The 237,434-nt window shown below is 34.7% G+C and overlaps 1 protein-coding gene and 3 non-coding genes across 4 annotated transcripts; 1 reads left to right on the top strand and 3 right to left on the bottom strand.

Annotated features, from left to right (window-relative positions):
• Positions 1–14,435: 14,435 nt before the first annotated feature.
• LOC101893069 (otoferlin-like) lies at positions 14,436–174,287 on the bottom strand. The gene is made up of 24 exons (XM_059122189.1): positions 173,835–174,287; positions 142,446–142,504; positions 134,237–134,432; positions 115,809–115,879; positions 90,174–90,366; positions 58,715–59,144; positions 44,167–44,406; positions 43,903–44,086; positions 43,745–43,807; positions 38,062–38,146; positions 33,237–33,393; positions 32,886–33,168; positions 32,058–32,741; positions 27,782–27,979; positions 27,533–27,649; positions 27,121–27,474; positions 25,755–26,821; positions 25,317–25,689; positions 24,703–25,247; positions 24,330–24,576; positions 19,811–20,061; positions 19,516–19,754; positions 19,175–19,451; positions 14,436–19,018 (listed from the first exon to the last, which is right to left on the bottom strand). Exons 1-24 carry the CDS (start codon positions 173,911–173,913, stop codon positions 18,838–18,840), a joined length of 6,573 nt encoding a protein of 2,190 aa, XP_058978172.1. The 5' UTR covers positions 173,914–174,287; the 3' UTR covers positions 14,436–18,837.
• Positions 107,655–107,727, bottom strand: TRNAR-CCU (transfer RNA arginine (anticodon CCU)). Its single transcript has one exon. It is a non-coding gene; the product is annotated as a tRNA-Arg (tRNA).
• Positions 108,005–108,077, bottom strand: TRNAR-CCU (transfer RNA arginine (anticodon CCU)). The gene has a single exon. It is a non-coding gene; the product is annotated as a tRNA-Arg (tRNA).
• On the top strand, positions 115,614–115,686 carry TRNAR-CCU (transfer RNA arginine (anticodon CCU)). Its single transcript has one exon. It is a non-coding gene; the product is annotated as a tRNA-Arg (tRNA).
• Positions 174,288–237,434: the final 63,147 nt, after the last annotated feature.

Raw genomic sequence — 237,434 nt, 5'->3', positions numbered from 1 at the left:
TTTAATAAAAAGGGTTGTATCCCTTGAAGCAAAAGAAATTTATGGTAAAATCAGTTGAAAATATGGCTATAACCCCTAAAATATATTAATTCGGGCGTTATTTATGAGTTATGACCATTTTAAAATATTGATTAATTAGTGATCACAAATAATAGCTAAAAATGCTGAAAACTCAACATTTAAGGAGTTATGGCCATTTTTTTATTGCTTAATTCACACTTAAAAAAGAGATTACAAACAATAGCTAAAAACGCTCTAAAGTCAACATTTAACGCGTTATGGCCATTTTAGGTAATATTGCAAATAAAAATAGGAAAATATTTCTGTCGAAAATTTTATTCAAAAAAATTTTTTTTTTATCATTTTTTCCTCGAGTTTTTTCCGAATTGACGCACGAAGGTAACATAAAATTTCATTTTAGCAGGAAGCTATCAAAAGATGAAATATTCTACACAAAATTTCACTATACAGAGTGAGATGAAAAAAAAACTGTAACCAATTTCAGACTGTTTCCACTCGTCCGACAGCTGTTAAAATTATTCCAGTAACAGCTCATCATATTGTTTACAAGCGTACAAAAGCATTTTGGTAAGAATTTTCCAGAAAAAAGTTATTCGTAATGGAATTCAAGCGTGATAGTGTGATTTATTTATATTTGGCTGGAAAGCCAAAAGTGGCTATCGTTAGAGCACTCCAGCATTTAAATGTGAATAAATGTTTTGTGTCTCGTACCATCGCTGGTTACCGTGATACTGGTAGCCTCGCCCGACGTCAAGAAAGTGGACGGAAGAAAACAGCAACATCAGCAGAAATGGTTCAAAAGTTGCGACTTGGTCGAAACCCGCGTCGAAGTGACCAAAAAATGGCTCGTGAGCTGAAAATATCGCATATCCACACATATCCATTCGTCAAATATTGAAAAATGAGCTCGGGGTAAAGCCATTGAAATTCCAAGAAGTGCAAGAACTTACACCGCAACAGAAAGATAATAGACTCAAAAGAGGTAAAGAGTAGCTTCGCTTGGCCAAAAGTGGTGAATTGCCGAATTTGGTTTTCCCCGATAAGTAAACATTCGTTGTCCAGCAGTTTGTAAGCAAACAAAATGATCGTGTTTACTTGCCAAAGATGTCAGCTAAAAATGTGCACCTTCGGTTGGCCACCAGAACTCAAGCGCCGGCCATGGTGATGGTGTGGGCCGCCATAACAGCCGATGGTCGCTCCCCGCTCGTATTAATCGACCGTGGCATCAGAATAAATGCCGAATATTAACGTGAAAATATACTGGCAATGCAAACATTTTGGCCGCAGACTTTGGAAATTCCAACAAGAACCATCGCACTCAGCACGCGCCACCCAAGAATGGTTACAAAATGAGATTCCTCGCTTCCTTTCCAACGCACAATGGCCACCAAAATATCCGGATACCAATCCGTTGCACTATTGTGTCTGGAGTATTTTGAAAAGCAGGGTTGGCACTAAGAAATACCAAAGTTTCGATCACCTCAAGCAAGCGCTTCGCCGGGAATGGGGCAAGATACCGCAGAGCAACATTCCGGCGGCGTGTGATCGTTTCATTGACCGTTTGTAGACAATAATTCGTGCCAAAAGTTACCAATTCGAACAAATCTAAACTTATTCTAAAATTTGGTAATATTTCCGATATTTGTTGCTTTCAAACAATAAAATTGAAAAAATGTAAAAAATATGGCGTTGGACTTTGTTGCAGTTTTTTTCCTCACCCTGTATAATTCAGCCAAATCGAAATATGGACCTACAATGTTTTTTTTTTTTTGAGAGGAGTTGAACAACCCACTTAAAACTTAAAAATATAAAATTCTAGCTGATTTGCTATGAAATTGGGGTCAAAAACTTTCAAATACCGAAAACCAGCAGGTACTTCTACATGATAACTATACCAATAATGAACCTTTATTGAATATTTTCTGCGAGGAATTGCACAACCCTCAGAGAACCTGAAATGTAAAATAAGGACTGAGTTTAGCAAAAACCTCTTAAATACAAGAAATCAGGATTTGCGGTGATAAATGTGGAGCTGTCAGTGTGAGCTCTATCATGATTTTAACAGAAAATTTGGATAATGTATATGTAATTCTATTTTATGGGGAGTCCGACAAAAATTTGTAGATGCTGCAAACGGATTGACGTATATTTAATACACGTTTTATTATAAAATTATGTACATTTTTTGTCATAGGCTGTAAGATCATAAGATCTTCAAATACGAAATTCGAAACAACTCCGGTGAATAATGTCGCTAATATCAATAAAATACAGATGAGGGCTATACGAAAACGTGGGGCTGCATATGTCATTTTTTGTCATAGGCTGTAGTAACCATTAATATCTCCACATACGAAATTTAAAACACTTGAGCTAATTACAAAACTGCAGTATATTGAGATGGCTTAAATCTTCAATTTTAACATAAAACAGGAATTAGCTTTATAAGTGGGAAATATCAAATTATTGATCGATAATGAAACCTGATTGCCGATGAAAATATAACTATAAGTGCCGAAGTCCAATAAGCAACGAGATGATGTTTTTTTTGTTATTAGGAATTTGCGACATCGAATTTGGATTTTTTTTTTTGAAAAAAATGTTTAATATCAAAAGAATATCAGGAGGTGTCTTATATAAGGGATATTCGAAAACTTGGACCTATATAGACAATTCGGTATTGAGTAGCGAATACAAATGCTAAATATGGCTATAAAAATCAAAATACCAAATATCAGATGGGACGAGGAAGCTATTGCGAATATCAAATACCAAATTCCCCTGCAAAATGTTGCTTAAATCATAAAAATACCAAATATCGGAATGTACTTTTATTTGGGTCAATGCCACAATTTGGGCCTCAATATGGCCAAAATTCCAAAAATAATTAAAACCGGTGGAACCGTTATATCCTGCATACCAAAACGTGGATCTATATTTCTAGTCAATTTTGAACACCAACAAGTAAAAAGGCTCCCTCCAAAATACATATATTATTTAAAATATTCCGAATATCAGGTATTAAAGTTATATGAGGCTATACTCAAACGTGGACATTTACAGCCAGAGAAATTGGTGTCCATTATGAACTCCAAATACCAAGTTTGAAATAATTCTGAAAGAAATATGTGGGAGGTACCACTATATGGGAACTACACGAACACGTAAATTTGTTTTGGGCTATTCTCTATCACAGGAAGCAGCACCCATTGCTAACTCCAAGTTTGAAATAATTCTGGTGAAAAGTGTGTTTAAAATCGTCAAAATACGGTCAAAATTACTCATACAGGTCCACATCTTCGTATACACATTGCTTCTATAGCCAATCAATAGATATGTGCATAAAAAATCTTAATTTTTGAGAGGTACCTACGATTCTGAGGCTATATCTCCAGTTCCATGTGGAATTTCAAAAATGTATATAGCCTGTGTTACTTTCAGGCGATGTTGTCGTATACTTGGAAATTTGCAGGAAAATGGGTGCAGCGGTGTTCGAGTCTATAAATTACAAACAAACATGTTCCTCTTTTATAGATATAGAGATTTATTTATTCTTTTTTAAATTGAATAAGTTTAGAACAATTCCGACTTGACAAGTTCTAACGTAAGATATGCAATTTAAATAATTTTGTAAATTTTTAATGAACATTTAAATATGTACAAAGATCGTCTATAACATACAGAGATTTACATACGCTTAAACAAAAATTTCGTATATCATACAAACAGTACACGGGAGTAGCGCCATCTATTGTAAAATGCTAACAAAACACTTTCAAAATGTGCACAATTTTGGCATTAGGCTTTGGTATTGGCTATTTATAATCCACCACAAGTTAATAACATTTATATTCACCAAACCCTATACATAAACCCTTAATTCTCTACATCAGATTTGTGGAAATAATAAAGTTGAAAAGCTATCTTACCTATAAACTGGAGGGAATTTTGTAGACATTTCCTCTTCATACATTCCACACAAATTTTTATATTTTTTATGAAAGCTTTTTTCGACACACACGCACACGTATTTCTTTCCACAATCGATTGATGTTGCAAACCGGACACGCTCATTTCGTTACGAAGATCTTAGACTTCACGCACACACACACTCATAACCATACAAAATGTAGACACATTTTAGCTTCAATTATGATTTTTTTTTCGATTATTTTCTTATTTTTCCGCAAAATATATTGACATTTGAATTATTATTATGCTTTTAATATATATTTTGAACACAATTTCACTCTTGATAACACCCGTTCGTTATAAAAGCTGCCGGAAGACTAAAGGAAGATGAATGATTACATCTTCATGGAAGTTCGAAAGAAAGAGACAACTGATGTACTATGGACTCCTACAAGATTTTTGATGATATTTGGGATTTTTACTCGGAGTTGCCAGATTAATTTTATTTAAATAAATGGGATTATAATACAGATGTTTAGTTAAAAAAATCCACTCGTATCGATTTTGGCATGTTTTGAAATGGCCATATTTAATTAAAATTAAATGCTTATGTTTATTGGTTTGCTGTATTCCACAATTTATTCATATCCAAAATGTAGACTTTTTATATCCTGCAGCAAATATTATTTTGTTTTTATATCTTCCACCATACATAGTATGGAGGGTATATTAAGTTCGTCATTCCATTTGTAATTCATCGAAATAATAAATTTACAGGGTGAGATGAACAAATTTAACCAACTTCAGATTGCTGTCATTTCTAAGACACTCGTCCGACAGCTGTTAAAATTATTTCGGTGACAGCTCATTATATTGTTTACAACCGTACAAAAGCATTTTGGTGAGAATTTGCCAGAAAAAATGTTATTCGTGATGGAATTCAAGCGTAATTGTGTGATTTCTTTATATTTGGCTGGAAAACCACAAGTGGCTATCGTTAGAGCACTCCAGCATTTCGATGTGAATAAATCTTTCGTGTCTCTTTTCTGTAAAGAAGAGACTTGATCGAAACCCGCGTCTCAGTGGCCGAAAAATGGCTCGTGAGCTGAAAATATTGCAATATTCCATTCGGCAAATATTAAAGAGCAAACTCTTTGCCGGGAATGGACCAAAATTCTGCGGGCAGCGTGTGACGGCCGTTTGAAGGCCATAATTCGTGCCAAAGGTGACCAATTCCAACAAATCTAAACGTATTCTAAAATTTGATGCTATTTCCGATATATTTTGCTTTCATTAAAAAAAAAAAAAAAAATTATGGCGTTTGACTTTTTTGCAGTTTTTTATCTCACCCTGTATATATATTCTTGAGCAGTGTAAAATTCTAAGACGATTTAGCCCCACCCATCCGTTTGTTGTAAACACGCTAGAGTCAAAACGAATAAAGCTAGGAACCTAAAATTTTGCACCGATCTGTCCTTTGTCTGCAGGCAGGTCAAGTTTGAAGATGGGCTATATTATTCCACGAAATCGTATAGCCCCCATATAACGGTACCCCCGATATTCGGTATTTTGATGATTTTGACCACATTTTTTAATGGAATTATCTGAAATTGTACACAAGGAGTTCTCTGTGCGAGAGAATTGTCTGTATAGGTCCGTATATCCCCCATATAACTGTAACTGCCAATATTCGGTATTTTGGTGATTTAAGCCACATTTTTCAATAGAACTATCTAAAATTCCACACAAGAAGTTCTCTGTGAGTACTTTACCCCCTGATAGAGAATTGTCTATGTAGGTCCATGATGTCGTATAGCCCCATACATTGGTGCCCCGATTTTCGGTATTTTGATGATTTTAGACACATTTTCCAATGGAATTGGCTTAAAATCCACACAAGGAGTTCCTTCTAAGCATTTTACCCACTGAAATAGAATTGTCTATATAGGTATACGTTTTAGTATAGCACCCATATAACGCTTCCCCGAGATGTTCAGTATTTCCCGTATTTTTCGTGACATTATTCATCGGAATCATCCTATGACGAAAAATTGCATATGCAGGTCCAGGTCTTCAACCATAGTTGACAGATTATTAGATATAGAGGTCTACATTTTTAGCACCCATATAACTGCCCCTCCAGATATTCGGTATTTTGATGATTTATGTCACTCTTTTCACCGTTTCAAATTTGGAGTTCGTAATGGATGCTACCCCCTATGACAGAAAATTACTCATACAGGTTCAGATCTTCGTATAGCCCCCATACACCTCCCAAGATTAGGTATTTTAAGGATTTTAGCTACACTTTAGGTACCACTTTCTCTGGAAGATAATAGACTCTAGATGTCCACGTTTTGATATAGCGGAATACAACTGTAACACCTGATATTCGTTTTTTTTAGAAATCGTAGCAGAATTTTTAAGAAATTTTTTTATTTTTGAAGTTCCTTCCATATGGTGGAGGGTAATAAAAGTTCGTGCCGACCGAACCAATCTGCTTATTTAATTGTCTTCATTTTTCTTCGCCATCATTATTGACTAAGTCATATACATAATTCACAAAATATACTAATTATAAAATTAAGAAATATTGGCAGCTATATAAATAACCTCAAAAGTCTAAAATGTAAAAGTTCGAATAAAATGTGAAATTGTAAAAAAAGGCTTGACTTCAAAGAAACTAAAAAAAGTACAACTCTGCACTGGAGGCTTGTTACTTCAAGTAGTGTTTGGTTTTGCATATATTACGATTTTGTTTACAAAATTCTTATATTGGGGGAGATCTACAAAACATAAATGGAACGTAGGGTTATTCCATAAAATTAAATCCAAGGTAGAAGGACAATATTGTTTTATCCCGAAAATTATAAATTTGTTTGTCAATATCAACGAAAATGTGAATTTTTGTTGCAACTGAATCAGGCAAAAAAAAAAAAAAAAACAAAAATACAGTAATTTCGGCCGGGCGCAATTTGAATACCCTCCACCGATTGGACGGAATTTTCAATATTAAAAAACTCCATTGAAAAATACTGCTAAAATCATAAAAATACCGAATATAGGGAATTGCCTTTATTGGGGCTCATACAAAGAAGTGGACCTACCAAAAGTCTTGCAAAACATTGAGTAAAATTTTATCCAAGAAGTTAATTTCGTTGGGAAGCTAGAGTGATTTCAGATGGACGGACATCGGTAAATCGACAGAGAATTTTGTACTGATGTACGTGTAACAAACGGAATTACAAACATAATATATACTCCATACTAAGGTGGAGGGTATAAATATGTATTTCAGTGACAGTTGTATTCTACCTTGTTTTATTGCACCATGTTGTTAATCGGTTTTACTGTTCGCATTTCTAATACGTCATTTTGTCATACAATCTATTTTGCCACTTTCACAAACTTTTCCACCAAACATATTGGTATGTTTATTGCAAAACATGGCAATCATGCCATTTCCAGGGGAAATGTATGTTTCTGCAAACAATTCTTTCGATCAATCAGACAGACTATGGTGATCTCTTTTACTCTCTTCCCACAATGGAATTAGTGTTGTCAACTAACAAAATACAGCAACAAATATTTAAGTGCTGCCAATATCTTGTCATTTATTCTTAATCTGAACATTTTGTGCGTAAATAACAAAATTAAATTTATTAAGAATGGGTTCTCCGTTTAATATTTTGCGGTGTTTATGGGGAAATACCAATAATATGTCGAAAGGCATAGGAATTTAGTACATATTTTAAAAAAATATTGCAGGTGTGAAATTTTTTTTCCAATTATCAACATATCTGTCAGAAAAAAATAGTTGGGTAATTACAGGCCTACAAAGTAACCAATGTACGCCTTCGACCTTTTTCACCACAAAATTTAAATACAGCAATTCATATGAATGTTACAGAGATATGTTGGAAGGACAAATTTTCAAAGTTGACAAATTCAAGATTGGTAGAATTTATTTGTGTTTATGTCCTATCCCATACAGTGCTCAGGGTATTATGTCTAAGGAAGCGGGTTAGACCAATAGTTCCTTTTGATGATCTGCATAAAATCATATTCTGAGTCGATTTATATATGTCCTTCCGTTCGTCAATCCACGTATTTTTAAAATAAAGTACCGGTCGCATTTATTTTCCGATCAAGATTAAACTTTCCACAAAACGTTTGTTTTGTCCAAGGATATATATATAGCTCCCATATATATATTCGCCCGATTTGCCTCTTATTGCCATGTTGATGGTAACAGGCGATGGTCGCTCTCCGCTCGTATTAATCGACCGTGGCATCAGAATAAATGCCAAATATTATCGCAAAAATATTCTGGAGGGTGTATTAAAGCCTTGGCCACGCAAACATTTTGGCCTCAGACCTTGGACATTTCAGCAGGACTCAACAGCATCGCACTCAGCACGCGCCACCCAAGAATGGTTACAAAATGAGTTCCCTGGCTTCATTTCCAGCGCACAATGGACACAAAAATCTCCGGATACCAATCCGGAAATGGGCCAAAATACCGCAGAGCAATATTCGGACAGCGTGTGACGGTTTCATTGGCCGTTTGAAGGTCACAATTCGTGCCAAAGGAGACCAATTCGGCCAAATTACCGCAGAGCAATATTCGGGCAGCGTGTGACGGTTTCATTGGCCGTTTGTAGGTCACAATTCGTGCCAAAGGAGACCAATTCGGACAAATCTAAACTTATTCAAAAATTCGATGCATTATCCGACATTTTTTGCTTTCATTCAATAAAATTAAAAGAAAAATGTAAAAATTATGGCGTTTGACTTTGTTGCAGTTTTTTTTATCTCACCCTGTATATGTTTCCCTATTTGTATGTTGCAAATAGAATTGAATAATAGAAAAACGTTTAAAAGACAATGCCATGTTGAAAAGACTATGCCAAAATTGTAATAATTTAGGAAATAATCAAAAACATTGAATTATATGGACCATATTATTAATTCAAATAAAGAGTTTATTTATTTTTCGAAATTTTATGAGCGGTTAAAAATCGAAGACTGTATTCGTTCGAATATACCAAAATGTATTTTATTTGACCAGATATGCAAAATGTGAAATCCGGCAAGGGTTTGTGTGTATGGGATGATTGCTAACTATTTTAATAGTTTGTCTGAATTGGGAAATAAATGCTACCTGTAATTTCCTCAAAAAATGCATGAACATACGAACATAGATAAATTGACTCAGAATGTGTTTCTATGCTGATTACTAAAAAGTACTATAGACCTATCGCATCTCCTTTCACATGTTATATCACAAAGTGACGTGGAGTATAAAAACACCGTTAATGATTGATTATATTCAAACTTGGTTTTACCCAAGGTCTACTTTATAATTTCACACAGGAGACGAACTCAAACACTAAGTTTGATCTGTCTTTGCTGCCAAAAGCATTTTTAAAAGGAATCGATCAAAATAATAAAATGCCCTAACAAATGTATCTCAAACTTCAAATTTTCACGTTGTAAACGTATATTTTTATCCAAACTGATATATTAATGATTAACTTTTAATAAAAACACTGTATTTTGACAGCAAAAATATATTGAAAATATATTCAAAATGTCATTCAGATTCCTTCATTGATAGAAAATCGCTAAATTGACATCACTCCTAGAACAACAAAGTTGTTGTTCTCATTTCCCCCACAAGGAGAACATTAACATATGTTTTTTTCATTTACTCCCATGACTTCCTCTTTTTTTTTGCTGAGCTACACCAAAATGTCTGAAACAACACTCACACTCAGTTAATCGGCGAACTTTAAAATGGACGGACGTGTTTCCTCGGGTAGTGTAAATTCTAATTGGAAAAGTGTTTATAAAACTTGGATCATTGGCAAAACGGCATAAAATAAGCAGGCGTATGTGTAACGAATTAATAAACAAAACATGCAAATAAAAATAAACAAAAAAAATCTAAAAAAACAAAGAAAAAATTGTCAAAAGCTCTTAAATTTTATATTTCACAATATATTTGTGTGTGCCTGTGTTTGTGTTAAAATGAATATCGTCCCAACATACCAAATTGACTTGAGAATAATATTTTAATAAGCTTACAAACGTAAGCCTAAAGCTTGAGAAAATCTTGAGAATGTATTGAGAAATGTTTGTTTAACAATTATAGAATAATCGAAAAGGAACCCTTATTCATAAGCTTATTCTTGTAATTGCAGAATAAGCTTACGAAAGTAATATTTTATAAAGCTTATTTTTTCAATGGTAAAAAATATTTATTTATTCATTTTTTAATTATTTTACACATTTCATTCATTGATTGCCATCCCAGCTGTCACTGCATCCTGTTGCCTTGATACCTAGATGCTTTCTTTCCCCTTATTTGAGCTTCTGTATCTCCTCCACTTATTCTTCACTTCTGTTGAAATCCTGCAACTTTTTGACGCCTCCATTCTGAAATGAGATTGAAATAATTTATACTACAGATTCCCAGATTTATTATTCATCTTTACCTTAGAGTTTCGTCCGGAAATGGGTCCTAAATTCGCGTGATTTTAATTTTAACCAAAGAAAATAATTTTTTGTTGACAATTTTCACAAAAAAAAATCAAAACAAATTTGTCAACAAAGGACAGATTTGAGAAAAGTTTGTGCAAAAAAGTGTTTCTCAAGCATTGTTGAAAAATTCTTATGATAAACTATTTTTATAATATTATTCTCAAGCTGTATTGTATTTTTGGTATGTTGGGGTCGTTTATAGCAATACTCTCACATGAGAAAATCACTGTGAGAGAGAAGATTTATACGGTTGTCTCCCTCCAACTCATCTTTAAGAAGTTTAAGGAGTAGAGCAGACATAAAGACGCTGCAACAATTCAGTTTTTCGGCGCGCTTAGCTTTGAACGGTTGTGTTTTCGGGAAATGGATAAAATGTAAAGGAAATAGTAAAGAGTTAACAATTAAAAAAAAAAAAACGTGGAATAAGAAAACAGAAGAATGTAACGAATTACTATGAATCTAAATTTATATGTTTCCAAAAAACGGTATTCAAGTTGGATTTTGTTTGTTTAATATCAACGAATTCGTGATTTGTCTCATTGGCCTTTCAAGCAAGTTGCTTAAACGCGTTGGTGTCTTAGAAAAAAAAAAAAAAAACGAAAGCTTCTGCTAAAACCTGTCAACAATAGATGAGTGCATTTTTGTTGATGCGTCGGTATGTGTGTGCGCGTGTGTGTGTTTCATTCGGGTACATAATGTTAAAGAACGTTTCGGTCTTTTAGTGTTGTTACGATTTCGCGAGTTTTTTTTTTGATTCAATTGAGCTTTTCCAATTGGATTTCGTTATGGCATTCGGGCTTAAAAACATATTGCTTGTAAGGTTTGTGAATAAGATGAGCTTATCGTTGCCATTATAAAATAAACTGGATAAAATGAGAAAAATGCGTCGTAATTTATTCATTACTGTGCGGTTCGATCGGGTATATATGTTTATGAACATCTTGGTGTTTTTATGATGTTGAGACTTCGTTGAAAAAAATTGTTGAAGTCTTTATTTCGTATTTGCCTTGTAACTAAAGTGAGCTTTTCAATGAAATTTCGTTACAGTATTCGTTAATATGGTTTGTGAATCAGATGACCTGTGAAATGTGATAAAATGTGAAAAACAGAACGCAAGAATTGGCTCTAAATTAAAGTCGCCAAATTGCAAGCTTTTTCGTTGGGTTTATGAATTAGGTGAGTTTCTTTTGCGTTATTAAAGACAAAATACTAAATTCATTGCTACATGAAAAACCAATTCCAATAAAAGAAGTGAATCGTCGAAAAGCCATAGTTTCTCGGTTCGGGTTTAAAATATAGTGAAGTTGGTCGATATTGGAAAATATACGTGACGATTAATTCGTAAGAAAAAAATTAAAACTTTACTAAGTCGGTTCGTGAATAAACTACAGCTTTATCAACATTGTACCAATTGAACTCTTTGACTTGAACACTGGTGTAAAACATTTGAAATCAGTAGCAGGGACAAGCATCTATCGCCGGAGCAAGGATTAGCTGTTGTAAAATAACTCAAGGTAAGCCAAATCTCAATATCATTAAAAGATAAACATTTGTAGTTATCTAAGTACCAAACCAGTTAGAAAGTTTCATTGGATTTACCATCCCGGTTCCAATAGATGGCGCTTTAGTTTATATCACATACCCAAATAAAATAACCAACATAGAACATATTTCGCTGTCGCTGTTTTTAGTCCACTTTAAATATGAAGATATACCTAATAGGGGATAGACAAAATCATCCTATTTGTTAATTAAAAATATATTTTAATTATAAACATGTTTTCGATCCACTTGACGACCGTAAGGAAATCCTTTTGTAATAACCTCCTCCATAGTAGGGAGGGTATATTAAGTTTGTCATTCCGTCTGTAACACCTCGAAATATACATTTTAGACCACACAAAGTATATACATTCTTGATCAGCATAAAATTCTATGATTTCGATGACCGTCCGTATGTCTGTTTGGTTGTTGAGATCCCTCTAGCTTCCGAACGAATTGAAGCATGTAGAAACTAGAAACTTTGTAATGATAGTTTGTAATGGGTACTACATTCTGTGACGGAAAATTGGCTTTGCAGCTCCACGTCTTTCTACAACCCCCATATAATGGTACCTCCCAAAATATCCGGCATTTCGATGATTTAAAAAACATTTTTCACCGGAATTGTTTCAAATTTCGCTTTTGAAGTTCCTTATAGGTACTTCAGCCTGTGACAGAAAATTGTCTATGCAGGTCCAGGACTTCGCATAGCCCCCATATAACAATACCTCGCTTTATTCTCTATTTTACTGGTTTCAGCGACATTTTTCAACGGAATTGTTTCAAATTTCGTTTTTGCACTTCGTAACGGGCACTACAGCCTGTGACAGGTCCAGATGCTTATACAGGTCCAGATCTTCCTATAGCCCCCATATAACAATATCTTCCTATATTCGTTATTATGATGATTTTAGGGACATTATTCACAGGAATTTTTTTTCGGCTTCGCCGAACTTTTTTAACTTGTTTATACCTACTATAGAGGATATAATATCTTTGTAAGTCTGTTTGTAACTCCTCAATGTCCTCATGATAGTCCTAACAAAGTAGATATATATTCTTGATCAGCTTAAAATCGATTTAGCAATGTCCGTCAGTCTGTTATAATCACGCTGTCTTTCGAACATATTTATCAATAGGCATGCTAAGTTCGTAAATGGGAAATGTCAGTCCACGTTTTCGCACAGCCCCTTCCGATATTCAGGCACAGTTTCAAGCAGAATTGTTCAAAATTCGGACTTAGAGTTTATAACTTCGGTACTTAGAGTTTGTAATGATACTCTATATTTAGCAGAGCTACACGTAATCGTGTATATCGGAATTTATGTGAAGTGAAATCGAAAGAAACAACTATACTCCGATTCGATTCCCACTAAATTTCACCAAGACATTTGTGCCTCCTACCTCATATATTTTGGAAGCTGCAGATTCAATGTACAGATTTCTACCATATTCAATTCATTCATCTTCCAGGCTAAATGTAAATTATACATATGGCTCACAATAAATGTCAAATGGGATGAAGATATATATGGGAGCTATACCCACATCTGAACCTATCTCCATGAAATTTGGCAGAGGTATTTCAAAATTTTATTTTATATCTCATACGAAATATAATTTTTGTGGAGTGCATAATACAGCTACGAGAGACTTAAATATTAAATCGGATGACACATGTCTATGAGAAGGTTGAATTATTTCGTATGACGGACAATAAAATTAAAATTGGTCGAAGATATATATGTGAGCTGAATCTAAATTTGGACCGATTATCACAAATTTAATTAGGAAAAACACAAATCAAGCGATTTTTTTCTAGTAAACAAGGTAGTAAACAAGAGAACAATTTATTGTATTTTAAAATAAATTTATCACAAAAACAGAACACAAATTATGCATTTTCATAGGAATCGAATCGGAAAAAATATTTCAAAGTTAAACTCCTCAATTAAAGCCCAGAATATAAGATTTAAAAATGAAACGGGGTTGAACACAAATGACTTTATAGGCAAGAATAATTCCAGACTTAGCCCTTATTTAAAATGAGCATGCCATAGGAAGTAAATACTCGGTATATTTTTGTACTCAGGTTGCGAATTTCCCAAACCTTCATGTTGCCTTCAAGTACAAATTTTCATAAAAATTCCAATGCATAGTTATGAAGAATAATAAAACACCAAATTAATAACCATTTTTTTCATTTTCTTATTGAAAAAATTATATTAACAACAATTATTAATATATATATAATTTTTTTTTTACTTTAATACTGAAGAAAACTATTTAAGATAAATCTATTAAATTTATAGTTGAGATTAGTACTGATTGTGAAATATTTCAAGATTATTTTGAGCAAAAAACCAATTTTCAATATAACTATTATTAATTTTTTGTTTTAATTAATGAGATGTATTTAATAGATTTACGATTATTAAACTCTTGAATAACAATAAATATTAGTTATAAAATGCAAAAATATATAGTTTGCCTCTTTACTTGCTTTCAAAACATTCCTCAAAAAATTAATTTATAATACATTCTTATATAATACATGGTAATATTTGTGGCACAAATTTAATTTTTTTCCTTAAAAATAAAATATTTGTGAGATTGTTGATTTTGATTTTTGTCTATGTGAAAATTAATATCCTAGAACTATATAATAAAATTAAGGATTTTGATTGTGTTTTCAAATACATTGTATAGGTTTTCGTCAATCTGTTTGTGATGGACTGATTGTATTTGGTTTTGAGTGGGATATTTTAAGATAATTTTTCATATTTTGGGTATTATATAATAAAACTGTTTAAAAATTAAACTTTTATTTGAAGGTGGGAAATTATTGTAAAATAGTTTGCCAGAGATATATACCCAGGGATTAAAACGAAAACTAAATAAGGAATTCTAAAACAATGAGTTGTCCCTAGACATATTTCTTATCCGGTGATTTTGGGCAATAAATAATTACGGCTTTTGAAATGTTTGTTCAAATAAAGTTTTTTGCACAGTGTTACTTTATTTCGTTGAGTATTCGTCGGATTTTTAATTTTTATTTCCATATACTTCTCACAATTTATATCATTTTACACTACTACATTGAAAAGTCTGGTTAATAGTTTGTAATATCACGAAAAAATATTTTTTAGAATTACCTGGCCAAATGGCATATATTTTATATTTTTAAGGACTTTCTAGCCCAGAACATAGACTTTGAAAAATATTAAATAAAAATATTTTTCATGGAATTCATAAATATGAATTCTGTATTTTTTAAATATTTTTCAAGAGCTTCTCTGGCAAGAATAGTGGACCTTTTCAAAATATCTTTTTAGGACTTCCTATGTAAAAAATAGGGACATCCTAGGCAAGAATAGTGAACTTGAAACAAAATTCAATGAGGTCTTGACTAATAATTATGGATATTTATAACATTTTAAGGATACCCTAATTAAAAATTGAGGATTTAAAGCAAAATATTTTTCAAGAACATTCTGACTGATAATAGTGAATTTTAAAAATAATTTTTTGAGGATATATAGTTATAACAGGAGGATTAAAAATAGTTTGACATAGATATATACCCAGGGTTATAATTTAAGACTAAGTTAGACATTCTGAGATTGTGGTGATTTTGGGCAAAATATAATTCCGCTTTTGAAATATTTGTTCATATAAAGGTTTTTACATAGTTTTACTTTATTTCGTTAAGTATTAGGGGGATTTTAATCTTCCAATAATAGTGTCGGGCCAATTATTTTAATATTTCTAAGCAGTTCTAAAAAGATCTTTTTCCAAAGAGCTTCTTAGGCTAATAGTTTGTAATATCCCGAAATAACCGAAGCTCATGACTTTTTAATGTATGTAGGGACAAATTTAAAACATCCAGCAAAGACACAAACCACCAGCATTTTTATCGGATTCAAAAAGAGTTAAAAAAGAGAGGGGAATTAAAGCATTTAAGAATAAATGTATCACAAAAATTTCAAACTATCATGAAATTCTATCATGAAAGACATAATAATAAAGGAACAAAATATCGAGAGATCTTTGGAGCCCTAGTATAAAAATTAAGAAAGGTGCATTATTCTCGAGGAGAATTGTGTTTCCGATTCACTTTTATATTAAGATTTGTAATAAAAATATTTTTTAATGATTTCCTGGCTAAAATGCATCAAGTTTTTAAAACATTTTTTAAGAAAAAATTGAATTTTACAAATATTGATCGTGGAATTCCTAGGTAAAATGTCGTCATTTTTAAAAATAGGCAAGAATTGGGGGCTTTTTCAATATTTTGTAAAGACGTCGACCGTGCCAAACTTTTAATATCATGTGCCATTCGGTAGAAATTTACAAAATGTTAAAGATCTGGTCGAAAATAATATATATAATTTTAAAAATTCCGAATTTTAGGGGTCTACGGGAAAGTGGACGTGGACGTGATGCCGTTTACTAACTCTAAACACCAAGATAATCCTATTGAAAATTGTAGCCAATCTCATAAAAATACTGAGTATTGGGAGGTACTGTTACAGGGGGACTACTTGAAAACGTGAATTTGTGTGGACAAATTTCTGTCGTAGGAATCAGTACCCACTGCGAATTCTACATTTCGAGTTTGAATTAATTCTTGTAAAGTGTGGTACCTATACGAAACCGGAGACTTCTTCATCAATTTATCTTTTAGAGAAAGTGGTGTTGTTGACGAACTCCAAATACTAAGATTAATATACTTCTGTAGAAAAATTAGGTTCAGATCATCAATATACTGAATATTGGGAGGTACCGTTATATGGGGGCTATACGAAGGCGTGGGTCTGTACAGAAAATGTTCTGTTATAATATGTAGTATCCATTGCGAACAGCGAACATGAGACATAATGACAAACTCCATTCTGTGGAGGAGGGTATAAAAATAGGGATTTTCTAGGCAAGAATAGTGGGCTTTTAAAATATTTTCCAATACAGAAATCTTAAATTTTGAAACTTATTTTCAAGATATATTATCCAAGTCCAAACTGACTAAGAATCGTAGATTGAAAAAAAAAAAATCAAGAACTTCCCAGATGGATATTTTTTTTCAAATATTTTCTTTCTAGGAAAGAATCGTTAATTTTTTTCATATATTTTCAAGACTTTCTAGGTACGAAACGCAAATTTCTACAATGTTTCTAATGACTTCCTGAGGAGCAAGAGTCGCAAATTTAATTTGTAAGGACTTCATATCTATGAAACGTTGATTTAAAAATCAATGACTTCATGTTCAAGAAATTTCCAAAATATGTTTTCTCTGCCCAGAATAGTGGATTTTTTAATAATATTTTTTTTCAAGGACTTTATTAAAACCAGTGGAACCATGGAACTAGGGACCGTGGATTTACAAATATGTTTATAAATGCTGACCTTTAAAAGAACTTTCTGACAAATAATCACATTTATATTTACGAGGCGTTTATGAGTTGAGTTGATTTTTAAGGTATTTTTTAAGGTCCTCCAGCCCAAAAATTTGATTTTTTAAGTATTTGAATTTTTTTGAGAACTTTCTGGTAAAAATCACTTTGGAAAGGAGGGTGTATTAAATTTGTCATTCCATTTGTAAAACATATAAATATTCGTCGTAGACCCCATAAATTATATATATTCATGAACAACACAACATTCCAAGTCGATTTAACAATGTCCGTCTGTCTGTCTGTTATCATTACGATACAATTCACATTTATTGACGTTTGGCACAATAGTTCGTATTGTGTCCAGGATGGTTAGTATAGAGATATGTCGTGTAATGGGTGTTATGTTGTGTAATGGGTTTTACCTCCTGTGCCATATCATTGTCTATATAGGTCCACATTTCCTATCGGATTTGTATCAAATTCGGTATTTGTATTTCATACATTTTCCACGGTGTTTTAATTTTGTATTAAAGTCTCGCAATATATAGTAGAGAATTGTTCACATTTTGGTATGGTCCCCATATATCGGATCCACACACTTTATTGTATTTTAAACCTTAATCAACATTCTTCTTCATTTATTAAGGGTCCAGACCAAAAAAAGTATATTTTAGGAATATTTTAAAAATTCTCTAGAAACAAAACTAGATTTTTTTTTTTTAAATACTTCCTGGTATTATGCATTTTTTGAAAACTTTCTTAAGGATTTCTTTGCAAAACTCAAAGTTGATTTCTAAAGGAACCATGCCTTATGGTTAATTTGTTAAATTTTTAATTAAATAAAAAAAATCAATGTAATAAATTTACGAAATACACATAATTCATTCTAATTCTCGTAACACTGTGCAATCTATAAATCTTAAAATGTATTTCTATTTATTCAGTAAATGTTACTATAAAGTTAAATAGTTGATCGAAAAATATTTATTATTTGAGCGCATAGAAATACTAGAAAGTGAATTAAGTTGCTTTCAAAATACATTCATACATACATTCATAATGACATTAATTTGCACTTTTTGTTTCGTTCTATCAAAAGGTCACTATTTGCTTTGTACAGATACCCTGAAACCCCATTGTTACAGCTTTGTAGTATTTTGTATGTCAAAACTTATCGTTATCATTAGTAATAGCTTACACACTATAAAGTATTCAATTGCATTTTCTTTTTCATCTTCTTAATTTACAAACACACACACATACAAACATACAATTTTAACAAAATCAGGTACAACCCTCAAGTGATTTTCTTTGCATTCATTCTCTTTCTTAAAAATCGAATCCTTAATTTCTTTTTATCAAAACTTTTAATACTTACAATTAGATATATGGATGATTGTAAAATAACATAATGAAAGGATGTTTAAGCACCCAGAATTTTCTTAACCGAATAACCAGGTACTGAGTACACAAAAAGAACGAAGAATAGTACCAAACCACAGAACAGCAGACCCTTAAGTATGGCCCACTTGTAGTTGTGCCACACAATGTAGCGAATCGATTTGAGCGGATTCACGAACCACATAAACGAGGCATCGGGACGACTGAAAAAGAAAGGGTCATTTATAAGAAATTTTTTCTACAGAAAAAATCAACGGAATCACTGAGAATTTTTTCTAAACATTTTCGTTTGGAAAAATATCAACACACTCGTTGAAAATGTTCTTCTTATGTGTAAAAAAATCGAAAAAATAGCATACTTTGGTTTCTCTAAAGCATCCGGTTCATTGCGGCCAAAACCTGCCGGATTCTGTTCCGCCTCCTCTTTGGTCAAAAGATGGAATTCAGCTTCAACTTTGCCCGTCAATTCCATTTCTTCATTTTGTTTTTTGATATAGAATGGCCACCAGCCTCGGACACGTTTCTGCTTGAAAATATTCACCGTCGGTATGTTGTCGGTTTTGAGCATATCCAGTGTGCATAACTTCGAAGATTTGGCTCCTCGCGGAAAACGATTCAAATCAAATGATATGGCTCCTGCAATTAATAAATTCTCAGAGTTTACCAAACAAAATTTTAGAAAATATTCAAAATTGGTTACCCAAGAAATCATCCGCCGAAAAATGATCTGCATCCCAGACTTGCAACTCCAAACGGGCTGGTATTTTGACCTCAGTTTCATCCCAACTAAATAGAGACTCTCTTCTGGATAAAACAATGCGCTCTTCGGCTGCCAGATATTCAAAGGGGAAAATAAAACGCCAATTGAAATTACCCTCACCGGTAAGGGAGCGATAATGAATGTCCGTGGATTGGCAATCCTGGGGACCCTTGAGCCAACTATAAATTAAAGAATTATAAATAATGCAAAATTATTTTCGAGAGTTTCATCTTACCCCTTCACATAAATATCGGACATTTTCTCGCCCGTAAAGAAGGCATCATCCTCCAGCACCACATCATCGGTATTCCAAATGACCACACGCAATTCATATGCCTTGGGCTTTCTTGGTGATATATCAACAGCGGGTCCCGGCAACGGCATGTCCATGGGGAACATATCCACCCACATTTCAAGTTTACCCTGTTCAATGCCCGGCTTATCGGGATTATAAATTGGACGACTTTCAATGTGTTCGGGTACAAGCTTTAAATGATTTCCACAAAATACATGTTAATATTGTTTTTTCTTAATTTAATAAAGAACAAAATATTCAAATATTTACAAAAATTTTAATGGAGTCCAAGATTAATTAAAATTACATCAAATTTAGAAAAAAATATTATTCGAAAAAATGTTCACCATTGATTCAGTAGAAGTATCATTGTAAACATAGCTCAAAAGGAGAAAATGAAGGTAATGTTTGGAGATATTTGTCGTTGGGAAATAATTCGGAATATTTCTAAGCGGTCTTAGAAAGTTTTTAATAAAATATATTTTGAATGAACAGTGTTGTTATAGTACAACCAAGGCAAAATTTTAGGTGATATCTGTGAATCGAAATCCAGGAATAGTCCAATGCGAATGAATTCCGAAACACTTTGTATCCACCTAAATATATAAACATATTTAAAACATTCATGATTATTACGTCTTAATAAATAATTAAAAAACATGATTATCCTTAAAATCTATCTATCTACGTCAATTATGTGCGCGAGAATTCGAGGTTTTGCTGTCAAAAAATAGATAATTTTAGAGAAAACCAAAATTCTAATTTTCTTTATATTTTACGATTTTTTTCAATTGTTTTTATACCCTCCACCTTGGAACGGAGGGTATATTAACTTTGTCATTCCGTTTGTAACATACCTAAATACTCGTCACAGTCACCCTAAAGCATAATCATAAAGCGTCAAAATTTAGCAGAACAATTTGTATTGTGCCTAGGATGGTTGTTATTGACCACGTTTTGGTACCTCCCATATAACGGTACCTCCCGATATTCGGTATTTTGATGATTTTTGCCACATTTTTTCAAGAATTTGTCTAAAAATTGGTATTTGTGGGTCCTAATGGGTTGCAGCTCCGTTGGCGAAACATTGCCTGTAGAGGTCCACGTTTTTGTATAGCCTCATATAGCGGTACCTCCCTATATTTAGTATTTTAATGATTTTTGCTACATTTTCCCATGAATTTGGCTAAAAATTGGTATTTGTGGCTCATGATTTGTTCTAATATTTTCTTTACCCTAAGATGGAGGGTATTAAAAGATCGGGCCGGCCGAACTTATTTTTTTACTTGTTGTACATAAATGTTGTCCAAAATTATTAAAGCGTATTGACATACTAGCTTCTAGAATCAATTCGGTCGTAAGTGCCAAATTCCATCCCATTTGGGAAAATATTGGACGTTTGGTGCACAATAAAATGTAAATCGGACGAAGATATATATGGGAGCTATATCCAAATCTGAACCGATCTTGATAAAATTTAGCAAAAGTATTTCTGAGCTGCATTTGATATATTTCCCCAAATATTTTTGTTACAGATTACATATTACAGCAGCGGAGGACAAAAATATCAAATCGGATGAACAATATATATATAGCTGAACCGATTTCGATCAAATTTAGCATACTTATTTTCAGACCTAATTTGGCTGTATGTGCAAAATTCCATAATATTCGGGCTGATATTACACGTTTGGTGCACAATAAAAGGCAAATCGGACGAAGATATATATAAGAGCCATATTTTAATTTTTGCCGATTATCTTCAATTTTAATAGGGTTCGTCCTTGGGCCAAACAAATCATTTGTGCAAAAGTTCATCTGGATCGGGTAATAAATGCGAACTGTACTTTGTTTACAAAAATACATGGACAGACGGACGGGCATGTATAAATCGGCTCAGAATGTGATTCTAGGCAGATCATCAAAACAAATGCACAATCAGATCATCATCATGCAGATCATCAAAACAAATGCACAAAGACATAATACCCTGACCATCTTGTGGTGTAGGGTATAATTAAATACTTTGTATTGGACAAACGAAATGAGCTATAATTCTGAAGAGGCACTGATGGAGTGCAAAGGGTTTTTAGAAATTCGAACTTTAAGGTTACAAAGAGTTGTAAAATAGTACTAAACTTCTGAAGTGGTACCATTTGGTATTATGCGTACAGATTGTAGCTAAAAACCTGAAATTTGTACTAAGTCGAAGAGCTGTATTAAATATAGTACAATTTCCTTTAGGTTAAACGGATTGATCTGGAAACTTTCACATGTTGGTATTGGAGTTTATGCTTGTGGGTAGGGCTAAGATAATCCTCAAAATTGATATTGATGCCATTGTTGGTATCTGGAATTCAGATTTGGAGGTAGTTTGTAAAATGTGTACGGAAGTACAAAAGCAGTATTAAATTCGGTATTGGGTGAAATTCTGAAATTTAATAATGAGGTCTCTTTTGGTAACTGGAATTTAGATATGAAGGTGGTCTTGGAAATCTGTAATATATTTATTCGAAAATTACTAAGTGGTACTAATTTGGGTTTTGGGTGAAGGGATAGGACAGGAATCCTCAAATTTGATATTGATTTCTCTGTTGTCATCTAGAATTGCGATGTGGCGATGGATTTGGAAATGTGTACTATAATTGTACGAAAAGTACTAAATAGTGCTCAATTTGGTATTGGGTGAAGGAATAGAGCTGAAATCCTGAAATTTGATATAGATGTCACTGTTGGTGTCTGTAATTAAGATATGGAGGCGGAAATACGTCCTACATTTGTTCGAAAAATACTAAATGGTGCTTAATTTTGTATTGGTTGAAGATATGGGGTTGCAATCCTTAAATCTAATATTGAGGTCTCGATTTGTATGTGAAACTGAGATATGGTGGTGGTTTTGGAAATGTGTACTATAATTGATGAAAAGTACTTAATAGTACTAAATTGTACTTAATTTGGAATTAGGGGGTTGGATAGAGCTGGAATCCCGAAATTTAATACTGATATATCTCTTGGCATCTAGTGAGAGGTGGTTTTACAAATGCGTGATATAATTTTTGGAAAAGTACTAAACGGTACTAAATTTGTATCATATCTGGTGTCTAAGATAAAGAGATGTATGTTGTGTTTTATATTCGAACTAAATTTTACAAAATTTGGTATTGAGTCAAGGGATAGACATGAGGTTACTATTGGCTTCTAGGGTTTATATATGGAGATATTTAAATAGTTTAGGTCAGAGAAATTGATTGCGGGTCCATGGTGAAATGGTCTTACTAAAAGATTTTGAAGACTTTTAAATTGTAATACAAAGTTGACATTATCCATGAAATATAATCCTAAAAATTCCGGATTATCCCTCAAAAAAATTAATTGTACCTTAAATAAAATTTTTATAATTTCCGATTATCAATGAAGTAATAATAGAGTCCTTGAATTATATATATAAAATAAAGGCTAGATTAAATTATCCTCAAAAAATATTTTCGACGATTGTCTTTTAAATATAGTGTGAGCAATTATGATTATCCTTGCATAAAAGGCTCTATTATCCTCTGTTATCCTTTAAAATTATGTTCGATAGTCCAGGATTACTCTTGGAATATTCCACAATTATCTTTGAAGTACAGTATTGAAGTAATCCACTATTACCACTGGAATATAGACTTTATAATCTAAGATTATACTTGAAATATAGACTGTCTTATCCACGATTAGTCTTGAAACATATGATCGATATACGATTATTTAGAAACATAAGTTATTAAATCCACGATTATCCTTGAAATACATGCTCTATAATCTAGCATTATCCTTCAAATGTAGTGTTAAAAAATTACGATTATCTTTGAAATATATGCTCTATAAACTAAGATTATCCTAGAGATTAGGTCTAAAAAATCCACAATTATAGCGGTAAAGTCCTTAAAAGTAGTCATAAAATCCACAACAATGATTCATATATTTTATAGTCATAAAACTTCAAATAATGGCACTGATAGTCCTACAAAATCATTCTTTATGTTCAGACTTATGTAAATTTTATTTGAAATAATATTATACACACATACTTACACAAATTCATGCCAGGTTGTACCTCGAATGATTTCTCGGACAATATCTCATCGTTTTCAACTTTTGAGCAATGCTTACAATTCGCAGACGTCAAGGAAGAATTTTAGAGCAAATACATAAAGATCTCAAAAAATTGTTGGTCTTTGCCAGAATGAATACCAATACAAGTAGATGACATTGAAAAAGAGCATTACCATTTGGAAAAAAAAATACATGGAAATTTCAAAAAAATGTTATTTTTACAATTTTTTTCAAGTGACTTAATAGGTGAAGAAAAAACATTGAAGTGAAAAAATCTTAGTAGTAGTTGTAGAGGAAAGGTTAGAAGAGCACACGGAAAGACATTCATCCATTCACTCACGGTAGCGAAAAACATACAACCCACCTTACAACCGACACTTGGTATTTCACTCCAGCGATGCAGGACGGCTAGGGCCAAATGTTCATCGCGGTTACGGCAAGTACTGGGACCATTCCAGGCTATAACCTCCTCATCGGAGAAAGTCATACAGTACTTGCCTATAGCCACGCGATCTTGAAAATAATGTGGGGTATCCAATTTATTTTCTTTGCAGAGGCGCGATAGGATTTGTGTGGGTTTCATGGGGTCACGCCATTGATTGTAACCACAACTATGGTTGGGAGGAGAAAGGGGAAAGGGGGGAGAGTAGGATTTTGTGGTAAAGGGAAATAAAGTATTAATTATTATTTGTTTGTCAATTGAATTTGGTGTGGATTTTGGGGAACGCAATACTTACTCTTCGTAGCGCAGAGCCAAACCACAGGTGGCCCTGTGTTTGCTGTAGAAACGATTTTCCAAATCGATACGTGTCTCACCAATCAAATCATCCGATCCCACCAAATCCCAATCGAATATTTGCACCGTCAACATTGAGTCCTGGGGGAAGGTGGCCTCCACCTCAAAACACTTGCCAAACACGGGATTCAATTGTTTGCTCACATAGTTGTCTTTGTCCGATATGCGTTTACTGCCCAAATGGAGAACAATGTAGGGGTCTGCCTTGCCATTCAAATCCATGGGATGTAAATCGGTGGCCTTGACAATATAGACTCGTACCAAGACATGGATGGGCTCATTGGCAGGTAAATTTGGTACGGGATAATCAATGCCCTTCGGTGGTGGCAGACGATATACCTTAATGGCTCCCTTAAAGAAGCCCACGGTACGATTATCATCCTCTGTGGAATCACCCGTCTTCTTGCCGCGATACAGCGGAAAGGAGTGTAGCCAATCACGAAAGTTATTGAATTCTATTTGGGCCTCCAGGTCACCGGCATAGATCTGAAAGTGAGGAGCACGACGTGCCACACTACGAATTCGTTTAGACGAATTCGCTTGTCCACTACTTACCTGACACAAGGCGGTGGAGTTGCTGAGCGTTTTTGCCTTGGCCGAACAGGGTGAGATGCTTTGTTGGTCCTGTTTGTTGTTGCGGCCCAGTGCATTGGTCATACCCTTGGGACTGAGTTTTTGGACAAATTTGGAACCGAATTTGGTTCCACTTTGCGTTTGTTGTGCTGTGGGCGGTGTTAGGTACTTATCCGTGGTAGTGAGGGCTTTTTCTGCCTTGGCGCTGTCGATCAGACGTTCATAGGACCAAAAATATTTTGTCCACCAATCACGGCTGCACTCATCGTCGATATCCTGCTGGTCACCCATCAAGGAGTTTTCCTTGTTCATGCTGCGTGGAGAGGATTTTTTCTTCGATGTTTGTTTCTTGACCCTGGAGAGAGAAAGGCAGAAAATACTTTAAAAAATCTTTCTGAAAGGTCTCAAATCTGCACCCACATCTTGGTAACACATGCCGCCCCGTATAGGGTGAACTGATCACATGACGACCTACGATTCCCATAGAAATCCTTCATATTGGCCTGCTGCAATGAATCCATCATCGGCTGCATGCCAAAGCCATCGACCAAGTTATTATAGGTCTCCTCGGTGAATGGAGCCGATAATATAATTTGGCCCCCAATGGTTTTGTATTTGGTTATATCCTCCTTGGGTGGTGGCTTGTAGAGATAACGATGTATGGATGTAATCTGATGTGTACCCACCAAGGTATAACGTCCAAAAGATCTACAATCCACACAACGTATGGTTATGGGCGGAGCATAGGTTTCCTCTAGTGGCAGTTCCAATTCAATTGATTTCAACATATTCGGAAAATTCGGATTCTTTTTGGCATTTTGTATGATATTCGAACTCAAAATCTTCCCCGAGCATTCAACATCAATGCGTGGCTTATCCACCGACATAAAGTGAACCCTTTTCAAATCTCTCAGGCCCCAGAAAAGAACTTCCAAACGGAAACGGGCCAAATGGAGTCGCACCTCTTTTGGTACGGGGAATATGGTATCTTGGGGTGGTACATTATTCCGTTCATTTGGTTTGCCCTCAATGGCTGTCACCGGGTTTTTTGGTTCTGTGAGTCGTGGCATATCTGGCGAGCCAAGCTCCAACATTTCAAAGGCAGCCAATAACTCGCCAGCATTGTCGGGGCCTCGTACAATATCAAACCATTCTAATGTGGGTGTTACATAGGGATTCTCCCGTAATTTTACCCTAGGCTTTGCTATGGCTCGACCAATAAATTCGGATTTACCCACTTTATCCTGATCGTATATCTCAATTATGATGGTGGGAGGATTTTTCTTGATCTCATCTTTGGTACCATAGACTAGAATCTCATCGAAGACCAACAGCTCATCCCAGGTGGGACTGAGCGTCTCCTCAATGACTTGGGTGGTTTTGGCGTATTCGGTGATATAAACGGTGGCATATGGATCACTAAGGCCCGAGGCATCGGAACCAATCAAAGAACGGGCTTGATAAATGTGGGCTCGCAGTTGGAAGGTCTGGAAAATGAAGGAAATTTTGTTAATTTTTTATTGAATTCAGGGCCAAGGCCTACATAAGGTTGGCCAAGAAGACTGCTCAAGGCCTACATAAGGTCGGCCTAGAAGACTATTGTCACTATTGTCATTTGACTCTCTTTGAATTTCAAATCACAATATGTATTTTGACGGCAAACTTGGTTGTCAGATGGTCAAATTGTTGTCAAAAGTAGTCTTCTTGGCCGACCTTGTGTAGACCTTGGCTGGCCCTATATAGGCCATGAACTGATTGATACTCTAATCTCCAAATCTCAACTCACAGACTTCTCCAGATAGTGTATGTTATTGGGCGCCATGGCTCCCGGTCTCTCGGCGTTTCTCAGCTCATGTGACAGGTCATAGCCAATGGGTAAACCCTCAAAGAAATGACCCTTATGGCTGACCACACCCAACCACAAGTAAATCGAAAGTTTAGCCTGTATAAACCAGCTGGCGGTGCCAGTGGACTGTTTACCCGGTAAACGTAAAAATAGCGTCTGAATTTTTCCACAATGTATGCCGGCCTCCTCTTCTGTGGCAGAATAAATTAAATCTCTTGCCGACATACGATGATAGCAATAACGTTTGCCATTCGCTATGAGCCACAAGAAGATGTCGGGTAGGGAATGTTGGGGCTGCAAAGAAGCTTCATAAAATAATTCAATCTCAAAAAAGAAACCCAGAAATTCTTACATCATCTATGAGGAATTTCAACTTGGGCATATAGGTCTGGGCCTGTTTGAAACGTTCCTTCAGGGAACTTTTGGTCACCAGGGCTCTTAGGTTTCGTGCGAGATTTCCTAAACTTTCCTGAAATATAAAATGTTACATCAAATTACAAAGCAGGTTGGTTTAGTGAGAGATATACTAGCATTTTAGAAAGCTTGATAATTTTGAGTTCTTTTATATCCTTAATATTTTGATTAGCTTGGCTTGACTTACAATTTCCCGCGTACACAGTTTCATACGTTCCTTGTCCAATTTGGTTTTACCACTACCTGGCCCCGTACAATTACTCTTGGTTATGGTCTGGTAACGAACACACGCCGAGGCCAAATCTTCCAGTGTTGAACGTAGCCGCACCTCAGCCTTGGGATCTTCATTTTCTATCATGTGCTTGGTCTCCGCCAAACCATCTTCCTATATTTTTGGAATAGAAAAAATAAGTACAAAACTCAATTTTGCAATGTAAAGTAAAAATTGCCGACTTAATTGTTAAGTGATAATTTTACACCTAGAGAATCATTTCTACTATAATATATTAACTTACACATGTACGGAAATCCCAATTACTAATAATTAAAGATATTTGAAGTCTGCAAGACATTATTTTGCCTAGTTTTTTATTTTTTTATTTATTTATTTTTTTTTTGTGCTAAAATATTCAATTTATCAAAATCTCATTATCAAACAATAAAATATACGAGTTATTTTTTCAGGTGGTGAGGTGGGGTTTCTTCCAATAACCCCTTTTGGAAATAACGCGTTACTTTCAACCTAGTGGTAATACAAAAGTTCCGTTTAGAATTTGATTAAGTGCACTATCTGCCACGGTTGCTCATTACTTGGTAAAAAAAGTTTTAAATTTGTCTAAAAAACTATTATAAATCAAACTGATGATATTTTAATATTGTCTTTGTTCAGAGACTCATAATAAAATGGATCTACAATATATATTCCTTAAAATTTTCCTGAAACACTTTTAACTCCAATTTGAAACGTATAAAATTAAAAGACATTAAGTTCGGCCCACCCGAAAAATTAAATTTAACAAATACCCTCTAATACCCTCCAACAATGGAAAAAGAGAACATTTTAATGCAAAACATCTGGATCCGAATGTGTTCCACTTTAAACTACAAATTCCAGTAAGATCAGTGGGAGAATGTTTGGAGCCGTTATACTAATACTAATATGGGAGCCTATATAGAAAATTTTATACTACAACGATTGGAATCTATAGCGAGCCTTTAATACCAAAATTTACATAATTTCGTGGGTTAATGTGACTAGGACCAATATGGACTATGTTTTGACACCGGTTGTAGCACGCATTATAAAGTACAAATACCAAATATCACACAAATTTATTAGAAAATGTGGCGTAATTCGCCAAAATTCCTAATATCCTATGGAATCGGAACTAGAACCCATTACGAGCTACAAACACTTACTTATAGACAAATCCATAAAAAATGTAGCTAAAACCATGAAAATACCGAATATCGGGAGATATCCTTATATAGGGGGCCATATGAAAACGCGGACCTATAAGAAACAATGTTCCTCCACAAGAGCAAGAACCCATAATGAACTATAAACTTTTTCAACTGCTCATGTTAAACCCATCAGCGCAAAATTTTAAGCCGATTTGGTGAAGGCTTCCTTTGCCAGATGGTAGACGGTATTTTTTTCTTTTTTGTTAAAATTTATAAAAAAAAAACAAGTAAAAAGCTATAAGTTCGACCGGGCAGATCTTAGAATACCCTCCACCATTTTAAACGAATTTGGCAATTTTGAAAAAAGTGAAGTGAAAAATGATGTTAATATCTTAAAAATACCGAATATAGCCGTTATATTAGAATCTATACGACGACATAGACCTGTATAGGCAACTTTTGTCAGCAATTAGAATATTCAAATGCGAAACTTGAAAAACATTCGGTTAATAAGGAATGAAAATACTGAATATAGGGAGGTACCCTCACCTGTGGACCTGCACAGATAATTTTCTTTCTTAGGCTGTAGTATTCATTACGAACTTCAAACATTAAATTTGGAAAAAAAATAATATACCGAAAAAGGGGGGTGCCATTATATGGGCTATACAAAAAAGTGGACCTACATGACCCATTTTCAATACCAAAAGTCCTGCAGACATAATACACATTTGAGTAAAATTTTATTAACCCACTGCATTTCGTTCGGAAGCTAGAGTGATTTCCACTGACGGACAGACGAACGGACATCGCTAAATCGACATAAAATTTTATGCTGCTCAAGAATATATATACGTTGTGGTGCTAAAATGTATATTTCGAGGTGTTACAAAGGGAATGACAAACTTGATATACCCTCCATACTATGGTGGAATCTTGGTCTTTGGTTCAAATTTGTAAAACCAATGCCAGGTATACAAAATTCGGTACGGTTCGGTTTGGGCTTTTTGTGAATTATTTGTACGATTTTTTAACCACTTTAGTAGACGTTTCACCAGTTACGCTGAAATTTTCAGTTCAATCAGTTCGAAGGTCAGGTTTCAGGATTTATACCAGGGCAAGGCAGAGAGCCTCAAAAATTTTTTGTGATTGTATGTGTTTTGAAATATCAAAATATTGCAAGTATTTTTTTGCCTCTCTTTACAGAGTGAGAAATAATTGGTTATCTTTAAATTTTCAATTTAAAATTTTCTGTTTTAAAAATTCAGAGATATATTTCGGAGATATATTTGCAAAGTTATTTCAATTATGTTTCATTTCAAAATAAAAAAATATATATAAGTTGACATTTTCAAAAATTTTATATAATTTTTATTAAAAAAAAAAAAAAAAAAAATATTAAACACAAATTATAATTTCGGACTTAATATCCTAACCATCTAAGTTGATCCTTTAAAAATTAATACCGATTACAACAGGCTGACATACGCAAATAGTTGTAGAATTTTATGCTGATCAGAAACGCATATCCTGCGTTGGGTCCTAAAATATTATGTCTATGAATTACAAACAGAATGACAGTTATTTTCCCTAATATTGACTAAGAACGTACATATAATTTCAGAGAAATCAAGGGAAATGAAAATGTCCATTAATTTCGAAGGACAATAAATTTGTCTAACAATATGAAATAAATTTCTATTCCTAACATGTGAATTCGTATGCAAGTTTTGTCAAATAGATTTCCATCAAAAAAGATAAATCTTAAAATTTATAATTTTTACAAATTCGGAAATATTTGTTCCGAATATGTAGTAAGATATATTTGTGCTCCAACATTTCTTACGGTGTATTCATAAAAATATCCGACAGCACCTTTCTCAACGACTGCTCGAACAAAACTAAATATTCTCCCAAAACCATTTTGACAGAAAATTCAAAACAATTTATTTTTTACAATTGTGTTGGTGAACACACAGATATCCCAAGGGATACTCTTTGCCTAGCCTTGATTTATACGTTCATCAAAAGTCAATGGTAGTAAGTCTGGTGCCTCTAGATTAAAGTACTTACGTAGGAATTTTCAAAAAATCCCTCCTTATCTCAACCTTCATCAAATCGCAAGGGCAAATATCAATCCTTTTCACATACTATGAAGAATCAAAATTTGCTCGTTTATCCAACACCAATGACTAAATATTTAGTAATGCTCCAATTGCTCGCTCGAATTCGAGTAAAGAGTGTATCTAGCTCAAACTCGAGCGGGAGCACTTCTTGGCTCTTGTACACGATATCTCTCTCTGTCTGTTTGCTATGAACATACTTAAGAACACACAAATCAGCAAACCACATTTTTTTTCCGCTCGAGTAAACTCATACTCTTTTTCGAACAACTCTTATTTCCAAACAAGAGTAATTCGCAGTAGAGTGAAAACATCGCATCCAACTCCTAATCTTCGATCGCTCCCTAGCGCGTTTATTTTTCTTCCGCGAGAAAATCTGAGTTCTAGTTAAAATATCCACCACACGTTTTGAGATCATTTGTTTTTTTTATAGCAAAAATCCAGTACTCTAATTCTTCACGGTATTTTAAATTTTTAATATATTTTAACATTTTTTTTTTAATATTTCAGAAAGATTTTTTTTGAAAATACTTTACTACACCATATTAGCATTCTCAAGACCATAGGCCACTCTCAAGCTTACCTCAAGATAGTAACACATAAATTTTCGGATTTGGGTCTAAATGATCGCTTAAACTAATGGTGTAATATTTAGTGCTTTTAATAATCTTTTCAAACTCCTTTTGTACAATTTCCTGATAATACTATATATTACACCTTAATAGTAATAGTACTTCTGATAATACTATATTTAGTACACCTTAGTGCCCTTCTATTTTAAATACCCCAAAAAGCAAGTCAAGCTTACTTCTTTCGTTAAATACCTTTTTCGCATAAAATAGTACTTCTGGTACTATTTGTACCATTTTAGATCCAATTTCTATAAATGTGGGCGTATCCCGCCGTCAGCCACTCAGTTATTACTGATATACTCACATATTTCTCCGCCATCTTCGCCAACATATTACTGTTATACATCCGTCGACGCAAATCCGGCAATGTACAGCGCACATCCATGCAGGGCTTATAGTCCCAATAGGGCAGATAATAATGACTCTTGTCATGCGATATGGGCTTACAGGAATTTGTGGTACTACTAAACGAAGTAGTATCCACCGATTCCAATAAACAACCATCTTCTCCATCATCTGCCAGGGTGGAGAAGCTTTCATTGTGACCATCAATGGAATTGCCTGCATTGCCCATACTCAATTCGAAGAAAACGGTTTTATCACTGATTTTCTTGTCGATCATTGATGCCTCAATGATTGAACCGAACAGGAAAAATTCCTCATTGCGTGAATAGCTCGATTCCGATATCAGCTGGGTGGGTTCTAGTTCAACATTTTTTTCGGTGGTCAATTCGATGTTTTCGGTAATTTCAGTGCGTATGGCAATCAGTAGACGTGCACGATAGCTGACACCCTCGCCCAGACCGGTATTTAAATTTGAATGTTGATCCAGGATGGTGTAGTCACGTGTCGAGCCATACAAATGTATGAACGAAGGACCAAATGTGGGCAGGAATCCCTTTTCGCCATCATTGGAAATCTGCTTCAAGTCGATGTAGTGGGTACCAATAATGGAGGGTTTCATGGGATCGGCGTCTCTAAGTTGGATCTGAAAAAACGTTTTTTTTTTTTAATATTTTCAATTATAACACTATTATTCGATATTGAAAAAAACAATATCGATCCTATCTATCTATCATCTATGATAATTTGCCTGCTCGAAGGACCATCTTAATTACTGCGAAATACTTACCTTAATTCGTTGACACAATGGTGGAAACATTTCGGTAAATACTAACTGCTCATTCCAAACCGGAGCATAGGCATTTTTCTTCACCGTAGTTTTACCAGACAAGCCAGCAAACGACACCTGGACATAGGGACTAACCAAGTCCTTGGCTTCTCCCGTTAAGGCCTTTTTCACATTGGCCATGATAGAGGAATTCATGCGAGGCAAGCCATCTGCTCGATAAATTTTAACTATAAATTTAGCTCGTTGTCTTTCGATGGGTACACCATCCGGCAATAGGAGGTTACTATGAAGATGAGGATCGTTTTATTTTTATTGAGTAACAACATTGGTGAGAAGTTTTTCCCAACTTACGCTTCAATATCATCTGGATCCTTTTCAGATTTTTGTGGCACTTTAACCGTATCACCTTTACCTATTATGCCTATATCACATTTAAGATATCCCTTGGGCCCACTGTAGAAATCATCAGGATCGGTTAGGAGAGCCCATTTATGATAGAATTGATGATCTGAAATATGGTTTAAAATTGAGATTAATTCAGTGTTCTAAAAATTAAGAGATTACATCTATTAGAGAAAAATGTGCAAGCCAAAAATTAAGTGACACCAAAAATATAAAAAAATGCAGGCGAAGAGAACAGTTGGAATTTCATGCGAACAAATAATGTTTAGAATGTGGAAGTTGGATTCTTTACTTATATTTAGCCATAAGAACCTTGTTGTAAATAAAACATAAAGAACATTTCTCAATGAATGCCAAAAATGCATGTCTTTAGATGGTATCTGCCAACCATTGGGTTTGTTTAACCAATACTGCAGACTATTTTAATATGCAGATCGTTTTCATTTTCAAACATTTCAAGATTTTTGTTCAATGTTGTGAACCTTTTTGAGATTTGGGATATATAACTGAACTTTAGATTAATCGATTTTCCCTACAAATCCAATTTTAAAAAATAACAAGTAAAGAAAACATTAAGTTCGGCCGGGCGGAACTTTTAATGCTCTCCACCATTGGTTAAAGACAACGTTTTTAAACTACAAATATAAGTAAGGCCGTCTGAATAATGCTGTTAAATTTTTCAACAAAACCATTAAGTGGGTTAGGTCGTTATATAGGGGGCCATGTCAACAAGGAAACCTCTATAGACCGGTTTCAACTTCAAAATGCGGCAAAAATCATCAAAATACTGAATATCGGTGGGTACCGTTATATGGGGACTATACAAAAACGTGGACGTATACAAACAATGTTTTGCCAACGGAGCTAGAACCCATTATGACCCACGAATACCAATTTTGAGAGAAATCCGTGGAAAAAATCATAAAAATACCGAAAATCGGAAGGTACCGTTATATGTGTCGCCACCAGAGCTAGAACTCATTATGGCCTAAAAATACCAATTTTCAGACAAATCCGTGAAAAAATGTGGCGAAAATCATCAAAATATCGAATATCGGCGGGTACTGCTATATGGGGGCCATAGCTCCGTGGTCGCCACCGGAGCTAGAACCCATTATAATCTACAAGTATCAATTTTGAGACAAATCTAATGTATCTCATTGTCAATACCAATCATTCTAGACACAATACAAATTGTTCTGCCAAATTTTGAAGTCCTACGTCCAATAATGTGGGCGGTATAGTGATTTCAAATCGAAGTAGAATTTTATTCTGATCATGAATATATATTTAATGGGGTCTACGAAGAATATTTAGGGTTTGTTACAAACGGAATGACAAAGTTAATATACTCCCGTTTTCAAGGTGGAGGGTAAAAATAATCTTTTGTGGGGTAGTTACGAGAAGAATCAAATTCACTTTATATCTCTGGTTGAGAGGGATATTTACAGGGTTGCCCATATTCGACGGACCTTTGGGCCCATTCCAATCGACGAGGCTTGTCCGCAGGCAGAATTCTTTGCGTCAATTGAATTTTGTACGGGAACAAATGCAAATCAATGCGAATAATCCGTTGTAAAGTGGACCGAGCCATGCCCAACTGCTGAGAACGGCGTTTTTGGGATGTTCGTGGGGACCTCTCAACACTGGCTCGTACGGCAGTGATATTCTCGCCCGATCGCCTTGGTCGACTTTTATATGGCCACTTCGGATTAGAAAGAGCCTTACCAGTCGAAAATTGTTCGTATAAACGCTTAATGGTGTTCTTAGAAGGCGCACTTTTCACATTTTTTAATGCCTTAAAAGCTCGTTGAGTTTTCACAATTGACTTCTTCTGTTGAATGTAAATTTCAGAGCGCTCGCGTGGCGTGTATTGGTTCATGGTAAAAATCTGCTTGGACTGACGCTTCAAACGCAGTATGTCATTAAGCGATGTGACATCTCTGTCAAAAGATATGGCGTTGCCAAATGGGTCCGTCGAATATGGGCAACCCCATGGTAGAAGAATATAGGTAGACGCGTCGACACAGCTGCTGGGACAATGAACTGTCAAACCAATTTTGGAATTGAAAATGTTGAATGAAAAAGTTTTTCAATTTGCAAAAATTGTTGAAAAACGCGAATTATAATAGCCTCCGAATGACGTAGTATAAGAAAACATGTAAAAATCTACTTATATTTAAAAAAATATTTAAATTTTTTGACACATCAATGCTCCCAAGCGTTGATGCATCTACCTGTATTCTTCTGCCATGGGCAACCCTGTAGATATATCAAGTTTCGCACGCAAAATTTTGTGTTGATGAAAAATATTGGAATGTGTGAACTTTAAAGATAATCTGAAGTTGACCCCTTTGTGGGGGAGATACCAGAAGAAGTGGGTCAACATCCGTCATCTTCATACCAGATCTTATGTAAACATAAATGTTGGGATATGTGAAATTGGAAGAACATCTTATACTTATTTCGTATTTTATGAAAGATATAATTATTCAAAATTTTGACCCGTTGAGGGGGAGATACTGGAAGGAATGCTGATGGAAATATTGGTGTATGCCGCGTGTTAAAATAATCGAATGCTCATTTCGCGTTTTATAAGCTTAGTGTTTATTCTAAAAATTGACCCTTTGAGGGGGAGGTAGCAGAAGGAGTGGATCGATAACTACCTTTTTCACGCCAGATCTGGTGTTAGTAAAAGGATTGGGATGTGTGAGAATAATCGGATGGTTATTTTTTTTTGCATTTTATAAAAGTTCAAATTATTCAAACTTTTGACCCTGGGGAGTGGATCCATATTGTCAATTTTCGCACCTGATATAGCACTGATGAAAAATTTTGAAATTTCCTAAGTTTCCACAAAATTAGATGATCCATTTTTGTTCCATTCGGAAAATTATTTTCTGTGAAAATGTTGTGGGGTAGGTACCACATACAGGGTTGCCCATATTCGACGGACCCATGTTTTTTTTTTTTTTTTAAATCAAAGAAAAAAATAAAAGTTGGCAATGTTAATCATTCAATTTGTTCCAAGTAGATTTTTTTACATAAATTTTTGAATATGATATCTCTCTGTGCCCTTTTTGCTGCACTGTATTGTGTCATCGTTTTTGCCAACATTTCGGCCGGAATAGCGGCTATTTCTTCACGAATGTTGTCCTTGAGCTCTTCTACGGTCCTTGGCTTGTTAACGTAAACCTTTGACTTCAAATATCCCCACAAGAAGAAGTCAGGCGGCGTCAAATCGGGCGAACGCGGTGGTCAGTCCAAATCATCACATTTAGACATCAAACGGTCCGGAAACAAATTCATTGTTATCTTTTTGACATAATTCCGTTCAAAAATGCGGCAAAACCCATCAAAATAACGAATATGATTTGAATCTAGGCTGAGTCTAGATGGCTCAGTGGCAGTTTGGTTAGTAATTATACCCTCCATAGTGTGGATGCTATATTAAGTTCGTCATTCCGTTTGTAACTCATCGAAATAATAATTTTAGGCATAACGAAGTATATATATATTCTTGATCAGCGTAAAATTCTAAGACGATTTAGGCGATCGTCCGTCTGTCCACCTGTCTATTGTAATCACGCTTGAGTCAAAGCGAAGCTGAACTTTTGCACAGATCAGCCTTTTGTTTGCAGGCAAGTCAAGTTCAAAGATGGACTATATCGGTTCACGATATCGTATGGCGCCCATATAACGGTACCCCCGATATTCGTTATTTGATGATTGTAGCCAAATTTATTAATGAAATTGTCTGAAAATCCACAAAAGAAGTTGCTCTTGAATAGTTGTAATTTCGTATTTAATGTACCACAGCAGGTCCAGATATAACGGTACCTCCCTATATATGGAATTTCGATGATTTTAGATACATTATTCATCAGATTTTTCTTAACTTTCCTACTTGAATATATCAAATATATATGGTCCATATATAATATGCAGGTCCACGCCTTCGAGGTCGGCTTTATTCGATATTTTTAAGGTTTTAATAGAATTTGTAACGGATTTTTTTTTTTAATTTCCAAATTTCGTCACGGCCGAACTTACTGCCTTTTTACTTTTTATATTATACAATGCAATGCAATATTTGTGGTTAGTAGGATGTTTTGTATATAGTTACTAGTGTCAAGATGTAGTGAAAAATCCCATTATTTGGTAATGACACTTTACTGGAAGGATTTCTCTATCACGTTATATTTGTTCGCACGTTATATTTGTTCGCATAACCTCCGAATTTATAGTGCACCGATTACATATTATAACTTCCATTACCAAATAATGGGTTTCCTAGTAAATTTTTGGCAGAAATAACTACTTACAAATCGACCTACTGACCCATGAAATTTGGTATTCTTCTCCGTTTGCCGACGGCGACTTTCAAACACTAAAAAAACAGTGGCAGCATCGAAATATTTCAATAACAATTTAATGTACAACTTGACAAATTACATAATTTAAGCAACATAAATCCATTTTATTTTCTTGTGAAATTTTCAATTATTCTTCTGCTACTCTGTTCGCTCGACAATGTGCCGAAATGCAAGATGAATAGACCAATATCCTTTTCCATTAAAACTATTAACAACTTTTAGGTTCTTATGGCTTTTCGGCTATGCGGAAAAGTGGCTGAAAGCAAAGAGCGACAAAAAACGGAATTGTGTGTGTGTGAGTGTTTTGTGTGCGTATTTTAGGTGTCCTATGTGAAAATGTGTTCAACGATTTCCGGATTGTCATCGCTGCTTGTATTTGTTGTTTGTTTGCTTTTTACCTTTTTGGGTCCAAACCGTTGCCACGTCCAATTTAAAATTTCCAATTAATTTGTTTGGCCTTAAAACACTGCGGCTTTGCAAGACCTTTTTAGGCGAAATGGTGGGGTTGGTTCGGCGAAAATTTAATTTTGGATTTTTGCCGCACAAAATACGTTATTGTCATTTTTTTTGGTTTTGTTTTTTGAAGGGTGTTATTATTGTTTTGGTTTTTAGTGTGGCGTGTAAAGTTGTGAAAAATTGTAGGGGGTTTGTTTACATTCATTGGTTTTTGTTTTTTTTTTTATTGCAAGAAGTTTGTAGACAGTTCGTGGTTTGTTTTTTGAATAAAAAAATAGGTTTCAAAAGGGAACAGAGAAAGAAGAAAAAAACGAGAGAAAAAGGGGAAAATGTAAATAAGGGTTGGGAAAAAAGAACATTCAAATTTTTATATCAAATTAGGTTTACTTTTTACACACTTTCTTTGAGTTTTTTGTTTGAAATGCAATTGAACCCAGTTGTAACAAAATTTGCTTGGTATGATCTGAGATGTGGGGTTCTCATTTAGAGAAAAACGTTGACCCTCTTCTCTTCGTTATAACTGTGTTCAACTGTTTTCCGCTACCAACAACGCTAACAATTACCAAATTAGCATAACATTCATTTTTAATGAGGGGGTCCTTAGAATGAAAATAAATCTGTCTAAAAGGAAATATAACATTTTTCTTAATTTATATAAAAGTGAAGTTATCATACAAAATTAATAAACAGTTGACTTTCATATTTGCATAAAATTAAAATTTTCAAAAAGAAAAACTTAACAATTTCTGATGAGGGATAGAACATTACATTGTCTAGGGTAACATAGAGAAAATTTAAGAACAGAAAAAAAATAAATATTTTGTTACAAGTACCAGGAGCATCATAAACAGTTGACAGGTCAATTTTGAAAGAACCCACTAATGTACCAGTTCTCAAAAATTTCCTAGACTGCAAGACCTTTTAGTTATATAAAATAATTGGTAAATAAGTATATTATTTGAGAATTGTTTTTTTGTTTTTTTTTTTTTAAATTTATAAAAGATATATTCTTAAGATAGTTAAGTTGACATTGTTGGAAAATAAAAATCATTTAAAATTATTTTTATATTTTTAACACAGAGATGAAGTAGTTAAGTAGGCCCCAGACTCCACTAGAAGACTTCATTTAAGACTTCAATACACATTATATTAAAGTCATATAATCGTCCGACAGCTGTTAAACTTATTCCAATGACAGCTCATTATATTGTTTACAAGCGTACAAAAGCATTTTGGTGAGAATTTTCCAGAAAAAATAATATTCGTGATGGAATTCATGATGCGACTTGATCGAAAGCCGCGTCGCAGTGGCCGAAAAATGGCTCGTGAGCTGAACATATCGCATTCGCATATTCTATTCGGTAAATATTGAAAAATGAACTAGGGGTAAAGCCATTGAAATTCCAAAAAGTGCAAGAACTTACACCTCAACAGAAAGAAAATAGATTTAAAAGAGCTAAAGAATTGCTTCGCTTGCCCGAAAGTGGTGAACTGCCGAATTTGATTTTCTCCGCTCCGAAACATTCGTTGTCCAGCAGTTTGTAAACAAACAAACGAAGTCAGCTGAAAATGTGCACCTTCGATTGGTCACCAGAAATCAAGCGCCGGCCATGGGGATGGTGTGGGCCCCCATAACAGCCGGTGGTCGCTCTCCGTTCGTATTAATCGACCGTGGCATCAGAATAAATGCCGAATATTATCGCGAAAATTGGCATTAACAAATACCAAAGTGTCGATCACTTCAAGCAAGCGCTTCGCAGGGAATGGGCCTAAATACCGCAGAACAACATTCGGGCAGCGTGTGACGGTTTCATTGGCCATTTGAAGGCCATAATTCGTGCCAAAGGTGACCAATTCGAACAAATCTAAAGTCATTCTAAAATTTGATGCTATATCCGACATTTTTTGATTTCATTCAATAAAATTTAGAAAAGAAATGTAAAAATTATGGCGTTTGAATTTATTGCAGTTTTTTTATCTCACCCTGTATGTATATAATTTACACCATTATGAATTCACTTGTATTTTATTTGTTCTATACTTTTAGTATATTAATCTGTACTAAATGCTGCATTTTATATTTAAGATTCTGGGGAGCATCTAAAAATATGCTATACAAATTCTACAAATAAATGTGGAAAAAACCGCTTTACATATGACATTAATATAATGTGTAATCTAAGAGGCTTTTGTATGTCAAACAAATTTTTTTTTTTCACTAAATACCTTTTTTCGTTGTAATGGCAATGGCTGTGTAAACTATTTCTTTTGCCATAAATTAATTAATAAAGCCAACGCATACATAAATAATATCAATGTCATTTTTAATAAACCAAACGAAAGCATAACAGTCGCCATTATCAAGGATACTTTACTCTCGTATTTGCTGTTAGTTAATTAATTAATTTATTTAACACACAGTACGTGAAGAGGGAAATCTGCTTAATTTAATAATTATCATTGTGCAGGGAAAGCAAGGGGATACAAGATTTCATTAAAATTATTACATATCTGGTAGAATATATTTTTGTTGCTGAATATTTGAAGAATAAATTCCGACAATGTAAACCCTAATAACTTTTTCCTACCTACAATGGTTATTTTTAGAATATATTCTATCTTCATAAGACTAGCAGAAAAGCTATTTTATCTAAGAAAATACAGTAGGGAGTGGTTCATCTTCTAAAGAAAGGATAATTAAAGTCCTCCATAAAGAAAATCTTGGCAAAAATGTGTATATTTGACCCGGAAATAGTTTTTCTAACTCTAGAAGATCTCTAAAAGTCTTTCAATAGAAGACCTGTAAAGAGTCTTCTATTTAGAGATATCCGGTAAAAGATGTTCCCACAACAGAAAATTGCCACAACGTCTAGAAGAGGTGAAACATGTCTTCTAACTGAAGGAAACTTATAGAGAGGACATACAAATGTCATTCTGTCTATAGAAGATCTAAAACCCTTTTTCTTGTAAAATGTCTTCCCATTATAGAATACCCTTCACAATTCTTTCTTATAGTCAATGCCATTAAAAGTATTAGCATAATTTTCTTTAAAGTAATTATTATTTAAATATGAAAGTCCTTCAGAAGGTCTACTACCTACTGAGGAGCCGGAATGCCATTTCTATACGAAACTGCAAAAGGTTGTATATCCATAGAAATCGTGAAAAAGGCCTTTCATATCAACAAAGCCATTTAAAGGTCTTCTTTTTAAAGAGGACCTAAAAAAGTTATTCTTATGAAAAGGAGTTCAATCTATAGAAGATGACAGAAAACCTTTAAATTGTCTACTCTCTACAGAAAATCCGTCTATAAAAGACCAGTGGGTCTCCAACAAGAGGTATTATTATCAATTACCCAGTATTTCGGTAACTGTCGATTTTGAAGTAACAGCTTTCGGCATTTAAAAATTTGAAACTAGTTTTGCAGTCAAATATCGCAAGACTAATTTTTTTTGGCTCGTCTTGCAGAACCTATTTAGTCCGCAGTACAGAATTGGAGGGATAACTTCGAACTCTTTTGAAAAATTAGTGATCCGAAGAAAAACCCTTGCATATCGCCAAGAACAACAGTTGTCCAAAGTGTTTTAGAAACATTCCACAAAAGTCATTTTGTAGATTTGGGTCTTAAGGCCTATCAAGTTCAGTCAACACAATAACTCAAGTCAGCTGGCTATAATAAACAGAATTGAATCTTTGCTAAGTGGGTATTTCAATGATCCACTAAAATTATCCTGAATTTCCAACTTGATGGCTACGTCAACAAGAAAAATTACTTCATCTGGGACCTATGAGTCGGGTAACCTATGAGTTAATTTCGAGAAGTCCCTAATTTCATAACGTCCGGCAGGGTCATTGGACATTACTATTTTCGAAACTGAGTTTAAATCAACGGCGAATGGATTGCTTTATCGAGTGGTGATTTTATATTTTTTCTGATCGGAGTTGGATTATACTGATCAGGGCAACGTTACTCCTAACAAGACTGACCTACCTGCCACCAGTGTCATTTTTTATACAGTGTTAGTGATAATAGTTGAAAATGTGATCAAAATTGAGCACCGTGTTTTAACAGTTGCCATTCTGAATGTAAGATCTGCACTAAAAGCCCAGCGTTAATTCAGGACCTTTATTCTTGTCTGATAAAATTTCAGACCATTTGAAACAACTCGAAGTCCGAATTTTAATTTTGTCTGTAAGTTCCACATATCCTGAAAGTGGGTCCTAAGACCTTTTTTTTCGAACCAGACCAGATGCCGATAGCAACATCGATTTGTTTTTGTTTTGGCATTTCGTTTGGGTCGGGTCCATAAATACGTTTGTCATTTTTCAGTGGGTCATTTAATCTGTAATAATCCCAAAGGTGAGAAGACATATAACAAGTAATCGGCTGACTTCTTCGCTCCAAGGTTAACCTATAAAGTTCCATAAAATTAAAAAAATAGCCGTTAAAAAATTCATCACTTTCCGATCTATTCTTTTTATTTCCGTTTCATTTCGAAAATTCGAAAATCCCAAGTACGAAATCCGTTTTTTTATAAATTTTCTGTATTTAAAGAGTACTTCCTGAGAATTTTCATTTGGGTCCGTTTGCAAGCCCGCTTAATTTCTAGTTTCTGTGCGGTGTAATGTGTCCTTTTTTGCAATTTTTCCAAGGTCAACCCATAAGTTTTCCAAAAATTCGAAAATGCTTGCCTATAATATCTAAAATTACTACCTATAAACTTTCATTTGCACCCTATGACCTCTCATTAGCGCCATACAAAAAAAAAAACAAGGGAACTGATGAGGATTGGTGGCTCTTTCCGAAACCTAGGTATTCCCTGCCTTACCCCCTGGTAAACATTACCATCCATTATAAAAGCAACAATAAAGGGATTAAGCCATTTTGCAAAAATAAAATTATTTTTTGTCTATAAGTTCGCTATATTCTATTCCTTGGGGCCTTTCATTTGTGGCATTTTTCAACCATATCTTAAATTTATTTTTTTGGGCTTTTTTATTTAAAATTTCCCTAAGGTTACCATATAAATGTTTTGAAAATTTGATAAATCCCTAAGTCCGGATTACCTAACATATTTTGAGAGACTGAGACTTTCCTTAAAGCCAAGACCCAAACACTCTTTCATTATCAGCTTTATAAAGCGTATCCTGTCAAAAATTCCCTGAGATCGCCCTCTAAATGTCTATAAAATTAAAAATAACCGAAGTTCCAAAATTTTTTAGCTTAAAATTTTGAAAGTACTTCTTGAAATCATTCTTTTTATTTCTGTAATTTCCGAAAGTCGACAGATAAATTTTAAATACCTAACTTTCCCTTCCTCACTATAAATTTATTTTAAATTTTATTTTTACGGACATAAAAAGACCTCTTACACATAAAAGACCCCTGAACAACATTTTATCTTGAGAATTGCTAAAAAAAGTATTTATATATAAGTATTTATTATTTACAGTCCTAATAAGACCCCATTTAAACTTGTCGGAACATTTATTATATAGACTTTTAACTACTAATACAAGCTAATAACAGTCCTTGGGTATTCCAAATCACAGTGTCATCACAGATTGGTTAGCGTTGCCGCCCATAGTTACTTTTTCTTTAAAATGTTAATATACGATACTTACCGATAAAGTAATAATTTTATCAAATAACATAACTGGAGGCATGTGAAAATCGAAAACAAAATACTGAAATTGAAAAGAAAAGAGAAAAGAAACATTCACATAGTTGGAATTATTAATATTATCGCCATGACTCAGAACCCAGCTATTGTTGCTCTTACTTCGTTGTAATAAGGACAATTGGTGCTTTCCTTTACACTGGTGTATTTCTTTTGATCGCCCACTTGAATGCACACAACCGGATCCATGTTCAGACCGGGCAGTTGCCGTGCCTCAATTATCGTTATGCAAACCTGGAAGTCCTGTGACTTTAAATGGTCTTCGGTGCGTGTCATTTGCTTCATCCTGGGGAAGATGGGAATTCATAAGTGGGTGTAGAGTATTTTGTATTCTAAATATAATGAGATATTAAATTTAATATTTACATCTTCCCCTGATCAATTTGTTGTAATTCTTCCACATCACTGGACTGATTTGAAATTGCACTTTCAGCACCCGGTGTTGTCAGGGTGTTACCTGTTGTCGTTGTTTGGGTTACAATAACTTTTCCCCGGCGCACACTCTCCCCACCACCATCGGCGGCCATTGATGAGGCTGTGTTTGTAATGCCTGTGTTTGTAATGCCAGCACTTGAACCCGTTTCATTTTCAAAAATCAATGGTGATCTGTAAGGGGAAAAGAACAACAATGAAATTGTATGAATTACATTCATATGTATTCAGAAACGTTGTAACTTTCTGGAAAATAATTTTCAGCGGATTGAGAAATGTAAGTAACTTTTATGTAGCGGAAATTGGCGTTACTATGACAGAATTTAATTGGGAATGAATTTAAATATCATGTGTTCAATTTGTAATTCAATATTTTAAGGATTGGATAGAAACCTTATATTTAGAAATACCTCATTTAATATCAAATTTAATTATGGTGGTAATTTATATTGTTAATATCACAGCGAGATAATTAGGAGCTGTTTTGTCGGACCATATACTATAAAATATGACAGTACAATTTATTTATGATCTCAATTTTTATATCCTACACCACATAATGGTAAGGGTATTATGTATTTGGGCATTTGTTTGTGACATGGAGAAGAAAGCGAGATAGATCCATAGTTACTTTTGACGATCTTCATAGAATTACTTTCTGAGGCGATTTATGCATGTCAGTCCGTCCGTCCATGTATTTTTGTGAACAAAATTATTTGGCCCAAGGATGAACCCTATTGAAATGGGTGATAATCGGATCAGATTTAGATATAGCTCTCATATATCTTCAACCGATTTCGGGTTAATTGTGCATCAAATATCCAATATCAGTCCAAATAACCTGAATTTTAGTACATGCGACCGAACTCAGCCTAGAAGCAAGTGAATCAAATTTGGAGAAAATCGGTTCAGATATAGCTATAGCTCCCATATATATGTTTCATCCGATTTGGGGTTTTAAGTCCCTCACATGCGTAATATGCGCTCCAAAGAAGTAATATTTGGTATCGGACATCAGACACGGCCCAGAAATACCTCTGCCAAATTTTATCAAGATCGGTTCAGATTTGGAGATGTCTCTCCTCCTATATATATCTTCAACCGATTTCGTGTTAATTGTGCACCAAATGGTCAAAATAAGTCCTAATGACCTGAATTTTGGTATATCCCACCGAATTCAGTTTAGAAGCAAGTACAACAAATTTCGAGAAAATCGGTTTGGATATAGCTATAGCTTCCATATATATGTTTCATCCGATTTGGGGTTCTAAGCCCCTCTCGTGCCTATTATGCATTCAACAAGAATTATATTCTCTACCAGATAAGAGATTTTGGTGGCCATTGTGCGCGGAAATGGCCTTCAAATGACCAATGAAAACGTCACACGCCGCCCGGATGTTGATCTGCGGAATTTTGGCCCATTCCCGGCGAAGCGCTTGCTTGAGGTGATGGACACTTTGGAATTTTTTTGTACCAACCTTGCTTTCCAAAAAACTCCGGATACAATAGTCCAACGGATTGGTATCCAGAGATTTTGGTGGCCATTGTGCGCTGGAAATCAAGCGAAGAACCTCATTTTGTAACCATTCCTGGGTGGCGCGTGCTGAGTTCTGTTGTAATGTCCAAGGTCTGCCGTCAAAATGTTTGCGTGCCCAAGGCTTTAATGCACCCTCCAGGATATTTGCGAGATAACATTCGGCATTTATTCTGATGCCACGGTCGATTAATACGAGCGGAGATGGACCATCGGCTGTAATGACGGCCAACACAATCACCATAGCCGGCGCTTGAGTTCTGGTGGCCAACCGAAGGTGCACATTTTCAGCTGACCTCTTTGGCAAGTAAACACGATTTGTTTGTTTAAGAACTGCTGGACAACGAATGTTTTCTCATCGGAGAAAACCAAATTCGGCAGTTCACCACCTCCGGCCAAGCGAAGCAACTTTTTAGCTCTTTGGATTCTATTTTCTTCTTGTTGCGGTGTAAGTTCTTGCACTTTTTGGAATTTCAATGGCTTTACCCCGAGCTCAGTTTTCAATATTTGCCGAATGAAATATTGCGATATATTCAGCACACGGGCCATTTATCGGCCACTGCGACGCGGGTTTCAATGAAGTCGCTTCTTTACTTTTCGTACCATTTCTGTTAATGTTGCTGTTTTCTTCCGTCCACTTCATTGACGTCGGGCTACGCTACCAGTATCACGGTAACGAGCGATGGTACGAGACACAAAAGATTTATTCAAATTTACGGTAGTCACTTGAGGCTTTCCAGCCAAATATAAGGAAATCACACTATCACGCTTGAATTCCAACACGAATAACTTTTTTTCTGAAAAATTCTCACCCAAATACTTTTGTACGCTTGTAAATAATATAATGAACAGTCACTGGAATAATTTTAACAGCTATCGGAAGAGTAGCTTAGAAATGACAGCAGTCTGAAATTGATTATAGTTTTTTCATCTCACCCTGTATATTAGTTCCCTCTGAAACTGAACTATAACTGCTCTAAAGCCATAGGTTGATAGGTGGTATGATCTACTTAAATAATTTTTTTTTTTGTAGCGGGAGCTCTACTACATATCCATGGTGGTATAGGTTATCATATAATCGGCCCCGCCCGAGTTTTGACGTTTCCTTACTGGTTTTTACAAAGACGTTCTGAATAAAATTGTTGAAGTTTAAAGTATTTTTTATTATTTTCAAGTTATATTTTTTCAACGATTTCCTTTCAAACAATCTTAATATTTTCTAGTATTAAAGTGAAAATTTATTTATAATTTTATTTAATTTATTTATAATATAAATAGGTGTTTGTTAATGTTTTTAGTATTACAACAATTCACGAAGCATTACATTTCTTGTAAAGAGTTAAGTTATTATGTATTCATAATAATATTACGAAAGCACGTGATTACATTCTATTCTATACCCTCAAGGAATTTACAACTCTTTGGAAATTTGAAACTTATTGTGGGTTTTTCCTAATCCCAACGACAAAATGTCTTATTAACAAAAGTTTACGGCTCACAAACTTTGAATGACTTCATTAGAATATTCTTGAATTACAAAATTTATATTACAAAATACCACTTTTAATGTGAAATTTAATTATTATAGCCGTAGTTGGTGGCATTTTATGGTGTTGAAATCACAGCAAGATATTTACAATCAACATCCATAATTGGTGTTAATTCTTTAGGTTCAATGGTGAAATATTGCCTTTTGTAATGAATTAAATAGCTTAATAGAGATTTTGAAAAGTTGTATAATAATTTTTCTTTCAATGCTCACAGGATATTAACTGTTATTATGAAATTTTATTGAAGTAAATTTTTAATACGAAATAACTTTAACTTTATAATAATTTGTAAGCATTGATGGTATAGTAAAAACGAAAGTGAACTTTCAAATTTAACTCTCTTACTGGTCCAAAATTTTAATTTTGTAAATTTTCAATATAATGCTTTCCACTCGCTAAAGTTTCAAATTTTTAATTACAGCCTTCTGTGAAAGAATAGGATGAGGACATTAAAACAACTTAAAATCGATCATTGTCCTGTAATAATAATCACTGTCCTGTAATTAATATATATTTTTTATCATCCCTCTTCAAAGAGTCAAATTGTGGAATCTTGTATAATGCAGGCGAAGTTTGCGATTTCGTGCAATTTTTGTGTTTCTAAAATAGATATCATAGTTTTTCTTTTTAAGAATATGTTCATAAGGACTTCTTGTTCACAAATCGTTCGATTTTTAAGGACTTTCATGAGATATCTTGTAACGACATTGGAAAAGGATAAATCGTCGATATAAAAAAAAAATATCAAGAACCCTTGGTAAGAATAGTGGATTTAAAAAGAGTGGCAATTCTGGGCTTTGAAAAAAATATTTTGAAGAACTTTCCGCTTTATATAAATTGCGGATTTAGAAAATGCTTGATTTCAAGGAAGTCCTGACTGCTTCTGGTCTAGATTTTTACGAAAAATGTTCCCTGACTTAAAATCATAGATTTTTAAGAAAATAATTTTCTAGCCAAAAGAGTTTTCAGAAAGGGACATTCTGATTGAAAAGAGGGGACTTTTAAAAAAATCGTGGATTTTTAAGACTCCTGACCTAAAACACTGGGTTTTCAAGAAAAAGCATCGTGACAAAAAAATCATGAATTAACAAGTAAAACAGCTATAAATTCGGCCGGGTCGAACTTTGGATACCCTCCACCATATGGAACAAATTTGACAATTTTCAAAAAAATAAAAAATAAATAAAATAATAATAATAAATAAATAAAATCCGTTTAAAATTCTGTTAAAATCTAAAAAATACCGAATGTAGCTATTATATTAGGATCTATACGAAGCCGTGGACCTGTATAGGCTACTTTTGTCATAAGCGATTACAATAGTCCAAGGCGAACTTGACATAAATCGGTGAATAATGTAGCTAAAATCATCAAAATATCGTATATAGGGAGGTTCCATTATAAGGGGGCTATACCAAAACCAAATTCCAAATCCCAAATTCCGGTGAATAATGTTGCAAAAATCATCAAAATACCGAATATGGGGAGGTACCGTTATATGGGGCCTATACCAAAACATGGACCTACATGGCCCATTTTCAATACCAAAAAACCTACTTCGTGACAGACTTAATATACCCACCATACTATGGTGGAGGTTATAAAAAGGAACCAGACAAAAAGAAAATCACCGATTTTGCAAAAAACAATCTTGGCCGAAAATAGTAGAGTTTTCACACAAGTAAATCATTTATTTTAAAAAAGGACCTCCGGACTGAAAATTTTCTTTTTATAAAAATATCTTTCGATTGAAATTCTTACAGAAAAGGACCTTCTGACCAAATACCTTGGTTTTTTATGAAAAGAACCTCCTTTCTGACAATTGTGGTTTTTGAGAAAATGATATTCCGAAGAGGTCACCTGAAATTCGTGGATTTTTTTTGGAGAAATTCATCTTGACCGAAAAATGAGCGTACTGGCCGAATATCGTGGAATTCTTAAAGAATGGACAACATTTTCCGAATATCGTAGATATTTAATCAAGGGTCGTCCGGACCGCAAAGCATGGATTTTTAAGATAAAGACTAAGTTAGTCAAACTTAAAATATTTTAAATCAAATAAATCCTGATCGAATTTTTTTTTAACAAAAGAACTAGTCGACAAAAATTGCTCAATTCTTAGAAAAGAACGTCTTGACTGGAAATCGCGGACCGAAAACCGAAAATTAATAATGTTTAATAAAAGGACCTTCTGACAGAAAATTCTTTTGGAAAAGGCCAACAAACGTGAATTTTTGGAAAAGTCTCAAAAGCGTGAAATCGTTGTTTTTCTGAATAGTACAATCGTGGATTTTGAAGAATATTTTTTGAAAAAAATTTCTGTCTAAAAAGGACGTCCTGGTTTTTACCAGGACTTTTTACAAATATTTTTCGGAAGATATATAAACATTTTCAAAGGCTTCATGCCAAGAAATCGTATCTGACGTAATTTAAAAACTCTCTTAAACTTGGTTAAAGGTAAATAATCAACAAACATTAAATTAAATGGACCTGGATGGACTATCAATTAAAATAAATATTTTCTGTTTTTCTGAATTTTATGTATTTTTAACTTTTTTCTAGCTCTTAACAAAAATCACCATTTATTTCCAATTTAAATTTTTCAGCATAAACTGTGACCAGATTAGATTTTCATTTTATCTTCAATAATTGCTTCAAATTGTCAGAAAACAACCTGGCAGCCAAAATTGTATTCAAAGCCTAATTACCTATTATTAGCATTTACTCTTTGTTTGCATTGTGAGGGCAAAGTTATTGTCGCGTGTGATCCTTTTAAGCCAAAAGGAAATTATGTATGCAAAATTAATATGCATACATATCGATTGCATCTATCCTGGGTATTCGACGATACCCATGCACATTCATGGTAACATGAAGAGGAGAATATGAGCAAATTTGTCGTGGCAATAAACATGCAACCATTGTTAACGTTTTACTAACATTCGCCCACATATATATGTATACACATACGTATGGAAATGTAAATTCGATAGGGATAAATTGACATTATTCCAAATTTAGTATCGGTGAATGTAATCCCTTTTAATAATAAATCCTGTTTATAACAATAGTAAAATCACTATTTTCAAACGTTAGAAACTTATGGTTCAAAACAATCTTAGCCAGCCCCACAGAATTATTGAGCGTGGGTGAGTCTCACCCATTGAATGACATTTCTGTTCTCCATTCAATAGGCCCACGCAAAAAAAAAAAAAAAAAGAAGTATTTCCTACGCTCATAATTCTCTTCCTGATTGTAGACGCGCACTCATGTACCTTAGGCCGACATTGGTTCTTGTGCCAGAGCACCCCCACCCCATTCTATTTATGGATTTGTACCCTCGAATCTGTAGCACTTGCCATCACAACATGACGTACAATTAAATACACGCGATTGGAATTTGTATCGATAGATACTCATCGGTTTGATTTTCCGCATGAGTATCGACGCACACATATGTTTGCCAATAGGAAGCTTAAAATGGCAGCCATTGATACAGATGAAATATTAACGTCAGTTGTTCATTTGTATCAAAAGGAATATTGAGTTGAATGTAGCAGATTGAATGAACGTAGCAAAGAAGTGAACGTTATTCTTTGGAATTTTACTATGACAGATTTTATACAAACAAGTCAAAAAGTATCAATCGGTTTTGCCGACGGATGTATAACCTCAGCCAATGCTCCATTATTTAAATATATTTTGACTTTTGTTATGATTATTAAAATTGTTGACCCTCTATGGAATGGGTCCCGAATGAATGGAACAGTATTGAAATGTACAATATCGGACATAAATAAGTATTGCGACGTGCCAGGGTGGGACTAGATCAACTGCTTCCTTCACTTTGATATGAGATATGTGATAATTTTTAGAAAATGTTCAAATGTACGTGACTTACCAGACATAGTTGACAGAAATATACAATTTTTGTACTTCATCTAATACAGATAAAAAATATTGGTATGGGCAAATTTACAAGAAAATCGAACATTTATGTCCAATTTTATGCGAAATCATAAATACCATATACATCTCAGCTTTCTGGTTGAGAGAAATATTTAGATATAGCAAGTTGTAAAGAATCGCTGACTTGTTTCGTAAGTTTTGATAGATGAAAATATTGAAAATTGTGATACTTTCTGGGTGATGTACCATAAGGTGTTTCAAGGGCTATCTATGGGTGCGGATTTTTAAAAATTGATTTTCAAGGACCATCTATGGGCGTGGATTTAAAATTTAACATTTTCAAGTACCACCAATGGGTGTGGATTTTTAAAAATGGTTTTTTAAGGACCATCGCCGTAGATTTTTAAAAATAATTTTTCAAAGATCATCAATAGGCGTGGCTTTTAAAAAAAATATTTTTCAAGGACCATCTGTGGGTGTGGATTTTTAATTTTTTTTTAAGGACCATCCATGAACTTGGTTTAAAAAAAAATTCAAGGATAATCACTGGGCGTGGATTTTGAAAAATTGTTTTTTAAGGACCATCCATGAACGTGGATTTAAAAAAAATCAAGGATAATCACTTGGCGTGGATTTTTATTTTTTTTTTTCAAGGATAATCACTGGGCGTTGATTTTGAAAAATTGTTTTTTAAGGACCATCCATGAACGTGGATTTAAAAAAAATCAAGGATAATCACTTGGCGAAAAAACTGTCCTCAGGGACCTGAGGAAATTTTTTCTATACGAAAAAACTGTCCTCAGGGACCTGAGGAAATTTTTTCTATACGAAAAAACTGTCCTCAGGGACCTGAGGAAATTTTTTCTATACGAAAAAACTGTCCTCAGGGACCTGAGGAAATTTTTTCTATACGAAAAAACTGTCCTCAGGGACCTGAGGAAATTTTTTCTATACGAAAAAACTGTCCTCAGGGACCTGAGGAAATTTTTTCTATACGAAAAAACTGTCCTCAGGGACCTGAGGAAATTTTTTCTATACGAAAAAACTGTCCTCAGGGACCTGAGGAAATTTTTTCTATACGAAAAAACTGTCCTCAGGGACCTGAGGAAATTTTTTCTATACGAAAAAACTGTCCTCAGGGACCTGAGGAAATTTTTTCTATACGAAAAAGTGTCCTCAGGGACCTGAGGAACTTTTTTCTATACGAAAAAACTGTCCTCAGGGACCTGAGGAAATTTTTTCTATACGAAAAAACTGTCCTCAGGGACCTGAGGAAATTTTTTCTATACGAAAAAACTGTCCTCAGGGACCTGAGGAAATTTTTTCTATACGAAAAAACTGTCCTCAGGGACCTGAGGAAATTTTTTCTATACGAAAAAACTGTCCTCAGGGACCTGAGGAAATTTTTTCTATACGAAAAAACTGTCCTCAGGGACCTGAGGAAATTTTTCTATACGAAAAAACTGTCCTCAGGGACCTGAGGAAATTTTTTCTATACGAAAAAACTGTCCTCAGGGACCTGAGGAAATTTTTTCTATACGAAAAAACTGTCCTCAGGGACCTGAGGAAATTTTTTCTATACGAAAAAACTGTCCTCAGGGACCTGAGGAAATTTTTTCTATACGAAAAAACTGTCCTCAGGGACCTGAGGAAATTTTTTCTATACGAAAAAACTGTCCTCAGGGACCTGAGGAAATTTTTCTATACGAAAAAACTGTCCTCAGGGACCTGAGGAAATTTTTTCTATACGAAAAAACTGTCCTCAGGGACCTGAGGAAATTTTTTCTATACGAAAAAACTGTCCTCAGGGACCTGAGGAAATTTTTTCTATACGAAAAAACTGTCCTCAGGGACCTGAGGAAATTTTTCTATACGAAAAAACTGTCCTCAGGGACCTGAGGAAATTTTTTCTATACGAAAAAACTGTCCTCAGGGACCTGAGGAAATTTTTTCTATACGAAAAAACTGTCCTCAGGGACCTGAGGAAATTTTTTCTATACGAAAAAACTGTCCTCAGGGACCTGAGGAAATTTTTTCTATACGAAAAAACTGTCCTGAGGAAATTTTTTCTATACGAAAAAACTGTCCTCAGGGACCTGAGGAAATTTTTTCTATACGAAAAAACTGTCCTCAGGGACCTGAGGAAATTTTTTCTATACGAAAAAACTGTCCTCAGGGACCTGAGGAAATTTTTTCTATACGAAAAAACTGTCCTCAGGGACCTGAGGAACTTTTTTCTATACGAAAAAAGTGTCCTCAGGGACCTGAGGAACTTTTTTCTATACGAAAAAAGTGTCCTCAGGGACCTGAGGAACTTTTTTCTATACGAAAAAAGTGTCCTCAGGGACCTGAGGAACTTTTTTCTATACGAAAAAAGTGTCCTCAGGGACCTGAGGAACTTTTTTCTATACGAAATAAGTGTCCTCAGGGACCTGAGGAACTTTTTTCTATACGAAAAAAGTGTCCTCAGGGACCTGAGGAACTTTTTTCTATACGAAAAAACTGTCCACAGGGCCTTAGGAAATTTTTTCTATACGAAAAAACTGTCCTCAGGGACCTGAGGAAATTTTTTCTATACGAAAAACTGTCCTCAGGGACCTGAGGAAATTTTTTCTATACGAAAAAACTGTCCTCAGGGTCCTGAGGAAATTTTTTCTATACGAAAAAACTGTCCTCAGGGACCTGAGGAAATTTTTTCTATACGAATAAACTGTCCTCAGGGACCTGAGGAAATTTTTTCTATACGAAAAAACTGTCCTCAGGGACCTGAGGAAATTTTTTCTATACGAAAAAACTGTCCTCAGGGACCTGAGGAAATTTTTTCTATACGAAAAAACTGTCCTCAGGGACCTGAGGAAATTTTTTCTATAGGAAAAAACTGTCCTCAGGGACCTGAGGACATTTTTTCTATACGAAAAAAGTGTCCTCAGGGACCTGAGTTAATTTTTTCTATACGAAAAAAGTGTCCTAAGGGACCTGAGGAAATTTTTTCTATACGAAAAAAGTGTCCTCAGGGACCTGAGGAAATTTTTTCTATACGAAAAAAGTGTCCTCAGGAACCTGAGGAAATTTTTTCTATACGGAAAAACTGTCCTCAGAGACCTGAGGAAATTTTTTCTATACGAAAAAACTGTCCTCAGGGACCTGAGGAAATTTTTTCTATACGAAAAAACTGTCCTCAGGGACCTGAGGAAATTTTTTCTATACGAAAAAACTGTCCTCAGGGACCTGAGGAAATTTTTTCTATACGAAAAAACTGTCCTCAGGGACCTGATGAAATTTTTTCTATACGAAAAAACTGTCCTCAGGGACCTGAGGAAATTTTTTCTATACGAAAAAACTGTCCTCAGGGACCTGAGGAAATTTTTTCTATACGAAAAAACTGTCCTCAGGGACCTGAGGAAATTTTTTCTATACGAAAAAACTGTCCTCAGGGACCTGAGGAAATTTTTTCTATACGAAAAAACTGTCCTCAGGGACCTGAGGAAATTTTTTCTATACGAAAAAACTGTCCTCAGGGACCTGAGGAAATTTTTTCTATACGAAAAACCTTTCCTCAGGGACCTGAGGAAATTTTTTCTATACGAAAAAACTGTCCTCAGGGACCTGAGGAAATTTTTTCTATACGAAAAAACTGTCCTCAGGGACCTGAGGAAATTTTTTCTATACGAAAAAACTGTCCTCAGGGACCTGAGGAAATTTTTTCTATACGAAAAAACTGTCCTCAGGGTCCTGAGGAAATTTTTTCTATACGAAAAAACTGTCCTCAGGGACCTGAGGAAATTTTTTCTATACGAAAAAACTGTCCTCAGGGACCTGAGGAAATTTTTTCTATACGAAAAAACTGTCCTCAGGGACCTGAGGAAATTTTTTCTATACGAAAAAACTGTCCTCAGGGACCTGAGGAAATTTTTTCTATACGAAAAAACTGTCCTCAGGGACCTGAGGAAATTTTTTCTATACGAAAAAACTGTCCTCAGGGACCTGAGGAAATTTTTTCTATACGAAAAAACTGTCCTCAGGGACATGAGGAAATTTTTTCTATACGAAAAAACTGTCCTCAGGGACCTGAGGAAATTTTTTCTATACGAAAAAACTGTCCTCAGGGACCTGAGGAAATTTTTTCTATACGAAAAAACTGTCCTCAGGGACCTGAGGAAATTTTTTCTATACGAAAAAACTGTCCTCAGGGACCTGAGGAACTTTTTTCTATACGAAAAAACTGTCCTCAGGGACCTGAGGAACTTTTTTCTATACGAAAAAACTGTCCTCAGGGACCTGAGGAAATTTTTTCTATACGAAAAAACTGTCCTCAGGGACCTGAGGAAATTTTTTCTATACGAAAAAACTGTCCTCAGGGACCTGAGGAAATTTTTTCTATACGAAAAAACTGTCCTCAGGGACCTGAGGAAATTTTTTCTATACGAAAAAACTGTCCTCAGGGACCTGAGGAAATTTTTTCTATACGAAAAAACTGTCCTCAGGGACATGAGGAAATTTTTTCTATACGAAAAAACTGTCCTCAGGGACCTGAGGAAATTTTTTCTATACGAAAAAACTGTCCTCAGGGACCTGAGGAAATTTTTTCTATACGAAAAAACTGTCCTCAGGGACCTGAGGAAATTTTTTCTATACGAAAAAACTGTCCTCAGGGACCTGAGGAAATTTTTTCTATACGAAAAAACTGTCCTCAGGGACCTGAGGAAATTTTTTCTATACGAAAAAACTGTCCTCAGGGACCTGAGGAAATTTTTTCTATACGAAAAAACTGTCCTCAGGGTCCTGAGGAAATTTTTTCTATACGAAAAAACTGTCCTCAGGGTCCTGAGGAAATTTTTTCTATACGAAAAAACTGTCCTCAGGGTCCTGAGGAAATTTTTTCTATACGAAAAAACTGTCATCAGGGTCCTGAGGAAATTTTTTCTATACGAAAAAACTGTCCTCAGGGTCCTGAGGAAATTTTTTCTATACGAAAAAACTGTCCTCAGGGTCCTGAGGAAATTTTTTCTATACGAAAAAACTGTCCTCAGGGACCTGAGGAAATTTTTTCTATACGAAAAAACTGTCCTCAGGGACCTGAGGAAATTTTTTCTATACGAAAAAACTGTCCTCAGGGACCTGAGGAAATTTTTTCTATACGAAAAAAGTGTCCTCAGGGACCTGAGGAACTTTTTTCTATTCGAAAAAACTGTCCTCAGGGACCTGAGGAACTTTTTTCTATACGAAAAAACTGTCCTCAGGGACCTGAGGAAATTTTTTCTATACGAAAAAACTGTCCTCAGGGACCTGAGGAAATTTTTTCTATACGAAAAAACTGTCCTCAGGGACCTGAGGAAATTTTTTCTATACGAAAAAACTGTCCTCAGGGACCTGAGGAAATTTTTTCTATACGAAAAAACTGTCCTCAGGGACCTGAGGACATTTTTTCTATACGAAAAAACTGTCCTCAGGGACCTGAGGAAATTTGTTCTATACGAAAAAACTGTCCTCAGGGACCTGAGGAAATTTTTTCTATACGAAAAAACTGTCCTCAGGGACCTGAGGAAATTTTTTCTATACGAAAAAACTGTCCTCAGGGACCTGAGGAAATTTTTTCTATACGAAAAAACTGTCCTCAGAGACCTGAGGAAATTTTTTCTATACGAAAAAAGTGTCCTCAGGGACCTGAGGAAATTTTTTCTATACGAAAAAACTGTCCTCAGGGACCTGAGGAAATTTTTTCTATACGAAAAAAGTGTCCTCAGGGACAAAGAACAAAGAGTAAAGCAATATATTCTATCCTCACACTGGATATTGTGTTAATAAAAATATTGTGATGTGTGTAATTTTAAGACTATTTGACTCTTACATAATAGGGTTATAATTATTAAAAATTTTGACCCTTTGTGGGGTAGGCACTTGATGCAGTGGACTTATATTGTCCATTTTCGCACTTGGTCTAGCACGGAACGGACGAACACCCCTAGATTGAATCTAAATGTTCTGAAACGGATTTTGTCCAAAAAGACCTAGGTTCTAAAATCGTTATTTCGATGCGACACGCTTTAGTCGTATCAAATGATATATATCCCCTTTGTAGCCATATGACTAAAGTTATAGAGATAATGTTTTGAAGTACTTTTAAGATTTTAGTGGTTTTTATATGTACCTAAAAAGTACTAAAATCCCAAAAGTACTTTACCCTCAGCTATAAGGTTACAAATGGTATATATCATTTGATGCGACAAAAACGTGTCTCATTGAAATATATGGGAGCTATATCCAACTTTCAACCGATCTCGATAAAATTTAGTGAAAGTATTTCTGAGCTGTATTTGATATAGCTATATCTGCACCGATTTCGGTCAAATTTGGCATTCGGTCAAATTCGTAAGTGCCAAATTCCATCCCATTAGGGCTAATATTACACGTTCGAATATATGTATATTTGAACTATATCCAAATCTGAACAAATCTCGATAAAATTTACCGAAAGTATTTCTGAGCTGTATATTGCCCCAATTGTCGTTGTTACAGAGTGCATATTACAGCTGCGGAGGACAAAAATAACAAATCGGATGAACAATATATATGGGAGCTATAGCTATATCTGAACCGATTTCGATCAAATTTGGAATACTTATTTTCAGGCTTAATCTGGTTGTATGATATTACACGTTTGGTGCACACTAAAAATCAAATCTGACGAAATATATATGGGAGCTATATCTAAATTTTGACCGATTATTTCCAATTTCAATAGGGTGCGTCCATGATTCAATCAAATGATATGTGCAAAATTTCATCTGGATCGGGTAATAAATGCGACCTGTATTTTGCTTACAAAAATACATGGACAGACGGTCGGACGGACATGCATAAATCGACTCAGAATGCAGATCATCAAAAGGGACTATGGATCTATCTCGTTATCTTTTGCCTGTTACAAACAAATGCACAAGGACTTAATACCCTGACCTGGTGTAGTGTATAAAAATCAGTGAAAATTCAAAACTGATTCAATACGTGGTCTTCCTCCGATTCCAGTCGTTAAATACATATAGAAGTTTATGGAAGCTAAGACTTTTCCGACTGAAAAATGTTTCGTCGTAATTACCTTGAAGTCCTTCCACAAACCCTGTGAAATATAATCGCATAAGTCCCAAGGCAACTATTTATGATTCACTTCGTAAACATTTTCACATTCACATGAAATAAACGAATGCATTTCCATGAATATTTATTTTCCAATCTATCAACAAAAGAAGCATAAATGCAATTCTTTGCATTTCCTGGAATACATTTAAGAAGATATGCGAATGTATGTGTGTGAATGAGTGTTCACACACACACACACACACACACAAGAAAAAAAGAACAACAATAATATTTACACAAAGTTTTGTTAGAGTGAATTGCTGGCTGGCTGCTATCTTTTTGCGCCATTTTAACACTCATTGTGTTCGTCACATATCATTTTATATCGTTTTTGTTTGGTAGCTTCTCTTACCTGCCTTCATCCTCGGTACTACTATCACGTGTCTGTGAACTCTGTCGACTGCGTCCCAAACGCATTAAACTGCGTACAGCTCGCATTGCGATACGTTTCTCCTTGACAACTGGCACCGGGCTTCCACCGGGTGTGCCAGCTTCACTGGATGCAGCCGTTCCAGCACCACCTCCCCCACCACCCATTGATGTGCCACCAACAGAATTGCTGCGACTTTGTGACTTGCCATGGCTACTGTCGGCACGTTGTCGACTCGGTACAATTGGTATCGGCTGTGTTGTGGAAGATGATCCTGGTGTTGTTGCCGATATTGTTGGTATTTGAACATTTGACGTGGCACTGGATACGACACGTTTCAGGAGTCGCTTTCTCGACGATTCACTGCCACTCGAAGCTCCACCGCCACTCGATGCAAGAGTACCACTGGAATCTGTGGGGGGAGAAGATGAGGGAAATATTAGTATTGTTTTTTTGGAATATTGTTAAGAAAATATCTCAACATAAGGATTTGATCAGGTCATCAGATTCATGGTGGTTTTTCGATTTTTTATTATTGAAGTATTTATTAATTTTGAGAGAAAACAATTCATTCTATACATTTACTCAGATACGTTCACAAGTCTCCATTATTTGAAAATTTTGTAATTATATGTAAATGTGCCGGGATTCGATATTCGAGCTACATACAGGGTGAGACAAAAAAAAAACTGCAACAAAGCCCAACGCCATAATTTTTACACTTTTTTTTAAATTTTATTGAATGAAAGCAAAACATGTCGGAAATAACGTCAAATTTCAGAATAAGTTTAGATTTGTTCGAATTTGTCACCTTTGGCACGAATTATGGCCTTCAAACGGCCAATGAAACCGTCACACGCTGCCTTAATGTTTCGGCCCATTCCCGGCGAAGCGCTTTCTTGAGGTGATCGACACTTTGGTATTTTTTCGTGCCTACTTTGCTTTCCAAAATACTCCAGATACAATAGTCCAACGGATTGGTATCCGGAGATTTTGGTGGCCATTGTGTGCTGAAAATGAAGCGAGGAACATCATTTTGTAACAATATTTGGGTGGCGCGTTCTAAGTGCGATGGTGCTGAGTCCTATTGGAATGTCCAAAGTCTGCATTCAAAATGTTTGCGTGCCCAAGGCTTTAATTCACCCTCCAGAATATTTTCGTGATAATATTCAGCTATTCGGAGAGCGATCATCTGCTGTTATGACGGCCCACACCATCACCATAGCCGGCGCTTCAGTTCTGGTGGCCAACCGAAGGTGCACATTTCATCTGACCTCTTTGGCAAGTAAACAAGATCATTTTGTTTGTTTACAAACAGCTAGACAACGAATGTTTCTCCTTGGGGGAAACCAAATTCGGCACTACACCACTTTCGGCCAAGCGACGTAACTCTTTAGCTCTTTTGAGTCTATAGGGTTAGAAATTAAAAATAAAGGGTTAGAAAATAAAAATAGGTTAGAATAAAAAAATAAAATTTTGCACACGTGTTTATTTTTCCAGTAGGCAGGTTACGTTCGTAAATGGGCCATGTAGGTCCACGTTTTCATATAGCCCCCATATAACGGTACCTCCAGATATTCGGTATTTTGATGATTTTAGCGACATTATTCACCGGAATTGTTTCAAATTACTTATTTAGAGTTCGTAATGGGAACTACAGTCTTTGACAGAAAAATGTCTATGCAGGTCCAGGTCTTCGTATAGGCCCCATATATCAGTACCTTCCTATATTCGGTATTTTGACGAGTTTAGGTACAATACCCACCGAAATTGTTTGAGATATCGTATTTGACGTTAGTAATGGATGCTATAGCCTGTGACAGAAAATTGTCTACGCTGGTCCAGGTCTTCGCACAACTCCGATGTAATGGTACCTCCCTATATACGATATTTTGATGATTTTTGCTGCATTATTCACCGGTTATTTCAAGTTTCGAACTTGAATATGGTAATGGCTAATGGCAAACAATGCCTATGTAGACCCGAATATAACGACAATATTCGGTATTTTTAAAATTTAACATAATTTTTTAAGGATTTTATTTTTTTAAATTTCCAAATTCGTTTCAAATGGTGGAGGGTATTCAATGTTTGGCCCGGCCGAACTTACTGCTTTTTAACTTTTTCAATATTTGCCGAATGGAATATTGCGATATGTTCTGCTCACGAGCCATTTTTCGAACCATTTCTGCTTATGTTGCTGTTTTCTTCCGTCCACATCCTTGACGTCGGGGTACGCTACCAATATCACGGTAACGAGCGATGGTACGAGACAAAAAGATTTATTCACATTTAAATTCTGGAGTGCTCTAACAATAGCCACTTGTGGTTCTCCTGTCAAATATAAAGAAATCACACTATCACCCTTGAATTCCATCACGAATAACTTTTTGTCTGAAACATCATCGCCTAAATGCTTTTGTACGCTTGTAAGCAATACAATGAGCTGTCACTGGAATAACTTTGAAAGCTGCCGGACGAGTGTTTTAGAAATGACAGCAGTCTGAAATTAGTTGCAGTTTTTTCATCTCACCCTGCATATTACCTTATATTGTGCATTTGTTTCTAACAGGCAGAAGGAAACGAGATTGACCCATAGTTCCTTTTGATGATCTGCATAGAATCACATTCTGAGTCGATTTATGCATGTCCGTCCGTCCATCTGTCCGTCTGTCCATGTATTTTTGTAAACAAAGTACAGGTCGCATTTATTGCCCTATCCAGGTGAAATTTTGCACAAATCATTTGTTTGGCCCAAAGACGAACCCTATTGAAATTGGAGATAATCGGTCAAAATTTTGATATAGCTTCCATATATATCTTCGTCCGATTTGCCTTTTATTGTGCACCAAACGTGTAATATCAGCCCGAATTGTATGGAATTTTGCACATATAACCAAATTAGACCTGAAAATAAGTATGCCAAATTTGATCGAAATCGGTTCAGATATAGTTATAGCTCCCATATATATTGTTCATCTGATTTGTTATTTTTGTCCTCCGCAGCCGAAATATGCACTCCGTAACAACGATATTCAGGGAAATATATAAAATACAGCTCAGAAATATCTTTGCTAAATTTTATCGAGATCGGTTCAGATTTGGATATAGCTCCCACATATAACTTCGTCCGATTTACCTTTTATTGTCTAATATTTGTCCAAATGGGATGGAATTTGACACATACCACCGAATTGAGTCTAGAAGGTAGTATGCCAAATTTGGTGAAGATCGGTTCAGATATAGCTATAGCTCCCATATATATTGTTCATCCGATTTGTTATATTTGTTATCCCCAGCCGTAATATGCACTCCGTATCAACGATATTCAGGGAAATATATCAAATACAGCTCAGAAATATCTTTGCTAAATTTTATCGAGATCGGTTCAGATTTCGATATAGCTCCCATATATATCTTTATCTGATTTCAAATTAATTTTGCTCCAAATGGGCAATACAAGTCTGAATTTAAAAGATACAAATGCTTCGGCATATTTAGTCCTTTGAATTTTAAATTATAATTATAATTATAGGGTGTATGATTGAATTCTCCCATAAAAACTTTTAAATATTAAGTGGAGCTCAACTAAATTAGCAAAGTAGTGTAGGGTATCATAAAATCGGCCCCGCCCGACTTTAGGACTTTCTTTACTGGTTTTTGTTAAATTCAAAATTTAAATTTCTGAACATCGATGAGTCCGAGTCCACAACTAATATCTGGAGGCATTGCAAGCGGAACATCCATAATTGTTAATGATTGCTTTGACTTGGATCTTAGTCACCACAATCGATCAATAATTAATTTCACCTTTTTTAAATAAAAATTAATAATCTATCAAAGAAACCCTATAGTGCTTGAAATGAACAACTTTGCCCACAATAACCCATTTCCTTTCGTTACCCCAAAAATGATATCTACAGGTCTCACTTTCTGCTTCATTACTTATCTCAGCCCCGGTATCACAATTGGTTTCCTTTCACTTGTTTATTCAGGATTGCCGAGAATATTTGAAGTACTTCGCAAAACTTTTTTTAGCAGGGGAATGTTTAAATGACACGCTTCGTTTATCAATAAGAAAAACGGAAAAGTTACGGAAATGGGGCATATGTAAACAAAAAAATTGTTTGTTGTTTTTTTCTTCTACAGATGTTCTCCATTTTAAATATTCACATTCGAAATGTATCCAAAACAAAGTAAGCCAACCAAAAAACGTCTCATCATTCTCTGCTTTTAACAGCATTATAAACGAGGATTTAAAAAAAATGTTTTTTGATCTGAAAAATCAACTTTTTTTGGTATTTAATAACAACATTATTACGCGAAAAGTCAGGTTAGTCTTGCAGATATTTATATTTACATACTCGTGTGTATTTAGGCTTTCAGATACAGACCGACAGAGAGTAAGGCAGACATGGTAAACATGGCAAATGACACGGATAAACAAACCATGCAAATCTCTTACCACAATATTTACCGTCATAGTAACTGACTGATAACCGTAAAATGATGGAGTAGATTTTTTCCTTTGCAATTTGATGAGGCATCAAGGATATACTGTAGTCGCCCTTAAACAAAATATTACAATTGCAGACATTTCAAAAAAGTACCAAATAAGGATGTTTGCATATTTAGCCAAGTAAGTTGGATGGATTGGAATATCAAACATATTTGCCGCCAAATGACTGTGTCTGACAAGGTAATTTTAAGAGGGGCATTATAGCTGTTTGCTTTTGATCGGAAGTTTATTTGAGTTATTTGCTTTTCAATGACATACTCGTGTCGCCATCTTAAATAATAAAAACTGCAACTAACTTCGTACTGCTGTCATGTTTAAGCTACCCGTCCGACAACTGTTAGAATTATTCCCAGAAAAAAAGTTATTCGTGATGGAATTCAAGCGTGTTAGTGTGATTTCTTTATATTTGGCTGGAAACTCACAAGTGGCGATCGTTAGAGCACTCCAGCACTTAAATGTGAATAAATGTTTTATGTCTCGTGGGATCGTTCGTTACCGTGATACTGGTAGCGTAGCCCGACGTCATGGAAGTGGACAGAAGATAACAGCAACGTCAGCAGAAATGCAGCAGTTTGAAAAGTAAAGAAGCGACTTGATCGAAACCCGCGTCGCAGTGGCCGTAAAATGGCTCGTGAGCTGAACATATCGCAATATTCCATTCGGCAAATATTGAAAAATGAGCTCAGGGTAAAGCCATTGAAATTCCAAAAAGTGCAAGAACTTACACCGCAATAGAAAGAAAATAGACTCAAAAGAGCTAAAGAGTTGCTTCGCTTGGCGGAAAGTGATGAACTGCCGAATTTGGTTTTCTCCGATGAGAAAACATTCGTTGTCCAGCAGTGAAACCAACAAAATGATCGTGTTTACTTGCCAAAGAGGTCAGCTGAAAATGCGCACATTCGGTTGGCCACCAGAACTCATGGGCCACCTTAACAGCCGATGGTCGCTCTACGCTCGTATTAATCGACGAATGTTATCGTTAAAATATTCTGGAGGGTGTATTAATGCCTTGGACACGCAAACATTTTGGCCGCAGACCTTGGACGTTACAATAGGACTCAGCACCATCGCACTCAGCACGCGCCACCCATGAATGTTTCAAAATGATATTCCTCGCTTCATTTCCAGCGCACAATGGCTACCAAAATCTCCGGGTACCAATCCGTTGTATTATTGTGTCTGAAGTATTTTGGAAAGCAAGGTTGGCACTAAAAAATACCCAAGTGTCGATCACCTCAAGCAAGCGATTCGCGGGAATGGACGGGCCAAAACACAGCAGAGCAACATTCGGGCATTGTGTGACGGTTTCATTTGCCGTTTGAAAGCCATAATTCGTGCCAAAGGTGACCATTTCGAACAAATCTAAACTTATTCTAAAATTTGATGCTATTTCCGACATTTTTTGCCTTCATTCAATAAAATTTAAGCAAAAAAAAAAAAAAAATTAAAAATTATTGCGATTAACTTTGCTGCAGCTTTTTATCTCACCATGTATGTTGTACGTACTAAAATGTACTAAATTTGGATTTAGGTGAACAGATAGGGCTGGAATCTTTAAATTTGGATTAGAGTGTAGGATTGGGTTATATAGAAAGTTATGGAATTTCGCACTTATTTGTACTATATGGTACTAAATTTCTAACGATTTAAATTATGATGACCGATGGATTTAGAATTTGGAATGAATCACTGTTGGTGTGATAGATAGATAATCCAAAGGGTTATTGGAAATTCGAACTATAAATTTGGGAAATGTTCTAAAATATTACTTAATTTCTAAAATGGTACCATTCGGTGCTATGTGAACGGATAGAGCTAAAATCTTGAAATTTGGTATGAGAATCAAAGTAAGGCAGTAAGTTTGATATATGAATGTGGTTTTGGTAATATGTACTTAATGTCCGAACTGTATTAAATTTGAAAGAGTTTGATTTAGGGTGAACTGATGAAGCTGGAGTCTTAAAGTTTTGTATTGGAGTCTTTGTTAGTAGTAGTTTTGTGATTAAGTGGTGTTTTTGGAAATGCATACTACAAGTGCACGAAAAGTACTAAATAGTACTATATTTGGTACAATTTGGTATTGGGAGAACTGAGACTGTTTGAAATCTGAAATTTTGTATAATGGTCGATGTTTATGTGTAGCCCTGGCATATGGAGGTCGTTTCGGAAATGTGTACAATAATTGTACGAAATTATACTGAATGGTACTGGATGAAGGGATAGATATGAAATTCTGAAATACGATATTTAGATTACTGGTGGTATCTAAGTTTGAGATTTGGCGGTGGGTTTGGAAATGCGTCTCATAGTAGTACCGGGTAAAGATATAGGGCTGGAATCTTAAAATTTGATATAGATCGATATATATAGAGTTGAGATATGGAGGATGTTTTGGAAATGTGTACTATAATTGTACGAGAAGTACTAAATAGCACTAAATTGTGTATCAGAGGAAGGAATAGAGCCGAAATCCTGAAATTGGATCTTGTGATCACTGTTGGTTTCTGTGGTCAATATATGGAGCTGGTTTTGGAAATGTGTACTAAAATTGTGCGAAAAGTACTAAATAGTACCAAAGTTGGTACAGGGTGAAGGGATAGGACTGGAATCCTTAAATTTGATAATGTTGCTATCTTAAATTAAGATATGAAAGTGGTTTTGGAAATGTGTGCTATAATTGTACGAAAAGTACTAAATTCGGTATTTGGTGGCTGTTGTTCAGAAAAGGAGCTAAATGGTACTAACTTTGGTAATGGGGCAACATTATAGAGCATAAGTCGTGATAGTTGGTGTTAAGGTCACTGTCGGTATTTGAGGTTGAGATATGAAGATTGGTTTGAGAATGCGTGCTATAATTGTTCGAAAAGTACTAAATACTACTAATGTTGCTATTGGGTAAAGCCATAGAGCTGGAATCCCGAAATTTGATATGGATGTCACTGTAGGTATCTTTGGTTGAGACAAGGAGGTGGTTTCGGAAATGCGTTCTTAGATTTTTCGAAAAGTAGTAAATAGGTTATTGGGGTAAGGGTTATAGCTAGAATCCCTAAATTTGATATTGAAGTCTCTGTTGGTATCTGGGACTGAGAGGTGGTTTTGGAAATGTGTACTATAATTGAACAAAAAGTACTAAAGACCTGAAATCCCGAAATTTTATAATGACTACACTTTTAGTGTCTATGGTCGAAAGAAATATGTGGTTTTGGAAATCCGTACGAAAAGTGCAAAATGTCAGAAACCGTTCCGTTGGCTGTTGGGATAGAGATGGAATTTCGAAATTTAGTATCGAGGGCACTGTTGATGCATAAGCCACAGTAGCTTATTTTTGACACGAGTAGTAAAACATAATGAAAAGTACTGTAATATATTAGAAATTGGGTCTTAGGATAGGTCTGGAATTCTGATATGGAGGCCACTGCTCGTATATGGTTTTGAGAGAATGAGATGGATTTGACAATGTGTACTATGATTGTTCGAAAAGTACTAAAGGGTACGAAATTTGCCCTTGGGTAAATATATAGAGCTTGGATCATGAAATTTGATTTTTAGGTCACTGTTGGTTTCTAGGATTTAAATATGGTGGTGGTTAATTTTATTATGAAAAAATAGGGTGAAATATTTTTAGTCTGAAACATTGGATATGGTGTTACGTGAGCTTTAGACTTTGGATGTCTTCTGCAAGCTGTAGCAAAATTTAATTAATTAATTTATTTTTTTTTATTGTATTTTTTTTTAAAGGACTAAAAAACCATTTGGTGATTTTTTGGAACAAAATTTGTCAACCATGTCCCATATAGAATAAATTTTGACATATCCCATACTACAGTATTAAAATATGTTTTACCTGAATATCTAATATCGGTAATTTTACATTTTTTTATAACATATGCGGACTTCATAAAAATTTACGGAATTTCAATTATTACAAAAGCATGGAATTTCATTTAAATTTACATAAAAATAAAATGCCACATACCTTTTCGTACATATGTTTCCATGGACATTTAAGGAAAATGCGGCACGCGTAGCATAATTTTATAGCAAAAATTCCAGAATATATTTCAAACATTTAGTACCACCTCCCAAAAAAAAACCGAGAAAATAAAATAAAATTTGTAACCCAAAATGCTGTACATTTGCACATTTTGTCCTATTTAATTATTGATAAATATCTACTTGGTTTTATGTTTATGTATGTGCGAGTGTGTGTATTTAGGACACTGCTCCCTGATAAAATAATAAATTATTCTTTCAAAAAAATGCTATTAAAACACAAAGGCAATAACAGCAGCAAAAAATGGAGCCCATAATGGCATTGACTGCATGGATGACTGTTTGTTTTGCCAACAAATATGTTTTACTAATTAGAATCTTCAGCAGTATTGTGGCTTATGTCTGAAATTTGATGGATTAATTGCCGGGCCGAGATAATTAAAGTAATGAAGGCAAACAATTTTCAAAAATGTATCGCGACCAACAAAAAACATCCTCAGGCATTGAAAAATGTTTGAAAACCTAATTTAAAATTAAGAATAAATGAAAAGCCATAAATGTTTAAGACATATTGATGAAACGCTAATTAAATTGACTGGCAGGGGTTGAAATAAAAACATTAAAAAACAGTTTTGTTACAAGTTTAAAATGGATTGTTTTGCCTTAGGCCTAAAAAATAATGAGGAAATGGAACAGGCATTTAATATACAAAAATGCCTCTGTGTGGGGAGGTACCAGAAGAAATGGTCCGTTCTCTAGCATCTTTATAACAGATTTTGTGTTGATAGGAATATTGAGATGTGCCAAGTCCGAGTGGTATCTGATGTGAATTTAGCGTTTTATGAGTTTCATGGATATTCACAGTTTTGACTTTTGTGGGAGTGGGGATACCAGAAGGAATGATCCGATCTCAACCATCTTTATAACATATCTTGTGTTGATAGAAATATTGAGATGTGTTAAGTCCGAATGGGATCGGATTTTAATTTCGGGTTTTATGAGCTTCATGGGTATTCAAGATTTTGACCCTTTGTGAGGGAGGTAACTATGAGGATAACTGGATGCTTATTTCGGATTTTATGATTGTTTTGGTTATTCAAAATGTTGACACTTTGTGTGGAGGTGCCAGAAGGAGTGGACTGATGTATTCCATCACCAGACCTTGGGTTAATAAAAATATTGTGATGTGTGTAATTTGAAGACAATCGGACTCTTACATCACATTTTATAAGAGTTAAAATTATTCAAAATCTCGACTATTTGTGAGGGAGGTACTTGATGTCGGCCCACTCCGACATTGTCCATTTTCGCACCTGACCTGCCAGTGATGCAAATATTAGGATTTGCAAATTGGAAGCAAAATCGTATTATCGTTTCTCTTTCTGTGCAGTAAATTTTTTTTTTTTTTTTTTGAAAATTTCGACATTTTGTGGACGAGGTGCCAGAAGGAGTGGAATATTACGATGTACCAATTTTGGACCAAATCAGATACTCTCTTCAAGAGTTATCGTGTGCACCAGCCACACAGACGGACGGACATCGCTAGATCGACTCCAAATGTCCTGAAACGAATTTGGTCCAAAGAAACCTAGGCTCTAAAATTGTTATTTCGATGAGGCACGTTTTGGCCGTATCAAATGATATATGCTCTCTTCAGTCATATGACTCAGGATATAAAAAAAAAAAACTCCAATAAAAATATGACTACAATTATCAAAATATCGTATATCCCAAGGAACTGCATGAGCCATTTTCTGTCACAGGATTCAAATACAATTCGGATGAAAAAATGCAACACAAATAATCAAAATTCCGAATATCGAGTGGTACAAATATTACTATACATATACTTTGATCTATTGTCCATTTCTTTACAATGACGTTTTTACATATAGGGAGCAGAATTGTAAATTTACACCACAACCTGCCGGTACAGTATCATAGAGCTATACCAAAAAGTAGACATTTAATACCAACAATTCTATGGGTCTAAAATATATCTGAGCAAAATTTTATCCACTTCATCAATGTATAGCTATAGGGTCTGAAAATTATCATTTCGATGAGTAAGTAAGTTGGGAGAATGGAAAATATAGGTAGACCCCTTCTGATGCCGGTTCTACACCATTACATTTCTATCGAAATTTTATGAGGCGCTAAAATGCGACATATAGCTTTACCCATTTATACATTATGATTTCAACTCTGACTGATAACACCTTTGAATTAAAAGAAACATATGCGAGTATGATCAAATGGAGGACATACATGTACATATGTACTTATGTTTGCTTGTCACTAAACAGTTTACTTAGCTCTTTATGGTAAGAAGATTAACTTCTGATGGAGTGTCGCCTTCCATGAAATGAGATATGTTATTGACGAAAGCGTGACAGGTTGTTCTGTGTTTCCCTTGCCCACACATTCTACTTAATGTTTGTATATGTGTGATTGTAAGGTTATCAATATATGTGATTATAGGCGCTCTGAGTTATAGGATGAGCATTCCGTTTGTGGCATTCCAAAATTGGTAGCCATTGTGCTCTGAAAATGAAGCGAGGAACCTGATTTTGTAACCATTCTTGTGTGGCGCGTTCTGAGTGCGATGGTGCTGAGTCCTGCTGGAATGTCCAAGGTCTAAAGACCAAGGCTTTAATACACCCTCCAGAATATTTCCTTGATAATATTCGGAATTTATTCTGTTGCCACGATCGATTAATACGAGCGGAGAGCGCCCATCGGCTGTTATGGCGGCCCACACCATCACCTTGGCCGGCGCTTGAGTCCTGGTGGCCTGGTGGTGGCCAACCAAAGGTGCACATTTTTAGCTGACCTCTCAAGTAAAAATGATCATTTTGTTTGTTTACAAACTGCTGGACAACGAATATTTTCTCATCGGAGGAAACCAAATTCGGCAGCTCACCACTTTCGGCCAAGCGAAGCAACTTTTTTGCTCTTTTTAGTCTCTTTTCTTTCTGTTGCGGTGTAAGTTATGCACTTTTTGGAATTTCAATGTCTTTACCCCAAGCTCATTTTTCAATATTTGCCGAATGGAATATTGCGATATGTTCAGTTCACGAGCCAATTTTGGGCCACTGCGACGCGGATTTCGATCAAGTCGCTTCTTTACTTTCCGAACCATTTCTGCTGATGTTGCTGTTTTCTTCCGTCCACTTTCTTGACGTCGGGTTACGCTACCAGCATCACGGTAACGAGCGATGGTACGAGATACAAAAGATTTATTCACATTTAAATGCTGGAGTGCTCTAACTATAGCTACTTGTGGTTTTCCAGCCAAATATAAAGAAATCACGCTGTCACGCTTGAATTCTATCACAAATAACGTTTTTTCGGGAAAATGCTCACCAAAATATTTTTGTACGCTTGTAAGCAGTATAATTAGCTGACACTGGAATAATTTTAACAGCTGACGGGCGAGTGGCTAAGTAATGACAGCAGTCTGAAGTTGGTTGCCGATTTTTCACTCACCCTGTATATGTAATATTAGCCCGAATTGAATAGATTTTTTTATATTTAACCGAATTTTATCATTTGATTAAACTCGGTCCGGTATATTATTTTAAAAAATATTTAAAAAATATATTTATATTTTCCAAACCACATATCTAGGTTCAAATTAAATATTTTAATGGCACTAGCCATATTTCCTAACCGCACGAACTTCTTAGGGAACTAGCATATCTCATTTTCCTCATGTCGGGAGTTATAAAAAGTTCTAACCGCCCGAACTCGAATCCGTTTGAAAAAGTACCTTAATTTAAATATATGTAATATATTTTACTTGATTTTTACAATGTACTCTAAAATATTTTTGGTATGCCTGCATATTTTTTAACGTTACCTGTAAAATAAACATGTGTATGTCTATTCACATTTCAATTCCGTTGAAAGGTTTATTTTACATGCTTTGTCATCGGCAGACAATTTTGTGACATAGACACAATGTGACAGACGTCGTCGAGAATCCATTGATATACATCAACAAGGATTTTGAAGAAAACATACATGCGAGTACAGACGTTTACTTATAATCCTTGGCAATACGACAAAATGCCAAGGTGAGACTGAATTTAAAATTTTCACCAAAAACTTAACCTTCCACCGAAGACTTCGATGAAGTGACACCTTTTTTTCGTAGAAGGTTGTCCATTTGCTTTAAATAACAATATTTATGATATCCCTTTAAGCTACAACTGAAATCAAATTTAATACGAAAACATGTCCACAAATATAATGCTGGAGTAAGTAACTTATTTCAAATATGTTGTCAGCATCCAGTGTGCGTGTGTGTAAAGTTTACAAAATTCAATCATAACTTTGAGGCATATTTTCTTATTCCAATTTTTTCTCTGTTTCTTCTTCTTTCGTTTTAGATATTCATACAACAAATTGTTTACATCAGCAGTAGCATACGTTTTATGATAAGTTATTTTAATTTTGCTATATTGTGTAGTTTTAAAATTTCATAGTCTGACGTCGGTCATTGATAAATCAAAATTTCAATAATTATAATTTGATATTCAATATTTTATTAATTAAAGCTATTTTCAATTCCATATGCAATTTCATTAATAAGAAAATGAAGATAAATTTAACTACCGGATGGTTATAAGTTATAGGGATTCCACTAACAAAACAACAATGAAATAACCGACTTACTGTGATATAAGGTACGGTCTTAAAAACACATAAAATATCAATAAACGAATTGATATTTAAAATATAGCTTTAAAACAGCTTTATAAACATTGTAAAGAATATCTAAAAATCAGACTTCGTCCACAACAGAAATACTAGTGTTTTAAATTGAGCAAATCTCAGTCTAAACAATTTTTTCTTCTCTAAAAAATTTTTTTGTTTTCCTAAAAAAATTTTCCCAATTACCAGAATCCTAAAATAAAAGAGCCGTGTTAGATTAAAATCGTTCAAAACAATAAATATCCCTCAAACTGCGAGGCGCCGTTTTATGGGGACTATTATATATCATACAGTATCGATATCTCATATTCAGGCTGAATTAATTTCAAAGACAAAAGACAATATCTATCTTGAATTTGAAAAAAAAAATGCAGAAGGAAAGAAAGTCTTAAAGTCGGGCGGGGCCGACTTTATGATACCCTACACCACTTTGCTATTTTAGTACATGACAATTAAAAGTTTTTATGGGAGAATTCAATCATACCCGCGATGATTATAATTATAATTTAAGGTTCAAAGGACTAAATATGCCGAAGCATTTGTATCCAAAGCACGATGTGTTAGTTTGAAAAGTGGCGACAATATTCCCCCGGCAGTATAGCTAGAGGTTTCCTCGTATCCAAATCGGAAACGATCTCGATAAAATTTGGCAAAGATATTTCTGAGCTGTATTTGATATATTTCCCTGAATATCGTTGTTACGGAGTGCATATTACGGTTGTGGGAAACAAATATAACATATCGGATGAACAGTATATATGGGAGCTATAGCTAAATCTGAACCGATCTTCACCAAATTTGACATGCTAGCTTCTAGACTCAATTCGGTCGTAAGTACCAAATTCCATCCCAGTTGGGCAAATATTAGACGTTTGGTGCACAATAAAATGTAAATCGGACGAAGTTATATATGGGAGCTATATTCAAATCTGAACCGATCTCGATAAAATTTACCAAAGGTATTCCTGAGCTGTATTTGATATATTTCCCCAAATATTGTTGTTACGGAGTGCATATTACGGCTGCGGAGGACAAAAATAACAAATCGGATGAACAATATATTTGGGAGCTATAGCTATATCTGAACCGATTTCGATCAAATTTGGCATACTTATTTCCAGGCATAATTAGGTGGTATGTGCAAAATTCCATACTATTCGGGCCGATATTACACGTTTGGTGCACAATAAAAAGCAAATCGGACGAAGATATATATGTGAGCTATATCTAAATGTTGACCGATTATAATATCAATAGGTTTCGTCCTTGGGTCAAACAAATGATTTGTGCAAAATCTCATCAGGATAGTGCAATTAATGGGATCTGTATTTTGTTTACAAAAACACATGGACAGACGGACGGACGGACATGCATAAATCGGCTCTGAATATGATTCTATACAGATCATCTAAAGGTACACTGAGTCTATCTGGTTCCCTTTGTCTGTTACAAAAAAATGCACAAAGACATAATACCCTGACCACCTTGTGGTGTAGGGTATAAAAACACCTAAGTTAGCGCGGGCCTATCTTTCAATACACTCCACAATTTGGAAGGAACTTGAAAAATGTTTAAAGAATCGGTTAAAAATTCCGCTACATTTAACAATTCCGAATATGAGGTGTTACGGGTTTATACGAAAATGTGGACCTCTATAGCCAATTATTCTCCTTCCTGTGATGTATATTTGAGCAAGTAATTTAAATATCTTTATTTTGGAAAGCTTGGTTCATCTTTTTTTTTTTTTTTTTTTTTTGTTTTTACAAATCAACTGATTGCTTGCGAGTTTCTTTAGGGATTTCGTCTCATTTTGTAAATGGGAATAAAACTACTTTACTCTCTGCAAGAAAGACAACTAGACAAATTTCTATTGGCAAGTTTTCTGTCATAGGTGGTGGTACCCATTACAAACTCCAAATACCAAATTTGAGACAATCCCGGTGAAAAGTGTATCACAAGTCGTCAAAATACCGAATATCTGGAGATAGAGGAATGTGGGGCCTATATGAAAACATGGACCTCCATAGCCAAATATCTGCTGGAGAAGGGGCCCCCTATTACGAACTCCAAATACCAAGTTTGATATAATTCTGTTGAAAAATTTAGCTAAAATACTGAAAATACTGAACATCTGGAGGTACAGTCATATGGGGACTATACCAAAACGTGGACTTTTATAGACAATTCAATGCAAGGAAGTTTCTTATATTCTGGGAACACATTCTGTCCATATACAGCGAATCCGGGTTGTAAATGTTACAAAATCAACCAAAAATCCTAAAATTTGAGTTCACCGTAAAATGTGTGCTATGTGAAAACCCTTTGGTGTACTGAATATTCATGAGACATAGTTATCTTCCAGTCGCGAACTCTAATAAGTTGGGTCTATACAGAAGCCTAAGAAATCCTAATTTTTCATTTTTATATATTTTACATGGAAAGTTAATTTTTTGCTATGTGGGCCATCTCAAAAAGGTTTTCGAAATTCATTTCTGTGTGCGTCTCTCTGTCTAAGCCATTGAAAACGTCAACAACCATATCTCAATTGTACAAACCAACAGAGAGCTCAATATTAATTTTCGGGATTTCAGCCCCATCTCTACACCTTATACCCAATTTAGTATTACTTGGTACTTTTCGTACAATTATAGTACACTTTTCCATAAGCATCTCCATATCTCAATTCTGACACCAACAAAGACCTCAATATAAATTTTCGGGATTCCAGCTCCATCCCTTTACCCAGTACCACATTTAGTGCCACTTAGTACTTTCCGAACAATTATAGTACTTATTTCCAAACCACTTCCATATCTTAACCATACCCACCAGGCCAATATAAAATATCAGATTTCGGATTAATTGTGCACCAAATGGCCAATATCAGTCCAAATTACCAGAATATTTGTACATCCAAACGAATTCAGTCTAGAAGCAAGCGCATTGAATTTGGTGAAAATCGATTCAGATATAGCTATAGCTCCCATGTATATGTTTCATCTGATTTGTGGTTCAAGTTTCTCACATTCGTAATAAGCATTCCGCAACTATGATATTTGGTACCAGATATATTGTAGAGGTCGGAAATACATTTGCCAAATTTTATCAAGATCGGCTAAGATTTTTTTATTTCAATTCTATCCCTACAGTCAATACCAAATTTAGTACCATCTAGTACTTTTCGTACAAATACAAGACTCATTTTTAAATTCCAAACACAACAACTCTCAGTACAATACAAACAATACCAATTAGAACTCCGTGTGTCCAAGCTGAACAGCGAACAGTGTCCAGGCTAATACCAAATATCAGCACTATCTGTTCACTCAATACCTGATTGTAGCCTGTATATTACCATTTTGTAATTTTCGTGTCATGTCTTACACATTCCTTAAAAAACTACTTCATAATACTTGAAGCACTTCATTTTCAAATTTGAGCTTCATCCGTTCACCTCAAACCAAACTGTTCCGAATTTAGTACAGTTTGCACACTTAGTACACGTTGCCAAAAACCACCTTCTTGTATCAAATTTATTTTCCAACCTTGATTCTCATACCAAATTGCATGTTTTTAGGTCTTTATGATACGAAATAGTAACATTTGAGGAGCTTAGTACCATTTTAGAACTTTGCGTAACGAATTCGAATTTCCAAAAAGCCTTTGGTACATCTGTGACTCTCATTCCAAATTTCAGAATTCTAGCTCATTTCGTTTGTTCAACACAAAGTATTCAATTTTTAGTACATTATAGCACTTTTCGTACACTTTTAGTACGATTTTCCGAAAACTCCCACAAAAGTTAAATGTTTTAAAAAAATACTTTTCTGTGCAGAAAAAGAAAGGATAATCCGATTTTATTCCAACGTGGCAAATCCTAATATTTGCATCAGTGGTAGTTCAGGTGCGAAAATGGACAATATCGGTCCCATCCAATTTGAAATAGGACATTTTAAATAATTTCATCAAAATCCAAATATTAGGTGATACCTTTATATGGGGGCTATATTAGAACGTCGACCTTTACATACAATTTTCTTGGCCAACAAAAAACGACAGTAGTTCACTACTCTTTGGATTTTCTTCCTCAAACAACTACACATTTTATAATAATAACCTGGCTTTTACTCCAACCTACTTTTACTGTTTCGTTGTCGTTGATGATTTGTCAATTAGTTGATTACCCATCACCAATCTGTTTTATTAGTCATGGACTTCGAATTTCCAAGAATTCGATGTCATGTCCTCTTGGTGGAGAATCATCTCTTGTTAGTCTTTAATTTTGGGAGGCACAATGTTTGACAAACATTTTTTTCTAATTAAATAAAACACGAGGGAAAATAATTGATTGGTATTTTTTCATTTTAATAAATTAATGATTTTTGTTATATTTAAAAAAATGTCTGTTGAACATAAAATTCCAGAATTTAAGCTCAAATCAATATAATTTGCTGTTTAGAGAATACTTTACTGAAGGATATGAATGTGTTGCTATAAGGCATCCCTCCTTGTGGGGAATGGTCGGTGTACCTAACTCCATTTAATCTAAGCCATATTACATCTCAGTACATATTTTCCTGAGCCTACATCGTACATCTTTTCTCCTTTGAATTCATATCGGCATATCTCATATTACACAAAATATAACAACTTTCCCGAACAAAAAACTGAAAACTCCTTTAAAGTAGACTTTAAAACCTACTTACAATTTAATAATCTCTGAATTATGCAGTACTTTGAAGGTAATTGTTATTCTATTCCGAAAGATTTTTTACTCGGCATTTCTTTTGTCGTTGCTGCTGCTGTTGTTGTTGTGAAGCATGTAGAATTCTTGGAAAATTTTTGTCATGCCTCTGGTGTTATTGTTATTGTCAACAAATGTTGTGTTATGCGTATTGTTACAAACCTGTAATGTGAACACATACTAAACAAGCTTGTTAAGAGAGCAAAAAAAAACATCCTCCTACCACACAAAATACCACGACAACAAATTCCCAGAGTTGGATGTTATGATGATGATGAGAACGATGACGATGATGATGATGGGTAATTACTGGAGTTGTAGCTCGATACATGAAATTGCATGAAAAAATATATGTTATGTTCATCACAGCCAGGGGGTAAACAGGTGTTTCCCTTTCAGTTTTTCTAAGAAGGTGGAGCGGCGGGGCCCACACATGTTTCGAGGTAATAGACTTTATTTAATGAACAGGTTTTATTCGCCTTTGACAAACAAACGTTTAAAAAATGTCATTGAATTGATTACTTTTTCTATGAAAAATGTTTTTTTAAATCCAATGCAGTTAAGTAAATTAGATTGCTTTTTTTTTGTTTTTGTATTCAGATTAGCGAATTTGAGTGGACAAAAGGCCATTCTTGTTTTATACAAAAAATGAACAAATTTCACATGGATTAAATTTTACTAATGAAATGAATTCTAAATAACGGAGTTGCTATTCAAAAGTTGCTATTATAGGTTCTACCATGAATCAAAGGGTATACAAATGTCTTGCTAAAGTTCAACCTTATGTCGTAGTTTTTGGAAAATTTTAAGTTTTTATTCTAATATACCTGAGGATTTGAAGGACTTTTACGAGTAATAGTGTTATATAGGGATTATCGGCTTACTAAAAGTAAACTAAAATATGCTCGGCAAGAGTAGAATCGAATGCTCGATTTTTAACGAATTTTGCTCCCACTTTTAATCGATCCAAATATGCTCACTCATATTCCAGCGACATTGAGAATTTGAGTGTGCTCGATTTTTTCTTCTCCCAGGAGCGCACTTGCTCGAGCTTCACTCTTTGTACAAATTCGAAAGAGTCGGTCTATTTGAAACCAAATATTGCCAATATGCATTTTTTGAACAAGGCCGAATAACGCAACATCCGTTCTTTCCTCTTTTTCGAAAAAAAAAACAAGTTAAAAAGTATCAGTCGGTATTGCCGACAGATATATACCCTCAGCCTATGTTCGATTGAATAATCGAAATATATTTGACTAGTGTTACAATTATTCAAACATTGGCCATCTCTAGAGCAGGTTCCGAAGGAATGGACCAATATTGTCCATTTCGTATCGGACCCAAAAATATGATATAAATATTCCGACGTATGGGGGAGGTACCAGAAAAAATGGTTCGATCTATACCACCTTTATAACAGATCTTGTGTTGATGGAAATATTGAGATGAGCCAAGTCTAAATTGAATCGGATGTCAATTTGGCGTTTTATGAGCTTCATGGATATTCAAAATTTCGACACTTTGTGGGGGAGGTATCAGAAGGAGTGGACCGATACATTCCATGTCAACACCAGATCTTGGGTTTATAAAAATATTGGAATGTGTGAAATTTGAAGATGTTCGGATCCTTACATCACATTTTATAAGAGTTATAATTATTCAAAATGTTGACCCTTTGTGGGGGAGGTACTTGATGGAGTGGACCGATACTGTCCATTTTAGCACCTGACCTGGGACTGACACAAATATTAGGATTTGCAAAGTTAGAGCAATATCGGATAATCGTTTCTCTTTCTGTGCAAAAAATATATTTTATATATTTTTTTTGAAAATTTCGACCTTTTGTGGGGGAGTTACCAAAAGGAATGGACCGATGTATTCACTCTTAACACCAGACCTTAGGTTAATAAAAATATTGGGATGTGTGAAATTTAAAGACTATCGGACTCTTACATCACATTTTATAAGAGTTGTAATTATTCAAAATTTTGACCATTTGTGGGAGAGGTACTTGATGAAGTGGACCGATATTGTCCATGTTCACACCTGACCTAGCACTGATGAAAATATTAGAATTCGGAAAGTTCGAGCAAAATCGGATTATCTTTTCTCTTTCTGTGCAATAAATTCGTTTCTTTGAAAATTTTGACATTTTGTGTATGAGGTACCAGAAGGAGTGGACCGATATCGCCCATCTCCGAGCTCGATCTAAGTTTGACAAAAATATTACGATGTACCAAGTTTGGATCAAATCGGATACTTCCTTCAAGAGTTATCGTGCGCACCAGCCAGCCAGCCAGACAGACGGACGGACATCGGTAGATCGACTCCAAATGTTCTGAAACGGATTTGGTCCAAAGAGACCTAGGGTCTAAAACCGTTATTTCGATACGTTTTGACCGTATCAAATGATATATACCCTCTGTAGCCATATGGCTGAGGTATAATTACCCTTTTATGTCTCTGGGCCAAAATCCGCTCTAAAATGTGACTCGTTTAAGGTGCTTATCATGTGTGAAAAAAATAAGATTGCAGACCTCTCCACATATTTCCCGAAAAGAAATAGGGGAGTACTCGATAGGATCCAGACTTACCACATGGAAATAGCAATATCAGCCTAAAGTAAATGGGCAATATTGGACCTATAATGAACTTTTGATCCTCTCCCAAAATATGTCAAAATTTTGAGTGCCAATCTTTATGTAAAATTAACAAAATATTTTGGAAAATAGCCACCTCGAAAGGGGTGCTGCATTATTTCTATAAAAGTAAGAACTAGTATACATATGAAATATATAGGTACTGGCGGAATAGTAGCTAAAATATTATCCTTGTAATTTAAAGTAGAAGTTGACCTTGAATTGTAACAAATTTATAGGGAAATTATCTAAATAAGATAATCCCGGTCGGATTTACAGCCCTTATTGAAAATTTAATAAATCCCACACCATAGTGTATTATGGATTTGTGAATTTGTTCGTAACATGCACGAGGAACGAGAGAGACCCATAGTTTCTTTTGATGGCCTTTGTGCAATCATAACTTTCAAGAGGAACGAGAGAGATCCATAGTTTCTTTTGATGGCCTTTTTAAAAATCACATCATCTGATGCGATGAATTTGTGAATTTGTGTGGCTCAAGAACGCATCCTATTGAATTTGGTGGTAATCATATCCGATTTATAAATAGATCCCATTTATATCATAGAAATAAGTATGGCAAATCTGGTGAAAATAATTTCAAATAAAGCTATGACTGTGACCCATCACCATACCCCCTTTTTTACCCACCACAAACGGAATCACAAAGTTAATATACCCTTCAACTTTGTCATTCCGTTTGTAACTCCTCGAAATATACATTTTAGACCCCACATATATATTCTTGATCAGCATATGCCGATTTAGCACTGTCCGTCTGTGAAAATTACTCTAGCTTCCGAACGAAATGAGGAAGACTGATAAAGGTTTACACAGGAGTGTGTTTGTTCTGCATTACTTTTGGTATTAAAATGGACGTTTTGCTATAGCCTCCATATAACTGTACCGACTGATTTAAGGATTTTTGGCTGCTTCAGTCACAATTTTAAACCAAATTTGATGTAAATTGGCATCTTATGTTCCCATTGTGTAAGAAACATCCTTGCATAGAATTGTCAATGTAGGTCTAGGTTTGGATATAGTCCCCACATAACTGTACCTCCATATACTCGGTATTTTGATGATTTGTGGCACACTTTTCACCGGAAATATTTCAAATTTGCAATTTGAAGTTCCTAATGGGTACTATATCCTATTACAGAAAATTGTACATACAGGTCTACGTCTTCATATAGGCCCCATATAACAGTATCTCCCAATATACGGTATTTTGATAATTTTGCCGGTGGCGAAACATTGTATGTATAGGCCCAGGTTTTTGTATAGCCCCATATAACGTTATCTCCCAATATTCGGCATTTTGACGATTTTTGCAATTTTTTTCCACGGATTTGTCTAAAAATTTGTATTTGTAGTTCAAAATGGGTTCTAGACCAGTTACAGAACATTGAATATTTAGTTCCACGTTTTCCTATAGCGCACATACAACGATATCCACCGAAAATCGGTATTTTGCAAATCCTAGTCACATTTAGCCACGAAATTGTTTCAAATTTGGTTTTTTTAGAAAATTTGATAGATGACAATCCTTGAAGTATAAAATTGTCCATTAGAGGTTAGAGGTTCCCGTGTTGGTATGGCCCCATATAACGGCCTCACTCACTTTATGATTTTATTAATAAGTTTAACTGCATAATCCAAATGGTCTTACAGGTATATGAAGTTTAAAGTGGAACACGCTTGAATTCAGATACTTTTATATAAAAATGTTTCCTTTACCCAAAGGTGGAGGCTATCAAAAGTTCGACCTGGCCGAACTTAATGTTTGTTTTACTTGTTCATTTTGTTTTCATTGGTTTTTAGTATTTATTCTAATACCGATTTTTTAATTTATTTCTTAAGGAAATAAAATATTTACGTAAATTGTTGCATAATATACGTAGATATTAAATTCAAATTACCCATAGAATTTAATTGTTTAAAGACTTTTTAGGTAAACCAACCATCAACGGCAGTCGTTATTTTAATTAATTACAATATTGCCTTTTTTAATTAATTCTCTTTGATATCCTTCTTCCTGTTTGAAGTCGTTCGCAAACATCCATATCTCTTTTTTGTTGTGTGTCTTCAATAATGAAACGATTAGGAGCAATTCATTTCATTAATTATGCATGGAGGAAATGTTGATGAAATATGATGGAGTTTAAGTCATTGCAGCGTGTGTAATACATTAGCCTTTTATTTGGGAATATATCAAAAGATATCAGTTTTGGTTTCATTTACTGCATTTCCATTTAGGGGAGGTATTCAAGGTGGGGTCTCGGGCCCCTTGGGATGTATCTACTTTCACCATTTTTTATATTTTCAATTTATTCTGAATAATATTTTTGAAGATGTTTCCAAGTCAAAAATATATTAAAATGTCAAAAAATATAAAAATCATTAAAATTGGCTGATGTCTCTACATGAAGCTTTTGTTGAAATGTTGGCCGCTCTTAAAATCAAGTTAAAAAGTATTAGTCAGCTTTGCCGACAGATGTATAACCTCAGCCAAGGTTCGATTATTTAAATATATTTTGACTTCTGTTATGATTATATAAATTGTAGACCCTATATGGAGTAGGTTTCGAAGAAATATTATCCATTTCATATCGGACCTAAATAAATGTGATATAAATATTGGAATGTACCAGGTTTGGATTATATCGGCTACTACCTTCACTTTATATGAGATATGTGATAATTTTTAGAAAATGTTTGTGAGGTACCAGATAAAACCAACCGAAGTATTCCACTTTCATACTTCATATAATACAGACAAAAATTTTGGAACGGACAAATTTACAAGAAAATCGAACATTTAACTCCAATTTTATGCGAAATCACAAATTAAATATAGAATTTCTGGTTGAGAGAAATATTCGAATAAAGCAAGTTGTAAAGAATAGCTGATTTGTTCGCAAGTTATGACAAATAAAAGAATTGAAAATTGTTACCGAGATGCTTATTTCGGATTTTATGAGCGTTTTTGGTTATTCAAAACTCTTACCCTTTGTGGGGGAGGTAACAGAAGAAATGATCCGATTTCTACGATCTTTATAACAGATCTTCTGTTGATGAAAATATTGAGACACACCAAGTCTGAAAGCAATCGGATGTTAATTTCTCGTTTTATGAGCTTCACGGATATTCAAAAATTTGAACCTTTGTGGGTGAGGCACCAGAAAAAGTGAACCGATATATCCCATCTTCACAGCATTTCTTGTGTTAGTTGACTTAATGGGATGTCTGTTATGTGAAGAGAACCGGATGCTTGTTTCGAATTTTATGATCGTTTTGGTTATTCAAAACTTTTACCATTAGTGGGAGAGGTTCCAGAAGAAATGGTACAATCTTTACCATCTATGTAACAGATCCTGTATTGATGGAAATATTGAGCTGTACCATGTCTGAATGCAAACGGATGTTAATTTCGCTTTTTATGGATATTCATAATTTTGACGCTTTGACGGGGAGGTACCAGAAGAAGTGGACTGATATATCCCATCTTCACAGCATATCTCGTAATAGTGTATGGATGTATGAAATATAAAGAGAACCGTATGCTTATTTCGGATTTTATAATCATTTTTGTAAATCGAAACTTTGACCCGTTGTTGATGCAAATTTTAGGATGCAAAAATTAGGATCTGCAAAGTTGGATCAAAAACCGATTATCCTTCCACTTTCTGTGCAAAAAAAATTATTTTTTTGAAAATTTTGAACTTTTGTGGGGGAGGTATTTTATGGAGTGGAAAGATATTGTTCATTTTCGCACCTGACCTAGCACTGATGCAAAAATTAGGATCTGCAAAGTTGGAGAAAAATCGGATAATCCTTTCTCTATTTTTGCAGTAACATACAGGGTGAGATAAATAAAATCTGAAACAAACTCAAACGCCATAACTTTAACATTTATTTTAAATTTTATTGAATGAAAGCAGAAAATGTCGGAAATAGCATCAAATTTTAGAATAAGTTTAGATTTGTTGGAAGTGGTCACCTTTGGCACGAATTATGGCTTTCAAACGAGCAATGAAACCGTCACTCGCTGCCGGAATGTTGTTGTGCGGTATGTGCGGTAGTGCCAACCTTGCTTTCCAAAATACTTCACACTCTAGTGTCCAACGGATTGGTATCCGGAGATTTTTGTGGCCATTGTGCGCTGGAAATGAAGCGAGGAACCTCATTTTGTTACCTTTCTTGCTTGGGGCGTGCTGAGTGCGATGGTGATGAGTCCTGTTGGAATATCCAAGGTCTGCGACCAAAATGTTTGCGTGCCCAAGGCTTTAATACACCCTTCAGAATATTTTCGCGACTATCGGCTGTTATGGCGGCCCACACCATCACCATGGCCGGCGCTTGAGTTTTGGTGGCCAACCGAAGGTGCACATTTTCAGCTGACCTCTTTGGTAACGAATGGACAATGGACCAAATTCGGCAGTTCACTACTTTCGGCTTTACCCCGAGCTCATTTGATATGTTCAGTTCATAAGGCATTTTTCGGCCACTGTGACACGGGTTTCGGTCAAGTCGCTTCTTTACTTTTCGAACCATTTCTGCTGATGTTGCTCTATTCTTCCATCCACTTCCTTGTCGTCGGGCTACGCTACCAGTCACAGTATCACGGTAATGAGCGATGGCACGAGACACAAGAGATTTATACACATTTTAATGGTGTGCTCTAACGATAGCCACTTGTGGTTATCCAGCCACGCTTGAATTCCATCACAAATAACTTTTTTTTCTGGAAAATTCTCACAAAAATGCTTTGGTACGCTTGTAAACAATATAACGAGCTGTCACTGAAATAATTTCAACACCTGTCGGACGAGTGGCTTAGAAATGACAGCAGTCTGAATTTGGTTGCATTTTTTTCATCTCACCCTGTATTTTTTTTAAATTTCTACCTTTTTGGGGGAGGTACTTGAAGGTGGACCGATATTGCCCATCTTCGAACTCGATCTAAGTTTTATGATAATATTACGATGTAGCAAGTTTGCATCGAATCGGATACTCCCTTCAAGAGTTACAGTGGACCTAGGCTCCAAAACCGTTATTTCGATGAGCCAAGTTTTGGCTGTATCAAATGATATAGACCCTCGTTAGCCATATTACTGAGGGTATAATGATATGTTGAAATTTCGAAGCTATTGTCCGCAGAAAGTAAAAATATAATTTTAAAATTTAAGTAATTTAATTTTTTTAATTAAGAAGATCACTTGTCACTTTGTCACTTGTTATATTCACTTGTAAGTAAATATCAACAACTCTAGGCAGACATGAAAAAACACTTTTACGATTCATTAAATGTACACAACTTGCCATTTAAACCACAAACCAAAGAAGAAAAAGAACTTTATTTAATTTGTGTCCACAAAAATTCATAATGTAATCCAATAACACTTTGCATTTCAAATAATACCTCCTCAGAGAGAGAAGGATTTCTCGGAAATGTTTGTTTTTAAAATTTATTGTTTCACTCCATTGTTCGTCTTCGAATAACGCCAATGGGGGCGAAGTGATTTATGCTTTGTTGAGTTGAGTTCTTTTGAATGTGTGAACATTTTCTTTTTCGAATGGAAAATTAAATTGTTTGTGGAAAAACACACTGAAATTAAGTGAAAATTGTGATTATTGAGTAGAAGGATTCTTGAAAATGGTACATTATTAAATGCTTGCAAAATAATGGAAACGGAATTTAAAATGTGGATGTTAATTTTCGTCATCAAAATAATTTTAAATTTATTTATTTGTTTTGTTTAATTAAAAAAAAAATTATTTTGATTTAAAAATTTTAAATCAAAAATTGTTGATCTATCCAATTTAGTTACAACATAGCAATGGTCATCATCATTGGGTTTAAATGAATATTTTGCAATTGATATATAAAACATCAAAATATTTTTATTTGCATTTTATATACAGTTAATTAAAGATTATGTGTGATTGTAATCAATATCAGTTATAATCAGCGAAAACTATTTATTCATCGCAAATGTTCAAAATTAGTTTACTAATTTAAAATATTCTGAGAATTTTTGTTTTCAAATTAAAATTGGCTATATATTTCGATTTGTTTCAATTAACATGACTATGGCAACTGTATTAAAAAAAATGTTTATTTAAATTTTGATTGACAATGAATTAGTTAGTTGAAGCCAACATGATTTTTTGCCTTCTTTTTACAATAGTACATAAAAAATAAAATTTTTTTTGTAACTCAATCCCATGGAATATCGATATTTCAAATGTTTTAATAGTTGTTTATGCCCTTCAACATACATAGGATGGAAGGTATATTGAGTTTGTCATTCCAATTATAAATCCTCAGAATAAGAATTCTAGACCTTACTATGTATATTGTATGTTGGTATTAAAAATGGGCGATATACGTCTACGTTTCGTTATGGGCAGCATGTAACCGGCCCTTGTGTTTTGCGTATTTGAATCACAATTTTAAGCCTGGTATATAGAAAAAATTGGTATATAGAAAATATCCTTGCATACAACTGTACCTCCAGATATTCGGTATTTTGATTATTTGTTTCAAATTTGCTATTTGGAGTTCGTAATAAGGGCTGATAATTGGCTACAAGGCACCACGTTTTCATATAGGCCTCATGAAACGGTATCTCCATATGTTCGGTACTCTGAAGACTTTAGCAAGATTTTTCAACAGATTATTTCAAACTTGGTAACAATAGTAGTAGACACAACCATCTCTGGCATATAGTTCGCATATAAATGTAACACCAGACATTCGGAATTCTTAAAATCATATAAAATTATATAAATTCTACTTCTATACGGATACTATACAGATTTTTTTTAAATTTTACTTATTCCTTCCAAATGGTATTAAAAGTTCGGCCCAAACGAATCTACCCGCTTTTTACCTAATTTTTTTTAATTTAATTTGGTCCTAACTATAATGGGTAAGGTTTATCCAAATTTGTAACAAAATAAACGAATAAGCCTGGAAGTGCAGAAAAAACTTAAAAACACGGTTCTCGAATAAGATGTCCTTGAAAAATACTAATGCCACTCTGTTCTCTGACCAAGATTGACAGTTTTCTGTATATATTAATGAAGGGGATTTTATTTGAAAAGGTTGAAACCTAGACAAATCACATATAAAGTGCTCATAAAGAGTGAAAATACACCACATAGTGGTAAGGGTATTATGTCTTTGTTAATTTGTTTGTAACATGGAAAAGGAAGCGAGATAGACCCATAGTTACTTTTGAGGATCTTCATAAAAACACTTTCTGAGTCGATTTATGCATATCAGTCTGTCCATCCGTCTGTCTGTCCATGTATTTTTATAAACAAAATGCAGGTCTCATTTATTATCCGATTGAGATGAAAATTTTCAAGGACGTACCCTATTAAAATTGGTGTGAGTCGGTTCAAATTTAGATATAACTCCAATACATATCTTCAACCGATTCCGGGTTAATTGTGCACCAAATGGCCATTATAATTGCAAATGACTTGAATTTTGATACATTCAAAGGAATTCAGCACAGAAGCAAGCACTTTAAATTTAGTGAAAATCGGTTCAGATATAAAAAAAAATTCCTACATATATGTTTCAGCCGATTTGGTGTTAAAGTTCCTCACATGCGTATTATGCAGTCCACAACAAGGATATTTGATACCGGGCATTATATACAGCTCGGAAATACCTCTGCCAAATTTTATCAAGATCGGTTCAGACTTTTATGTACCTTCGATATACATCTTCATTCGATTTTACGGTTATTGTCCAACATACTTGTAATATCTGCCCAAATTGGATAGATTTTTTCATATTCAAACGATTTTTTTCTATTTTTGATGAATCTTGGTCCGGTATTGCCCTAATAACTAGTTTTAAATGTAATCCTTATCCAAGTCATATCATGCACTATACAACAATGTTATTTGGTACTAGATTTGGTCTCTGTCAAATTTGGTGAAAATCGATTTAGAGTTGGATATAGTTCCCAAATTGTAAGTACTCTAAAGCCATGATACGTATTCAAATAAGGTTCATAGGTGGTTTAATCTACTTTACATAAATTCTACTCTAATACATAAACACTAAATACACATAGTGGTTTAGGCTATCATATAGTCGAGCCCGCCCGACTTTTGACCTTTCCTTACAGGGTTTTTGGTATATTTTCAGGCCATTTTGAATTGGTGAGAATTGTAAAACTCGGTCCAGCCATTCTAGAGTTATACTTATTGTAACTTACATCGATTTAGTTTATGCATATAAATTGTTTACATTCCGATAACTTGGCTATCATCAACAATGTAATTGTCAAAAGTGAACTTAACGTGTATTTCCGAACTCACCGGAATAAAAAATATTCGGGGTAATTTTTTGATTTTTTGTTAAAGTTATGGTCCATTTCAGCCTCTAAATATTTTTTCGATGACCATAGAAATGGATAGACTTCTGCTCAGCCTTAAAAAAAAACCCATGCAAAATCAATTTTTTCAGTTTTTCATCCATTTTAACCCCTAACAATGCGATCATCTCCATAAATAATATACATCTATTCTGACCCTACCCCTACCTCCATGCGAGGACCGGGACATAAATATGACCTGAAGCGTGATTACAAATTAACATGGATAGACGGACGGACACATATGGCTAGATCGACTCAGCTCGTTACAAACTTTTTGGTCCGTTCTAACTTATATAATAATACCCCCAACATATAATGTAGGTTATAAACGTTCACAGTCCATAAAGACATATTCGTAAAGATAATTGTTTGTTTTTATAAGAAATGCATGCCAACCTACTTTTTTATGGAAGAAGTGCCGAAATGTATAGGTAGATATTATAAATACTTTCCCTCAACTAATGCGTGATAAAAATATGACGTCGTGGTCAAAGTAGTTCATTATTGGTTGTAGACACAAACATTATTATTCTCTCTCCCAAAAAATTGGTCTTTCAAAATTTTAAACATTTTGTCAAAGAATATTATTTTTTGTTCTCACAAATTTCAAATATTAACCACCTACGATGGAGGGTGTACTAAGTATGTTATGTCATTTGCAACTTCTCGATTTTTTATACCACACGATTTATTTTATTCAATTTTAATTAATGTCCTATGAATTTTTAGTATTACAAATGAGCCGTACAGGTCTAGGGTTTGGGATATCCCCCAATAATGGTAGTGCCTGAGTGAAGGTATTTTTGAAGGTTTACAATCCAATTAACTGTTAATTGACAGTTAGTGTTTCCCAAGGGTAGACAACTTCTATGGACAGAACTCATATAGCATATAGGTCTAAATTGTTGTTTACGCCCAGCGTAACGGAACCTCTGAATATTCCATATTTTGATGTTTTTAGGCACATGTCATTTCTTTTGTAACAGTTGAAATCACGATACAGATATTAAAGCTTTGACGTAGAGCTGTGAGGTATATCGGTCCACGTTTTCGTATTGGCTCCATATAACGCTACCTCCCGATATTCGGAATTTAGATGATTTTAGCCATATTCTTCCACGTAATCCAATTTTTTTTTACTAAAATATTTTTACCGTTTTACCTTTGGTGGCAGAAAACTGTCTGTATAGGTTCAATTTTAACTATAGCTCTCACATAGCCGTACTCTCGGATATATTGTTTATTTACGCCAAATTTTATATTGGATTAGTCTTACATTTTGTATGTGTCGTTCGTAATGGGTTCTAGCTCCGGTGGCAAAATATTGTATATATAGGTTGACGTTTCCTATATCGTCCATGCCTTACCTGCCAATATTCGATAATTTTAGCCCGATTTATTTCTACGATTTTTTTTTGGAATTTGGTATTAATAGCTTGTAATCTCCTCTGTCAACATGCCTACTTTCAGATATTTGGTATTTTTACGATTTAGACCACATTCTTATTTATCGATTTTTTTTTTTCAATTCGATATTCGTAGTTCGTAATGGTGTCAAAACATTGTCCATATTGGTCCAAGATTTCCATATAACGGTACCCACCGATATTCTGTATATTCAGAATCCTAGCCACAATTTTCTAATTAATTCTAATTTTTTATTTGCATTTTATATTTTCTCCTAATTCCTTACTTTAGGGAATGTAACTAACTTTAGCAATACAAAATAGTATACTTCAATCAAATATTTTTAATATTTAATATTTTACAACGTTATGGGATTTTTTTAGTTCTCAGAGAAAAAAAATATTTAATTTTACATTTATCACCACTTACATCTCACGGTTTTCTTTTGAGCTCTTTTGGGATATTCCATTGTAAAAATTTAAAAATTTTCTTAAATAATTTTATTTCACTTTTTGTAATTTATTCCTATCTAATTTAATTATAACCTCTTAATTATTTTAATTTAAATTAATTTTCCTTTTTTAAAGAGGCCTTCTCATTTAAAACCAACTAGCTACAATATTATGTTTCACTTTAAAGACTCGCTTGCATTTAACTCCATTTTCGGACAACAGAAAATTTTTCACTTCATTTTTTCGTTTTTTTTATGCGACCGCACTTTTCTTCGTTATTTGCTTCAATGGCAAAACACTAAACTGGCTGATGGCCATGCTTTCAACACTTTTTTTCCACGAAATACCAAAAGTATGCCACACTTGTTGTTTATTTATTTATTTTTTCTTGTTCGCGTTGAAAACTATGCTTCAATATTTGTTTTTACGCGCGTACTCTATGTTGCAAAAACAACAAAAAAATTGAAAAGGACTATTTTTTTCTTGGTTACGTTCAAAAAGGAACTCTATTAGGATTTTTGTTTTTTTTTTCTGTTTCAAAAAATTAAAATTCGTTTCACCTTTGTTCAGAGTGCGCTCCAGGTTCGCTATGTTCTGTTCGATGTCAAGTAGCATCTGTTGATCATCGTCCAAACTTTGTGTGCTGCAACTTATGTTGTGCTGCTGCTGTATGGAGCGTATCAGGTTGGTTGGCTCAAAGTTGCCTGAAGCATCATCGGGAGATACATATTTCGCTTCGAAAACAACAAGGACCTGAAATGAATGAGAAAAGGAAAAAAGAAGAGCATGAGTACCAATAGAAACAAATACAACAGGCATAGAAAGGCAGCACAAAAGCCCATACAAAAATAAGAGCGGGAAATTGTGTTCAACAGAACCCCGCCAGTCTCCTTTGAAGTTAAAAGGATTTTCATGGCAATAGAGTAATGGTTCCCATAGTAATACCCTGCAAATTGAGCAGGGGCTGGGGTGTGCTGAGTGTGGAGAGTGAATCAACAGTTTGTTTACATTGCGCACAACAAGGGTTTTCCATTTCATTTTCTCTTTTTTAGCCGTTATGAATACTCTCTTCGTGTTCTCTTTAATGTAATTTTCTCTCATTTCCCAAAGGACATGGGTGCCTCTATGTGCATGTGTGTGTGTGTTTGCGTTTTGTTATGGTTATATTTATTCATTTCACCAGCTTCTATTACTCCCAGCATTTATGGGTATTTTGAATTTTTGCCGGGATAAGGTCATTGTTGAAAGCTATGCTTTCTTCTTCTCCTTGACTTTTTCATTAACATGGATAGAGCTTGTTTACTCTACTGGCGGGCGGTGAGGTGGAAGGGGGGACGTTAACTACCCAACATTGTAAAATCATGTACTTCAGGTGTCTACTAGATTCCCGGAGTTACACGGAGTATGACGACGTTTATTAATGTTTCCAACCTTGTGCTCTTCTCAAGGGAATTCCCTCCCTCCCACCAAAGAGTAGTTGAGATATTGTATAGTTAGATGTGTGTGAGTGTGTTGGGGTCACCAGCAAGCAACAGGTTAGAAGTTAATGACAATTTGCCATAGTTGGTTTTTGTTCGTGTTCTCGTTGTTGTTGTTGTTGCTACTGCTAATTTTACTTCCTCATATTGTGTGACTTTATACCAAGCATGTGATTTATGACCGGCCACAAACAAAAAGAGAACACATTTTTATGGTATCTTCTTTGTTCGTTCGCCATGTTATGTTGGGTTCTGAGGCAAAAGGTAAATCCAGAAACAATGTTGGTTTTTTATTGGACAATTCACAAGGATAATTTGAGCTAATTTGTTATGAGCATAGATTAAGAGTAATGACGGTAAATTCGAATGACATCAAAGTTAAGGTTGTTTAAATTTCTTGCCACAAAGCACGGAGGATTGAATTTGACATTTGAAGGAACCTACTTTTTATTTACTCATAATATAATAATTTTATGGCCATGTTTTTGACTAGGGGTTTTCGGTGAGCTCTTTCAGAAAATTTTGTCAGCTTTCTGGTATCTGCTACCATTTTCGAGATATATACCCTACACCACATAGTGGTAAGGGTACTATGACATTGTGCATTTGTAGGAAGCGAGATAGACCCAGATTTATTTTTTTAAGTCTATTTATGCATGTCAGTCCGTCCTTCTGTCCGCCCATCAGTCCATGTATTTTTGCGAACAAAATGCAGGTCGCATTTATTATTCGATTGAGACGCAATTTTTCAAACAACCGATTTCGGGTTAATTGTGCACTAAATGACCAATATCAGTCCAAATGACCAGAATTTTAGCACATCCTACCAAATTCAACCAGAAGCAAGTACAGAAGAAAATCGGTTCAGATATAGCTATAGTTCCCAAATATATGTTTTATCCGCTTTGGGGTTTTAAGTCCACCACGTTCGTAATATGCACTCCACAAAAATTATATCTGGTAACAAATATCAGGTACATCCCAGAAATACCTCTGCCAAATTGTATCAAGATCGTTTCAGATTTGGATACAGCCCCCATATATATCTTCAAACGACTTCGGGTTAATTGTGCATCAAATGGCTGTTATTGTCCAAATGACCTGAATTTTGGTACATCCTTCGAAATTTGGAGAAAACCGGTTCAGATATAGCTATGGCTCCCTCATATGTGTTTCATCCGATTTGGTGTTTCAGTCCCCCACATTCCCAATATGCATTCGAAAACAATGATATTTGGTGCCAAATATCAGCTGCAGCCCAGAAATACCTCAGGCGAATTTTATCAAGATCGTTTCAGATTTGGTTACAGCTCCCATATATACAGGGTGGGATGAAAAAAAAAAACTGCAACCAAATTCAGACTGCTGTCATTTCTAAGCCACTCGTCCAACAGCGGTTAAAATTATTCCAGTGACAGCTCACTATATTGTTTACAAGCGTACAATAGCATTTGGGTGAGAATTTTTCAGAAAAAAAGTTATTCGTGTTGGAATTCAAGCGTGATAGTGTGATTTCTTTATATTTGGCTGGAAAACAACAAGTGGCTATCGTTAGAGCACTCCAATATTAAAATGTGAACAAATCTTTTGTGTCTCGTACCATCGCTCGTTACCGTGACATTGGTAGCATAGCCCGACGTCAAGGAAGTGGAAGGAAGAAAACAGCAACATCAGCAGAAATGGTTCGAAAAGTAATGAAGCGAATTGATCGAAATCCGCGACGCAGTGGCCGAAAAATGGCTCGTGAGCTGAACATATCGCAATATCCCAATCGGCAAATATTGAAAAATGAGCTCGGGGTAAAGCCAATGAGATTCCAAAAAGTGCAAGAACTTACACCGCAACAGAAAAAAATATACTCAAAAGAGTTAAAGATTTGCTTCGCTTGGCCGAAAGTGGTGAACTGCCGAATTTGGGTTTCTCCGATGAGTAAACATTCGTTGTCCAGCAGTTTTTAAACAAACAAAATGACTTACCAAAGAGGTCAGCTGAAAATGTGCCATGGTGATGGTGTGGGCCGCCATAATAGCCAATGGTCGCTCTCCGCTCGTATTAGTCGACCGTAACATCAGAATAAATGCCGAATATTATCGCGAAAATATTCTGGAGGGTGTATCAAAGCCTTGAGAACGCAAACATTTTGGCAGCAGACCTTAGACATTCCAACAGTACTCAGCACCATCGCACTCAGCACGCGCCACCCAAGAATGGTTACAAAATGAGGTTCCTCGCTTCATTTCCAGCGCACAATGGCCACCAAAATCTCAAGATACCAATCCGTTGGACTATTGTGTCTGGAGTATTTTGGAAAGCAAGGTTGGCACTAAAAGTATCAAAGTGTCAATCACCTCAAGCAAGCGCTTCGCCGGGAATGGGCCAAAATACCGCAAAGCAACATTTGGGCAGCGTGTGACGGTTTCATTGGCCGTTTGAAGGCCATATATCGTGTCAAAGCTGAACAAATCTAAACTTATTCTGAAATTTGATGCTATTTCCGACATTTTTTTGCTTTCATTCAATAAAATTAAAAAAATGTAAAAATTATTTCCTTTGACTTTGTTGTAGTTTTATATCTCACCCTGTAAATGCACACCACCAACAAATATCTGTGTTTGAGATCAGTGATCTGAATATCAGATTTTAGATTTTTATCTCTATCCCCTCATCCAATACCAAATATAGTACCATTTAGTTCTTTTCGAATAATTATTATACACATTTCCGAAACCACGAAGAAGCACTATATTTTCACCCAATACCAAGTTGTAGCAAATATAGTAATATTTAGTACTGTTCGTACATATGTAGTACACATTTTCTAAAACCACCTCTTTATCGCAAACCCACCACCAACAGGGACGCCAATACAAAATTTCAAAATCCCAACTCCATGCGTTCACGCTTAACGAAAATGTTTCAAATTTAGCACTATTTTGTATAGTTCGCACACTTAGTACTCATTTCCAAAATCATCTTCAATATCAAATTTATTTTCCAACCTTGATTCTCATACAAAATTTTAAGTTTTTAGCTTTCTCCATTTACATTATACCAAGTGATACCAATTTTGTACCATTTTAGAACTTTTCGTAACCTTAAACCATTTTAGAACTTTTCGTAACTAAAGTTCGAATTTCCAAAAATCCCTTGGAACATCTATCCTACACTCCATTGGAGACTCTCATTCCAAATTTCAGCCCATTCTGTGGTCATTCCGTTTGTACAATACAAAGTATTCATTACATTTTAGTGCTTTTCGTGCACTTTTAGTACGAATTTCAGGAAATCCAGCCAAATTAAGAGAAATATACCAAATTAAGATCGACTTCAAAATAGGCACAACATTCGGTTCAAATAGATCCACAACTTTCAGTGCCTCCGCAAAAGAAGCTCAGCATTAAAAAATTTAAATATTATAAAAATCAAATTACCTACCCGATTTTGTATTTGGGTTAGGCCAGGAGGGAATTTGGTTTCACTCTATGAATGGATTTTTATTTTGAGTTATTATAAATTTGCCGATTTTCAATTTTCCGATTTTCTACCAAATTTGCATACATAAAATGTTTACCAATATGTAGATCAATCCCACTCTAGTTGGTAGCTTCCAAATAAAAAATAAAACAAAATCTCATATAGAAAGCCAAGGGAGTTCCGGATAGATTAAAACTTTATTTATCGCAATAATTTTTCAAGGTTATAAACATGGTCTATATACACAAGCTACTTCTGGCATATTACCCCAAAAAAAAATTAAAACAAACAATCATATACCACATAAAAAATTAAGGGAGTCATAGAATCGCAATCTTCTACAAGGCTTTAAGTTCGGGATAAAACTACAATATCTAGGTGTTTTATAAGTGCTAACTTTATTTGTTTACTAAGTGGATTAGAGTCTTTCACAGTATTAGAGTTTTTTTTTTTTGTCATGTAGCGGTTATATAAATTTCCACATGGCGGAAGTTTTCAAACATTCGTTAAGTGCTAAAAATTCCCTTAATATGCTATTTCAATTAACTTTTAAGAAATCGAAGTATAGCCATTTTTGGTGGAGAATGCGGTGAGAACCTTCAGAAGATTGAAAATCATATCGCAACGTAGAAATTTTTCCGAGAGTCCAAGATGAACAATAGCAACAATTTGCTATATTACAAATAAGTTGATTGGAAAATGTATTCGAAACATTCAATCGGGAATGGAATGTGGGTGTGTAATATTTTCTCATGTCTTTATTGTCCCAGCTTGCCAAAATAAGTCCAAATTACGGCCAAATTTAGTTTCTATTGTAGTATAATAAGATTACGACCAGTTATATTGTTGTAGTGTATAAAATTTGAAATGTTATTATTCGTAGATTTATTGCTCACCACATAACTTCATCACTTTAAAAGAGTCACCAAAGAAATAACAGTTTTCTCGGCTTGGGTATCCTAAATTGTCAGTCCGACTGCCATTCTAAGCTACTGCCAATATACACACAAACACAAAACGTGCAGACACCTACACCTACCGTAGCTGGGTCTTTTAAATGCTCGTGTGCAAAAAGTTAACATTTCTAAAGTGTCGTCTGTCGCTTATGTCCGTTGGCATTTCGTTTCTTTGGTTAACTAACCAAACAAACCAACAAACAAAAGGACGATTTCGACCATGACGACAACGACTGCAGCTATGTTAACAATAGCATTCAGTGGACAAAACCAAAGCCAACTCTCAGCGGAGGCTGGCTGGCTGGCTGGTTGGCTGGCGGGCTGACTGACTGGCTAATGACGCGGAAAATAAAGACGACATGCGAACGACAATCGTCCATTGTGCAATGACATGAAAAATGAAACTGTTAAAGGTTAGAGCAATTGTTCTTAAACTTTCGAATTAAAAGATTACAAATCTCAAATGTCCATAGAAACGAGGAAAAGGAAATAAATAAATGAAGGAGAATGCGAATGCGAATGCTGGTAATTTCTTGGAAGAGAATAGAATTTCTTACAAAAGAGTAAGGACAATTGGAAATAGGACACTGTAAATTGTAAAATAAACACGCGACACGCCGTAATAGGACTAAGGGATGGTATAATACGTTTAACGAGTCTTCTATGCATTTTCAGGATTCCAGCTTTATCCCTTCACCCAATACCCAATTTTGTACCACTTAATAATTTTCCAATAATTATAGTACATATTTCCAAAAACACCTCCACAACTTCAGCACAGACATCAACAGTGACATCTATATCAAATTTCAGAATTTCAGTTATATTCCTTTACCCAATACCAAAATTATTACTTTTCATACAAGTATAGTACCCATTTCCAAAACCACTACAAGATCTCAATTCCAGATACCAAGAGGAATCTCAATATCAAATTTGAGGATTCCTCCCATATCCCTTCATCCAATACCAAATTTAGTATCAGTTATTACTTTTTGTACAAATATAGGTCGCATTTCTGAATCACCGAATCACCTAATACCAAATTTAGGACAATTTAGTACTTTTCGTAAAAAAAGGGCGCATTTGAAAAACCATTACCAGAAGTCAATAAAGATCTCTAAATTTCCGGATTCCAGCTCTATCTCTTCACTTAATACTCACTTAGTACTTGTCGTACAAATATAGAGCGCATTTTCAAACCACCGCCAAATCTCAAACACAAATACCATCAGTAATCTAAATATAAAATTGCACACTTTTATCTCTATACCAGATATAGTACAATTTGGTACTTTTCGGACAATTACAGTACACACTTCCGAAACCACCTCCATATGTGCAGGCTACACATACCACACAGCGACCCTAATACCAAATTTCAGTTTTCAAGCACTATCCGTTCACACTATACCAAACTGTGCCAATTTAGTACTGTTTAGTACCTTTCATACAATTATAGTACACATTTCCAAAATCACGTCTATATCTTAACTACAAACACCAGCAATGACTTTAATATCAAATTTCAAGATTTCAGTTCTATCGGTTTACACAAATACAAATTGTACAGAATTTAGTACACAAAAGTACGCATTTCCAAAACTTCCTACATGCCTACACTCCAAATTTCCAAAAACCCCTCCATACCTCAATCATACAATTTTATTTACAAATGTCAGAAATCCAGCTCTATCGGTTGACTACAATTCAAATTTGTACCAAATTTAGTACCATTTAGTAAAAAAATTGCGAGTTTCCAAAGCTTCCTACATACACCTATCCTACACTCCCATAGTAATCCCAATTCCAAATTTCAGGATAACAGCCCTGCCCCTTCGCCAGATACAATCTAAATTTAGTACCATGTAGTTCGCATTAGTACGATTTCCAAATTTTTATTCATATCCCAATCCTACACTGCAACAGTATTCCCAATTCTAAATTTCAGGTATACAGCCCTATCATTTTGTCCAAATACAAATTGTATCAAGTTTAGTACACATTTCCTACAATCCAACGGTAATTTGAATTCCAAATTTCCAAATTCCAGCTCTCACCCAAATCCACAATTTGAATTTAGTACATTTTGGTACATATAAGTATAACTTTATTTATTTATTTTCAAATTTATTACCACTTTGTACACATTAGTACAAATTTCCATAATTACCTTCTTTATACAATCCAAAAGGAATCTTATTTTCAAATTTCAGGATTCTAAATCTATCGGTACTCCCAAATCTTAAATTGCACTAAATTTAGTATAATTTAGTACACATAAGTACGAATGTCCAAACTACCTTCATCACCCAATCTTACACTAACACAGTAATCCCAATTCCAAATTTTAGAGTTCCAGCTAATTCGGTTCTCTCAAATCCAAACTATACCCAATTTAGTACCATTTGGTACACATAAGTACGAGTTTCCAAAACGACCACAATTTCCCAATTATACTTTCCGACTGAAATCTTATGTCCAAAATTTCCGAATACTAACATTATTAGTTCACTTAAATCCAAATTGTACCAAACTTAGTATCATTGTACCAAATGTTGTACAGATAAGTAAGAATTTCCAAAACTACGTACACACCTCAGTCCTACAAAGCAATATCTTATATCTAAGCCTGAGCATTCCAGCTCTGTCAGCCAAAATCGAAATTGTATCAAGTTTAGTACCATTTAGTACTTTTCATGCACATAAGTACACATTTCGATAACTACTTCCATATCCCAAACCTTCACCCCTCAGTAATGCTAATATCAAATTTTAGGATTGCATTTCTATCCGTTCCTCCAAATTGGAATTGTACTAAATTTAGTACTTTTCGTATACATGAGTACCCACTTCTAAAACTACCTCCTTTCATCGACCCTACTCCTTAACCTTGATTTCTATTCCAAATTTCAAGTTTTTAGCTCTAAGCGTTCAAAAGATACGAAATGGTACCAAATATAGTACATTTTAGTACTTTTCGTACACTGTAGCGTGAATTTTCAGAAATCTTTTGATACATTCAGCATCACTGACACTCATTCCAAATTTCTTTACTGGTTCGTCAAATACAAAGTGTACCATATTTTGTACATTTTTGTACTTTTCGTACCGTTGAAGTAGAATTTTGCAAAGCCCAGTCTTATCTGACACCTTCGAACCATAAGCTTCATCAGTGCCTCCATTCCAAATTTCTAGCTCTATTGGTTCGTCAAATACAAAGGGTACCATATTTGGTACCTTTTTGGTATTTTTCGTTGGGTTCAAGTACGAATTTCCTAAAATCCAACCTTATCTGACACCTTCGGACCAAGAGTGCCCCTCATCTAAAATTTCAAAATTCTAGCAACAGCTGTTTTATCTGGAAGTTGATGAATAATTAGGTTAGTCAGTCAGTCAATTACTTTACTCTTTTTTAGAGCGGCTATACTTTGAAATCAGAGAGAACTAATATTTGGAAGGTATATTAAACTTTTAATTGATTTCCATTGATTTTTACGGAGGCAGAGGTATTTCTGAGCTGTGTCAGGTACTCAAATCACTAATTAATACTATAACGGCTGTTCAATCACCAGCTAAGCCAATCAACCTTTGCTCCTTTCCATCAAAGAGTTCAGTTAACACTCCATGCCCCCTTAGTGACCTTTAACTATGCAACCGGAATAGACAACAACCTTCGGGCACTAGCATCGATCAAACATTGTTGCAGGTCGGTCACGCAATAACAATTCAAAACACTTTCCAGCTAAACGTAACCACCGCTGGTTTTCAACTTCAAGTTTCTTTATCGCGCCACAAACAACAAACTTGGCGTAACAAAAGTTTATTAATCGTTTAAAGTTGCTTTCCTCGTTTTGTTTATTTAATGTAAAAGTTGATTCCCTTGTATCCTATTCCCATTTGGTTTTGTCTACTTTGCTTCGCTTTGATGTTTTGTTCTATTTATGTGTTCGCATTTTTCTCCTCTTAGGATGGGTTGGTTTTCCCGTTTTCCTACAGCGACAACAACAGCACCATTATCTGCTGATGTCAATGTCATTTAAAAAAAAAGTTCTTTAATTTTTAATGAAGAAAATACGAGATATGTTATTCTTGTGCCATATTGTGTTGTGTTTTGTTGTTGCCCTTTTGGGGGTATCGCATTATTTAATGCGACCCACAATTGGGACATTTGAGAAACATGAAATGGATTTTTGCCATTTTTTTGTCTTTATGTTATAGAATATCAATACATTTTTGGCTGGAAATTTAAGCGACAACAGCAGGCGGAGGGGCAGAACGTATGATACCATAGACGACAGGGCGGGGGTAGAACGTATGATACCATAGACGAAATTGTGCTGTTTTCGTATACAGTTATTATTGTTTAAAGACAGACAATGAGAGTTAGGAGTTGGACTAATGCCTGTCTACGAAATTTCGATGAAACCTCGTGTTAGAGTCTGGTTACCTAAGATGGAGTGCGGTGACTCAAAACTTCTAGATTGTCAGGTGGATGTGAGTAAAAATGTCTCGATAGACCACTTGTCAGCACAGGTCCAACGTTTGATGTACAGGGTGAGATAAAAAACCAGTAAAGAAAGTCTTAAAGTCGTTCGGGGCCGACTTTATGATACCCTACACCACTTTGCTAATATAGTAGAGCCTCGCATAACAATTAAAAGTTTTTATAGGAGAATTCAATCATACACGCTATGAATATAAATATAATTTAAAGTTCAAAGGACTAAATATGCCGAAGCATTTGTATCATTTAAATTCGGGCTTGTATTTCCCATTTGGTGCACAATTAATTTGAAATCGGATAAAGATATATATGGGAGCTATATCCAAATCAGAACCGATCTCGATAAAATTTGGCAAAGATATTTCTGAGCTGTATTTGATATATTTCCCTAATCATAGTTGTTACGGAGTGCATATTACGGCTGTGGGTAACAAATATAACAAATCGGATGAACAATATATATAGGAGCTTCAGCTATAACTGAACCGACCTTCACCAAATTTGACATACTAGCTTCTTGATCCAATTCGATCGTAAGTGCCAAATTCCATTCCATTTAGGCAAATATTAGACGTTTGGTGCACAATAAAAGGTAAATCGGACGAAGTTATATATGGGAGCTACATTCAAATCTGAACAGATCTCGATAAAATTTAGTAAATGTATTTCTGAGCTGTATTTGATATATTTTCTCAAATATTGTTGTTGTAGAGTGCATATTACGGCTGCAGAGGACAAAAATAACAAAATCGGATGAACAATATAGCTATAGCTTTCAGGCCTAATTTGGTTGTATGTGCAAAATTTCATACTATTCGGGCTGATATTACACGTTTTGTGTACAATAAAAGGAATCGGACGAAGATATATATGGGAGGTATATCTAAATTTTTACCGATTATCTCCAATTTCAATAGCGGTCGTCCTTCATCTGGATAGGGCAATAAATGCGAACTGTACTTTGTTTACAAAAAAAACATGGACTGGCGGACGGACGGACGGGCATGCATAAATCGACTAAAAAAATGTCGAAAATAGTAACAAATTTTAGAATAAGTTTAGATTTGTTCGAATTGGTCACCTTTGGCACGAATTGTGGCCAATGAAACCGTTACACGCTGCCCGAATGTTGCTCTGCGGTATTCTGGTCCATTCCCGGCGAAGCGCTTGCTTGAGGTGATCGACACTTTGGAATTTGAAAGTGCCAGCATTCCTTTCTAAAATACTCCAGACACAATAGTCCAATGGATTGGTATCCCGAGATTTTGGAGGCCATTGCGCGCTGAAAATGAAGCGAGGAACCTAATTTTGTTACCATTCTTAGGTCGCGCGTGCTGAGTGCGATGGTGCTGAGTCCTGTTGGAATGTCTAAGGCTTTAGTACGTTCTCCAGAATATTTCGATATAATATTCGGCATTTATTCTGATGCCACGGTCGATTAATACGAGCGGAGAGCTACCATTGACTGTTATGGCGGCCCACACTATCATCATGGCCATGGCGATTTTCAGCTGACCTCTTTGGCATTTTGTTTGTTCACAAACTGCTGGACAACGAATGTTTTTTCATCGGAGAAAACCAAATTCGGGAGTTCACCACTTTCGGCCAAGCGAAGCAACTCTTTAGCTCTTTCGAGTCTATTTTCTTTCTATTGCGGTGTAGATTCTTGCACTTTTTGGAATTTCAATGGCTTTACACCGAGCTAATTTTTCAATATTTGCCGAATGGAATATTGCGATATGTTCAGCTCACGAGCCATTTTTCGGCCACTACGACGCGGGTTTCGATCAAGTTGTTAAAAACTAATATCAAATCAATTTAATCTCAAATACCTTGTGTCTACCAAAAAGAATTTCTCTCTAAATATTTTCATTCATATTGCCCTGCCCTTCCATCCTCAAAAATTCCATTTACATATCTTGCATTTTATGTGCCAAAAATTGATTCTAATATTGACATTCCATTTTATTCTGTTTTCAGGTAAATACCGACAAAAATAGTTTATAAAAGACTTAGATAAACAAAATGTGCCAACCTAAGAGATATGTATTATTTTAAATGTTTGCCCCAAGCAAATGTGACAACCGGCTAGGCCATGACGAAAAAATCTGGTAAGTTATTTTAATTCCACACAAAAAAATGTAAAGCACCCTCAACTCATGCTACCGATTTCCTTAAAAGCACTCACATTACAACTTGAATTGTTTTTCCAAGCAGGAATTTTTCTGAATATCAAGTATTGTTCTTCATTCTAGCGTAAAACAAGGAAAAGAGCAAAAGAAAAATACTGCAAAAGAATTTTTCGTAGTTTCCATGAAAAAAAAACAACGAAAAGAAAAAATCAACTCCCTCTCCCCCATAAAGTGGCACTCCATCCATCTTTTCCCCATTTTTAAAGAAATTCGAAGTAGCGCAAAAAAATATAAATTATTTAAGAAAGAAAATAATGTTGAACTTACAAAAGGTACAAGCGTTCGGGATGTTTAACAATAAAAGGATTTTCAAAGCTGGAGGGCACAAACATTTTCTGCTGCATGATTATCTTTGCAGACGGGTTGGGTTGTATGTTTAGCTAACCTTGCTATTTTCAGGCAGATATTGCCTTGCTGTTGTTGTAGGCAAGCAGCATTAATAAGGAAGCCAAGCCCCATTGTTTTCTTGGGAGCATAAAACAACAATAATGAGAAGAAAATTATAATTATGATAAGCAAGCGGTTGTTGTTGAAAGGTTGAAAAATATTATTTTTCTCTTCTTTTTTGGCATTGCATCAATGTCGGGTAGAATTTTTGAAAGGACTCCTTGGCAGATTTAGCATGAAAAGGCAAAACAGGGTTGTGCTGCAATTAAATCGTTGAGGAATTTAGGTAACTTTAAGATAATGTATATGAAATGAAGAACAAGATACTTTTTGGTGAAATATACCCCTTATAAGTTCATACCAAATGCGATTCTGCCAAAATTTCGCACATACCAATATTATCATCCCAATTCGGTGATATGCAATAAAGGAATATTTATAGGTTTACTTCTTCTGTAAAAAAATTTTAAATTCCATGTAAGTGGAAGGGACTTCTCATGTTGATCGAAAATCCAAATATCATAACATTTTTATAAAACTCAGGTAAAGTTTTTTTTTTTTTTTTAAAGGAAAACCCTAGGCCCACGGCTTCTGTTACAACATATTTTCCTCCACAAAGCCAAAGTTTTGAAAAGCATAAATTTCGCATAATACTTTCAGATTTTGATCTCATTTTTTGAGCATACGTTTGTCATACATTTTTTTAAGATGAGCATACAATTTTTTAAGATTTTTTTCAAGTATTTCTTGAGTAGAACTGTGTGGACATTCCTGTCCCAGGCTTGTAGATATTCCTTAACTACGTTAAGGCTAAAAATAAATTTAAAAATATATATATATATTTTTCATTTCCTAAGAATTTTACTACTAAAAAACCTTAGATTTTTCAAAAATAAGGCACTTTTAACCTACAAGCGTTGTGAAAACTGCCCGATTTTTTAAAAACTGGCACTGGCACAATAGAACATTTTTATAATATCTTTTTTTTAAACAAGGTCAAAGTACCTGTTGGTATTGCTGCCAGATTTATACCCTCATTTTATGCCTGACCTCTGGTTAATAGAAATTTTTAGACATACAAAGTTTGGAAAGAAGAACAAAGATGACACACTAGATCCTGCTTTAGTAAAAATACTGGGATATGTGAAGAGAATTGGATGCTTATTGCGCATTTTAAGATCATTTTTTTATTTAAAATTTTGACCACTTTGTGGGCCGATATATCCCATCTTCAAAGTAGATATTGTCCTTGTAGAAATATGTGTGAAACTTGAGGAGATTGGATGATTATTTCGCATCTTCACATCAGATATTGTATTGACAGAAATATTAGGATGTGCCGAGGTTGAAATGGTGTTCATTTCGCATTTTCGCATATTATTTCAAGCATTGAGCCGTACATCCCGTAGGGGATGTACCACAAGGACTGGGCTAAAAATTCCATTTTCACATCATGTCTTCTATTCGTAGAAATAGTGGAAGGTGTTAAATTTAAAACAATCGGACTCTTATTTCACATAGTATAAGAGATTTAAATATGGAAGATTTCAACTCTTTGTGGAGGACGATATGGAGTGTACCGACATTGCCTATTTTCGTACCTGAGAAAAATATTTCAAAGTTTTTACAAAATTGGAGGATCCTATTTTGCTCTATAGGGTAAATTATTTTCTGTGAAAATTGTGACCTTTTGTGGCGTGTTATCAGAAAAAGTGGGCGGATATTGTCCATCTTCGAATTCGTTCTAGGTTTAACAATAATATGACGAAGTACCAAGTTTGGATCAAATTGGATTCTCCCTTCGAGAGAGCAGAAGCCAGGTGGACAGACACGTGTTAATCGACTTCAAATGTTCTAAAGCGGCCTCATAACATAACATTCTGAGGCGAACATTTACTTAGTAATCGGTTTATCTTTCCAAAACCACTATTTTTTTTCAAGCACTCCTTGGCAACAATTCGTGAAGTTTTATTTGAGAAAACATAAATCGTAGATTTTTTTAAATATTAAAGACTTTCTCTCCTCCTAGAGGATTAACCAAGAATCTTTTTTGAAGAGAACTTAAATTTTTAAGAAATTTTTAAAATTAATATTTACTCAGATTTGCAGAATTTTTTTTTTTTACAAAATTGATGAACTATTTCCCCGCTAATATTATTCGATGATCAGCCAAATCAAAATTATAAATGTAAAATTGATTTGTCAAATTTAATAAAAAATTTTAATAATTGTGCATTCGATCATAAGGGTGTTATCAGGTCTACCATTTTTATAAACGTCTAAAACTATGCTATATAAAATACACATTTTACATAAAATGTAAATAATGACCACTATGGTGTTGCCAACTGCCTTAAATGCTTCTGAATTCCCAATTAAAAATACAAAAGCCGCATAACAACAATATAGCCTCTGCTTCTATATATGCCGATGCAAAAGAATGGTGGGAAAACAAACAATAATTATTAACGTACCGCTCGAAGCCGCAAACTTTTATTCCCTCCACCATAGTATGGAGGGTATACTAAGTTTGTCATTTCATTTCTAACAACTCGAAACTCGAAAGAAAATACATAACATTACAACCTGCGATTTGCGTCGTATAAGAAAACATACAAAAATCTATTTGTTTTTGACAAAACATTTCAAAAATTTTGATATATCAATGTTCCCAAGCGTTGATGCATCTACCTATATTATTCTACCATGTATATTCTTCAACAGCATATAATTCTATGTCGACTTATCGATGTAGGTCTATCCGTCTGTGGACAGCTGAATTTAGTTTAAATTGGGAATATGTGTTCCCATTATGTATGAAATATCCTCGCACAGAAATGTATACACAGTTTAAAGTTGTGGTATAGACCCCATATACCTCCAGATAAATAGCATTTTCATGACTTGTGCCACAGTTTTCACCAGAATTGTTGCAACTTGGAGTTCGTACCCATACAACCTATGACGGGACCACGTCTTCGTATAGCCATCATATAACTGCACCTCCCTATATTCGGCAATTCGAATTTTGAAGTTCAAATTCGGAATTTGAAGGTCGCAGTTGCTACTGCTTCCTATGACAGAAAATTTGCTCACACATATATCCGTAACTCCCATATAACCGTTCCTCCCATCATTCGGTATTTTGACGATTTTAGCTACATCTTTCAACAGAGCTATCTTAAACTTGGTCATCTCATATATAAAGATAAAGTCTAAACGGATGTATATATGCCACTCAAATGCAAAAAATATTCCAAAGGAATAATTTTATTTTTTCACATTCCATCATTAAGTCAATCTATTCGTTATCATCATCCACTCACAATTGGATTTAACAACACCCTCCGCCGATATGTAGTTCCAACACGCTTGGTATTGCAAATGGGATAAATGGGTCCACATTTAGGTTTGGTCCTCATATATCCGTACTTCCTGGTTTTATTATTTGAAGGGGTTGAATTTCCAGTCCCTACAAAAAATTTCACTTTAGGTTCCGTGTCGATTGATGTTTAATTGTGATCTGTAGAACTGCGGAGAAATCAGTATTTTTTCTGTATTTGGTCATTTGATCCTCTAAACCATCATCTCCAAAAACAGTATGCTTCTATTTGACCCTAATTTTATGCAAAATTTCGGCTAAGCTTAACGAGATAGGAATTTTTTGGTTTTGCCTACAGGTAAATCCCTTAGTCTTGTCTTTATGATGGTGGTTTCTTATCCATTTCGTATCTGACCTGTCTGATATAAATATTCCTTTGTATTTTATGATAAGGTATGATAGATATATTATAATTTTTGTAAAATGTTGAAATATGGTACCATAGTATGGTATTCGTCTTGATCTAATACTGATACAATAATAATGATAATACTGATAAATATTGGTATTTATAAATTTTGAAGAAAATCGAACATTTATTTCCAATTTTATGCGAATAAATGAAATTCAAAATGTTAACCATTAGTGGGGGAGGTATTCGCATCAGATCTCTGGTTGAGAGAGGTATTTCGACACAACAAGTTTGAAAAGCGTTGTTATTTCGCAAGTTATGACGTATATAAATACGGAAAATTGTGACCCTAGGGGTGGGCCGATATCTATAATTCTCACACCAAGTCTTGCGTTAGTAAAAATATTGGAATGCTTATTTCACATTTTATGAGCATTTTCGTATTCATCATATTGATCCTTTGTGGGGGAAGTACCGGAAGTAGTAGACCGATATTTACCGTATTCACACCAGATCATGTGTTGATAGAAATATTGGGATGTGCTGAGTTTGAAAATAATCGGATGTCATTTTTCGTTTAATGAGCTTCATAGCTATTAGAAACTTTGACCCTTTAGTGGAGTTACTTGATAGAGTGCGCCTATATTGCCCATTTTCCTACCAGTCATAGCAATGATAAAAATAATGGGATTTGCAAATTTAAAAAAAAAAAAAAAACAGAAAGTCTTCCTTGTTTTATGACGTAAATTATTTTCCATGAAAATTTTAAACTTTTTGTCGGGAAGGTACCAGAAAGAGTGGACCGATATTTCCCATCTCCGAACTCGATCTACGTTTGGCAATAATATTACGATGTATTAAGTTTGGATCAAATTGGATTTGGATCAAATCGGATATCCCTTCAAGAGTTATCGTACGCACCAGCCAGCCAGACAGACGGGCGGGCGAACATCCTTAGATCGACTCCAAAGAGACCCAGGGCCTAATCAAGTTATATATGGCTGTAGCCATTTGGCTGAGGGTATAAAAATACTCACATATTTTGTAATGGACCCAAAACATCAATATCATCCGATTTTAGTTATTTTTAACATATTACCACCTTTCCATGATATTACCTTAAACATGATAATTTATGGCGGATGGCAAACCTGAAACAATTTTTTTTTTTTTTTGGCCAAACAATATTTTAATTTTCCGTTTTAAAATTTCCTCATGACTGTCAATATTTCTCCATTACTTAATTCGATATGAAGGTTATAGCACCGTTTGTTCCCCAATTATATAATGTTAATAAAAAATCATACAAGCTTTACCCCAGATGGGACTCGAACCCACAATCCCCGGCTTAGGAGGCCGATGCCGTATCCATTGGGCCACTGGGGCTGGTGATGGATCCTTTAGAGAAAGTTGTATTAAAGAGGAAAACACGGAATATTTAAAACATCACCGAATTCCAACATTCCAATATCTAATGAGGATAGAAAAATGTAATTAGGTCACTTCAAATAAAAATATCGCAATATGAAATGCTATCCAACAACACTTGATTACTAATGATGGATAATTATCATAACAATCAGCAGCAGCTAATTCCAAATTCCAAGTATTTCTATGATTCTTTACGATGAGAAAGATTGCGATAAAAAATCTTACTCATCTTTACCCCAGATGGGACTCGAACCCACAATCCCCGGCTTAGGAGGCCGATGCCGTATCCATTGGGCCACTGGGGCTGTTGATAAAGTGGTAGCAAAGTTGTGAACTGTTGATGTTTTAATTGCCACCACCAATGCCAAGAAAATTCTATGGCATTTTCTTTTTGGCTATAAATAACAAATAAGGCCATAACCAGAACACACTGGCACACACACGCACACTTCCCCCCAAAAGAGAAAGGCCAACACAAACGAAATGGCCAAAACATTCGTATGCCCAAGCAATAACAACAATAACGAGCTGAAGTGAAAAACACATGTTGGTATGTATCTCAAAACCAACAAAACCATTTGAGAGCCGCCGAATATCTCTTGGATACATTTCAATCCACCTCAGCAGAACGTCGTGTATCTCAAAGATTAAGAGCAAGCGTAAATGTTACGCATCTCACATGATGTTGAGGCATTTCTTTGGCCTCTTTGAATCTCTTCACAACGCCGCCACGTATTTTGTATCTGAAATCTCTTAGATACATTTCTTAGCCCAGCCACCACCACCACCAATTAACTCAAATACCGCCAACACGTGGTTGTAGCTACTATCGGCATTTCAAGTATTTTGTGCGCGTGCTTTTATTGGTTTTGTTTTGCTACGCTTATTCTTTATTTTAGAACTCTTGAAGTACATTGACTGAGAGCCAAACCGCAACCAGAAAGAACGATAAGATATCGGGAGCATACATATGCTTTACGCTTTGTGTAAAAGCACGCATATGTTCCAGCCACACGACATACGCTCAAAACTTTTGCTCATGATTCAGAGGTGGCGTACATGTAGGTCTTAGAACTGGAAATTGTCCAGATTTGAATATATTTTGTTTAAAGTGTGGCTAACATCAGCAAAATTCCAAATATTCGGAGATACCGCTTTATGTGTGATGTAAGATATAAGGGGCACATTCCACCAATCGTCTCCCACAGAAGACAGAACCCATGACAAACTCTATAATAGAAATTCAAACGATTCCCAAGAAAAATGTGGCTAGAATTTGATCAGCATAAATGTCTGTCCATCTGTGAATCACTCTAGCTTCTGAACGAAATGAATTAGGTTAATAAAATTTTCCTCAGATGTGTTTTAGATCTGTAGGACATGAAAATAGGCTATATACAGGTTGAGACAAAAAAAAACTGCAACAATGTCAAACGCCATAATTTTTACATTATTTTTAAATTTTATTGAATGAAAGCAAAAAACGTCGGGAAATTACATCAAATTTTAGAATAAGTTTAGATTTTTTCGAATTGGTCACCTTTGACACGATTTATGGACTTCAAACGGCCAATGAAACCATCACACGCTGCCCGAATGTTGCTCTGCGGTATTTTGGCTCATTCCCAGCGAAGCGCTTGCTTGAGGTGATCGACACTTGGGTATTTTTTAGTGCCAACTTTGCTTTTCAAAATACCCCAGACACAATAGTCCAACGGATTGGTATCAGGAGATTTTGTTGACCGTTGTGCGCTAGAAATGATGCGACGAACCACATTTTGTAACAATTCTTGGGTGGCGCGTGATGAGTGCGATGGTGCAGAGTCCTGTTGGAATGTCCAAGGTCTGCGGTCAAAATGTTTGCGTGCCCAAGGATTAATTGCATTCTCCAGAATATTTTCGCGATAATATTGGGCTTTTATTCTGATGCCACGGTCGATTAATATGAGCGGAGAGCGACCATCGGTTGTTAAACCAACACCATGTCCGGTGCTTGAGTTTTGGTGGCCAACCGAAGGTGCACATTTTCAGCTGACCTCCTGGGTAAGTAAACACAATCATTTTGCTTGTTTACAATTTGCTGGACAACAATTTTTTTTCTCACCGGAGAAAACCAAATTAAGATATTTGCTTTCTGTTGCGGTGTAAGTTCTTACACTTTTTGGAATTGCAATGGCTTTACCCCGAACTCATTTTTCAATATTTGCTGAATGAAATATTGCAATATGCTCAGCTAACGAGCCATTTTTCGGCCACTGCGACGCGGGTTTCGATCGAGTCGCTTCTTTACTTTTCGGACCATTTCTGCTGACGTTGCTGTTTGCTTCCGCACTCTTCCTTGACGTCGGGCTGCTCTACCAGAATCACGGTAACGAGGGCTGGTACGAGACTCAAAAGATTTATTCACATTTAAATGGTGGAGTGCTGCAACGATAGCCACTTGTGGTTTTCCAGCCAAATATAAAGATATTACACTATCACGCTTGAATTCCATCTCGAATAACTATTTTTCTGGAAAATTCTCACCAAAATTTAGTTTTAGTATAGACACTAGATATTCCAGATGTACCGAATATCTTTTATGATTTGTGTCACAGTTTTTACCAAAATTGTTTAAAATTTGGTATTTAGAGTTCGTAATGTGTACCACCTTCTATGACAGAAAATTTCCTGTGCAGATCCACGCCAGCTTATAGCCGCCTTATAACGGTACCTCCCAATATTTGGTATTTTTATGATTTTATTCACATTTTTCTACAGAATTATATCTAACTTGGTATTTGCAGTTCGTAATAGGCACCACCTTTTTTGGTAGATAATTAGCTGCCAAAGTCCGCGGTTTAGTTTATAAATGTACCTCGAGATATGCGATATTTTGATGAATAGTGTCACACTTTTTACCGAAAGTGTTTTAAATTTGGTATTTGGAGTTTGGAATGGTAACTTCTTCCTATGATAAAAAATCGCCTACACAGATCCACATTTTCCTATAGCTCTTATGTAACTGTACCTCCTTATATTTTGTATTTTAACGATTTTTTGCCACACCTATCACCAGAATTATTTCAATTTCGGAATTTGGAGTTTGCAGTGGGTTCTGCTTCTGATAATAGAAAATTTCCCACAAATATTCATGTCTTCGTGTAGCTCCCGCATAACGATGCCACCCAATATTCGGTATTTTGATAATTTAGCTATTATGTACAGTGGCATTGTTCTACCGATTTTTTTTACATTTTGCAAGTTTATTCCAAGTGGTAGAGGATATTAAAAGATTGGACCAGCCGAACTTAGCTACTTTTTTCTTATTTTCATTTCTTTTTCTTGCATATGCATACGTAAATAGACATGAGCTGAGCGGAATTTGTATCCTTCTAAAAACTAGTATACACATTATGTTACTTTCATGGTAAAATAATACAGGTAGTCGCATCGACACAGCTGCTGGGACAATGAACTGTCAAACCAATTTTGAAAATTTTGTATGAAAAATTATTCAGATTCGATAACAACCTCTGATTGATGTCGTATAAAAAATTTAAAAATCTACTTATTTAAAAAAAAAAAAAAAAAATATTTTAAAAATTTTAACATATCAATGTTACCAAACGTTGTTGCATATATCTGTATTCTTCTACCATGGTTACTACGCTATGTAAAGCTACAGCTTCTATATTTCAGTTAACAATTTTTATAACATACTTTAAGGTGCTACAAATAATTTGGAAACCTTTTATAGTGTGGTAAATATTAATATTTCCATATAATATGTGCAATATGAATATAATATATGTATATTATATGGCATTGTACAGAATATATATCAAAAAGTATAACTTTTCGTTTAAGGTCAAAGTTATCGTTCGCGATTAAAATTCTGCTCAAAAATTGTTGATATCATATCATAAAAGCACTATTACTCATTTTTAAAACGATAAACTATAGAATATATATCTTAATTTTATTGTGATTGGTCACTTAACCTTGTCCCAGCAGCTGTGTCGATGCGGCTATCTGTATTGTCTACCATTTAGAATATTGACATGAACTATTACGTGCCTTAAAGTATGCAATAACTTATATCAGTAACAAAATGTGAAATGTAAACTTTGCTAAATTTGATGCGCGTTTGTATGTAGCTTCTATAATTTTAATAATTAGTTTAAATTAACCCCATTTCAAAGATATCCAGCTCTTGTGCTTTTTATACCCTCAATTATATGGCTACAGAGGATATATATATATCGCTTGATATATATCCACTGTGCCTCATCGACATAACATTTATAAACTCTAGGCAAAGACCTAAAATGGTAAAGACCAGACAAAATGCATTCTGAGTAGATGCTTTGCGTCTAAACTATCTAGAATAACCGCTCATGACAGGATCATGATAATAAAAAAAATTTATAGAAAAAATAACAAATAAAAGTTTGAAAAATTCAAAAATAGGATTTCAAAATTCTATTCCATATACTTTCCCAATTAATTACATATTTCCTAATCGGGTTAAATCGCTTAACATTGCTAACTATGTTGTTACGATATCATAACAACAGAGGTATTTTCACAAAGTTGCCACATTTTGATTCTGTCTTGTCCCATCTTTATCTCTAGGTCTCTTTTGGCCAAATCCGTTTTAGGATATTTGGGGTCGATCTAGGGTGTCCGTCCGTCCGATTTGGTTCAAACGGTGCATCATAATATTGTTGTCAAACTTAGATCTAGTTCGGAGATGGGCAACATCGGACGACTCCTTCTGGTATCTCAGCTCATAAAAGCTCAACATTTTCACAGAGAATAATTTTCCATATAGAACAAGAAAGAATAGTCCATTCCTGTGCAAACTTTGCAAATCGTAGTATTTTTATCAGTGCTACATCAGGTGTAAAAAAATTGACAATATCCTCCATCTCTCCTTTCAATAGTCGTTACAATTACACTAAAGCCCCGACATGCTTGTCCCGAATTAAAATGTTTCATTTGCTTCGTTTTTTAAAAGGCCATGACAAATTTGCAGTTTTTGCTTTATTTTATATATTTCCCCAAAGATTAGCATTAACAACGCAGATCGGGGCTCTAGTGAATTTGTTTAAAAAAATGCGTCCGAAATCTACTAAATACACCACAAAATACAATACACTGAAAAAAGCGACGCAAATCGGGGCTCTTTCATGCCTAAATAGGGAAACAATAAATAATTTCTTTGCCAGAAATAACTAGAAATTATGAAAAAAATAATAAATTAATAAAAACGAGTAAAAAAGCTGTTAGTTAGGCCGGACCGAACTTTGAATACCCTCCACCATTTGGAACGAATTTAGCAATTCTCAAAAAAATAAAATCCGTTAAAAATTCTGTTAAAATCTTAAAAATACCGAATGTAGCCGTATATTAGGGTATATACGACGACGTGGACCTGCATAGGTAACTTTTGTCATAAGCTATTACAATATTCAAATGCGAAACTTGAAAAAAATCTGTTTATAATTTAGCTATAATGTATAAAATCATCAAAATACCGAATATAGGGAAGTACCATGGGGGTTATAAAGCGTGGCCCTGCTCATACAATTTTCTGTCATAGGCTGTAGTATTCCTTACGAACTCCAAATGCGAAATTTGAAATATTTCTACTAAATAATGCTGCTAAAATCATCAAAATACCGAATATCAGGAGGTACCGTTATATGGGGGCTATACGAAGGCGTGGACATACATGGAAACAATTCCTGTAAATAATGTCGCTAAAATCATCAAAATACCGAATATCAGGGGGTACCGTTATATGGGGGCTATACGAAGACGTGGACCTACATGGGCCATTTTCTGCCTTATGCTGTAGCATCTATTACGAACTTAAAATACCAAATATGAAACAATTCCGGTAAATAATGTCGCTAAAATCATGAAAATATCGGGAGGTACCGTTATATGGGGGCTATACGAAGGCGTGAACCTACATGCCCTATTTTCTCTCATAGGCTGTAGTATCCATTACGAACTTTAAATACCAAATTTGAAACAATTCTGGTGAATAGTCTCGCTAAAATCATCAAAATACCAAACATCGGGTCGTACCGTTATATGGGCGCTATATGAAAACGTGAACCTACATGCCCCATTTACGAACTTAACCTGCCTACTGGCAAAATATATATGTCTGCAAAATTTTAGCCTTCTCGATTCGTTCGAATGATAGCGTGATTACAACAGACAGACACACAGACGGACATCGCTAAATCGACATAGAATTTTACGCTGATCAAAAATATAAACACTTTGTTGGGTCTTACATGAGTATTTCGAGGAGTTACAAACGGAATGACAAAGTTAATATACTCTCCATAGTATGGTGAAGGGTATGAAAAAAATCGAACATTTGAATCCAAATTTATAAAAATCCATATTTCTGTCAGATCTCTGGTTAAGAGAAATATTTAGATATAGCAAGTTGTAAAGAATCGCTGACTTGTTTCGCAAGTTATGACAGATTAGAAGTGTTGAAAATTGTGGGTGAAGTAACAGAAGTTGTTCTTAGATATATACCACTTTCATAACAGATCATGTATTAGCAAAAACATTTGTCCGTATGAAATTTTAGGAGCTGGATGCTTTTTTCGTTTTCTATGAGACTTTTGTTTTTCAAATATTGAACCCTATGTGGGAGAGGCATCAGATGGCGTTGACCGATATATCCCATCTTCACAGCAGATCTTGTATTAGTAGAAATAATTGGAACCGGATGCTTATTTCGGATTTTATAATCGTTTTGGTTATTCAAAATTTTGAACCCTTTGTGGGGGAGGAACAAGAAGTAATGGTCCGATCTCTACCATCTTTATAACATATCTTCACACCAGGCCTTGAGTTATTAAAAATATTGTGATGTGTGTATTTTGAAAGATTTAGAGCGATTACAACACACAGACAGACGGACGTGTTACGTCGACTTAGAATTTTACGCCGATCAAAATTTACATACGTGTTTATAAATGTTAAGAATTTAAATTTAAAAAAAAAATGCATACATTTACTTGTTACTGAACATTTTTGCTGGTTAATCAAATGGGAATGCTAATATCATAACCAGCACTGTATTTAAATAACCATTTTGATTTCTGTTGGACACCTCTGCAAAATAAAAGCACATGTTTCAGATACGGTTGACTCGTCATATGGCCAAGCATACGTGCGAACATGAAAGTACGTACGTTTGCCATGCTTTTTATAAAACTTTCTGGTTTTTTTTCATGTTTTTTTCTTCACTCGTCGAAAGCCTGTTGAAGTTTTGTTTACTTCGTTTTAGCATTTCATTCGCACTTTTAATTTGTTGAAAAAAAAGCTATTCTCTTCGAACGCGTGTTTCATTGCCACCACCAGCAACTTTCTCTTTTGTTGACGGCGCACACAATCTTTTCTCTTCGCATTATCTCTTCGAATGCGTCACATTTTCGATTAGGTCAGAATACATGTGTTTCATTTATTTAAAAATAAATAACAACTTGGGCGTTTGGTGGTGGAATGTGGCCGGCTGACGGACTGACAGACATACAAAGATGTTAGCATTGTCAGAACTCATTCATACCTCGTTGTTCTTTTTGCTTCCACTGCTGTTGTTGTATGGTTTTTGTTATCGCAGCCCCCCATAAACGGCAGCCTGTTATTTGTTTTCACCAAACAAGGTGTTTTGTTTGTGTCGCTGGTACTCTTGGCTGTGGTGGGTTTCGGAATGTGTTGTTGTTCTATAATTAGAACCAGTGATGTTTCATTTCCCGCTTCGTTCTTACGCTGTGTATTCGTGAGTTTATTAGCAGCAATTATTTCAATTGCGGCTAACTGCCCCAGTGGCCCAATGGATACGGCATCGGCCTCCTAAGCCGGGGATTGTGGGTTCGAGTCCCATCTGGGGTAAAGTTGAGATGATTTTTTTTAGATTAACTTTTTCAGTTTTTTAAACATTTCTGTTTACAGTATTTTCTTAATAGCAGTAAATTATTTTTTTATTATAATTTTTTATTTGAGATATAACTTACCGGCAAAGCACGACTTGTTGATATATCTACAAGATTATCTTCAACATGAACAAATCCTGTTTGTATGAGACCTGTAAGCAGAAAAAATATTGAAATTGTTAGAGAAGCATTTTATGCAGCAATTACTCAGGTGCGGTATAATTTTGGCTAGACCACCTCTTAGCCTAGGATTAGTGCTCCTTAAGTCTGCATGTACAAAAAAATTGCAACATTTATAATTAACCAATATAGACTTCATATACCTATGTTGTCAACTAAAGTAAGTGTACCAGTAGTCGGTACTTTAAGGATTTTCGAGGAGAATTTTTCGATTATAACAAAGTTAATTTATTCCGATTCGAAACTTTGTTTAGTTTTCTAATTAATAACATAGATTAAAATATTTTGATTAAACTTGTAAAATTTGCTATTTAATGAAAACAGTAATATTTCCAACTTTAGGCATGTTCCTACAGTCGGAAGAAAAAATATTATATACAGGGTGAGATAAAAAACTGCAACGCCATAATTTTTACATTTTTTTAAATTTCATTGAATGAAAGCAAAAAAATGTCGGAAATAGTATCAAATTTTAGAATAGGTTTAGATTTGTTCGAATTGGGCATCTTTGACACGAATTATGGCCTTCAAACGGCCAATGAAACCGTCACACGCTGCCCGAATGTTGCTCTGCAGTATTTTTCGCCATAATATTCGGCATTTATTCGATTAATACGAGCGGAGAGAGACCATCGGTTGTTAGGCGGCCTACTACCAGTATCACGAAAACGGGCAATGGTACGAGACACAAAAGATTTATTCACATTTAAATGCTGGAGTGCTCTAACGATAGCCACTTGTGGTTTTCCAGCCAAATATAATGAAATCAATATTCCATCACGAATAACTTTTTTCTGGAAAATTCTCACCAATATGCTTTTGTACGCTTGTAAACAATATAATGAGCTGTCACTGGAATAATTTTAACAGCTGTCAGAGGAATGGCTTAGGAATGACAGCAGTCTGTATGTATGTTTGGCATTTTTTGTGAATATCGGTCTAAATTTGTTTGTGCGCCAAATGTGTAATATTCCTCCGAATAGGATGTGTTTCAGCTCATCCGACCGAATTCAGCCTTTAAATCATTACTTCAGATTTGCAGGAAATCGGTTCAGATATACTATAGCTCTTATATATATGTTTCATCCGATTTGGGGTCTTAAGTCCCTCGTATGCGTAATATATTCACCCCACAAGAATGATATTTGATACCAAATAACTCATGAAGTTCAAAAATACCTCTGCAAATTTTACGATATCGCATCAGATTTCAGGTTTATTGTGCAGCAAATGCCTAATGTGAGCACAAATGGATTGAATTTTGGCACTTCCGACGCAATTCAGGCTCTAGAAGAAAGTACTTCAATTTTTGGGAAAAATCGATTCAGCTTCCTTATATATCTTTCATTCGATTTATCAGTTCAAATTGAATGAACTTTAGCACACATGGCCAGGTTCAGTCTAGAAGTATGTTTAGCAATTTTGGCGAATATCGGTCCAAATTTAGATATAGCACCCATATATATCTTTTTCCGATTCCATTTTTTGTGCGCTAAATGTGTAATATTCGTCCGAATAGGATGTGTTTCAGCAGATCTGACCAAATTCTGTCTGGAAACAAGTACTTCAAATTTGGTGAAAATCGGTTCAGTTATAGCTAAAGCTCCCATATACATGTTTCATCCGATTTTGGGGGTTTAAGTCCCTCACATGCGTAAAATGCACTCAACAACAATGATCTTTGGTACCAGATATCAGATACAGCTTACAAATAAGTGTTTAAAATTTTGTCAAGATCGGTTCAGATTTCGATATAGTACCCATATATAGCTTTATCCGATTTAAGGTTTATTGTGCACCAAATGGCTAATATCAGCTCAAATGCACTAAATTTTGGCACTTCGGCCCAGAGACAAGTACTTCAAATTTGTGAGGGAGGTACCATCTCTTTTTATTAGTCTTTTTTAAAAATATTGGGAGAGGCGAAATTTAAAGACAATCGAATTCTTCTTTCACATTATATAAGCGATTATTCAAAAGTTTGATACTTTGCTGGGGAGGTACCAGAAGGAGTGGTCCGATCTATCCAATTTTTAAACCAGTTTGTTAGAAATATTGTGAATAATGTGAAATAAGAGTCCGACTGTATACTCCTATTTCACATTTTATAAACATGGAGATTATTCGAAGTTTGGATCAGTTGTGCGGGAGGTACTAGAAAGAGTAAACCGATACTGTCCATTTTAGCACCTTACCTAGCAGAGATACAAAGACTATGATTTGAAAAGTTTGAACGAAATCGAATAATCCTTTCTTTTGCTATGAGTTAAATTATTTTCTTTGCGATGTTTAATCATTAACCATGGGGAGGTACCATAAGTAGTGGTTCGATATTGCCCAGCTCCGAACTCAATCTAAGTTTTATAATACTATAACGATGTACAAAGTTAGTTCCAAACAAGATACTCCCTTCGAGAGTGTGCACCAAACAGACAGGCGGACGGACACCCCTAGATCGACTACATTTGATGCATTAGATCCAAATAGATCTGGGATCTAAAATTATTTCGGCCTTTATTCCTCAAAGATAACTGAAACAATTTATGAAAATATCTCCAATGTTAACCAGTAAAACAAAGTCTTAAGACGGGCGTTGCCGACTTTATGATACCCTACACCACTATGCCTATAAAGAATAGAGCTATACGCAATATATATAAGCGTTTATGTAGGGAATTTTTGAGGACTAGATAATAAAACCTTTGATAGTTTTTTAATGCATATTTTGACTTTAGAGCAGTTTAGAGTGGACCAAATATCCTACTGTGAATCAGTTTCAGCTAAATCAGAAGGAGGCATTTCTGACTGAACCTGGCAGGCTGATGAGCCACTATCTGATATCTGGAAGCAAATGTCATTCTTGTGGAGTAAATATTACGAATGTGAGGCACTTAAACACCAAATCGGATGAAACATATATATGAGAGCTATAGCTATATCTGAACAGATTTTCACCAAATTTGATGTACTTGCTTCTAGACTGAACTCGGTCAGATGTGCTAAAATTCAGATCATTTGGACTGATATTTGCCATTTGGTGCACAATTAACCTGAAATCGGTTGCAGATAAATATGGGAGCTATATTTAAATTTCATCTCAATCAGATAATAAATGCGACTTGCATTTTGTTGACAAAAATACTTGCACAGACGGACTGACATGCTTTAATCGATTCAAAAAATAAGTAAGTAATTTAATTTAACCATGGGTTTATCTCGCTTCCTTCTCAATGTTACTATCAAATGCACAAATATCTATTACCCTTACCACTATGTGGTGTAGAGTATAAAAAGTGACGGAGTTTCGATCAATAAAAACTCTTCTGAACCACGTACCATGTAAAATGGGCCAGTTCTGCCTGTCTTAAATAATTTGTAAGTACTTCTGCCTGTCCCAAATAATTTCGGAGTACATCTTGGTACGTAGAGGTGAATAGCGAAAGAAATACAATTTTCTATTAGGAGTTTGACATTTTAGAAAAATGTGGTAATATCGTAGCCAGCAAAAGCTTACATATACTGACCCAGCCAACACAAATCGTCATATTCCGTTCACCGACCGCAAACAGCTACAAATTATTTCTATAAATAAAATCAGGATTATTCAACCCTCTTGTGCTCCAAAAATAAAATGCAACATAAAGTCCATAATTATGCTCTTCACTAATGCATTTAACATTTCTATGCACATTTCCGATGCTAAAATTGTGATAAATTCCAATCATAACCATCTTCCTCTTTTTGCTCGCTCTCCTCCTAATCACCTTCATCATCGCCATTTACCGAAAGTACTTGGTGTTAATTAGTGCATGCAGATTTGCACTATTTTATGGAAAATTCTGACAACACTGGAGGGGTACTAATATTAAGTGTTTGCTGTTAAGTGCATTCGCCTCGGGTGTGTGTTTTAAAAATAATCACCTTTCAAGGATGCTGTCGATTGAAGGAACCTTGTTGCTGCCGCATCGGTCCTAGTTATGAATGTCATGAATGAAAAGCTTTCGGTGTGGACATGTTGCTGTAGACCCATTTGTGCAGTCACACATCCGTATGGTTCCCCTGAAATGTTTCTCTAGTCCTTTTGAACAACATGTTGCCACTCAAAAACAATGTGCAACATTCCGGTCCTTCCTTTGGCAACATTGAAATACCATTCATATTTGCCACTTGAATGGTTTCACGTAAAATATTTTGTTGCTCGCTGTTGTTTGAAAAGAGCGAAATTACTACCATCAACTGTACCAGAAGCTCAATTTGAAATTTTTCAAATTCTATTTAAATTGCAAATGCATGCATTGTTTGCTTTTCACAACTTCCTCCCCCTCCTCTTCTCGTATAGTGCGCATTATTGGCCTTGAAATGAATTCGGAAATAATTTCAGCTCTTTGTTTAGACTTCCATTAAGGTTTTGTTTGCCAAAATGTAGCAAACCATGCCATAGAGGTTTGAACTTGACCTAAAATTGCAAATACTCTCGGGCCGGTGTTGTTGTAGTTGTTGGCACCATGAACTTGTTGTCTTTGTAATTTTTGGCAGATACTCATCATCTCTGGTGTATATCTTTGTAGTATTTGTTATTTTGTTTGATTGCTTTTCATGTCCTACGTAAAGTACTAAAACATTGAAACATCTGTAAAAATGTGGGAACATTAGGGTGTGACGAACAATTTTTATTAGGGTTTTGGAAAATAATTCCATTTTTTTTCCTTTTAAAATTAATGACATATCTATCGTTGTAATTAGCTATGTGTACGAATATGTATAAATAGCCATTATTAAAAATTTCCTATTTTTCTTAAAGTAGATAATTTATTTTCGCATGTTATCCTTCACTCAAAAAAAAAAAAAAACAGTAGATTCGGCCGGGCCGATCTTTGAATACCCTCCACCATTTGGAACGATTTTGGAAATTTTCAAAAAAAAAAAAAAAATAATAATAATAATAATAAATAAATAAATAAATAAATAAAATAAAATCTATTACAATCTTAAAAATATCGAATGTTGCCTTTATATTAGTGTCTATACGGTGAAGTGGACCTGCATAGGCAACTTTTGTCATAAACTATTAAAATATTCAAATGCGGAACTTGAATAAAAAATTCGGTGAATAATGTAGCTAAAATTATCAAAATATCGAATATAGGGAGGTACCATTTATGGGTGATATACGAAGACGTGGACTTGCACAGACAATTTTCTATCTTAGGCTGAAATATCCATTTCGAACTTCGAATGCCAAATTTGAAACAATTCAGGTGAATAATGTCGCTAAAATCATCAAAATACCGAATATCGGGAGCAACCGTTATAGAGAGGCTATATGAAGACGAGGACCTACAAACATTTTTGTCATAGGCTGTAGTATCCATTACGAATTTCAAATACGAAATTTGAAATAATTCTGTTAAATAATGTCGCTGAAATCAAGAAAATACCGAATATCGGGATGTACCGTTATATAGGAGCTATAAGAAGACGTGGACGTGCATACGAACTTTTTTTTCCATAGGTTGTAGAAACCATTAAGGTCTCCCAATACGAAATTTAAACAGTGAATAATGTCGCTAAAATAATCAAAATACCGAATATTGGGAGGTTCCGTTATTTGGGGGCTATATGAAAACGTGGACCCATGTGGCCCATTTAAGAACTTAACCTGCCTACATGTGTGTGCATAATTTTAGCCTTCCACCTCAATTCGTTCGAAAGATAGCGTGATTATAACAAAACGGACAGGCGGCCTAAATCGACTTAGAATGTTACGCTGATCCAGAACATATATATATATATATATATATATATATATATATATATATATATATATATATATATATATATATATATATATATATATATATATATATATATATATATATATATATATATATAGAATGGTATATACCCTCTGAATCAAGGAAAGATAATAACACATCTGGAGGCATTTTGGAAAATTTGCAGCCCTTCTAAATAGGCTATGTTTCGACTATTAGGGGTCTACTTCTAAAAACCTTAAAAAGTATTCAAGAATATATTAGAAAGGATTCTATAGCACGGTAACTTGACATCTTCTGCTGTAAAAGGCATTGACCCGAGTTAGGATTATGCGGCGACAGACTTTAATACTTATTCAACACGTCTGGGTTCTATTGCGAGGATGCAACGAGAGCTGGGGTTTGTAAGCCTATGCCAGTACTCTGGCAAGGATAAACAAGAGAACCTAATAATTACTCATGCCAGCATATACAGGTAACAAACCTACGACCTTTCGTTAACCAGTGAGAATTAGCGTGGATTCCACGGCGTGAGACCTTCATAAGTACAGGGTTGCCCATATTCGACGGACCTTTGGGCCCTTTGGGTCCATTCCAATCGACGAGGCTTGTCCGCAGGCAACATTCTTTGCGTCAATTGAATTTTGTACGGGAACAAATGCAAATCAATGCGAATAATCCGTTGTAAAGTGGACCGAGCCATGCCCAACTGCTGAGAACGGCGTTTTTGGGATGTTCTTGGGAACTTCTCAACACTGGCTCGTACGGCAGCGATATTCTCGGCCGATCGCCTTGGTCGACTTTTATATGGCCTCTTCGGATTAGAAAGAGCCTTACCAGTCGAAAATTTTTCGTATGAACGCTTAATGGTGTTCTTAGAAGGCGCATTCTCACATTTTTTAATGTTTTAAAAGCACGTTTAGTTTTCACAATTGACTTCTTCTGTTGAATGTAAATTTCAACTATTTCAGAGCGCTCGCGTGGCGTGTATTGGTTCATGGTAAAAATCTGCTTGGACTGACGCTTCAAACGCGGTATGTCATTAAGCGATGTGACATCTCTGTCAAAAGTTATGGCGTTGCCAGATGGGTCCGTCGAATATGGGCAACCCTGTACTCAAATCAAGGTAGGATTCTAAGGATATGCAAGGTATGAGACCATTATATAAATTCAAGTCAGAATGCGTAAGGACTGTAAATCAATGGCGAGATCTGAAGTTCCACACAATACAGTGACACAAAATCGTTTTTAATGTATTAAACGTTTCCGCTTATTTAAATATGTTCAGAACTGTTTCGATATAGTTATAGCTTTCACATATATGGTTCATCCGAATTATGAGTATGCCTCCTCAAAGACAATATATTTAAATAATACCCTGATATATTATACGAAATATAATATTTAGCCTAGCTACACCTTTACGAAAACACATTGATATGTATAGCTATAGGTTTTGTGGATTTTGCACTTCAGCTTCTTCGAAGCTGGTAACGGACCTCAATACCAAATTATATATTAGTCTTGGATAATATTTTTTAATTAATGAAATCCCCTTTAAATCCAAGAAGATTCGTATAAAATTGGATATCACGATGGTCCAATGTAAGAGTTGCCGCCTTTTTCCAGCAACAGTTTTGTGTTAAATTAAAGGGTCATCAATAAAAAAAAACCCCATATTTAAGAATCTTCATATTTTATAAACCTTGAATATGTTGAATATTTTCTATTACAATTTTATATCTGAAAATCCCTGAGAGAGATTTTTTATATAAGTCCACGATATCGTATAGCCTCCACATATCGGTACCCCCCGATATTCGATATTTTGATGATTTTAGACACATTTTTCAATAGAATTGTTTGAAATTCCACACAAGGAGTTCCTTGTGAGTACTTTACTCCCTAAAAGATAATTGTTTATATGTGTCCACGATATCGTATAGCCCCCATATAACAGTACCCCCCGATATTCGGTATTTTTTTTTCTTTTTTTTGAAAAATGTTTTTCCAAATAGTAGGGCGTATTCAAATTCGGACCGGCCGAATTTACTGTTTTTTTTATTTGTTAAATAATATTTTTTATTTTCTGTTCGAAATTCCCGGAATATTTACAAGATCTGTATTTTTAAACTTATACTTATGTTATTCCATAACAGCCTAATATTATTATCACTCTTGTGGTTTCTGCAGTTGTTTTTTACATTCTCGGAAATCTGTTACACATTCTCTTTGAGTTGCACATTTGAGCAGCTGCTGCTTTAATGTGGTCATGGCAATAATGTGAATATATGTAGGTGCTCTTGTTAAGTGGGAAGGTGTAAAAGTGTTGAGAAAAGTATAATTAAATTAACTGCAATTTGTCCTGACGTAGTGGTTGCATAAATAGCGTCATGTGGGGAATTCCAAGTGATTTGATTTGGAATATAAGGTTCTCAGCCTAATGTTTAGGGCCTTTGTGTAGCCTTTTTATATACCGATAAGCTATATCCGATATCTAGTACCAAAACAATTGTTGTGGGGTGCTGTTGCTGTGGAGAGTAGTTCCTGATATCTTTTACCAAATATCATTGGTTTTGAGTGCGTATAACGATGTGAGGATCTTAATCACCAAATCGGAGAAATATTGGAGCTATAGCCACCTCTGATATACGGATATACTAAACTCTACCTTAAAGGTTATTAGACATTTAGTACAATTATAGCACGAATTTCCAAAACCAGCTCCTTTTTCACAATACCAATACAAAATTTAGTACCACTTAGAACTTTTCGAACAGATATGGTACACATTTCCAAAATCACCTTCATATCTCAATTGCAGATACGAACAGAGACCTCAATATTAAATTTAACGATTCCAGCCATATCACTTACTCAATCTGAAATTAAGAACTATGTATTTAGCACATTTCGTACACATTTCCAAAACCACATCCATAATCACAGACACCAACAATGACATCGTGACAGCTTGTTGACCTCTTATAAAGCGATAGGTCGATTTGTGGTTAGCTATGCGGCTCCTATGTGGTCTGCAAATACAAGTGCAACGCAGTGGAAAAGTTTTCAGGCTTGCCAGAATGCCGCCCTGAGGCCTCCTCATGACTCCGGTGGACCATTTTTATGAGGAGACGAAGATTCTTCCCTTACGTGGGAGCCATCCTACCCACCATATGGTGGATAGAACTCCGCTACCCAGGCGTGCCAGTAAGGAGCTGCATGATCTAGAGAAAGAGGTCCAGCAATATAGGGGAGAGCCTCTAGATTATGAAGCCTATCAAGCGGGTTTGAATAGCATTCATACGGATCCAGTCGCAGACGTAGTTGACAATTATAATATGAATTCCATCCTCGGAGTCCGCTTCCCATCCATTGCAGCTGAAGAACGTTGGTCTAACTACGTTCCGTATGGTGCAGCCGTCTCAATTCATATTGGGCAAGAATTGACGAAGATGTGCAGAACGCCTGCCCTGTGATTCAGGCCCGCATAATATGCTGTATCTATTAAATTGTCCAGCCAAGCCTACCCAACTCCGTCCAGAGAATCTCTGGCTACAGCTCAAAAAAGTAGTAGAATTCCTAAAACTGGACATCGAAGAATAACCGGATTAACAGTCTATAAACAACAGAGCATACATTTCACTCTTACAACAACAACAGTGACATCTGTATCAAATTTGAGTATTCCAGCTCTATCCCTCCAACCAATACCAAATTTAATACTTTTTGTACAATTATGGTACACATTTCCGAAACCACCTCCATATGTCCAGACTATAAATTAACCGAGACCCTAATACCAAATTTCAGATATCAAGCACTACACGTTCACCTAATACCAAAGTGTACCAATTATAGTACGATTTAGTACTTTTCGTTCACTTGTAGTTCACATTTTCAAAACCACATCTTTATCGCAAACCTACCTCAATATAAAATCATGGACCCCAATATAAAACCAGGGACCCCAATATAAAATTTCGGATTCATCCGTTCTCCCTAAACCAAACTGTCCCAAAAACTAAGTACAACCTGTAAAGAAAGTCTTAAAGTCGGGCAGGCCGACTTTATGAAACCCTACACCATTTTGCTAATTTAGTAGGGCTCCGCATAACAATTAAAAGTTTTTATCGGAGAATTCAATCCTACACGCTATGATTATAATTATAATTTAAAGTTCAAAGGACTAAATATGCTGAAGCATTTGTATCTTTTAAATTCGGACTTGAATTGCCCATTTGGTGCACAATTAATTTAAAATCGGTTAAAGATATATATGGGAGATATATCCAAATCGGAACCGATCTTGATAAAATTTGGGAAATGTATTTTTGAGCTGTATTTGTAAATTTCCCTGAATATCGTTGTTACGGAGTGCATATTACGGCTGGGGGTAACAAATATGACAAATCGGATGAACAGTATATATGGGAGCTATAGCTATATCTGAACCGATCTTCACCAAATTTGACATACTAGCTTCTAGACTCAATTTGGTCGTAAGTGCCAAATTTCATCCAATAAAATGTAAATCGGACGAAGTTATATATGGGAGCTATATCCAAATCTGAATCGATCTCGATAAAATTTAGCAAATGTATTTCTGAGCTACATTTAATATATTACCCCAAATATTGTTGTTACAGAGTGCATATTACGGCTGCGGAGGACAAAAATAACAAATCGGATGAACAATATATATGGGAGCTATAGCTATATCTGAACCGATTTCGATCAAATTTGGCATACTTATTTTCATGCCTAATTTGGTTGTATGTGCGAAATCGCCAAATGGGCCAAACAAATGATTTGTGAAAAATTTCATCTGGATAGAGCAATAAATGCGGACTGTACTTTGTTTACAAAAATACATCGGACGGACGGACAGGCATAAATCGACTCGGATTGTGATTCTATGCAGATCATCAAAAGGAACTATGGGAACATACAAAGTATACAATTTTTCGTACCCTCTTAGTACAAATTTCCAAAAACTAGGCCTTATCACTTACCCACGCACCAAAATTCCCATATTTTACCTTCAGCCGTTTCGTTTGGTCGTTGAGTCTCAATCAGTTATTTCACTGCTCTTTATTAATTGTATAGTCCCGTAACCATAAGTCTGATGGCTTTCCCGTATACCTTTCACTCAACTCCTATGTAGCCAATTTTATAGATTTTGATTGTACCCAATTTATTACACCACCCCACCCCATACATCATATCATTTCGATTTATACTATAAAAATCATGTTGTGATTTGTGACCTTGCACTTGCATTCACTCTGACGAGCATTACACATTCTGTCAGGATGCTAACGTGTACTCGAGTCTGGGTTCTTCAGTGCGGACAAAAAAAATCATTTTAGGAAGTACATCTGTGTAAGAAGCGAATTGGTTAACAGAACTGTTGCTACTGCAATTTGTTGCTTTTTCATGATGGCAATGAGGATGATGATGATAACTACGACGGCAATGTTGATGATGATTGCTTTTTTGTTTTTCTTGTTATTTTAAGTTTTACATCCTTTTTGGTGGAGGGTTGGCTCTCCTACCTCCCCTTTTTTTCTCGGCTAAGGCAATTTTTGCATATTTTTGTTTGTGGGTCAAGGGTCTCACAAAACAAACAAACAAGAAGTTATTTTTGTATGAAACGACGGGGTTCTTTCTGTTTTCTTTTAAAAATTCAGCCCACGGCTAGTTTATGATGGTCATGCATTTTGTTTTGAATTTAAATGTTTTGTAGAAAATATTTACTTGTATTTAACCCTGGCAAATGGAAATGTGAAAATTCCAAGATATTTCACATAAGAAGTGCTAATAATACGACAAAAGGATTGCATTCAATAGGGGTAGGAGAGTGCTGTTGTGGTTGTGTAAATGACCTGGTTCTTTAGAAAAGTAAATGACTTATTTCAACGCAATTTAGCATGGATTTGGAATTTTGAAACGAAAATTTTAAAGAGAAAAAGTTGAAAATATTTGTAATACAAGGTGAGATAAAAAACTGCAACAAATTCAAATTTTTTTTAAAAATTTTTTGAATGAAAGCAAAAAATGTCGGAAATAGCATCAAATTTTAGAATAAGTTTAGATTTGTTTGAATTGGTCATCTTTGGTAGGAATTATGGAATTATGGCCTTCAAACGGCCAATGAAACAATCACACGCTGCCCGAATGTTGCTCTGCGGTATTTTGGCCCATTCCCGGTGAAGCGTTTGCTTGAGGTGATCGATACTTTGGTATTTTTTAGTGCTAACCTTGCTCTCCAAAATAATCCAGACACAATAGTCCAACGGGTGGGTATCCGGAGATTTTGGTGGCCATTGTGCGCTGGAAATGAAGCGAGGGACCTCATTTTGTAACCATTCTTGGGTGGCGCGTTTTGAGTGAGTCCTGTTGAAATGTCCAAGGTCTGCGGCCAAAATGTTTGCGTGCCCAAGGCTTTAATACACCCTCCAGAATATTTTCGCAAAAATATTCGGCATTTATTCTGATGCCACGGTCGATTAATACGAGCGAAGAGCGACCATAGGCTGTTATGTCATGTTATCAACACCATGGACGGGGCTTAAGTTCTGGTGCCCAACCGAAGGTGAACATATTCAGCTGACCTCTTTGGCAAGTAAACACGATCATTTTGTTTGTTTACAACTGCTGTTTTCTCATCGGAGAAAACCTAAATCGGCAGTTCATCACTTTCGGCCAAGCGAATCAACTCTTTGGCTCTTTTGAGTCTATTTATACCCTACACCACATAGTGGTAAGGGTATTATGTCTTTGTGCATTTGTTTGTAAGAACGAAGCGAGATAGACCCATAGTTATTTTTGAGAATCTCCATAGAATAACTTTCTGAGTTGATTTATGCATGTCAGTCCGTCCGTCCGTCTTTCCATGTGTTCTTGTGAATAAAATGCAGGTCGCATTTATTATCCGATTGAGATGAAATGTTCCAAACAACATTTGTTTGGTCCAAGGACGAACCCTATTGAAATTGGAGATAATCGGTAAAAAATTAGATATAGCTGCCATATATATCTATCAAACGTGTAATATCAGCCCGAATACTATGGAATTGTGCACATACAACCAAATTAGGCCTGAAAATAAGTATGCCAAATTTGATCGAAATCGGTTCAGATATAGCTATAGCTCCCATATATGTTGTTCATCCGATTTGTTGTTTTTGTCCTCCGCAGCCGTAATATGCACTCTGTAACAACAATATTTGGGGAAATATATCAAATGTAGCTCAGAAATACCTTTTACTAAATTCTATCGAGATGGGTTCAGATTTGGATATAGCTCCCTTATATAACTTCGTCCGATTTACTTTTTATTGTACACCAAACGTCTAATATTAGCCCAAATGGGATGGTATTTGGCACATGCGACCGAATTGAGTTTAGAAGCAAGTATGCCAAATTTGGTGAAGATCGGTTCAGATATAGCTCCCATATATATTGTTCATCCGATTTGTTATATTTGTTACCCACTCCCGAATATGTACTCCGTAACAACGATATTCAGGGAAATACATCAAATACAGCTCAGAAATATCTTTGGCAAATTTTATCTTGATCGGTTCAGATTTGGATATAGCTTCCATATATATTTTTATCCAAGTCCGAATTTAAAAGATACAAATGCTTCGGCATATTTAGTCTTTTGAACTTTAAATTATAGTTATAATCATAGCGTGTATGATTGAATTCTCCCATAAAAACATATAATTGTTATGCGGAGCTCTACTAAATTAGCAAAGTGGTGTAGGGTATCATAAAGTCGGCCCCGCCAGACTTTAAGACTTTCTTTACTGGTTTTTTAGTGCTGACATTGCTTTCCAAAATACTCCAGACACAATCCGTTGGAATGGTATCTGGAGATTTTGGTGGCCATTGTGCGCAGAAAATGAAGCGAGGAAGCTTATTTTGTAACCACTCTGGGGTGGAGCGTGCTGAGTGCGACGGTGTTGAGTCCTGTTGGAATGTCCATTGTCTGCAGCCAAAATACATCCCCCAGAATATTTTCGCGATAATATTCGTCATTTTTTCTGATAAATACGAGCGGAGAGCAACCATCGGCTGTTATGCCGGCCCACACCATCACCATGGACGGCGCTTGAGCTCTGGTGGCCAACCGAAGGTGCACATTTTCAGCTGACCTCTTTGGCAAGTAAAAACGATCATTTTGTTTGTTTACAAACTGCTGAACAACGAATATTTTCTCATCGGAGAGGAGAAAACCAAATTCGGCAATTCACCACTTTCGGCCAAGCGAAGCAACTCTTTTGCTATTTTGAGTCTATTTTCTTTCTGTTGTGGTGTAAGTCCTTGCACTTTTTGAAATTTCAATGGCTTTACCCCGAGCTGGTTTTTCAATATTTGCCGAATGGAATATTGCGATATGTTCAGCTCACCAGCCAATTTTCGGCCACTGCGAACCACTTCTGCTGATGTTGCTGTTTTCTTCCGTCCACTTCCTTGACGTCGGGCTACGCTACCAGTATCATGGTAACGAGCGATGGTACGAGACACAAAAGATTTATTTACATTTAAATACGGGAGTGTTCTAACGATAGCCACTTGTGGTTTTCCAGCCAAATATAAAGAAATCACACTATCACGCTTGAATTCCAACACGAATAACTGTTTTTCAGGAAAATTCTCACCAAAATGCTTTTGTACGCTTGTAAAAAATATAATGAGCTGTCACTGGATTAATTTTAACAGCTGTCGGACGAGTGGCTTAGAAATGACAGCAGTCTGAAGTTGGTTGCAGCTTTTTCATCTCACCCTGTATATTCAAAGGCTTTGAACTGTTTTAAAGGCTTCAATATGAGTTTATGACATGGACTATAGACCTCATAGCCATGTGCAGAGCATATTACTTTTGATATTTTCCATCTCTGGAATCTCTCCCCCTTCCCTCTCTTTCACATTCATAACATCGGCAATGGCTCTACAGCACTTAAGTTCCATACAAGCCCCATTGCTAATGAATGGCACACTTCCATGCTTGTGAAAGTGTAAAAAAATTGAATTTATTAACTTGACGAAAATAAGTCAAGTTAATGTCAATTTTTAACCAAAAATGTTTGGAAACTTTGAAAAAGAAAAAGAATTTCTTTGTAACCAATTTTCATAAAATTCTTGTAAACTGTTGGATATTCGTGTGAATATAATAATGGCTATACAAAGTGCTCTTCAGCCCCAGACAAAACCCCTTTCAAAGAATTTATGTTAATGAAATATATGTCCTTGTTAGTTTCTGTAGAAATTGTTGCGTATTGAATTCTCGTCACACACACATACATACAAAGGAACCACTTAATAAACTTGACCCTGAAAAGTGAGTTAAAAGTTCTTTTCTCTTTGTTAGTAATTTATATTTGATTTATATGCGTTACGACCTTGTGTGTCGGAAGGAAAATGTGCGTTGTGTATTGAATCATTGAAATAAATGTCAATATTGATATGATTTTGAAATATGAGATTTGAAATAAATAAAATGGCAATCCTCAGTCAAAGTCAATATTCAAAAAGTTGTGGCCATTTTAAAATATCTACAAATTCAAGGCTAGACAAGTTAAAAAAAAAGCAGTAAGTTCGGCCAGACCGAACTTTGATTACCCTCCGCCATTTGGGACGAATTTGAAAATTTTCAAAAAATAGAATCCTTAAAAAATTCTGTTTAAATTTAAAAAAAACAAGTTAAATAGTATCAGTAGGTATTGCCGCCAGTTATATACCCTCAGCCTATGTTCGATTATCTAAATATATTTTGACTAGTGTTAAGATTATTCAAACGTTTGATCCTCTATGGAGCAGATCCCGAAGGAATGGGCCAATATTGCCCATTTCCTATCGGACCCAAAAATATGATGTAAATATTTCGACAGATGTGCCATGTCTAAATAGAATCGGATGTTAATTTGGCGTTTTATGAGCTTCATGGGTACTCAAAATTTCAATATTTTGTGGGGGAGGTACCAGAAGGAGTGGACCGATATTGCCCATCTCCGAACTCGATCTAAGTTTGACAAAAATATTACGATGTAGCCAGCTAGCCCGACAGACAGACGGGCGGACGGACATCGCTAGATCGACTCCAAATGTTCTGAAACGGATTTGGTCCAAAGAGACCTAGGTTCTAAAACCGTTATTTCGACTAGGCACGTTTTGGGCGTATCAAATGATATATACCCTCTGTAGCCATATGGCTGAGGGTATAAAAACGAATATAGCCGCTATACTGGGGTCTATACGATGTGGACCTACATAGGTATTGTTTGTCATAAGCCATTACCAAATTCAAATTCAAAATTAAAAAAAAAATCTATCAAAATATCGTATGTAGGGAGGTACAGTTATATCGGAGCTGTGCGAAGACCTGAACCAGCATAGACGAGTGAAGAAAAAAACAGCAAAGAAACCTGAAAGTTTTATAAAAAGCATGGCAAACGTATGTACTTTCATGTTTGCACGTATGCTTGGTCAGATGACTATTCAACCTTATCTGAAACATGTGCTTTTATTTTGCAGAGGTGTCCATTAGAAACCAAAATGGTTGTTTAGAATACAGTGCTGGTTCGAAATTATTGTAGACCCCATAAAGTATATATATTCTTCTCAACATAAAATTCTATTTCGATTTAGCGATGTCCGTCCGTCTATCCGTCTGTGGAAATCACTCTAGCTTCCGAACGAATTGAAGTAGATTGATAAAATTTTACTCAAATGTATATTATGTCTGCAGGACTTTTGGTATTGAAAATGGGTCATATAGGTTCACGTTTTGGTATAGCCCCCATATTACGGTACCTCCCGATATTTGGTATTTTGATGATTTTAGCGAGACTATTCACCAGAATACCGAATATCGGGGGGTACCGTTATATGGAGGCTATATGAAAACGTGGACCTATACGGCCAATTATAAAATTGGCATATAAACATGCGTGCAAAGTTGTAGCCTTCTTTCTCAAATCGTTCGAAAGATAGCGTGATTACAACAGACAGACATTGCTAAATCGACTTAGAATTTTACGCTCATTAAGAATATATATACTTTGTTGGGTCGAGGAGTTACAAACGGTATGACAAAGTCAATATACCCTCCATAGTATGGTAGAGGGTATAAAAAGTAATATCAAAAAATAGCTAAAACGCCGAAAAATCAAAATTTTAAGGAGTTATGGCCATTTTAAAATATCTTGAAATTCAAGCCTAAAAAAGTGATCACAAACAATAGCTAAAACCCCCAAAAAGTCAATATTTAAGGAGTTATGGCCATTTTAAATTAAATTCTAGAAATTCAAGCTTAAACGAGTGATCACAAATAATAGCTAAAAACGTCGAAAAGTCAATATTTAAGGAGTTATGGTCATTTTAAAATATTCAATAATTCAAGCCTAATAAAGTGATCACAAATAATTGCTAAAAACGACGAAAAGTCAATATTTAAGGAGTCATGGCCATTTTAAAATATTCAATAATTCAGGCCTAAAAAAGTTATCCAAATAATAGCTAAAAATTCCGAAAAGTCAATTTTAAGGACTAAAAATCAATATTTAAGGAGTTATGGCCATTTTAAAATATTCAATAATTCGAGCCTAAAAAAGTAATCACAAACAATAGCTAAAAACGCCGAAAAGTCAATATTTAAGGAGTTCTGGCCATTTTAAAATATTTAAAAATTTAAAAGTAAAAAAAGTAAAAGTAAAAAAGTGATCACAAATAATAGCTAAAAACGCCGAAAAGTCAATATTTAAGGAGTTATGGCCATTTTGAAATATTCAATAATTCAAGCCTAAAAAAGTGATCACAAATAATAGCTAAAACGCCGAAAAGTCAGTATTTAAAGAGTTATGGGCATTTTTAAATACCAAGAAATTCAAGCCTAAAAAGTGATGATGAAATAATAGCTAAAAACGCGGAGAGTCAATATTTAAGGAGTTATGGCCATTTTAAATTATCTAGAAATACAAGCCGAAGAAAGTGATCACAAACAATAGCTAAAACGCCGAACATTCATTCATTTGTAAGCAAAATTATATGAGTATTACAAACTAAAATCTTTCTTCAAATCTGAGATTAAGTCATAACCCTCACAAAGTTTCTGAAACTTTCTGTTTTTCTTTCTCAATAACCAACTTTGATAACAAACTGCATTTGAAGATAAACTAGTTTAATAAAAAAACTTTTTATAGAAAAACTATTATCCGTAAACTTTATTCCATCTACCTCAATCTCGACACATATCTATGTTGGCATAAGCCAACCATTAAGCACTTAGAAGTTACCACTCTATCCCTCTTTTCGAATATTAAATATTCTCTGTGAAAACTAAAATACATCCTCATCTACGCCTAAGAGCATTAAACACATTAACATACTAACATCGTTCGTCGGACAAAAATCCCTGCTGAAACACTTCATCTCTGGACTGTAGGAGAAAAAAAAAACCATACAACATCAAACACATTGGCGTAAAGATTACCCCTGTATGTATGTATGTAAGTATATAAGTAGAAGCTTGTAAAAACTTACCTTGCATCAGCATCATATATTGACCGACACATTTACTGCTGCTGGTAATGGTACCCGTGGCTGGGCTGCCACCCATCCATCCGCCCGATGCATGACTTAAACTTGTTCTGATTAGGGTTTTTGTTGTCTGTGTGCGTAGCTCGACAATCAGAGGTTCTTCATCGGTGGCAGGACGCGCCAGAGGCCATATAAACGACTGGGTAATAAAACAGAAAAAGAAAAAGAGAATATATATTTTATTGTACTTCATAATATATGTGTGTCTGTACATTTCTACTTATATGACAGATAAAAAGAAAATTTAGGCATTATTCTGTAGCTGTGATTTTAATGTTGTATGTGGGTGTAATTTAAATAATAATGTTAATAACATTGGCCCCGATAGGTGTCATGTCAGGGAAATTTATTGTAAATATGTACATGAAGAATTAGGTGTAGGTATGAGCACCTAAAAATCTTAAATTTTATTTCGTTATTTATTTAAGTACAAGTTGCACTCAGGTTCAAATTATCAAAAATATAGGATGTGTACGTCATTTTATTGGTCAAATGTAGTTAAAGAAATTTAATTTTGAGAAAAATCAGTAAAACATGTACATCGGTGCAATATCTAAATCTTAGTCGATATATACCAAACATTGGTATTTTTATATCCTACATCACAAGGTGGTCAGGGTATTATGTCTTTGTGCATTTTTTATTACAGGCAAAAGGAAACGAGATAAGCCCATAGTTCCTTTTGATGATCTGCATAGAAACACATTCTGAGTCGATTTATGAATGTCTGTCCGTCCGTCCACCTGTCCATGTATTTTTGTGAACAGATGAAATTTTGCACAAATCATTTGGTTGGCCCAAGGACGAACCCTATTGAAATTGGAGATAATCGGTAAAAATTTAGATATAGCTCCCATATATATCTTCGTCCGATTTGCTTTTTATTGTGCACTCAACGTGTAATATCAGCCCGAATAGTATGGAATTTTGCACACACAACCAAATTAGGCCTGAAAATAAGTATGCCAAATTTCATCGAAATCGGCTCAGATATAGCTATAGCTCCTATATATGTATTGTTCATCCGATTTGTTATATTTGTCCTCCGCAGCCGTAATATACACTCTGTAACAACAATATTTGGGGAAATTTATCAAATACAGCTCAGAAATACCTTTGCTAAATTTTATCTAATATTTGCCCAAATGGGGTGAAATTTGGCACTTACGACCGAATTGAGTCTAGAAGCTAGAAATGGGCCAATATTGTCCATTTCGTATCGGACCTAAATAAATATGACATAAATAATGCGACATGCCAGGTTTGGACTATTTTGGTTACTTCCTTCACATTATATGAGATGCCAATTTTTTTAGACAAAAAACCTTTAAAAGGTCTTCTATACACGGTGAGATAAAAAAACTGCAAGAAAGCCAAACGCCATAATTTTTACATTTTGTTTTTGTAAATTTTATTGAATGAAAGCAAAAAATGTCGGAAATAGCATCAAATTTTAGGATAAGTTTAGATTTGTTCGAAGTGGTCAGCTTTGGAACGAATTATGGCCTTCAAACGGCCAATGAAACCGTCACACGCTGCCCGAACGCTGCTCTGCGGTATTTTGGCCCATTTCCGGCGAAGCGCTTGCTTGAGGTGATCGATACTTTGGTATTTTTAGTGGCAACCTTGCTTTCCAAAATACTCTAGACACAATAGCCCAAAGGATTGGTATCCGGAGATTTTGGTGGCCATTGTGCGCTGGAAATAAAGCGAGGAGATTTTTTGACAATTGTGTGTTGGAAATGAAGCGAGGAACCTCATTTTTTAAGCATTCTTGGGTGGCGCGTGCTGAGTGCGATGGTGCTGAGTCCAATTGGAATGTCCAAGGTCTGTGGCCAAAATGTTTACGTGCTTAAGGCTTTAATACACCCATCAGCTGGCGGCCCACACCGGCGCTAGAGTTCTGGTGGCCAACCGAAAGTGCACATTTTCAGCTGACCTCTTTCACGAGTAAACACGGTCATTTTGTTTGTTTACAAACTGCTGGACAACGAATGTTCATGTGTCGACAGTTCAAAATAGCAAAAATATTTGTCTGTGTTAAATGAGCTTCATGGACATTCAAAAAGTTGACCCTTTATGGGGGAAGTACAAAAAGGATTGGACCGATATATTCCATCTTCACAGAAGATCTTGTGTTAGTAGAATTAATGGGATGTGTGAAATATAAAGATAATCGGATGCTTATTTCGGATTTAAACATGGTTTTGTTTATTCAAATCGTTAACCTTTTGTGGGGTAGGTACCAGAAGGAATGATAGAGGCAATAACAGATCTTGTGTTGATTGAAAATTTGCGATGTGCCAAGTCTGAATGGAATCGAATGTTAATTTCGCGTTGCATAACCTTCATAGATACTGAAAATGTTGACCCTTTGAGGGGGAGGTACCAGAAGGAGTAGACTGATATATTCGATCTTCACTCCAGACCTTGGGTTAATGAAAATATTGAGGTGTGTGTAATTTGAAGACAATCAGACACTTCCATAACATTTTATAAGAGTTATAGTTATTCAAAATTTTGACCCTTTGTGGGTCACTTTATGGAATGGACCGATATTTTCCATTTTTGAATCTGACCTAGCACAAATGCAAATATTAGGATTTGCAATATTGTAGCAAAGTCAGATTGTCCTTTTTCTTTCTGTGCAGTAAAATATATATATATATATATATATATATATATTTTTTTTTTTTTTTTTTTTTTTTTTTTTTGTAATTTTATGGGAGGTACCTGAAGGAGTAGACCAATTTTGCCACTCTCCGAACTCGATATAAGTTTGACAATAATACTACGATGTATCAAGTTAGGACCAAATCGGTTACTCCCTTCGAGAGTTATAGTGCGTACCAGTCAGTAAGAGAAAGGACGGGTGGATACTCCTAGATCGACTCCAAATATCCTGAAACGGATCTGGTCCAAAGAGAAGCCGTTTTTTGTATGAGGGCATAAACATTGAAGGCAAGCTTAATTACCAAATTACCCGTCTAAACACAAAAACAAAAATTATGAAAATATCTCAAAAGTTGCAAAATTTTAAATAGGCAAAGTCGATTTTGAGCGGCAGTGCGTTTGTCTAAAATACGATGAGGATGATGTAGCCGTCTCAAGTCTTATTAGATGCTAATCGATGACCATGTGCAGAAAATCAGTTTAGCATGTCGTACATCTTTTAACTTGCAGCTGTAATCTACCTCCAATTAGAATATTTCTTTTGATTCTTCCATGGATACAATCGTTTTATAAGCCTAATACACATAAGCCTTCTATTCATAGAATGTTTTCGAAATTATGTTGGATCCTTTAACATAAAAATTAATTCATTGTCAATTCCCTTTAAATTTTTAAATTTCCGTAACACCAACATGTGAACACAACAAAGTCCCAATAAAATGATAGCATTACTGGCATACCAATTTTCCACCATCCGCATACATATGTACCTCTACTCTACTATAATATACAAACCCTCATACAAATATTACCATTTTTCCCTGCACAAGTACTATTTATGGATGCAGGGACACCTCGAATGACACAGGCACACACACAGTAGCGCAGTAGTGGTGTACATTAAAAAGTGCTTTCTCCCAACGGGGAGTTAATGGGAAATGAAGGTGTCATTTGATGAATGTGCAGAAGCACTGCTGGAAACCATGTCCATGGACGACGGGTGCAGCAGCGCAAGCATTTAATAAACGTATCTAATGTATCGCGTGGGGGAGCTTTAAAAAGTTAATAATTTGAGAGCAAAGCAAATAGACTTCTATGACTTTGGCCATTACAAAGACAAGGCACATAAATATGGAAGATATTTCTCTTTGGAATTTTCATGTTTGTTTTGTTCTTTAAGTATGCAAATAAATGTGAAAAATTAAAAAATACCAAGCTGCTATTGTCATAAAGTCAATCGCTGTAGGGCTCGTAAATAAGTATTTGTAGAGACATTTGGAAAAGTATTATTTGTTTATTTTGAGAAGAATTCTTATTTTAATAATACATTTTAAAATTAAAAAAAATATATATTAACCTATATATTCTCCTTCCAGATTACAATTTGCAGATATGAAAGGACTTCGTTTTGTAGGAAAGTTTGAAAAAATTTTAACTGTTTTATGAGGTTCAGCTTCAAAAGAGCACACCTGTATTTTTCGACAATTACAGTGTAAAATATGGATTTTTTTTATAAAATATCCATTATGACCTTTTTATATATTAACACAAGCTATAGCTCCAATAACCCCTTCGGAAAAAATGTCTCACAATTCTTTCTAGTAATAAAATGTCCTTTCAATTCGAAAGAAACCTCCAATTTCTCACTGCATTGTTTTAAATTGAACTACTTATAACCAATTCTAGATTTCAATGGATTTTTCAGTGAAGGCCTTAAAATCTTAACACAGATAAAATATCTAACGTAAATACCATTGAATACCGAAGTAATAACTCAATATTTAAGGGAGATATCAGACGGAGTAAGCCGATGCTGTCCTCTTTGGTACTGAACGTTATATTGGCAAACAGTTTGGAAAATACTAACTTTGGGTCGATTCAGATTCGCCTTGCGTCTTCTAATACTCACATTTTAGTCCAAAATATTATATGATAACAACTAGATATAATTTTGGTAATTTTTGGTCCGTTTTCGAGAGGACGTACCATACGGAGTAGTTCGATAATGGCGATGGTGCTGATTGCTGTTGGAATGTCCAAGGTTTGCAGCCAAAATATTTGCGTGCCTAAAGCTTCAATACACTCTCCAGAATATTTTGGCGGCATTTATTCTGATGCCACGGTCGATTACTACTAGCGGAGAGCGACCATCGGCTGTTATGGCGACCCACACCATCACCATGGCCGGCGCTTGAGTTTTGGTGGCGAACCGAAGGTGGACATTTTCAACTGACCTCTTTGGCAAGTAAACACGATCATTTTGTTTGTTTACAAACTGCTGGACAACGAATGTTTTCTCATCGGAGCGGGGAAAACCAATTTCGGCTGTTCATCACTTTCGGCCAAGCGAAGCAACTCTTTTGAGTCTATTTTCTTTCTGTTGTCGTGTAAGTTCTTGCACTTTTTGGAATTTCAATGGCTTTACCCCGAGCTCATTTTTTAATATTTGCCGAATGGAATATGGCGATATGTTTAGCCATTTTTCGGCCACTGCGAGGCGGGTTTCGATCAAGTCGCTTCTTTACTTTTCGAACCATTTCTGCTGATGTTGCTGTTTTCTTCTGTCCACTTTCTTGGCGTCGGGCTACGCTACCAGTATCACGTTAACGAGCGATGGAACAAGACGCAAAAGATTTATTCACATTTAAATGCTGGAGAGCTCTAACGATAGCCGCTTGGGGTTTTCTAGCCAAATATAAAGAAATCACACTATGTCGCTTTAATTACATCGCGAAAAACTTTTTTTCTGGAAAATTCTCACCAAAAAGCTTTTGTACACTTGTAAACAATATAATGAGCTGCCACTGGAATAATTTTTATAGCTGTCGGACGAGTGGCTTAGAAATGATAGCAGTCTAAAGTTGGTTGCAGTTTTTTCATTTCACCCTGTATATGGTGAGCAATAACCGTAAAATCGGATGGAGATGTATATAAAAGCTAAATAAAAATTTGGCAGAGGTATTTTTGAGCAGTTTCTGATATATACGGGAGCTGTATACGAATCTGATCCGACCTGGCAACATATATCATTCTTGTGGAATGCATATTATGCGTGTGAGGGAATTTAAATCTCAAATCGGATGAAACATAAATATAGGAGGTATGAACCGATTTTCTCCAAATTTCATGCACTTGCTTCCAACGGGAATTCGGTCGGATGTGCCAAAATTCAGGTCATTCGGATTGATATTGGTCATTTGGTGCACAATTTACCCGAGATCGGTTGGAGATATAGATGGGAGCTACATGTAAATTTGAACCAATTCTCACTAATTTCAATAGGATTCGTCCTTACACCAAAAATATTGTTTGAAAATTTTCACTTCAATCGGATAATAAATGCGACCTGCATCTTGTTCACAAAACATAAATGGATAGACTGACGCAGTGACATACATAAATCGACTCAGAAAGTGATTCTGTGAAGATCCTTCCAACCCCCAAAAAATATTGATTGGGAACGTGGAGTTGGGGTTAAGGTTATGTAGGACTATACCCAAATATCTACCTATGTTGAATTTTTACTGTTAGATGGTTCTCTATACCCAAAGTAGCTTACATACAATTTTGCTAAATCGATTAGAAAATGTGGCCAAGATATCCAAATGCGAAACTTCGAAAAAAATCGGTGAATAATGTAGCTAAAATCATAAAATATCGGGAGGTACCATTTAAGGGGGGGGAGACGTCGACCTATACAGACAATTTTCTGTCTTTAGCTGTGGTATCCATTACGAACTTTAAATACAAAATTTTAAACAATTCCGGTGAATAATGTCGCTAAAATCATCAAAATACCGAATATCGGGAGGTACCGTTATATGGGGGCTATACGAAGACGTGGATCTGCACAGACAATCTCCTTTCATAGGTTGTAGCATCCATTACGAACTTTATATACCAAAATCTGAAACATTTTCGATGAATATTGTCGCTGAAATCATGAAAATACCGAATATCGGCAGGTACCGTTGTATGTGGGCTATACCAAAACGTGGACCTACGTGGCATATTTTTAATACCAAAAGTCCTGTAAACATAATATACATTTGAGTAAAATTTTATCAATCTACTTCAATTCGTTCGGAGGCTAGAGCGATTTGCACAGACGGACGGAAATATAATTTTATGCCGATCGACATAAAATTTTATGCTGATCAAGAATATATATACTCTGTGGGGTCTAAAATGTATATTTCGTGGTGTTACAAACGGAATGACAAACTTAATATACCCTCCATACTATGGTGGAGGGTATACAAAAAAATTGACATAGGTGTATATCCTTATATGGGGACCATACCAAAACGTGGACCAAATATATTTGAGGGCCCTTGTGCATGGTTAAGGCTACATACATAATGACCTCTATAAAAAGTTTGGCCTGGTAACCAAATCCCTTTTTTGATTTTGATCTACTAACCAAATACTATCACTTCCACTTAGGATTTTCCACCCCCAGGTTGGATGTTGCACAGCGTTATTAACGCCGTAACTTCCTCCTTAGTGTGAAATCTGATTATTTATTTTTCTTTGAATCTTTCACAAACCATCCCCATTGGTCGCGTATGCTAACTATATGTAAAAGTATGTTTATGGTCAAGATTGAGTGTATCTACCTGTCTAACTAGTCTTATACAGAATTGTATTTTCCAATTTTTTTTTTTCAAAGTTCGTTACAAACGAACACGTTTCCCTCATAATAGCCAATTTCGCACTCCTATTAAAATTCTGTTTCATCAATTTTTTTTTGTCTTTTATCAAATATCCTTTTTGTTCAAGTTTGCGTCCAAATTGGCTAATAAGCATGTCATTACATTCGCTATTATAGCCAAGCCCCAATGTCTCCCAAAAGCCTAATTTTCATGTTTTGTTGTCATTCATTGTCAAAGTGTAGCGAGTCAAATGCAGTCGGGCGGGGAGGTAGCAGGCAACAAGAGAAACAAATGATGGGTAATTTGCATGGAACAATAGCAGCAGTCTGAGCAGCACCAGCTGCAGCAACCACCGGCAAAAGGTTCAACAAGCCATGTCCTCTGTACAGTGCATCGTCATTGTGGGGAGAAATTTGTATAAATGGCTATAGAAAGGATTGGATGGGGATGTTGAATGCATTCAAGGATATTCAAATTAGCACGATGCGAACTCAACCAACCAACCAGCCGACACAGACAGACGGTCTCCGAATGGAACCAGACACCGAAGCATGTGTGCGCCGTTATTCGAATATTCATGAACACGCAGTGACAATGACAAAGAAATAGAGAAAGATATATGTAGTTCATGCAAGTGTTATTCGAAATGGCTGACTGAGTATGGCACTGCAGCAGATGGGGAAAGATTTCGAATAACTGAAATATGGCTGGCTGTATGTATGGCTGCCGGCAAAAAATCACAGAACAAACAATGAGAAAAAAATAAACCAACCGAAAAAATCGAAACATCCTCTGTCACTCTGTCATTTTAAATTTGAACTTACCTGGTTGACATCGATTTGATTGGAGGATGAGCTTAATTCCGATGTTATGTGGGCAACGCCTGAAATTGGACAAGAAGAAGAGGAGGAAAATTGCATTAAATACAATCTTTTGTTTGTGTGGGTGTAGCTGTGTGTGTGAGTGTGGAGAAAATATTGATGTGACAAAAAGTCGACTTCAATAGACCGAAATGAAAATATGTACAAGAAGGAGTGTGGGGATGTGTGTGTTTGGTTTTCGAAATTTAATAAAACATAAATGTTTATTTTTAATTTATGGTGTTATTGTTATTATTGTGTAGTTTTAATATTAAATGAATTTGAAGTTGTTGTACGCCCTCTCAGTGGGATGGATAATAAGCAGCCACTGCTCAACTTTAGGAAAATCCACAATTATAAAAGGGTTAAGTAATTGACTGACTGACTTAATGATTCATCTATGTCCCGCTGAAACGGCTGAAGCTAGAATCTAGAAATTTTGCGTCACTCTTGGTTCAAAGGCGTCATATAAAGCTGGTTGGAAATTCGTACTAGAACGGTACTAAAGTATTAAAATGTACAAAAAAAGGTTCCCTTTGTATTTGACGAACCAGTAGAGCTAGAACTCTTAAATTTGGAATGAAGTTCACTAATGTACGATGGATGGACAAAATGTACTACATTTGATACCCCTTCGTATCATGTGAACTGTAAGAGTTAGCTCTTTGAAAATTGAAATTTGGAATGGGAATCAAGTTTGAGGAGTAGAGTCGATGTGAGGAGGTAGTTTTGGAAGTGTGAACTCGTTTATACGAAGAGTACTAAACGATACTAAATTTGGTACAATTTGAATTTGGAGGAACGGATTCAGCTAAAATCCTGAAATTTTAAATTAACATTGCTGGCGGAGTGTACTATTGGAAGTTTTCGAAATTTGTACATATGTGCACGAACAGTACTAAATGGTACAAAATTTGGTACAATTCAAATTTTGGGATAACAAATAGAGTTGGGATTCTGAAATGTAGAAATAAGTAGTAGTAGAATAAGTAGACAGTTTTGGAAATGGGTACTTATGTGTGTTAAATGGTATTAAATTTGGTACAATTTAAATTTTGGGAGAACCAATAGAGTTGGAATCATGCAATTTGGAAATAAGATTACTATTGCATTGCTGGACTGAAGTATTGGAGTAAATTTGGTACAATATAAATTTTGGGTGAAACGGAAGCGTTGACATTCTGAAATTTGAAAAAAAATATTTCTATTGGACTGTCTGATGTAGGAAGTTATGAACATTTTTACTAAATGGTACTGAATTTGGTACAATTTGGAATTGGGAAAACCGATTGACCTAGTATTCTGAAAATTGGAAATAGGTAGTTAATAGTAGGATTGGGATATGTAGGTAATTTTGGAAATTGGTACTTATATGTACTAGTATGCACTAAATTTGGTACAATTTGGATTTAGGTGAAAGAGTCCTGATAGAGCAAGAATCCGGAGATTTGGAAGCTTTGGAAATTAGTACTTTATTAGTACTAATTTGGTACAAATTGGAATTGTGACAAACGTATGGAGCAGGATAGAGAGTGTTATTGAAAATTTGAACTTAAAATTTAGGAAATGCTCTAAAATGTTATTAAACTTCTAAAATTCTAAAATTTGGTATGAGAATCAAGGTAAGTTCGATATATGAGGGAGGATTTGGAAATATGTAATTAGTAAGAGAACTGTACTAAATTTGGTAAAGCTTGGTTTAGTGTGAACGGATGAAGCTAAAATTTTGAATATGGAGTACAAGTTGGTTGTAGGTTTGTGATAAAGAGGTGGCTACGGATATGTGTACTACAAGTGCACGAAAAGTACTAAATTGTACATAATTTGGTACAATTTGGTATTGGGTGAACAGATAGTGACTGAAGTCCGAAATTTTGGATTAGGGTCGCTATTCATGTATAGCCTGGACATATGAAGTGGTTTCGAAAATGTATGCCATAATTGTACGAAAATCATTGAATGGTACTACATTTGATAGTGGGTGAGGGGATAAGTTGAAATTCCGAAATTTGATATAGATGTCACTGTTGGTGTCTGTGGTTGAGAGAAAGAGCTGATTTTGGAAATGTGTACTATTACTTTTAGAAAAGTACTAAATTGTACTAAATTTGGTACAATTTTATTTTGGGTGATAAGATAGTGCGTGAAATATGAAACTTGGTATTAAGATCGCTGATCATTTGTACCCTGGACATATGGAGGTGTGTACTACAAATGTACGAAAAGTTCTGAATGGTACAATATTTGTTACAGGGTGAAGAGATAGAGATAAAATTCTGAAATTTGATGTTTGACTATAATTGTTCGAAAAGTACTAAATGGTACTAAATTGGGGACTGTTTCAAGCGACTGGGCTAGACTCCTCAAGTTTGATATTGAGATGGCTGTTGCTATCTGGAATTAAGATATGGACGTGTTATCAAAATGTGTACTGTTAATGTCCGAAAAGTACTAAATGACACTAAATTTGGTATTGGTACTTAGTGATACTAAATTTGTGGTCCGGTGAAGAGATAGAGTTGGAATCCCGAAATTTGGTTTTGAGGTGTCGATTGGTATCTGAAACTGAAGTATGGAGGTGGTTTTGAAAATACTGTAATTGTTCGAAAAGTATTGAATGGTAATAAAATTGGTGATGGTGAATGGTGATAAAATTCTGAAATTTTTTAAATTGGTTGTTGATGGTATCTGTGTTTGAGATTTGGCGGTGGGTTTTGAATATAGTTGTTAAAAATGTACCAAATTAAACTCAATTTGGTACTGAGTGAGACAATAGGAGACAATAGTTTTGGACAAACAAATTGGATATAGGTATATTGTGTAATGATTTTACTAATATCCACCTCTGTAAACTTTAAAATGAACGATTTTGGAGACTTTTTGATGTTAAAGGTAAATCCACAGACGGACTGACGGTCGGACATTGCTAAATCGACAAACAATTGTATGCTAATCAAGAATATATGAACTTTGTTTGGGTCTGACATAAGTATTTTGAGCATTTACAAACGGAATGACAAAATTAATATACCCTCCATATCATGGTGGAGGGTATAAAAAGTACTAACGTGAACTGTTGGAACGAATCTAGAATTTTCTCTAACGAAGTAGCGGGCATATATATTTAAGAACGAGCCTTGTTTTGTGGATTTAAACTCCCCTTGTAAATATATAAATTTAAAAAATTGGCCCTTTATAAAAATGTTCGATGATGAAGGATGAAGATTTTTTACCACTTTTTTCTAATTTTTTTATAGATATTTTGTATTTTTTAATTTCTATAGGTTTATTTATCTATTCTCGGTTAATTTGTAATTTGTGCCCCTTTTTCTCATAGATTTCTTCTAAAATTCATTACATTTAATTCCCGTTTACTGTCTTTCTAACTCGAGTATAATAACCCTTTCTGAACTCGAGTATAATTACCGTGGTTTGTGCCTTTGCTAAATAAATTGAAATTTATCTTTGCGTACATTAAAATGTGTCACATGCGTTTTGGCTCATCCGAGTGATTGGTGGGTAATAACATTTAAAACATTAACATATAAACATTAATAAACACAATCCTTTATACGCGCAAAGACGATTTCGTGATATATTTCCCCCCCAAAAAAACACTGACTTTAACATTCCCAAGTGCACTTAAGTTGTAAAGCATTTCCCGCAAGCCTTTGAATTTTTAAAACAATCATTTCATCGTGTTGAAGTTTTGAAGGATTTTCTTGAAATTTTGGTTTTATTTCGCCCATATATCCTTTGGGATGGTTTCTGTTATTTTTAATTTTCCAACTGCCAAAAAACATGGCTGCAGGTTGTGTTTTTTTTATTGCTGTCATGTGTTTTGTATTTCCATGGCATAGTAGAGGCAAAAGAACGATGGTGAAATTGAAAAGTGAATATAACAAAATATATTTTATGTAAATTTAATGTAAAAACATTGCGTGCTCATTTTTTGTTGGTATTTTCACATGCCAATAACCACCTTTAATCTCTTGGGGGTATAGACTTTATGATTGTCACGACTAGGTGTGTATGAGGGTGTGGCGTCATAAAACCAAGGTTTTAAGGAAATTGCTTTCGAAAGGGTAGAATATGTCTTGATATTGTTCTGTAGTTTTCACATGCACATCATCATCCGTATTTAGAAAGAATACATTTTGGCGGCTTTTGAATAAAACCAGACCCAATTCGTGAAATTTTTAAAGCATTTCTTGGAAAACCGATTGAGCGATTGAGAATTGTGGATAAGTCAGAGGACCAGCAAGTGAGCAAATTATATATTTTGAAGTATTTTTAAAGGATTGTGGATTTTTAAAGTATTTTTATAGATCCCCCAAACAGTACTGTATTTTTATAGTACCACCAAAGCTATAAATGTGCATATTTTTAAGAGACTGTCGAATCGAATATTTTTTAAAAGACAACCAGAGCTGTACTCATATGTTCCTTAAATGGCTATCAGAATTAAATCGTGGATTTTTTAAAGCTATAATCGTGGATTTCTTAATGGACCACCAACAGAACAATAACCATGGATTTATAGAGGACTTCCAGAGATATAATCGTGAATTTCTTAAGGCCCAACAACAGAATTATAAGCGTAGATTTCCTAAAGGATTCCCAGAGCTAAAGTCGGGGATTTTTTAAAGAAATTCCAGAGCTCTAATTGTGTATTTCCTAAAGGAATCCCACAGCTTAAGTCGAGGATCTTTTAAAGGAATTCCGGAGCTAAAGTTGGGGATTTTTTAAAGAAATTCCAGAGCTTTAATCGTGGACTCCAGGAATTCCAGAGCTTTAATCGTGGGTTCCAGGGATTCCAGAGCTTTAATCGTGGTTTTCTTAAAGGAATTCCAAAGCTTTTATCGTTAACTACAGAAATTCCAAAGCTTTAATCGTGGTTTCCAGGAATTCCAGAGCTTTAATCGTGGGTTTCCTAATGGAATTCCAGAGCTTTAATCGTTGATTTCCTAAAGGAATTCTAGAGCTTTAATCGTGGATTTCCTAAAGGAATTCCAGAGCTTTAGTCGTGGATTTTCTAAAGGAATTCCAGAGCTTTAGTCGTGGATTTCTTAAATCAGGGATTTTTAAAGGAATCCCAGAGCTTATGTCGGGGATCTTTTAAAAGAATCTCAGAGCTTATGTCGGGGATCTTTTAAAGGAATTGTAGATTTTTTAAAGGAATTTCAGAGCTAAAGTCGGGGATTTAAAAAAAAATCCAGGAAATACAAGGTTTTCTCGAAGAAATTTTTGAAGGACACCAGAGCTCCAATCGTAGATTTTAGAAAAATTACCTGAAAATTAATTCTGATTTTTGAAAAGGACTACCATAACTACATATTCTTTTTCAAATTCCCGTCAGAGTTGTAATAGTGAATTTTTGAAGGACCGCCAAAGATGTAGTCCTGAATTTACTAAAGCACTTCAAGGGATATAATCAAGGATTTCTTCAAGGAGATTTTGGTGGCCATTGCACGCTGGAAATAAAGCGAGGAACCTTATTTTGTAACCATTCTTCGGTGGCGCGTGCTAAGTGCGATGGTGCTGAGTCCTGTTGGAATGTCCAAGGTCTGCGGCCAAAATATTTTGCGTGGGCAAGGCTTTAATACACCCTCCAGAATATTTTCGCGATAATATTCGACATTTATTCGGATACCACGGTCGATTAAAACGAGCGGAGAGCGACAATCGGTTGTTATGGCGGCTCATACCATCACCATGGCCGACGCTTGTGTTCTGGTGGCCAACCGAAGGTGCACATTTTTAGCTGACCTCCTGGGCAAGTTAACACGGTCATTTGGTTTCTTTACAAACTGCTGGACAACGAATGTTTTCTCATCGGAGCGGAGAAAACCAAATTCGGCAGTTCAACACTTTCGCCAAGCGGAGCAACTCTTTAGCTCTATTGAATCTATTTTCTTTCTGTTGCGGTGTAAGTTCTTGCTCTTTTTGGAATTTCAATGCTGTACCCCGACCTAATTTTTCAATGTTTGCCGCATGGAATATTGCGATATGTTCAGCCATTTTTCGGCCACGGCGATGCAGGTTTCGATCTAGTCGCTTCTTTAATTTTCGCACCATGTCTGCTGATGTTGCTGTTTTCTTCCGTCCATTTCCCTGACGTCGGGCTACGCTACCAGTAGCACGGTAACGAGCGATGGTACGAGACACAAAAGATTTATTTACATTTAAATGCCGGAGTGCTCTAATGATAGCCATTTGTGGTTTTCCAGCAAAATATAGAAAAATCACAATATCACGCTTGAATTCCATCACGAATAACGTTTTTTTCCGGAAAATTCTGACCAAAATGCTTTTGTACGCTTGTGAGCAATATAATGAGCTGTCACTGGAACAATTTTAACTGCTATCGGACGAGTGGCTTAGAAATGACAGCAGTCTGAGGTTGTTTGCAGTGTTTTCATCTCACCCTGTATACCCTCTGTAGCTTAGATGGATATAAAAATGTAGGAAAAAGGAACAAATTGCGCATTTTGAGTACTAAGGAGGCCTAACACGAACTATTGGAATGAATCCTAAAATTTTCAGTTGGACTATTCGATGACGAAGTAGCGGGCACTTGCTAGTCCAATATATAAATGTAAGGACATCATATTTTTGTGGCTTTGTGCAGCATGGGACCATTTGTACCGTTACAAAAACCCAATGACAATATTTAGATGAACACAAATGTCTGATATACGCAACTTCAGATATATTTTCTATTCAAATTCAAACATATTTTTTATTTCCCCAACACCAGTTCACTCTAGTGTACATGTATCATATAAATACGATTACAATATCCTTGATAGGGCTTTCCTTCTTTGTGTGACTTCCACATATTTGAAAAAAAAGGTTTCTCTTCGATAAACCCAAATGTGCCACAAAAGAAGAAACCATGAACTTGTAAAGTCAAAGAAAATATGTTGCTTCCGTTGTGCACTTGTGTTTGTGTAACATCTGCTGCTGCTGTTGTTGTTGTTGTCGGTTTTACAGCAACTTTTTATTTATTTATTTCCCATTGATATTTCTACATGAGTTGTGTTTATGTTTTTCGTTTTTTCTTTCTCGGATATACGCATTTGTTTGTATGTCTTACCATCTTCATCATCAACAACATTCATGTGAACCGATGATATTTCATATTCAATGACTGACTCAATGACTGATGTATTTCAATCGTTAGCCGACACACAACACATCCTCGAGAGGATTCCTATGAACTTGAGTGTAGACATTGAAGGAATTTCATTAGTTTCGTTATTTATTTTTTTTTGTAGTTGAGGGAGTGAGGGGATTTTTTTGCAGCGATGTAGAAGAACTTTTTACACCCTACACCACATAGTGGTAAGGGTATTATGTCTTTAAGCATGTGTTTGTAACATGGAGAAGGAAGCGAGATAGACCCAAACTTACTTTTGAGGATCTTCAGAACCACCCTCTGAGTCGATTTATTCATGACTGTCCGTCCGTCTGTGCATGTATTTTTGTGAACAAAATGTAGGTCGTATTTATCATCCGATTGAGATGAAATTTTGTAAGTAATATTTGTTTGGCCCAAGGATAAAACCTATTGACTTTGGTGAGAATCGGTTTCAAATTCAGATATAGCTCCCCCATATATCTTCAACCGACTTCGGGTTAATTGTGCACAAAATGTCCAATATCACTCCAAACGACCTACATTTTGTCAAATCCGACTGAATTCATCCTAGAAACTGGTACTTCAAATTTGGTGAAAATCGGTTCAGGTATACCTATAGCTCCCACATCCCATTTAGGGGTTTAAGTCCCTCACAAGCGTAATATGCACTCCAAAACAAGAATCTTTGGTACCAGAAATCAGATACAAGCCATAACTGTTTCAAATTTCATCGATATCGGTTCAGATTAGGAAATGGCTCCCATACATAGGTCTTTATCCGATATCAGGTTTATTGTGCACCAAATGGTTAATATCAATCCAAATGAAGTGAATTTTGGCACTTCCGACCAAATTCAGTATAGAAGCAAGTACATCAAATTTTCAAATTTCAAAATTTTCAAATTTTCATTTTCAAATTTCGGTTCAGATATAACTATTAGCTCCCATATATATGTTTCATCCGATTTGGTAGTTAAATTCCTCACATTCATAATATGCGCTCCACAAGAATTATATCAGATACAGCTCTGAAATACCTCTGCCAATTATTATCAAGATCGGTTCGGATTTGGATATCGTTATCCGATTTCATGACTATTGTGCGCCAAATGGTTAATATCGGCCCAAATAGGGTGGAATTTGACATAAACTTATTCAGTCTAGAAGTAAGTGTTTCAAATTTTGGTGAAAATCGGTTCTGATATAGCTATAGCTCTCATATATATGCTTTATCCGGTTTGGTGTTAAACTCCGTTTCATGGGTAATATGCGCTCCACAAAAATAATCTTTGGTATCAGATAAAGCTCTAACATAATTGTTTAAAATTTTGTCAAGATCGGTTCAAATTTGGATGTAGCTCCTGTGCACTTAATGGCTAATATCAGCTCAAACGGACTGAATTTTGGCACTTCGGACGGAATTCAGCTTGGAAGCCAGTAGATTTAATTTTGGTGAAAATCGGTTCAGATGTAGCTAGGGCTCGCATACATATGTTTCATCCTATTTGTTGTTAAAGTCCCTCACATGCGTAATATCCACTCCACAACAATGATATTTGACACCGGGTATCAGATTCTACTCGGAAATACCACTGCCAAACGTTATCGAGATCGGTTCAGAATATATACCTTCGATATACATCTTCATCCGATTTTACGGTTAATGTCCTCCATATATGTAATATCAGCCAAAATTGAATAGATTTTCATACCCTCCACCATAGTATGGAGGGTAAAATAAGTTTGTCATTATGCTTGTAACACCTCGAAATATACATTTTAGACCCCACAAAGAAAATATATATTCTTTATCAGCATAAGATTCTATGTGGATTTAGCGATGTCCGTCCGTCTATCCGTCTGTGGAAATCACTCTGTCTTCCGAACGAAATGGAGTAGGTTGATAAAATGTTACTCAAATGTATATTATGTCTGCAGGACTTTTGGTATTGAAAATGGGCCATGTAGGTCCACGCCTTCATATAGTCCCCATTATTCACGGGAATTGTTTCAAATCTGGTATTTGAAGTTCGAAATGGATATTACAGTCTATGACAGAAAATTGTCCGTGCAGGTCCACGCCTTCTTATAGCCATCATATAACGGTACCATCCGATATTCGGTGTTTTGATGATTTTAGCTACATTATTCACCGGAATTGTTTCAAATTTGGTATTTGAAGTTCGTAATGGCCTAAGACAGAAAATTGTCTGTACAGGTCTACGTCTTCGTATAGCCTACACATAAAGGCACCTCCCGATATTCGGTATTGTTTCAAATCTGGTATATGTTGTTGCTAATGGATACTACAGCCTATGACAAAAATTGTCTATTTATGTCCACGTCTTCGTATAGCCCCCATATAACGGTACCTCCCGATATATGGTACTTTGTTGATTTTGCCGACATTATTCACCGGAATTGTTTCAAATTTTGAATTTAAAGTTCGTAATGGATACTACAGCCTATGACAGAAAATTGTCTGTGCAGGTCCAAGTCTTCGTATAGCCCCCATATAACGGTACCTCCCCATATTGGGTATTTTGATTCACCGTAATTGTTTCCAATTTGGTATTTGAAGTTCGTAATGGTACCTTCCGATATACGATATTTTGATGATTTTAGCGACATTATTTACAGGAATTATATCAAATTTGGTATTTGAAGTTCGTAATGGATACTTCAGCCTATGACAGAAAATTGTCTGTGCAGATCCACGTCTTTGTATAGCCCTCATGTAACTGTACCCCCCGATGTTCGGTTTAATGATTTTTAGCTACATTATTCACCGGAATTGTTTCAAATTTAATATTTGAAGTTCGTAATGGATACTACAGCCTATGATAGAAATTAGTCTGTGGGGTCCACGTCTTCGTGTAGACCCCATATAACGGTACTTTCCGATATTCGGTATTTTGATTATTTTAGCGGCATTATTCACCCTAATAGTTTCCAATTTGGAATTTGAAGTTCGCAATTGATACTACAGCCTATGACAGAAATTTGTCTGTTCAGGTCCACATCTTCGTATAGCCCCCATATAACGGTACCTTGATGATTTTAGCTATATTATTCCCCGAATTTTTTCTTCAAGTTTTGCATTTGAATATTGTAATGACTAATGACAAAAGTTGCCTATGCAGGTCCACGTCGTTGTATAGACCCTTGTATAAGAGCTATATTCGGTATTTTTAAGATTTTAACAGATTTTTAACGGATTTTATTTTTTTTTGAAAATTTGCCATGTTCGTTCCAAATGGTGAAGGGTATTCAAAATTCGGCCCGGTCGATTCCATTTTCCATTTGGTGAATATGGGTCCAGTATATCTATTGCTCCAATAAATATTTTTCAATTTAATTCTTATCGAAGTCATATTATGCACTAAACATCAAAAGCCTCCGTCAAGGTTTTTGGAAATCGATTCAAAGTTGGATATAGTTCCCAAATTGTAACTACTCTAAAGCCGTGATACGCATTCAAATAGGGTTCATAGTTGGTATGATCTACTTCACATAAGTTCCCAATATTAAACTTTTTGTTACGGAACTCTAACATAGTGATGTAGGGTATCATTTAGGCGGCCCCGCCCGACTTTTGACCTTTCCGTACTGTTTTTTTGTAGTTGAGGGGTTGAGAGGATTTTTTTTCGGCGATGTAAAATAACTTTTCGTTATGCTATCCGTGTTTAGTTTGGTTAAGGGTTTTGGGTTGGATATTCTCTTGGTCTGTTCCAGAACTGCAAGAATGTAAAATATTCGCAAAACTACTACTATTGGGTATAATTGCCAACTGTAGCATTAAAATGCAAAAATCAGTAACCTTTTTTCCCTTGTCATGTACGTCAACTCAGCACAAATCCTTCAAATTGCTATGCTCTTTCCAAATGAAAGCGACAACTTAACATGTTTTCCTTACCATAAACTTTGCATCTCGTTAACGCCACCACAGCATAGTGGTTTCACTTTCCAATATGTAAATATTTAACTACATGCGAATATCAAGAAACCATTTTGCTACACACACCTTCAAAATAAAATCTCTGAAATCTCAGATTTCGCAAAAAGATAAGTGAACAATTTGAAATTTCCCCCCCTTCTTCACCTGAGGTAATTTAATAAAATACCTTTTAACATAAACCACACACACGCACACTCATACAACCTCACACAAATTTACAAGCAAATAACATTTCAGATAATCGCTGCGAAACACTGTACGTGCACACGCTTGAATGAGGGGGGAAAACACGTACCATGTTTGTGGTTTAGAAATGAGGTCTTTCATTTTCAATGACATTCTATTGACAGGCTCTTGTTTAGGATTTAAGTTTTCAACATGGCTGTGGAAGTTTTTCTGACATAATACAAAGTAATAAACATAAAAGAAAAGTTTTGTTCAGTAAATAAAAGAATATTATAGTTTTTGATTTTATTAAAAATCTTAGAGTGGGCAGAGTGGGAGGAAAGGCACCAAGGAGTCTTGAGGAATTACGTCAATGGGAAAAGGAAAAAAGAAATTTAAATTTGAATGGTTAATATTTAAGGCATTATCAAGACATTAGAAAACATTTAGGAAGGTTTTTATAAGTAGAAGGTCCCCTTCCAAAGGTTTTTTTCAGTCCACCTTCATATTTTAGATTCGTTCCAACAGTTTGTCTTAAGCCTGTTTCAACCCTACACCATGCATAGAATGTGTGGATATATTAAGTTTGTCATTCGGTTTGTTACTCATCGAAATAATAATTTTAGACCTAACAAAGTATATATATTCTTGATCAGAGTAAAATTCTAAGTCGATTTAGCCCTGTCCGCCTGTGTGTCCCACTGTAGTAACCACGCTAGAGTCAAAACGAATTAAGATGAGAAACTTAAATTTGGCACAGTTCAGTCTTTTCACTACATGCAAGTCAAATTCGAAGATGGGCTTAATAAATCTACCATATGGTAAATCCCCCGGTACCTCCCCGTATTCGGTTGATGATTTTAGCCGTATTGTCCCCTGGGATTGCCTGAAAATCCACACAAGAAGTTTCTTCTGAAGAGAATTATCTATTTTATTGAGTCTTTTTTTTATCAATAAGATGACAATTAAAAACAATATAAAGGAATCCTTAAGACTATAATGTATTATCCTAATGTCGAGAATACAGCATCATGCTTCATTTAATAAAAAAATAATATTATGTAAACATCTTGTGTGTAGAGAATTATCTATATAGGCCCACGTCGTCGTAGAGCCCCATATAACAATATCTTCTGATATTCGGCTTTTTATGATTTTAGCGACATTATCCAGAGAAATTATTTCAAGTTTCGTATTGTAACATCGTAATGTTTGCTACAGCCTGTGATCGAAAATTGTCTACGTAGGTCCCCGTCTTGGCAATAACGATAACTCCCGATATTCGGTATTTTGATGATTTTAGCGACCTTTTTCAACAAAATTGTATTAAATTGCGAACTCATATAACGATACCTCCCAATATTCGGTATTTTTATGATTTTAGCAACACTATTTAGCGGGATTGTTTCAAGTCGCGTTTTTGAGTGTCGTAATAGCCTATGGCCAAAATTGCATATACAGCTTCACGCCTTCGTATTGGCCGTAATATAACAACATTATTATATTCGGCATTTTTATGATCTTAGCAGTAATTTTAACAGATAGTTTTTGAAAGTCTGCAAATTTTACCATTTGGAAGGTGGATCCAACGTTCGACAGAGCAGAATTTACTGCTAATTACTTGTTAGTACACAAAATGCATAAATTCAGTTTGACAATTTTTTTAATTGAAACTTCATTTGTCGTTCTTAATTTTTCTTTTTCGGAAAGGATAATAAGAAAACTTGTATCGTTTACAACAAGAAAACTCTTCAAATTTTAAATTTTGAAGTTTACCGAGGAGGATATTGGTATGGAACCACATCCAATTTTCTGTCCAAAACAATTTAAACGCATCTATATGTAAACCATAGAAAACAACAGTGACCTCAATATCAAATTTCAGAATTTCAGCCCTATTCCTTCACCCAATATCTAATTTAGTAATATTTAGTAAGCATTTGCTAAACAATCTACACGTCTCATCCCACCCACGAACAATCATAAAAAATTAGTACCACTTAGTACACTTCGAACAAATATAGTACAATTCCAAAACCACCTCTACATCTTGATTGCCGATAAGAACGGATACCTCAATATAAATTTTCGGGATTCCAATACCAAAAGTCGTACCACTTTGTACGTTTCGTTCAGTTATAGTACACACTTCCAAAATATCCTTCAAATCCAAATTTCGGGATTCTAACCCAATCCCTTCGGCAATATCCAGTACTTTTTGAACAAATATAGTACGCATTTGTAAGTTCGGGATTCCATCCAAATTTAGTAACATCTAGTATTTTTCGTAACATTTTAGTATGCATTTGAAAAACGTTCCAAATCTCGATCCCAGATACCAATAGTTATCGAAATATACAATTTTACGATTTCAGCTCTATCCCTTCACCCAATACTCAATTTCGTATTCCAGTTCTATTCGAACAATTATAGTACATATTTCCAAAAGCACCTCAATATCATTTTCGGAATTCCAGTTCTATTCCTTCACCCAATACCAAATTTAGTTCAATTTATTACTTTTCAAACAATTATAGCTTACATTTTCAAAACCACCTCCATAACACCTCCAGACAACAACAGAGACTTCGATTGCATATTTCGGAATTTCAACTCTATCTCTTAGACCAATACCTTATTTTGGTATCATTTAGTACTTTTCGAACCATTATGGTACAAATTCCCAAAACCACCTCCATATCTCAATTCCAGATACCAACAAAGACCTCAATATCTTATTTGAGAAATCCAACCCTATGCCTTCACCCAATACCAAATGTAGTAGTATTTAGTACTTTTCATACAATTATAGTACACACTCCCAATACCACCTCCATATGTTAAGGCTACACATGAATAATGATCCTGATAAATAATTTTCATAATTCAAGCACTATCAATTCACCCAATATCAAATTGTACCAAATATAGTACTTTTAGTACAGTTCCCAAACTTCGTAAACATTTCCAAAACCACCTTAATACATAATGTACTTTCGTACTTTATTCTACATTTTTCAAATCCCCCGCTATGCATCAACCAAACCGCACAAAAGGTGATTCCAATGCGAAACTTTCGTACGTTTGCTGAACGCGTATACAAACCCAATTCTTTGCCTCAAACCTACACACCAATAGAGACCTCAATGCCAACATTTTACATTTACAGATCAATTTGTTCGACGAACACGGATTTGTACCAATTTTAGTACCAATGAGTACAATTGTTACACTTAGAACTTATTTCCAAAAGCACTACTTCCCTAACTAAATTTTTTACCCAATGCTAAGATTCGACTTTTTTTGCTTTTTAGTACTTTTAATATACTTCTATACTCCAACATTGAGCCACATGAAAAATTTCGAGATTCTAGCTTCAGCCTTGATTCTCATACCAAATTTCAAGTTTTCAGCTCGATTCGTAAACATAGGACCAAATGGTACAATTCTAGAGGTTAAGTACCATTTTAAAAACTTATTGTTACCTTAAAGATCGAATTTCCAAAAACTGTGCACTTCATCCGGGACTCTCGTTCTAAATTCTAGCTCATTCCATTTGTTTAACGAAAAGTATTCAATGTTTACTAAATTTTAGTACTTTTCGTACCCTTTTGTACCTATTTCACAAAATTTCGAACCCCTACGCACCAAGACTCACCCTTCTGCAAATTTTCAAGATTATAGTTTCAGTCATTTCGTCTGGGCTTTGATTCTCGGTCAATCAGTCCGTCAGCTATTTCACTACTCTTTTATAGGTGTAGAAGATGAAATTAAAAGTTTTTTTTTTATTTTTCGTGAAAAGACATGACCGAACTTATTCTAGAAGCAATTATATCTAATTTGATGAAAATCGGGTCAGATATAGCTATGGCTCCATATATGTAGAAGTTTTCAAATGTAGATTTCGAAAATGATTATAAAATTAGAAATACTGATTATTCTTCTAGAGTTCCAGGTTTCTCAAAGGAATTCGGTTGCTAAGTTGCTGCCATTAGTATGTCATATATCGCCCAACCTCCCTCCATACTTCTCTCTAAAATCGAATACAATATCAAATCTAATCCCCTTGGAAATATACACCATTGACGTTAATCTAATATCCTAGGAGTGTTGTTAAAATAAACGAAACGAAGTGATTCAGCTATCATCGTCACAGTCACGTCAGACTCATCCGCTGCATGTTATACGTACACATCCGATTTCGAAGGCATCAACAACAATCATTTTCAACAGCATTTCCTTTTTGTAATCTATGTATATATTAAAGTGTGTGTGTGTGGTATAACACGATAGGCTTCTAGGTTTTTTATGGCTTGTCATCTTTGGCTTACAAGTGGAAAATGATGGGAAAAGGAGTAACAGCTTCACACTAAGCCTTGTAACAGAAAATATATGTTCCACCTCAGGATAACAGTGATATGATTAAACCATAAAAATCTTACGCACAATTTCACCTTTTATTTTACCACAACAACGTCAATGTATCGGCAGGAAGTGTAAATCTTTGAGGGGTGTGGGCTGTATTTCGTAGTGGCGTAAACAGTCACAACAAATGAAATAAAAACAAAGAAAATTTATTTGTTTGGATTTCGTTAACGGCTTTTTGCCAAGAAAATATTATTGTTGTTGTTGCTGTATGGTCACATTTAATTTAGTTTTAATCTTTTGTGGTACAGAGAGGATGAGAGAAGACCTTGGGCTTTTGAAAGAAAATTTTAAAGAAGATTATCATTTAATTGGCAACATAAAATGTAAACAGACTTTAAAATTTGTGGAGAAGAGAAAGATTTAATTGCACCGAATATGTTCCAGTTTTGGAATTATACACTTTTACTGATAAAGCGAATGTGGAACATTAAGGCAGACATGGGCAAACAGAATTGTGATAGCCCCTCGTTAACCGTTGCGTACATCTCATTTCGTGATTGATAACATTTTCTCTGATGTGCGTTAGGTTTGCAGGACTTTTGGTATTTAAAATGGCCTAGATAAGTCCACGTTTTCGTATAGCCTCCATATAACTGTACCGACAGATTAAAGATATTTTGATTGCTTTAGTCACAATTTTAAATAAAATTAGCTGTAAATTGGCAGTTTGCGTTCCAAGCATGTAGTCAACATCCTTAAATAGAGTTGTCTACATAGGTCCAAATTTTTCGTAAAGTCCCATTTAATATTTAAAGTTTCTAATGTGCTACTACCTCCTATGAAGAAAATTCCCTATACAAATACACGTCTTCGTACGGGGTATCTCCTAATATACGATATTCTCAATATTCGGTATTTTGATGATTTTAGCTAAAAATATTTTTTAACTTATTTGCAGTATGTAATAGGCACCGCCTTCTCTGGTGGATAATTGACGCTAGAGGTCCACATTTTCGTATAGCTGATGTTCGGAATTTAAAAATTATAGCGGAATTTTTTAAGGATTTGTTTTTTTTTTTTTTATTTTGCAAAGTTCCTTCCAAATGGTGGAGGGTATTAAACTTCAACCCGCTCAAACTTAGCTGCTTTTATATATGGTTATAATCAGGTTTAAGAAATGGATAAGAGTTTCCCATTAATATAGGACTTTTTCTAACACTGGACGAAAAAAATGTAGTACTTTTTTCATAGTAACTTAACACTAGCGGTGTGGAATATTTATCACACCAGTGTAAATTCGAATTTCGTTAACTCTGACAAATTTCAAAAATCAATCCAATTTTTCTCCTTATAGTAATAAATTCGAATATAATCGTTTCATCTCAGACCTTAATGCTAAACTTCAGAAGTCTAGTCACATTCATTCACCAAATACTAATAGCACGAATGATATCTACAATCATCTCTGAAATATTTTACAGGCATGGATACTGCCCCTGGCTAGATTGTTATGTTAATAAATTGGAATATATCGGTTCACGTTTTGGTAGAGTCCTTATATAGGGGTTTTTCTTGATAAAAAATATTCCCAAGGCTTTGGTTCCTATTTTGTAAAAAATTAACTGTAAATCAGCATTTTATCTTCTTTTTTTGCGTTATATCAAAGATTTAAGGCCCGATTTTCGTCCGGATCAGATTTTCGTATTTTTTTGACATAAAAGTTAAGGTTTATTTTACCCGCTAAAGATTGTTCGATTGCCATCCAAATTGTTAGGCTTCTGAACGTGAAAAATTCCGCATCGATTGGTTCATAATTGTGGCCTGTATAGCAACAGCAAAATCAGGAAATGTTTCTGTTTTTGGTCCACTTCAACCCTTAAATATTTTGTGACAGGCTTCTATTCTGACCCTATCCTACATCCATTTTCAATTTCGTGAGTATCGGGCCATAATTGCGACCTCTAGCGTGATTATATATTAACATGGACATACATAGCTATATCGACTCAGGTCAGCGAGATAGGAAGATCCAGGGTGAGATGAAAAAACTGCAACTTCACACTGCCGTCATTTCTAAGCCACTCGTCCGACAGCTGCTAAAATTATTCCAGTGACAGCTCATCGTATTGTTTACAAACGTACAAACGCATTTTGATGAGAATTTTCCAGACAAAACGTTATTGGTGATTGAATTCAGGCGTGATAGTGTGATTTCTTTATATTTGGCTGGAAAACCGCAAGTGGCTATCGTTAGAGCACAGCATTTAAATGAGAATAAATATTTTGTGTCTCGTACCATCGGTCGTTACCGTGATACTGGTAGCGTAGACCGACGTCAAGTAAGTGGACGGAGGAAAGCAGCAACATCAGCAGAAATGATTCGAAAGGTAAAGAAGCGACTTGATCGAAACCCACGTCGCAGTGGCCGAAAAAATGGTGAGCGAACATATCACAATATTCCATTCGGTAAATATTGAAAAATGAGCTCGGGGTAAAGCCATTGAAATTCCAAAAAGTGCAAGAACTTACACCGCAACAGAAAAAAAAGACTCAAAAGAGCTAAAGAGTTGCTTCGCTTGGCCGAAAGTGGTGAACTACCGAATTTGGTTTTCTCCGATGAGAAAATATTCGTTGTCCAGCAGTTGGTAAACAAACAAAATGATCGTGTTTACTTGTCAAAGAGGTCAGTTTCGGTTGGCCACCAGAACTCAAGCGCCGATGGTGTGGGCCGCCATAACAACCGATGGTCGCTCTTTGCTCGTATTAAAAGACAGTGGCAACAGAATAAATGTCGAATATTATCGCAAAAATATTCGGGAGGGTTTATTAAAGCTTTGGGCACGCAAACATTTTGCTTGCAGACCTTGGACATTCCAACAGGGCTCAGCACTATCGCACTCAGCGCGCGCCAACCAAGAATGGTTACAAAATGAGGTTCCTCGCTTCATTTCCTGCGCACAATGACCACCAAAATCTATGGATACCAATCCGTTGGACTATTGTGTCCGGAGTTTTTCGAAAGCAAGGTTTGCACTAAAAAATACCAAAGTGTCGATCACCTTAAACAAGCGCTTCGCCCGGAATGGGCAAAAATACCGCAGAAAAACATTCGGGCAGCGTGTGACGGTTTCATTGGCCGTTTCAAGGCCATAATTCGTACCAAAGGTGACTAATTCGAAAAAATCTAAACTTATTCTAAAATTTGTTTCCGACATTTTTTGTTTTCATTCAATAAAATTTAAAAAAAAATTTAAAAATTATGGCGTTTGACTTTGTTGCAGTTTTTTTTTATCTCACCCTGTAGAGTGCATGATGTCACTTCGAGAAAGATTATATTAAAAAATATGTATATTTGAGCGGAGTTCCACAAAATGGAAACGTACGTCCCGCAATTCCCTCTATTTGGGCTGATACTAGCCATTATTTGCACAAAAAAATCGAAATCGGATTTAGGGTATATGGAAGCCATATCCAAATCATAGCCGTTCTCTAAATTTGGCAAAAATATTTCCGAGCTCTACCATATATCATTGTTGTCGAATGCATATTACTAATGTGAGGGACTTAAACACCAAATCGGATGAAACATATACATGGGAGCTACAGCTATATCTGAACCAAATTTGATGTACTTGCTTCTAGACTGAAGCTATATCCAAATTGGAATCGATCTTGACAAAATTTGATACACTTATTTCAGAGCTGTGTCTGATATCTGGTACCAAAAATCATTGTTGTGGGATGCTTATTACGCTTGTGAGGGACTTTTAACAAAAATCGGGTAAAACGATATTTGGAAGTTATAGCTCTATCTGAACCGATTTACACCAACCGATTTACACCAAATTTTAAGTACTGGTTTCTAGGATGAATTCAGTCGTAATTGCTAAAATTCATTCCTTTAGCCATTTGGTGCACAATAAGCCTGATATCGGATAAATATATATATGGGAGATTTATCCTAATCTAAACCGATCTCGATAAAATTTGACAGAGGTATTTTGGAGCAGTATTCGATGTTCGGTACCCAATATCACCATAAAATTTGATGTTCGGTATCACATATCATTCTTGTGTAGTGCATATTGCGCATGTGAGGGACATAAACCCCCAAATCGGATACAACATATATATGAGAGCTATAGCTATATCTGAATCGATTTTCACCAAATTTAATGTACTTGCTTCTAGATGTGCTAAAATGCAGGTCTTTTGGGCTGATATTGGTTATTTCTTGCACAATATCTATATCTAAATCTGAATCCAGAAATGGCCAGATACGCAGAAAACTCTCTGAATTTTTAGTAGTTCAAATGGCTTCCCGACGATATCCACACTGTAGTAGCAGAATTCTTATGTGAAGGCAATATTGAAAATAAATAACATCCATCCACGTTTATGTGTTTTTTGGTTACCGGTATTTTGAAGGTTACAGCTCCAAATTTCAAACAAATGAGACTCATTGAGGGTAGATTTTTTCCTTTCAAAAAATATGCAATTCGTGAAATATAAAATTTGAAAAATTCAGATTTTAAGGATAGCCTATTATCATCAATACATGATTTTTAGTAAGGGTTCGAAGTCGCTGTGTATAATGTGAACTTCTGTAATATAAAAGAACTATTAAGATTGATACCTTCCTTTGATGCACAGTTTCCGAAAAATCTTTTTATCAAATTGATCCGCTGTCAATTCCAAATTACTTTTTTATATTTTTGTTTACTGGTTCCTCATTTATTCATAATCATATCGTGTCCATAGAATGAATATCTCAATTATTACCTAGATTCATTTCATCCACTGATTACGTTCATAGCTCCCCCTACCTCTTGACGCACACGTATAATGTCCAGTTGTAGTAGAGTGGGGTAAAATTATCCACAAATTCCTATGCCGAGGAGTATGTTACGGTAATTTCCCTTTTGTCATATAACCTGTAACAGGTTCTGCAACCAACCCCACAAATTTTATCCTGGCTAGCTAATCAAAGTGAAACCTTATCATTCTCACACTTTTGGCAGAACTAAATAATATTTTCTTCGCTTGCGTGTGTGATAAAATGTTCATTCATAAATTGTTCATTCCACGTTCGTGCTGCGCCATTTGTTTGTGTGTCTGGCTGTCTGTCCAAGGGTCCCAAGAGAATGCCAACAAAAAAAAATATTCCTCGTTATGCTTTGCTATTCAAAGATCTGGTTAGCCAAACAATACGCTGACAATAGGAATGCTCATCCTTCTCTAAAATGTACTAAGTGGTAGATAACAAGTTTTTCAGTTTTTCTTTTTTGCTGTTTTGGAGGAGGAGGGGGAGGAGGCGTTACAAATAAACACAGAGATACTCACCACACACACACTCACTATCGCAGATAAGTATGTCACGCAGTCAGTAGTGCAAGTGACTTTCACTTTTTTCGTGTGCCTTGTGTTTAGATTCTTTCTTTCGTTTGCATTTTTCAAATGACAAAGGATTCGCCAAATGTTTGTGGCATGCGATGGCTCTCTTAACCTCCCCCTCTTCCACTGCCTTACTAGATAAGCACGTACACTGCCATGCTGCAGACATACAGCAGAACAATTCATCGTTTGCCTGATAATGGAAATGTTAATTTTGAGGAATTTTAATTAAACCAAAACAATGTGCCCACCAAAATATTGTTATTGTGCCGGAATGTAATGGAATTTTTGAAGGATATCGTCTGAGTGAAAGAAAATTCATTGAACGATGTAAGAGAGGACATTTCGAATTCATTGCAAGAAGCGAGTGAGAAAAGTCATGGCGTTGAAATGTCACGTAGCCATGGCATTGTTATGCGAAATTTGGCAATTTTTCAAAATAATTTGTCAGGGCTAGTTGAGGGGGTTCTCATTAAACAGTTGGGTTTAAATCTCGAAAGTTCTGCAAGGGAACATAGTTTTTTTATAAATTATAAATTTTTATAACTTAAACCACATAGTGGTAAGGTATTATGTCTTTGTGCATTTGTTTGTAGCATGGAGAAGGAAGCGAGATAGACCCATAGTTATTTTAGAGGATCTTCATAGAATCACTTTCTGGCAGTCCGTTCGTCTGTCCATGTATTTTTGTCGGTCGCAGGTCGCATTTAGCATCCGATTGAAATGAAATTTTCCAAAAAATATTTATTTGGTCCAAAGACGACCCTATTGAAATTGATGAGAATCATTTCAAATTTATATCTTCAACCAATTTCGGGTTAATTGTGCACCAAATGATCAATATCAGTCCAAATAGCCTGGATTTTGGTACATCCGACCGAATTCAGTCTAGAAGCAAGTACATTAAATTTGGAGAAAATCGGTTCATATATAGCTATGGCTCCCATACAAATGTTTGCTGTTTAAGTCCCTCACATTCGTAACATGCACCCCTCAAGAATGATATTTGGTACCAGATATCAGATACATCATAGAAATACCTTTGCCAAATGTATGTCAGATTTTTAATATATAGCTCCCATATAGATGTATCTTCAATCGATTTCGAGTTAATTGTGCACCAAATGGCCAATATCAGTCCAAGTGACCTTAATTTTGGCAAATTGGACAGAATTCAGTCTAGAAACAAGAACATCATATTTGAAAAACTGTTCAGATATAGCTTTAGCTTCAAAGTTATTCAAAACTTTGACCATCTTGTGTTGATGGAAAAATTGGGATCTACGAAGTCTGAATGGAATCGAATGTTAATTTCGCGTTTTACGAGCTTTATGGATATCCAAAATTTTGAGCCTTTGTGGGGGAGGTATCAGAAGGAAAGGGCCGATATATCCCATCCTTACAACAGATCTTGTGTTAGTAGAAATAATGGGAAGTGTGAATTATAAAGAGAACCTGATGCTTATTTCGGATTTTATAAACGTTTTGGTTATTCAAAAATTTGGGCTTTTGTGGGGGAGGTACCAGAAAGAATGGTCCTGTCTCTATCGTTTTTATAACAGATCCTGCGTTGATAGAAATAATCAGATGTGCTAAGTCTAAATGGAATCGGATGTTAATTTTGCATCTTATGAGCTTAATGAATGCTCAAAATTTCGACCTTTTGTGTGGGAGGTACCAGAATGAGTGGGCCGATATATTCCATCTTAACACCAGATCTTTGGGATGTGTGAAATTTGAAGGCAATAGGACTCTTACATAATATTTTGTAAGAGTTGTAATTATTGAAAATGTTGACCCTTTGTGGGGGAGGTACTTGATGGAGTGGACCAATATTGTCCATTTATGCTTTTGAACTAACACTGATGCAAATATTAGGATTTGCAAAGTTGGAGCAAAATCGGTTTATCCTTGCCTTTCTGTGCAGCAAAATATTTTTTGAAAATTTCGACATGTTGCCCACATCCGAGCTTGATATAAGTTTGACAAAAATATTATGATGTATTAAGTATGGATCAAATCGGATATTTCCTTTGAGAGTTATCGTGCGCACCAGCCAGACAGACGGACGGAGGGACGGGCATCGCTAGATCGACTCCAAATGTCCTGAAATTGATTTGATCCAAAGAGACCTAGGGTCTAAAATCGTTATTTCGGTAAATCACGTTCTGGCCGTAACAAATAATAGATAGCCTCTATATCTAATGAGGGTATACAAATTAAGAAAAAAAAAAACATCAATTTTCGAATAATTTAAAGCTCGGCGAATTTCTAATACAGCTATTCCAATGGACACCACTACTACTTGGAGTCAACATTTAAAAATCTAAAATAAAAATAAGTTAAAAAGCATTAAGTTCGGCCGGGCCGAACTTTTAATACCCTCCACCGTTCAGAACGAATTTGGAAATTTTCAAAAAATTAAATCCTTAAAAAATTCTGTTAAAATATTAAAAATACCAAATATAGCCGTTATATTGGGGTCTATACGACGTGAACCTACATAGGCATTGTTTGTTATAAGCCATTATCATATTCAAATTCGAAACTTGCAATAAACGGTGAATAATGTAGCTAAAATCATCAAAATATCGTATATAGTGAGGTGCCGTTATATCGGAGCTGTGCGAAGACCTGGACCAGCATAGACAAATTTCTGTCATAGGCTGTGGCATCCATTACGAACTTCAAATACGACAACTCAAACAATTTCGGTGAGTATTGTACCTAAACTCGTCAAAATACCGAATATAGGGAGATACTGATATATGGGGGCTATACGAAGACCTGGACATTTCATGTGAATAATGACGCTAAAATCATCAAAATACGGAATATTGGAAGGTATCGTTATATGGGGACTATACGAAGACCTGGACCTGCATAGACAATTTTCCGTCACAGACTGTAGTTCCCATTACGAACTTAAAATACCAATTTTGAAACAATTCCGGTTAATAATGTCGCTAAAATCATCAAAATACCGAATATAGGGAGGTGCCGTTGTATGGGGGCTATACGACGACCTGGACCTGCATAGACAATTTTTTGTCTTAGGCTGTAGTTCCCATTACGAACTTAAAATACCAAATTTGAAACAATTCCGGTGAATAATGTCGCTAAAATCATCAACATACCGAATATAGGGAGGTGCCATTATGTGGGGGCTATACGAAGATGTGGACCTGCACAGACAATTTTCTGTCATAGCCTGTAGTATCCATTGCGAACTTCAAATGCGAAATTTGAAACAATTCCGGTAAATAATGTCGCTAAAATCCTCAAAATACCGAATATAGGGGGTACCGTTATATGGGGGCTATATGAAAACGTGGACCTACATGGTCCATTTACGAATTTAAATTTGCCTACTGGCAAGATAAAGATGTGTGCAAAATTGTAGCCTTCTATCTCAATTCGTTCGAAAGATAGCTTATGTGTGGGAGATATCAGACGGACATCACTAAATCGACTTAGAATTCGGCCTTGGTCAAGAATATATTTACTTTGTTGGGTCTGGCATGAGTATTTCGAGTAGTTACAAACGGAATGACAAAGTTAATATATCCTCCACAGCATGGTGGAGGTTATAAAAAACATAAGTTATATAGCATAAAATTTTTATATTTTTGTGATTTGAGACGCTGTCCAATACCTTGTCTGGAAGAATCATTGTCTCATTTTCTTTTATAAGACATCTGTTAATGAGTAATTAGAAGGTCATTAAACAAATACTAGCATTCAAACCCTTTGAAAACACTACAGCTTATTTATTTCATCTAATTTTGTTTTTATTTAACATTAAAATATCTTCTGCAACCCTTCAAAAACAGTTTTATATTTATGTGCCTTATATATTTTATTTTCTCCTACTAGATACATGAATATATCTACCACGACACTTTTGCAACATTATGTACTAATAATAACCTAGAAGCTCAGAAATACACACCCATACACACATAGTACATTCTTCCGTGAAGGACCAAAAACGTCCATTAATATCCATGAAGGATATTTTCAACAACTTTGCAATGGCGGATTTTTGTTTTTCTCTTTTCTTTTTGGTGGACACAAAAGGGACTGACTAACTTTCACTCACTCACTTGGGCATTGAATGGTGTGAATGACACAAGCATCATGTTCCGTAAAAGTTGAAATATTTTTGAGCTGAAAGATATATAGTTTTTCTTCTTCTTTTTGTTTGTTTTTGTTTCTTGCCTTCCATTCATGATGAACTTGAACAAAAGACGAAAATTTTTTGACATTTATTTTATTGATGTCTTAAAATAGTTTCAGGTACTGGCATTACTTTTTATGGCTCGGAAGAAGATCAAGTGCAGAAGTGTATGATTTTAAGTGCCATCTCATTATAAAATGCTTGCATGAATGGTGTCAGCTATTTGTGTTCTCTTTGGAATGCTTCATGAGAAGCAATATTTTATGTCATGAAAAATAAAGTTTTTTAATGTGCGTTCAGTCTAATGTGTGGGGGTGTGACAAACTAATTGTGTAGTTTTAAGAAACTAAATGCAAGAGAGATTCATGATATTTGGGAGACATGTTAGGAAAACTTTAGATTGTGTAGGTTGTTTTTAGGAATAAATTACAGTGGTACGTAATTCGAATTTCTTGGTCAAAAAACCATTTATGTCATCACCAAAATGTCAAATATTAATGGAGTTTGATTGTAAACTATCCACAATAAGGTAACCAAAAAACTGGGTCAACTATTTTAAGGTATGGGTGTGGAGTGCTTCTAAATACGCCTATTTATACCCTGCACCACATATGTCTTTGTGCATTTGATTGTAACATGGAGAAGGAAGCGATATAGATCCATAGTTACTTTTGATGATCTTCATAGAATAACTTTCTGTGTCGATCTATGCATGTCAGTCCGTCCATGTATTTTGGTGAACAAAATGCAGGTCGCATTTTTGATCCGATTGAGATGAAATTGTTCAAATAATATTTGTTTGGCCCAAGGGCGGACCCCTTTTGAAATAGGTGTTATTCGAATTAGATTTAGAAAAAGCTCCCATATATCTTCAATCGATTTCGGTTTAATTGTGCACTAAATGGCCAATATCAGTCGAAATGACCTGCATTTTGGCACATCCGACCGAGCTTAGTCTAGAAGTAAGTACATCAAATTTGTGGAGAATCGGTTCAGATATAGCTATAGCTTCCACATATGTGTTTTATCTGAGTTTGGGTCTAATTGCGTAATATGCACTCCACAAAAATTATATTTGGTACCATATAACTTCTAGAGCTTAAAAATATTTCTGTTAAATCTTATCGAGATCTGTTCAGATTTGGATATAACTCCCATATATATCCTCATCCGATATAAGGTTTATTGAACTCCAAATGGCTAACATCAACCCAAATGACCTGAATTCCGACTGAAAATCGGTTTACATATAGCTATAGCTCCCATATATATGTTTTATCTGATTTATCCCTCATAAGCATAATATGCACTCTGCACCAATTGTCTTTGGTATAAGATATCAGACACAGTTCTGAAATAAGTGTTTGAAATACTGTCCAGATCGGTTCAGATTTGGATATAGCTCCCACATATATCTTTATCCGATTTTCAGTTCATTGTGCACTAAGTCGATAATATAAGCTAAAATGAACTGAATTTTGGCACTTCCGACGGAATTCAGCCTAGAAACTAGAATTTCAACTCTTGGGTGAAAATCGGTTCAGATATGTCTATACTCCCACAAATTTCATCCGATTTGATGTCAATTCATACGTAATATGTACTTCCCAAAAATGATATTCGATACTGGAAGTCAGATCCAGCACTGTGGCGGCCGGAAAGTACTCAATAATAATTTACTTTAAAAATATTATTTTTATGTGATCAAGTCATCTTTGATTTTGTATTTTTCTTTTTTCGTCAAGTTAGCCTTGACTTTCAGTTTTTGTATTTGGTGACAACAAAATAATTTTTACATTTTCTAGAGAGTTCTATTTTGTCTTTTGGAAATTAAACATTAAACTAAAAAAATTAAATTGTTGTGGCCAAATACAAAAACTGAAAGTCAAGGCTAACTTGACGAAAAAAGAAAAATACAAAATCAAAGATGACTTGATCACATAAAAATAATATTTTTAAAGTAAATTATTATTGAGTACTTTCCGGCCGCCACACCTATACCAAATTTTATCGAGATCGGTTCAGATTTGTATATACCTTCCATATACATCTTCATCCGATTGTACAGTTATTGTTCACCATATATGTAATATCAGCCTAATTTAGATAAGGTTTTACATATTCAAACGAATTTTTCCATTTGCTGAAAAACGTCCGGTATATCTATTGATCTAATATGGTATGATTTGGTATGATCTACTTCACAAAAATTCCCAATATAAACTTTTTTGTTATGTGCTCTACTAAATACGGATAGTGATGTAGGGTAAAGTCAGACCTGCCCGACTTTTGACCTTTCCTTACTGTTTTTTTTTTTTTTTTTTTTGCAAAAATGCATTTTTGTATAATTTATTCATTGAAACTGGTTCACTAAATATTCCTTAAATGATCCATACAACTATTCGCCAAAATCAAAGATTACGGCTATGATAAACCTTTAAAATGACCCTTGAAATATTCGTAAAAACGGTCAAAACAGATAATACCTTAGAAATTTTCCTTGAAAAATATTCTTACTCTTGAATAATACTCCTTAAAAGTATTCAAAGCAAAACGACAATTATGACTCCTTAAAAAGTTGTGTTTAAACAATATTCTTAAATCTTTAAATAAAGCCATGAATAATATTCTTAAAAATCCAAAAAGGTAAAAGCTTCGAGAACTATGATCATCCTTTAAATATGGTCTATAAAATATACTTAAAAACACACGATTAAAGCTTGGAAAGTCCTTCAAAAAATTCTAAAAATCCAAATCCTAAAAATCCCCGATAATCCTTTAAAGGTAATTAAACTCTAAAATCCGCGATACAAATAAAAAAAATACCGCTTAAATTAAAACCTTTATACGAAGACGAGATGCTGGATAAGTAATATTTTGTAATAGGCTGTAGTAACTATTTCGAACTTCAATTCCGGTAAATAATGTTGCTAATAAGGGGAGGTACCGTTGTATGGGGGCTATATTAAAACGTGGACCTTCATAGATAATTCTCTGTCAATTGTTGTAGTACCCATTACGAACTTAAAATACGAAATTTCCGTTAAAAATATGTCGCGAAAATCCTGGAAATACTAAATATCTCGGGGTAGCGTTATATGGGTGCTATACTAAAACGTATACCTATATAGACAATTCTTTTCCAGGGGGTAAAGTAATCAGAGGGAACTCTTTGTGTGGATTTTCAGACTATTCCATTAAAAAATGCGGCTAAAATCATCAAACTACCGAATATAATAATAAACTACCGATATAGCCTACTTGAGCTGCCTGCAGACCAAAAACATATCGGTGCAAATTTAAAACTTCCTATCTATATTCGTTTTGACTCTAGCGTGATTACAATAGGCGGACAGGGCTAACTCGTCTCACAATTTTACGCTGATCAGGAATATAGAAAAAATTTACAAAATTATATCCTTATCGAAAGAATAATTTTATACCCAATAATACAATTATTCTTTTTATAAGTAACAAACGGAATGACGAACTTAGTATACCCTTGTGATTACAGCCCTTATAACCTCTTAAAAATATAATTAAAAATTCAAGATTGGAGCCCATACAGCTTTTGAAAAATATTAATAAAAATCCACCGTCCACTAATAAACATTAAAAATCCGCGACTAAAGCCCTAATACTACTTCTGAATTATTCCTTCAAAAATTTTATCACAAAATCTACGACTGGAGCTCCGACTGTCCTTAAAAATTGATTAAAAATCACTTTTAATTTTTGTCATAAGAGTTAATTTTAAATAGCTCCTCGGAAAACTATCCCCAGACTAAAACCGAAAGAACTGATAAGTATTGGTTACTATTTTCGAAACCATAGTATACCCTGCCTTGACCCCTTTTAAACTGTGCCATCTTTCTCCTTTAATAAATAAACGTGGTTTTTAAATAAACGATAATTATTTTTTAACAACAAAATCATATCCTTGAACAAATGTCCTTGACAAAAAAAGAAAAAGAAAGAAAGTCTTAAAGTCGGGCGGGACCGACCGATCGAATGAACAATTTATATGGGAGCTATAGCTATACCTGAACCAATCTTCACCTGAACCAAAATTCACATACTAGCTTCTAGACTCAATTCGGTCGTAAGTGCCAAATTTCATCCCATTTGGGCAAATATTAGACGTTTGTTGCACAATAAAAGGTACATCGGAAGAAGTTATATATGGGAGATATATCCAAATCCGAACCGATCTCGATAAAATTTAGCAAATGTATTTCTGAGCTGTATTTGATATATTTCCCCAAATATTGTTGTTACAGAGTGCATACTACGGCTGCGGAGCACAAAAACAACAAATCGGATGAACAATATATATGGGAGCTATAGCTATATCTGAACCGATCAAATTTGGCATACTTATTTTCAGGCCTAATTTGGTTGTGTGTGCAAAATTCCATACTATTCGGGCTGATATTACACGTTGGGTGTACAATAAAAAGCAAATCGGACGAAGATATATATGGGAGCTATATCTAAATTTGTACCGATTATTTCCAATTTCAATAGGGTTCGTTCTTGGGCCAAACAAATTATTTGTGCAAAACTTCATCTGGATCGGGTAATAAATGCGAACTGTACTTTGTTTACAAAAATACATGGAACGGCGGACAGACGGACCGACATGAATAAATCGACCCAGAGTGTCAATATTTTAATTAGTACACGTTTGCCGCCCTGGAAATCCTTCAAAAATAGTCCCCGAAAAATATTATTTAAAAATCCACGATTACAGCGGTAATAATCCTTTTATCATGGTCCTTGGAAAATATTAGTCAAAAGTTACGATTGGAGGTCCAATATTTCTTCACGAATATTATTAGAAATACACGATAAAAGTACTAATAATTCTTCAAAATTAACTCTTGAAAAATGGTATTGAAAATCTGTGATTTCAGCCCTATTAAACTTTTAAAAACAAGCCCTTGAAAATATAATTAAGAAATTCAGTACCGGAGCTACGAGATCTTTTGAAAAATATTAATAATAATCCACTGTTGCAGCACTAAAAATCCTTCAAAAATAAAAATAATATCCGCGACTACAGCCCTAATAATGCTTTCAGATTAGTTAATCAAAATTATTATTACAAAATCCATGACTGGAGCTCCGACTGTCCATGAATATTTTATTAAAAATCAAATCCATGACAATCCTTCCTTCCACGACTGTTGGAACATTCCTTGAATAATCATGGAAAAATAGCCCTTGAAAAATAGCCCTTGAAAAAATATAAAAAAACAAGTAAGCAAAGGCTACAGTCGTGTGGGGCCGACCATATGATGCCCTACAACACTGCAATATGTTCGAAGCCCCTTTATGTCCAAATCCATTTTGGAAGTTTTCGCTTTTGAAATTATGTCACGGAGCACTGCCCACATATTACCCTTAGAATTTTTAGGGACATTTGCTCAATATTTACGCACTCCGTCGTGTTTTGCGATAATATCCAAAATCAAGAGGCCCCTCTGTATCTCTAAATTTAGACTCATCTATATGATCTTCTTGTCTACGATATTTGGCTATATTCGTCAACGAAATCAGCAAAAAAAAGCAGAAGTTCGCCTTCTGTGTAAGTAATGTTTGTATTTTTTCAAAAGTAGTGGTCCATTCTACCCGCTGTCCTAAACTCTAACTTCACGCTAGATTTCGTGTCTATTGGTTTCTATTTATGATCTTTATAACGGCTGCAAAAAATAGCTAGAAATAATACATAGCTAGATCGACTCAGCTCGGCGATATAGGAAGATCCATATATACTTTCCTGTGGGGGAAACCAATATTTCGAGGTGTTACATAATTTTTTGTCCAATCAAACTTATAATACCCCCAACACATAGTGTTGTAGGGTATAAAAAAATCACAAATTTAACTCTGTTAATCCTCGAAAAAAAGTTTTTAAAAATTTACAATTATAACTACCAACATCCTGCTTTTCACATCCCCTTTAATACGAGTCGGGAGAGTCCTGCCGAACTCGGGGAAACCTATTGCGTAGCAAATCGAAAACTGTTAGATTTCGTCAAATACAGTCACCTTATGTAATGATTAAACCCCGATGAGCTTGTTGTACTTAAATTATAAATATAATTAAATAAATAATAATAAAAACAAACTTTTACTCACCTCGAAATTCCACTCGTGCTATGAGATTCGATTTGGCTTTGGGCACTTGAAACTGTATAACTTTTATGGTCAACGACATCTTGAGGTTTTTTTTTCCTTTGGGGCCGATGATATATTTGTTGGTATTGTTGTTGTATTCTCTAAATGTTGTTTATTGCTTTTTAATTTGTTTTGAACAAATTGGTGTAGAAATGTTATTTTAACTTGGTGTTGTTGGTGTTGATTTTATTTTTGTAAAACTTCTGTTTTAAAAATGTTTGTAGGAGGCTGTGGTTGAGATGTTGAGTTTCAAGAAGTTATTTCACACTTGAAATATCTCAAATGAACTTTTGATATTTGTAGTAAAATATTGCTTTGTTGGGTTTCCATTTGATGGTATTATTGTGTGTTGAGTGAATGCGTGTTAGTATTATTTTAAACAGACAACATTTGCCTTTTTCTCTCTATGTGATGAATTGAGTCTGGAAAAAAAGTAGAAAAAATAGAAGTTTGTACAATTAATGCCATTCAAAAGGGGAATAAAATAATGTTGTTTAAAATGTTCTTAAATTTTGACATAATGTGTTTTAAATTGTTTAGCTTTGCCTTGAAGGGATCAAATAAAATGTATTTTTTTTTGGAACATTTCCGAATTTCTTCCATTATATTTTACACATTTTATTGTTGTTTGTGTATTGTCCTTCTTATGTTTCGGGATTACAGAAATCCTTTTAGCTTAAAACCATTATGTGAACTGTGCCAGCAATAAAAATCTCACATTGTTTTTAAAGGATTTATTTAAGCAGGATTACCATGTCACTACTGAAATAAATACATTTACACATATGTGTGTGTACATGTACACATGTAAGTGAACTAATGTTTCGCGTGTCTACATGCGGGCTTAACGCTATAGAGAACTTAAAATAAATATTTAATATTTTAGAGAAAAAAAAAAACAACATTTGTGTTTAGTTGAACATTTTATCTTGCTACATTGAAAAAAATATTTTTTTTATAAAGACTGGAAATTAACTTTAATATTGTCAATATACCTCCGAATTTGCGGAATTTTCCAACAAAATGGCCGGTAATTTGACATTTCGGCAGTAAGTAGCTATTGGCTTTGATTTCAATTATCAAAGCTATAGTCGTGGCGTTTCAAAAGATCACCAGAACCGTAATATTTACCTTTTTATACCCTCCACCATAGTATGGAGGGTATATTAAGTTTGTCATTCCGTTTGTAACACCTCGAAATATACATTTTAGACCCCACAAAGTGTATATATTCTTGATAAGCATAAAATTCGATGTCGATTTATCAATGTCCATCCGTCCGTCTGTGGAAATCACTCTAGTTTCCGAACGAAATGAAGTAGGTTGATAAACTTTTACTCAAATGTGTACTATGTCTGCAGGACTTTTGATATTGAAAGGCCCACGTCTTCGTATAGCCCCCATATAACGGTACCTCCCGATATGCGGTATTTTGATGATTCTAGCTACATTTTTTACCGGAATTGTTTCAAATTTAGTGTTTGAAGTTTGTAATAGATACTACAGCATAAAACAGAAAATGGGCCATGTAGGTCCACGTCTTCGTATAGCCTCCATGTAACGGTACCCCCCGATATTACGTATTTTCATGATTTTAACGACATTATTTACCGGAATTGTTTCAAATTTCGCATTTGAAGTTCGTAATGGATATTACAGCCCATGACAGAAAATTTTCTGGGCAGATCCACGTTTTATAACCACCATGGTACCTCCATATATTCCGTATTTTGATGATTTTAGCTATATTATAAACAGATAGATAGACCCTAATATAATAGCTACATTCGGAATTTTTCAGATTCTAACAGAAGTCTTAAGGGATTTTATTGTTTTTGAGAATTGCCAAATTCGTTCCAAATGGTGGAGGGTATTCAAAGTTAGGCCCGGCCGAACTTATAGCTTTTTTACTTGTTTACAGATCATCGGTTCTGTAAAATCGGATTTTGTAGTATGGAGTTGTATTTTGAATATAAGACTACTAAAACTGTTTATTTTGGATTGTTAAAGGACAGATCTAATCAAAGGACATCAAAAAATCATGGATGTTTTTAAGGGACTACCAAAGCTACAGAAGTAGGTTTTATTAAAGACCACCACAAAAATATGAGTTAATGTTTTAAGAGACCACCGGAGCTAAACCCCTGTTGTTTTTAAGGACCAAATACTTTTACTCGTGTATATTTTTCATTCTTTGATGACCGCCAAATCCGTAATCAAAGAATTTTAAAGAACCACACATCATATTATATACAGGGTGAGATGAAAAAACTGCAACCAACTTCAGACTGCTGTCATTTCAAAGCCACTCTTTCGACAGCTGTTAAAATTATTCCAGTGACAGCTCATTATATTGTTTACAAGCGTTCAAAAGCATTTTGGTCGGAATTTTCCAGAAAAAATTATTCGTGATGGAATTCAAACGTCATAAGGTGATTTCTTTATATTTGGCTGGAAAAACCACAAGTGGCTATTGTTAGAGCACTTCAGCATTTAAATGTGAATAAAACTTAGTAGCGTAGCCCGACGTCAAGGAAGTGGACGGAAGAAAACAGCAACATCAGCAGAAATGGTTCGAAAAGTAAAGATGTGATTTGATTGAAACCCGCATCGCAGTGACCGAAAAATGGTTCATGAGCTGAAAATAACGCAATATTCCATTCGGCAAATATTGAAATATGAGCCCATTGAAATTCCAAGAAGTGCAAGAACTTACACCTCTACAGAAAGAAAATAGACACAAAAGAGCTAAAGAGTTTCTTCGCTTGGCCGAAAGTGGTGAACTGCCGAGTTTGGTTTTCTCCGATGAGAAAACATTCGTTGTGCAGCAGTTTGTAAACAAACAAAATGATCGTGTTTACTTGCTAAAGAGGTCAGCTGAAAATGTGCACCTTCGGTTGGCCACCAGAACTCAAGCGCCGGCCATGGTGATGGTGTGGGCCGCCATAAGAGCCGATGGTCACTTTTCGCTTATATTAATCGATTGTGGCATCAGAATAAATGTCGAATATTATCGCGAAAATATTCTGGAGGGTGTATTAATCCTTAGGCACGCAAAAATTTTGGCCGCAGATCTTGGACATTCCAACAGGACTCAGCACCATCGCATTAAGCACGCGTCACCCAAGAATGGTTGCAAAATGAGGTTCCTCGCTTCATTTCCAGAGCACAATGGCCACTAAAATCTCCGGATACCAATCCGTTGGGCTGTTGTGTCGTGAGTATTTTCGAAAGCAAGGTTGGCATTAAAAAATACCGGGAATGGGCCAAAATGCCGCAGAGCAACATTCGAGCAGCGTGTGATGATTTCATTGGCCGTTTGAAGGCTAAAATTCGTTCCAAAGGTGACCAATTCGAACAAATCTAAACTTATTCTAAAATTTAACATTCAATAAAATTAAAAATATGTGAAAATTATGGCGTTAGACTTTGTTGCAGTTTTTTTATCTCACCCTGTATACAAGGATTTTGACAGGATTGCTGTACCGCCAGCTATAATGTTGGATTTTTTAAGGATTGTCAGATCTATAATGTTGCATTTTATAGGAATCCAATGCTTTCTTCGAGAGTTTTAGGGACCGGCTAGTAAGGCAATGTCCCTAAACCGATTTTTAACGGACAATTTGGAGAATCAAGCAGGGTTAAAAATTAAACCCAATTTCTACAAAAGTGCAACTTTAAGGCATAAAAAAGCTATATAATCATTGATTTTTGATGGACCACTAGCGCATTGATGGTGGCATTTTTAAAGAATTCTGTAAAGGTTTTTTTTAAAGAATTCAAGGATTTTTCGTGATTTTTAAGAACCACCATCTTTAAAAACTTTAATACTTTAATGGATTCTTTAAACGAGCACAAGCTTTGTAGTCGATGATTTTTGGATTACCATCAGCGTTATATTTTCTTAAAGGATCCTTCAAAGAACTACCAGCCCCTCAGCTGATGATTTTTCAAAGACTATCAACGCTACAATTGTGAATTGTTGAGGATTCCGTAAAAGTGTAATCGGGGATTATTAAAACAATTTTCTGAAAGGATTCTTAAAGGACCACTTTACTCGCTCTACAATCGTGGATTTTTTAAAGAATTTTAAAAAAAATTTTTGAGGACCATCAATTCCTTATTCGTGTTTTTTACGAATTTTTAAACAACCCCAAGCTCTATAATCGTGAATGTTTAATAGGATTTTTTAAAGGACCACCAGTTCTATGATCGTGGGTTTTTAAAAGGATTCTATGATCGTGGATTTTTAAAAGGATTTTTTGAAAGAATTATTTAATGGCTACCAAGCTCTATAAGCGTGGATTTTAAAAATGTTTTTTTTTTAAGGACCACCAGTTCTATATTCGCGGATTTTTAAAATGATTTTTTGAAAGGAATTGTTAAAGGACGACCAGTTCTATCTTCGATAATTTTTCAAGGGATTCTTTGAAAGGATTTTTTAAAGGACCACCAGTTCTATATATGGGAATGTTTAAAAGGATTTTTAAAGGACCACCAGCTCTATAATCGTGGATTTTAAAAGGATTCTTCAATGGACCACAAGCTCTATTATCGCGGATTTTTAAAAGGATTCTTCAATGAACCACCAGCTCTATAATCGTGGATTTTTGAAAGGAATTTCTGAAATAATTATTGAAAGACCACCAGGTTCATATATTTGGTTTTTAAAAAGGATTGTTCAAGACACCACCAGTTCTATATTCGCGACGAATTATGGCCTTCAAACGGCCAATGAAACCGTCACACGCTGCCCGAATGTTGCTTTGCGGTATTTGGGCCCATTCCCGGCGAAGCTCTTGCTTGAGATGATCGACACAATGGTATTTTTAGTGCCAACCTTGCTTTCCGAAAAACTCCACACACAATAGTCAAACAGATTGGTATCCGGAGATTTTGGTGACTATTGTGCGCTGGAAATGAAGCGAGGAACCTCATTTTGCAACCATTCGTGGGTGGCACGTGCTGAATGCAACGGTTCTGAGTCCTGTTGGAATATCCAAGGTCTGCGGCAAAAATGTTGGCGTGCCTAAGGCTTTAATACACCCTCCAGAATATTTTTGCGATAATATTCGGCATTTATTCTGATGCCACGGTCGATTAATACGAGCGGAGAGCGGCCATCGGCTGTTATGGCGGCGCTTGAGTTTTGGTGGCCAACCGAAGGTGCACATTTTCAGCTAACCCCTTTGGCAAGTAAACACGATCATTTTGTTTGTTTACAATCTGCTGGACAACCAAGGTTTTCTCATCGGAGAAAACCAAATTCGGCAGTTCACCACTTTCGGCCAAGCGAAGCAACTCTTTAGCTCTTTTAAGTGTAGTTTCTTTCTGTTGCGGTGTAAGTTCTTACACTTTTAAGAATTTCAATGGCTTTACCTCGACCTCATTTTTCAATATTTGCCGAATGGAATAATGCGATATGTTCAGCTCTAGAGCCATTTTTCCGCCACTGCGACACGGGTTTCGATCAAGTCGCTTCTTTACATTTCGAATCGTTTCAGTTGCTGTTGCTGTTTTCTTCCGTCCACTTCCTTGACGTCGGGCTACGTATCACGGTAACGAGCGATGGTACGAGACTCAAAAGATTTATTCACATTTAAATGCTGGAGTGCTCTAACGATAGCCACTTGTTGTTTTCTAGCCGAAATATAAAAAAATCACATTATCACGCTTGAATTCCATCACGAATAACTTTTTCCTGGAAAATTCTCACCAAAATTCTTTTGTACGCTTTTAAATAATATAAAGTGCTGTCACTGGAATAATTTTAACAGCTTTCGGACGAGTGGATTGGAAATGACAACAGTCTGAAGTTGGTTGCAGTTTTTTCATCTCACCTTGTATTTTGTACTTTTTTCGTAGCAAAGGCATACGATTTGTAATGCTTTCTATAACTAACCGACAATTCCACGTATAATTAAAAATCTATAGCTCTTACTAAAAACCCAATGCCAGAGGTTTTGGATTTTACAAAAAGGTACTATCTTACTAATTTTTTTGCATTCACATTTTTTACCTTGAACATAGTAGGGTACTTACAAAATATTCACAAAAGAAAAAATACCAAAAATTTGTTTGCTCGCTTGCGAGAATAAATTCTGGGAATTTTTTCAGTTATGTTTATGTCAGATTATGGCACATGTGTGTGTTATTCTCTTTCCACCAAAGTTAAAATATGCCAAGTACGAACAAACATCAGTTTATTTTATCCATTTAATGTGTGCTTGTGTGTGTCTTCTCTTTATTTCATCCCAAATTTATGATTGTTATTTTCCAGTGCAATTATTTCGTGACAGTATTTTTTTGAGAGGAAAATGTTATGTTATCTTTAAATAACTGAAAAATATAAATATATGAACAAACAAAATTCTCAGAGGAAAATATTAAAAAGTTTAGGGAAGTTAAGTAAGCCACGAAAATTATCTAAACATTTAAACATAACATAAAAGTACACAATCCAGTAAACATTTAAAGAGGGATGTACATACATCTATAGTGTAAAGTAATTGACTGACTGACTTAAGGTTTCATCAACGCCCACACGAAACGACTGAAGCTAGAATCTTGAAATTATGGTTGACGGTCACTCTTGTTTCGAAGGTGTTTCGGGAAATTCGTATCAGAACGGTACGAAAATTATTAAAAGTTACTAAATATGGTAGCCATTGTAATTGAGGAAACAATAGAGCCAGATCTCTTTAATTTGGAATAAGGGTCACTGATGAAGTGTATAATAGATGTACCAAAGGGTTTTTGGAAATTCGCACCATATGTCTTGAAAAAGTACTAAAATGTACCACATTTGCTACCCTTTCATATCATTTCGTACGATTAGAGCTAAAAACTTAAGATTTGGAATGGGAATCAAGGTTGAGGAGTAGAGTCGATGTAAGAAGATAGTTTTGGGTGTGTGTATTCATGTATACGAAAAGTACTTAACGGTACTAAATTTAGAACAACTTTAACTTGGAGGAACGGATAGTACTGTAATCCTGAAATTTGAAATGTACATTGTTGGAGGAGTATAGGATTGGGATATGGGGGAAGTTTTTTTTTAAATTTGTACAAATGTAGGCGAAATTTGTTTAATGGTACTAAATTTGTACAATTTCGATTTGGGTGAACTGATAGAGCTGGAATGCTGAAATTTGGAAATGAGATTAATATTGCATTATAGGAATAAGGAATGTAGGTAATTTTGGAAATTCGAACTTATGTTTGCTAAATAATACTAAATTTGGTATATTTTAAATTTTGGGAGAGCCGATAGAGCTGGTAACTTGAAATTTGAAAATAATATTACTGTCGGAGTTTAGGATTAGTATTAGGAAGTACTTTTGGAAATTGGTACATATATTTACTTAAATGTAGTCAATTTGGTACAATTAGGATTTGAGTGATTTGGCTGGCATCCTGAAATTGGGAAACAAGATTTCTATTGGATTGTATGATGCGGGTTGTTTTAGAAATTTGTATTTATGTTTATTAAATGGTACTAAATTTAGTACAAATTGGAACTGTGGTAATCGGAATTCCAAAATTTGGAAATGAGATTTATATGGAATTGTATGATTGAGGTATGAGGTAGGTTTGAAATTTTGGAGTGTAGGTTTGAGGTATGTAGGAAGTTTTAGAAATTCGTACTTATGTGAACTTAATTTGGTACATTATGAATTTGTGTAAACGAATAGGGCTGGAATCCTGAAATATGGAACTAGGATTACGATTTAAGTGTAGCATTGGGGTATGTACTAAATAATACTAAGTTTAAACAGCTGAAGCCAGAATTTTGAAATTTTGCTAGGTTTTCTGAAAAACGTACTAAAAGGGTACGAAAAGAACTGAAATGTACTAACAATACAATACTTTGTATTGGACAAATGGAATGATGTACCGAAAGGGTTTTCTGAAATTCGAAATTTATTGCTACTAAAATTTTTAAATGGTACAGTTTGGTAGTTGGAAATTAAATTTGACATATGAAGGTGTTACTCAAAATGTGTACTAATTGTTCAAATTATAATTTTTGGTAAGTGAACGGATGAAGCTGGAATTTTGAAAATTTTTAGGTAGGTTTGTGGTAAGGATTTGGTTTTGGAAATGAGGGCTACAATTGCACTGAAAGCACTAAATAGTAACATATTTGGTACAGTTTGGTATTAGTGTTGAAATTTGAAATTTGCTATTAACGTCGCTGTTCGTGTATAGCCTGGATGTATGGAGTTGGTTTGTGTACTATAATTATATGAAAAGTATTCAATGATACTAAATTTTTTTCTTTGTACGAAAAGTATTAAATAGTACTAAATTTGGTATTGGATGAAGGAATAGACAAATAGGCCATCCTGAAAGTTCATATTGAGGTCTTTGTTGGTATCTGGTTTTTGTGATAGAAATGTGGTTCTGCAAATGTGTACTACAAGTGCACGAAAAGTACTAAATAGTAATATATTTGGTACAATTTGGTATTGAGTGAGCAGATAGTGCTTGAAATCTAAAATTTGGTATTAGGGTCACTCTTTATGTACAACCTGGAGGTGCTTTTGAAAATGTGTACTATAATTGTAGGAAAAGTACTGAATCGAACTATATCTGGCATTGTGTGAAGGGATAGAGATAAAATTCAGAGGTGTGATATTTAGATTGCTGAACATTTTCCTGTTTGAGATATGGAGGTGGTTTGGAAATGTGTACTAAAATTGTACGTAATTGTACTAAATGTGGTATTGGATAAAGGGGTAGGGCTGGAATTCTCAAATTTTATATTGAGGTATCTGCAATTGCGATATGGATGCGATCTTGACTGTAATTGTATTAAATGTACTAAATTTGGTATTGGGTGAAGGAATAGAGTCGAAATCCCGAAATTTGATGTTCAATTGGTATCTAGGACTGAAATAAAAATGCTGCTTTTTTAATATGTGTAATTGTACGAAAACTATTAAATTGTACTAAATTTTGATCTTGATAACTTTTGGCAGATAGGATTGAGATGAGTCCTAAAATTATACGATAAATATTAAATGCTACTAAATTTTGAATAATATATAAAACCTTGAAATTCTGAAAATTTAGTACGGTGTAGGTTCTAATTAAATTTTTTTTCTCAAAAGTGAACAAATTTTGCATTGGCTTAAAACAAATTGTTGAAGCTAATCTAACATTTTAAGGTGGACTTTTCGCTGACAAAGTAGCGGGCACGTGCCTTGCCGCGCCTAATTTTCTGGCTACCTTTCTTGTTGTATATTTACTTTAAAACTTATGAACATTTTGAATTACAGACGTAATAATGCGGTAGGGTAAAGGAAATTGACGCACTTAACTTTTACCCAAAACTTTTCAGTGGATAAAGATAATTTGAAATTCGCGATTAGATAGTACTAACGATATTTCCATTAACGATTTAATCCTCAGAAACAGTTCTACAAAACATGGTGGTAAGGGTAAGGGTTACAAAAAAAAAAAAAAAAAAAATGCACAAAGACATAGTGAATTTTTTTTCGTAACATGGAGAAGGAAGCGAGATACTTTTGAGGATCTTCATAGACTCACTTTCTGAATCGATTTATGCATGTCAGTCCGTCTGTCTTTATATTTTTGTGAAAAAATTGCAGACGTATTTATTATTTGATTGAGATGAAATTTTCCAAATAATATAATAAGGACGAACCCTATTGAAATTGGTGAGAATCGGTTAAAATGTAGATATAGCTCCCATGTATATTTTCAAACGATTTTGGGGTATTCGTGCACCAAATGACCGATATCAGTCCAAATGACCTAAATTTTGGCACATCCAAAATAATTCAGTCTAGAAGCAAGTACATAAAATTTGGTTAAAATTGTTTCAGTTATAGCTACAGCTCCCATATACATGTTTCATCCGATTTGGTGCTTAAGTCCCTCACATTTTGAATATGTACCTCGCCAGAATAATATTTTGTACCAGTTATCAGATACAGCCCTGAAATACCTCAGTCAAATTTTACCAAGATCGGTTCAGATTTGGATATGGCTCCAATATATATCTTCAACCGAATTCGGGTTAATTGTGCACCAAATGGCTAATATCAGCCCAATTGGATTGAATTTTGGCGAGTACGACTGAATTCTTCTTATCACCAGTACTTTAAATCGGTTCAGATACAGCTATGCTCCCATATATATGTTTCATCTGATTTGGTGTTTAAGTCCCTCACATTCGTAATATGAATTCGACAACAATGATATTTGGTACCAATTATCAGATACAGCCCAGAAATACGTCTGCCAATTTTTTTTAAGATTGCTTCAGATTTGAATATAGCTCCCATATATGAGTCTTAAACCTATTTCGAATTAATCGATTAATTGTGCACTAAATGGCCAATATCAGTCCAAAAGTCCTGAATTTCGGAACATCCGAACGAATTAAGACTAGATCAAATTTGGTGAAAATCGATTTAGATATAACTTTAGCTCCCATATATATGTTTCATCCAATTCGGTCTTTAAGTCCTTCATATTCGTAATATCCATTCGACTACAATGATATTTGGTACCATATCTTATAGAACTCGGAAATACATTTGCCAAATTTTATCGAGAACGGCTAAGATTTGAACATAACCACAATTTTTCACGAAAAATTTGATTATTACTCAGTCTTTGTACTTCAGAATGTATGAAATATTTTCCATATACATCCACGCTTTCCCACAGCCGCACATATAACCGTACTCTAACTACACAGTATTTTTAGGATACATTTTTCAAAAAAGTTGATTTAAATAGGGTATTCGATGTTCACTGGATCACTGTAGCAGACAATTGTCCAAATAGATCCATGTTCTCCTTTCTCCTTTTACGAAATTTTGTTTATGTAGGTTTTTTGTCTTATTAAGTACATTTGCTGTTTAAAATGGAGCTTGCTCGAATATTGAATTTCTATATATTTTTTTAAAGATATTGTTGACCTCATGGTTGAGGGTATTAAAAATTCGTCCCGACCGAACTTAATGTTGCCTTGACTTGTATTTGTACAACCTTTTATTTGAATGCCATTATGCGAATACTTTCTCTATAAAATAGCTGAAATATATACATATGTGTGAACATATAAGCATGTGAATTCTGAGAAGCTTTTAAATTATTAATGATATTTGTGCAATTACCTTCGAAAATTGCGAAGGTGTAGAAAGAAAGCCGTTTGAATGATATTTCGATAAAGTGAATTTCAAATTCTCAAAATCGATGAAGGGTAAACCCTACAAAAAAAAAAAAAACTAAGAAGTTCTCTTGATGAAACTATTACTTTCTATTTATTCACTGTTCTCCATCACTGCATAGCAAAGCTATTTCAAAATTCAATTGCAAGCAATATTTTTTCTCCTACTCCTTCCTATCGCAGTGACATTGAATGATTGCCCATTCCTTTCTGCAATGTAATCATGACTTTTGCAAATGTTAACATTTCCCATTTTTCATTCCTCATTCACTTGTAAATTCTGTAAATTTCCTTTGGATGTAAACAAGGATAAGTTGCAAGTTTCTTCTCCTTTGTTTCAAACAAAATGTTGCATTTAACATTTTTGCACATTACAAAGCGTATTTTCTTGGTTGCCTGTGTTGCGTGCCTTGTCGTGGGATTTTAGTAAAATCATTTATGTGTTGCTTTTTAACAAGGTCCTCCGGCGAAACACCAACAACCACTAAATACTTTTGAAGTATTTTTATATATTTTTTTTAAATTACTCCAACCCCCGCCCACTAAAATACTTTCACTTTGTTAAGCAAAAGAATTACAAGTTAAATTAATTAAAAGCAAACATGCAAAGGTGTCCCACGAAGTAACCAATATTTTTGAACGTGCAGAGAGGGAGAGAGGGCGCACTACATTCATTTATGAATGTGAAAAACACTTTCACATGAAACTGTAACCTGTCCTCAAAACCTTCAGTTGGAAATGAGGTGAAGGTGCCTGTTGAATAAAAACCACAATTGATGCTTATCACTTAATATCATTTACATGGTATTAAGTGGTTTGCTTCATGGAAAGAGAGACATACTTGAATTAACGGAATTGGAAAATATTGCCAGGTTTGCGGGAGTGATATAAAGGTAATTGGCATAAAACGTACATCACTCCCAGGTAGGAAGACCATTTTTTGCTGAAGCTAGAATCTTGGATTTTGCACGAAGGCCAGTCTTTGTGCGTAGGCATGTGATAAGGCTGGGTTTTTGGAAATTCGTACCAAAAGGGTACGAAAAGTACTAAATGTTCTAAAATTGAAAACTTTGAATTGGACAAATAAAATGAGCTAGAATTCTGAAACTTGGAATCAGAGTCATTAATGAGTGGCAGGATAGATGTGCCAAAGAGATTTTGGAAACACGAACTTTAAGGTCACGAAAAATTTTAAAATGATATTAAACTTCTAGAATGGTTTAGGGTGAATGGATGAAGTTGGCATTGGTGGATGGTAGGTTTGTGATAAAGAGTTGGTTTTGGAAATGTGTACTACAAGTGTCAAATGATACCAAATTTGGTATTGAGAGAAGGTTTAGGATTTGATACTGAGGTCTCTGTTGGTATCTGGAATTCAGATATGAAGGCGGATTTTGGACATGTGTACCATATTATAGTAGTAGTATAGTATTAAATTTGGTATTGGGTGAAGGAATAGAGCTGAAATATTGTTAGTGTCTGTAGTTAAGATATGGAGGTGGTTTTGGAAATGTATGATATAATTTTTCGAAAAGTACTAAGTGGTACCAAATTGAGTATTTCGTGAAGAAATAGGGCTGAAATCCTGACATATTGATGAGGATGTGGAAAAAGTTTATCAGGAAGCAATTTTAGTAGATTTTTTTTTTATAAAATCAAGCCTTTAAGAAAGCCTTAACGATATGGTTTTTTTAAAAACCGTTAATTTTGGTTCCAAAAAATGATTGATTTGAAAAATTACGATTTTTACTTAGAAATACCCTTTTCAAAACACACACTATTTCTAAAATCCTAAATTCTTGTCAGAAAGCCCATAAAACACAATTCTTACAAAATCTACGTTTATTTATTTTGGAGTTCTTGAAATGTTGTTTTAAGAATACCTTAAAAAATCCTCCAAAAAATTAAAAAATACAACTTTTAAGAAGAACATCCTTGGAAACCTTGGAAACTACAGGGTGAGATGAAAAAACTGCAACCAACTTCAGACTGCTTTCATTTCTAAGCCACTCGTCCGACAGCTGTTAAAGTATTCCAGAAGAAAACAGAAACATCAAGAGTAATGATTCGAAAAATGAGGAAGCGACTTGATCGAAACCCGCGTCGCAGTGGCCGAAAAAGGGCTCGAGAGTTGAACATATCGCAATATTCCATTCGGCAAATATTGAAAAATGAGCTCGGGGTAAAGCCATTGAAATTCCAAAAAGTGCAAGAACTACACCGCAATAGAAAGAAAATAGACTCCAAAGAGCTAAAGAGTTGCTTCGCTTTGCCGAAAGTGGTGAACTGCCGAATTTGGGTTTCTCCGATGAGAAAACATTCGTTGTCCAGCAGTTTGTAAACAAACAAAATGATCGTGTTTACTTGCCAAAGAGGTCAGCTGAAAATGTGCACTTTCAGTTGGCCAACAGAACTCAATCGCCGGCCATGGTGATGGTGTGATGGCCGCCATAAAAGCCGATGGTCGCTCCTATTATTTTTTTGTTATCGCAAAAATATTCTGGAGAGTTTATTAAAGCCTTGCGCACCCAAACATTTTGGCCGCAGACCTTGAACATTCCAACAGGACTCAGCACCATCGCACTCAACGCGCGCTACCCAAGAATGGTTACAAAATAAGGTTCCTCACTTCATTTCCAGCGCACATAGCCACCAAAATCTCTGGATACCAATCCGTTGGACTATTGTGCAAGGTTGGCACTAAAAAATACCAAAGTGTCGCCCAGAATGGGTCAAAATATCACAGAGCAACATTCCGGCAGCGTGTGACGGTTTCATTGGCCGTTTGAAGGCCATAATTCGTGCCAAAGTTACAAACTCGAACAAATCTAAACTCATTCTAAAATTTTATGCTATTTGCGATATTTTTGCTTTCATACAATAAAATTTAAAAAAAACAATGTACATTGAGGCTTTAGTTATCTATGGACAGATTTTCACCAAATTTTACATAGTATTATGGAGGGTATATTAAATGTGTCATTCCGTTTGTAACACCTCAAAATATACATTTTAAAATTCTATGTCGATGTCCGTCCGTCTGTGGAAATCAGTCTAGCTGCCGAACGAAATGAAATAGGTTGAGGTGCACGCCTTCGTATAGCCTACATGTTACGGTTCCTCCCGATATTCGGTATTTTGATAATTTTTGCGACATTATTCACCGGAATTGTTTCAAATTTGGTATTTGAAGTTCGTAATAGATACTTCAGCCTATGACAGAATATTGGAGGTCGACGTCTTTGTATAGCCCGGCGACATTCGCAAATGGATATTGTAATGACTTATGCAGGTCCACGTCGTCGTATAGACCCTAATGTGACAGCTACATTCGGTATTTCTAAGATTTTAACAGAATTTTTGCAAATCGCAAAATTTGTTCGAAATGGTGGAGGGTATTCAAAGTTCTGCCCGGCCGAACTTACAGCTTTTGCACTTATTTCTAGGGTCAATTTGGTTGTATGTACCAAAATCATTAAAAGGTATAAAATATGGTACCCTTTGTATTCAAGGAAGCAGTAGATCTAGAACTCTTAAATTCGGAATGAGGATCACTGATGGAGTGTATGGTAAATGTACCAAGGGTTTTTGGGAATTCGCTATATTAGTGCAAGAAAAGTACTAAATTTGGTACCATTTTGTATCATGGTTAGTGCTAAAAACTTGAAATTTGCAATGTAAATCAAGGTTGAGGAGTAGATTGAATGCAAGGAGGTAGTTTTGGAAGTGTGTGCTCATGTATACGAAAAGTACTAAATTAAGTACAAGCTTGAATCCTGAAATTTGAATCTGACATTATTGGAGAAGTAAAGGATTGAGATATGGAGGAAGTTTTCGAAATTTGTACTTATGTACTAAATTTGTTACAATTTAGATTTGGGTGCACCGATAGAGCTGGAATTTGGAAAAATTAATATTTTATTGGGTGTAGGGATAGGGATATCAAATTTTGATATTGAGGCTTCTGTATCTAGAACTAAGATGTGGAGTTAGTTTTGGAAATGTGTACTCAAATCGTAGGAAAAGTACTAAACAGTACTAAATGTGCTAAAAACCTGAAGTTTGATATGGATGTAAGAGAGAAGAAGCTGGTTTTGCAAATGTGTCTGTTGTTGAGATACGGAAATTGTTTTGAAAATGCGTACTATAGTTGTTCGAAAAGCACTAATAGAGCTAAAATCCTGTAATTTATTACAGATGTCACTATTGGTGTCTGTGTTCAAGGTATGGAGGTGGTATTGGAAATGTGCACTAAAATTTCTCGAAAAATACTAAGAGAATCCCAAAATTTGATATTGAGGTATCCCTTGGTATCTTGTGGTTTTTTTGCAAATGCGTACCATTAATGTTCTAAATGGTACTAATTAAGGATCAAGGATGGAGAGATGTGGATGTTTTGGTATGGATGCCACTGTTGGTGCCTGGGGTTGGGATTTGGAGGTGGTTTTGGATATGAGCACTGCAATTGTACTAAATATAGTAATGAGGCAAATTACAGAGCTGAAATCATAAAATTTAAAATTAAGGTCACTGTTGGTATCTGAGGATGGGATCTGGTGGTGCTTATGCAAATGCGTACTATAATTGTTCGAAAAGTACTAACTGGTACTAATTTTTGATCATTGTTGGTATCTAGGATGGAGAGATCTTTATTGTTATGGTGATGCGTACTAAATGCCACAAAATTTTGGTATTTGGTGAAGGCATAGAACCTGTTGGTTGCTAGGATTTATATGGTTACCAATTGTTATTATGAAAAGACATCGATATAGTTTTGGAGAGAAAAATTGGATGTGGTCCATTGTGTTCTGGTTCTACCAATATCCTTCTTTGCAACCTCCAAATGAAAGATTTTGTAGACTTTTTGGTGTAAAAGGTCAAAAAGTTTCCTATTATTATTTGCGAAAAATTAAAAACTTGAATAACATATAAACCTTTAAAGTCCGAAAATTTAGTACGATGTATGAAGTTTTGATTACAAAATATTGTCAAAAAAAAAAAAAAAAAAAAAAACAAATTGCGAATCTTGAGTACTTGAAAGGCATATCACGAACTCTTAGAATGGATCTAAAATTTTAAGGTGGACCTTTCGCTGATGAAGTAGTGGGCACTTGCTACTTCCACATATAAATAGATATGTGGGTGTAAAATTGCCTCATACAAATATTTATATATAATTTGATTTATTGTATTTACCTACAAGAAAAGTAAAGGCACGATTCATACCGAAAACAGACACCCACTTTGCTAGGTCATGTCTGTTGATTATGAATTAGAGCTTTATTTCCAAAATAAGAAATTTTTCGGATCCACCACCTTAAAACTATTTCCAAATTATATGGGAAAAATGTCACAAACACGCCCTTGATTTACTTATAATAGCTACCAGATTTAACACCAATATTGAATTTAATAACTACTCCATTGTTGAACATTTTTTTTCCTGTTTGACATTCTCATAATGGAATGTGATTAGTAAAAACAGTGTTTGCACTTTGTTTGGTCTAGTCATTTGATTAGTGATTAAACGAAAAAATTACTTTATTTGTTTGTTATTGATTTTTCATATTTCCAACAAATAAATGCTCTGATTAGCTAGCTACAGAAAAAAGTTGTTGAATATTGAATAATAAGCACAAAAAAATTTCACATATTCATGCATATGGAAATGAAACTTTTTATGAGATTAAATCATGAATACACATGTGATTTGAGGTATTTCATATTTTATTATTTTGCAAGGTCATGATAATTTAATAATAATACCGGCTTTTCTATTTTTATTTCAGAACGAAATGTGTTTGTGGAATAAAGGTAAGAGGTCGAATGTATATTAGATACAAATATAACATATAATGTATAATTTAATAAAATTTCCTAGAAATGTAGGAGAAACCTTATATTTTGACATAACATAAGTCAAAATATATTTAGATAATCGAACATTATTGAGACCAGAAGGAGTGGACCCATATCCGAACTCGATATAAGTTTTATAATAATATTACGATGTACCAAGTTTGTACCAAGTCGGATACTCCCTTCGAGAGTTATCATGTGCACCAACAAGCCAGACAGACTGACGGTCATCGTTAGATCCAAATGTCCTGAAACGGTCCAAAGAGAACTTGACCGAATCAAATGATATATACTCTCTCTAGTTATATGACTGAGGGTATAAAATGGACCAAATAGACCCTTTTGTTGACTCGGATGCGTGTTACAGTTTTGAAAATTCTTGAATATATTTTTTACAAAATCTCCTTTGAATACCCTCCATCATTTGGAACGAATTAGAAAATTTTCAAAAAAGTAAAATCCATTAAAAATTCTACAGTTATATGGGGAATATACGATATCGTGGACCTATATAGACAATTCTTTTTGAGGGGGTAAAATGCCCCCTTTTGTGGAATTTCTGACAATTCCATTGAAAAATGTGGCTAAAATCATCAAAATACCGAATATCGTGGGGGTACCGTTATATATTGGCTATACGATATTGTGGACCTATATAGATAATTCTCTGCCGAGGTATAAAGTACCCACAAGGAACTCCTTGTGTGGATTTTCAGTCAATTCCGTTGAAAAATGTGGGTAAAATCATCAAAATACCGAATATCGGGGGGTACCGTTATATGAGGGCTATACGATATCGTGGACCGATATAGCCCATCTTCGAACTTGACCTGCCTGCAGACAAAAGAGGAATCTGTGCAAAATTTTAGCTTCCTATCTTAATTCGTTTAGACTGTAGCGTGATTACAACAGACGGACAGACGGACGGACGGACGGACAGGACTAAATCGTCTTAGAATTTTACGCTGCTCAAGAATATATATACTTTGTTGGGTCTAAAATGATTTTTTCGATGAGTTACAAACGGAATGACGAACTTATTATACCCTTCATACTATTTTTGGTGGAGGGTATAAAAAAGCTATATTAAAATCAGTAAAGAGAGGCTAAAAGTCAGGCGGGACCGACTCTTTGATACCCTACAACACTTTGCATATTTAGTGGAGCTACTCATAATAAATGAATCTATTTGAGTGGATATTACACTTTTATCAGATCAGATCCAAATTGGAACCGATCTCGATAAAATTTGGCAAAGGTAATTCTAGGCAGTATTTAATATATTTCCTCGAATATCGTTGTTACGGAGTGCATACTACGGCTGTGGAGGACAAAAATAATAAATCGGATGAACAATATATATGGGAGCTATAACTATATCTGGACCTATTGTCACGAAATTTGATATAATTGTTTCTACGCTCAATTTGGTCATGTGTGCCAAATTCATTACACAAAATCTGAAGAACGTATATATGGGGGATGTATCTTAATTTCGACCGATTTTCCCCAGTTTCAATAGGGTTCGTCCTTGGGCCAAACATATGATTTGTCCCAAGTTTCATTGGAATGGGCCAATCCTGGGTCGACCTGTTTTTTGTTTACAAATATACATGGACAAATGGACGGACGGAAATGCATAAATCGACTCTGAATGTGATTCTATGTAGATCATCAAAAGGAACTATGGGTCTATATCGCTGTTTTTTTCTATGTTAGAAACATATACACAAACACATAATACTCTGACCACAGTGAGGTGTAGGGTATAAAAATCCACGACTGTTGCTCTGAGACCCCTCAAAATTATATTTTTAATATGCTTTAACTTTCCTGAAAATTAAAAAAAAACATATTCATAAAAAATCTATATTACTTCCCTTGCACATCGTCTTTCAAAATATTTGTAAATAATCTATATGAGATTTTAAACTCCACAACATTTATATTCTTTTGTCAGAATTAAAACAAAAGGACGTGACTGATGTAATGTCACGTGAAGCAAAACAAAAAGCCGTATCGGTTTCTGACTTATCACATTAATCTGTGATGAAATTTGATAATGTTCGGTGTAAACAACAATAAATCAATTAAATATATTGTGGTGATGGTAATGTATTGAATTACATTCTCTCACACACACTATAATGGTATTGTTTTTAATTACACAGAAATTATATTGCAATTATTTGAACAAAGGATTTAAATTTGATTGGTAAACGAAGTAATGCGGCAGTATATTGGAAGAATGCCAAGCATTTTTGTGGCGTACACAATTGTGGGTTTCATTACGTGGGGAATGTGTTAGCCCAATTTTGGTATTTTCAGTTCTTATTATGTAAAAGTCCGATTTGCAAAAAAAAGTAAAAAAGTAAAGTAAACAGTAAAGAAAGACTTAAAGTTGGGCGGGCCGACTTAATGATACCCAACATCACTTTGCTAATTCAGAATAGTTCCGCATAACAATTAAAAGTTTTTATGGGAGAATTCAATCATACACGCTATAATTATAATTATAATTTAAAGTTCAAAAGACTAAATATGCCGAAGCATTTGTATCTTTTAAATTCGGACTTGTATTGCCCATTTGGTGCAGAATTAATTTAAAATCGGATAAAGATATATATGGGAGCTATATCCAAATCTGAACCGATCTCGATAAAATTTGGCAAAGATATTTCTGAGCTGTATTTGATATATTTCCCTGAATATCGTTGTCACGGAGTGCATATTACGGCTGTGGGTAAGAAATACAATAAATCGGATGAACAATGTATATAGGAGCTAAAGTTATATCTAAAGCGATCTTCACCAAATTTGGCGTACAAGCTTCTAGACTCAATTAGGTCGAATGTGCCGACCATCCCATTTGGTCAAATATTTGACGTTTGGTGCACAATAAAAGGTAAATCTGATTAGTTATATATGGGAGCTATATCCAAACCTGAACCGATCTCGATAAAAATTGGCAAATGTATTTCTGAGCTGTATTTGATATATTTCCCCAAATATTGTTGTTACAGAGTGCATATTACGACTGCGGGGGACAAAAATAACAAATCGGATGAACAATATAAATGGGAGCTATAGTTATATCTGAACCGATATACTTATTATACGACATACTTATTTTCAGGCTTAATTTGGTTGTATGTGCAAAATTCCATACTATTCGGACACGTTTAGTGCACAATAAAAGGCAAATCGGACGAAGATATATGTGAAAGCTATATCTAAATTTTGACCGATTATCTCCAATTTCAATAGGGTTCGTCCTTGGGCCAAACAAAAGATATGCGAAATTTCATCTGGATCGGGCAATAAATGCGACCCGTACTTTGTTTACAAAAATACATGGACAGACGGACGGACATGCATAAACCGACTCAGAATGTGATTCTATGCAGATCATCAAAAGGAACTATGGGTCTATGCCTGTTACAAACAAATGCACAAAGACATAATACTCTGACCACCTTGTGGTGTAGGGTATAAATAGGTTTACATTTGGCATATTTCTTATATATATATGTTTCTACTGATTTTTATTATTTCAAAATAATATGCCTTTATTTGGTATATTGCCTTCACCGGGATAATATGACAAAAACTTACAAATACTTCAAGTCGGGATCCGCTCTATACAAAAAAATAATGGTTTTAAATTACCCATTTTTTAAGAAGTGTTTCGTTCAGTAATCCGAAGCTCTTAAAGTTAAATCTCAAAGTTTTATATTTAATCTCGAGAGATATGCGAATAATGAAATTCGGGGTAAAAATGTTTTCTTTCCATACTTTGATAAAAAAACTAACTTTTGACTTAAACGAATAGTAAAATTAGCAGTGAAAATATGGGAGTGAACACGATACCTCTACTTGAATGTACTTTTTATCTATATCTATAAAATAGGAAAATGTTTGTACGTTTGATTGATCGTTGGTAATTTATAAACTCAAAAACTGCTAACCAGAATTTTTTGTGGAAATTTCCAAATTGCCTGAAAGTAACGTAGGCTATATAAAGTTTTGAAATTCCATTTGGAACTGGAGATATACCATCAAAATCGGAGATCCCTCCAGAAAACTTAGTTTTTTAGAATGCGTAATGGAAATTGGTAAAAAAACTAGTAAAAAATATCGATCGGTTTTGCCGACAGATGTCTACCCCCGGCCCATGTTCGGTTATTTAAAAATATTTTGACTTCTGTTATGATTATTCAATTGTTTCACCCTTTATGCAGTAGATTCCGAAAGAATATTGGTCATACTTCACAATCGATCTTTTATTAGAGAAAATAATGAGATGTGTGAAATTTAAAGAGAACCTGATGCTTATTTCGGATTTTATAAACTTTTTGGTCATTCAAAACTTTGACCGTCTGTTGGGGAGGTACCAGAAGGAATGTTCCGATCGCTACCGTTTTTTTAACAGATCCTGTTGTTGTTGATGGAAATATTCAGATGTGCCAAGTCTAAATGGGAACCGATGTTAATTTCACGTTAATGGATATTCAAAATTTCGACCTTTTGTGGGGGAGGTACCAGAAGGAGTGGATCGATATATTCCATCTTAACTCCAGATCTTGGGTTAATAAAATTATTGGGATGTGTGAAATTTGAAGACAATCGGACTCTTACATCACATTTTATGAGATTTGTAATTATTCAAAATGTTGACCCCTTGTGGGGAAGGTACTTGATGGAGTGAATCGATATTGTCCATTTTCGCACCTGACCTAGCACTGATGAAAATATTTGGATTTGCAAAGTTGCAGAAAAATCGAATAATCGTTTCTCTATCTATGCAAAAAATATATATTTTTTAAAATTTCGGCCTTTTGTGGGGGAGATACCAGAAGGAGTGAGCCGATGTATTCCATCTTGCCACTAGATCTTGGGTTAATAAAATTATTAGGATGTGTGAAATTTAAATACAATCGGACTCTTACATCACATTTTATGAGAGTTGTAATTATTCAAAATTTTGACCCCTTGTGGGGAAGGTACTTGATGGAATGGACCGACATTGTCCATTTTTGCACCTGACCTAGCACTGATGAAAATATTAGGATTCACAAAGTTGGAACAAAATCGAATTATCGTTTCTCTATCTATGCAAAAAATATATATTTTTGAAAATTTCGGCCATTTGTGGGGGAGGTACCAGAAGGAATGAACAGACATATTCCATCTTAACACCAGACCATGGGTTTATATAAATATTGGGATATGTGCAATTTTAAGAAAATCGGACTCTTACATCACATTTTATGAGAGTTGTAATTATTCAAAATTTTGAGCCGTTGTGGGGAAGGAACTTGATGGAATGGACCGATATTGCCCATTTTCGCACCTGACCTAGCACTAGGATGTGTGAAATTTAAATGCAATCGGACTCTTACATCACATTTTATGAGAGTTGTAATTATTCAAAATTTTTACCATTTGTGGGGGAGTTAATTGATGGAGTGGACCGATATTGTCCATTTTCACACCTGACCTAGCACTGACAAAAAAAATTAGGATTCGCAAAGTTAGAGTAAAATCGGATTATCTTTTCTCTTTCTGCAATAAATCATTTTCTTTGAAAATTTTGACATTTTGTGTGGGAGGTACTAGTAGGAGTGAACCGATAGTGCCCATCTCCGAAACGAAATCTTTGGTCAATATATATTTTTGAAAAATCCACGATTTTAGATGAAATAACCTTTGTAGCCATATAGCTGAGGGTATAATCATGATCTATACAAAACAATTTTACGAGGAGAAATGCTGCCTGAGTCTAATATCAAATTACAGCTGGTTTGGTCAAAATTGAAAATCTCTAAGAATATGCAGTTACTGGACTATAACTGGAGTTGATAGATTAGAGTTACTGGACTATAACAAATGGTATACTTGTACCTCTCCTACCAAAAAAAAATAATTCATAAATAAAAGTTGTGTTTGTGTTCGTTCACATTTCCAAAATTTCATCATTTTTAAATTGACCTAAGTTGGTCCATTTCTTATGACACCTTTCTACAAAGGATTTACATTATTCATAATCATAAGTCTCTGAAATTGCGAAATTATTTCCCATTTCTCTCTCTCGTGATCAAAAATTTATATACTTTGTGGGATTTCTGAAAAAAGTCACCAAATAAATATGTACTACCTATGGAACAACTGCTAATAAATATTCTAAGACGGAAGAGAGTTTCAATAGCCCATAAAGCCTATAACATTTCGATAATTGCCAAACAATGTACACTTGAGTGCGTATATTTACCAATTGAAGGATACCTCCCACATGACGTGTGCCACCCCCATTGATCAATATCCTTTGTCCTTGTATGGCATTCAATTTGTAAATGACCAATCGATTGAATGCCCAGAGTATATTTTAATGATACTTTAAATCAATAATGGCCATTAATTTTACATCCAACTACCAGTTCTGGTATTTGGTTCCATTTGTTTGTTAATTCCATTGTCCTTAGACAATGTTAAGGAAACAATTAAATAGTGCTTATATTGTTGAGAGTTTACACAGGCACACACATATTATTGTTGGTCAACATTTACTTTAATGGTCCTACGGATGCTGACCAACTAACAACGCCACACTTGATGACCAGCATCGTCGTCATCATCATGTCGTGTCGTTTTGACCACCACGACATCGACGCCACAGGCTAGGCAGCAAAGAAAATAAATAAAATTCTCGTTTTTATGTTGGTAGGGCTTTGTTAAATGCATAGCGAATTTTCCCACTAAAAATATCACAAATAATTGAGCAAGGCAATGGGGGAAACGCCGGAACGCTGTGTGATATATGAAACCTTGTATTTTGTTAATTTACTCTGGCCATTTCGTTGGCAGAACTTCATTAACCTTTGGGCAGTCCAATTTTCCAATGAAATGTGAATAGAAAACGATTATGTTTGTATATCGTGTGCATACACTCACCTATGTTTGGTATGAGCATACATACCCACCACATATCCCTACATATATACATGCATACATCTATGATGTGTTATTGCAGGGTGTTCATATAATATTTTCTAGCGTAATTCCCCAGGCAACGTAACGTGGCATGCCTATATAAATAACAGACATTTGACCTAGAGAATTTCTAAGTTTATTTTTAAAGTTGGCGAAGTATTTATAAACATTTAATTTTAAATATTGTTGACATTTGGGCAGTGCTTAAAACATTTAAATGAAAATTAAATACCTTTTATTTTAAATATGTAGGTAGTTATAAAACAATGAGAATGCTATTGTCAAGCATATTGTCAGTTATATGGCTAGAGAATCGCTAGAAACCCGTTATTTGACAATATCAAAACGTGCCTCATCGAAGCAACGGATTTAGACCCTAGGTCTCTTTGGACCAAATCCGTTTCAAGAACTTTGGAGTCGCTCGATAAGTCTCGAAAAGAGTATCCAATTTGGTCCAAACTTGGTACACCTACACCTACACCTACCTACACATTTTCATTCATATTTCAACCATTAACTATTCGATAAGCTGCCCGATTGGTAGGCTACTGACTAGCCCTTAACTCTAGTACCATGCAAATTTCCTCGTCGATCGATCTATAATTGTGACAGGCAGAGCATTTTTTCTTAATACTTGCGATCATCTCCAAAAACAATAGTTTTCTATTCTGACTATAACCCCACCTCCATGCAAAATTTCGTGAGGATCGGAACAGACACACATAATTAGTTCGATTCAGTTCAAGATAGGAAGATCCATATATAACATCATATGTGCAGGAGCAATATTTCGAGGTGTTACATAATTTGCAGCCCAATCAAACTTATAATACCCCCAACACATAGTGTTCTAGGGTATAATTATGCTTCAAATCTGTGAATTTGGAAATTTCAAGTGGGGGTGATAGTTTTGGGTTAATAGATCATTTAGGACCCCTTTATATCTTACCTTAACCATACACAAAGGGCCCAAAATATTTAGTTTTATACCTCGTAAAATTTAGGATTTAGTTTTAAGTAATTTTAATTTTTATTTTTTTAATTAACAGGGTTTGAGTTACTTGCAGAATCATTTATAAAAAATATGGAATATGCCCATTACGTTTTGGTATAGCTCCTATATAAGACACATTGCATAAGTCTTTCAGCAAATTCTGGTAACTTTTGGTAACATGAAAATACCAATTTAGACCCACGTTTTAGTAGAACGCTCATATGAGGTGAGGAGGAAGAGTTTATTTGGGAGGTCTTGACAACTTTTTTAATTGATATGGCCCTTATTTATCATTTTGGTTTCTAAGGTGGTAGGAAACCTCTTCGCAGAAAATTGTACAATTTAGGTCAATGTTTTGGAGTAGAGGATATATAAATGTACTCCTGCTTTTACCTATTTCGAATTTATCTCAATTAAGGCTACTTTTGGGGTTGTTTATGATCGAGGCGCCTAGCGTTAATAAAAAAATTCCAAATCCCAGTACCCATAGTACCTATTTGGTACTCTTTAGTAACTTTATATGAGCCTTCATAAAAAACCCAGATTTATCTATATCCTACACACCAAAACTTATCCTATTAATAAAATTCAGATTGCTGAGACTACCCATCATACTAATGTCAATTGTAATATAGCTAGTACACATAAGAACCTTACGTAATTTTTAGTACCAATTTCCATAACCATTCTTCAAATAATATTTTACCTTGTTTTTTTGCCGGTATGTGAATTTTTGCAATTGGCCTATATCTACGCTCTATGCCTTTCGAAAAGGAACTCAAAACAATGATTGGCTTCTTGCACATATTAAAAAAATGTCTCAAATATCTGGCTATATACGTAAGCAGAAAAGTAAGAAGCGTTTTTATACCCTCCAACATACTATGGAGGGTATATAACTTTGTTATTCCATTTGTAACTCCTCGAAATACTCATTTCAGACCCAACAATGTATATATATTCTTTATCAGCATAAAATTCTAAGTCGATTTAGCGGTGTCCGTCTGTCTGTCTGTCTGTTTCAAATTTGGTATTTGAAGTTCGAAGGCGATACTTCAGCCTAAGACAGAAAATTGTCTGTGCAGGTCCACGTCTTCACATAGCCCCCATATAACGGTACCTCCCAATATTCGGTATTTTGATGATTTTATCGTCATTGTTCACCGGGATTGTTTCAAATTTGGTATTTGAAGTTCGTAATGGGATCTACAGTCTGTGACAGAAAAATTGTTTATGCAGGTCCGCGTCTTCGCATAGGCCCCATATATCAGTACCTCTCTATATTCGGTACTTTAACGAGTTTAGGTACAATACCCACCGAAATTATTTCAAATTTGATATTTGAAGTTCGTAATGGATGCTAAAGCCTATGACAGAAATTTGTCTATGCTGGTCCATGTTTTCACACAGCTCCGATATAACGGAGCATTTTGATGATTTGAGCAAAATTATTCACCGTTTATTTCAAGTTTCGAATTTGAATATGGTAATGACAAACAAGGCCTATGTAGGTCCACGTCGTATAGACACCAATATACATTCATTCTACATTCGGTTTTTAAGGATTTAATTTCCAAATGGTGGAGGGTACTCGAAGTTCGGCCCGGCCGAATTTACTGGTTTTTAACTTTTTTTTTTGTTTTCATGTACTCGATGACCCTCCAGAATGGTAGGCTTCTGTATAATCCTAAATTCTAACAAAATTACAATGTTTATTGTTGATTGCTCTATAATTCTGACCTCTAGAGGGAAAAAAAGTTTGTTTTTCTAATCCAACCATTTCGAAAAGCAAAAGACTTCTCTTCTGAACTTAACCCTAACCTAATACAAAACTTCATAAGTAACGAACCATAATTGCTGCCTGTAGAATGATATATTATATTTTGTATATGCAGCACATATTAGATGAGGTAACTGGATGAAAATTTGTTAACATTTTTAATTTTACGTATTCAGTAGAAATGCATTTGTAATTAATCTAAGATTGGTCTTACACACTCAGGTATAAGTATACAACATTTGAAGTTGTATACTTATACCAAAACAAATGACCTAAGATTACAAGCTCATTATTTCTTTGAATAAGCGAAATTACATTGCCAAAATAATGAACAAATAACATTGTTAATACTAATTACATTTTAAATAGCTTTGTATATAGGGGGTGTCTATTCTTGCATTCATTCTATTGAATTTTATACAGCACATACAAACTCATTTATTTTGTTAATTATTGTCTAAAATAAAAAAAAAATTATTACATAATTCAACATTGGGAATAAACTAAACACACACAATGACGAAGGGATATGTAGCTTCAATTCTATGGAACTGCCAATAGTCATTAGATTGACATGACATGCTTGATTAGAGTGTATGTCAAACAAATCTTAAAAATAAATAAATTAATGCTAAATAAATAAAATGTGTCCATGTAAGCTTAATTTAATAATAAGAGATTTTCCTAATATATTTTATGAGAAAATGTCAATATTTATGTATCTTTAAAGAAGTTGTACTTGCTTATTTTAACTTGTCCAGGACCATTATTGTAATAACCGATGAAGATAAACAGAAAACCAAAACGAGCTTTAAATCTGTATAATGTGTGTATAGTGTAAGTGTGCCTAAGTTCGGCATGTCCCAGTAGTCGGCACTTTTTATTTTTAAGCCCAAAAAATGAACTATTATAACTAAATGTATTTTGTTTACTTCAAATATATTGTCAGCTATCTTTTTGCACAATTTCGCTAAGAAAAGATGAATTATTCTAATAAAAATTAATTTTTTGTCTGTGAAGGTCCTCAACAATTCATATTCTTAAGAAAAGTACAATAAAGACGTCGAATCAGTTTAACTAAACAAAAATATTATATTTTAATGAATTAATTTATTATTATTATTAATTATTCTTACAAAAAAAAATGGTATACCGACTGTTGGAAGATGCCATACCGACAATTGGCAAGTGGTGCCGACTACTGGCAAAAAAGCATTGTTTTAATAAAACTACAAATTTATGAAATTTAATAAAAAGTTATTAAAACTTTATTATTGCAAAAACTATACAAAATTTTTAATCTGAATAAATTAACTTTGTAATAATTGAAAAGTTCCACTCAGAATGATGAGCGATTAAAAACCCGAAAATCCTAAAAGTGCCGACTACTGGTACACTTACCCTACTTAGTAGAAATGCATTTGTAATTAATCTAAGATTGGTCTTACATACTCAGGCTTCAAATGTTGTATACTAAATGTCCGAAGATTGCAAGCTCATTATTTCTCAGACAATGAAGAATAAATCTTTGAATAAGCAAAATTACATTGCCAAAATAATGAAAAAATAGCATTGTTAATATTAATTACATTTTAAATAGCTTTATGTATATAGGGGGTGTCTATTCTAGCATTTATTCTATTGAATTTTACACAGCACATACAAACTCATTTACTTTGTTAACTCTTGTCTAAAATGAATTTTTTATTAGATAATTCAACATTGGGAATAAAATAAACATACATAATGACGAAGGGATATGTTGTTTCCATTCTATGGAAAAGTCTGTCAATAGTCATTAGATTGACATGACCTCACACATGCTTTAGTAGGGTGTAGTGCAAACAAATCTTAAAAATAAATAAATTAATGATAAATTAATCAAATGTGTCTATATAAGCCTAATTTAATAATAAGAGATTTCCCTAATATATTTTGTGAGAAAATGTTAATATTTATGTATTTTTAAAGAAGTCGTACTTGCTTATTTTAGCTTGTCCAGGACCATTATTGTAATAACCGATGAAGATAAACAGAAAACCAAAACGAGCCTTAAATTCGTATAATGTGTGTATATGTTAAGGTATTTTAAAACGTTTGTCAGTTTGTTGTAAAATTGCTATAGTTCATAATATTGATTTCGATAAGCAACAAAGTGCAGATAAGGTTTCCAAATCTGTATGCTATTCTAACGAACTCGTGAAGCTAGGGACATATATCTTAAATAAGTGGAGGAGGTACCATAAGGAGAGGACCGGTATATCCCGTCTTCACAACAGATCTTGTGTTAGTAAAAATAAAGGAATGTGTGAAATATAAAGAGAACCTGATGTTTATATTCGATATTCGATATTTTTCGTTTTTCAACAGAATTATGTTAAACTTGATGTTTAAAGTTGGTAAACGGCACCACCTTCTCTGGCTGATAATTGGCTGTAAAGGTCCACGTTTTCGTACAGCCCTATATAACACCTGATATTCGGAATTTTTATATCCTCCACCATTCTATGGAGGGTATATTAGTTTTGTTATTCCGTTTGTAACTCCTCGAAATATTCTCTATCTTTTAAACTTATTGAGATAGAACGCTAAATTTTTGAACACGTATAGCTCCCATATAACGGTACATCTCGATATTCGGCGTCACTATTCACCCGATTGTTCAAATTTCGTATTCAAAGTTCGTAAAGGGTAGTACAGCCTATGACAAACAATTTTCGTATGCAGTCCGAAGCCAGGCCGATCTTAGCTTCAGTTTGATTGTTTGTACACAAAATCAACCTGCCTTTTCTTCTTTGATTCATACTCTCATTTTTCATACATTAGTGACTCGGAAGAAGAGTAAAATTCAAAAGAAGGAAGAGTAAAATTCACAAGAAACTCCCAATCTTCGATCACTCCGGCTCGAGAGCAAGTTTCATTCTGAGCAAACAAATTTGAGGCTTCTTAGTACTTTTTGTACACTTATGCCTCGAATTAAAAAAAAAAACCTCCTACCAAGGTAACAATGACTAAAAAAACATTTTCTAACAGAATACTATCTACATTAATTTTTTAGGGCCGACCCACCAGAATACTACTCAATTTTTCAAGCTTGGAAAATTAAATTACAAGAATAATTTTTATACCATACCAATGTTTCTAATATCCAATCCTAAATCATACAATTCCTAACGTTTATATACATGATTCAAATTATTCACATATCAACGTTACTACCAATATTGGCTATAAGTATGGATCTACTGCTATACAACTTTCAAACTAATTAGTAGCTCTAATATAAAGTGAAAGAAGTGTTCAATCTTCCCTCACCTCTTAATTGGGTAACATTTGATACGAAAATGGCTTCGACTCAGCCCAACTCGTACTTACCCCTACAAAATGCCAACATTTTGAAAAAGAAAAGTTTTCGCAAAATTTGTAGGTAGTGCTCGATTTTTTTCGAAACTTCACTCATTACCTTTCAATGTCTTCTTAAAAAATTGTCGGTTTTTCTTTTCAAATTCTTGGATAAAAATCTTGGATTTTGTTAGGAAATATATTCAAGGACCAACTGACAAAATATCGCACTTTGTAAATAATTTTCTATTAGCCATCCTTCATACCTTTGCAATATGGTTTGACTTGAAATGTTTTCCCAGTTTGTCGAAGGTAATTATCAAACAAAAACTATTTAGACAGATGGATATCAATTAGCTCCACATTTAATTGAAAAAGTATTGTTTTTCTATTTTGACCTGCAATCATACAGCTAATTACACATTCAAACATGTTTCCACACAAATATTGTTGGGTTGTTTGAAAAACAATATTTCGACTTTTAAACTTTCACCAATTAAATCCCACCAACATTAATTTGTAAACATTTATTGTGACCTCTTCTCTATAATTTCATTAAAATAATATGTTCCCTTATGTTTCTTCTTTACCCCCTCCCATATGAATACTAGAATTTACCCACAACACTAAGCAATTTCACTAAAATATTTATAAGCTGGAAAATTGTATCCTGACAAAGGTTGCATTGACCTTTGCTGTTTGTTATTGTTTTTTTTTATATTTTGTTCTCTGCTTACCAGCATTTCTTTGTTAAATCTGTTAGCACTTTTTATTTTATTTTTTCTTTTCTGGCGTTAGGCTCTTTAATTTTGTTTCATTTGTTTGCCACAGACGGGTTCCATATGACGGGGCAAATTCCACATAAAATGTTCAACATGGGTGTCCTAAGGGCATGAAATGTTACAACGGCATATAGTCTCGTAGAGAAAAACATTTAAAAAAATTAATAAAATAACAAGAACCAGCACCGCCACCATCAGTGCTGTCTCATGTCAAACTTTAAAAATTAAATTTCATGCGTTCTTTGTAAAACAAGTTGTGCTAAAATCATTTTAATGTTTCATAAGGTCGGAACATTGTTCACATTTTAACATGCAACAAGTCCAACAAAATGTATAAAAGTACATTAGTACACAAAAAATAAAAAACCATTCTATCGTCAACAGGGTCGACCATCATCGCAGCATATCTAGTAGACCATTGTACACTTGCATGAGTATGAATGGCTATAATAGGATTATATGAATAGTGGGTTCGCAGGATTTTTTGTGATGGAAAAAAAATGGAAAATGGGATTAAACAGCATTAAATTTGAAGCTGTGACAAAATAGTTCTTAGTTGAGCAGAAGGATTCTGATGACATTAGCAAAAAATAAAATGCCAAAATGTGGTCTTTGAAAATTTTGGAAGATATAAAAAATAAATAAAATAAAATAAAGTATCACAAAAAGTAAATACTTACTAAACCACTACCAAGAGTAAATTAATATTTTTATACCCTACACCACATAGTGGTAAGGGTATTATGTCTTTCCGAATTTGTTTGTAACATGTAGGAGGAAGCGAGATAGACCCACACTTAATTTTGAGGTTCATTATAAAATCACTTTCTGAGTCGATTTATGCATGTCAGTACGTCTGTTCATGTAATTTTGTTAACAAAATGCAGGTCGTATTTATTAAAATTTTCCAAACAAGGACGAACTCTTTTGAAATTGGTGGGAATCAGTTTAAATTTAGATACTGCTCCCATATATATTTTCAAACCGATTTCGGTACACCAAATGGCCAATATCAGTTCAAATTACCTAAATTTTGGCTCATCCGACCGAATTCAGTCTAGGAGAAAGTACAAGTAGTCAGGAGATCCTCATAATAAAAATGCTAAAACTTGACGATTTTTGAGATTTTAGAAATAAATTTAATACGAAATTTATAAGTTATGGTCAATAGGTCCTTGAAATAATTTTCCTAAAATATTCACAATTTCTTTTCAAGAACACGTTGAAAAATTTCTTTAACAATCTATCATTTTTGTTAAGGAGGTAACATATTCTTAGCAATTTACGCTTTTATTATCAGGAAATTGCTTAAATATATTTTTAAATTTATAATACAAAATTTAATAATTATAACGAAAAATTATTTTTTTTAATTTACAGTTTTTATTCTGTAATCCTTTAAATAACTGTCTTACAAAATCCACATTTTTTGACCTCCCATTAATTTTCTAACAAAATCCACGACTTCTGTTTATTAAAACCTTGAAAAATGTTTAAAATTCTTTCATAAAAATTTCTGGAAACAGAGTCTGGTGGTTGTTGAAAAATCTTTAAAATTCATTAATAAAAAAAACACAATTCCACAATCCAGCAGGTCCTTGAAAAAATATTCTTGAAAAATTCTGTGATATTTTGCAGGAGGTCCTTGAAAAACTTTCCTTAAAAAATATACAATGTTTGTTCACAAAGAAAGACTTTGAAAAATATTCATAAAAATTTTAAAGATTTAAGGATAAATCGTATATTGATGCATGGCCAGGAGATCCTTGATTTTCTTTAAATCAATGAGTTTTAGTCAGAATGTCGCTAAAAATTTAGTCAGGGTATGCATACAATATTGTCTTAAAAAATCTACGATTTCTTCCAAGAAGATCTTGATTTTGCCATAAAAAAAAATATAAAAAAATCATATATTTAAAAAATATATAATTTTAAAAGGGCCTTTGTCCAAGAACTTGAATAAATATCCTTAAAAATAGGGTTTTGTCAAAAAATACTTTGAAACAAATGTATGGGAGCTATAGCTATATCTGAACCGATTTTCACCAAATTCACCGAATTCAGTGTAGGAACAAGTACATATAATTTGATGATATGCATAGAATCGCATTCTGAGTCGATTTATGCATGTCCGTCTTTCCGTCCGTCTGTCCATGTATTTTTGTAAACAAAGTACAGTTCACATTTATTGCCCTATCCAGATGAAATTTTGCACAAATCATTTGTTTGGCCCAAGGACGAACCATATTGAAATTGGAGATAATCGGTAAAAATTTAGATATAGCTCCCATATATATCTTCGTCCGATTTGCCTTTTATTGTGCACCAAACGTGTAATATCAGTCCGATTAGTATGGAATTTTGCACATACAACCAAATTAGGCCTGAAAATAAGTATGCCAAATTTGATCGAAATGTGTTCAGATATAGCTATAGCTCCCATATATATTGTTCATCCGATTTGCTATTTTTGTCCTCCGCAGCCGTAATATGCACTCTGTAACAACAATATTTGGGGAAATATATAAAATACAATTAACTTGAAATCGGATAATGATATATACCAGAGCTATATCCAAATCTGAACCGATCTCCATAAAATCTTATCAAAGATATATATATATATATATATATATATATATATATATATATATAATATATATATATATAATATATATATATATATATATATATATATATATATATATATATATATATATATATATATATATATATATATATATATATATATATATATATATATATATATATATATATATATATATATATATATATATATCTTTGATAAGATTTTATGGAGATCGGTTCAGATTTGGATATAGCTCTGGTATATATCATTATCCGATTTCAAGTTAATTGTGCCCCAAATGGGCAATACAAGCCCCAATTGAAAATATACAAATTCTTCGGAAAATTAAGTCCTTTGAACATAAATTATAATTATAATCATAGCTTTTATGATTTAATTATCTCACAAAACTTTTAATTGTTATGTGAAGCTCTACTAAATATGCAAAGTGATGTAGGGTATCATAAAGTCGGCCCCGCCAGACTTTAAGACTTACTTTACTGTTTTTTTTTTTTTTTGTACTTGTGAGGAGATTAATTCCTCTATTTTTCCATTTGATATGTCCGAGATTCAATATTAATCTTTAAATAATCTTATTATCATTCGATTAGTTTTTATTTCCCTATTATTTAAATTATACTCCTATAATAGACACGTTTCCTTCATTAGTGGTCGATTATTTGAAAAACAAAATATACGGATATTATTATACTTATCAGTGAATTATGTCTTTGGAGCCATATTTTTTTTCTCAGTGCCTACATGCCGTTAACATATGCCGACTAGCTGCGTCATGAAAACTCCATATGGAAAAAAATTCCCATTGACATTGCAATAAAACGTTCATAAACAACTGATTACAATCGTCTACACAACCACCCACGACAGCCACTTCCAAGAGTCCTCTCAACAATAGTCGGAGTTAAAAGTAGATGTTCAATGATGGCAAAAGCGATTAAAATACCCTCACATTTTTCTTGGAAAAAACTCTTATCGAAACCAGACCAAATATACGTACTGTCTATCGCCTTCAATATCATTGATGATGATGATGCTCTTATTACTATGCCAACCATGGCCCACACATTAAAGAAAGCTCCCAAGGAATGTGGAATTCAGTTTTATTTTCTCGTGGCAAGAAATTGTTTTGTGCTAAACATTCTTGAGAAACACATCCGGCGTGTGCTAATCCACCCTCCTTCGTTTTTATGATGACGATGTCTGGAGGGCGGTTACATGACTATTTCCCGGAGCCACCTGCTAAACTGATGTTTGGTTTTATACAGAGTCATAAAATGAAATAATCTTTGACATAATGACCGTTCGTTCATTCGTTTCGCTCTTTGTTCCCTCATTCGTAACTGTTATTTACTTTCGAAGAACAAGCCTTGCCCTCGGTAACGGCATTAGAAAAATGCCGTAGATGTGGCACTACCTTCAATTGCTTTACACCAAATAGGCCACCATTCGAATTGTCGGCATAGATGGAATCTTGTGGCAAAGAAACAAACGAACAAACTTAGTTATTGTTCAATTCGTACAAAGACAATTTGTATTTTAGACACGTGGGAATTGTTGGTAAAGCAAAACATTTGTTTGTTCTCTATTCTACGGCAGCTTGGTCCTGGCCATAATGATTTTGAAAATAAGTTGTTTGGGAAAGTACATGTTCTGCTCATTGGCGTTTCCATTTTCCAAAACAAACCATTGGCTGTATTAGACAATAGTTGTTTGTTCCCATTTGGGACAAAGGAAAAATCTAATTTACTGGGCATTGCTTTTGGGGAGGATGGGAAATTAGATTATGTTATATGATGGTTTTGTATAATAAGGAGTTTAATCAAATTAACTGGCCTTCGTGGAATTGGTGGGAATTACTATTTGCTAAAAATATAACAAACCGTTTTGAAACAATTATAGGTTAATGGGAAACAATTACAATTCGGAATATGAACAACAAATACCGGAAAATAAGTCCCTACGAAGGTTACGGAGAGAAGACGTGTGAATTCCCTCCAAAAAATTTCAATACCAATTAATGCCTATTATTAGTAATTGTTGGCAATAGTAACAGCCTACTAGCTACTTATTTAAAAATTGAGAGAAGTGCTTATTTAGGTATCTGTCCACAGAATCAATAAATAAGTTCAAAATCGGCAAGGAAATGACAAATATCAGGCGGGATCGACTATTTGATACCCTACAGTCGATTTATGCATGTCCATTCGTCCAACCATGTTTTAATATCCTTCACCAAACATAGCATGAAGGGTATATAAAGTTCGTCATTCCGTCTGTAACGAAACAATAATTTTAGACATAACAAAGTATATACAGGGTGAGATGAAAAAAAATCTCAGACTGTTGTCATTTCTAAGCAACTCGTCCGACAGCTGTTATTCCAGGTACAGCTCATTATATTGTTTACAAGCGTACAAAAACATTTTGGTGAGAATTTTCCAGAAAAAAAGTTATTCGTGATGGAATTCAAGCATGATAGTGTGATTTAATTAGGGCACTGTGTCTCGTACCATCTAAGCTCGTTACCGTGATACTGGTAGCGTAGCCCGACGTTAAGGAAGTGAACGGAAGAAAACAGCAACATCAGCAGAAATGTTTCGAAAAGTAAAGAAGCGAGCGAGAAGCGAAAAATGGCTCGTGAGCAGAACATATCGCAATATTCCATTCGGCAAATATTGAAAAATGAGCTCGCGGTAAAGCCGTTCTGCCGAAAGTGGAGAACTGCCGAATTTGGTCTTCCCCGCTCCGATGAGAAAACATTCGTTGTCCAGCAGTTTGTAAACAAACAAAATGATCGTGTTTACTTGCCAAAGAGGTCAGCTGAAAATGTTCTCCTTCGGTTGGCCACCAGAACTCAAGCGCCGGCCATGATGATGTTGTGGGCCGCCATAACAGTCGATGGTCGATGATCTTGGATATCCAACAGGACTCAGAACCATCGCACTCAGCACGCGCCACCCAAGAATGGTTACAAAATGAGGTTCCTCGCTTCATTTCCAGCGCACAAAATCTCCGGATACCAATCCGTTGGACTATTGTGTCTGGAGTATTTTGGAAAGCAAGGTTGGCACTAAAAAATACCAAAGTGTCGATCACCTGAAGCAAGCGCTTCGGCGGGATTGGACCTAGCGTGTGACAGTTTCATTGGTCGTTTGAAGGCTATAATTCGTGCCAAAGTTGACCAATTCGAACACATCTATACTTATTCTAAAATTTGATACTATTTCCGACATTTTTTGCTTTCATTCAATAAAATTAAAAAAATAAAAATTATGGCGTTTGATTTTATTGTAGTTTTTTTATCACACCCTTTAGCCACGTCGCCTGGAAAATATCGTCATCACTTTATAATAGGAAGATACTACTATATTTCAAAACGTGCGTATCTTGCAATATTTTTGCAAATATTTTCTATTTTAAAAATAGACCAGACAACTAGTTTTATTGCAATTTGTAAATTTATAAAACATATTTCTTCCCTCAGTTGTAGAATGTAGATTTATATATTTCCATCTTCAATATTTCTCTTCTTTTCGCCATTCGACCACATTTCGGCAAACACAATCAATTTGTCATTGTGTCGGTTCGTTCGGTCGAAACGGATAGTTAACTAAGCCACAGCTGCTCTGCATAAACTGTTTGCCAATGAATTATGCATTTGTTTGTTGATTGCACTTTAATAACAATAATGTCAGTATTTGTGTTTTATTTGAATAAATATTGGAATTTTATATTTGTTTTCAAACAATGGCCAACTAGCTGTAAATGTGTCATTAAAATATTATATATTTAAATTAATAGTGGGGGGATTATAATTTATAAATGTTGTATATTCAACTGAAAAAGAACAATACGCAAAGTAATTGCATTTAAAAAAGCATAATTGCCAAAACAATGACATGTTAAGGGGGTTGGAGAGGTAGATACTAACAAAAATAAGGTTTTAATTTTCAAGAACCAACAGAGCAATAGTTGTGGATTTTTAAGAAATATTTTTTCAAGGATCAACAAAAGTTGTGAATTTTTAAAGAATATTTTTTCAAGGACCAAAGGTCGAGGATTTTTAAACAATATTGTTTCAAGGACCAAAAGTTGTGGATTTTTTAAAATATTTTTTCAAGGACCAACGGAGCATTAGTCGTGGATTTTTAAAGAATATTTTTCCGAAGAAAAACAGAGCAACGCTCTTAGATTTAAAGAATATTTTTTCAAGGACCAATAATAGTCGTGAATTTTCAAAGAATATTTTTTCAAGGACTAAAACTCGTGGATTTTTAAAGAATATTTTTCCGAAGAAAAACAGAGCAACGCTCTTAGATTTAAAGAATATTTTTTCAAGGACCAATAATAGTCGTGAATTTTCAAAGAATATTTTTTCAAGGACTAAAACTCGTGGATTTTTAAAGAATATTTTTCCGAAGAAAAACAGAGCAACGCTCTTAGATTTAAAGAATATTTTTTTCAAGGACCAATAATAGTCGTGAATTTTCAAAGAATATTTTTTCAAGGACTAAAACTCGTGGATTTTTAAAGACTATTTTTTCAAGGACCGTTGATTTTTTAAAAATATTTTTTAAGGACAATCAATAGTCGTGGATTTTTAAAGAATATTTTTTCAAGGACCAACAGAACAACAGTCGTGGATTTTAAAAGAATATTTTTTAAGGAAAAACAATAGTTGTGGATTTTTAAAGAATATTTTTTAAGGGAAAACAATAGTCGTGGATTTTTAAAGAATATTTTTTCAAGGACCAACAGAACAACAGTCGTGGATTTTTAAAGAATATTTTTTCAAGGACCAACAGAGCAATAATCTTGGATTTTAAAGGAATATTTTTTCAAGAACTAACGACTATTCAGTCGTGGATTTTTAAAGAATATTTTTCAAGGCCCAACAGAGCACTAGTCGTGGATTTTTAAAGAATATTTTTCAAGAAGCAATAGTCGTGGATTTTTAAACAATATTTTTTTCAAGGAGCAATAGTCGTGGATTTTTAAACAATATTTTTTCAAGGAGCAATAGTCGTGGATTTTTAAACAATTTTTTTTCAAGGAGCAATAGTCGTGGATTTTTAAACAATATTTTTTCAAGGAGCAATAGTCGTGGATTTTTAAACAATATTTTTTCAAGGAGCAATAGTCGTGGATTTTTAAACAATATTTTTTCAAGGGCCACGTTCTGGGTTTTTAAACCCAAATTCAAAAACTGTTTATATATAAGTCAAGATTGAGCTCCATATAACGGTAGCTCCCAATGTTGAGTATTTGGATAGTCCAGCATTTTTTCATATTTTTACACATTTGTTTACAATTTTTACATATTTTTACACATTTAAAGTTTTGATACACTCTAGAAACCAACAGTGATCTCAATATTAAATTTTAGAATTTTAGCCCTCCCCCTTAACCTGATACCAAATTCAGTAGCATTTAGTTCTATTAAATAGAACGCAAACAATTTCCACATCTCAACCTCAGATAATATCAAATTTCAGGATCTCAGCTCTATTCTTCCATCCAATAGCAAATTTAGTACCATTTAGTACTTCTCGTACAATTACAGTGCATATTTCCAAAGTGGTTCTTTGTCTCAATCCCAGATACAAGCAGACACCTTAATATTAAATTTCGGCATTCAAGTTTTATCCCTTGACCCAGCACCGAAAATAGTACGATTTGGTACTTTTCGAACACTTATGGTACACATTTCGAAAACCAGAGATACCAACAGTAACATTTATATTAAATTTCAGTATTTCAGCTCTATTTCTTCACCCAATACCAAATTGAGTACTTTTTCCACAATTCTAGAACACATTTACAAAACCAGCTCCATATTTCAATTCCAAATACCAACTGACCCTTCAATATCAAATTTGAGGATTTCCGCCCTATCCCTGCCTTTTCCCAATTTCAATTTAAGTACGATTTAGTACTTTCCCACAAATATAGGTAATATTTCCAAGACTCCCCCAAATTTTAAGCACAGATACCATCAGTAATCTAAATATTAAATTTCAGAATTGTATCTATATCCCTTCACCGAATGCCAAATATAGTACCATTAAGTACTTTTCGTACAATTATAGTACAAATTTCCAAAATCACTTCCATATGTCAAGGATACACATGTACAACGACCCTCATACAAAATTTCACATTTTAAACCCTATCCGTTCATCCAATACCAAATTGTATGAAATATAGTACTGTTTAGTACTTTTCGTGTCATTTCTAAAACCACCTCTTTATCACAAACTTACCTCAAAATTCCAGCTTCATCCGTTTACTCTAAACGAAATAGTTCCAAATTGTGTACCATTTAGTACAGTTAACCCATTTAGTACACCTTCATATATCAAACGTATCTTCCAACCATGATTCTCACATAATACCAAATGGTGCCATTTGTACTTTTCGTAAAATAATAGTACACACTACCAATATCACCTCTATATGTTAAGGCTACACATGAAAAGCGATCCTAATTCCAAATTTAAGGCACTATTTGTTTACCAAATACAAAATTGTACCAAGTATAGTGCTATTTAGTACTTTTCGTGCACTTGAAGGACACATTTCCAAAACCACCTCCCAATTCAAATGTTCAAAATCCAAGGTTATGAATTTCCAAGTACCCTTTTTTACACCTATCCTGGACTCCAACAGTGACTCTCATTCCAAATTTCAGAATTTTAGCTTATTCCGTTTGTCCAATACAAAGTATTACATTTTTAGTACTTTTCATACACTTTTAGTGCGGATTTAAAAAAACCCAGCTTTATCACCAAAAATACAAAAAAATATTTTCTTTTTTTCTCCTCACAGCCCTCCCCTTATAAATCCAACTACTTTCCTCACTCATTTGTTCTCTCATTAATTAGCCATAACATTTTTTTAATTACTAATTGCTATTTTTTCTTGCCCTTCATTTGTGAACATTTTACAGAATTTTCTTAACACAATGCCAAAACAGAGAACTTAATTAATCTTCAACTAAGTGCGGCAGAGTAGCAGCATTTACTGGCCATAGAAAATGGCAACAAAATTGTGTGCGCACAAAAAAGGCAAAAGGTAGAAGCAGCGGACTGAAATTGTCGATGTAATAAAAATACACCAACTACCTTAGCTAGCTACTCGTATTATTTATTATGGCCAACAAATCAGAAATTCATTAACTCAGTCCATTAAACTAAATCATCCGGGCGAGTAAAAGACTGCAAAGCTAAGCCAGCATCAGTAGCTAATAATGGGAATTATGACAGGTTTAATTTTTATTTTTTGCAATTCTGCTCAAAGTTATGGGGGACAATGGCTGCGAAAGTGAAACTATTTTCCAACTATGGACATTTCAGTTAAAAGCAGAGGTGAAAATTATCACAGGAGGATTTTAAAGGTTAGGAATACATTTACCAACCATTGTCCTTTTCTGTACAATGTGAGATATTTTATTGTATTTCAATGTACTGGTATCCCAATGTATCCCCATTTTTCCTACCGAAAATATCTTAATTTATTGAAATCCAATTAATTAAATTTTATAAAGATGACTACGAAACCAAGCCATTATACATCGCAAAGAAAAGACCTCATCTTAAAAATTTATTTAAAATTCAAATAAACCCTCCCCTATTTCTGGACACTTCTAAAGGCCAGACCAGAGTGGCAAGTGTTTGAATAAAACATTACACATTGAACAACAAGAATTTTCATTAATTTAAAAGTACCACAAACAGAAAAAAAGATCCAAAGAGACTACACTGCACTGTTGGTATGAAGGACTCTCAGTAGGAAACTGAATAAAATTCTGTTTTATGTAGGCATAAAGAATACACAAATAATATCAAGCAAATCTTTGTACTTGTGTTAACAAGAGTGTAGTCGGGGTTTTTTTCTGGGGGGTTTTGTAATGGAGGAGTAGTAAATGAGATTAGATGCCAGATTAAATGATTCGTGTTTGTTTGTGCAGAATAATGTGAGAACAACAAAGTCCTAAATCTGGAAGTGTATATTTTATTTGTATTAAGTTTACGAATTTAAATTCAGATTTGCAGGAATGTTTAGGATTTTTGTGTAATAAGAAGTTCCCCCTCTTAAGGTGGAAGTGTGGGATATCAAAGAGTAATGGATTGCTTAACACGCAATAGTGTTATGGTATGAGTACCAGACCAAGTTGGAGATAGCAAACTTGATGGAAAACATAAAGTCCTAAAACAAAATGAAACGCCAAACGCTATCTAAAATAAGTTAAAACGTACCGGTTCTGCCGCCAAATGTATACCCCTAGCCAATGTTCGATATTTTAAACATATTTTGTCTTCTATATGATTATTCAAATTGTTGACCCTCTATGGAGTGGGGTACAGTAGGCCAACATTGTCCATTTCGTTTCGGACCAAAAGAAATATGATATAAATACTTGCGATATGCCAGGTTTGGACTATATTGGTTGCTTCCTTCACTTTATACGAGATATGTGATAATTTTTCGAAAATATTAAAATATGCGTGATGTACCAGATATAGTCGACCGAAGCATTCCATTTTCATACTTCATCTAATACAGCCCGGCCAAACTTTTAATACCCTCCACCCTAGGGCAAAGGAAACATTAGAGCCCATTATGACCCACATATACCACTTTTTAGACATATTCATGGAAAAATGTGCCAATAATCATCAACATACCGAACATCGGGAAATACGCCTGTATGGGGCTATACAAAACGTGGACCTATACATACAGTGTTTCGCCAAAAGAGCTAGAACCTATTAAGACCAACAAACACCAATTTCTAGACAAATCCGCGAAGAAATGGGGTAAAGAACCATTAAAATGTCCAATATCGGGAGGTACCGTTATATGCGGGCTATACCAAATCGTGGACCTATACATGCAATGTTTCGCCAAAGGAGCTAGAACCCATTATGACCTACAAATACCAATTTTCAGACAAACCCGTGAAAAAATTTGGCAAAAATCATCAAAATACGGAATATCGTTATATAGGACTATACCAAAACGTGGACCTATAATTGCAATGACTCGCCACACGAACTGGGACCCATTATAATCTACAACTACCAATTTTCAGAGAAATTCGTGAAAAAAATGTGGCAAAAATAATCAAAATACCAAATTTTGGAGGTACCTTTATATGGGGGCTATACCAAAGCGTGGACCTACACTTGCAATGTCTCGCCACACGAACATATCCGTGAAAAAATGTGGCATAAATCATGAAAATACCGAATATCGGGAGGTACCGTTATATGGGGACTATACCAAAACGTGGACCGATATATCTCATTTTCAATACCAACCATCCTAGACAAAATACAAATTGCTCTGCTAAATTTTGGCGCTCTTCGTCAAATAATGTGGGCTGTATCGTGATTTCAACAGACAGACAGACGGACATCGTTAAATCGACTTAGAATTTTATGCTGATTATGAATATATATATACTTTATGGGGTCTACGACGAATATTTAAGGATGTTACAAACGGAATGATAAAGTTAATATACCCTCCTTTCCAAGGTGGAGGGCATAAAAATCGAACATTTATATCAAAATTTTAATTCGAAATCATAAATTCCATATTCATCTGAGGTTTCTGGTAGAGAGAAATATTAAGATATAGCAATTTGTAAAGAATAGCTGCAATTGTGACCCTTTGTGGGTGTGGGTACCAGAAGAGGATATTTATCAGCTTCAAAACAGATCTTGTGTTAGCAAAAATGTTTGTATGTGTGAAATTTGAAGAGTGTTGAATGCCTATTTCGCTTTGTTTGAGCGTTCTGTTTTCCAAAATCTTGAACCCTATGTGGGACAAGTAGCAAAAGAAATGGTCCGATCTCTACCATCTTTATATCAGATCTTGTGTTGATGGAAATATTGAGATGTACCAAGTCTTGAATGGAATCGGATGTTAATTTCGCTTTTTATGATCTTAAAGGATATTAAACATTTGTGAAGGAGGTACCGGAAGGAGTGGACTGTATATCCCATCTTCACAGCAGATCTTGTGTTAGTAGAAATAATGGTATTGTGTGAAATATAAGGAGAACCGGATGCTTTTTTCGGATTTTATAATCGTTTTGGTTATTTAAAACTTTGACCCTTTGTGGGGGAGGTTCCAGGAGGAATCGTCCAATCTATACCATTTTTAAAACAGATATAAAATTGTTAGAAATATTGAAATGTTCCAAGTCGGAATGGAATAGGATTTAAATTTCCCGTTTTATGAGCTCCATCGATATTCAAAATCTTGAGCCTTTGTGGGTGAGGTACTAGAGGAAGTGGACCGATATATACAATCTTCACAGCATATCTTGCGTTAGCACAAATGTTTGGATGTGCGAAATTAGAAGAGGATCCTTATTTCGGGCTTCATGATCGTTTTGGTAATTCAGTATGATGACCCTTTGTGGGTGAGGTACCAGAAGGAGTGGACCGATATATCCCATCTTCGTAGCAGATTTTGTGTTAGTAGAAATAATAGGATGTGTGAAATACAAAGAGAACCGGATGCTTATTTCGGATTTTTCAATAGTTTCGTTATTCAAAAGTTTGACCCTTTGTGGGGCAGGTACCAGAGGGAATGGTTCGGTCTCTACCATCTTTATTACAGATCTTGTACTGGTAGAAATATTGAGATTTGCCAATTCTGAATGTAATCGGATTTTAATTTCCCGTTTTATGAGCTCCATTGATATTCAAAATCTAAACCCTTTGTGGGGGAGGTACTAGAGGGAGTGGATCGATATACTCCATTTTCTCACCGGTGCTTGCGTTGATATAAATATTGCGATGTGTGTAATTTGAAGACAATTGGACCATTGTTTTACATTTTCTAAATGTTATAGTTATACAAAATGTTGACCCTATATGGTGGAGGTACTTGATGGAGTGGACCGACATTTTCGCACCTGAAGTATCACCGATACAAATATTAGGATTTGCAAAGTTTGGACAAAATCTGATGATCGTTTCTTGTTCTGTGAGGTAAATTATTTTCTATCAAAATTTTGAATTTTTGTGGGGGGAGGTACCGAACTCGATCTAAGTTTGATAATAATATTACGATATACCAAGTTTAGACCAAATCGGATATTCTCTTCGAGAGTTTTTGTGCGCACCAGACAGACGGACGGACAGACTAATATTGCTAGATCGACTCTAAATATCCTGAAACGGATTTAGTCAAACGAGACCTACGGTTTAAATGGTAATGTTTACCAAGGGGTAAGACAGAGAATATCATGATTTCGGAACGAGTTACCAATCCTCATCAGTTTCCTTTATTTTAGTCGGGGATATTCTTCCCAGGAGTTATTTTAAAATATCTTCTTTAACAAAAACATTTTATACTCAAGTCACGATAATATATTTTTTTACCCTCCACCATAGTATGTAGGTTTTATTTAGTTTGTCATTCCGTTTGTAACACCTCGAAATATACATTTTAGACCCCTTCATCTGCATAAAATTCTATTTCGATTTCCATCTGTCCGTCTGTGGAAATCACTCTAGCTTCCGAACAAAATTATGTAGATTGATAAAATTTTACTCAAATGTATATTATGTCCGCAGGACTTTTGGTATTGAAAATGGGACATGTAGGTTCACGTCTTAGTATAGCCCCCATATATCCATCAAGTACCTCCCCCACAAATGGTCAAAATTTTGAATAATTATAACTCTTATAAAATGTGATGTAAGTATGCGAACGTCTTAAATCTTCACACAACCCAATATTTTTATAAGCCCAAGATCTGGTGTTAAGATGGAATATATCGGTCCACTCCTTCTGGTACCTCCCCACAAAATGTCGAAATTTTGAATTTAGCTCATAAAACGCCAAATTAACATCCGATTCCATTTAGACTTGGCACATCTGAATATTTCTATCAACACAAGATTTGTTATAAAGATGGCGATCTGCGAACCCCTTCTGGAACCTCACCCACAAAGGGTCACATTTTTCAATAATTTTATCTGTCATAACTTTCGAAACAATTTAGCAATTCTTTACTACTATGCCCAAATATTTCTCTCAATAAGACTGATATGAATATAAAATTTATCGGAATTTATGATTTCGCATAAAATTGGACATAAGTATCCTTTCTTGTAATTCGCTCAATATTTTATTAGTATTAAACGGAATGGCATATTTCGGCAGACTCTATCTGGTACAACACGCACCTTTTAACAATGTATAAAAATTATAACATATTTCATATAAAGTAAAGGAGTTAGTCAATATAATCCATACCAGGAACGTCACAATATTTATATCATATTTTTGTGTTCCGATACGAAATGGACAATATAGGCCCATTCCTTCGGAACCTGCTCCACAGAGGGTCAAACGTTTGGATAATCGTAAAACTATTAAAAATATATTTATATAATGGGATATAGGCTGAGGGAATATATATGTCGACAATACCGACTGATACTTTTTAACTTGTTTTGAATTGTAAAAACCGTTCTGTTAAGTATAACGTTATGGTTCCCTTTTTACTTGGTATGAAATATGTATTATGCGTAGGAAATTTATGTAAAATATACCAGAGTAATATCTCTGATATGAAAAAGACTTCTCTTCCCTGCTTTTTTTACAACCGCATACACTTAAATATTACCTTTATCAAACTGAAGATGAAGGGATTACAATGTAACCCAACTGCAAGGAATATTGTACGCGAAGAAGAAAATGCTGCAAAACAATCAGAATGTCTATACTTTAATAAGTTGAAACTTGAAGCACCTGCTTCAAATATTTATTGCTATGAGATAATATTCTTCATGAATAATATCCTAACTTGCAGTGAGGGAAACAGTGTTATCCTTTTTGAAGGGATCGCTTTTAAGTTGTTCACATTTTTTCGCAGATAATGCAGGGAAACTTTTCGAAAATTTTCATTCCCACACAAATTATAATAGGGTATAGATAGTAAATATTTACACACACACACACACACACACACACAAAACATACATATAATATTTTCCGAAAAGCAAACAAAAATTCCTGTTGTGTGGTGTGGACTACTAAAATTCCCCCTATAGAATGCCAGTCATCCCATGCTGGCAAAGGCAAATCAAAAGTTTATGCGAGATTTTTATCCAAAAAAATGATGAATTTTTCCTTTTAAGCACCTGCCTCAAATGTTTGCCCGTGTGTTTCTTCGGCCCAGCATAGGGTTAGGTGGGAAGGTAATGTAAAAATTTCCCTCTGACCGCATTCATTTTTCATGGCAATATTTCTTTATTACCGAAATGTGAGTTCATAAAAACGCTTGTCTAACTTCAGAGATTTGGATTTAAGAAGAAAAAACAAAACTTCGTACCGCACTTATTCATTAGCAATGCTGTTATAATTGTCAGACCTTTTATACATCCCTCAAAATGGAGCCGCTGACTGAGAGTGTGTCCGTCTGTCGGTGTGTCATTGTGCCTTGGTTCGGCATAAATGAAGTGTGTCCTTTAGAGACTATTGAATATTTTATGAACATTCCTACTTTTGCAGGTTTGGTTGTCGGTGCCACATTTAGTACAGCTTCACTACTCCGGCATCTGTACATCTGTAATAAATGTAATTTTTGTTATTAAATGCCTTTCTCGGTAATAAAAATGTATTTGCTTTGTCTCGTCTACCACAGAACTATTTTTTTTCGTATCTTGGGAGTTGAAATGCTGTATGGCAGTGCATTTCAATCTTGGCATATGTGAATACCCTGTTCTCGGATATAATTACATATTTATGTTCTAATGTATTTCGCTTTATTAGTATTCTAATGATTATCCGGCTTTTATTCTTGGCATACATTTTGAAAGCTAAACTTAGGAGAAAGAATAATTTATCATGACTCTTTTTAAGGAAATCGTAATAGCAAGGATTTCTAAGTTTACGATGAGATTCTGTGGAAAAATGTAGGTCACTCCTACCTCTACAAAAATATATAAATATTCATTTATTTCGTTTCTTATTTCTTATGTATTTTTATCAGAATAATATTCGAACTCGATCTAGCGATGACAGGATGAACCGAATTCTGTTGCAATCTTCTGAAGAAATTGAGGAATAAAGCTGAAATTGAAATCTGAAATGTGAATTATGCATGTTATATGCCGTCCATGCTCAAAGGTGGCGTATATCTGTCCATGTTTTAGTATCACTTTCATACGGGGTGTGACAAAAGAAAAACTGCAACAAAGTCAAACGCCATCATTTTTAATTTTTTTTTTTTTTTAAATATTACTGAAAGCAAAAAATGTCGGAAATAGCATCACATTTTAGAATCAGTTTAGATTTGTTCGAAGTGGTCACCTTTGGCACAAATTATAGCCTTCAAACGGCCAATGAATCCCTCACACGCTGCCACAATGTTGCTCTTTGGGCCATTCACGCCGAAGCTCTTGCTGGAGGTGATCGACACTTTGGTATTTTTTAATGCCAACCTTGCTTTCCAAAATACTGCAGTACCTGGAGATTTTGGGGGCCATTGTGCGCTGGAAATGGCGCGAGGAACCTCATTTAGTAGCGTCATTTTTCTGATGCCAACGTCGATTAATATGAGCGGAGAGAGACCATCGGCTTTCATGGCGACCCTATTTTCTTTCTGTTGCGGTGTAAGTTCTTGCACTTTTTGGAATTTTAATGGATTTCTTAAAGAATATTTTTCAAGGACAAGCAGAGCTATAAACGTGGATTTTTTAAAGAATATTTTTTCAAGGCCTAGCAAAGCTATAAACGTGGATTTTTTAAAGAATATTTTTTCAAGGCCTAGCAAAGCTATAAATGTAAATTTTTTAAAGAATACTTTTTCAAGGACAAGCAGAGCTTATAAATGTAAATTTTTTAAAGAATACTTTTTCAAGGACAAGCAGAGCTTATAAACGTGGATTTTTTAAAGAATATTTTTTCAAAGACTAGCAGAGCTATAAACGTGCATTTTTTAAAGAATATTTTTTCAAAGACTAGTACAGCTATAAACGTGGATTTTTTAAAGAATATTTTTTCAAGGCCTAGCAAAGCTATAAACGTGGATTTTTTAAAGAATATTTTTTCAAATACTAGCGAAGCTATAAACGTGGTTTTTTTAAAGAATATTTTTTCAAAGACTAGCAGAGCTATAAACGTGGATTTTTTAAAGAATATTTTTTCAAAGACTAGCAGAGCTATAAACGTGGATTTTTTAAAGAATATTTTTTCAAAGACTAGCAGAGCTATAAACGTGGATTTTTTAAAGAATATTTATTCAAAGACTAGCAGAGCTATAAACGTGGATTTTTTAAAGAATATTTTTTCAAAGACTAGCAGAGCTATAAACGTGGATTTTTTAAAGAATATTTTTTCAAAGACCAGCGGAGCTATAAACGTGGATTTTTTAAAGAATATTTTTTCAAAGACTAGCAGAGCTATAAACGTGGATTTTTTAAAGAATATTTTTTCAAAGACTAGCAGAGCTATAAACGTGGATTTTTTAAAGAATATTTTTTCAAAGACTAGCAGAGCTATAAACGTGGATTTTTTAAAGAATATTTTTTCAAAGACTAGCAGAGCTATAAACGTGGATTTTTTAAAGAATATTTTTCAAAGACTAGCAGAGCTATAAACGTGGATTTTTTAAAGAATATTTTTTCAAAGACTAGCAGAGCTATAAACGTGGATTTTTTAAAGAATATTTTTTCAAAGACTAGCAGAGCTATAAACGTGGATTTTTTAAAGAATATTTTTTCAAAGACTAGCAGAGCTATAAACGTGGATTTTTTAAAGAATATTTTTTCAAAGACTAGCAGAGCTATAAACGTGGATTTTTTAAAGAATATTTTTTCAAAGACTAGCAGAGCTATAAACGTGGATTTTTTAAAGAATATTTTTTCAAAGACTAGCAGAGCTATAAACGTGGATTTTTTAAAGAATATTTTTTCAAAGACTAGCAGAGCTATAAACGTGGATTTTTTAAAGAATATTTTTTCAAAGACTAGCAGAGCTATAAACGTGGATTTTTTAAAGAATATTTTTTCAAAGACTAGCAGAGCTATAAACGTGGATTTTTTAAAGAATATTTTTTCAAAGACTAGCAGAGCTATAAACGTGGATTTTTTAAAGAATATTTTTTCAAAGACTAGCAGAGCTATAAACGTGGATTTTTTAAAGAATATTTTTTCAAAGACTAGCAGAGCTATAAACGTGGATTTTTTAAAGAATATTTTTTCAAAGACTAGCAGAGCTATAAACGTGGATTTTTTAAAGAATATTTTTTCAAAGACTAGCAGAGCTATAAACGTGGATTTTTTAAAGAATATTTTTTCAAAGACTAGCAGAGCTATAAACGTGGATTTTTTGAAGAATATTTTTTCAAAGACTAGCAGAGCTATAAACGTGGATTTTTTAAAGAATATTTTTTCAAAGACTAGCAGAGCTATAAACGTGGATTTTTTAAAGAATATTTTTTCAAAGACTAGCAGAGCTATAAACGTGGATTTTTTAAAGAATATTTTTTCAAAGACTAGCAGAGCTATAAACGTGGATTTTTTAAAGAATATTTTTCAAAGACTAGCAGAGCTATAAACGTGGATTTTTTAAAGAATATTTTTTCAAAGACTAGCAGAGCTATAAACGTGGATTTTTTAAAGAATATTTTTTCAAAGACTAGCAGAGCTATAAACGTGGATTTTTTAAAGAAGACTAGCAGAGCTATAAACGTGGATTTTTTAAAGAATATTTTTTCAAAGATTATCAAGCTATAAACTTGGATTTTTTAAAGAATATTTTTTCAAAGACTAGCAGAGCTATAAACGTAAATTTTTTAAAGAATATTTTTTCAAAGACTAGCAGAGCTACGAACGTGGATTTTTTAAAGATTATTTTTTCAAGGCCTAGCAGAGCTATAAATATGGATTTTTTAAAGATTATGTTTTCAAAGACTAGCAGAGCTACGAACGTGGATTTTTTAAAGAAAAATTTTCAAGGCCTAGCAGTGCTACGAACGTGGATTTTTTAAAGATTATTTTTTCAAGGCCTAGCAGAGCTATAAACGTGGATTTTTTAAAGAAATTTTTTTCAAGGCCTAGCAGAGCTATCAACGTGGATATTTTAAGGAATATTTTTCAAAGACTAGACTAGGCTAGGCTTAGAGCTATAAACGTGGATTTTTTAAGGAATGTTTTTCAAAGACTAGACAAGGCTAGACTTAGAGCTATAAACGTGGATTTTTTAAAGATTATTTTTTCAAGGCCTAGCAGAGCTATGAACGTGGATTTTTTTTAAGGAATAGTTTTCAAAGACTAGACTAGGCCAGACTTAGAGCTGTAAACGTGGATTTTTTAAAGACAATTTTTTCAAGGCCTAGCAGAGCTATGAACGTGGATTTTTTAAGGAATATTTTTCAAAGACTAGACTAGGCTAGACTTAGAGCTATAAACGTGGATTTTTTAAATTATAAACGTGGACTTTTTATGAGTTTGTCATATATTAAGTTTGTCATTCCGTTTGTAACACCTCGAAATATACAAAGTATATTCTTGATCATCATAAAATTCTATGTCGACATTATTCATTGGAATTGTTTCAAATTTGGTATTAAGTTCATAATGGATACTACAGCCTAATGCATAATATTGTCTATACTTCCCTATATTGATGATTTTAGCGATTTTTTTCAAGTTTCGCATTTAAATATTGTAAAAAGTTGTCTATAGAGGTCCATGTCGTCGTTTAGGCCCTAATATGACGACTACATTTGATAATTTTAAAATTGCCAAATTCGTTCCAAATGGTGGAGCATATTCAAAGTTCGGCCCGGCCGAACTTACAGTTTTTTACTTGTTTAATTATATATTTTTTTATAAACTAGCTGAGCTATAAGGATTTTTATCCGTCCATCCGTCCCTTCTCCATGTATTTTTGTGAATAAAATAGAGGTCGCATTTATTTTCCGATTGATATGAAATTTTCCAGAGTTTATTTGGTCCATGGACGAACCCAATTGAAATTGGTGAGAATGAGTTCAAATTTATGCTTAGCTTTTAAATATATCTTCAACCGATTTCGGCTTAATTGTGCACCAAATGGTGCACCTCACATGCGTAATATGCGCACCACAACATTGATATTCGATATCGGGCATCAGATGCTGCTCAAAAATACCTCTGCCAAATTTTATCGATATCGGTTTAGATTTTTATGTACATCCGATATATATCTTCATCCGATTTTGCGGTTATTGCTCATCATATATGTAATATCAGCCCAAATTCGATAAATTTTTTCATATTCAACCAATATTTACAATATGGTAAAATTCGTTCCGGTATACCTATTGCTCCAATAAATATTTTTTAATAAAATCCTTATCCTACCTTTATAATATGGAGATCTAATTGTCGGCCAAACATATTCATATCATCGTTATTAATAGAGGAGTGAGCCGACATGAACACCACTAATGCAGGAAAGTGCTATAGAAGATAGTTCCAATATTATTTTGTAAGATATGCTCTATTGGAGTATTTTGAGTAGCATTCCACTTCAATATTAATATCCTAATTGCTATACAGAATTTATTCTCTCGGAAACATGTTTCATAAAAATTATGAAAATATATCTCATATCTGTAAGGTAAAGGGTATGTGGTCGAACGTTCCACAATGTAATATACTCATTAATTTGTTATAAATTCTAACACATTTTTGCTTCTAAATGACAAAAACATTTCCACACATCCTCATCACAGCCACCTGTTAACAACTTAATTAGATCGAATTCCTATTATCGACTTAATAAATATCTCATTTTCCATGCTATCATTAACTTAGGTGTAGGTTTAACAACAAACTAATGCAAAAACCGATTAACATTCACATTCTTGTTTGTTTTTGTCTCTAACCCTAATCCTCAAAGTCATTATTATATCCGAGTGTTCGGGAGTGTGCATAGCGACGGACGTGACTCTGAAACCACTTAATTAAAATTTTAATTGTAAACACAAAACATCATCTCATTGTGATGGTGGTTGGTTTCGATAAAAAACTATATGAACTTTATTCGAGGATAACTCTATGCCGCACAATACGAGGAAGGAGGATGGAATGATGGACGAAAAGGCGAGTTGCAGGAACATGTAGTTTTGTGGCAAAACTTCATCATGGCAGCCAATTAGAACTTTTGCTTCAATTTGAAATTTTGTGGCTTAAGATATACAGGGTGAGACGAAAAAACTGCAACAAACTGCAGACTGCTGTCATTTCTAAGCCACTAGTTCGACAGCTGTTAAAATATATATATATATATATATATATATATATATATATATATATATATATATATATATATTGTTTACAAGCGTACAAAAGCATTTTGGTGGGAATTTTCCAGAAAAAAAAGTTAATCGTGATGGAATTCAAGCGTGATAGTGTGATTTCTTTATATTTGGCTGGAGTGTTAGAGCACTCCAGCATTTAAATGTGAATAAATCTTTTGCGTCTCGCACCATCGCTCGTTACCGTGATACTGGTAGCGTAGCTCGTCGTCAGTGGCCGAAAATGGCTCGTGAGTCGAACACATCGCAATGTTCCATTCTGCAAATATTGAAAAAATGAGTTCGGGGTAAAGCCATTGAAATTCCAAAAAATGCAAGAACTTACACCGCAACAGAAAGAAAATAGACTCAAAAGAGCTAAAGAGTTGCTTCGCTTGGCCTAAACTGGTGAACTGCCGAATTTGGGTTTCTCCGCTCCGATGAGAAAACATTCGTTGTCCAGCAGTTTGTAAACAAACAAAATGATCATGTTTACTTGCCAAAGAGATCAGCTGAAAATGAATTGTGGTGGTGTGGGCTGACATAACAGCCAATAGTCGCTCTCCGCTCGTATTAATCGACCGTGGCATCAGAAAAAATGCCGAATATTATCGCGATAATATTCTGGAGGGTGTTTTAAAGCCTTGGCCATGCCAACATTTTGGCCCCAGACATTGGATATTCCAACAGGACTCAGCACCATCGCACTCAGCACGCGCCACCCATGAATGCTTACAAAATGAGGTTCCGCGCTTCATTTCCAGCGCACAATGGCCACCAAAATCTCCAGATACCAATCCGTTGGACTATTGTGTCTGAAGTATTTTGGAAAGCAAGGTTGGCACTAAAAAACACCAAAGCCTCGATCACCTCAAGCAAGCGCTTCGCCGGGAATGGGTCAAAAATACCGCAGAGCAACATTCGGGCAGTGTGACGGATTCATTGGCCGTTTGAAAGACATAATTCGTGTCAAAGGTGACCAATTCGAACAAATCTAAACTTATTCTAAAATGTGATACTATTTCCGACATTTTTTGCTTTCATTCATTAAAATTTGAAAATAAATGTAATAAGTAAAAAAGCTGTAAGTTCGGCCGGGCCGATCTATGAATACCCTCCACCATTTGCAACGAATTTGGCAATTCTCAAAAACAATAAAATCCGTTAAAATCTTAGAAATACCGAATGTAGCCGTTATATTAGGGTCATTACGACGACATCCATTTTTTTCATAAGCCATTACAATATTCAAATGCGAATCAGCGAAAAATCAGTCATCAAAATTCCGATTATCTGAAGGTTCCGTTATATGGGGGCTATACGAAGACATGGACCTGCGCAAACAATTTTCTGTCTTAGGGTGTAGTATCCATTTCGAACTTCAAATAGTAAATTTGAAACAATTCCGGTGAATAATGTCGCTAAAATCATCAAAATGCTAAATATCGGGAGGTACCGTTATATGGGAGCTATATGAAAACGTGGACCTACATGGCCCATTTACGAACTTAACCTGTCTACTGGAAAAATGAACATGTGTGCAAAATTTTAGCCACCTATCTCAATTCATTCGAAAATAGCCTGATTGCAACAGACAAACAGATGGACATCGCTAAATCGACTTAGAATTTTACGCTGCTCAGGAATATATATATTTGGTTGGGTCTGACATGAGTATTTCGAGGAGTTACAAACGGAAAGACAAAGTTAATATACCTTCTATAGTATGGTGGAGTGTATAAATATTGTGTCATTTGACCTTGTTGCAGGTTTTTTATGTATTATTTTTATGTATGTATTTTTTTTTTTTGGTGTTCTTGAATTTGTTAAATATAATGTCATAAATATAATATCAAAAATGCATTGTTAGATGAATTAAAGTATGCAAAATGCATTGTGTGCAAGATAATAGTCCTCGGGATACAGCCCTTAAAGAAATTATACAAAATTTTTAAATATTCTTATTTTGTCCAATTTAATTTTGTCCAAAAATTTATTTACTTTCAATTTAACCTCTGGGGACAAGTACATGTTTTCCCTTTTGTATTTAAATTATTTTTTTTTTGTCCCAAAAAATTAGAGACGAAAATTATCCTAAGTGTTTTAGCTTGTTAAATTCATTGAAGCGGAAATTATTTGCCCAAAAAAGGAAAAAAAAATAAGACCCTGTTTTTTTTTTTATTTGCAATCTAACACAATGCTCTCTATACTTTTGGCAGCAGGAAGAAAACGTTAAGTCCTTTGTAAAAAAAGTGCAGACAATAGCGTTTAAAGCCTACAAAGAATGCTGTTACAAATTGGATTCTAGCCAAATTGAGAAGCGTAAACATGAGAGATATTGTTGGTGAACAAATAAATCAGTAATTCTAAAAGCGTTTGTTAAATTTTACTTTGTTTATTTTTGGTTTTTTAAGCGATTTTAGAGTATTTTACATTATAACCGAAATTGCCTTAAACTCTTTTCACTGTACTTGTGATGATAGGAAGGTCTGATTTTTTTTCAATTGAAAGCTATTCCTTCTTAATGGAGGACAATGTATTGTCAAGGAATGTAATGAATTAAAAGCTTGAGGATATATACGTTATAAATTGAATGCTTAATTTAAATATATCATAAGATTAATATATTTAAAGTAATTATTAAATTCACAGCGTATTCTCGATATCATGATATAATAATTCCTATTATGTATACGTTACGTGGTCCATGTAGGTACAATCAATATCAATTTATTTAAAAGTTTTTCTTTGTCCTGGAAATCAAAAGAAAAAAAGGAAAAATATATATTTTTTTCAAGTGAACATGTTTCGTAAAGTAATGTATAAAGTAATGGTTAACAGATTCTAGATAAATACATATTTTAAAATGTGTAGCAATTATTGTTGGAAACTATAAAATCAAAGCTAACTAAATTAAACAGCTTCATTCGAAATTTTAAATGTAATATTTCTGAGAAATGTTAACGAAGCATACCTTGATTTCCTGCAAACTGACTTCATTGTTTCAGTATATTCATCATGATTTTGTACAACTGGGAGTATGATTGATTTAAATATTGAATGACATGCAACGTATATTCACTGTCGAACGAAATTCATCAGTTTTGTTGGAATATTACAAGGAGTAATTATTAATTTCTCGTGAATACGTTACAGAGGCTCATGCATTTTTTGTGAAAATATATTAAAGAGCCAAATTTTACACAAAAAGCACCAATTAATTTTTTTACGATAAAAACCTTTTGCGTGGGAATGACTAGAATGACTAGAATATTGTGAAGCATTGCACGAGGGTCAGGCTTGGTGCGTAGGCGTAAGGCTTTTGAAAAAGGTTCAAAAAAGTTTTCTTAAAAAAGTCAATTAATCAAACTCCACGATTTTAGCTCAGATATTCCTTATTAGTATTCTTCGAAAATCAGCGGGTGTAATTCAGAGTTGAAAATCTCAATTCAGAAAGGAAATGTTTTGAAAATATACGATTACAGTTCAGATAGCCCTTAGACGTTTGTGGCTCCAATAATTCATAAACAAATATTCTTTGCAAAATCTGCGAACCCCTTCTGGTACCTGACCCTTTGTGGGTGAGGTACGGGAAGGGGTTCGTAGATATGTCGTCTTCACAACAGATCTTTATTAGCAAACATTTTTGTATGTCTGAAGTTTGAAGAGAGTTGTTACTTATTTCGCTTTCTTTGAGTTTTTTTTTTCAAATCTTCTATCTTATATGGAGGAGGTACCAGAAGGAGTGCATCGATATATCCCACCTTCACAGCAGATCTTGTGTTAGTAAAATTAATGGCTTGTGAGAAATACGAAGAGAACCGGATGCCTATTTTCGATTTTATGGTCGTTTTGGTTTTTAAAAACGTTCACCCTTTGTGTGGAATGTACCAGAAGAAATGGCCCGATCTCTACCATCTTTATTACAGATCTTGTGTTGGTAGAAATATTGAGATGTACCATATCTTAATATAATCGAATATTAATTTCGCGTTTTATGAGATTCATAGATATTCAAAATGTTGACCCTTTGTGGGGGAGGTACCAGAAGGAGTGGACCGACATATCCCATCTTCACAGCAGATCTTGTGTTAGTGGAGGTAGTGGAATGTGTGAAATATGATGACAAACGGATGATCACTTCGGATTTTGGTTATTCAAAACTTTGATCTTTTGTGGGGGAGGTATCAGAAGACCTCAGGTTATTAAAGACGTTGTGATGTGTGTAATTTGAAGACAATCGGACTTTACATTACTTCATGTTTTGTAAGTTTTATATTTATTCAAATTTTTGACCCTTTGGGGGAGGTACTTTATGTAGTGGACCAATATTGTCGAATATGGACATAGCACTGATGCAAATATTAGGATTTGCAAAGTTAGAACCAATCGGATTATCCTTTCTCTTTCTGTGCAGTAAAATATTTTTTTTGGAAACCGTTGACATTTTGTGTGGGAGGTACCAGAAGGAGTGGACCTATGTTCTTCATCTCCGAACTCGATCTAAGTTTGATAATAATATTAAGATGTACAAAGTTTGGACTACCTCGGATACTCCCTTCGAGAGGTATCATGCGCAACCGTCAGTCAGATGGACGAACATCGCTATATTGTCTCCCAATATCCAGAAACTTATTTGGTCCAAAGAAACCTAGAGCTTAAAACCGTTATTTCGATGAGAAATGTTTTCGCCTACCAAATGGTATATAGCCATATGGCTGAGGGTATATATGGCTAAAATAATAAAAACTCGATATCGAGGTATACCTTTATATGGAGGCTCTACCAATACTTGGAAAGAAGAAAAAATTCTGTACAAATGATTCTGCATGTAACCCATTAATATTTATCTTATATTTACAGCATAGAACAAAATATCTGAGGCCCTCAGTGTATTGTTAAGGCTATATGTATAATGGGTCCTGGAAAATTTGATTTAAAAGTTTGATACCGAATACTATCACCTCCACTTGGAATTTTCCATCCCCCAGACCATGACCACAAATTATTGATTAAATGATTTTTAATATACGTCTTTTTTCATTTCTTTTTCATGATTATTATTTAATGGTTCTTGAAAAATTCTCTTCAAAAAACCACAATTATTGCTTGCCAGAATATTTAAAAGTAGAAATAAAGCCGGGCCGAACTCAACAATTTGGAACAAATTTGGAAATTAAAAAAAATCGTTAAAAATTCTGTTAAAATCTTAAAAATACCGAATATAGCCGTTTAATTGGGTCTATATGAAAACGTTGACCTTCCTAGGCAACTTCTGTCATAAGGCATTACAATATTCAAATACGAAACTTGAAATAAATCCGGTGAATAATGCAGCTTAAATCATAAAATTACCGAATATAGGGAGGTACCGTTATATCGGGGCTAATACGAAGACCGTTACCTGCATATACAATTTTCTGTCATAGGCTGTACATCCTATTACGAACAAATACGAATAATGTCCCTAAACTCGTAAAAATATCGTACATCAGGGGGTACCTTTATATCGAGGCTAATACGAAGACCTTTACCTACATAGACAATTTTCTGCCTTGGGCTGTACATTCTATTACGAACAAATACGAAATTTGAAAAAAAACCAAATTTGAATAATGTCGCTAAAATCATCAAAATACTGAATATCGGGAGGTACCGTTATATGAAGGCTATACTAAGACGTGTACCTGCACAGACAATTTCATAGGCTATAGTACCCATTACCAACTTCAAAAACCAAATTTGAAACAATTCCGGTGATTAATGTCGCTAAAATCATCACAATACCAACTACCGGGGGTACAATTATATGGGGGCTATACGAAGACGTGGCCCTGCATACGATTTTTTTTTGCCCTAGGTTGTAGTATCCGTTAATATCTTCCAATACGAAATTGAAAAGATTGCGGTGAATAATGTTGCTGAAATCATCAAAATACCGAATATCGGGAGGTATCGTTATGTACGAAGACGTGGTCCTGCATACAAAAATTTTTGTCAGAGGTTGTAGTAGCCATTACGAACTTTAAATATGAAATTTGAAATAATTCCGGTAAATAATGTCGATAAAAACGTGAAAATGACGAAAATCAGGAGGTACCGTTATATGGGATCTATACGAAAACGTGGACAGACATAGCCTATTTACGAATTTAATCTGCCTACTGGTAAACTACTTTGTTAATATCCCCAGTTTAACTTTAAAAATTTACGAAATGAGCTCAGGTAGTCCTAGAATCAGGTTCCTATAAAAACTCTTTACAACTCAGTAATTGTAGCTCATATTGTTTATGAAAAATATTCCCTAGAAAGTCCTTGAATGTAGATTTCACTTTGTCCTTTACAAAATATATTTAAAAATCCACAATAACAGCTTAAACAATTCTTGGACCATTTCATCCCTTAATAGTACATTTTTGAAAAAATTCGCGATACCTAAGATGTCCATTGAAAAGTATTAGTAAAAATAGTTTTAATATCCCCATTGCAAAAAAAATCCTTGACAAAAAAACTCTTAAAATCTTCAAACAATAATTTCCTGTCAGAATATTTTATATGACTATTGTTCTAAAAGTCCTTGAATAAATATTTTATTGTTGTCAGAATTTTCCTCCATACATGAAAATAAATTCTTTTGTTATATTCCACATCTCATTGCATAAATTTAAATGTTATTAAAATTTATTTCAAAATGGGTTTAACCATAATCCTCTTAAGCGCAAAGTAGTTTATTTTATTTGGTTAATTAGAATTTCATTTCATTCATAATGAACTCAGTTAATTAAGGAAGTATGTTTGCATAAATTATTAAAAATATTCATAAAGAATAATTAATTAGTAGACGAGAACAATGTTATAAAATATTTTAAATTATTGTGGAAAATAATATTTCTTCCTTTGGAGTTAAGCGGCATTTGTTCCTGAATCGGAATTGAAAACATAAAGTTACCTTACCTTTGAATGTTGATGATATTAATTTAAATACATTTTTCCGTTTCCTTCTATTCCATCAGTTTCTTTATTTAAAATTTTCTCACTGCCTTTGCTGTTCATATCAAAGTCATTAAAGTAATTGCATCTATTACCATTAATTAGAATAATTAATATTCTATTCATATATCTGTAAATACAGGGTGGTCTAAAAAATCTGCAACAAAGTCAAACGCCATAATTTTTACATTTTTATACCCTACACCACACGGTGGTCAGGGTATTATGTCTTTGTGCATTTGTTTGTAACATGGAGAAGGAAACGAGATAGAACAATAGTTACTTTTGAGGATCTCCATAGAAGCACTTTCTGAGTTGATTTATGCATGTCAGTCCGTCTGTCCGTCCGTCCGTCTGTCCATGTATTCTTGTGAACAAAATTATCGCATTTATTATCCGATTGAGATGAAATTTTCCAGACAACATTTGTTTGGCCCAAGAAGAACCCTATTGAAATTGGAGATAATCGGTAAAAATTTAGACATAGCTCCCATATATATCTTCGTGCGATTTGCTTTTTATTGTGCACCAAACGTGTAATATCAGCCCGAATAGTATGGAATTTTGCACATACAACCAAATTAGGCCTGAAAATTAGTATGCTAAATTTGATCGAAATCGGTTCAGATGTAGCTATAGCTTCCATATATATTGTTCATCCTATTTATTATCTTTGTCCTCCGCAGCTGTAATATGCACTCTGTAATAACAATATTTGGGGAAATATATCAAATGCAGCTCAGAAATACCTTTTTTTTATCGAGATCGGTTCAGATTTCGATATATCTCCCATATATAACTTCGTCCGATTTACTTATTATTGTGCAACAAACGTTTAATATTTGCCCAAATGGGATGGAATTTTGCATATACGACAGAATTGAGTCTAGAAATCTAGAATTGAGTCTAAGTTTGGTGAAGATCGGTTCAGATATAGCTATAGCTCTCATATATATTGTTAATCCGATTTGTTGTATTTGTTACCCACAGCCATAATAAGCACTTCAACACTCCAACAACGATATTCAGGGAAATATTTCAAATAAAGTTCTGAAAGATCTTTGCCAAATTTTATCGAGATCGATTTAGATTTGGATATAGCTCCCATATATATCTTTATCTGATTTCAAATTAATTTTCGACCACATGGGCAATACAAGTCCGAATTTAAAAGATACGAATGCTTCGGCATAAATACTCCTTTGAACTTTAAATAATAATTATAATCATAGCGTGTATGATTGAATTCTCCCATAAAAACTTTTAATTGTTATACGGAGCTCTACTAAATTAGCAAAGTGGTGTAGGATATCATAAAGTCGGCCCCGCCCGACTTTAGGACTTTTTTTTCTGTTTTTTTTACATTTATTAAATGATAGAAAAAAATGTCAAATTTTAGAATAAATTTAGATTTAATTAAATTGGTCACCTTTGGCACGAGTTATGGCCTTCAAGCGGCCAATGAAACCGTCACACGCTGCCCTAATGTTGCTCTTCGGCATTTTGGCCCATTCACGGCGAAGCGCTGGCTTTCTGTGATCGACACTTTGATATTATTTAGTACCAACCTTGCTTTCCAAAGTACTCCAGACACAATAGTCCAACGGATTAGTATCCGGAGATTTTGGTGGCCATTCTGCGCTGATAATGAAGCGAGGAGTTTCATTTTGTAACCATTCTTGGGAGGCGCGTGCTGAGTGCGATGGTGCTAAGTCCTATTGGAATGTCCAATGTCTGGCCAAGGCTTTAAAACACCCTCCAGAATATTTTCGCAATAATATTCGGTATTTATTCTGATGCCACGGACGATTAATTCGAGCGGAGAGCACCATTGGCTATTATGTCGGCCCACATCATCACCATGGCCGGCGCTTGAGTTCTGGTGGCCAGTAAACACGATCATTTTGCTGGACAACGAATGTTTTCTCATCGGAGAAAACTAAATTCGGCAGTTCACCACTTTCGGCCAAGCGAAGCAACTCTTTAGCTCTTTTGAATCTATTTTCTTTCTGTTACGGTGTAAGTTCTTGCACTTTTTGGAATTTCACTGGCTTAACCTCGAGCTCTTATTTCAATATTTGCCGAATGGAATATTGCGATTTGCGATTCAGCTCACAAGCCATTTTTCAGTCACTGCGACGAGGATTTCGATCAAGTCGCTTCTTTACTTTTCGAACCATTTCTGCTGATGTTGCTGTTTTCTTCCGTCCACTTCCTTGACGTCGGGCTACACTACCAGTATCACAGTAACGAGCGATGGTAGGAGGTACAAAAGATTTATTCACATATAAACGCTGGAGTGCTCTAGCGATAGCCACTTGTGGTTTTCCAGCTAAATATAAATAAATCACACTATCACGGCTGAATTCCATCACGAATATTTTTTTCTAAAAAATTCTCACCAAAATGCTTTTGTAAGCTTGTAAACAATACAATGAGCTGTCACTGGAATAATTTGAACAGCTGTCGGACGAGTGGCATAGAAATGACAGCAGTCTGAAATTGGTTGCAGTTTCATCTCACCCTGTATAATAGAATACGCACCCTATACATATTTGTACAATGTCACGGTCATTCATGTGTATGAATATTCTTTAAACATTTTTTCCATGTAGATAGTATGAACATATTTCATTTTCTGATTCCTACCCATGATAAGGTCACTTTCTTTGAAGCACTTCGCCAATATCATCAAATGATAACGTCTCTTAGTCAAACAATAATTTACTTAATTAGTTTCATTATCCACCACAGGTTTAAAACCATCTAAGGAACAAACATTCATGGGACTAAACCCTTATTAACTTCTAACTGACTGCCAGTCTGACTGTCTGTCTCTAAACCATGCCACCCAACTAACCTTCGGCATAATGGTTATGGCTTGTACAGAAGCGACCTTATTTATAATTTGTCCTTAAAGAAAATAAACTTTACAAAGGCTGCGATATGGGCTTTGTGCAAAGATAATAACGATTCGTCGTTATGTTTCTTCTTCACCGTCTTCTCATCCTGTGATAGGCAATAAAAATTCTCATAATTTTTAGAAAACAAAACTTAGTCTCAATGGAATAGGCCAAGAGAAAAATTATGCATACCATTATGCCGTAATGGCACAAATTGGCGAACTTAAATTGGTCCCCAATGTCATGCACATAATTTATTGGATTTCTCTAGAATATCTCTTATTCGACAGAGTTTTGTGGTGGAATTGCTAAAATAGCTCATGGAGGAAATATGTATGAAATGCGAGTATATGATAACTCTAATGTATCATGAAATATGCATTTATTCCAGCTAGGAAGTCATGAGTTGATGTTAAGAGTTTTAGAGAAAATGTTTCCAAGGACTATCAGAGTGATAAACGTGGATTTTTAAATAATATTTTTTAAGGACTAATAACAGATTGTTTAAGAAATTTTTTTCTAGGAATATTAGAGTGATAAGAATGGAATTTTAAATAATATTTTTTGAAGGACTATAGGAGATATAAACGTAAATTTTTTAAATATTTTTTTTTCAAGGACTATCTAATCTATAAACATGGATTTTTAAAGAATTTGTTAAAGGACTATCTGTGCTATAAATGTGGATTTTTTAAGATTGTTTTTCAAGGATTGTTAATAAATTTTTGAAAAATATTTTATCAAGGATTTTCAAAATGGTAAACTTAGATTTTTTAATAATAT

Source organism: Musca domestica, unplaced genomic scaffold, assembly GCF_030504385.1.
Source record: "Musca domestica strain aabys unplaced genomic scaffold, Musca_domestica.polishedcontigs.V.1.1 2, whole genome shotgun sequence".
Taxonomy (NCBI): domain Eukaryota; kingdom Metazoa; phylum Arthropoda; class Insecta; order Diptera; family Muscidae; genus Musca; species Musca domestica.
Note: the sequence above shows the minus strand (reverse complement) of the source record. Positions and strands in the feature narration are given on the sequence as shown.

Coding starts and splice junctions, on each gene's coding strand:
- LOC101893069 (XM_059122189.1), bottom strand. CDS start 173,913: ATGTCGTTGACCATAAAAGTTATACAGTTTCAAGTGCCCAAAGCCAAA. Junction 134,433..142,445: donor ATCAAATCGATGTCAACCAG/GTAAGTTCAAAT, acceptor TTTATTACCCAG/TCGTTTATATGGCCTCTGGC. Junction 27,650..27,781: donor AACTGTGTACGCGGGAAATT/GTAAGTCAAGCC, acceptor TTTATATTTCAG/GAAAGTTTAGGAAATCTCGC.